The 288,358-nt window shown below is 43.8% G+C and overlaps 1 protein-coding gene across 5 annotated transcripts; it reads right to left on the bottom strand.

Moving 5' to 3' along the window:
- Positions 1-57,168: 57,168 nt before the first annotated feature.
- LOC101868407 (arginine-glutamic acid dipeptide repeats protein) lies at positions 57,169-281,086 on the bottom strand. 5 transcript variants are annotated; one of them, XM_034068167.1, is made up of 22 exons: positions 280,885-281,086; positions 210,600-211,070; positions 191,276-191,346; positions 164,187-164,292; positions 162,638-162,734; positions 158,997-159,101; positions 144,421-144,469; positions 140,797-140,921; positions 140,142-140,241; positions 129,528-129,626; positions 103,998-104,078; positions 74,106-74,268; positions 71,892-71,984; positions 70,762-70,961; positions 69,602-69,763; positions 68,117-68,230; positions 66,104-67,488; positions 65,509-65,731; positions 63,695-64,418; positions 61,664-61,810; positions 61,265-61,445; positions 57,169-60,223 (listed from the first exon to the last, which is right to left on the bottom strand). In XM_034068167.1, the coding sequence occupies exons 2-22, from the start codon at positions 210,922-210,924 to the stop codon at positions 60,190-60,192; spliced, it is 4,584 nt and encodes a 1,527-aa protein (XP_033924058.1). In that variant the 5' UTR covers positions 210,925-211,070; positions 280,885-281,086; the 3' UTR covers positions 57,169-60,189. The 5 variants fall into 5 exon arrangements, with proteins under 5 accessions (XP_033924058.1, XP_033924060.1, XP_033924061.1 ...); XM_034068169.1 differs by having other exon boundaries at positions 63,695-64,415; XM_034068170.1 differs by having other exon boundaries at positions 68,117-68,227.
- Between the last annotated feature and the right edge of the window lie 7,272 nt (positions 281,087-288,358).

The raw sequence follows: 288,358 nt of genomic DNA, 5'->3' as shown, positions 1-288,358 counted from the left end.
GAAATCACTGTGCAGAAGTTAATGGTTTCAAGTCTGCATTGAGCTGAGTTGGGATCCTAGATGCAACAAACTGGTAAGAAGGGAAAAAATGGTGTCTGATATGTACCACCATGGGGAGAGCTTTGCTGCTGGCCCAGAATGATATAAAAGTGGGGGACTGTGTGCATTAAAACCCAACACCCAGCAAGTATAGAAAACCAGACAACTACATAGGCAGCTCTGAGCAGGCAGCAGTCAGTCACTCCTCCTGTCTCCAGTCCCTGCCTGGATCTCTGTTTCTGTTCAGCCTGAGGAAGCTGGCAAAACTTCATGCCTGACCTGCAATCCCACTGACAACATGTGATTTGTGTTGCCTCTGTTGGATAAGACTGCAATATTTGCTGTAGCAAACTTACTGTCTGTCAGCCCACATGTCCTTCAGCGGTGCCACTGACCACAGCTCTCCAGTTCTTTTGGCAGGAATGATGAAGGGGAGGGAAAACCTACAGCAAATACATTTGTATTAGAGACACTGCTTTCACATCTCTTTAAAAACCAACAGAATGCTCTAGAAGGGGACCAGCACTAAATATTTCCTTCTAATCTTGCAATTGTTTTGCATTGTTGCATGGCTGTGTGTGAGCTGTGCATTTGCCATCACTGTACAGCATATTCAGAACCTTTCGGATGCTGCAAACTTCAGGTGTAAGGTTATCCATGGGTACTGAGAACACAACGCTCCTGCTCATAGGAACAAAGCCCCTACACCACATCTGTGCTTCTAGGAGTACCTACAAAGATAGGCCCAACAGACACAGTACCCAGGGCTCTGGGTCACACAGAAAGAAAAGGCAGACAAGAAGCACACTGTGGGGAGGATGTTTGGCAACTGTGTGGCACAACCACCCACAAAACTGAGGCACAGTGCTGCAAGAAGCAAGAATTTGATCCTGCTTTTTGCCATGGACTTCCCCGTGTATCCCTTTGGCAAGTTCCACTCTGCCTGACAGAAATAAAGTTGTTCGCCCCATGCTGCAGTTCTCCATTGGCAAAATCCACCTTTCTAAGAGTTCTAAAGATCCTGGATGAAAGCTGCCATTATGCCTTACAGTTAGTTAGGTGATCACTACTATTTATTATGGTGAGAGCTTCTGGAGGAGCTGGATGAAAGCAGAATAGCAAACCTGACCTTCTGTACTCACATCTCAGTCTAATCCAATATTCTTTATCAGACATACCTTTGCTGCAAGGTTCCTCAGGACAGGGGCTGGATTGTTCTGAAGGAAGTCTGCAACACTTCAAAATGCTATGAAAACAATTCATAACATTATCATTATCAATCCATGATAAATACCAGCAAAGCCTCTGGATAACAACATATATCTCTTTGGATAACAAGATACATGTATGATTGCCACAGGGATTCTCACTGGCAAGTAGAGAAGTCTCTCTGAAATATTTACCTATGGCTTATTTTAATGCCCACCTCCTTCTGCATTTATGGAAGACACTTTTATGGAACAGAATTCCAACATTTATAAAGCTAAATAATCAAATGAACCTTAAGGGCAAAGACAAAGCAGTGGCTGGTTGAGGTCTGTCTGTTTAACACAAGTCTACATGCTCCCTTTGGAAAGTAAGAAGTGTCCAGTATAGAGCCCCATGATACTCCTGCTTACACCAGCTTTGTGTCAGTGGAAATCCTCTGACGCCAGTTGAATTGCTCTTCCACAGCAACATGACAGCAGAAACAGGACCAGGTTCTCTGCAGGGGAAAAGAGAAACAATCTGAAGAGTTTCATTGCTCTCTGTGCCTCACATTCTGCCCCATTTAAAGCAAGGCAGCATACAACCATTTCTCCCCCCTGCTAGCTAAGAGCAGTAAGAACATTTCACAGCTACCTCCTTCATCTGAGCATCTTGGAGCACAGACATTCCTCAGTCAAGCATCACACTATTCGTTCTTGTAAGGCATACAGGGATATGTCTCTGTCCCCCCTCTACAGGTGCATAGAGATCCAAGGGGAGTTGGTAGAGAAACTAGGAATACAGTCAATAAACCCTAAATTTGTAGGGTCTTGATAGAACTTGCAGATGATACTTGGTTTTATGCCAGATAACCCAGTATTTGCTAAGAAGAGAGATGCTTTGCTGCCAAGTGTGAGAATCAGTGTGCAGCCAGAGGATCAAGGCATAAAATCATTGTCTGTTTGGTCATTTTGGTTTATGAATTTACAGAGAGAATCCCATAATCTTTACTTTAGCAACACCCAAGCACAAAAGGAACAGCCTCCTGCAGACTGGAGACAACAGGAAAACTTGCACAGTGGGCCTGATCCAGAACCACTTCACTCACCCCTAGACAGGCTTCACCCCCCAGAGAACACCAGCAAGAAGCTAAGTGGACCCTACCAGAAATGGACATGTGGGAGCAAGCAAAAGGTCGTGCCTTCTTATCCAGGTCCACTTTTACATAGCTATTTATACTGTTAAGCAAACGTGTATGCTTTTAATACAGGCTGAAGAAGGGCTACTCCTAATCAAAAGCAGCCAGTTTGTTTCTATTCCCACCACCCCTGCCATCATCTATTTTGGTGCTTATGAAGAAACAAATTGGGAGCTGTGTGGCTGTGGCCTCCCCTGGCTTGCTTGCAAAGCCTCCACATCATCCTGGAAGACATACCAAATGCATGGTTCATACAGCATTCCCAGTGGGAGTAAACAGCCTTTGGTGGTAAGGCCAGGCCAAGGTCTTTGCGCTTGTGGTGCATACAGGAGGTTCCCCAGGTTGGCTCTGCATCCCAGCAGAACAGGGATGGTTCTGATGGAAGAGCCCACACATGATACTCAAGCTGGCAGACCTGATGATCAAGACACATGCAGTGAGAGTTGCTCACCATCACTCCAGCCCAGAGCTGGAACACTGCATTGCACCTTGGATTCTCCCTGGGAAAGCTCCAGCCAAAACTGTACAGGTCCCTTTCTCTGGATCATTCCACCCTGTAGCAAAAGGATTGTGAGGCAAAGCCTGCCTGCGAGCATCCTGTCCCGCTCTGACACATCCGTGGGACAGCAGCAGTATCTATGTAACACATGCTAACACAGCATCTACATAACACATGCTAACACAGCATGACAACTGCAGTCACTGGGCTTTCTCTGAGGGTGCAGCAGGCACACACTCTGCTGTACCCCTCTTCCCACTGCCAGTTCCCTGCTACCTGTGAAGCCTTGAAAATACCCTGGTGTGTTATACTGAGAGCTAGCCTGATTTTCACTGTTCCCCTTGGTAAACCTGAGCCCAGTGTTAAGCGGAGTGGCCATTTAGCAATTCCAGTTACCAGGTTCAGAGAGGTTTCACAGGCTGAGGTTTGTCTCCTTTTGTCTCTTCCCTTTAATAATACAAAATTTACACCCTCCCCCCTCAAACCCTTTCAAGCCACAGCAAGAGTAACAGACTCCCCCAGCAAAACACTGGATAAGAAGCACAGCACCTCATCAAGTGTACAGACATCAAACTGATAACTCCTGTTAGGAGAGAAAAATATAACCTAGAAGAGGAAAATTAACTCATTTCTTTAAACATACCAGTAATAAAAGCCACAGACTAAGCAGGAGAGGAAAGAACAAACTCAACACAAGCTAGGAAGAAGGCGAAAGGAAACAGAAGTGTTACTTTTGCAAGGGATCATGTAACACCAATTACTGATCTGGCATCAGGAAAGGGGTGTAACAGCCATGGAGCAGCCCACAGTGAGCTGTGAAGGATGTCAGGAATGCATTTTCCACTCACTATTAGCAGTGGGAGCATCCACCCTCCATGTGTTTTCCCCCCCTTAAGCAGTGTTTGTTGTTCCTTTACTTTGGAGAAAGCTGCTCTGAGCCCTGCTTCCTCCTGCCCCACTCCATGCCCTGTTCCCCTTTATAGATTTCCCTGTCCTGTGGCGCTGTTCCTGTCCCCACAGCAGCTCCAGCTGGAGGACTGCAGAGCACATTGTCCCCTCAGCTCCACAGGGAAGAAGAGATAACACACACCTTTACAAGAAGCAGCCCATCTTAAACCTAGGCCTCTGTTTGAGAGGCAGCAGCTCTCAACAGGTCCCCTCTTCCTTGTAGCCACACGCTTACTCCAGTGCCATAGCTCCCTGTCCTCACTACCCTGTGCATTAGCTGGGGGTAGTAGTCTAATTCAATCACACTTCCAAAGAGCAGAGATAGAAACCTTTAATGGACACTACAATAAGAGGGGACAAAGCACCACTCCACTGCTGTATTAGGAGTACTCAGCTGGGTAAACAGCCCCAGGAGAGATCTCTGCAGGCTTCCACATATACATTCTCCTGTGCTAAGGGACTGCAGAGCCAGACAGGTTAGAGGGGAGAGCTATTAAAACCAGCTCACCTTGAGCAATACTGTGCAATCTGTACTCTGTTTTCCCCCCTTAGTTTCTTTATAAGTGCTTACAGTCTCAACGTTAATATTCTTCCTTTGGCGCAGGACTGACTGCATGCCTACTGCCTGAAAAAAGTGGGAATACTCAAGGATTAGGAATACCTAAATTTATGGCAGGATTAACTGGAGTTTTATCTCGCTTGACACAGAGAACTAACATGAACAGTCAAGGACATTCCAGCCCCATTATCTCCTACTCCTGCTGTAAAGAATGCAGAAAGAAAGGCTTGCACATTAAGAAAAGCTCCTGACAGTCATCTGAGCTACCCCAATCTGTTCCAAGAAACCAGCACGTTTGTTGAATAATGCCACAAAAAACATTTAATAGAAGAATTAAAGTCTATAGAAGTCTAGTTCTCCTCTTGCTTACATCAGCTTGAGATAAAACATGAAGTAAGAGAGAACCAAACCAAAAAGAAAATATTTGTTTAGATCTCATTCCACTGCCAATGGAATTTACCACTGAGCTTAATGGAATAGGACCAACAGCAGGAATATCCACATCTTCCATGGAGCCATGGCATGCAAGGCTCTGCTGGGATGCTGGGTGATGAAATCAGCATTTTTGTGACCAGAATGAATGATCCAGGTGCTACCCTGAGCATCTTTCAGTTCCCCTTCTCTGGAGCAGGGCCAGACACCAACACCTCAGATGGCTCATGAGGAAGCGCATTCACAAGTTTGCTGTGGACTCTATGGACAGAGCTAGTGATGGATCCAGGCAAGAACAATGGACAGATCCTGTAGATGGGAGAAATGAAACCTGGAAGCACCATGAGCTTACTTTGCTAGGGGAAGGGCAGGTTCTCAGCACCACAGCCAGTCACGTCCACACCCTCTGTCTCTAAAAGGATTCTCTTTTAGACTGATAATTAGATTTTTGAGTCTCTGCTCCTGCACTGGGCTTGCCATTTGAATCACACAGTTCAGGTGCTCCGGAGCAGCGCGCTCGGGGTTACAACAGTATTTGTCAGTAGGAAACACTGCCTCATTTAAATCTCGTGTAATTACATCACAGAAATGCAGCAGAACAAGCCCTACTCTGCCCCTCCCCGCCCCCTCTCCCCCCCCCCCCCCCCAGGCCCATTCCCCTGCCTTCACCTCGGGGCGGGGCTCCCCATCCAGGACCCAAGCCCTATCCCTCGGGCAGCGGCCGAGGAAGGGGGACCCCCCCCCGAGCGGGGCCATCCGCAGGGCCCCCGTTGGCGGCGGGCGCGCTGCCAGCAGCCGAACCGCCCCGAAGGCCCCAGACGGGGCGGGCGGGGGCCGGCGGCTTCCTGGCAGCGGCGGGTGTGGGGCGGCCGCCGCCGGCCCGGCGCGCTGCGGGCAGCGCCGGGGGGGGAGCGCGGAGGCGGGGGCGCGTCCCGGCAGCGTGGGGCCCCGCGGGGCTGCCCCTGCCCGGCGGGGAACGGCGCCGCTCTGCCCACGGAGCGCTGCGGTGGTGCGGGGGACCCGGCTGGATGCACCCGCTCCTGCATTGACACGGGCACGGGTGGCAGCAACAGGCAAGGGCATCCGCACAGGGTCGTACCTGTAGCGTGGCCATGCTGAGTGTGCAGAGCCACTTCTGTTTGTGCTTCCTCTGCCACGGAGCAGAGAAGCTTTTTGCCAAGTCCATCGCAGGTTTGGCTTTGCAGCGTTGCCAGCAGTCCACAGTTCATGTCACTGGAGTGAGGAAGAAATACACGGATTTGGGTTTTGGGATGCACTTTGGGGTCACTGTGGCATACAGAAAAGACCAGAGCATTCTGCTACTCTGTAGTTTAACAGCAACAGAACTCAACTGATGTACCTGCAGCAGAACTTCTCCAAAGGGTACCTGCACTGATTGAAACACAGCAAATAACTTGAGAGGGAAATACATGTAAGGAGCTAAAGCTTCCCCAACAGCATCCTCCTCCCTCCCTCTTTTCAACAAGCCAGCACAGTCCCTCCTCCATGATAATAGGTATCGTGGAAGGCACTAAGGGAAATCCGTTCTTTCCCAGCGTTTAAGGAGATAAAGTTGATTTGTTGGTCTCTTTTAATCGTTCCTTTAAAACTGTTTAAGATGTTTAACAATCTGGTTTTGAAATAATGCAGAGCACAGGGGTTTTGTACAGAGTGTTAGTAATAGTTGAAGAATTGGGCCTCAATGAACTGTATCTGCTTCAACAGGTTAAATGTAAAGTGACAACTGCTCCTTATTCTCAATACTGAAAACTGAGCTGATGGTTTAATGTCCCATGGGGAGATGGTGCATACAAATAGAATCAGTATCTGACTCCTGTACCAAAAGATTTTACTATGAGGGGTCAAGAATATTCTGTACCCTGAAACCTTTATGTCCATCTTGCCCTGCCCTTTTCAGCTCTGCAGGTCTTTTGGGACAGGCTGTTCTCACCAAAGTCATTCCCAACCTCATTTCTCCTCAGCCAAACACCAGTGAAGAGAACTGAGTTATGCTGGAGGCATATTTATTGTAGGAAATCTCTTGCCACCAACACCTGAGCAATTATTAATAATAACTTACACATACTAGCTCCATATGCAGAACTGAGCATTGATGTGTTCTCATCCCAACCTGTGTTATGCCTCTCATGTAGTGTCTCTAATGTTTTATGCTCACTTTCCCTTTCTTTGCTACTCGTTTGTGCCACCAATAGGGACAGGGATCCACGAGTCTAAAGCTTCAGCTTTTGAACATGCCATTGATGAAAAGCATTCTTGGTTGTGCATTAATAGAAACTCTCTGCTGCCTCCTTTCCAAATGCTGGGAATAACATGATGACACTCAAACCTCAGTGATTACTTGAAAATTACAGGTTTGGATGGTAACTCCGCTCCACTGAAGGATGTTATATACTGCAGTGATCTAAGGAGAGGTGGCTTTTGTGAACACATCAGAGCTCTTAATTTTCCCACTTACTCTACACCTGCCTCTTTAAAAGACTGGGGTTTACAGGGTAAATGACATGCACAGATGTAACTGCATCCTCTGCCCAACACCAAGGATTCGGCTCTGGGAAGGCACAGGCTTCTGCAGCTTTAATATAAAAGGATTTACTGAGGCTGAGAAATAAGGAGCAGTACCTGCTGGGCAGACAGGACACTGGTAGGGAGCTCAAGTCAGGGTTGGGTGCAGCCTGTCAGTGACAGGAATAACTCCCTCATCACTATGACACAGGGTCTAAAAGAAATTAAGGGGTTACAGTCCCCTTTCCCTCCCTACTGTATCTGCTCTTAAATGCATGGAGGTATATGGAGATTATTCCTTTACCTTCATATCACACAGCATCTTTTTGTCTTAAAGAGCATATGCGCACCACCCAGTGGCTTCAGTAGAGACTCCTGGAGCAGGATGGTTGGGTTCCTGGAGGACCCAGCATCACCCTGGCTGCAGCTCTGTGCTCACCATCCCACCTGTGCCCCATGGGTCTGTCTAGAGGAGTAAATGTGCCCCACAGCACAGCCTACAAAGGTTCATAGGGGTGCTCCTGCATTCCCTGGTGTGGTCACAGCAATCACATAAAGGCTGCGTCTCTCCCTGTAACAGCCTGATTCAGTACTGCACATCCTAGTCAAAGGAGAAACCTAAAATGGAGAAGTCCAAAGGTATTTCTTTAAATGCTTTTTCTTGAAATTCTGCCCCAAAATCAACACGTTTCTGTGAACTCCTTCCATTTTTGATAAACTCACACTTTCAGTTGATCAGTTTGCAATCAGTGCTGCTCAGATAATCCAAGATTCAAACCCAGCTTTGTGTCACCAACATGCTGCTATTCATTTTGCATTTCAGCTGACCTCAGGAGCAGTCTCCTTATCATTTATACATGTAGAAGAGTTAACAAATACATAGGATTGCCACCACATCATGTGGAATGTCTTACCTTTATGCTTGCTTTTATTTTTCAGCACCTCTTCATCATCTCTGGTCATTGCTGGCACATTGTAAAGGACTGCTGGTTCTTCCCACATTCACTGTCCAATACTCTGGAGCTGTACAGCTGTGATGGAAAGCAATCTTAACTGGAAACAGAACAAAGGGAAGGGCATATCAGATCTAATTCAGAAAGCATATATGTATATTTAAAGCGTGGGGGGAAAGAGGAGAGAGAAAGGAAGAAAGGAAAGGAAGAAAGGAAGAAAAGGAAAGGGGCAAATAAACCCTAACCATTCACTTTGGTCCCATCAAGTCAACAGCTTTCAGAGCACTTGGCTTCCAGCTGTGCCAGAAATATGCTGCACCTTCTGCCTCACTGGTAGCATACTTAATTCTAGAGAAATTAGCACACCAAACCCAAAGTAAATCCTGCTCTTGCTTTCTCAGCTCAGCTTCAAGGGATGGGATCCAGACAAACTGCTGGAGGGAAGGAAGGCTTTGGGATTCTGCTTTTTATTTTATTAGGTGCAAGTGAGTTACTCTGATTATGTTGGCAAGAAGGGGGAAAAAAAGCCTCATAGCATCACCTCTCTCCCCTCTACCCACCTCCCCATACACATGTGCACTCCCAGCATCCACTGCCACATCATTTGGCCAGGGAAGTCTCATGGAGACAAGGCTACACTGGAGCCTCTGCATGTTGTGATGTTTGACTTCTCTGGGGGACAGAAAAGCCTTGTTTTCCCCATTTTTTTGTAAACTGAGTAATGGTAGGGAAAGGAAGGGGAGAAGCAAAAAGCTCTGCAATCCCCTATGGTTTTTTTCTCCCTTTTCTTGGGCTTTGCTCTCCATGGTTTCCACTCTTTTCAAGCTGCTTTGGAGCTCCACGTGTATGGTGATAACATGACTACACTGTGCTGTAGTGAAAAGGATGAGCAGTATCCATCAGTCAGAGGGCCCCAGGGAAATCAGAGCTCCTTACTGACATCTCATCCCTGCCACAGGCAGGTAATGGGGAGTTGGGAATCCTGGGCTTTATGCTTCCAGCTGCCACTATATTTATGTGTGAATCTTTTTATGTGATGACTCTTTACCTAGCAGAGAAAACAGAGAAGCCAGAGATGTGCCATCCTCATGCTGCCAGGAAGGACCCCATGCATGAAGCAGAGCTCAAGTCAGTTGAAGTCTCATTTTTGCCTCAGTGCCTGCATGGAAGGGTGGTCTTGTATGTGAATGCTTTTGTGCTTGCCTGTATCTGTATCAAAGGATAATCAGAATGGGACGTTATTAAAAAGAATGTAAAAGCCAAGATCAGAGGCAAATGTCCTCACCAAGCTGAATGCCAAAAACACTAAAGGAAGGAAGTTAAATGTGGTGCTTTATCTCCCAAGTCCAAAGGGCATCCAGAAAAGGGGAGCTGGGAACTGTGGTGCTGCTCATATGGGAATTATTTTTAGCTTCAGTTTTCTGTGTTTTTCTTCTAATATGGTTTTGGAAGCATTTACTACTTAATTCCCTTCTTCCCTGTGCTTTGTGACTATGGCATCACCTGCTATGCAGATTTCAGGCCTACAGCAGCTCTCTCCTTTGAGTGATGGTAGCTGAGGAAGCAGAGGAGGACAAGACTGTATTTCTCCACAGTGAAGCCAATACAAATGGAATTTCAGATAGAAATTTATCAGTATATACCTCTGCTCTTGGCACTACAGAGGCAACGTAGATGGCTTTGAAACCTTGCAGAGTACCAGAAATGGTGCAGCACCACTCTCCCTACCTGACAGAGATACTGTCCTCAATACAGACCTCTGGGGGAGGAGCACAAAACTTGAGCCTAGGAAGGGGTATGAAAAAACACAACTTGGACAGAGGAATTCTCCCCATGGAAGCCTCCATAGACTCCTAGACTCACATCTATCAAAAACCTAAGCCCTGCTCCTATTGAAATTAATAGCAGAACTTTGCTGAAGGCAATGTAGTGTTGAGCAGGAGGTCTGGAACTCCCCACAGAGCACAGAAAGGAAGGTCAGGCTTCTTCCTTGGACACCTGCAGGGGAGGCAGAGAAGGGAGCACCAAGTGTATGTGAACCACATGGATTCTGCCCGTGGGATCTGTATGTTCCCCGTGGGACAAGACGAGGGAGTCAGCTGAATACAGGGCTCATGAGTGGTGCAAGGTTGATGCCAAAGGAAAACACACAGATTAGTGTGGGAACAAAGAGCCTCTGAATGGTTATTTGGAGATTGCAATACAAAATACATATTTCTGCAGTGTGCCTGAGCCCCCATCTGCTCCTGGGAGGAGAGAGCAGAAAACAAAGGCTATACTTCTGTTGTTCTGTATGTCTCCTGTGAAGCCTTCTCCCAGGAAAGGCAGAGGGAGTGAGAAGGTTAACTGCTGCAACCAGGCAGTTTCCTAGGCAGGGCCCTATGGACTGAGCCTGCATATTCAGCTTAAAGGCTGTGTTTAAGGCACCACCCAAGGGGAGAAAAAAGAGGGAATAACAGAGTTCTGAAAACTAGGGTGGGGGAATCTCCTGAAAGGAACTCTCCCATGCTGGAAGAGCTGGAAGCAATAAGGGGAAAAGTGGAGCCTTCCTGAGGCACAGGGGAGAGAGCAAGTGGCCTGAGAGTGAAGCGTGGATGTGAAATATGGCCCTGCAGCAGCTGTTTACCACATCAGCCTCTTGGTGTGCAGGCTTCCATCCAAGAGCTTTCCATCAGAATCCCAGTACAGCAAGAGCAGAGACACAAATGCAGCAGGATGGGAGCCAGCCCGTGCAAGTTGTAAACTGATTCAGAGATGCTGCTTTCTTTACTTGGGAACAGCCTGGATGCAGTAGTGATGGGGAAGGGGAAGGGAACAGGTTCTCAGCTCCCCTTGCTGGATGCTAGAAAGGGCTGCAAGGGGAAGAAGAGTAATAGTTGGAATACTTCCTGCTTCATCCAAGCCTGCCTGCCCACAAAAGGAGGTTTTATACATCAAGATAGTCTTGGCAGTGCTTTTTCCTTTCCACTCAAGTGAGGAGTTTTCCATGGGATGATGGGAAAGGATGATACAGAGGACACCTGCACTGACTGTCTCTTTTATAACAACAGGGGCATCCATAACAGAGCAGAGGGCACCAGTTTCAGTAAAGACAGCCAACCTTTAAAGGCCACTCCTGCAATACAAATACCCACTCAGCCCTGCAAGCCTGCATGCTGTTGTGTGCATACTGCAGGAGCAACCAGCTAGAACTATTTCTTGCTATGCAAAGGCCCTGGGAAGGCTCTGGGAAAGCTCTGCTTGAGCTGAGACATTCTATTAATAAAGGCTGCAAATTCTAGGAAGAGTCAAAGCCAGGAGGTCATCAGGGTGCATGGCCCATGGAAGCAAACACCTTGCAGCTCAAATGCAATGATGGAGTGATGCAGGGTCTGATATGAATTAATGGAGTGACAGGACAGTTCACACCTTTTAGAGAGTAAGCCTTTCTGCTTTCAGACCCAAGATCAGGTCAAATTTGAAGCAAATAGCTAAATCTTTCCCAGAGTCTCTGGCAAACAGAGCTCTGTAATCCAGGAAACACTCTGCCTCCAAAGCCTGGAGCTCAGATCTCAACACTGGCAGGAGAAGTGCCTCAAACTGTTCTCATCTGTCGGGACAAGGATCAAAGTGCTCACTTGCTGCAAGACCTATGGGACAAGTCACTTCACCTCCAGATACAAGTCAGCCAGCTGAGCATGAAAGCACTTGGAAAAAACCTAACACTGCAGGGCCATTTGGAAAACCAGATGTTGAGCTGGGAAGGAGTTTTCCAAGGGACAGGAATTACCGGCAATGGTACAGTGCAGTTCCCTTACTGAAGAGCACAATAATGACATCAGCTCTCAGGGTGCCCACGTGTCCCCCTCCCCATTCCACACTGGAAAAATACCTTTGTTCCAACAGGCTCAATATGAGTTCAGACATACGTGATTTAAACCATATTCAGCAGCCTTAGAGCAGGCAAGGGTCAAAACTAGCACTATGAAAACCTGAACCAGCATTGAACATAGCATTCCTGCCTGCTGTCAGTGATGGGTAATTTCTCTGCTGCAGACCAAGCCCCAGGGATTTCTTTTCTTGAGGCTTCTCTGCATTATGGAAATGAGCTGCCTACACACTAGGTATTTTACTGGAACCACTTTAACCACCAGGCATTTCTTTTCAAGAGCAAGCACTTCTGTGAATGAGACGTAGGAGATCACCAAGGGCTGCCTGCCCAGTGAGCATGTGTGTGGGAAGGGGAGTACCCCTTCAGTGTGTTTTATCTTTCACATCTCCTCAGGGCACGTTATATGTCAAAAAGCAGACTCAACTGGGGAGAGGGAGTTTGAAAGGGCAGGGGAGGAGGTAGCAATGTGAAGCTGTTCTCACCACCATGGCAGGAAATGGAAAGAGTGCTCTTGTGGCAGGAAGAGTGAGAGTGATGGAGCTCTGGCTGCACCCACCCTGCAGCAGCAGAGTCAAGTGTGAAAACCTCACACCACCTCCTTGAGAGTACTTGTGTTGCTATAGCAAGGGCTGGTTTTTTGGCTCTGACATCTGGCCTGACTCTGAGTGACTCCACTAATTCTCCTAATGCTGCCACTGCAATTCTACATCTCTACAATGGGGTAGTAGATTGGTCCCCTACTCGCTGCTGTCAATTCCCTGTAGTTGTGCATGACAGGCTGTGGGCAGAGCATGTAAGGGTGCCCTGTACCCACTTAATCTCTTGTAAAGCCACCAGCATTCACACACAGACCAGGAAAAGGTCTACAAACTCACCTAAATCCTTTCTGAATGGCAAGTCAAATATCACCTCAGGTTCACTGGATTCCATCTCAGTGTTTGTGCTGTGGGTCCAGTGGGTCTTGCTTTTCTGAAGAGCCATCCCATTCTTAGTGTCTCAGGAGAAAGAGAAGTTGCACCAGTATGCAAGGCTGGGCAGCAGCACAAGCCTTGACAACTTGTGGCCACAGCAAGAATATCCATTTGCAGAGGAAGTGAGGGACCAAGCCTAGAGCAAGAGAGAAACAACAGCCAGTGTCTAGCTGGTCTGAACTGAGCTTGAGGCATCACCACAGGTGAGAGAAAAGCAGGATTATCAGTACAAAGATCAGAACTAAGGCCTTAACTATGTTCTGTTTGCACCATCTCTTATTAAAGGATCAGTGAGAAAGTCTTTGCTTCATGCTACAGAGCCCACCTCTTTTCCTCCAAGACTCTTGATAAGGAGATGGGTTAAGGTGAAGATATTTATGAGCAGCCCTTTGTTTCTATTGGGATGTTTAACTTATGGGTGAGACTCACCTACAGCTGGACTTGGAAATGTGAAACAAGAACTAAATAATAGATGCACAGCACCAATCATTTAATTCAAAGCAAGAGCCTCTCAAATAAAGCCTTTCAATGTCCATGCATTCTATCCTTTTGCTCACATGCATTCCCATCCTTTTCCAAGATCTGCAGCTGTAGCTGGAGAAAACCACAAGCATTCCAGTAAAGGGCCAGGTCTACTCCCAGTTTCATCTCTGTTGGCCCAATTACACCAAATACAGCCAGAACCTCCAGCCTGCAGCTCACCTGAAACTCAGTAACTCTGCTTCATCCCTGTGTCCCCAGAGTCAGCAAGTTAAATAATAAATGCCCTTCCACATCCCTCCTTCATTCCAAAACAGCAGGCACGAGTACACAAGTGTCCTCCAGCCCCTTCCTGCAAACAGGTACATACTCTTTATCATAATCCATTTGCTGTGCATGTTTGCTGACATGACTCCATTGGACCTGGCACCTCTCTGAAACTATCCCTGGTTACATGGGCTTTGGAGCTTTGGCCAGATCAGGGCTTTCTTTCCTCCTCACTTCCAGCACTGCTTCAGCTCTGCTTGTCACACAAACTTCTGGCCAGCACAAGGGCAAAATAAGACTTCCAGTTTTACTTAAATCCTGACTTATGAATGAACGGACTGTCCAAACCTCTAACAAAGCCTGGATTCCCACTGATATCACTGATGCCAAGGAAGCTGAGACAGGACTGTACAGCCTGAACTAGACAGAAGGACTGTATACATGTTTGTTGGTGGGTTTTTATGTCCTTTCCTTCATCTTACTGCTCACAGCCACGCTTGGATACATTTTCATTAGCTTATTACTTTTTATCTCAAAAGACATGACTGAAAGAATAAAAATGTCTCAGAACATACACAAGCTTTTCAGAATCTCCAGTGATTAAACTCTCTGCTGCTCCAGCATCAAGAATTTTATCATGGTTATATTTCCTTTAGATTCATAGTTGCTTGCTGATCTGATTAATTCTCTCACTCTCTTTCTGAATATACAGTGACTTGTTTGCTGTCCAAGTACTCTCAATTCTTACAGACACAGACTGATTTAGCTTGATACCTGCCATTGATTACTTCAGAAGAAAAAGCAAAGCAGTGTGCAGGCTGTCAGCTGTCTGTGTTGGCTCCTCTGGCAAAATTAGGACTAGAAGGAAACAAAAAAAGCAAGCAATGAAAAACTAAAAGGTGCAAAAAGATTGAGACCTGGCGATAAATTCTTGATGTCCAACTAATTCATCCTGAAGTAGACAGTACCAGCAGCCTCTCAATACCGGTTCCTCTGTTGTGCATTGTCTTGAAGTATATACACATGCTCTTCTGGAATGGCTTTAACTTGCCAAAGGGGAGACTGAGCTGAGCTCTTAGGCAGAAGCTGTTCCCTGTGAGGGTGCTGAGGCGCTGGCACAGGGTGCCCAGAGGAGCTGTGGCTGCCCCATCCCTGGCAGTGCTCAAGGCCAGGTTGGACACAGGGGCTTGGAGCAGCTGCTCCAGTGGAAGGGGTCCCTGCCTGTGGCAGGGGTTGGAGCTGGAGGAGCTTTAAAGTCTCTTTCAACACAAACCATTCCATGAGTCTATGAGTCTCAAAACAAGCTCAGTGGCTGCTTTTTCAGCTTGTGGCTCTTTACAATGTTAGAATAATTGAATCATAGGATAGTCAGGGTTGGAAAGGACCTTAAAATCATCCAGTTCCAACCCCCCTGCCATGGGCAGGGACACCTCACACTGAACCATGGCACCCAAGGCTCTGTCCAACCTGGCCTTGAACACTGCCAGGAATGGAGCATTCACAGCCTCCCTGGACAACCCATTCCAGTGCCTCAGCACGCTCACAGTAAAGAATTTCCTCCTTACATCCAATCTAAACTTCCCCTGTTTAAGTTCCAACCCATTACCCCTTGTCCTGTCACTACAGTCCCTAATGAACAGTCCATCCCCAGCATCCCTATAGGCCCCCTTCAGATACTGGAAGCTGCTATGCGGTCTGCACGCAGCCTTCTCTGCTCCAGGCTGAACAGCACCAACTTTCTCAGCTGTCTTCATACAGGAGGTGCTCCAGTCCCTGATCATCCTCGTGGCCTCCTCTGGACTTGTTCCAACAGTTCCATGTTTTTCTTTTTATGTTGAGGACAACAGAACTGCACACAATGCTCCAGGTGAGGTCTCACAAGAGCAGAGTAGAGGGGCAGGATCACCTCCCTCACCCTGCTGGTCATGCTCCTCAAAGAAGCCCACAACTTACAACTGTTTGGGACAGATGGACAAAAGTTCCCTTTCCTGCAGTGTGCACCACATCAGACCTCACACACGTGCTTTCCTCCTGGGATGCTGGGAAACCTACCACTCCAGTGGAGAACAGCCACTGCTTCCAGCTAAGAAGTTCAGGTAATATGCTGCCTAGAAATTACCATGTTCAGTTGAGATTTCTGCCCATTGTCTGCACCTGTGGCCTGAGAGGACAGCCTGACCTGTGACACATGTAGTCAAGCTTTCACTTTACCACAATAGATGGCTCAGAAAAGAGCTAAGCTTACAGACTTAAAGTATTGGCAACATTACAGCAAGGGAGCTTGTGCCGAGGACACAGGAGAGCTGGAGCAGTGCCTGTGCCAAAATAAGGTGGATGTCGGAAGACCATAAACACAGAGGCTCTGCTGCCCACAGAAAGGAAGGAGAAGCCTGGAGAGAGCACAAGGGATTGTTTCCCAGGTAGAGTGTGCAGAGACCACAATGTGAGTGTTGTCTCTGTGCAAGTCAGATGCTGGACTGTGATCCATAGGGCTTGGCTGGGGTTCCACAGTACCCAATCTTCAATACTTCCACTGAGACTCGTATTTAATGCTGGAGGGAGGTAAAAAAAAATAGGTGGTAGGGGAGGGAGAGGCTGAGAAATACTGAGATATATCTAGAAAATACCCCTAGATGTGATCTCAAACCAGGATCTCTCTGTATTAGCAAAGCCATCCAAGTAGGACTGGTTGTCTTCCCATCACTTTCTTTAGGCCCCCAAGAAGGCTTAAAGACAGAAAACAAAACACCCACAAACAAACTAGAAAGAAACAAAACCAGAAAGGCATCAGCAAGTACAAAACAAGGAAGAGGAGGGTGGGGGACTCTGCTCGGCGTTGACAGCAGACATTCAGTGCTGTTTGAACTGCACTGGTGGTATGGTCTCACATTTCTAAGGCTCTTGACACAGGCATTGGCTCCAGGGGCGAGACCATCTGCATCTCTGTTTTGCTGGGATTGCTTCCATGCAGAGGGCCAGGAAAGGGAGATGGATTTCATCAGAACTGCCTTCTAAAATTCCCATTCTCCTGCCCTGCCCCTTGCCAAGAGGGAGGGATGGGAAAGCTCATGGGATTTCTAATTCTAGGCTCATTTTGGTGCATTCTAGTACCAGCCCACAGATGTATCCCAGCAGCATTCAGACATAAACACCCTTCTCAAAGGATGAGACACAGCACTGAATTCAGCAGCCAACTCCTACCCTAACCTTTTAGGGCCAGTGTAAAGGTGGGAAAGGTTAGGATAAGTAATATTTAGCCTGGGTATCAAGAAATACTTCCTACCAATACCAAAGACTCAGATGGAGGAAAATCCAACTTACCATTAAAGGACATAGAAAAGTTCACTGAAGTAATGACTATGGAACAAGTTGTAGTGAACACCACCTCATGTCAATGCTTTTCATTAATACTGGCCAACAATTAGCCTAAGCTGTACAGTCTGGATTTGAAGATTACTAGCCCCTAAGGATATGTATTTCTGAGATATTAGAAGCTAGGGGCCACATTCTTCCTCAGAATCAACTCCACAAGTAGCTCAGAGATTAAGTAACACATGCACAGTTAAGAGAAGCAAAAGTTTGCAGCTGAAATGGAGCCCAGAGTCCTGGCAACTTGGGGCTCTCATTTCACAGCAATTGCCACTGGAGAGACTGGCTTCTTGCCTGCAAGAGCAGCATCTGCAGAGATCAGGAGCCTACTGCATCATGTGTTGCACTAATCCTAACGTGAGCACTGCAGGACCCTGCTTGCTATGAAAGAGCAGTGTCTACATAACACAGACCCATCAGTGGGGTCTATGACTGGACCTGCTTCCAACACTTAGGAATAATGCAGCCACCTGTGAAGCAGCACATTGCCAGCACTAAAGCAGGCTGCTAACTGTTCATAGGTAGTCATAGTTCAGTTTGGTCTCACCTTGATACCCCAATCTGCAGAGTTGCTTTGGAAGCTCAGTTTTGGGCTGTGTTATGACTTCAACTTCATGAGCCTGTGTCATTCCTGTTTCTCTTTGCCTCTGTTTCCCTGGAAGACTGGATTCCCTTCACCTTTGAGGAGTTAACTCAAAGGGCTCGTTTAAGACCCCTGTCTTCACCCTGAAGGATAAAACATTACATGCCATGTATCTCTATCACAGTGTCACCTGGCAAAGACATATTCCTGTTCTACTTCCACGGATGGGCTCCTGAATTTCTGGCAGAACACTTGCCACTGCCCATACCCTTATTCAGAGCCACAACATAGGATTATCTCCAATACCTGCTGCAGAGTCACATCTCACCCCAAGAAGTCTGTGGACCCACCTGGCACTCCTTGCTGGTGATGGGAGAGTATTGCATCTGGGTGGATGGTGAGGGAAACACTGCTATAGTGACCCGTGTGTGTCCATGGCTGACTCCACCTTGTCCTCAGGGGAAGGGGAAAGAGGACTAAAGCAGAGAGAGAACTCACTCCCCATCTCTGCTCCAGTAACACTGTTTTAGATCCTGAGCTGCTGCTGGTGTTTATTTCCTGCTGTTTCCCCTCTCCCTGCAGAGCTTTTGCCACCATCACCCTCCTTCCAGCTACTCCATAGTGTGTAACAAGCACACAGCAGGAAGAGCTGAATATCCAGGGATTGAAGCTCATGTGTACTGCTGGGGTGGAAGGTGGGAAGGGAAGCAGAAGCTAACACACAAGTACTTACTGAAAGGGGGGGGAATAATCTGCATTTTATTGTGTTGAAAAACACTCTTGCAAGCCTAGTGCCAGCAGCTCTGCTCCACAGACATGCTAATAAGCTGGGAATCAGTGTGTGTGTGGCTGCTAACCCCCACCTCTGCTCTGGGGGAACAAACAGCTTTTTATCTGTGTGTTGGTTTCTTTCCCTTGTCATTCTGGCTCAGGAAGCAGATCAGCTCAAACCTCCCTCTCGCCACAGGAGCTGCAGGAGCCCCTTCCTGAAACACTCCGTGGGTGGAAAATGCAGCACTTCACTCTGCCCACGGGGCAAACACCCACACGCACAACATGCAGTGTGGAGCCCCATCGCTCATGCCGACAGGGCAGCGCTCTGGGCTGTGTTGCTAATGCACTGCGCAAGCCAAACCCTCCAAGCACTAACCCATCCAAACCCAGTACTAATCCCTTCCCCTTCAGTAGAATCTTCCTCCCACTTTGCACACGCTCACTCCAGCCTTAAGTTTATGACTCTTTCCACTTCTTTCCAAACAAAGCTCCACGCACCCTTATCCTGTTCCTGGCATATCCCACTCTGCAGCCTCACCATCACACCTCTCCTTTCTCCATCCTGGGTTTCCACACACCACATCCCATACACCTCTTCTTTACACCTTTTTAACACCTTTACACCTCTTCTTTACAGCTGTATTTGTCACACAGTGCTTTTCACCCCACACATCACTCAGACACCAGGCTCCTCTTCAGGTTCCTATCAAGCCTGTACCTTATTTACAAGCCTTCCTGCCTGTGTTCATGCACTTGTCCTGATTATCTACTCTCCCACATTCTTCCCAACTTTTCCCTCATGAGCTGGTTACCTTCCCATGCATAAGGTACCACTTACCTCCCATAGACCATTCAGGTTCTCCTGCATATAGCTCAGGCTTGGAGGATGTAGCTGGGGCCAACGCCAGTGATTTAAACAGTTGGGCACTACACCAGTTATAAAATCTCTTGGCCCTTCAGACACCAAGAGGATGCATCTATGAAATGAGCCAGGTTTGAGACACCCAAATGAGGGATACCCCCTCTCTTAATGCAGTTTTTATTGCCAGAAGGCCTGCAAGTGGGAAGAGCTGAGGCAGGAGCACCTGTCCCTCCCAGGTGATTTTCCCTAAAGCATTAAAACCTGAGCAGCACAGGAATGCAGGCAGACAGAAAACATTTCCCTTTGTCCTCCTTATCTGCAAGGGTATTTTCACCCTCTCCCAAACTACTAAAGAAGGCAACCTCACCATATTTTCCTTGTCAGCCCTTTTACCCAGACACAAATCAATAGAGAAGCAAAAGCAATGCTCACTTCACAGCATAAATGCCCTGCTTGTTTCACTGCTACAAACCACCCTACACAACCACATTCTTTCTCCACCTCACCCAATGCAATGGAGAGGGGCTGTTAAAGAGAGAGAAATAGAGCATAGAAATCCAGCTCATCTCCTTGTGTCAGAGAATGAAGACTCATCCTAAGATCCATGTCCATGCTCATGTGTCAGCTGTGAGAAGGCCTCATTGGAGGCCTTGTGGGAGGAATGGGTTTGCTCCATCTCAGCAGGATGCTGGCTGAAGTGTGAGCAGAGAGGGAAGGAGACCTGCCTCTGCAGGGTCCAGCCAGGCCGGCTCCCAGCCATGGGCATGTCACTGGGAGCAGCACATGGATGGGCATGGGGAGAGATGCAGGGAAAAGAGAAGGGCCAGCAATATACTTCTGGGAATGGCAAAAAGAGAAGCAGCAAGTGAGAGAGAAGAGGAAGAAGCACCTGACAGAGCATGAGGCAGTGAAACAGAAAGGAGCTGAGTGAGCTGTTTTGTGGCTGCTGTTGATTCGGGGAGTGCTGCCCTCTTTCATTTTCCACTCACAGCCCCCAGAATCTCTCAGTATCAGTCACAGACTTTCCCCAACACACCCCAAGGGAGGACTCTCAGCCGGGGCTGGGGGCAACCCCAACTGTCACAACAACAAGAGGTCTGTCTGATAACTGCCTTTCTGTGTAGTTTTCCTCTTTGACATGCATATTCCATTCGGAGAACCCCCCTGGCCCTGCCACACTCAGCCCCTGCCATCTGGTTATGCTTTGTGCCATGACGCCCTTCCTCTGTGGTTTATTTGCTTTTTTTAGCCAAACCCAAGAGAGGGAGAGAAAAACCCTATTTGCTTTGGGGGTGACCTACCCACCCCACACACATTGACTTGATTTGTGCTCCAGGGTTTGTGTGGCAGGTTAGGGGAAGGTTAGGGCTGGTTTTGTTCTTGGGGTTTTTCCCCTCCTGAAGGTAATATAAACGGGCTCCTTGCAGCATCTGCTGTGGGTGATGAAAAGCTTTATGAGGCTGTTGATGTTGAAACATGTTGTCAGGTGATAAGGCAATGCAGTCTAGTGGTTTGAGTGGGAGCACCACAGTCACTGTGCCTCAGTGTCCCCAGCACAGAAACAAGACTAATTCATTCCTGTTGCTGGTGCACTGAGGAGGGCCTGGCTTCAAGTGAAGTGCTTTGTAAACAAGTAATTCTAGGGATGCTAAGTATCTGTAGTGCTTACAGCTCAGAGTTAATCAACAGACACAGAATATCAGACTACCAATTTCCTGCTGATGCAGGCCAGGAACAGGCTAAAGGGCATCCTGATCACTGTCTGCTTTCTCTGTCCAGCTTAGCATGAGAGATGAAGCTACATTGAACCCACCACTCAGGCTACTGCAGTGACCACAGCAGGCCATAAGGTTCCTTTGGGGCTTCCCAGCTCCATATTTAACCCTCCAAAGTACACTACATTTTAGAGCAGGCACACAAAGACTCATAGAGTCAACTAGATTGGAAAAGACCTTCAAGATCAAGTCCAGCCTTAAAGGGATGCTTCAAGAATTGCTTTGTCCTGGGTTTCACAGCCGACTCCTGCAACTGCTAAACATTCCCACACAGTTCATATTCCAAATCTCTGTTCTTACACAGCCCACTGTTTCTGCAGGAACACCACAGATGCTGTTGGTCTTCACCAAATCTGTTTATGGCTTATACAGTCATTTCCTAAAAGCCTTCATCTTCCATGGTTTACCCCATCAGCACAGGAGAGAGCCTCCTTCCCTTACACAGCACAGATGTCTCCCCAAGTGTCATCTCCCCAGTCTCTAGGTGGAAGCTGGTCCCCCAGCCCTATGTATTTCTGCAAAGGGATGCAGGAGTCTTGCAGCCCTCCCTCACCTGCCTTCTGACTGGCTTCATCATTTCCAGCAAGCATTTCCAACTTTGTCTGGGTCACAGCCACTTTGCCGAACGTGTGCCTGTGTGTGCAGAGCCCATTAATCCTCTTTGCTCCAGACTTGATTTAATTTAACATTAGGTTTGGATGAGTAATTTTATCCTGCAACACAATTCAAGGTGATAGATGAGACCACAAGCAGGTGATAGCCCAGGCTGACTCCCTCCCTTGCTCTCCCTCCTGAGCAAGTGTGGTTGGCCAGGCTGCACGAAGAGATTTACTGCAGCTCTGAAGTGGGGATTCTACTGGGGTGAGACAAGAAACAGAGATTTCAAGCCCCATGGAAGGCTGGAAAGGAGGAAGGGGCAGGGGATGGACTGGAAGAGTGGCTGAGCCAAAGGCCAAGCAGGATGACTCGGATCCAGGGAATAGCAAAATCAGAGTACCCTGTTTTTCCCCTAAGGTCTCCCCTCTTGCACAGATTAACTCTCTGGAGGCCAGTCTTGCCAAGGAGACTTAACTTCACATTTCCAATGTGTGTGTCCATGTGTACATCAATCTGCTTGAAATAAGGAAAAAGGGAAGCTGAGGCTATAATGACATGGTATCAGGCTTGTACTGAAAACACCTCTGTATCCACTCTGCTGGTAGAAAATGCACTGTAATCAGATGGATGGGCCTCTGAGTATGCTTCAGGTAACCTGTCTGCTATCAGATCAATGAGGCACAATATCAATTCCAACAAGTGTTGGCAAAAGTGTCCCCATTCCACCCCCAGGCTGACCTGGGGACCCTGTTAATGCCAGTGATCAGGCAGGGTCTGCACCAGGATGCTGCAAGGTGGAAAGGGTCATGTGTCAGTCCTGTCCAAACTGAAATGCTGTCTCTCCTTTTCACAGATGCTGGCACCATCTCGAGACACAACTGAATAAACACTGTCATTCCAGCAGCACCCTCACTAGCTGACAGGTTACAGCAGTACATGAGGACCAGCTTACCCTGACAGAAAACAAAGGTGCCCTCTCCTGCAGTTAACACTGGGAAGACTGGATGCAGCAGCCCCACCAGCCTGCAGCAAGGTGGGAGTGACTTGCCAGCCCAAATGTCTTTAGAGCTTATTGTTAGCATGCTTTAGTCATGTTGTGTGGTTTAGTTCCACTCAGGCTTAAAATGCAGAAACCCAATCTGTACAACAGAAGAGAGAGGTAAGAAGGGCACATCCACCAACTGCTGGGTGGAAACTCAGAGACCCACTTGTTAGATAAAACAATGTGTAAATTGTTAGTAAACCTGAAAGTAATCATGGAACTGGCAGAGCACAGAAGAGAGCAGAATCAATGCCTTGTACAGCTTTCCAGCATTGGCTCTCTGCACCCTACAGATGATGCTGGAGTCCTTGGATTGCAAGCTAGAAATCCCAGAAGTTAAAATGAAATCAGGTTCTTGGAAAATAAACTGGCAGAGAGAACAAAAACCAGAGTGAAGGGAGGCAGAGCTGCAGCTTAAAGTCTAAGTGTCATCTCCTGACTTTGAAATGGATTCACTGAAGGAGAAGGATGAGCTGCGATGGCCTCTTGGGACCTGCCTGCAAGGGGTACATGCAAGCCTCTGTGAGCTGAAGGAACAAAACAAGACACATGGGCTGTGGCCTCACATGAGAGCATCACCCTAGAGTTGGAAGTAACAATAGTGAGCTTACTTTGCCAGCTGGCAAACAGCAACAAGAATCTTCAGATTTTCAAGTGGAATTACATACTGGCATGTTTTGCTACCCAGAGCCCTTCAGAACTGCTTTTGTACCTTCAGGTGAGGGTTTCTTAACAGAACAAGTGTCAGGCTTAGATGGAATTGGGCTGCTTTAAACAGGGGCTTTTAACCACAATGTTTTCAGGAGGAACAATTTCCCCTACACACCAACTTGGCCAACATAATCCTTAAGGAGCATGTACCATAGATAAATGTTTCCTAAATATTAGCACTTGCCCCTGTAATCAGGGAATATGAGCTACTAGTTATCTGCAAGATGATAAACAGCCCAGACTTCATGTTCCTACAGCTAGGAATTCATATTCCCATCTATCCATTGCTCTACATGTTGTTACTCACTCTATAGTCTACACATGCAGATACGACATAGCAGGTGCTTATGCTAGTGTGTAGCCTCTAGAGAATACTTACTCAGACCAAATTAGCCAACCTTACTGCCCTCTTCAACCTGAATGATATTCCAAGGACAAAACACTGCATATGTCGCCAGACCCTAGGTATTCTGGAATCACAACGTGGATAATGATGCATTCAGTGTTTCTGGGGTTCTAAATTCTTTTATAGACATGCCTTTCAGTCATGGTTTCCAAAGGAAGCTGTCATTTTGCCACGCATTTAGAAGGTGGTGTTTGACAGAATTATTGGTACATTATCATCCTACAGTTACTTGCCTCTCCATAGTCTGTTAGGGAGACAAGGAAGACAATAGTGAACAAATGACAGAGACACTCCTCAGCTGCAAACCTCTTTTCAATTTCCCTCTGCAAATAAAGCAACAAAAAACCTGCCTTAATAACCGAGCTCATTCTGTGCCTCATATCAGGGCACATGACAGACATTCATCTCATTCACCCACAGGCAGGTGAGTACTGCCCCTTTCTACAGGTGAGGAAGCTGCTGAAAAGAGCTGTTACAGGTCTCTCCTGAGGTCATGCACACAGTGATTTGGTAGCAGAGATAGCAATGTACCACAGTGCTAAGCTTTCAACTCCCCTCTCGTTATCCCTCAGTAGTGTCACCTCCTCTACCTGCAACATCCCACCAGTTACAAGGTTTTGTGTCTTGTAAGTGGTGTAGTAGGTGTCTCAGCAGTGCCCACAAAACAGAATCACAGAATCCCAAGGGTTGGAAGGGACCTCGAAAGATCATCTCCTCCAACCCCCCCTGCAAGAGCAGAGAAACCTAGAGTACATCACACAGGAACTTGTCCAGGCGGGCCTTGAATATCTCCAATGTAGGAGACTCCACAACCCCCCTGGGCAACCTGTTCCAGTGCTCTGTCACTCTCAGACACAGCTGGGAGCACCATCACCAGCCCCTCAGAGTTACTGGGGATTAAGAGGAAACCAAACTCTTAACCTGGGATGAGTGTGGTTGTCCCCATTCCTTACCCTGCAGTGCCCCTTATGGCTACCGTGGGGAAGAGTAGTCACAACTCCCAAGTTGCACAAACAATCCTGGGGGCGCTTTTGTGTTTGAAACACCTTCCAAAATGCTGTTCTTGTCACCACAGATAAGTGCAACAAGATCCATTTGAGAGAGAAGAATATTCTTTCATTTACATTTAAACAGAACCCCAAAATCAGATGGTTTCCTGCCTGCCTTTTTCCCAGGTGATAGGATACCTTCTGCTTCACTGAACATAGAACTGGCCTACACCATTACTTGGGAGGATTCCAGACCTTACTCATTAATAATTTGCATTAAGTCTGAACCTAGGGATTCCTGTATGGACAGCAGCAAATTCCACCTGTTGCCCATGCAGACATGTAAAACATGAGACCCTTTTGGGTTAAAGGACAGAGATTAGAGGTTTCACAGATGAGGAACCTAGGGGAAAAAGAATGAGAAATGGCTCCAGAAAGGTAGTGGGGAGTTGAGCCTGTGGAAAGTCCTTAGGCTCTGGACCTAAATGAACACTTTCAGCAGCGAGTTGGGAGTATAAGGAGAAAGCTTTATAACATGAGATGTTACTGATAATACAATGCACACAAAAGTGAGATATGTCATTTGTGTAGTCTAGATACCAACTGCAACCTTTCTATAAATAACTGGCTACCAGATTAAATGGCACATGGAGAAGTATAAAAAATGGGCAAATTCATGTTCACTTTGTATCTTTTTCAGAAGAGTTGTTAGGGGATAACACTAGGGGTAATTTAACCTTGGTTCCTCTATGACTTACTCTCCTTTTCTGCTGAAGAACTGTAACACCACGTGCCTTAGAGGGATGGCATGTAAATGAGTTAATATTTGCAAAGTGCTTTGACGATAAAATGGGAGATTTACCCCAAACCTCCTGAGAGGCAGAGAACAGCATTGCCAAAAGTCTGACAAGAGAACACAGCATGGCAGGCAGCCACTGCTAAGGAGCAGCCATGGGAAGAGGAGCTGGTGAGGCACTACATAGTGAAACCTCAATAGGCAACTTTCAGAGTTTTATCTTTGCACACACTGCAGAAGGCAGGTAGGAAGATAAAACTCAGCTTGTCAAAACACACAGCAATATCTATTGGGCTGCCAGCTCCTGGCTCCATTCGTACAGCCATGTTCAAAGCACGGCATGGTAGATAAAAGGAGTATTTTAAGTGGCACAGAGTTAGATGTTGTGAGGGAGAAAGGAGAGCCACAAAATAGCTAAAATGTGAAGAACATAAAATAGGGAAGACAACAGGAGAGCCTGGAGAGAAGAGCAGGAATTTCGCATAGTGGGGATTCCTGTTCAGAGAGGCAGAATGATTCCCTGAGCAGCCACGCTGTCTGCAGGGCAGAGCTGTGTGCAGGCTGCAGGATCCACACAGGAGAAGGGGTTAATGAGAAAGGACGAGAGAACAGCACAAATGAAATCAGAAATGACATTCTGGCCAATGGAGCATCTCCAGGCTGGGGAAAAACCCAGAGAACTCACTCAGTTCTATTTTCTGTCCTGCCTGAGGATGAGCTCTGGGCTGAAACTTCACCTTTAATCTCATTCCTGCATTTGAACAGAGCTGCAGTACCATAGCATGGCTTTATCTGAAAGCCTCTGAATGAACCCACAGTTCTTGAGAGTTAATCACCCCCACAACCACAACTTGCAGCCAGTCATCTTTGGGATGCAGCTTCCAATCCAATGCACCTGTCTATGACTCCTCAAAAGAGGGAAAAAGAGAAGTGCTGCAATTTAAATCACTGACAGGAAATGTTGGCTTCAGCCTCCAGCTCTCCTCGAGAATTCCTGGGTGACCTTGAGGAGTCCCTAATTGCTCTGTGCCTCAGTTCTCCACCCAGAACAAAGAGATCATTAAATAGCCATGAAATCACAGTGAAAGTTAATTAATTCAGCATTCATGAGGTCCTGCTAGATTAAGGTGATGGCAGAGCACATCTGAATAGAAATATCACAGCCAGCCCCATAGGAGCTTGTCCATCCATACATCACAAAGCAGAGAGCAGCTCTGTGCACAGGAGCAGCTCAAGGCAGGGCTGTGGCCAGGTTAACCCTACTTCTCAGGTAACTAAGTACCAACTCTTCCAGGCCAGGACTAGCTCACCCAGAGGTAGGCAGCAGACCTCTGCCAGGTAATACATACCATAGACATACCTGAAGCCATTACATCTAGCCCTAGCTCCTTTTAGGTGCTCCTGCTGGGGTTGGCATGGGAGCACTTAGCCACACATGAGCATCAATGTGCTTGCTTGTTCTTCACAAAGAGAAATCTGTGGGGTTTTTGGTTCTTAATTGTTATTCTGTTTAGTGAAGGCACTGGGGATTCCAGTTAATATAAATAAAAACTGTTGGAGAAAATACACCAATATTCTATTGCAGAATTAATGAAAATAGAACAACTTAAAAGATGCAGTAACCACAGGATTAATTTTTTAGGTCTTTTTAGATCCTTAGTAAACTATATAAAAGAAAATAGAATGAAGGAACAGGATGAGAGAGGAATCCAAAACCATCCCAGTAACTGGTGAGCCACTTTGGACACCGCAACTGAAGCTTCTGTGTGTGTGTGATTCAGGAGAGGCAGAAGAAAATCAGGACAGCTCAGAGATTAAGTATAAAATCTTCTTACCATCCTTGAGAGACAACTGCCCTCTTAAAATGTGGTCATTCAGAATATAAGCTATGTCAGAAAAGTTTCAAAGAAGAAATTAGTAAGAAAACATGAGAAGAAACACGTTTAACAATAAAGACCCCTGAGCCAGAAGGATGCATGAATAAGAAGGAGGAAGGACGTATGTATGATTATAAACCCTAAGTCCCTTTACAAGAAAGTAGTAGGAAAGTTAATTGTCTATCTTGTCTCTTCCTTTGAGGTCGATGGAGAAATTCCTATTCTGAAAGCCCTTTTCATGGGAAATCAGAACGTGGCCTTAGCAGACACCAGAATCTCCAAGGAGGAAGTTATGAACCGAGGAGAGGTACTCATAGACAGTAAATCACCAGGGCCAGATGGTGTTCAACTGCAAGTTCAGAAGGGATTATAGTCTCCAGTGATGGACCAGCCAACACAGCTTCACAGTAATTGCTGCTGAGGAGTATAAAGATAGTAAAATGATGCTGGTCTTTGCAATCCCACTGCACAACCCCCATATACCAGCCATTAAAGTCTCATAACATTGACTTTGGTCAGCTTATTGAAAGTCTGCTTAAAGGCAAACCAGCACCATAGCTGGATCATCCAGTGCTGCCAATTCAGCAGTACTGCTTTAAGGTACTGTTAAAAAATGAGCTATTTCAAATTATATATGAACCATATAAGCTCAAGAAATTCACCTTGGTTCTTTACAAACAGGCAATTCAACTCCTGCACACAGAACAAAATAAAGGCAATGCTACTAAGAGTTGTACTTGCAGTTACTACTAGTTACTAGCCTGGAGGTTATAGGAACTAAGTGAAAAGTACTGCTGAGAGATCCAGCAGATGCTGGCAATGAGCAGCCCCACAAATGATGTTACTAGTGCAGGCCACATCCTGGTGGCAGTCAGGAGGTATTCCTTACATCCTTTCTTGCCATGGACAGAATGGTTCAGATAGAAAGGAAAACAATGGTGTGAGTTTCACCTTCCCCAACAGCATTGCCCTCTGCTGCTGTCAACACTCCTGATTTAATCACTAAAGTCTTCTGATCCTGGGTGTTTTTCACAAAGCCTTCACTCCTGAGGTCAACTGCTTATGTTCAAGACCTGAATCTTGCTCACTGTGTGAGTTTCTAGATGAATCTGAAACCATGACTGTTGGAATGTCCAAGTAAAGAAGTAAAGCAACACAACAAAATAAGCACACTAAAAGCAAAGTCCTCCAAATGCCTGTGGTTCATTTTCCTGACCTTCCTGCCAATCTCCAGGTTTTTGGTGCCTGACTCCTGAAAACTGGAGCGCTTCCAGTTGACAGAACAACAGCCTGGCTCAGACAGCAGCATAACCTAGTACAGCAGATGCCAAAAATGACAGTGAATATTCACATTCCCTCTCTTTTCTGAAGAGGAGAAGAAAAAGACAACAAAAAATGGACTCCAGGGATGCAGAAAATGCACAGGTTGAACTGAGGACGTTTTCTCCAGGTGGAGGCTTCCAGTCTGCATTGCTCCATAATGGAACTCCAAAAGGCATGTTGTAAAGCAGCACTTCAGAGGCTGGGTAGGGTTTTATTTCCCTAGAAGGGAATATTGACATGGCCTGTCAGCAGCATCCCAGAGGGAGGCAGTGTCACAGCACATCAGCCGATTGCAGATGACAAAACAGATGCAAAGTCTGAGGCCTGGCAGCAGCAAAGCTCCAACAGCAGCGCAAGGTCTGTGCATGCTAAGTCACTTTAACACTCATTTACTCTCTGCTTTTCATACCTAGGTTGCTCTTCTGAGTTGTTTTTTCCCCTCCTTTTAGCTCTTTGTAAGAATAATTTAGAAATAAAACCCCATATAGATATTTTTTGGGCAGATTCACGATGTTATTTAGATGATAAAGGACTGAGAAATACTCTGTTCAGGATTTAGAAGACCATCTAAATGAAGAAAGTTCCCAAGTGCTTAAGGCTTTATGGGATGGTTGGGCATGCAGAAGTATTTGTCACATATCCTTTCTCCATGCCTCTGCAGGTTATTTCCTTAGACCTGCTCTTCAGTTTTGCTCTGAGAACTGACTAAATCCCATTTTATTCCATTTCAGTGCAGGCCCTCAAGAGGTCTGCATTCCATTTCAGTGCAGGCCATCAGAGGGCACTGATCAATTCACAGGAGCAGTACTGGAGGTGCTACATGGGAAGCAGAACTTAATTTTTAAGGGAAAAATGGCAGATTTGAAGGAGCAATTCAACTTGTCAGAAAGCAAAGTAAGTTCACAGTCATCTTAAAACACAAGCTCCAACAGTCTCATTCACTGATATTGCACCTTTAAAGTGATAAGAGCACAAACAATTATTACGTGAAGTCATCCAGTGGAAGGGTGTTTGGTTTTAAACACAGGAGGAGGAAGAGTGTACAAACCTCTCAGAGAGCCTTTACCCAGCTGCAACCCAGCAGTGACCTGCCCTTCCAAACCCTAGCAACTGTAACTTCAACAGCCAGGCCACAAATACCAGCCCTTCCCCCATGACAGGGTAATACAATACAATATGATATACACTGGTAATAAACATCCCAGAGGAAGTCTTCCAAGCAGAGTTCTCTCCTTTCTGCAAACAGCTTTCCCTACAAGTACATGTGCTTCCACTCCTGTCCCCAGAGTCGGATCCCTCCAATCCATCCTTTCAGTAATGGACACCAGTATTCCGACCCTCAAGATGTGCCTGTAGAAGACCTATCTCACCATGCCCCAGCACTGACAAGGAAAGAGGGCAGGGAAACATTTTTCCAGGATTTGCTTTCTCCCACTCTATGCCTCCCACCCACTCCTGTCTGTCCTTCAGTGATGGATGGCTATTGGTTCTGGCTTCATCCAACAGAGGAATCTGTCACCTCATGCCAGGGAGAGGTGACAGCAAATCCATCAGCATGGAGACAGCAGTCACTTGCAGACTGCTTTCAAGGCCACTGGGGGCTGGATTCTTCTTTGCCTCCCACCTCTACAGTTTTCTCCTCCCCTCTTTTACACAAGTCATATTAAATCATCATTTGAACAAACACATTTGGCCCCTATTGAATATCCAAATTCTAATAGCTTTGGATTTGGGCACTATTGTTTTGTTTTAAGAAAAGAGTTTTCCCACAAAAAGTAACTCACGATTAGATGTTCATATTAGGCCCTTTTGTTACTTCCAGAGCCTGGATTCAAATTGTATTTGTGTCCCCATGGGTTTAGCAAGTCTGAAAGCATTGTTTGACCTAGAGGGGAACATTGGTCCAAATGGCAGCTTCTAATCAGGGCAGTCTCAAGAATGGAAATACAGATGATGCAGTAAGGCAGGATACTGGCAAATGAAGCTACAACTGACATAAATAGAGCAAAATGTTTCTCCATTCCATACTTACTACACAGCAACCACCTTGTTCAGCCCTCTGAAATATTAGACTCCTTCCAGGTGAAAGACAGCAGCCCTCTACCAGCTGCCATCTGGACTGTAGCCCCAGCTCTGTCAGTGCCTACCTCTCTGCTCACTTGACCCTCTTTATGCCTCAGGCTTCCCCTAGGACAATAAAATCTATCTTCCTGGAAGTGCAAACCAAGGCTTTATCAATTGACATGTACAAAGCTGTTTGAGATCTTCAGACAAAAGACCCTAACAAAGCATCATGATTACAGACAAATTCATTTCCTCCTGTTCCAAACAGTGCAAGATATGATTATTGCCTGTATGACAGTGCTACTTAGAGAACGTGGGAGGCAGCTGGATCTTACAGGGCTTACCTGGCTCTCCAAAGCACCTCGTACTTGGGGAGACTGCAGTTGTTCAGTATTCTCCATCCCTGAGGGCAGCCAGGAGCATAAGCATAATGAACAGCAGTTTCTACTCCTGCTCTGCCTGCTTGCAAAGGCACAAGGGGACATCCTGGTGATTTTGAATTGCTTCTGACATGTACGTTACACACAGAACGTGGAAAAGGTGGCAGATTGTTGCCAGCAATGCCCCATTTCCCCTGAATATCAACAATACACCACCACATCTGACTGTCAGAGGAGATGGGTGCCTGTGTCATTGCACAACTACTACACAAGGTGTGTGCAGCCACACCAAGGTCACTTGTGACAAACACCTGAACACCAAGACATGTGATGTATGTAGTACAGTGCAGGCTGCTCCCTAGACATCAGGCTAACATCATCCACAGTAGTTAAAAAAAAATGGTCCTAAAAAGGCTTTAATTCCTCAGAGACATTTTTACTTTCAAATATATTTTGCTGCCATCAGAACCATGATATGAGCCACAAAAACAGCTAAAGATACCAAAGCACAACAGCCTACAAATCCAATGAGTGAGACATCTGCATGTGCAGGTGAGAGGAGCTGACAATCTGATTTTCAAGGCCTCTGAACACCAACACAGATAAAGAGTCTGGACAAGAGGCTGCCGTATCAGAACAGAGCACCCCACAGTGAACCAGAGGAAAACAACTTTGGAAGGAGACAGGCACTCAGATGGAAGAGACAACATGGCTTGGGAGGTGGGGGACAAACTCATTCTGTCCCCATTCATCATAATATGAGTGGACAGAATCAGGGAGTGCCTGTGCAGTCTGCAGAGCCCATTCACTGCTGCGGAGCAGGGAGTGAAGGCTTCCAAGCTGACCACAAATTTCCTGGCCATGGTTCCCAGTGCCTCAGGGGATGTGGCTGGGGGGAAACACCTGAGCTGCAGCCAAAAGGAGCGCCTGACCTGGCCCCTTTGCCTGCAGGAACGCCCTGCAGGTTCCAGGCCAGGGCCAGGACACATGGAGACCCTGCTGGACTCTAGGCTGCTGAGCGCAGGATGATTTATGGGTCTTTGCAGATGGCATGTTCCAGCCAGAGGGCTTCAGACCAGCAAAGCAAGAGCTGCCTGCTCCCTTAAAGGGACAGCTCTGCTTCAGCACTGCAAACTTAAAGTTCACTGCGTTGGCATTTTAATATTTTAAGTGCTGACCCTTCATTGATTCTGTTCAGCCTTTTAAATCTTTAATTTATTTACTTATTTGGGTTTTAAAGCTTGCCTGCAATTGCAGCTAATTAAAAAGCTCATTAGTTGGCATCCTGAGCTGGTTCCCTGTGCTTTATGTACTGTACAGTATGCCTCCTGTGAGCTTGAACCATGCCTGAGATTGCTTGACTTGTTTCCTACCTCCCCAGCTTTATGAGGTGTTCCATATTTTGGAACTATTCCCCCTTTCCCTGACTTTGTTTTTTAAACTACCACTTGCTGCAGTGCTCAGGAAGCTCAGCAGCCACTCTGGCTTATGTACGGTAGCTGTGTCACACATTTATTTCTACCTGATCTCGCCCATGTTCAGAGCTAAGACCTCCCCATCGCAATCCCCTTTTAAAAAGGGAATTACATGTAGATAACAGAAATGCCAAACAGATTAATTTCCAGAGTCACATACAGGGCTTGACTTGCCCAAGTGTGTTGTTAACATGCTCAGTAGGAAATTCCATCCTCCTGGAAGACAAACACCAAGGGCTAAGGCCAGAGCTGGGAAAAACAGGCCCTGATCTCCCACACCACAAGTCCCAGCATCCAAGCCCCTCTGTTTGAAACCCTGTCACCCTCTCTCACCTTCTCCCCATATTTTCCCTGAAGAGACACATGGAAGAACAGGACATTTACTTGTCTATATTGTCCCAGACTTTAACTTTTGCAGCCAAATGTTTTGATTTCCAGACAGGCCAAGAGCATTCCTGATTCCACTTACACCGTGGTATTCTGTCCACCTAACAATTAGGCTATAAACTCACATTATGTACTAATCTGTAGCAGAAGGAAGATGTAGCATAGACCATACAATACAACTGCTAGAGCACACCAAAATACATTTCTGGAATAGAAATACAGTCACATTCATATCTCCCCTCCATAAAACTTTGCTCCTTGAATTTGGTGTAGGGATGGGTGGATTCAAAGCCAGTAAACATCTCCCTGTTGTAGTACTGATAAAGCCACAGTCTGTGCTAGTTCTGATGAAACTCTTGCCATAAGACATCATATGATTTGGGAGTAGTCACATTCATGCCTTAAATTCTGATCTGTGCACGCAACAAAGAACTGCCAACAGAAAACCTCTCCCCCTCAAATCCACACACCCTTTCTGCAACACCAGGATGAGTAACACTTCTCTCTGTATGTTGTTTTCTTACAATTCAGTTCTTCTCCTGTGGTCATCATTGCCAGGTCACTTCACAGAGCCTGATCAGAAGTACCTGTGAAATGATTTGATAGCCAGACCACAAACAGCAAATGTACAGTTTTAAACTTATAAAAGCAAAAAGCAAGATGACAAAAAGCAAGATTCATGAGGGAATAAAGTTCCCCTTGACACCATCTTGCTTAGCCATGGGCTAACCATGCCCAGGATGCAGGTTTGGAGCAGACACTGCATGATGAAAAACATGGACAGTAGTAATAGATTTCCCTGCCTCTCTGAGGGCTCCAGCTCTTTGCAGGGGGACACAGGTATTATGCTCACCACTCATCAAAAAACCCAAAGGGCTTCAAAGCCACTCCTGTCCTGCAAAGCAGTTCTGTGGCTGGAGTCAGCCTCCAACCCAGAGCTATCATTAGTCCCAATTCTAATGTGGCAGATGCAAGTACATATATAGATTTTTATTCCAGTACATGCTATCATGGCCATATCTATCTGCTTTCCCTCATCTTCCCCTGTTCCCTACCCACTTCTTTCTGCAGCTCTAGGCCTTCGCAGCTTGCCACTGACAGCTTCTATCAGGGCATTCTCATGTTAGCAGAGCCCCAAATGGAAACTGGAATATGGAACCACTCCCTCACAAACTCCCCGTCTCCTCCCTCCCCTCCTGTCACCATCTGGCTGCTCTGCCTTCCAACAAATCCAGCATCTCTATTCCCTGCCTGGGGAAGCTCCTGCTTTTAACTCCACTGGAGAGGCCAAAACGTAAGTTTTGTAGTTAAAAGAAATCCAGAAATCCACATACTCTAGGTTACCCTGCTCTTGCAGGGGGTTGGATTAGATGATCTTTCGAGGTCCCTTCCAACCCTTGGGATTCTGTGGTTCCAGAGACTATTCCAGCGTAGGTTTGCACAGTAAAGTTACAAAGGAAGCTGTGATTACAGAGCAGAGGTTTAAGTGCATCTGAGACAGCTCCCCCTCTACTCGTGGCTGGCTGCTGCAGGCAAACCTTAAAGCCCATCTGGGAAGAAACAGACCTCCCACTTCCTGCTGCCACTGCCTGCCAGCATAGCTGGGAGGGATGGTAGGACCGTGGACCAGGGCTAGACTGGAGCACAGGCGGCTGGGGAATGGATTTGGCAACGGCTCAGTCGTCATGTTTTCATTTTACAAGGTCAAAACCAAAACCATCTTTGGTTTGGGTTTTGCATTCATGCCTACAGAAACATGAGAGGATTTTAGACTTAGTAAACCCCCACTTCCCCACACATACCCCCACATCCCCTGCATTCCCAGCTTGCTGGCTTGTGCCCAGCAACATCTAAAATACCCATCTCCTCCTTCCCCAATTCCTGTCAATGCTTCTAGGACTGTAAAGAGAATAAAGTGAAAACAGATAAACAAGGCTATTCCCAGTGCAGCCCAGCAACTGCTGGGTACAGCCCATAGGCCTAGCATAGTCCAGCCAGGGAAAACTGCAATAAGAAAGGCAAATGCAGCTCCATCCTGTTCCCTCAGACTAGAGCAACAAGGAGGGAATGCTCAGCTGAAACAACAGCCAGAGAACACAAAACTGCACTCCGAAGTACACCAGAATGAAAGTGGTCAGGCAGCAAGCAACAGTACCTGGATCACAATAAAAGCACCAGGAAATTTCTGAGTGGGGTTTCGTTCTAGAAAGGATCATTATCTATGCAAGAAATCCTAAATCCTAGAACATTCCTCACTTACCCTGCACGTCCTTCTTCCTAACCCTACAATCCAGCATCCTGCATCTTGGAGTGCTCTACACTCCTCTGGCAGCCCTCCCCCCAGCTTTAAATATATCCATCTTTGGTAGTTACTGGTAACTTTCATCAGCCTGTTACCTCTCCTCTGAGAGTCAAAAGTAGGATAGGGGCCGTTTCAAACACAGCTCTGAGGCTGACTGCCTTTTGCTGTTCTTTGAGCTGCTGCTGCTGTGCTAGACAGAACCACAAGAAAGGAGGGACTGCAGGAATCCAGGGTGACAGAGAGGAAAAATCCCTGGAAACTTTAGTTCCTCTTATACACACACACACACAAACCCTTCTGTGTTGGGCAGCAGATTTTCAGCAGCTGTTTTTGAGGGGACAAGACCCTGTACGCATGCCTCTCATCCTCATGTGCTTTATTACCATGTCAGCTGTGGGTTGTGCTTTGCTGCAGGCATCACTAAGCCTGCTTAAGGCCAAAAGGGCCTGGGGTCTCCTCTCCTTCTTCCCCACTCTTTGCTTTTCTGTCTTTCTTTGCTGGAATAGAGCACACAAGCTATTATTACTGTCGGTCTGGCCTAGTACAGCTCCTTTTGGCAGTCACAAGCCTTGGACCTCAGCCAAGGTCTATCCCAGGGGATGTTGGGGACGCTCTGAAAATGAAATCTCTCAAGAACTCAGGAGGCTGCAAATGCCATGATGTTGGTTGACCTTGGGTTAAACTGAGCGGAAGAGGAGCAGGAGCAGAGGCAGCAGGAACCACTGCCACACTGCTGCCCTCAGATAACTCCCAGGAAGAAGAGCCCTGCAGGGAGCTGGAGCGAGAGAAGGTTGAGGGAAGGAGGTGACACACACGCAGAAGCCAAGCAGGGGAACTGCCATTTTGCATTAGCCCCCAGAGAACTGATCTGTCTCTGCCACACATTCATGTTTTGCTCCAGACCCTTTGAAGCCTTGTGAGAGTTGCATGTGTTATTCTTGCAGGTTTTAAATGAATTGTGCCTCTTAATAGCAAGAAAATCTGGGTAAGTATTGAAGTAGCCTTCCCACTATTGTACCCAGCACAGACAGCAATTAAACATAAGCTTGTGGAAGGAATGTCCACTTCAACACGGTACAGACCAGGACACAAAACTACACCCTCATCTCTTTGACCCTTGCTCAACAAGTCTCAGCCCTCAGTGTATCTCTCCCCATTCTATTCTCAGCTGTGGCTCCTCCTGTCCACATTTAACTCCTGCTCTGGTGAAGCAGTAGGAGGCCTGATTCTCTGTCACTTCAGAATCCTCCTGAACAGGTCTTTTCTCTCAGGGGTGGATAGTTCTAAAACAAGCCTTATTATTTAACAGTAATGCACTTCTGAGGCACTTTCCTTCACACACCGTTTTTAAGCAGTCCAGACAGCAACATCCAGGAGGGAAAGCAAAGAGCACATGTTCTGAGAGCTCACCATTCCTTGAGGAGTCAGCTGGCTGGAGAGAGGTGGCAAGGGATGTCTCACTACAGGTACCTTTGTACATAGTCAATGCTTTGTTTTGGAGATTCTGCAGGTCTCAAAGCCTTCAGCGGGGATGCTACAGCTAATGAAACCTCTTTAGCTTCCCCCCTCACTATAGGGAGTCCAGGGGGAGCTTGAGGGATTGATGGATGGACCCCTGGAGATGTGTTGGGATCAAGTCCATCTGTCCTTTCCAGTTCAGTGTGCTCAGGGTTGTGCTAGGCTGGGTGATGTATGCATATCTCATTATGTTCTGCTGCAGAGCCTCTGCTTCATCAACCCTCCCTGTGGCCCTGTGCCCCCTGGAGCCAGCTGATTATTTCTGTCTCAGGCTGGAGGCCTGGGATGCTTCCGAGTACCACGACATTTGTGTAGCATTTCTCCTACACTCCCTCCCCTTCCAGTCCTCCCCCACTGTAGTCCCAGAGAGACAATCCAGATGGAACTGCCCAGCCACCTTCTGATCAAGCAAGGGAGGTTTGTAATTAGGACTTGATGGCTATTATCCCATGACAGCTGAGTGCGGTATCCAGGCAGCCTGGAGGCCACAAAAGGAATGTGAGGATTTCAAGGAAAAGAGGGAAATTGTAAGTGCTTTTCAGCCATGCCATATTGCACTAGCCCGGATGACAACATCCCACCTGCCAGGTCCAAGTACAGAGGCAGTGTCAGTGCAAAAGGGCAAGAGCGATGGAGGAAGAGGACAAGGGGCAGCGACTATAAGTGTGTGGGGTGGGGGAATAGGGAAGAGCCCTCCATGACCAGCCCAGCAGTTCTTCCCCAGGCACATCCAGCTCTGTCTGCTGAGGCAGCCAGGCCAGTCTGCTGGAACAAGTGGGTGCAGGGTCCAATTTCAGAGCCTGTCCCCACGATGGGGCCGATGGGACTGCAGTGGCGCCATCCAGGCTTCACATCCCGCAGTTCAGATTCCTCTGGGTGACACATGGCTCTGGAGCGCAGCCACGGGAGACTGAGCAGCCCCAGGGAGGAGCAGGTGTCATCACCCTGCCAGCCCTCTCCGTTTTCTGCATACTCAGCCAGGCTTCCCAAAATAGAGCCCTCCTGCTCCAGAAAGAGACAGTGCCTGGATATGGGGGGTTTTTCCAAATACCCCTTTTATTGCCCAACCTTCAGGGAGGTCAAAGAGGAACACGACCTCTCACTCCCAGGCTTCTTTCTCGCTTGCTCTGCCTGCTTTTGCTGTGGCATCTCCCCCTCTCTCTTCTGCTCCAGTAATTCCCAGCCTGCTGGCACACAGAGAGAATGGCAGGAGCAGCAGACGGCTGGCTGGGTCACAGACCAGCAAGCAGGTCTGCAAGTACAGGGTACAGGCAGACTGCACCAAACACAAACCAAATCCTGGGAATTTGGGATCTAGTGTGTTAAGATGGGAAAAATCAGGTTGCCTTTCACAGAAAGACAGAACTCGCAGTGCCCTGAGATGCTCCAGCCTTGGCATTCTAGACTTTGCTGCTTCAAAGCACATGAGACTTCTGAAGGAAGCACTAAATCTGTTAGACAAGCAGTAAGAAAAAGTAAAACCCAATCCAGGCCATCTCACAGAAAGCCTTTACCAGTCAAGGACTGTGTATTGGTCCTGGAAGGCAACAGGAAATTAACAGGGGCCAGCAAGGGATGTGAGCAAACAGCAAGTAAACCCCAGAAACCAGGATGTTTCATCAGTAGCCATCTCCCACTACATCTCCCCTGCTTTAGCTGCATACACTCAGTGACTTCCTGGTCAGTACATATACTCCACTTTTTTCAGTGCAGTCTGCACTGTTGCTGGCTTGAATGTATTAGGACATGCTAGATAACTCTAGCTGGAGACCTTTGTGCAGCTTCCCCTCCTGGCCCCGCAGATGAAACATGGATGGACTCTTGCCCTCAGAGCAGAACAAGCCAGATTCAGAAAGGGTAAGGGAAAGAATTGATCTAGGAGGTTTAATGCCCCAGAGCATCTAAGTTGGCCCTAATGCACAGACCCTCTGCCAAGGCTGGAGGAAGTGAGTCACTGCTGAGGCTGTAAGGGGGCTCCGGAGTTCAGAGTCACCCCCTGGAAAGGCTTGGAGCAGCGGACAGGCTCTGCCCAGGGATCAGCCAGCATTTGATTCCTGTTTGTGTCCCAAATGAATCATTCCCAACAGCTGCCGCTGTGCCTGACTGTGCTCCTCATGTGCTTTCTATTAACAGAGAAAACAAGCCAGGCTGCTCCTGAGCATGGGGAGTTTGCCTTGTGGCAGTGGGGGGAGCAGAGAGAGATCTGAATCTGTTTTAACCCTGTACACAAGGTGCTGGTTTCTGTGACAGGTGTAGACATCACTCATAGGCTCAGTGGGGCATCCTTGACCTCACTTCCGCCCAACTTTCTTCTCCACTCAGCTTCCTAAATGCAACTTCTGTGGATGTTCTGCAGTCAAACTGACTCTCACATACATGCCACTATTCCTCAAAAGCTAAAACCCTATGCCAGGCAGAGACAGCTTTTCAAGAGTATGAGTCTATGATTTCAAGAGACCACAGAAGGTACAACCCAGAGAAACCTTCCCATTCAGAAACTGTAGGAAAAGGCATTACCAACAGTACCATGCAGCCAGGAGGGAACCGCTGCACAAGAGTCAGAGCAGGGAATAAGGACCTTAAAAAGCATGAAAAGAGCCTGACGAAAAAAGCCTAAGGAAAATGGATAGAAAGTCACAGCCTCCCTGTGTGACTTACGGTCCTGCTAAGCAGAGGTGAGGGTGACCAAGTGGGCTCTGAGGAACTAACAGCTCCTCAAGCTCACTGGTGTACGAAGAGGAAAGAGCTATAGACATGCAAAAATGTTGCTATTAACTGCAAGAGCACAAAAGGAACAACAGCCAAGGCTTCACTCCCCTCCTGCTTGGGTCACTCCCCTATGGGAAAAATGCTAGGGTTGTGCTTTCCACCTCGGCCAAAAATAATCAGCAAGCTGCAGGGGGTAGAGAGCCTGGGGAAGGAGAGAAAATGTCTCTTCTCAGGCTGCCACAGCAGAGGCTGCAGCACACAATGAGAAATGCATTTCTTCCCTCCTCATTCCTTCCTCCTGCAGCCACCTCTTCACAGAAAAAGCATATGAGCCTGCTCCAAAAGACACACGACTGTGAACCCCAAGCCAGTGGTTCTCTGCTTCCCTTTGAAACAAAGAGTCTGCAAGCTAAAATAGGATGTTTGTGCATTAATCCCGTTGCTGCTCTGAGATGGCCTCCAGCCCCAACAGGTATAGCTTGGGGGAAATGGAAAATACAAAGTTATGCTGAGTGGACAAAAGATGTGTAATGCTATAGAAAAAGGCTGGGCACCCATCCCCTTCTGATGCCTGAACAGCAATACTGGCTCCCCAGCTACTGTAGAAGCCAGCCCAATTACTGCACTCCTAGCACACAAAACCACTCCACAGGCTGTCAGTACACTCACCTAATAGACCCGAAGTGATAATTCAACAGAAGCATTTGTGGGACTGAAATCCCATTTCTCAGAGAAACATGACTGAACAGTGCTGACTTCTGATGATTTTAAAGCAAAATCTTTCAAAAGTCTAATTTAGCCACCTGAAAAATCACTCCCTGTCTCACCTCTGCTCATTCATCCACACTCCAGGTTGCACACTGTACTACCATGCATACTGGGGCATTCTGCCCTGCAGCTCTGAAACACCTTCCCAAAATCTCTTATCCCTTTTTCCACCTTTCTATCAGTTACCTCCTCCTGCCAGTGTCACTATGGAGCTGGCTAGTGAACTACATGAATAGTGTTTTTTTGAGAGATGCTCTATATATAAGACTCAGACAATATTCAGCTTCTTTTGATTAAAACCCTCCACATTTCCTGCCACTGAGAAAATGAACCTATTCAGTTATATCTTGTAGTAAAGTCCTGGTTCTTTATGATATTATATGTCTTTACAATGACTTCGTCTCTACGCTCTATCATGCGCTGCATACAAGATCCTTCCCTGACTCAGATTCTTCACCTACTCATAGGGGATAATATTTTCTACTCTCAGTAGAAAAAAAGAAGAGCAATTCTTTGACACTTAAAATCACTGAGTTTGGGTACTGCCAAACACCATCACCCTGTAAGCCCCTTTGCCACTTACTGCCCCATACAAATTCAAAATAGACAACTATTTGCATTTACTTTATTTCACCCATATCCACTGAAACCAAAACAGGGTCTTAAATCAGTATTCTGGAGCCCAGGCTACTCATTCCATTAACAACCAGGTTAGACAAGGGTGCCAAACTGGCCTAGTAAGGCATGTAATCATCTCTCTTGTCTACTATCAACTTACTATTCACAACAAGGTAAAAAGTAGCTCACCACTGAGCCAATGCAAAACCCCATCACCTAAACCAGGGACCACACTAAATCATTCCCCTATACCATTTCAGTGTTTAAAGAACAAACCCAAAACAATAAAAAAAACCTAACAGATACACACCCCTGGACTAAATCATCAAAACAACACTATAGAGAACTGTGGGAAAAAGAATAAAGAGAAAGGTAGTGAACTCATCACTAAACCCAACCCAGACCTCCACCACAGGATGTCAGGGCATGTACAGAGAACTGCTCTTGCATGACTGGCTACTGCATGTGCAATGGACTGTCATCTATGTTGTAGATACCCTTTGGACACACATAAAAGTTCATCCTCAACGTAATCCCTGTACTTTCACTGCTAAATAAAAGAAGTCTGTGTCAAGACAGCTGTTGTGTCTGGTGTTAAGCACATCACCGCTTCCAGCTTTCATTTTCCCGAAGATGTTGCTGGGGCTGATGCTATATCCTATAGATATACCCTATATCCTGCAGGTCTATATCCTGCAGAGAGGGGCTTGACCAGAGTACCGCAATTTGTTCTTTCCAGCATCCTATTGCTGACCCTTGTCTGTGATTGTGTTTCAAATCACCCTGTTTCCTCCTCTTAGTCAGAAACTTGGCTGCTCTCCAGAGGATGTTCAGGAGGAAAACAGAAGTCAGAATACCCCTCCACCTTCAGCTCCCCAGCATCTGTGCCTCAGCCACTCCTTTTCCACGTCATTAGTGCCAGGGCTGTAGGATGCCAGGAAGAGGAAGCCTTCAGTGGGAGTTCAGGGGTAATTGACATGCCTTTCAGGCAGCATCGGTGCCAGGAATCCAACTACTGTCCCCAGGGAGTGGCGGCAGAGGCAGCAAAAACCCTCCTCAGTGGCAGACGAGTTTTTCCATTTCCTTAGTTTCAAATCTTTCTTCTGTTCTCCTCAGTCTCTGCTGTGGCTCCAGCCGAGAATTCTAGGGGAGCCCAGCTGCCTCAGCAGGTATGGGCTCGTTAATGAGCAATTAGCTCCTAGTCTAATTGGGCAGCAGAATGGCTAATGAGCCCAGCCATGCTTCTCTGTGCCCTCATTATCCTGTGCTCAGCCAGTGGTAATACTCAGCTTCTGTCCCATTTCCGTCATGCCAGGATCAGAGACTGGCTGAAGGCTTAGATGTGCCAGTGCTCGCAGGCTCTAAGTGCTCTGAAGTTGACGGTTTGTCTTATCTGTTTCCCCTAGCAGGCCTGGAAGAGCTGCTCTCACCTCTGCACCACACAACCACATATGCCCCCCCCCCCTTGTTTGAGCCCTACTCTTTCACTCTGCAGGTTTTTGATCACTCTTCTACATATTCATATATGTGAACATAGACTTGTGAAAATGAACAGGGTTAGTGCTTACCAAGAAACATCATTGGTTCAAATGTTTCCAGTGTAACACAGAACACTAATAGGTCTTATTGCTAGGTCTAACCAACCCAGGCATTCAGAACCCAGGAAGAAATCCTTGCACCAAGCTCCTTTAGGTAATCCAAGTCACATTACTAATATGTGAACTATTTTGTGGCTCTACCTGCTGCAGCAGTAAACTGTGTTCCTTCTAGGACTGATTATTCCAACTTCCTGCTGTTCCTGATAAGGCTTTTCCAGTGGCTGCTGATGGTTTTAAATGTCTTCTTCCGCCTCCAGGTCATTTTCTTATATTAGATTATCTCAACATATCACACCTGCTTTTTAGTCGCTTCACTGCCTTCCTGTTAAAAATCAAAATGATTGTTTAACTGCTCTTTTGCCCTAGGAGGACTTGTCTGACCTTGTTTTACCCCACCTAGTGGTTCTTCTACTAGATGCTCCATGAAATCAGGCAGCACAAGAGCTCCTGTCACCTCCAAATGTCTGTACACCATGAGACAACTCCATGTCTCCACTTTTCACTGAGTATTTTTGCTTTCATTGAACTGTACATTTCTGGAACCCACAGACTGAGAATTGAGACAAAGCTCTGCTCCTTCTCACACTTCATACAAACATCTTACCATTGCTTTTTCCTTAAAGTCAACTTCACACCACTCATAAAAAGGTAAAGCACTGAGCAAAACGGAGCCAGGAATGGCAGATAAACCTCACAGAAAACATGCTGTGAACTGAACCACCACCAACCTATACCAGTATCTTTAAAAAGGCTAATTTAATGAATGGAACAAAGCTAAAACACAAGGCAACTAGAGAAGCTTCTCATGTGTTTTCCCTAGCATGTGCTGAAATCCTTCCTTGCTATTGAAAAAAAAAAGAAACATGGTCATGTGCATGGGATTGATTTCCCACAAGTCCAAGCCTGCATAATATCAGGCATTCCACAGGGGCAGGCAGCAAACGGAATATTGTGTGCATTTCTGACAGTCTTTCTTTTACTGTGGGCTCCCCACAGCGTTTCCTCATAAAAAGCTTTTGCACAGCCCTCTTTCTATCTCCTGACCCACCTCCTCCTGCTAATATTTTATTTATTGCCTCCTGACCCTCACAAGTGAGCTTCTTCCCCAGTCACTGCTCATTAGATTTGGTCTCTCAACAGAGCTTCTATGCACACACATCTAGACAGAAAACAATGTGCTTTGCCAACTCACAGCACGTATGCAGTGTCCATATAGACTGTCCAAAGAGAACACCTGAATAGGTGTATTTTACCCAAAAGTCCAGGTATCAGCAAGAAGAATTAATATTGCATTTCACTGAAAGAAGAAGGTAACAATAGATTGGCCAAACTTGTATATTGATGTGGCAAAAGCAATACAAAGGAAGCCACCCAAGAGGAATTACTTCTCCTCCTCTCTCTCTGGTCTGTTTCAAAAGGCTGGTTACTGGCTCAGGGTTGCACCGTGTTGATCTCAAACTCATCTCTTGGCCTTTGATACCGTCAAGAAGTTCTCACAGATAAAAATGCAGGCTCTGAATTTCCTTTTCAGGGTGAATCCACAGTTGGTACTTTTTTTTGCATCTTCAGAACAAAAGTGGATAAGATGAGGTGAAGCTGTGAACGTAGAATGGGGGGGGGGAAACAACGACGACTTGCCAGGAGCTAGACAGTGGCTGGGGGCTTGGAATAAAGGCTAAATGAAAGGGCATTTCTGTAAGCTAGAGAGATGGTACTGCAGTCCACAGAAATGTCTCAAGAAAATAAGCAGTAAATCTTGTTCCCTGTAGATAAGAAATCAATACTGCTATTGCCCCAGGGACATTAGAAATAGCAGAAGGGACTTTCATACCGAAAAAGTATTTACAATACAGCAGATCTTAGACAAGTGAAGAGAGGGCTGTATTTCACCTAATTAATTCAGTCATTAAACAGAATTAACAGCAGCCATTTCTCATCCATTGCAGAAGAAGATAAGAATAGTTTGGTCAAGTGTATGTATCAGTACAGAAAAGGCAACTCAAAGGAGGCCCTTCTAAGGATGGCTTTATATATGGGCATGTGAAGAAGTTATTTAAGTAGGCTCATTTCCAGGGAAATAGTTAAAATGCAACCAGCAGAAGCTATGTGTAGGAGCTGGTAGCAAGTCAGGAGTTGCTCAAAGAAGGATTTAAACTTCTGACCTTCCAGCTCTTGAAAGGCTGAGGTGGGGGGGGAACAGTAGAGGTGGATGGGGAGTAAGGGAGGTCATAAATCTTTTCATTCCACCACAAGCATTCAGAGTGCCATGAACGAGTTGTTCCCCACCAGCAATGCTGCAGAAGATGGAGCAGGTGGACTGCAGGATGGACTGGAGGGACCCCACAGTGCAGTTCTTTACAGGAAACCACAAATGAGTGATTTGTTCAGTGTGGCTCCAGCCAAATCACCTTTTGCCAGCAAGAGAGTCACAGCCAGTTAAGAGGAAAAAACCTTCAAGCTCTAGCATCCCTGCATGGGGAAGAGGGAGATGTGGTGCTTGGTGCATGGCAGAATTGGTTGCTCTCATTTATCTCCTCACCAAAGACTGTATTATAAATAAAAGCTGAAAATCCATGGGCTGGATGCCACACAGGTTGGGCACAGGCCAAGGGTCTTGCTCTTTCTCACTTTACATAGGCCTCTAGCATGGAAGATGCTAAATATCAAAGGGCATAGCTTAAACTGTCCCACATACTTGGCAGGGTTGGTGGGGAGAGGGTTAACACCTGGCTGTGAGGACAGCAAGAAAGCCAAAGAAAGCTCTTTCTTAGCAACATGCTGGTTTATTCCAAGTTAATTTGTGGAGTGATGGGGTGGTTTACTTTTGGCTACTCCTGATTGACTTCCATCTGGCTGGGATTCAGCCAGCCATGACAGACTACACCAACATATACACCACCAGCTCTTGACATTAGACTACCCACTCCTTGCCCCAGGTCTGGGGACATCTTTGCAGGAAGACTCTGCATATGGACATGACAAGGCTATAAAATAAGAACCTAGGCTTCAAACCAGCTGGGCTTGGCTTCTTTGACTGCAGCTTTGACGGACAACATTCAGTCTCGGCCTCAAACTTGTAACATGTTTTTCCCTGCCTGTGCCCTGGTCTTCAGTAAAGGTATCAAGAAGGCTGCAGTAGCATTTCCACACTCGGAAGACAAAGCCTGCTTTCCTTGGAAAACCCAAGACAACTTGATAAATACAGTCCTCTACCCTAATAAGCTGAGAGACAGCACAAAGGAACATGAGACAAAGACTAAAAGCATTTTAATGTTTGGGATAAATCTTTAGACCAGCCCCTGTTGACATTTCACTGGCAGATTTGCATGCAGAAGGACTGCTGTACACACATGCAGAAATTCAGCATGTGTGTGTATATACATATATACATGCTACACATTTATAGAATCATAGAATAGTTAGGGTTGAAAAGGACCTTAAGATCACCCAGTTCCAACCCCCCTGCCATGGGCAGGGACACCTCACACTAAACCATATCACCCAAGGTTTCATCCAACCTGGCCTTGAACACCGCCAGGGATGGAGCATTCACAACCTCCCTGGACAACCCATTCCAGTGCCTCACCACCCTCACAGTAAAGAATTTCTTCCTTATAGCCAATCTAAACCTTTGCTGTTTAAGTTTCAACCCATTACCCCTTGTCCTATCACTACAGTCCCTAATGAACAGTCCCTCCCCAGCATCCCTGTAGCCCCCTTCAGATACTGGAAGCTGCTCTGAGGTCTCCACGCAGCCTTCTCTTCTCCAGGCTGAACAGCCCCAACTTTCTCAGCCTGTCTTCATATGGGAGGTACTCCAGTCCCTGATCATCCTCATGGCCTCCTCTGGACTTGTTCCAACAGTTCCATGTCCTTTTGATGTTGAGGACACCAGAACTGCACACAATACTCCAAGAGGGGTCTCACAAGAGCAGAGTAGAGGGGCAGGATCACCTCCTTCGACCTGCTGGTCATGCTCCTTTTGATGCAGCCCAGAATACGGTTGCTTTCTGGGCTGTGAGCACACACTGCCAGCTCATGTTCATTAGGCCACTGAACGAGGCAAGAGCCAGGCATCTGCTGCCAGTTCCTTCTGCTTCTCTCAGGGACTTCCAGCAATGCACTTAGTTGCTCTGTGCTCCTGTTCCCTCACAATTTGTTTTCTGCAGCACTGACAATGTGCTGCTGGGATTCCTAATACAGGAAAGAGACTATCCTGCCCCCAAAGGGCTTGCCTAATACCAGTAATTAGATATTGTGTAACACAGCTAAGTACTACCTTAACTAATTTATTTGAAATAATTCTTAAGTTATTGTCTGCTAGCCACAATCTCTTAATAACCTTTACATTAAAAAGTTACACAAAGTATTATTGCATACTTCATGTATAGACAAACAGGTATCATCTGCAGCCAGGAAACAGCTACAACTGGCAGGCTGAGACAACACCAAAACCTGGCCTGACTGTTGAGCACGGAGAGGAGGCAGCAGAGATCCCAATTTGTGATTTGAAATGAAACCTTCAGAAAGTCAAACTCCCTGTAAGACGTCTTGAGCTACAACTCCTCTCGATATGTAGGTGCCATGTGCAAAGAAGAGAGGACTAATCAATAAGGTCAGAAGCATTTTATGTAGGGCATCCTCTACCAATACAACAGAGACCAGTCTTTACTAGACCAATACTGTTTGACAATAGCCATTGATCACCACAGTACATGTATTTGATAAATGACATCTATGTACAGCAGTAACTGACAGGCACTCTGGCATGCCCTCCAGACAAATGCTAGCTCTCAAGAGGCTCCAACAATCAAACCAAGAAAGCCAAGAAGTCTAGAAGAAAACCCCTTGTGCCATCACCCAGCTGCTGAATGGTGTGGAAGAACAGGCTATTGTTAGCTGAGATTGTAATATTAAACATTATTGCATGACTTGTGTATTTTTCAAGTTCAAGAATGAGCCCACAGTTGGGGCCATCTAAAAGAAACAAATATTCTCAGGACAGCTGCTTTGTGTTTATATCCCTGTCTCCATACAAGGCCATCAAAAGCATGACTTATAGGGAGGGACACCAAGGCACCAGGAGGCCATGCAAGTCATACAGGGGCCACACAGCCAGTCAAGAGTCCAGACAAGAATTCCTAGACTGCATTCCCCCAGGATATAAATGTACACACACTGAGACATACAGAGCAACTCACTTAAAAGGTCTGTGTCTCCCAGTCCCTAACACAGAACAAGCAAAGCAAAAAAACACTGTGACCACTCTGCAGTGCCAGATAAAGCCAAAAGGTGCACAGCGCATAGCCATGAGGGTAAAAGAGGAAGCAGCTGGTAAGTTTTAGTAACAGAAAGGTGGTTTTGCAAAACAAATGAAATCTAAGGAAAGCCACAGACTTGCAGTGCTGTGAGGTCACAGGAGGTCCTGGATCTCACAGGCCTCTTCTCCCCTGCTTTGAGAAAGCTCATGCTTCCATGCTTGTGGAAGTCTTGCTTTTTGGCCATGACTTCGGTACAGGAGTTACTGTGAGTTCCTGAAGTTTTCCAAGAAAGAGATGCTCAAGGACGAGAGTTGAATTCCTTTTTTTCCCGAGCATCTGCTGCCATCAAGTGGCAAACGTTGCAATAGCACCCAGAGCCTCCCAGGGCACCCTTGGCAGAGGGACAGCCTGGGCCCTGGTGGCACCCGCACCCTGGCAGAGCCAAAGGGAGCCCCATGTCCAGAGTAGGCAGCTCCTCTGGAAGGAGGGAGTGGGTTGTCTCACGGTCATCTGGATAGGGAAAAACCCGGGTGAATCACAGACAGAAATCAACTGCTGCAGGAGACTATCAAATCACATCAAGGGCTGAAGTAGGAACAACAGTTTAATTCAAGCCTATTTGCCTCACATACTTCCTTTGGATGCTGTCTCCTCTAATGCCACTGACCCTTCTTACTCCACCCCACACTGGAAGGTGGAAGAGGGAACTTCCGTGCCCCAGGCCAGCATTTCAGTAGCCAGAAGGCACTGTAAAGGCAGCTTTGCCAAGTCCCTGCAGTCCAGCTGGGCACAGGAATGCACACCAGGGACATCAGCCAACTGCTCGTGTTTTCTTATTTGCAATCTTGTAAATAAAAATCAGTCAGACAAGAGCCCTGAGGGCCCAGCCAGAGACAACCCAGTCCCCCATCATCTGACAGTGTCTGCTCTACATGACTCACAGCTTAGTCTGGCACATGCAAAAATACACAGGGCACTGCAGTCTGCAGAACACTGCACGGCAGTATGGTAGATGGATAAAAAAAGAAGCAGCCACATACCTAGACCCTCTGAGGACAGAGCTGAGATGCCTGAAAATATCCCTCAGCCAATAAATGCCAGCCACCTGCTTCAGAAAGAGACCTTGTTCATTGCAAAGGTTAGACATAACAATTAATGAAATCTTCATTTTCCAAATGTCGCAGCAAAGGCTCAGCTCATCATCAGTAGTGTCCCAGCACCCCAGAGCAAACACATGACTATGCAACATGGCCCACACTGTGCAAACAAGCTCTTTTTCTTACAGGGATTATACATTTAGGTAGTGTATTGTAAGCAACGCTCTCAAATTACTCAAAATAAATCCAGCCGAACCCAACAACATTTCTTCTACTTCATGGTGATATAACCAGCTGCTCATGATGGAGCACTTCAGAATAGATGCATATGCTCCAATCTGTAACAAGCTAGGAGCACTGGAGAAGAGCAATGGAGACTGAATCCTACTTACTGTCCCCTCCAAAACACCAGCTTCAGAGCATTAGGGGGCAGATCCACACTGCATAGCTACAGGACCTAACTGGCAGAATAGAATGCGTAAGTAAACCCAAGAACCTAGGTTCAAATCACATCAGAAATCATGTGACTGTGATTATTAATTCTATAACCATTAGGATTGAAGCGTCTCAAAACCCTTTACTAAGTTCTTCCATCTATACTGCACAAATACAAGTAGTAGAAATCACTCTGTTCAAAGCTTTTTTGAAAGAACAAAACCAGAATTTAGAGCAAGTCTGTATCTTTACCTCTGTTTTATACACAGGGAAACCAAGGCACACCACACCAGCACTGGGATCTGTGCGAGAACCACACAGCACACACATCATGGCAAAACTATCAAGCCCAGGCCCTGTTGGGACAGATGGATCTTTCAATGGGCCATTAAGTAATTTGTCATGAATGCCAAAATGCTGTCTGAGAGACATGAAAGCCTAGAGTTGCAGGGAGGATTACAGTAACTGTGATCCACTGGCAAAGTAACCTGAATTGCCAACAACACCTGCCTATGCCTATTAGCCTCTTGCTGTCAGGAACACTACTGAGGTTACCACAAACTGAAGTCCAAGTCAAAAGAAAATAAAATACCATGCATGTAAGGCACCACTCAGAGGTAGTGCAGGCAGAATTCACACTTTTATGTGGAATACAGAATATATGAAGTTAGGTTTTGCACTCTGGCACCTCTTCACCTGCTTTCCCTTTTAGCCAGACAGAGGTATGTAAGAGAATTTCAAGCTGACTTTAGTAATATGAAAGCAGATGTTACTTTGGTGAAGTGACTCAGAAAATCTTTCCCTCTATCTTCATCAGGGTCTCTGTATTGAACCTTCACAGCACACATTGTCTTGTGTCCCACCATTAAAGCACCTTAACTCTTTCCATTCTTTGCACTCAAGAGCTCCCCCATTGCACAATTTCTTTCCTTCTCCATTATGTCCCCTATTTCTCATTCCATCTGAGACACCTGCTTAAAAAACAAATGTGCCCCTCTCACTCCAGAACAATACATTTCAAGTAAGCATATAAAAGACCTTTTATTGACACGAATAAATTGATTTGGACCATTACTCTGTAGCTGCTTCCCACAGAAAAAGCCTCTTAAAAGCAGCCTGAGGCAGGGAAGCAACATTTACATTTAGATGAAGGCATTTCTGTCACAGCACATCCCAACAGTTTCTGGCCCCAGGTACTGTCTCCAGAAGAAATCAGTGGAGTCAAGGAGCTTTGCTTTAAGTAACACAGAGGAAAAGGGAAAAATATTTCTGAAGTCACCCTGAGAGCATGTTGTAGTCTGGAATTACACAATCTGTAGCAAACCAATGTCAACAGGTGAAAGGACAGCAGTACCACCACAGCAGGGAGAAACAGCAAAGGAAACCCAATTCTGTTTATGTCTGGAAGGCTGTTTTTCCAGTACAAACCCTGTTAAAATGCCCTGCTTTGTGTGTACCAGTTACAGAGATTTCTATCACCAGGCTATAAACAGTTCCCTTATACACTGACAACAGACTAGATTCAATGCTTCTGTGAAACACTGTAATACCACCACAAATTTACACCATGGAGGCTTTACCTCCAGCCTTTCCTCAGTTCATTATAGTCTTAAGTCTTCAAGATATCTGACAAATAAAGCGCGTGGTACATTGCTTCAGTACTGACAAAATGGAAGTGCTTTGCAAAGGTACCTATCTTAACGTGGTGTTTTTTCCCTAGTGAGCACAGCCCTGACAAGGATTTTCACTTGGCATCTGTGTTCCCAACCCCTACAGAAATGTCAGTGAACAGCTGACCTGAAGGTTTTGCTGCTGTCATTGAAAGGCTTGTCTGTGCTAGAAATTCATCCTGTTGCAGCACTACGCAACAGTTACAAGAGTAAAACCAACAGATGCAAGTATAACCAATAAAATCATGTTTTACAGTCTTACCTGTTGTAAAAGTGTATCTTGCAATCAGTCAGCTGGGAAAGAGAAGTATTCTCACCTCCCTAGTCAGTACCACCTATGGTAAAACTCAGCACAGACAAGGCTTTAAAACAGCAATGTGATGGATGAAGGCGGACAGACAGGTAACAACCTTCTAGACCCAGCACATTCTCTTGTTGAACCAAAAATGCACACCAAAAAGAGCAAGAAACAAACAAAAAAAACCTCATTAAGTTTCAAAGATGTGCCACAGACTAAGACAGGATCTAGCAAGGGGAATTATTCAAGTATTGCCATCTGAATGAATTAGTATTTACAGCTCAGTGCCACCCTAGGGACTGGTCTCTGCTCAGATTCCAAGTCTAAGGTCAACTCAGAACAAGCTCCAAGCTCCACAAATGCAGGCAGAGCTTCCCCATATGCTGAGGCAGCTGCAGAGAACTTCCTGGCTGCTCTCCCGGCGGCCTGCCTTCACCTGGAGGTCCCTGTACATCAGCACAAAACGTGCACATGATGGAATGTTTAATTAACTGTTGGTTTATTACAAGCAGTGAGACACTTCACAGTGGCCCTGTGTCAACCCTCGAGTTTTACAAACCATTTCAGTTCTATATCACAAGACACTTGGACATTTATCAAATCATGGCAGCAGTTGCAAACATACATCTGCTCACTCCTCAGTATCAGAGTCATTGTACTCTTCTTGAGAAGTAAGAGGTTGGCACCAGGAGCCAAGTAAGAAAATGCACTGGCATAAGGGCACAATGGGATTTGTGTATGTATTGGAAGAGAAACCTTCAAAATTCCCAAAGGTATAGCTCCAGAAACTGTTGAAACACTTAACACCCTCCACCCTTCCTTCCAGCATGTTTCTTGCCCTTCCCAACACATCAGCTAGAATGGGAGTTTCTCCTTATCTCCCAGTATGTATCTTTAATGGCCATGTATCTACGCTGTGCTAATAAAGTCCTAACTACGACCCTCATTTACCTTCATGCTTCCCCCCACTCAAACAATCGTTAGAGGAACATCTGCAACACAACGAAGACCTTGCTGGCAGATACACTGGACATCCTGCAGTTCTGTCCACTGGAAGATGCAGTGCTGGGTGGATCCTTTCACAGAAGAACACCGATAAGAGCACCCAGAGAATTCATGTATTTCAAAATGGACATTTTGACTATTAAATAATTCCCTTTGTTAATCCTGTCCCCTACTTCCAGTGAGTTGCCAGAGACACTCTCTTGGTGATAAACAAACCCCTCAATATTATGAAGTTCTTGGGGAAGCTGGGCAGTGTGTTCCTCTACTCCTTTGCTTTTGCTCTACTTGTGCTTCTTGAAGTACCGCTACTGATACAGTTTTGCTACTGTATAAAAAGCATTAAGCTGTGGAGGAACAGCCTAGAGAAGCCAAAAGAATAAAGAACTGGTGACATTTAGATGACAATAAAGCAATCCAAATTAAAAGGCAGGAAAATCCCCCCACAAAGCTGTGGCTGAGGATTTTGAAGCATACATTCAACCATGTTCCCAAACCAAGAATACTGGATTCCTTGTAATTGCCTACGTTGTCATTAGGGTCCATTCAAACAAGCTGCAGTGCCAGAGGAATTTCCATCTCACAGATTGGACTAATAGTCTGTTCCAGCAAAACCAAGACCCCAGGCAAACTGAAATACAACTCCACTGACATCATGCACAACTATTTTCCAAGGCCAGTGCATCAATTTAATCTGTAATTTCTCTCCCATACACATGTTCCCTGATGCAGGCAACTCAGCCTCGCAGCTATAGAGCGACACAGGAGTGCTCATAAGCTAAGCAATGACTCTGCAGAGCAGGCTTCTTTGTGGTGACATTGCCACAGGTAAGGACGTTGGACAAATATTTAAAGAGCTAACAATGAAATGGAACTACAACAGCATTCAGAAACTGGAAAGACACAAAAGTCATTCAGAGTAAAATAAAGGGTAACAAGACTGATTGCTTGAATCTGGGCCATTCACTTTGACAGCTGTACTTAGAGTTACCCCAAGTATGCCTTGGTTTAAGGGAAAGCACATTACTTCATTAGTATTAATGATCACTAAAGTTGTACCTGCTTACACTGAAGCTGGATTTGATTTAGTGCCCTAAAACATACATACGCTTTCAAAACCTGAGAGATGAGAAAGCAATGGAATTATCAGATCCTGTCCTGGATCTGCCTTCTACTGGCTCAGTGTCCTCCATTCACCAAGTACAGGTTTTCACAGCGCCTTTCCCCTTTTCTGCAGGGCAATGCAAGAACCCAACCCACCCAGCCAGCAAGTCGACTTGAACAATGCTTATTGAGAACTTATTTCTCTCACTTGTGAGACCCAAGGAAGACACACTAACGTTACGTCAGAGACCTGCACTCATCAGCATTTAACGTTACATGTGTCAGGTGCCATTCCAGAATACAGCTCTGCAAAATGCCTGACTTTATGCAGGTCAGTGTGTGGGTTGTTTGTTTCTTTTTTTCCCCAGATTCCTCCAATTGTTTTTCCTTTAGTGAGAAGCTGGGGATTAGGAAAAGGGCAGAGAATTGCATATTATATATAGAAACAGCTGAATTTGCAGAGCCACGTTACCCCTTCTTGATGAGCATCTGTAAAGTACAAGTTCAGCCTGGCTCAATCATCCACTTGGGATCTGTGGTTTGCATTATGTTGGTTTTATCTTTTGTTCCTGTTGGTTTTGCAAAGTCAACACCATGAAAAAAAAATCAGGCTTAATTACCTCGCATTAAAGAAGGAAACAAGCACAACAGCAGTTTGCAAAGGATGACTTGTCCATGCATGGCACCCAGCATCAGACACTGAGCCTGATGCGCTCAGGGTGAGACTACCCTGGAATAAGACCAACTACAAACAGCAGCAAGGCTTCCTCAGGCTTACCTGTCACGTACAGCAGCAAGGGAGGAAAAACACCAGGGCCGGTCAACAGTGACTGGGACACATGGAAGAGCACCTGTCAGAGCAACACGGACAAACTGAGCAAACAGAACCTGTCTTTTGGGTGCCTCAGGGGCCAAAGGATACGTGACAGAACACAGAGGGACACAGCTCCTCTGAGGACCAAGGGACACCCCAAGGAGCTGAGGGCAAGATGGCGCCCTTTGGCACCAAGGAACTCGGGCAGGAGCAGCCATAACCTACAGTCTGCAGTGCCCTCCAGAAGCAAACAGGCTGTGATGAGAGGAAAAGCTGTGCTCCAGAACTCCCTCCCACCACCCTTCAGCCCCACTGTTCCCTGTCCCAGCAGGGAAAGCCCTCACCTGCACACCGCCATGCCTGAGGTACCGCCTCTGGTACCTTCTGGAACCTTCCGGGCCGCCCCTCACAGGAGGCGCGGCCCCGCCCTCCAGCCCTTTGGCCCCACCCACGGTGGCCACTGACGGGAGAGCTGCTCCAGGCCTTAGGTACATATTATATTATATATATGTGTGTGTGTATAAACAGCTTAAAAATAGCAATTACTTTAAAATAAAAAACAAAACCAAAGAAAAACTGCACAAAACATGTACGTTATCAATTTCCTAGCTAAAACTCATCACTACAGTGCTATCTACAGCCAGTAATAAGAACATTAACAAGTTACTAATAAAGAACTGTCTATAATCGGAATGAAAAATCAGTAGATTTTTCCTTCTTCCTCCAAGACTTTATGTGAAGATGCTGAAACAGTGCTAAGCTTTTGTCATAGGGCTAGCTGTATGCAAGGAAAGGGTTAGGTTAAGAACTAAAGTGCATCAGTACAGGACATTCTGGGATGTGCTGTTCTTGCTTTCTAACTGTCATAAGCAACCAGAAGCCAGAGTTTTACACATTTTTAGGCACTACAATGCATAGGAATGTCTCCAAGGAACAGAACTTAGACAACAAACAGTGTGAAGAGCTACTTCTCATGTTCCAAGAACAAAAGGTTACATTCCGGGGCAAAACACCCAGATTCATCTTTTCTCCTTGCACCTACATGAATGTAGGCTGTAAAAAGCCAACCACGGCCTGGAAAGGGCTGCAACCCCACAGCCTAAGTTCCTTTTTACAGCTGATGTGACATTAAAGTCTGGTAATGTGCATGTAACAAAGCCATGCAATAGATGGACTCCTGCCTTTACTCTTGCAATGGCGAGGCAGCATTAACACACCACTGCTACCACAACAGAGCTATTGCAGTGATAAAAACCTTCTTTGTCCTTGTAGAATTCACCATTTTAAGTCTTATTCTCCTCAAAAAGGGAGGGCAGCCCGAGCCCATCCAAGTTCTACATTAAGTACAGGCCATTAAAATTACCCCAAACAAATGTCAAATACCATAGCACATGGTCAAGCCAGCCTCAGAAAGGGCAATTTCAGCAGCTATTTCCAGTAGACAAGATCCGACCTTCCCCTTATAAAATGCCACAGGGTATAAATAGAGCAGCCTCTTCAAACAGGCAGCTCCAAACTCTGGTGCAATTTGTCATGAATACTTGTCCCTCTGCTTCAAGCACACTCAAACAACAGGGCACTCTCTTCTCACTGCACTCAGAGCACTAATTAGCCTGAACTGGAGTCAAAATACCTCTCTACTACTGACAAATCATAGATTAAAGCAGAGCCAGATCAAGAATGCAGCCTTCCCCTCTCCTTTTGGTCCAAAGGTTTAGATACCACCTCTACCCATGGCCCCATTGCCCTACATGTTGGCAATGCAGATTATCACAAACTGCCAATACAGAACACTCAGCTACACAAATACATTATAATCTCTGCCAGATGGAAGACAGGGAGCCACTACAAATGTACACAAACACGTAACTCGATGCAATTTGAAAGCAAATTTCAGCTTTTCGGCAGGCAGTGATTAGACAATGAATTATTGTGCATCTTCCTCTCTGCAATTATCCCTTTGGAAAATGCATCTCTTGCCAGCTCGGTATTGGCTGTTAGTGGCAAAAAATAACATCTCTTAGAAAACAACATCCTTGACAAACTAGGCTCTGCGTATGTGTATATAGTGTACTGTATCTCATTTCAAGTCCTCGGGCCTCGTTCCCCTTTGCATGTCTTCTCAGCACCTCTGATTCACAAGTAAATGTAAAAGATGTTGAACTAGGGGAACTGTCCTCTCTGGTTTACAAGTTTACTCATCTTTGGCTGATGCAATGATAAAAGCTTATGCACACACTTCATCTTAGCTACTTGTTTGTGCTCAGGCAGATCACTGGCTACGATATATGGCCACTGCACACAGAAAGCCCCTGAAGGCATGGCAACCAGAACATCCTTACACATTCAGTCTTATCAATGTGACTGCTTTACTTGGGGGAGAAATATGACAAAGTTATACAGTACAGCTCTAGAGCACAGATGTGCCCCAGGGAGGCAGAATATAACACTGGACACGATGTTGGTGCTTGGTGTACTGTCTATTAAAAATAAAGTGACCTCAACGTAGGTAAAAATAAAGCCAAGAAAGACAAGCCAGCGTTGTAACAGACAAGATGGCCATGCTGGCATCCCATATAATCCCAGAGGAAAGTAAGTCTTTGCCCACTTGACAACAATCACGAGACACATGTGGCTTGCAGGCAAACCCTGGCTGCTGTAGTGTAGCTTGGTTTTATTTATGTCCACAAATATTTCAAAAAAATTACAAAATACTCAAATGGAGAGAACACAGAAGTCACGATTTCTGGGTTTCTACTCTGTTTACACTGTGTTATCCCATCGCAAACTACTCATATATACATTAAGCTTCAAGATATATATAAATGTAGCAGTCAGAATGTACACTCTGCTTTAACGGTGCAGTGAAACAAGCTCAACCATGACGACATAGAACAAGAGAGACATTTCAAAAACACTAAAGCAAAATGAAGAAAATCAACTTTCCAAACAGAGGGAAAACAAGAAAAAGAGAGATTTCTTAAAGAAAAGCAGAAGGTCTGGGTTGTTTTAACAGGGCATCGAACACCGAGATGGCTTCAAACACCACTGCATGTAAAGTTGTAGTTAATCATCAGTCTGAAGTGGAAGTATTTCAGTGCTTATTTGCTGACTGAATGTGAACAAAAAATCCTCCTGTAAATTATCAGGATGCTTTTCTGGGGAAAACACAAGTTAAAAATCAATGAATAGCTTTTGAACAGACTGCAAACTTCAGCTGAAAAAAACAATACAGAGAGAGGACCATGGAAGGCTATTAGCCTGGGTTTTTTCCTTAAGAACTACAGCTAAAAGTAACAGCAAAATAGAAGGATCAGAAGAAATGGCTGAACTCCCCCAGGTTCCCAAATCACCCATGTTAAAACCAAGGAGGGAGGTTTACCTGAAATGTGCCTAATTAGACCTTTAAAGTAAGCTGAGGCACTCTCTCTGCTGAGCAGACTGTTCTTACCAACTACTCCACTGTGTGCAGAAGAAAACCGTTTCACCTGATCGCTGCAGACAGTAACTGAAGGCATTGACTGAAGACGTTACCATCCTTGATTCTAGATTGACCTCATGGTTTCCAATTCTCAGATACACTAGCTGTTCCTCCTAATGCCTTCACACACAGCTCAAACATAGCAGATGGAACTGATTTAACGCTACTGCAGTTCTTTAGCACTGAGAAATCTGGAATGAGGACAGAAAAAAAGGAAGATCAACATCAGCTGAAATAGTCCTCCCTCTTTCCTATACACTCTTTCCTAGAGTGGACCAGGAATACCCTGACAAATGTTTTTAACTGGTAAATTGATGTTAGTAACTGTCCAGCAGTAATCTTTGGGCACTGACTCTGGTTTGAGATGCATGAGGTGGACAAAGCACTGTGCATGCCATGCCTTCCATCAGGAAGTATGATTAACTACAAGCTTATCAAGCATGGCTCAGTATAGTCTTATGATACAACCATCACACTGAACAGTCTACAACAGCAGAGAGAGAGCACTCATGACTTAAAAGAGAGAACGGGGGGAAGTTATGCACCAGGAGATAAAAAATGGCCAGCAGATTCAGATGTCCATTGGTTGCATCACCCTCTGCTCTGGCAAAGAAAACCCATGGCAAAACAGGGAGATAAAAAATGAATCTGTCTAGACAGTAAAGCAGAGCTGTCTCCAGAATAATGCTCGCTGGCCTTCTGTGCATTCCTCTCCTCCCCTCCACATGGGAACTAGCCAACAGGAGTTACTCTGCACAGACCTGTTGCGCTGGGAGTCAGTAAATGTTACTGTCCATGGTTAATCCCAAAGCAGGAAGTTCCTGAGATACAGAACACTGGTGACAGTTAAAAAGTTTTTTGCTTACAAACCCAAAACTAAAACAGTCCAAGAGAATTAGAGACTGCTGTTTGCAGTACAACTTTAAGATCACGAGTGGAGTTGCCTCTTCCACTCTTCTTAAGAACATATAAAACAGAAGAGGCCAGAAAGAGCACACTCCCCAAAAGGATGCACATGCATACAAAATTCTGGCTGTACTCGTTTGAGCCATGGAACATGTTTAAAAAGAGATTTTAGAACACATTATTTCTTTTAATTTTTCCCTACATTCTAAAACCAATGTAGTTAGATTAAGTTTCAAAAGGTAACAGGAAAGAAATGTGTTATGGCCACACTGAAAATGAACCCTTGAAGGAGGCATCAAAAAGGGTAAGCAAGCTCCAAGGGACATCTGTACTGCTCAGAAACCCAACTCAACAGAAATCAGCTGCAGAACAGAGAGATGTAACACGAACAAAAAACCCCAAACAACCAAACCAACCAAGAAACCAAGAACAGAAACAGTCATTTGCAACATTATCCCTGCAACTCTCTTTAATGCTTATTGTTGACAGCAAACCAAATTTCAAGCTTTGACCCATGTGAAATTATTAATTTCCCTTTAATTAAAGGGATAATTATATATATATTTTTTATTAAAAAATCAACTCTGTATTCTGTCAATACCAGGTAGGAATTCACAATTTGTGATGTTACTGAAAATCAAGATAAATGCTTCTGGAGTTTGCGTTTTGTTTCGTTTCTCCCCTCTACCCAAAAAAAGGTTATTTACAGACTTAAAAAGCCATGCTGCAGAACTGAGCTCTCTTGAAAATTATGAAGATTTCCTACAATGTATTAAAATAAAAGTAATTCTTTTATTATTATTATAGCACTTGGATTCAGAGCTTGTTATGTCACCTACTTGCAATCCTTGTTTTTATTAAAATAGCTATAGATGCATTGAGTGTCTCTTCACGCACAGTGACTTGTGTTGTGAACCTGATTCTAGCACCTACTCAAAACAAACTAGTAAGAAACAAAGTAAAACCCCCCAAAAAACCAAGATTGCAGGAAGTTCTCTGAATATTCCACACAGTCCTGTATTTTCAATAGGCTTCTGAATACGTTGTCATGCAGGGAGACCCACACCAGTCTTGAGAAATCTTCTCTACAAATGAAACACTATGTTGATTAGTCTCTATTTGTTGGGTGGTTGTTTCTGGTTTAAATATATAAAGAAATCTTTATAAGATATTCTTTGTTTCCTTTTGTAGCTCTTATTGTATGTAAAAATGTTCCACTCCTTCCCAAGGACTGGGGTTTCCACAGCCAGCATTACAAATAAATAATTTATTACAACTGTTTGTCGCCTTCTTTCTTCAGTCGACTGAAAAGAGAAAGAAAACTCGTTTTAACACAACGAAGGAGGTGTCAGACACTTCAGAGACAGCTTTGACTTCCTGCTCACCTCACCCGCAGCCCTGAAGGGAACAGAGGTTGCAACAGGACTTGTGAGCTTTCAGCACGAAACAAGAGCCATTGTAACAGCAGCGATAAGGCTGGCTGCGGCGGGAGGAAGCGCTGACCTTTTGCTACTGCAGCACTCCTTACATGTGAGCAAGATCACTACTGCCAGCTCATCAGGCTTTAGCTTTATCTGCAGCCACAGCTTCAGGCTGACTGCTTGCCCCCGCGGCACAAGGCCAGCAGGCAATTTCAGAAAGCAGAAGCAAGGGATGAAACATCAGAGTAAAGCAGCACAAGGCAGGTGTTTAATATGCTGCTTCCTATGTATCCTTGCTACCCACAGACATGTGGAATGACCCTCACTAGGTGCTAGTGGTTTTTTCTTAGCTAACACATTCTCAGTGGCCACTGCCAAACAGGAACTAGGATGGTGTCACATAAGGCAGGAGACAAGAAGAAAGCACCGCTATCAACACCATACAGCATTCCGAGAACAACTCATGATTCATCTAGGCATTCTCAGCTGGTAATGCAGCATCCGTATTACGCACACATTTCAACTTCCTACTCCCCTTAGTAATGTCTTAAAGTTGGACTGAATTCCTCCCCTCTTCTCATTCATAAAGCTTTACCCACCCTCCTCCACTGTTCTCAAGGAAGAGAGATGTGGAAGCAGCAACAGTAGTAAGTATCACACTAAAAACCCCAATCAGACATAGTTCTGCAACGTAAGACTCAACTAATCCACACCCTGTGACAGTCATTTGGACCTAACTTCCCATCTGCTCCATCACCTACATCCAAATTAGGTCTTAGTACAGCTTCACCACCTTCCATGACTGCACCAGGACAGGAACTCAACACACAGTAAGAAAGGCACTAATTCAGGGAGCAAAAACATGCAATGTGGAGATAGACAGAGGAAGCTGTAGCACCCAAAAGCTTTCATTAGACCTCTCACCTGTAATAATCTTCCTGACTTGGTAGATGACCACCATGCATGTGAGGATGCCCATGCAACCACTGCTGCTCCATTGCCAGTCTTTGCAGCTCTGCTGACTGGGCGTGCATGGCCTGCAGTTGATGGGCTGCAGACATAGGAGGTGGAATGGCACCAGGCAGATCTCGTGGATAAGGAGTACCTAAGAGACAGTTGCCCACGTTTAGACACTTGTTTGCTATGAGGTTTGAAGAGAGTTGTCCTGTGAAGCTTTTGTGTTAGACAAACCAACCAACCTTTGGCTATAACCTATGTTACAGCTCAACTCCACCAACTCCCCTCCCAAGCAACGTGAAGACCCAGAAGATGACAGTTTAGATCAAGAGCCAACTTTTGTACAGAACCATACAATGCTCTCACCAAAGACTGGATGTCGGAGCATTTCATGCTCATGAGGTGGCTGCCCTAGCAATGGGTTGGGGATGGTCCCAGGTGGGTAGGGAAAACGTGCCAAATGGGGTCCAGCAGCTAAAGGATCCACCAGCGGGTGAACAGGTCCTGCTGAACCTTTAAAAGAAGGAAAGAAGGCAATCAAATCAACTGCTTTGGGAGATCAAAAGCCTGTTAGGCTTTGCCTAACTGGCATATAATTACAAAAAGTTTAGCTCCACCCAATTTGAAACCCACTTTTCTATCTTCAGGTGACATTTGCATACTGAACAGTCCCAACTCTTAAGGCAACAACACAGGGCTTTCCATTTCTACAAGAAATCCACCAAGCAGTAACTGAGATGGTCAACATTTAGAAAATCTTACACTAAAACTCTGTTTCTCCTTTACACACTCAAAATTGAGGGATCACTAGTAACATTTAGTACAGAAACACTTCAGCATCCTTCTGACTTTACCAGTACTACCTGATAGGCCATAAAGCTGGCCAAAACCTGTCTGCAAAAGGTGACATTGACACCACCCAGCTCATGTGAAAGCTCTGCATGTGAAGCTGTTGGTGGGTTGCAGAGGCAGCACAAATGACAGGTAACACAATTCTTCCTCAGCTGCTGTCTGGTCCAGAGCAGAGACGTGTGACCATTTCACACCCTGCTCATCCCCACTCCAAGGAGACATACCAGTTATGCACCTTAAGGCCTTACCCACCTGCAGTTACTCTGGAGCAAGAACTACTTGGGAGACACTCAGGAGACCGTAACTCAGTTTTAACCTGGCATCCAAGATTAAAACCCGATTACTTTCCAAATACACATAAGAGGGACTTAATAATGAATTGGCTTGGCTTTGCAAGCACCAGTCTCCTACTACACTGGGAGCGAGAATGTACTAGCCATGTTTTTCTCTAGACCAAGTACCTAACTTACCTGCACAGAGGTGATGACTTACCTGACACCAGTATCCTTGTACAGACACCATCTATGACAAATTTCTCCTGCTATCAATGCGATACACAAACCTGCCTCAAACTGAACCAGTTTGCAATCAGCCTCAGCCAATGTCCACAGCTGACAGCTTTGAGAATGCTGATACTCAGCACCCTCATCTACCCATAACCCACAGCCCTGCACCAATCTCACAAGACAACTGCTGATTTCCTCGCTATACAATTTGGCATCTGCAACAGCATTTGAATTCCTTCCAAATTCCAAGCAGCAGATATTCCAGCCACATTTAATGCATAGTGCTCCAAGGCAAAGTGTGCTGTATTTGCTTGCATGAACACTACTACATTTGTAACCAGCTGCACCAGAAGCTGTGCTTTAAGTACTTGGGCCTCTTTTTTCCCCTTCCTTGGCAGCTACTGCAGCTAGTGCCTCGCTTGCTGTGTCCTCTGCAGTCTGTCACCAGAAAAATCCTGCTTAGTGTCTCATCTTCCAGACTTCCAGAGGCAGAACCACATAACCTGCTTTAGAAATGAGCAAGGCATCAACTCCTTTTTGAGACTATTAAAAATTGGGGAAAAAGAATTCCACACATAAGAATACATGGCAGCTAACCCATAAATTTAGATGGCTCTTATGAGAACTGTGACAGCAAATTTCAGCTCAACTAAAGCCAGATGGTTGGCATGTCAAACGGCTCAAGAGATGAAGAAGTCCCTCTCTCCTAGCTATTTTTTCAGCTCCTCTATGGAAACAACAGCTTCAGCTCCTTTCCAGTTAGAACTTCTAACAGGCATTAGCAGTGTTACTAATTCCAGCACAGTGATGATCACTGTAGTGTTATCATCATTTACTTTATCACTGTCACTGGTTCACCCTCCAAAAATAACCTGTGTTTCAGCTATCAAAACCTTATACAGTACAGAAGGCACATTGTATACATTAAAACAGGGATTTGCTGCTTGAAATTGAGTCAGTCTGCCTGTTTCAGACCACTGCTTACAGCTCATGAGCGAGGCTTCCCAGTTACCTGCCCAGCCCAGTTCCCTGGGCTCACCTTGATGTAAGGGATCCTGCTGATGTAGATGTAAATGCGAGTGTATGTGTGAGTGTTGGTGATGGTGAGGTGTGACGTTGAACATCTGGAGCCGGGCCAGGGGGTCGTTCGTTAGCGATGCCATCCGCTCTGCATGTATCCTCTCTGCTGCCAGTCTGTCAGGGTAGCTCATTTCAGGCCGTAACTGTGGGCCTGCCAGTGCAAGTCTCTCTCTTTCAAGGGGGTTCAAACCCGGATGGAAGGAAGCAAATGGGTGAGGTCCTGCTGTTGGTGGGATAGTCAGTGCACCGTGCCTGGCAAAATGCTCCATGGGGTTAGTAGCTGGGTGCAGTGCATCCAGCTCGGGGGGCTTCACCTCAAAGCCAGGTTTCATCCTCTCTCTTAACTCCCTTTCCCGGATCTCTCGTTCCCGGATTTCCCGTTCTCGCAGCTCTCGCTCCCGAATGGTGGGATCCACATTGTAGAGGCCAGGCATATGGTAGGCCAGGAGTGGATCAGTGGGGTTCAGGGGGACAAAGAAGGGATGGTTGCGGTTTGTTGGTGACATGACGTGAGGACGGGCATATTCACTTAGTGTTCGTAAAGCAGGTGTATCCGGACCAATGTAAGGTGGTACAGCAGCTATGGTCGTCGGTGGAGGTTCAAATGAAGGTCTCATGTGTGCTGGCCCACTGAGCTGAGACTCTCCAAGTCGGCCTTCATGGGAGGAGCTGGATACCTTCTGCTGCACAGAAAGGGGGACAAGAATTTTAGCTCAACACACTTGGCTTAGAACCAGAGCAGACACAAACTGCCCTTCTGCTTCAGACTCTGAAGAGGAGGCTCCGTGACTCCTGCAGTTGTGTGATCCACTGCCATGTGGGGAACTGGATGGTGCCTAGCCTGTAGGCCAGGAGATAACTACTTTGTTAGCAGTGTGTTCTGCCTCTCCACACTCATTTGTAACCCAGAACAGACTAAACCCAAAGAAACTCATCTCCACGATACGCAAGATAACAAAGTCCACTCCTTTCACATCAGGACTTTGCATCCTGCTCTCCCCTCCCTGTACAAGAGCAGCAGAGCACTTCAGGGGAGAGCAATAAGCACAGCTTATCCACAATTGCCAAAAGACCCCTATCCCCAGAATAAAGTCCCTATACATGACACATTCCTTAATGGACAGATGCTATCTCCTGACTTTTATAATACAGAAATACACAGCTATGATTCAGATTTCTGAAATGCACGATGGAATAGACTTTTAACACGTTTTCCAGCATCAAGAATGTCTTACCAACCTACCAGTTGTGTGGGCCCAGAAGTAATCATTACTTTCCAAGAGGCCACAGAATGATGGATTAGTTTTATTGGCTCTTTATGCCAAGACCAGAGTTTGGGTCTCTCCATAAAAAAAGCTAATGAAGTTTGCTTCCAATTTAAAACCTCTTCAGATCTGCTTTTCCCAGCAGACAGCACCTGGGAGCCTGCACAGCAGTACAAGGCACACAAAGGCATCCACTGTGCCTGCACAGGGTGCTGTTCTACTGCAAGCAAACATGAGTACTTGGGCTAGTTATCCCCAGCAGCACTGGCTTCCTGCACATCACAAACAGACCGCGAGCAGAAGCTCTCCAATTCCTTTACAGAGCAGGAAGTCACAGGCAGGGCAGGAGGTGCTCATCGCAGGTTGCCTTTCACCTAAGACACGAGGCTCCTGCATTCACAAACACCTGCTTGCAGGTGCATTAAAGTGCTTCTGGGGATGTGCATTCTGCAGTCACCATCCAGGTCAGATCCCACCAGCTCCCTTACAGAGCTACAAATGAACCTACCGCAGCTCTTTCCGCTTCTCTCTCCCGCTCCCGCTCCCTCTCTCTTTCCTTCTCTTTCTCCTTTTCTCTTTCCCTCTCTTCTCTGGCTTTCTGCTCCGCTTCCCTTTTGGCCTTTTCAATGGCCTCTTCTCTCTTCTTGGCCAGTTTCGATCCTGCCAGTGGCATGAAGTATAAGTCTGCTCTTGAACATGAATTGTAGCCACGGTCCAGGTGCTTATAGAACCTGAAAGAAAGAAAAGAGAAAGAGCTTAGCCTTGGGAAAGATGCGAGAGTTTCATCATGTCAATGAAACCAAAACCAGAACCAGAGTGAGTATCTTATACAAGTGATACAAGACAAGACACTTCTACCCCCTGAAAGCCATGAGAAAATTCATTGTACCATAATACTCCACAGACAACACAGTGTAAAACCCTTCTCACATGCACAAACTGTAATGCCCTGTCTGAAACTGCACCTCTCCAGAAAAACAGAGCAAGATAACACTAGGAAGAGAGGCTGACAAGATGTGCATGTAAAATACACCCAGGTCCTACATCCTGCTTCCAAAACAAACCAGAGCACATTAAGGAAGCACTGAAGACAACCTCCATACCTGGCTGACTGACTAGCATGACTTGGTGTATCCACCACAGTAGGTTCTGGTGATGGACTCCTGGGTGGAGGGGGAGGGCTTTCTGGTTCCTCAGCTTCATCTGGGACTTCTTCTTTGATTTGAATAGGTGGCAGTGTGCAGGCTGTCACCACGGGCACGTTCCCACTGGACGCGGCCGATGTGGAGATGGAAGTCTGAAGTGGGATGCCAGGCACGGTGGGTGGCGTGGAAGTGGAGGGGCAAGAAGGAGGGGTGATGGAAGGTGGGCCTCCAGGGACAAATGGATGCTGAGAAAAGGGGGGCTGGGAGGATACCTGATGGAGTCCAGATGGGGGGTGGTTAGCGGGGGGAGGAAGGCTCTGACTCTGCGTCAGCACAGGAGGCTGGGCTTGTGAAGACTGCAGTGGCTGGCTCTGAGGCATCAGCTGCAAAGGAGGAGGGTGCGCGGATGGAGGATGATGAGTTGAGAGGGAGCTCAGAGGTTTCAAAGCAGGTGGGGGAGGCAAGTTGGAGTTCATTGAGAATGGAGAAGGGCCAGAGAGATGAGGAGGGTGCTTGTGGGATGGAGCAGTGGGGAGCTGAGGGATGGGGGTAGTAGGGGGAGGTTTGATATGAGGCATGGCCATGGGTGCAGGTGGCAAGGGCTGCTCCCGCGGAGGCTGAGCCTGCTGCAGCGAGGTTGCAGTTGGCAGGACAGGCTGCGTTACCTGGAGAGTGGAGTGAGAATGAGACGGTGCTTGTGTCTGAAGGGGAACCTGAGACTGAGATGACTGCGTGGGGAGGGAGAAGGGCTGGGAAGGGACGGGATGAGGCAGGAGGGGCTGGGCCTGCAGGCTGTGCGGGGCAGGCTGGGCCTGGCTGTGGAGCGGAGGCTGCGAGTGGGGCTGTGAGGAGGAGGCAGGGGCTGGCTGGCTCTGTGGCACGCTCAGAGGCTGCAGTGGAGGGTGAGGCGATGGCAGCCTCGGTGGGTGCAAGGCAGGCGCCTGCTGTATGTGAGAGTGAGGTGGTGGTGGTGGAGCAGGGGCCTGGGGCTGGCTGGGGGGCTGGGATGCTGATGGTGAGACCTGTGGTGGAGCCGAAGTAGCGCTTGATGCTGCTGGCAGCGATGCTGGTAACTGGGCTGAGATAGGCGGTGTGGGAGGAGGAGCCTGGCCAGAACCGCTCTGTGCCTGAAGCACTTGGGGCTGTGCCTGCAGCACTTGCTGTTGAGCAGATGAATCCGAGTCGCTCTCATTGTCTTGAGGGCTTGGGATGCTGGGTGACGTGCTCCGGTTATCCTGGTCGATGTCCTTGGGATCGCTGCTCCCTTCGTCATTGACGCTGCGGCTGTCGGAGCTCTCGCCTTCGCCCTCTCCCTCTGAAGGAGAGTTGGGCCTGCTGATCTCCTGCAGGGAGAGGGGGAAGAACCCCCACATGTGAGAGAACTGCACACAGAACATGACCAGCATGGCACAGGATGAACCCCATCACCCCAGCTGTGCAAGTGCCACCCTCCAAACCCCACAGGACTTGAAGCAACACAGGCAGCCTCGATGTCCAGAGGGAGGGTGCAGTGACAATGGAGCCAGGCTCTTTCAGGAGCGTGGCAATGGGCACAGACTGAAATACAGGAGCTTCTGCCTGAACATCAAGAAACACTTCTCCTCTATGAGGGTGACCAAGTTATGGAAGAGGCTGTGGACTCAGTACCAGTGGCACTGGTCTAACTTGCCACAAAAGGGTAAAAAATACGGATCTATATTAAAAACACTGGGGGGAGAAGATGGAAAAGAATCCAAGTGAACTCCTACATGGTTGATGTTGGTATGAAAACAAACAGTAAAAACACCTCTAGATTTACCCTGTATCATCCCACTGGTTTCAACAGAAGGAACATACTACAGTATTGGTTGCTTTCCAATCACAGATTAAGTTACAGTTTGCTGTGGCTTAAACCAATTTCATGTTGCTGGTTTGCACCCCCTCACCCTCAAACCATTCTCCTGAGAGAAAATATTCCTGTGTGAGACTCACTTGAGTTTTGGATTTTTTGGCATTGGACCTGTCAGGTTCCTCCGTGTCAGAAGCTGCCTTTTCCCGTTGCCTCTTGGAGTTCTTGAGAGGAGAAGATACCTCTTCTTTTATCTTCTGTCACAAATGAAGCAGAACACAACAGTTACCAGTGATGTACATGCAGAAGCACGTTGAGCATATGCCATCGCTAACACAAATAAAAGGAGAATTCCCATGGAGCAGGAGAACTCATCAGAAGACACCATTTAACAACAACCCCATACGCCTTTGTCCTCTGTCCAGTTACAGGCAGCAGGAGAATCTGTTCTGGAGCTGCTGCTGCATTCTGCCACCTGCCAGGAGCAGCTCCCACAAGAGCTGCATCTACATAACCCCCCCAGCCTCTCCCTCTGGAGGTCAAGAGTAGGACAGAACCCACACCAGAGCTCAGGTTTGCTTCTGCAGACAGAACCCCAAAGGGCACTTGGCACCCAAATCCTTCACACATCTCTGACACGTGGTAGTAGGAACAAGGAACACTGAGTAAAGCATTCCTCATTGTGCAGATGTGGCCTCCAGCTTTGAAAGTGAAGGAATATTTAGGAACATCTTAAACAGAGCAGTTGTCTCCAGCTATGATCAATCAAGTCCGTCAGGAACCAGAGCAGCTGGCCCAGGATACTCTTCTAAGAGCCCAGCACAGAGGATGGAGCAAGACTTTCTGCAGTAGACAGGCATAGGATAAGCCTCCTTCTACTACTCCTCAAATTTTGAAAGGGGTATTTTTACATCCCCTTAAATATAGGGCTAACAGTGAGTAGCTATTACAAGATTACTACCTTCTTTCATGGTGTAGGACAGCTTTATACATCACATAATTACCCAACTCCCAACTTTGCTACGTTCTCAGTTTTACCATGTGAAAACATGCTCCATCATCCAGTTTTAACCTGGGGGTTATTTCTAAAGACTTATTTTTAACTTGCTGCTTTTCAATTTGAACTGCTTAATGGCAAACCTTCCCACGGCATCTGCCTTTGGTTTCTTCAGGACTCTCCTGGAAAGCACTTATTTAAACACACTAAACTGTAAGCCAATACACATACAGAGAACCAGCAACAGAAGCAGCCTGAATTACTACATATTTATATGCCTTTCTACACAAAGACTGAGCACTGCTTAAAACCAATCCCTAAACTGCCTACTTGTCTCAAATAGAGCATTTCTGAGCTGTATTCTTTCCAAGCCTAATGCTTGCATTTGCATCCAAAACTGCAGGATTAATTCCTCATGACAGCAGTAAGGTTACACAGTGTTTATCACTGCACATCCTCACGTACAGGAAAAGCCTCAATCACGTTCCCCATTCAGTTTCCTGCCCACCCACATGAATTTCTAGGTCACTGCGAGATTCCCTGGCTTCCTACACCCCGAATCTCATCTCTCAGACTGCAGAGGCCTCAGGTGGCCACGTCCTAACTCAAAAGGAGAACGGGCAGCTCTTACCTTGGCAGATTTCTTCACTGAATCCGCTTTGCTGTCATTGCTGGAGGTGCTGGCGGCGCTGGGGGAGTTGCGGCCGCTGGAGCGGATGTCTTCATTGATGGGGGAGGCTCTACCATCAGGGCTGGCTGGCTGCTTCTTACGACCACTGCGTAGTGTAGACATCTGTGTTTGACAGAAACAGAAGTGCATCAAGTCACTTGTCCAACCCCTTTATATTTTACTGTCTTACATGGATGAAGCATTCCTGCTAAGAGCCCGAAAAATGAGTTAAACAGAGGCAAATCCTTAACTTCTCTACTCAAAACCATGAAGTGATTATCTTAAGCGCTGTCTGCTAGAAATGACATCATCAGAAAGACATTCCAAAGCTGCTGCTGTCTGCATGCTCAGTTGTCCTCATGACACACATGCAAGTACATTTGCAAGTGTTCATACACACAAGGGGAAAGAGGTAGGAGAGGACCATCACGTGCCACTAAAAAAGGCATTCAAGCAGTTAAAACCAGTTTCTAACCCCACAGTTTCAATGGGCTCCTGCTATAAAATAAGGAATCACGGCAGAGTGTACTTCCATAGTTAATGCTGTTATCACAAGGATAGAGAGGGGAGGGCAAGGAAAAGAAGTATCTGTTGCTTTCTATCAGCCAAAACCCACAGAAAGCATCAGATTAACCAGAGCTGCTGTCAAAGTTCTCACAGGTCACTTGTACACACGAGGCTCCCAGCATTTCACCCCAGTGAACACTGGGACAGAGCACAAACCACAGCAGCAAACAACAGTTGAGGAGACCCCATGATGAGCATTTCAGCCTTTAAAATAAGCCCAAGGGCTTACCTCTGACAGGATCCAGCTGGAAGGAGCACATGTACCAGTACAAAACCCAGAATGACTGGTCAAGTTTATCATGACAGTTTACTGCCAGTTGTTGAAAATATGAAGGCAAGATTGACTGGACTTGTGTAAGAGACATTTCAGCTCCTTTTCCCAAAGCAAGCCTCCAGCTCAGCAAACCCCACACTCCCATACACAAACACAGCAGCAGGCACACACCATGGCCAACAATTAAGACGGAGAAAGCATCATATTTGGAGTCTGATCCCCTTTTCCAGGCAACCCCTTCCCTTTACAGAAGGAGCTGCAATGCAAAGTGTTAACCTACCGAGCCTCGACTCCTCCTTGTCCTCATGCTATGCTTTCCACTAAGTCCATCATCTTCCTCTTTGACAGGCTTAAACATAAAGGGTGGAGGGTCCACGGGCTTCTCAATGGGTGGCAGCTCTCCGTACTTCTTGAAGTGAATGCGACAATCAGTGCACAGTAAGATGTTCTCTCGGCCACCGTGGTGCCAGTCCTTGGAGGCTTGGGGCAGGAAAAGCAACAGCTTAGAGACACGATGGAGCAGACACTCAGCACAAACACACTGCAGCATTCAAAAAGCAGCTGCAAAGCTGCAGAAATCTCTGGAACACTCTGCCCTGTCCCAGTGCACATCTTCAATAATATTCAGTTTACAAACTGTTTATTAAGCAACTACAACTTTGAACACAAAGAATGAATGAAGCCTTATCTGCTCTACCTGGGTGCTGACAGGCAGCTCCTGTTCTCCAAAGCTGTGGTTTCTTCACGTGAAGTGAGCTATGAACTCCTCATTTCCTTCCCTATTTTGGGGTTTCACACTTCCATAGAATCCCAGACTGGTTTGTGCTGGAAGGGACCTTAAAGCTCATCCAGCTCCAACTCCCTGCCACAGGCAGGGACACCTTCCACTACAGCAGGTTGCTCCAAGCCCCGTCTAACCTGGCCCCAAGACTTCCAGGGATGGAGCACTCACAGTTTCCTTGGGTAGCCTGTTCCAGTGTCTCACCCCTCTAACAGTAAAGAACTTCTTCCTTATAGCCAACCTACTATGCCATGCATACACTCAAATACCAGACAACCTTCTGGAATACCCACAGGAATGCAGAAGAGATTCAATGCAGGATAAAGAAGTGTTGTGTGTGACAGTCACAGTCCACTGTTGATTTGCTATATCACAATTTAATTATATATGTTATGGATTACGTAGATTTCTTCCTGTACAAGCATCTACCTCTGAGAAGTCTCTTTTGTCACTGCAGTATTAATCTGCAATGGCAAAGCATTTTGCTGGGAATGCTGCACATTTCAGCTGATTCAACCCCACAGTTCTGCACAGCTGTACATGCAAACGAACTACTCTTGCTTGACTGAACCTGCATTAAATAGGCAGCAGCAGAAGGGCAGAAATACAGCAATGAATCAGGTGCATACTGGTGGTGAAGCAGTGCCGACAGGCGTAGCCCTTCAGTTCCTGCTCGCTGTCCTCGCTGTCAAAGTCATCTTCACTGGCCGAGCTCAAGTCCACTGCAGAGGCAAAGAACAAGGGAAGAAGAGGAAAATGGAACATAAAAACTCAGCAGGATTTTCTCTTTCCTCCTACTTGGCTACAATAACCATTATCTGGTGATTTCCTGCAACCGCCTTGCCTTGGATGGCTGTTTGCAAACCACATCAGACTAAGGGAGGATTCCAGGAATGCACCAAGTGATACAATTCACACAACTTCTGATTCAGTACATGGTGGTTTCCCAGCTGTCATTCAAATACTGTTCAGGCTTAGAGAGGCTGTGCTCCAAAAGCACAATTTGCAAGAGAAAGGAGGTTTCTCTCTAGTATCTGGTCAAATTTCAAAGCAAGTATTCTGTATCTAAATCCTACTTTGCTAGAGTCCATGGACAGAACCTGTGGTGGCTTTTCTAGTTTCTGTTCTGTTTCTAGACTCCTAAATCAGATGGTCACTGCTGTTCCATTCTGTTAGTGGCTATATGTGATTTGTGGGTGGAAGAAACAACACCTAGATGTAATCTATCAAGCATCACCTAGATGTAATGTACCTGTTTGAAAACCAAGCTGTGATTCTTGTGGAGGAGAGACACTGCAAGGATACTACCAGCTTCCAATCCTTACTGCAAGGCTCCTTAAGAGTTAACATGTCCAAACTTACATTTCAAGTATGTCATGTTTCAAAGACATGGAGAATATGGACAGGGTCACTTCCCTTTGTGGCCAACTGCAAGGCTGTGAGCTAAAAAGCCCCATCCAAACCACAGAAAATCTGCAGACACGACAGAAACTGGATCTCCTCTCATCTTCTAAACAAGCTCAGGAGTAAATCTTGCTCCCTGAGCACTGCATTTTGAGCACAGCCACTATAAATTAACAGGGTAACAGGTCTGTAATTTGTCACCAGCAGAAAGCCCTGTGGCTCCTTCTGTTCACATCTTTAATTAGAGAAGTCCTCGATGCAAGAATACTGTTGTTCTAAAGGTTGCAAGGGGGGGTTTTGTAATACATGCAGGTTAGAGGGAGGGATTTACAGTACTTGCCATTAGCCTTAGTCATCAACTCATTACCCTTCAAATTAACAGAGGGTCCCATTCACCAACAGTAGCTGCAAGCATCACCATGGTTTCTACATTAAGTCTTGCAGGTGTTTAAGCCCTGACTGCAGAATTAACACCAGGCTAGAACTTGCTTTCTTTTACTAAACTGATTTGTATTCCCATCCTGCAGTCGGATCCATATGGATGGGTCCTTCCAGCCACATGTGCTCTGAAGTGCTGAGTATCTTGGATTGAGCTGCGGAGTCAGGATCCTCACTCCTTGTGCACACAGAAATCAGTGATGAATCCCACCAATTCCAGCAAGGCAAAGCTAACAGCCCTTGCTTACCACCTCCCCACTACCCTCTCCAGAATTCCCTGTACTGCCTGCTCACCATATCCTCCACCTCCCCCAGATTAGTCAGAGTCTGACAATTCCTGCCTTTACACAGTCATTTTTCTTTAGGAGGCACATGAAATGTGCTGGGTTTAGTCCATAGAAAGTCTTAAATCTCACAGGGAACACAAGCCTTTTCCATAAGGATAAAGGTTTACACATCCATATGGGCACTGCTAATCACAACCCTTTGTGAAGCAGGGCATTAACTGGTTTGGATAACTATTCTTTGTTTAGACACTTCTGCTTCAGTCAAGGGTGCACCTTCCAAGATGCGTTAAGATACAACAGGCCTGGCTGCAGCACACAGTTTGAGATCAAGGAGGAGGCATGGATCACCAAGGAAGGATGAAAGGGACATCCTTCCAAAGGGATGAAGCACTTCCTTCTTTTTGCATTTTCTAACTCCAATTGCTGTAATAAGCCTGGAGAAAACACACCACAAACCCAAGAAATGAATAGGGAAATTCAGTAGCGGGGCAACATTTCCACCCTTGCAGGATGCTTTTATGTTTCAAGGACTGCACAAAGCATTTGGTGATCAAAGATGCCTACCACATTCCAGCAATGGTAGAGGAACAGGAGAGGGCAAGTGCCTTAACTCCCATTTCCTTGCTTCAGTCACTCCAAGGTACAGCACCATTACATTACTGTTGGTCCCTGCATCTAGCAAAGATAAATGCATTGCTTGTTGCTTCCACTTACAGAATTCACTGGAGGGGGGCCTGGAGGGAGTGTTGACTGGAGTGGAAGCAGTTCGAGTTTTAATTCTCCGAAACACAGCCTGCCTCCGATGCCTACGGTGGGCTCGAGAACTCGCTGCTTCAGGGGTTTTCTTCCAATAGTAATAGAAGGTGATTAGTTCTCCCTGCGAATACAGAAGGAGTATGTTAGAGGGGCATGCAAATCTGACTCGTCAGCCTTTTTTGCCTCCCTTTTGCTGTCTGTAGGAAGCTCCAATGATGTGTTTCAGCCAGACAAAGGAATTCTTTAGATAAGACAGGAAAAACAGAAAACCCTCATTATTTTTCTCTTTGCTTTTGCAGGGGGGAGCAGGAAGTACACAGATGCTCCCTCAGTCCTCCCCTCGGCCCCTAGGAAGGAAAAGAGGTTGGGTAGTGTGAATCCAGCTGGATGCTGGGGTGATTCGGGGAGAGGACCCTTGCCTTGCTGCCAGTGTCCCATTGACACCACTGTACAGCTCAGGAGCTGTGTCCAGAGGCATCACCTTCCAGTGACAACAAATAACTGGTGTAAGCCCTCTGGTGTTTACAGGCAGGATGAGGATCAGTTCAAACAGACACTGCCATTTTGTCAGCCTCCACTGCAACATCCCCATTGAAGACCGCATTCAACAAGGAGTCTCTAACCATAACCCATCCCTGCTACCGTAAATCGTGTTTTAATTTAAATATAGAGGCCCACATCTAAATTAATTAAGCAGTTAAAAGAGCACACCTAGAGAAATGAGTGATAATTTCACAGCATAATGAAGCTGGCTGACGTTCAAACACTGGAGCAGCTGCCATTCAAGCTAGCGGATGCACTGCCGAACCAAAGAACAGCATGTGGTTTTAATCTCTTTTCTCTTCCTTTGAAACCCCATCATTTCCTGGCGACTTGTCTGCCTCTAAGGTAAAAGGTGTTGTTTTCTTTTAAGTTGCAAGAGAAAAAAATGAAGAAGTTCTAAACTAGGCCCTTGGAAAAAGAAAATCAACATCAGAACAAACATACCTGAATTGCCCACAAAAAGGGCTGCTTTGAACTGTGTTTTATGTGATCAAACAAGGTAACCTCAGCCTGCTCCCTCTGTGGGGAAATCCTGCAGCCCAGGCTCAGGGCAGATCACTCAGTTAACTCTAATAAAGACACTCCCTTCATCTAAACTCTCCCAAGGGCCTCAAACAAGCAATTACAGCCACAACTAATACCCGCACCACTGAAACACTCCAAAGACAAAAGGAGGATGTTGTTCTAGGCATTAACTGCCAACGTTTAAGACACTTAAAGAGTTTTACCAGTGCTTAATTTAAAAACAGAATCACCACAAAAAGAATTTAACCACAGCTTTGATTTCTGGCAATAGACAGAATAGATGCATTTTGAACCTGCACTGCTACAGACTGGGAGCGATGTCACTGATCTGCTACTGCAGATGTGAACATTATCCACACCAAACCCTCTTCAGAAGTACTGGGTGAGGAGGAATAAGGAGTGAGCAGAATCACTGCATCACCATAGGCTGGTTTGGGTTGAAGGGACCTTAAACCTCATCCAGTTCCAACTCCTGCCACGGGCAGGGACCCCTTCCACTGGAGCAGCTGCTCCAAGCCCCTGTGTCCAACCTGGCCTTGAGCACTGCCAGGGATGGGGCAGCCACAGCTTCTCTGGGCACCCTGTGCCAGCGCCTCAGCACCCTCACAGGGAACAGCTTCTGCCTCAGAGCTCAGCTCAGTCTCCCCTCGGGCAGGTTCAAGCCATTCCCCTTGTCCTGTCCCTACATCCCTTGTCCCAAGCCCCTCTCCAGCTTTCCTGCAGCCCCTTTAGGCACTGGAGCTGCTCTCAGGTCTCCCCTTCAGGAGCCTTCTCTTGTCCAGGCTGCCCCAGCCCAGCTCTCTCAGCCTGGCTGCATAGGAGAGATCATCACCTACAATTGTTGCTTCTAAAGAACAAAAGCCCTAAACCCCAACCCAACCAACCCCGCAAAATCAAAGCCCAAACTCTTTCCTGAATAGAATCTCAAAGCAAGGCCGGGTGCAGGCTGGAGATGAGCATTCCAGCTATGCTAGCCCTGGGAAGAACAGCGTGTTCTGACACCCAGTGGCCTGCTCTGCTGCTGCGTGTTTGCTTTAGAAATGCCATTTTGCTTGGAGTCCATTAAGTGGGCTCAAAGTCCATGGGGCACAACTGTTTGTCAAGCAGTGTTATGACCTGCGCCAGAAGCTCATGCAAATGCTTTTCAGAGGTAAAAAGTCTCCTGCAAACAAAACCAGCTGCATTTTACCTATAAATTCATTTCTATCAAAGCTGAAGTGTCAGCACCAGGAACAAGTAAATCCCATGTCTTTGTGTCAGGGAATTAATGTGTCCCGTGACACATGGCAATGGCAGAGAGCAAACCAATCTGCTTTCCTCCCATCGTAAAATGGGCACCTATTTGAGCTCTATTTACACACTGCAAACCCATCAGGTCCAGAGGCAAGGTGAACAGCTTACACATGCACTGTGTAATAAACCACACTTAAAGAAGAAATGGTGTCTATCATAAGAAATACTAAGTTAATGATCATAATGCTTCTGAGAGCCTCCTAAACCTGCTGTCATGACTGCATCAAATTGAAATAGAAGTTTATTTAACAACTAATTTCCCCCAATCTATGAGATCTGTCTATATTAAGGGACTAAAGGAGATTCTGCACTTCAAATTCATCACCAGGCTGCACAGCTCCATGACTCAGTAAATGACTCAACTGACAAAGATAGACAAGAACAAGTCAGAGACAACACATACACAGAGAACACTGATGCTGCATGCACACAGATGTATCCTACACTGAAAAAATTCCATGCCGGATCTTCCAGCTGCCTGGCTATCTAATATTATATTGTCTACCAAAGGGATTAAATGCTGAAGTGGAGTGAGTCGGGAAGGATTAGAAACAGCATACTGGTGACCGCATGGGGGGCAGAAGCCAGAGCACAAAGGAGTAAGTCAGGAGAGCTTTGGTTCTGCAGACAGGGAGTAAAAGCAGCCTCCAGCTCCACCGCAAGTGAAGTCAAGCAAACTTTAATCAAACATGCAGAGCGTGTGCTGCCGAAACCCATCGCACATAAATCCAGGGAACAAAAGCTGCTGCAGAAATCAATAGCCCACTGAAACATTAACACTGGCAAGCATTGATCAAAGGGCCCTTTTACAAAAGGCAGCCTTGCATATTAGCTGCTCGTTTTGCTTGCAAGCAAGCAGAAAAGCATAAACGCTGCTGACATGAATGGCCTATAATGATCATTTTGTTGCCACAAGGTCTTGCAGTCAACACATCCCTGCTGCCGAGAGCACAGGCACTCACTGGGAGCAGCTGCTCCGAATGGGGTTGTCTGGGTAGCAGGTCTGCACCCAGGGGAACAGCCCTCACTAACAACTTGCAGGTGTATTGGATGTCTCCTTTGAAGGTTTTTGTGCCAGAAACCGGGTATTGCTGGCAACATCTGCACTAAAATCACAGCAGATGAAGCAGAGCCACTCAGCATCTGATGATATCCCCTTCACTTCCGAACTTCAGAGATAAAGGAAGGAAGGGGTGAGAACTACAGCTACTGCCTGTGGTGAGGTCTCTGCCTGATTTTATAGGGCTGCATGTACATGGATGACCCCAATGCAAACACAAATGAGAAACATGAGTGTTCAATGAAGCAGTCCCTCGGAGCACACACAAACCCATTCCTCAGCAAAGCTCCCGGTCTAATGAATCAGAGCAGTCACCACATTCCAGATGTTTGGAGGTAACACAGCCAGTACTGAGGCAACCTTCCAGCAGGAAGCGTTTCCATGTCCAAATCACTGCTCCTTTCATCAAAGGCATGAATGCCTCCTGTCCCTGAAACCCACCTTACCTCTCACGCCCCGATACTGCTGTTGCTGACACAACTGTCCACTGATGTCACTCACCAATAGAAGGCAAGACCCATACATATAGTCCAAAACCACCCTGCAAATGAGCAACTCTCATTCCTGTACTGTGCCACATCCAAGAAAAGATGCTTTTAGTGCCCTTCTGGACCAACTCCATCAGGAAACAGCTTTTACATCAGCGTGGGTAGAAGATTCATTTCTCTCCCAGTCTGCTTAGCTGCTCATAGTAACAGCCTCACCTCCACTTGATGCACCACCACCTCTCTTCTGCAAACACAACTCCATTTTGCTATGTTAACATCTGATTAAACTTGTATTTAGCAGCAGGATCTGGTGGAGCCTGGTTAGTGCTAGGCTGCATTTTAACCCAGAAAGCAGCGCAGTTCTGAGTAGATGCATTATCTGAGCAACCTACTCCAGTGGAAGGTGTCCCTGCCCATGGCAGGGGCTGGAACTGGATGATCTTTATAGGTCCCTTCCAGGCTAAACCAGGCTGTGACTCTCTTACCCCTCCCACCAGGTGCACCCACTGCTCTCACCCATATTGTTTTGCATCCCTATCAAGCTCTCCAAGCCGTATCTCAGAACACCAGGACAAGGCCTTACTAACAACTCTTCCATAGCCTCAACAAACCAACAAGAGCTCCAGCCAGGGCTGCATGTCCTGTTTTCTCACTTCTTATCAGTAGTTTTCAAATGGAAAGTACACAACACAAGCTGTGCCCCAGGTTTGTGTTTAGTCTTGCCTTAGGTACACAGAGGATTAACACTGTGTGCACTGCTGGGTTTGAGAGGTTCTGCCAGCCCTGCTTTCAGCAGGCGCTGCTCCTATGGAAGCCAATCACACAAACACATCAACTTACCTTCAAGTATCTGTTATGCTATAACAGAGTGAGCAAACATAATAATTGCTGTTTAATTTCCCCAGAGCCTTGCTCTGCCAGGGAGAAAAAACCTATCTCACAGGGGAGGGGAATAGCTTTACAGTAATTAAACATGAAAGGTAAATGACAACTCTCTTCAGTGGCTATAAACCAGTCATGGCAGAGCACAGGGGAACAGCTTGTCCAGCTGTGGCCTTAATGAATTCACCACCTTCCTGGAATGCATCAAGATTTTATTAAGCCAACTCAATTTCGTTAATGCTCCCTATTAGTGAAGTCCTGTCATAAACCCACTGTCCCCAGGCCTCCCTCCTTCACTGAACCCCCTGGCTTCAGCAGTCTTGGTCCCAACAAAGGGACAGCAAGGAGACAGACTACATGTGCAAAGCTGTGCAGAGTGGGAGCTTTACAGCACACCCCTTCTGTACAGCCCAGGGTACCCGCCTGTCACCCCCAGGTTTCTTCCTGGGACTGCACAGAATGAACCAGAATATTGCCACAGACTGTTTGACTTGGAGCTACAACTGAAGGTATCAGCCCCTTGATCACACATCTCCCTGCCCGAAAGCTGCTTATGTAAGAGGCACAGATGTATGCAAACAGGGTAGTGCAAGCACACCTTCAGATTCACCAAATCCTTCAATCTCTGCTTATGGGGTAGAGGCAAGATGCCCCCATCCCTGGCAGTGTTCAAGGCCAGGCTGGATGGGGTTTGGAGCAACTTGCTCTAGTGTGAAGTGCCCCTGCCCATGGCAGGGGTTGGAACTGGAGGAGCTTTCAGGTCCCTTCCAAGACAAACCATTCCGTGATCCTATGAAACAAATCCTCTGACCTGAGCAACACATCCTACCATATCCAGACAGGAATGGGACAGTGTCTATTCTTGTGATGAACAAATATCCAGAGGGAGAACTGGGACCTCTTTTCCTGATGTGAACAAGTACTGAAAGCAGGCAGCAGGGAAGAGGAAGAGCAGACTGAGCAGCCCAGGAAAGTTGAAGCAAGGTGGTTTTACCATGTTAAGTGTGGTCTCCGTGCCTCTGCCAGCTCTGACAAATAGGTTTGCACATGCTCTAAGTAGGCAGTAAGTTCAGTCGCACTGATTCATGCCCACCTTGGGTGCACAGGAATGCTGCAGGATCTGAAACATCACTGACATTGGAAGAGAGGCTTTTAAAACTCAAGCAGTATTTTACTAATGCTACAAAAACAACACCCCACATTAAATACTGTGGGATGCTCCCTAAGGAACATCCTGCAGGTCTCAATTCTCCAGTGTGTTTTACAAGCATAGGTGTTTTATCTAGCTGTTCCTCTAGCCATTTGTTATCTTCTGGATGGCAAGTCTTCTCTCTGTGGTCTCTGCTAAGAGCTTTAGGAGACTGGCTGTCCTAATGTTCTGTTTCCTTGTTCTAACTGCTTTCAGTTCTTATTTGAACCTCCCTGCAGAACAGGTTGGCCAAGTGGGAATCAAACCAGGAGATAGGTGTGTAAGAAACCCAGGTGAACTCCCTGGCTTTATGCTGTCAATTTACTCCCAGTACAGGAAGAATCACAGAATATCCTGGGATCCAGCTGAGGCTCCATCTGTATCCTCTGGATTTCATTTTCTTATGGAAAAAGCCTGCATTGGGATACAGCTCTATGCTTTGTAATAGTTGGTGATATATGAGTGCTGCCACCCTGCCCAGTCCTTTACAGACCTGAAGAAGAGCAAGCTTCTATCTCCCCCAGATCGTGCTTTCATTTCATAGGCACAGGCCTATGGTACAACAGGTCCTTAGAGACCTGTGTCACTGCTGATAGTGCTGAACAAGTCTGGGACCTGAAGATTTCACTCCAAAGCTCCTCAAGCAGTGAAACCAATGTTGCCATTACGTTACCTGAACACACAGATCACTCCTGTAAGCGTCTCCAGAGACTGCATTTGTCCTCCTTACAAACCATAGTAGTAAATACATCGATATGAATAGGTGAGCACAAACTAAATCCAGCTCTTACAACAAAGTTACCCATGGGAACTGGAAGTGGTGGAAGACAAAGAGAAATGGCATCACTGCTAGAAAAGAGCCAATGAGCAGGGACCCCAAAGCAGGGATTAAAAGGAAAGATCTACCATAGGACATGAGGAATGTCCCATTTGAAACAAGCATTTCTCTGCAGTAACACAGCAACACTCAGCCACTGCAGAGCATCTTCCACTTGATGACAAAGCCAATGAAGTATTCACACATTCAGTCTCAACACATCCTTTTAAACAAAGAGATTTATAAACTGGCCAGGATCAGTGCAATTGTACTGCTTAACCTCAAATATGGGAGCAGCTCCACCAGTGACAGTTTGGGTTTAGAATTACTTCATAGTTCAAAACCAGGCTGCCTGGATCAGCCTCTCCACCCCCTTAAAGCACAGCACCGGCTGACTGCTCCTCAGCTTTCCTTTGCCCTCAGTATAAGCTGCTTTCCCTTTCAACTGAATATTCCTGTTTCACTTGATTGTATGGGTTTAGCAAACCACAGGGAAATCCAAATGCTATTGTCCCTAGCCTGGAAAACACACCAGTCAACATGCCTCTGTGCCACATCTAACCCCCCAGTTGTCATTTCCATGTCTTTCATTCCCTCATCTTTCCCAGTGTTTGTAATGATGGTTTTATGTCCTGTTAGGAAAGAAGATGATGACTGTACCACCAAGCTTACCCTCACTGTCTGTTCTATGGGTACAATTCCATTTCCTCTATTTTTAGGGATTAAGCACTAGCTTTAACAGTTCTGCAAAGCAAACACACAGACCCTAGCACATTGTTTTGAGCCCCAACCATAGCTAAAAGGTGCTGACCCTCTCTCCAGCTGTACATCAAGCCAGAAGGAAAATAAAGCTTTTGTAATTAAGGCTTCTTCCTCTAGAGACTCCTCTTTGTTAATCAACAGAGCCCCTAACTCCCACAGGAACTCACACCCTGTTGGCTGCATCCATTATTAATTATTAGAGCCTATCTTTGGTAGTGGCAGTTACAGTCCTGCAGGAGCACGTAACCACTGCCAGTGTCACCAGTACATCCCACAGGGATCTCTGGCTCTTGATCAATGAAGATGCTCTCAAAACAGTGGAAGAGTCAAGAACCTGTGTGCCTTGTACACATTTCTCTTCCACACAGCTCCAACCTGCAATGTCCACCCTCAGAGATGTTGATAATGTAAGCCCTGACTTGCTTGATCACTTCTAACTCCATTCATACCACTTCTTACCCCTCTCTACCTTGTGCCTTCTCATATACCTCTACCAGCCTCTGCTCAGGCACCCATCCCAGCACAGAGGGGTCTCCCACTCCAGCAGAGCCCAGTTCTTCAGATGGGATGTCTTCATCTGGCCCAAAACGCTTTGTGCAGACAGAGCCTGGAGAACGCAATTTAGCCCCTGCGGAGCCAGGGCACCTTCTCTATTGAGCTCAGGCTGGCTCACACTGCAGGTTCCTCCCAAGCCTCTGTTCAACATCCATTTGTTCTCTTTAGAAAACGCAAATACTCAGCTTTTTCCCTTCTCACTTACATCCTGGTGCCCGAAGGCCTGCCCTTAACAAAGCGCACACGGACCAGGTGAATTAAGCTCTGTGGAACAGAGATGAAATGCTTTTCCAAGGAGCACGGGAGCAGCTCCTGTTTTCTTGAGCCAGCAGTCCTTACAGTTCCATTTACAACCCACATCAAAGTCCTGTGGCTCACTGCTGTTGCAGGCAACATCTTTCACTGCCAGTCCTGCTAACGAGAAGCTCTCAGTACTGGAGCTCGCACACTGGGACAGGGAGCAGGATAAATACCCAGGTGGATTAAACACAAGGGATTCAGGAAAGCTCTCAGAGCAGAGCTCACCTCAGCCTGCCCTGGCTCACATCTTTCCTCCTTCATACCCCCTTTTCCATCAATGCTGCTGCCATTGAGTTGAGCAGCACACAAGGAGCAGGATTTTCTCAATGAAGATGCCAAGCACTGATACATTACCCCTTTAACTGCTCTTTCTTTCTGTACCAGCTCAATAATTTCCTCGGTTGCATATTGCTGGAGTTCAGGTGTGGGACAAAAACCCCTTTCCCTGCTCCTGGCTACAGCACAAGGGTATCTTAGTGCCTGTAGTACATCGATTACAGCACAGGTATCGGCAGCACTTCATGTGAGAGGGCAGCAAGGCACAAAGCAGTTAAACCCACCACACTCCATCCCGTAAACACTTCCCTATTTATCTGCCCTTCATTACAGGCACAATCTTATTATGTGCACATCCTCAGAGCGACAGCCGTCAGGGTCACCCTATAAAATATACACTGGCAATGTTACATTTAATGACTGGAGAGAGGAGAGAAATGAAGGATGGGAGGAGTGGAATACCGCAGGATGTTTTAAAGGGATCATCAGTTATATCTATGCATTTCCTGAGGTGATAATTGAATGACAGCGGCTGGGGGGAAAATCCATTTTTGAGCTTGGGAAAGGACTGTTAAGAAAAGGATGGTTTTGTACTGGCAGCATGTAATGGCTGCCAGAAAATGAAACAGGCTCCTTCAAGCACAGCAGATCCTCTGCTTTATGGGTTTTATAGAGGGGCTGAGAACAACAGCAAGTACCATCAGCTATTCAAACCAATCAAACCCCATGGACAGCCTTTGCTAATGTCATCCCCAACCAGACTCTTTTCTGTCGTGGTTTGTGTGTCAGCTTTAATTACATGACAGACCAACGTGTGCATGTGTAAGTGCAAGTGCACACAGAAGTGACATTCCAAACATGGCAGCGTTTTCATTTAAACCAAGTATTACACGTCTCATTCTACTGCTCAGCAGGGAACTCCATCCTCCTGCATCAGGTATATCCATGGCAATTTGTGTCCTGATCCTGCACACCTGAAATCAGCCTTGCCATTATTAAAGAAGTTTTACTGCTTTAAAAGCACTTTTATTACTGTATTACACCGATTTTACCAATAGAACCAAGCTGTACTCACCAAAACATGTCCTGTGCTTTAACTGGTGGTTTCATTTGTTCTCTTTGCTGACTTCTTCACAGCAATAATGTGAGTTGGTATTTAAAACAAACCACTTCCACGTAATTGGCACTTGGAATCAATACTCTGCATTAGTGTGACACTCCACTGGCTGCCCCAGGCTCACTGCAGTGACCCTGCCACTACAGTGATGGGGTGATGGAAAACACTGACTGGGAGTTTGCTGGAACTGGAAAGGAGGTTCTCTCTCACTGGATTGAGGGGCAATACAATAACTCACCCACATTTATACTCCTCATTAAACAGACATTACACTGCTCAGCAAAGTCCCCTTGGGTTCAGGTGGGAATTCTCACAGGGATGAGTGACTCCTTACGGAGCTAAAAGGATCATTTCAAATGGTAAAGTGCTTACTTCTTGCAATGCAAGTTCCTGTCTCGATGTAGACACTGGGGTCTAACATTTAACAAAGCAATTTCTAGCTGTGCTCAAGCTCCAGCTTAAAAACCATCACTTAGTCCATGTGTGAACCAGTGGTTCAGGTCCAACAGGCATGATTTTAACTCTTCTGGGCAGCTTGGATGGTCTGGAAGAAAGTTCCTACCCCCAAGTTACTGCAGCTTTGCTGCAACGGTTCCCTGTGTAAATCCCACATTTTACAGGCCACCAAGGACTGCCTTCCTGCTCATTACTGCTGTTTGTTTCCTTGGATGAAACTGTCTTATGCCTTCCCCAGGTTAAGTTAGAATATATTATCATACCAGGTTTCAAAACCAATCTGGTTCTTGCCATATTCCATCACTGGAATCTGATGTCATTCTTGGTAGGAGTTCATTCCCATTATGTCAGATAGGATATTCCCTCACGTTACCCCTTTGGAAAGTGGGGGTTTGCCTCTAGATTAAGAACACAGATACCTTGTGCTGTGCTCTGCAGTCCCCAGTTCCTTCCTGGGCAGGCAGTGGTCACCGAGAAGATAAGAGACCACAAAAACAGGGCAACAAAAGCACTCCAACAAGCAAATGGAAACTCAGATTTTTCCTCTTTTAATAGGGCAAGAAGAGCTGCAAGGTAAGTAAGGAACCAGCCACTTGTTTAATGCCATGTTCTACACTGCTTTTATTTAAACACAGAACAAGATCTGAATACCACTCAGTTGTGAGACAAGGACCAGTGATGCCACTTGGCTACTTGAAGCACCGTTTCAAGCCTGCCCCTGTGTCTGCGCCCCGACCTGTGCTCCCCAGCTCGATGGAACAGATGTTTCAGGTTTTCCAAGCACATCTGTGATGCATCACACAAAACCTAGCCTGTCAGATGTGTGTTATCCTCCCTGACACACAGCTTCCTCCCTCAGCAGCTCGTGACCCATAGGGAAGCTGGTGAGTTCTAGTAGTTGATTATAAAGCCATGTTGAAAACAACAGCAGTCAGAAGATGCTGAAGATCACATAGGAGGCAACAAACTTCATGCAATAATCCTCACCGCTAATGAGAGAAGATGTGATCACCTGGAAACTGAGCAGTTTTCCATCCCTTTTTAATTGCAGCTATCCTCACAACTGGATATTCATGCTGAAAACCATCAACCCCTCTGATCCTATGCTGAAGACAGCCAGAATCTGACCTCAATAAAACCCCCTGCCACAGGATGTCCAACACCTGAAGAAGCCAGATGGAGGAAGAAAGCAAAGCCATCCCTTCTACACCTGGGAAGAATCAAATAAACTCATACAAGCTTATCACTGAAAACTTCATCCACACTCTGCACTAACACAGGTTTAAGGAGGTTCCTGCTCTATGATTCAGACTTATGGACAAAGCAATAACTCACACATAAGCTCTCATCCCTGTCATGACGCTTTGATTTTAAACAGGTTCAGCTTCTCCCACATCTGATCCCTCAGCAGCTGTTTTCCTTTCACTCCTCTCCAAGCACATTTCTCTAACCCAGTAGCTCTTCCAGATTAAGTGTGGAGGGTTCAGGGGTACCTCAGTGTTTTCCTGTTTATCAGAGCCATGTATGCACAGAGGAACATTGAAGCAGAACATCAAGCAACACCCCTCCAAACCGCAAGAGAACTGCCACGTAAGCTGCTTATCCCGCAGTTATTGTTGCTTCCCTCCAGTCTCAAATTCTTTCTGTCGGGGAAAAAGCCCTGAGCAAGCAAAATGTAACGAGAAGACAATGGTAAGAATTGTAAAGCAGTATTAGAAAGCCCAATTCATTGTAGCTTACTTTAATACCTACGCAGTGAGCTCGAAAGTGAAAGAAATTGCTAATTCTTTACAGTTCTGTTCCACCCTCGTGTCTCCAAGCAAGCATTAATCTCAGCTATTTCCTTGCAAAGTGAATTGGATCCCCAGTTCAACATTAGGGATAAGACAAAACAGGCACCAGTAACTGAGGCCATGATTTGGGGCTCTGACTTGTGCGGTCCTGCAAATGATCCTACAGTAGTTCAGAGATGGAATCGGGCTGCTGCTGTTCATCCTGTCCTCTCTGCCCATGGCCACAGCAGGGGTGTCTGGATGTGGGATGTCTGCTACAGGGATGCTAACAATGTAAACAGGAGACAAAATGTGATGGAACAAGGGCATTAAGGTAATGGTATTTTTCATCAATCCAAAAATCAGCTGGCACTCAGAACCAGAGGTCACATGAGTGGAAGGTGTCCCTGCCCATGGCAGGGGGTTGGAACTGGATGATCTTAAGGTCCTTTCCAGCCCAAACCTTTCTTTGATCCCTCAGAGAGTAAAACCCAAGAGCTCTCATTCACAGCAGCAGTAAGGTAACCTCTTTAACAGCTATTTCAAGATGTTGGGCACATTCCAGATTCCGACCCACTGGATGACATAAAGCAGCTGCAGTGTTAGAAAAGGCATCTTCATTTCCCTGCCTCTGCACAGTCGCTATTACACAGAACTGTAGCTCCACATGCAGTTATCCACCAGGGAGACAGGAGAGCCATTACAGCAAAAGGGCAGCACTGGCAAAAGAACAAATGGCTTTAAACCTTAGGAGCTTTGATATGAAGTTTGATCTGTTCATGAGAGTGATTTGAGGGATGGTTGCCTGTGACAACAGATCTTTAGGCTCAGCAATCCCTCCCCCGGCCTGTTCTGGCCCTGCGTTCTTATAGCAGAGGAAAAAGAAGTGCAGACCCCAGGAAAGCTGTCAAGCACGGGACCTGATACACAGCCAGGCTACCACTTCCCACACACGGTCCTTCCCACAGCCCAAGCTTCATAAGGGAGGTTCTCTTCCTCAGGGACTGCAGTGATAGCACAAGGGGTAATGCATTCAAACTGAAACAGGGGAGGCTGAGCTGAGCTCTGAGGCACAAGCTCTTCCCTATGAGGGTGCTGAGGCACTGGCACAGGGTGCCCAGAGAAGCTGTGGCTGCCCCATCCCTGGCAGTGTTCAAGGCCAGGTTGGACACAGGGGCTTGGAGCAGCTGCTCCAGTGGAAGGGGTCCCTGCCCGTGGCAGGGGTTGGAGCTGGAGGAGCTTTAAGGTCCCTTCAACCCAAACCACTCTGGGATTCTATATAACCAATTCCTCTGAATGATGCTTGAGAGCCCCACACCACACTTAACCTACACTTGTTTTCCCACCCACCCCTCCATTCCATAGACCTGTTTCTCATTACCAGTGTATGAATACTCACGAGTCTCATTCCAGTTACACCAGTAAGGACGCAGCAGTTCCTCACTCATACAGTTGGACTATGTCACTGTGCCTCATACACAGACTGACTGATCAGCTACTCCAAACACATGGAGTATTGCACCATTCAGTCCCTACTCCCATGTCTAACAGTCACAGCATGCTGACGCCTACCACTAGGCACTGAGTGATCATTTTAATTAGTGGCTTGTTTCAACACAGCAACCAAGGTGTCAGAAACTAAAAGAGAACCACTTAGGGCTCAGAACTTCAAAACACGACAACAGAACAGATGAGCTATCAATACTTGCTGGCCTCCTTTGAGAGGAAGGGGAGCCTGCTGGTATACATTTATACTGACGGGCCTCTTGAAAGGATACTCCATTACTAACTGATGAGCTGTAGGCACAGAGTGTCTGAGATGCTTGAAATATGAATCTTCATGCCTACACACTGCACTGTTTGCCAACAGAACAACTCACAGAAGCATCCTGCACTTTCAACAAGCTCCTTCTATCTCTATTAAACATGTAAAATCCCCCACTGCATGTTTTCCTTTAACTTTCTGGAATCCTCTTCAATTGCTTCCTGATGGGGACTGCAGGTTTGGAAAGCAATGCTGCTAGAAAATCAGTCCTCAATATATGTATCTATCCATATATATATATGTACCTGTATATCTTTTAGCTGCACTGGTTCCACACAAAGGCCCTACCTGAAGATATGAGTTACCATTTCCATCATGAAAAGGTGTTACAGACAGAACCAAGCACCACCAGAAGTCATGAAGCTGGTAGCAGAGCAAGCAGAGCTGCAGCTCCAATCTTAACCTGCTTTTCCCTTTAAGCACATACTCTATAGTGAAGTTACACTGTCTGCTAGGACTTCCAGCCTGACCCATGGTCCAATACTTGCATTTCTAGTGATCATCTATAGAATCAGTAGTATTACATGAGCATTAATCAGAGTGGAGTAAAAACCAGTGATTGACTGCATGGGAAACTCCATTAACTACAAGTGGGTACACGCTGAGCTCAGGCATTTGCTCCCCTGAGAGGATCCAAGAACAGATTTCTCCCCCTGCAAACCAACCAGTCTGTGGCTCTAGACACAGCACCACCAGCTTTGAGCTGCCATTAAACTGCACTGCATTCTGGATATGGGTTATTGTAGCAAATCTTAGGCTATAAATCAAGTGTTCAGAGCCCCACTGATGCAGTGGGAGGGAGGAAAGCATTAACAGTGTTGTTTCAGGATCACGTTGATCAGTAACTAGGCTGTCAGTCATTGTGTCTGCCACACACGCACTCCTTAGAACAGGTTTAAATGAAAGTTTAACAAGCCCAGATAAGATGAAGAGTTAAAATCCCTGTGTTAGGTTCCAAGCCTATGACAACTGTTCCCTCAGGAAGAGTTCAAAAGACAGGCAACCAGAAACAAATAATTAACCATGAGGTAACAGGTCAGCAGAGGCCATTGTATCACTTGCCTGGCATGGAAAACATACATAGATCACAGGATGGTTTAGGTTGGAAGGCACCTTAAGATCATCCAGCTCCAACCCCCTAACAATCAAACTTACTTCTTTCCTACTAGATCATCCTGCAGTTCTTCCCCAAGAAGCTGACAAGGCTGTGGAAGGGATAACAGGCCAGGTTGCTTCCTGAATGACAATATTCCCTAGGTGCTGCAGTACTGGATGTGTGCATGGTTTAATTCACTGCTCAGGAAAACACTTGTTTAACACAAAGGATTACATCCAACAATGCAGGCAAACAATCTCCTTTTGGCCTTAAGAGAGGTACTAACTTCAGAAAGAAGTTTCATTTCAGGTTACATTCGACTTTCCAAATAGGTTCTCTATGTGGGACAAGGTGAAGCATTACAAGATACAGCCATTTACCTGCATCCTCATAGCCACAGAGTGGTCTGGGTCGAAGAGATCACTTATTTTCTATACTTAAAACCATGCAGGGCTCTGAACTTGCATTGCTCTAACTCGGAAGGAAGCCTTGGCTAACCCAAACAGCCCACACTTGTTGGGAAAAGACTCGAGAGACAAAGCAGCAGGACAGGTTTTGTATGGCTCATGCTCCCCTCATCCATCAAACACAGGCTGCTGCAAAGCGGTCTCATAACTGAAACCATTCTAATTGTCCAGCACACCAGAAAGCTTTTGCTGTGGTTCACTCGGCATTTTTACTGTGGTTTGGTTACTCACCAGGCTCAGACAGATTTGTCCTGACATAATCCATAAACCCAGGGGGGCCCAGAGCAGGTGGAGAGCCTGCAGCCTCCGAGCACCAAGGCAGGCAAAGCTCACTGTGTTCTGAAGGCAACATTCCATAGGATTCCTCCAAAATCCCAGCCTGGTTTGGCTTGGAAAGGACCTTAAAGCTCCTCCAGCTCCAACCCCTGCTACAGGCAGGGACCCCTTCCACTGGAGCAGCTGCTCCAAGCCCCTGTGTCCAACCTGGCCTTGAGCACTGCCAGGGATGGGGCAGCCACAGCTTCTCTGGGCACCCTGTGCCAGTGCCTCAGCACCCTCACAGGGAAGAGCTTCTTCCTTGTATCTGACCTAAATCTCCCTGTTTAACTTTGAACTGCTTCAAAGCTCACAGAGGAATCCTCCTCCAAAAGGGCTTCTGACCTGTTAAATGATTTAATCACTGAACTGACACTGGTCCTGTTCAGAAGAGATGCAGGTACCTGCAACTTCATCTTTCAGCATCTCCATACCATGGCTAAAACATCCCTGGAGAATACAAAAGAGGAGCTGCCAGGAACCCCACGGCCTTCAAGCAAGCACCATCAACGTTAATTATTACAGACACAAGGCAAGATAATAGAGAGGCAACAAAGCTTTGGCAGCATCTAACTCACTTTCCTGCTGCCCTTCAGAAAGACTCTTAATGAAAGAAGATGGAAATCCCCACTGTATCCTGCAGCTGAAGGTGACCTTGGGAAGTGGAGGAGAAGAAGAAGAAAAGGAGAAGGATAACACACCACTGCTTGGTACCCAACAGACCAGCTCCCCCCAGCCCTGGCCTTCCATCAGGTAGCAAGCATTGAGAAACAGGCAGGTCTAATTGAGTGCCAGGGCAACCATAGCTATCAATACCTACCCACTAGCTTATTTTCCCCTTGCACTGCTCAATCTGGAAAGACTTCAGCTACAGACATTAACCCAATTAAAGAAACTACTTATTAGCCTTCCTTCTGCCAACAGATTATTACAGCTGCAATGAAGTTGCAAAAGCTGGAGGCTGATTAACAGTGAATTTGGGAAGTAAGTTACTCAATGGTCTCTGTTCAGTGTTGAAGGAGAGATAATACATCCCAGAGAGAGACTGAAGTGAGAATATCCAAGCAATAAGTAGCCCAAAGAACAGCTTCTTCCTAAGATAAGAAGTCCCTGTTAGTTTGGGGTTTCTGTTGGTTTGGTATGGGTTTTCTTCCTCATTTTGACTTGACCTTTATGGAACGACAAGCCAAGACTGAACAGTGCAGCAGAAACGCTCCTTATCTACAGCCTGCAGGATTCCATCCGGATCTTCAGCTCCGAAATGACAACTAAAAGCAATGAAATGGAATGTGAAACTCAGCTTTAAAAACTTCCCAAATCTCCTCTACGTAAATTCACTTGAAAAGGTCAAAGCGAAACTTCAGTAATTCAATAAACCCCAAACGTTAACACTGGTTTTAGCACAGATATAAATATACAAAACCAGGGAGTCAGTGGTGATTCACACACATTTGTTATGCGCTACTTAATTGCTGAGGCAAAGAAAACTTCTACAGTCATAATTTCCAAATGCCAGCATGGTTTTTTAGAGTCATGACTCGAGGTTGTGGAAACACAGGATAAGGACTACAAGAGTGATGGGATGAGTTGGGAAAATCCCAGCCTGGTTTGTGTTGGAAGGGCCCTTAAAGCTCATCCAGCTCCAACCCCTGCCACAGGCAGGGACCCCTTCCACTGGAGCAGCTGCTCCAAGCCCCTGTGTCCAACCTGGCCTTGAGCACTGCCAGGGATGGGGCAGCCACAGCTTCTCTGGGCACCCTGTGCCAGCACCTCAGCACCCTCACAGGGAAGAGCTTCTGCCTCAGAGCTCATCTCAGTCTCCCCTCTGCAGGTTCAAGCCATTCCCCTTGGCCTGTCCCTGCAGACCCTTGCAAAAAGCAGCTACACACCTATCAAATAAAGCTTTCTACAAGTATATGCATAATTTCCAAATGCACCTTGCACAGGTTAAAGCTCTCTGCTTGTTCCAATCTATCAACGCTTCAGCTTCCTCTTTTTCATCTTGAGCTGAAAATCATTCACATCAGTTTTGAGGGGTTTACAAGTTTTGAAGCCTCAGCTTTCTCTGAAACAAAAGCATTACTCACCTGAAAAGAACATAAATAATGGGAGGACAGGGAGGCAGCTTCATGCCCACTGCGAGCAGGCAAATTCTTTTTGAGAAGCTCTTATGCTCACAACAAAAGAATGTTCCTCTAAAGCCAGGCAACAACAACAACTAAAATCTATCACGTCAAATGCCACAGAATAGAAGCACGACTGGAATTGTTAAATCAATACAACTTTAACTTTGTCCATGTCACTTCTTCATAACAAGGTGAAAGTCCAGTTATACAACCTGCAGAGTTAATTCTACATGCTGGATGTGATTTAACAGTGGGAATTTCTAGAAAAGCCTTTTGTCCAAGTGCTCTATGAGCATCCAGTCTGTTTACGGCACATACTTTTCATCACATCTGGAGCTGCAAATCCTGCAGCAAAAACCAGAGTCCAAACCAAACCCCACCTACTTCTGTGGATTCCATTCTTCCAGTATCTAAGCCATTACAGACTGCAACTACAATTCTAATACAGGGAAAGAAAACCTACACAGTGTGGTCTGTGCAGCACCAGCGTTGCAGAGAATCAACCAAGGTTTAGTGAAGCACATCCACCAAAGGTGAAGAACACTTCCCAGGCAGAAACCCACCTTACTACACAACCAGCATCCCTGATGGGGTCAGGAGGCTTATGTGACACACACCTTCCTATGCAGACAGCTAACAAATGTGCTTCTTGGGCTCTTAGAAATAAGCAAGCATTTAGAATGGCAAAATTCCTCTTATCTTGTGCTGCTAGAGAGGATAAATCTAAGCAATGCAGTCAGCATCAAACATTTGTCTGAATTCTCTCTCAGCCCTAAAGGCCTAAAAGGAAACTCAGAGAAAGGAAAGCAATTGATGGAAAGTAACAGAGGTAGAGCTGCAGGAACAAGGGAAGGAGGTTGGTTTTACAGTAAAATGGAGGAGGGGGAGAACGTTAGTTGGGTGGTTCTTGGTTTGATGTGTTTGTTGGGGACATGGTGTGATTTACTTCTCCAGCTCCCTCTCATTGTAATTCAGGTAATGAAAGACTTGAGCTTTGGCAAAGATCCCCTCCGTAGCCAAAAAAGAGAGAAGAAAAGCACTGTGATTAAGCTTACAGGAAACAAAGCTAATCAAACCTACCAGTAACAAAGGGCAACAGAAACACGCTCACTGTATCACATCTTCCTTGCTGGCCCAGAGCCCAGATTTCTCGTTCCGTTTTCCCTCTCCCCCTCCTCATTTCCCAATAGCATTAAGAACCCTGGCCCAGGCTGCCTAGCTTTACACACTGTTTGTAGGAGGTCAGCTTTTATGAAACCAAACACCCAGCATGTGGAAAGCGTTAACAACTTTCATGTAGTAGAGGAGGTTCTTAAAACTACTACTGTTGGACTCCAAAATGCTGGAACTTCACAGTTCATTGGAAGTTCCTGAAGCACAGAAAAGGGCAGAGTTAGCAAAATAAATCAGGAGTTCTTGGGGGATGTCCTAGAGCCTTACAGAACAAGGGGCAGCAGGCACAGAGCAGGCTCAGAGTTAAACAGATGAGGTCTCAAATAGCAGGAGGAAGGAGCTGGTTTATAACCTTGAATGTGCTCTCCCTTTCTTCAAAGGTTTGGGTCTAGAGGCGTTGTACAGAACAGGTCAGTTTGTGGCAGGCATCACTCAACTGTTCACCCAACAAGCACAGTCTATCTCTCTATGGCAATCAAAGCGCTTATCAGCACCTTTCTGATGCCAGATTTCTTCCTGCTGTACTATGGTAGCATGAACAGAAACAATCTCCCCTGCTGATTTTCTAGATACCGGATGACCAGAGCCAATAAGGATTTCCCAACTATCAGTACCATCAACATTCCTGATTCTGTCATTCAGCTCCTAACACACTATTTCTTAAGACCCCAAGTCCTTAAACACAGCAGTTCCTCAGGAAGCCATCCCTTTCACATGCAGCTCCCCAGAAGAGAAACTTTTAAGTTCACATTTACAAAGAAAAGGGGAATTGAAAAGGATTTAATCTTGAAAGTTCTAAACAGAAGCAAAACTTATCAATGTCCTAAGAGTCTTACAAACTAAGGGATGTAAACAGCAAGAGGCTTCTGGGGGAACATACCCAGTGTTTGATGCAACACTACCTGTGCCTTCCTAAGTAGGCTAAAAGCAAGGAGTGAAGCAGTGTGTTGAACTGCTTTACTGCCGTATAGGATGCTCTGAATGTAGCTCTACTTGGGACTATGTGAGAGACACAGACAGCAGAGGGAACCCTTCTACGCCAAGCAAAACACACCAACAGCACAAATGACGCACCCAATTCTTGCAGGAGACGACTCCATGTATCTGAGGACATTAAGGTGCCTCAAAATGCCTTCTACCTCTCAGCAGGAAAAGGAAACCCTCACTATAAACCCACCATCATACACATGGATATGGCTACGGTCCAGATTTGCAGCCTTCCTCCTACCTGCTGACCACCTTGCAGAACAGGTCCTCCCCTTACCTGCTGCTGTGATAAAAGCAGATGTTTACCCAAAAACCCCAATACCATCACCTGTACACAACCATTAGCATTTTTATGCCCTTTGAGTTTGACTTCTACCATCTACCTAAAACATTTTCCTTCCAAATACAAAATAAAAGGGGAAATAAGCCAAAAGCAAACATAGCAGATTGCTGTTTGTGATGTTAAATGTGTCTTAAGGCACACAGCTTATAGAGATGTTACACTCACAAACTGCCTTAGTTTCCCCTATGGCACAGCCCCTTTAAACAAAAGCCCCTCTTCTTAACTCCCCATTCTCAGTTTATTCTGCAATCTGTGTAATTCCTGGGAGTTCTCCTTGGAAAGACCAACCACCACCAATAGCAACCAACAGCAATCAAGCACTGCTTCTTTTTTACAGCTGGCTTGAAACAAAAATGACAAAACGAGTGCATCTGTCTGCTGCAGTTGTTATTGTCTTGTTCTCACAGTACAGTTATAGCAGCACATTACAGGAGATTTAGGCCTGAATAATGTATTTGGGGGCTGATTCTATGCCAAAAGAACGCTGTAGACACTGTTCCTACGATGCCATCTGGGGCAGGAAGCAACAATTAAGGCCAATGATCTGTTGTATAAGAAGAAAGTTAATTTCATGCTCAGTGTGGCAGGCAAGACACATTAAAAGTACACTTCACTCTCTGCTAACAGATGATTTTCTTTCTGCTGGTACCAAATCTTTTGCCCCCAAACAGCTTCTATCAAAGCCCTCGATTTTATGTCATCTGTTAAGGAACTGACACCTGCTTTGCACTGCTAAAGCACTCCCCATCCAGCCCCCTGACTCCTCAACAGCTCAGAGCTGCTGCAACACCCTTTGAAATCCTAACCTCACACCCTGGATAAATACACACATGAAATGGCACCACCTGGGACAACACATCCCTTACAGCCCCAGTTCTGTTAGCCACAATCTAACTGTCCCTGCTTCCCTTCATTGGACGTTTGTAACTCATCTTCATTACACCTCCCTAGGATCAGAAAGCAGTGTGGGTGCTGAGGAGAAGATCAAGCAGCAAGGCAGAATATGCCTGTTCTCCAAATGTAAGCAAGCCACCAATCTGGCAAACCCTAACTGTGAGCAGCCTGTGCTGGCTTCCAGTGGGTAACTAAGGATAAAGTCTGGCTCAAATACACGCACAGCATAAAAAAGCCAATTATGTCTATGCCATAAACTTCAAGTTTAAACACAGACGCTGAATTAGCTGCAAAATCTGCTGGAGTTTCACTGCAGTTTGCTTTTCAGTATCTCAGACTTCAGCAACTGCAATAAAACCTTGCTGCTTGCCAAGGGAACCACTTGTCCCCACGTCTCCCTCCCTTCCTAAAAACCCTTTAATAACAATTCCTTTGTCTGCTCCATACAGGACTGTTTAAAGGTTAGCATTCCTCCTGCATAGATAAGACAGAGGGAGTAAGCAGCCCCATCTAGAACCCATCTGAAGCATTTATTCAGCACTGACTCATCCAAAGAGACCTGCACTGTATTGTCCCCTTCGAACCATCCTGCCCCTCCCACCAGACAATACCACCACAGAATGCCATGTTCATGCATAACACAAGCCTTAAACTCCCCACAAAACAAGGCCACTGATTCATGGATATCTCAGGTTAAATCAAATGCTTGTGGGATGTTTTCTGTGCAACACCACTTTCACATTAACACCACTATTATAAAGGACATCAAGGTTGATCTCCCTGCTTTGCCTCAGAGGTCTGCTTCTCACTCAGCTCTTGTAAATACTTCAGTTCCATGCCCAACAGTGCTGCTGTACATTAACTACATAATGTGGTTTATGGTGGTTTAAACCATGACACTAAAGATCATGAGATCTCTAGGTATTAGCTGTGGGTCTGAGTTAGTACCACAAGGAGGATTACATAACGAATATTCCTCTATTAAAGCCATTTCAAACATCAGACACCAGGCAGGATTATACAGAATAATCTAAGGAGTTACCCAAACATCACAACATTAGCACTGTTCTAGGACCCAATGTCCCACAAACACCAGATGAGTTCTTTATTCCTTGCCTTCCTGAGAGCCATCTTCAGGATTTACAGCCTATCTTCAGTCACTGATGTGATGGGAAACAACATGAAGGCATCTGTGGAAAAGAGTCTTGCCAGGGGAGGACACTCAACCATGACAATAAGCTGCACAGATTCTCAGACAGGTACTTATTTCAGGTACCTGAGAGTGTCAGGACCTTAGGATTGATGTCTGGGTATGTGATAGTATCTGATAACTGCTACAACAAGCTGGTGCCTTTTCTTTTAGGGAAAGGAAAATACAGAGTGAATATAGAGCTGTTGATAAACAAACCCCTTTTACTCAGAGACATATGTACTGTTTTAGCATAGATGCAAAAAAGGAGAATACACATTAAGAAAACGAAGTAAAATGCCCCATGATCATGAATGACAACCAGAAGGTAAGGAGAAAGCAAAGGAACAGAACTACCGAGTCACAGGAGCGCTGTGTTCTCTCAGTGGTGGAGGAGAACTCGGACAGTATTAGGATCCCAAATGATCTTGACTTAGCTCTCTAGCTACATACCTTTCACTACAGAACAGACACTGTCCTTTTTGGCCCTCTGACAGAACTCAATGCAATTGCCTAATGGCCCTCCTTCGCTTGCAACAATATTTTACCCATACGTCCCTGTAAACCATTGGAGAAAAATACACAAGGAGTTTCAATCTTGTAATGTGAAACAATAAAAAACCCCCACCAGAGTGCAGAGTTGATTTATTAGCCATGCCAAATGCAATTCTAGAGTCCAGCTGGCACAGGGAATACACCACCTGGTTTTATGCTCTTCACCTATGCAGGTTTCTTAGTCAGAAACGCCAACAGTCCCGTTTCTGAGCTGCTGACATTGAAAATTACCTTTACAAAAGTCAAATAATACAATTGAAAAGGAATTCTTTTATTCTCTTTCATTCTTTGATTTTACTTGCTTCAGCTGAAACCAAGTCACGTAAGTATGCAAAAGTTGGTCTTTGGAAGTGTAGCCAAAGGCATTAATCAGATGACCACACATTAGTGGCCCTGAAAGTGAGCAGCCAATGTAAGAAGGTAGCAAGGATTTAAGAACCAAGCAACATATACTTTCAGGATAGGTTAATTTGAAAGAAGAACCTCAGGAAACAGAAGCAAAAGGAACACACACAGTATAATATAACCATGAAGCTGGAACGGTGGCCCAAGCTTGTCCAATGAAGTATGTAGCTGGCAGCTCTACTCACCTGTAAGGTCTGCAAACAGTTTTAGGGTCTATGAAGATAACATGGTGTATACCACAGTTAAACCTTTACGTCTCTTTGAAGACATTTCCAAACCTTCTGCTTTATTACCCAATAAAATGATGACATTTGCAATAGGTTTAACAGTTAAAACTTTGGAAAACAAGCCAAATCACAGCGAACACATTCCCTGAACATCCCTTACAGATGAGCTGGTCTTTGTAAACAGCTTTCACTCCAGTGCCACTTAAAGGCAGGAATATCTCCATCTGAGCCCAGCTCCTATGAGCTCAGCATTTCATTAAGTCCTTTGGCTTCCTTATCCTGCTCCTGGGGAGAAGCGTGAGCTGCATTCCCGTATGCTGCCTCAGCACCCTGCTTCACCTTAAAGCCAAACATATTAATGTCGTGTTCTCCCTCAATCAGCCACACGTTAATAAAAAGAAAGGGGGAAAAAAAGGCCAAGGTGTTCCCTACAGAAGAGTTTGTTATGCAAATAACCCAATGGTTTCACTTACACAGGAAAAACAACTCGCTGCTGCCTCTGCCCAGCTCTCAAGTGGACTGAAGCCCAGAGGTATCTGCTCTGACTGAGGAAGAAAAGGCTTGAGCTATTATTTTTAAGTCCCTGTTTTAACAAGAACAAACCCCTCCAAGTGTAATACTCAGGCAATGGAAGCACCAGCAGCAGCGAGCAGAGATGAAATGAAAAGAAGCAGTGGCTGTTTATGTTGGCAGCCGCATCAAACTCTAATGGAAAATTTCAGCTCTGCCTGCATCTGGGCTAGAGCAAGTTATTAAGGAAAAAGGTTCAGCTTTCAAACAGAAAAAGCCTTACAGAGCTTGTCCTTTCAGAACGCTCCCACAGCAAAGACAAGCAGGAAATAATATGCCTTGACCACACAGTGTATTAATATCCTATCATTAGGGGAATATACCATCATGTAAGATGGATTTCCTTTGGGAAAGGAGAACAGTGATAATGCCCATGCCACAGACACGATCTCAGCTATTGGTACAAACAACTTATACCACTAAATGCAAATAACAGAAGCCAGAGCAGGGCTAACGAATCACTTGATACTAACGGACCGCAATACATTTGCCTAATTATGCCCCTCTTTGGATCAAAGGGAAACTGCTATTTGAACAATTATGTCGAGGGAGAATCTTTACCTTTCATAAGCCCAGGAGAGCCTTGCACAAATATTACTGAGGCTGTTTGTTGACGGGAACAGCATACAGCCTGTCCTCGGAGAGGACAAACACCTTGCCAGCCTGCCCATATGGTAACTGCAGTGACCTTTCAGCTACTACCCATTTGCACTATATTTAAGAGCTACTCGGGAAGCCAATATTGCATATTATGTAACACAAGATTAAGCATTAATGAGGCAAGAATAAAATTGTTTATCTAAACCCCAGTCTAAAATTAAACAGAAGTTTGTGCTGAAAGCTCACACTGCACTCGTTCTGTCTCCTAACATTAACAGAGCACGGCTTAGTTAGGCTCTGAGCTCAGCCCCAACAGCATTTAATTTGGAGAGAAAGATTGTACTATCAGGAGAGAGCCTATTTTGCCTAAAAAAGCAAATGTGATGCATATTTGGTTCTTATGCACACGAATACAGCATGTTGCAGGTAGTCTGATTTAAGGAGAGCAGTTGATATTCATGACTTCTGTTCACGCTGTGTTTGAAAGCTAAATACAGAAGCACCCACCCAGACGCAAGACCTTTTGATGGCATTCTGTCATCTCTTGCTAAGCAGCCAAACCAGAAATCACACACACCAAAGGTACCTATGTGCTCAGCAGGGAAATACAGAACAGAATTAACCCCAAGTCTGTATGCCTCCACAAAGGTGCACTGTCCTCTTTCTGGGCTTCTCGCTAAGCAAGCAACTCCACAAGGCTCACCAAGGAGCTTCAGCCTTACACAGAGACAAACAAGGAGACCATGGTCACCATCATCGTACCATAAACCTGCCCTGGAGAGCACAGGAGTCATTGAAGAACCTCACTGGGATAGGTGTCATCCCCTGTTTGGAGAATATGTGGAAGAGATCAGAAGTACCTGGGCCTATTCCTATGAAAGACAGTGTTTGGCTTGGACCAAGCTGCTCTGGCAAAGGTGTCCCTGCCCATGGCAGGGGGTTGGAACTTGATGAGCTTTAAGGCCCCTTTCTTCCAAACCTTCCTAGAATATGCTATGGCTATCTTATGATGTAACATGGTATTATTCTTAAGCCTATGTAAGGCTGCAAAGGGACCATCACTTACGTCCCTCACCACTGCTAACAAAATGGCATAGAACCTTTGAGTTCCACAGGTCAATCACCACACACAATGTGACACAGAGCAGGATGGAGGAGCTCCAGGCAGAGGAAACCAAACCTGCTTGTTCTGGGGCCATGGCTTAAACAGCTCAGGCCAAAAGCTGCAGCTCAGAGCAGCATTTCAGGGCGAGCAGCACATGGGCAGCCGAGGGGAACAGGACCCAGCTCGAAATCTGAGCAAGCCAACACCGTGACTTGGCATCCTCCTCCTCCTGCTCTGCTGCACGTTATTGCCCTGCACAAGCTCACATTTCTTCCATGTTTCTATTTACTTTTTGCACGTCACCAACACAGAGTTAAGCTATTTGCAAGAACACAGTCAGCCCGTCCCTGACCTTGTAGGCATTTGAGTACATTTATCTCAGGCCTATCACGCTTCTAGAACTCTCAAATTCAATGAGCTCAGTGTAATCACCTCAAGAATTCAGAGCAGGAGAATTTGAAATACTTTGAAAATCTCATGTTATCACCAAACTGTAGCAAATTGTGCTCAAACAGGGGGAAAATAATTAAGTATCATATTTAAAGCCAAATCAGATACTTCAGGAAACTTGCTGCCAGCTGTGTACTCTACATTGGCACAACATGGGAATTCAAACACAAGTTGTTAATGAAACCTGTCCATGTCACATGGGAGCCTCCAAGACTTCTTTCTTGGCTTCCTGCGCAGAAGAATCAGGCTAAGCATAAACCAAACAGGAGCAGGACACAGTTGTGCCATTTGATGGCAGCTATAACCAGGAGAAAGCTATTCCAGAGGAAAGGAAGAAAGCTCCATGGGAACAGAGCAGATATATGTAAGACAGAGTCCAAGGGAAACCAAAGGAAGTTGCAGCAGATTTATTGAAGTTCACCTACATGGAGGCAATTTCCCTCCAGAGTATCAGGAGGTTAACACTTACTGATCCAGCCTTACAACTGCTGGCTTTCCTCTTTCCATCCAGCATTCCCACTTCAGGGCAATGCTCAGGGAGAGCTGATTCCAGTCCTTCTGCCTCTGGCTTCTAAGAGCTTGAAGGGACTGCCACAGCTACTGACAGTCATGCCCACTGGGAACCCCTGTGGGACACAGGCTTTGAAATAGACTGGACGAGTGAAGACCTAAACACATACAGCTTTGAAATGCACTATTTTCTTTCATAAAGATGCTTTCTTCTTGCTGATTATTCATTTAGAATAACTAACTTACAAAGGAATGTTGAAAAGATACGTTAAACTAGTTGCCAGCTGGGGTTAAACCACAACAACTAAGTTAAACACACACTCACAAATAGGGGGTTTCCTTTAAAGATACTGTACATTAACTATGGACTGGGAATAAAAGCAGCAAAGGCACAACTCAAATAGGACATTCCTTAACATGCTTGCGAAACCTCAATACAGGATGGCCTAATTCTCATCTCTTACCAAGCTACTTTACACCTTCCAACATTATAAAGGTAATCCAATGTCATATTCACCTCTGTATTGTGACTTCCTGCATAGTAGCTTCAGCTTAATAGAACAGGCCTGGTGCCTACAAGGGTTTTGCATTCCTATTGTATCACTTATCTTCTGCTATTGCAATGTTCCAACCACATGGCTTAAGGTGATATTAGGAGTTGTACCCCTGTGGAAGCAGCATAAATATCAGTGTCTAGAAAACTATGTATTATACAAGAAGCATTAACAACAAGGAGATTAAACTTTTAAGTGGGCTTTGCAGGAAGGCAAACCCCTGATTCCTCTCCCACAGCCTCCAGTGACTAGAAAGGTAAATGTGCAGGATGTATTGACCTATAGCTGGGTTTCCATTTAGGACAAGTCACTTAAAGAAGGCTCCACTCAGTTCGCAGACCTTGAGAGTTACTGTAGTGCTTTTCCATCAGTATACTAACTTTTAGGGCTTCACCTCATGCTAACAGGAAAATAAGGCCTTTTCCTAGTCTTTCTGGTACTGCTAGAGTGTTACTTGACACTGCAACAGAAATGGCAAGCAAAGTATCTGAAATCATTTAAATCCACAGCCTTGTCATTAACATTATTCATTATCCCACTTTAAGGAAGAAAAGCAAAACTGGATACTCAAATATTCTTTACTGCAGCCTTTATTCTGCATGTCTTATTATAGTGAAATGGGGGGTTGGTCTGAAAAAGACTGGGAATTAAAAGAAAGCAGAAGCAAGACCTGTGGGCAAAAATAGGAAACAGAGATTCAACAATCCATTGCAGGTCAGAGGTTATTTGTAGCTCAGTTACCACAAAGGGCTAAAAATGCCTGCTCCAACCCATGGCCACACTGCTGCCCCATTGCTCAAAGCTTGTATTGAGTTTGCTCTATGCTATGGGTTTAGACCTCATGAAACAAAACTGGAACACCTGAAAAAGGAGAGTGTGGGTGAAGTTTCACATCACTTGCAAAGCTGCAAAACTTGGACCAAAAGCCTTAAGCCTGATGTCCAAGTTCAAATGTAGAAGTCACACAGTACCAACAGGGTCAGACACCTGCCCCAGCTCTTAGCTCTTTAGCTTTCCTTCTCCTTTCCCCTGAAAACTGGGTTTTCTCTATCACAGAGATATTTGGTATTTAAAAGCATTGTTCACAGCCGCTGTAAATCAAACTTTGGATGAGTCCTTTTGCCTCTCAGTAGCTTTACCATGAGCAGAATTCATTTCTAAAGTAAACACCAATTTGTTCTAAACAGACTCTTAGGAAATACTGTACAGAGAAGAGGAACAGACTGCTTCAAAGCGGCCTATGTGCTGGCTTGTCAGGTGTTGCTAAGAAGCAACTATTCCAGCATTCCTTCTACGCTGTCATCTTTCCAACACTGGGCCTTCACGCCTCAAAAATCCCACAGAACACTCAGTACAGTGTACACCTGATAGGTAATTGAGTTTTCCCATGTTTCCAATAGAATCAAGTGATCGAATACACCAACTGAGGCACTCCAGGAATCACTTCACCCTCCCCTTTGCATCTGCCATACATGGTGGTACTATTTACCATCAAAGACTCATTCTGTCTCACAACAACATCACAGAAGAGAATGGGAATGACCTGCAGCAAGTGACAGGGTTTAGAACACTCTTAGAGTAATTCTCTTCCCCACTGAACACCCGAGTTACCCACACACAAAGTTCAAACAAGCAGCTATGCTCTACAGGAATATTTTCCACATCACTCACACATGCCTAGAGAACAGTCCAGCTCCATTTTCATTCCCAATGCAGCACAATATGAAAACCGCTTTCTAAAAGCACCCTCCCAGCAGTGAAACGACACCTGCAGAACAGAAACCGAAGCTTCTAGAGAAGCTTGGCAATTAGGGCTAACAGAAAAGTAACCAGATTCCCAAGGCTTCCTAAACCCTTTTCCTTTGAAGGAGTCAACACTCCTCCCTGTCCATCTCCCTTCTAAGCACTTGCCAGGGTTTCCAGCAGAATGAGCTTTATGAAGTTCAGTGGAGCAGTAACCCACGGATCCATCGGGAACCTAAGTTACACACTGCAGGGCCACGAAGAGTTAAGCCCCAGCACCCAATTCTGCAGGTCACAGGAGCAGCACATACCTCCGCCTCCCAGCTTCAATTAGATCCTGTTTTGTTTGAGGCTTTCTTTAATTACCCAGTGCCACTCCAGCCCGACTGGGTGACATAAATGTATTATCCCATCATAATGTCAGAAGGTAAAATTAGATTCTGGTCTCCATAAATACACTTCACCCAACCTGGTGCCTCCGTCCAGCAGTGACGACTGCTTTATGTAACCTACAAACAACACTGAAAATTACAGCTCCCTTCTCCGGCTGGGGATTGCTCGTCCGTTTATCCGAAGGGAAATTCAGTCCGGGGGGGGGGGGGGGAGGAAACAGTTTCGTAAGATCGAGCTCCGAAGCAGAAAGAGGAAAGAGCAAATTGCATCAAGTCTGAATGTACTCACGGTCTCCTTATTGGGCAGCAACTCCTTTCGGATCCTGAAGAAGTTCTTGCCGTACTGCCTCAGCCCCTTAATAAAACGTTTCTGCGAGGAAAGATAACAAAAACAGCGTGTCAGCAGAAAGGAAGGGAAATAAAGGTCTCGGTAATCAGCGCAATGTTCCCAGCTTAGGGTCCGTCGGTACGAACGGATACCTACGGAGCAGGCGAAATCGGGCAGGGGAACGCAGCCTTGGGGAGACGGTGAGGAATTCAGAGCACATTCCCTTCCATGTCAAACTTCCAGCGTTCGGAGCTCAGGAAAAGTCAGTCCCACAGCCCGTGCTCGCCCTGCCGCACGTCTCCTCCCAACTCTTATTCCTCAACTAACAGCGGCGGGCGAAGGGAAATGCGCAACGTTGATTTTCGAGGGGAGGAGAGAGCCTCTCGGGGAGGTGCCGCTGGGGCTCAGCAGCTTCGGCAGCCGCAGCCCCTCCGGCTTCCCCTGCCCGGGGCTCGGCGGAAGCCCCGTGCCCGGCTCCCGAGGCCCCAAAGCGGAGCCCCCGAGCTCCCTGCGGCCGCTCCTGCCCTCGCCCTGCAGCCGCGGCGGCGCAGGTAGAGACCGCGGCGGGCAGCGAGCCGAGCCGAGCCGAGCCGAGCGGAGCCGAAGAGCCGAGCGGAGCCGAACGGAGCCGAGCGGAGCCGAGGGCCGGGCGGGAGGCGGCGGCCGCCCAGCGTGTGATGGCGGCGGGGCTGGGCGGCGCGGCACCCGCGGGGCGCGCCGCAAAAGGCGGCCTGGATCAGCGCCCCCCCCGGCCCGTACGGCCGAGCCCCGGGGAAGCCCCGAGACAGCAGCCGCCGATCGGTGCCCGAACCGGGGCTCTGCCCGAACCGGGGCTCTGCCCGAACCGGGGCTCTGCTCGCTGCCGGGGCTCGGCTGCCGCAGCCGCTGCCCCTCGCACTCGGGGTTCCCCGCAGCACCACCTGCTCTGCTCACGGGGGCAGCTCCTGCAGCGCCCCGCAGCCTGCGGGCATCCCCGTACCCCATTTCATCACATACACCCTCAACGTTTCACCAGCACCAGTCAGGACCTAAAGACTAAGACCAAACCCCGAGTGTCTCTTTCCAGAAGGGCCAGGCCCGATGATTCCTCCCCTTCCACTATAAACACAAGCAAAGCCAAGATCTGTCTGCAGAAGATGAGGGATGTTGGGTAATAGGCGCTGAGATCGGGAGGAAGGAGGTAAGAATAAGTAATTCCCTAACAAGAAACACACCTCGAGTTGGCTGAATGCATTTTGGACCACACCATCCTGGAAGCATCTCCTGGAAGGAGGTGGGCAGGTAGTTAAAGGCTTCCATATAGTGAAATGGATAAGGAAGCCCAGAAAGGATAGCTGGCTACTGAATAGGGTCCCACCACAACACTGATGAGGAGCGAGCAGTCTCTTTGGAGCCTCATGCATATTATTTTGCTCAGAAAGGGATCTATCCTTACCTAACCCTGACCCTCAAGCCAGAAAGACTGCTAGGGTTTGCCAAGGCCACGCCTGGGGGCACAGAGACAAGAAGGAAACACAGGTTGTGTATGCTTTGGGATTCCAGTCCCTTCCAGTGTATGACTTGCTCATTCCCACCCACTCCCTTCAAACCAGGGAACAGAGCACTCCAGGGGTAGGAGTTCAGGGTTGCTGGACAAGGAAAATCATACTAATAGCAAGGTACCAGCCCCCATACCTCATAACACTCCCAGCATCCCAAAGAGCAGCATCAGTCCTGTCTGCAGCTTATCATAAAGAAAGGAAATCTACCAAAGTGAGAAACACGTAGAACCAGGCAATCCAAAGGGAACACACATTCTGAACAAGGCAGCTCAGTTCCTGGCTTTGACATCAGTGCCTCATGGGCTGTATCACAGATAGGATGCTTTTGCAACATCAGTTAACAGAGCATGTATAGGAGAAGACAATGTAAAAAGCTATAGGGGAATAAGACAAAATCAGAGCTGGAGCACTCCAGCCACAGATGGAAACCCACAAGGAAATAAAAGAGAAATCTGGTCCACTGCATGAAGTGAAAAGCCCATTGCACCAAAGACTCACTATGGTCTGTCTGAGCTCTCAGGAGACCACTTGATTCCTTTTCTAAGGTTCCTTTTAACCAAACTATCTTACATTTATTTTGTGTTGTGAGTCAACACTATGAAAACATCGTGTGACAAACTGGTGTCCTGTGAACTCACGAGATGTCAGAAATGCCCACTGGGAACGCAAGCCTAGCATAGAGCCTGAGTAACAGAATCAGAGGGAGCTTGAAATGCTGTTCCAGATGCCCAAATATGAAGTGAATCCTTCTGGCATTCTGTAATGCTGGGCAGTTGTGCTGCCACCTTCATTGGTATCACACAGAATTGCCACCAGGCCATTGAGGCAGTGCAAGATGGCCAACTTGTGTACCCCTATGGCAAGGCAAGAGAGAGCGACTCCTTAATACACAGAGAACAACAGAACACAAGGACTAGTTTTAGAAGCTTTGACAGACATTCTAAAGCTTAACAAAATTATAACCTGTTTAAAACATCATCAGGTTTTCCTTTCTATTCCAGTCTTCCATTAATTCAGGCCTCACATCCAGTTCTCCCTTAGCCTGCTGCAGGAACAACGACTTCTTCAAGCCAAATACACCAGAGGCCCCTAAATGTTGTGGAATATAAAGAACCAAGTAGTTGCACATCAAACCAAAGTGACCTGTTGCTCTCCTCCATCTCCCAGAGCAAACTGCACCACAGAGCTGACGTTTGCTCTCCCTCTGCACAAATGAACATGCAGCCGCTTCTGTGTCTGCATTGTAATGGTGCGGGAGATGCTGCACGACTCACAAAAGGCATCCGAAAGTGACAGCTGCTGAATTAAAATAGTCTTAAATCTTGCAATACAGAATAGTGAGGCTTAAACCTATGGATGTGTGAGGGAAGACTGATAACAAGTGGAAGCTGCTCTTTAAAAGCATAGAATTTAGATTTTTAAGGATAAACATTTCTATTTTACCACGTGTGCAACTGTAAACCATTGCTTCTGGCAGAACTCTGTCAGCATTATTGTTTGCACTGTTCACTGAAGGCAAACTGTAACACAATTAAAACAATGCTATGGATAACAACAGTCACTGGCAATGCCATGGCATGCTGGGTCAGTCAGTACTGACAGACAACAGGGTTGTATTTTACCAAGTGGTTACCATGGCTATTAACCAGCCACGACACAAGATCTCCAAATACCATTCGATAATACGAGCTTCCCCAATGAAACCTATTAGATTCTGCCATAGCCTACTACAATGTGTAAACAGGGAGCTATAAATAACCAAGGAAGATCAAGGAACAAGCCTGTTAATGTTTGCATATGTGTTACTTGCAGGTCCCATATTTTATCCCAAGAAACAAATATCATGACAAGATACACAAAGCCATTATGTTCTGACTAACAGAGCTCAGATGGCATGTTTATCAATGCGATGATAATGCCATTGCAAAGCTGTAGTTAAGGTTATGCGTCAGGGTTTCTATTATCAAGAGATTACAGCTTGGCAGGAGAAATTTGCTGCTGCTGCTGCATGCTGAAATCCAGCACCCCAGGATTTAACAGCTACAGACTGAGGTGCCCTGCTCAGATCCCTGCTTTGCTGCAGCACGATGGAATAAAGCTGTTTCTGAAAGTGTGCAGGAATAACATCCAGCACAAAACCAACCTGTTTAATCAATTGAAGCGTTTCAAACTGCATCCTCCTGGGCTTCAGAAAAGCAGGATGGCTGATAAAACTGTACAGTCAGAACTGCTACTGTCTCTTCTGAGGTGATGCTTCAATCAGGTTTAGATCAAATGGATGTTCTCTACGAAAATCTATGTGCTGCTTCATTCCCTTTCCCTGACATCCACCTGGTTCATTAGCAAAGAGTATGTTGTAATGCAATCTATTTACCAACACTAACACAGCCTTTTCTGCTCTGGCTCAATCCAGGAAAGAAGGAGAGTTCTTTCCTTAAAAGAAATCTCTTTAGACTATGTCCAAGAGCAGCAAGTTCTTCACTCAACCTTTTCCTTTAATCACAAGCATAAAGACATGGAGGATTTTGCTCTGATGAAAGCAGTAGGCACAGTGCATGTTTTGAAAGGCCCCAGGTTTATTAGGCAGATGCCAACTGACACTGTCACCATCCTCCATATTTAAGATGCCTTTTTAAGTTCGAATATGGTGAGAAGGTTTATGGGGGTTTAACAGTTAACAGCAGATAAACACTAAATGCATCAAAGCATCTGTAAGTCCTTAAATTCCACAAGATGAAAAATCAAGGCAGTTGTTCTGGAAAGAAAAATGAGCTTTGGGTCATATCTGCAGAACTTCTGTTCAATGTGCAGCACATTTACACATTGCCCCAAACGATGTCTGCACATGCAGACATTATACATGCACAGCAGCTGAATTCCAGTGCCCAGAGCACATCTTATTAAAAGCTTGGTTGAGTTTTAACATTACATTTCACTCATGTACATACAGTGCAAATAAAGGCATTTGCTGGTAATGTTAAATGCTATAGCTTGTCCTTTAGAAACAGAAGTATCCTGATCGCTTCCTTAAGAAGACACAGTTTAACCTAAGGATGTTGGGTACCTCTTACAAAAATATAACATGTTATTCACTATTTTCCCCCCCAAACTATACCTGGCTGTACCAGAAAATGATGCTGGTATTTCTTGTATCTTCACCTCAAAGGAATTCTATCTGTTCAATAATAGACAGGACCAAGTACTGCTCAGTAAGTAATTCCATGAAGGGCAAAAAGAGCTACTTCAAGGAAACGCAGCAGTCACACGTCCCCAGGCTGTTCTCAGAACCCACCTAACACACAGCAGTCCTGTTTAACTCCTTCTGCAAGCTGCTTTGTTCCCTCAACACCCTTACCCAGTCCCCCTGCCCTAAGACACTGCACCAGTGACCACCCTGGCCAGGGAGGGGAAGATCTCAGAGGTGGGAGGCTGCAGGGTGGTTATTACAGAGTGGTTTGGGTTGAAGGGAGCTTAAAGCTCCTCCAGCTCACCCCCTTCCATGAGCAGGGACACCTTCCATTGGAGCAGCTGCTCCAAGCCCCTGTGTCCAACCTGGCCTTGAGCACTGCCAGGGATGGGGCAGCCACAGTTTCTCTGGGCACCCTGTGCCAGCGCCTCAGCACCCTCACAGGGAACAGCTTCTGCCTAAGAGCTCAGCTCAGTCTCCCCTCTGGCAGGTTAAAACCGTTCCCCTTGGCCTGTCCCTGCATGCCCTGGCCCATCTGCTTCCAGCCTTAGCTGGGAGGCTTTCCCTGTCCTGCCTTTGCAAACAGCCCAGACTGGCCATGGCAAAGCTGGGGAAAACACTTTCTGAAACTAAGCTCAGGAAGGCTGCATCATGGAGAAGCAGGTCCAGAGCTGGCTTGAATGTTCTGTTGGGTCAGAGAGAGAACAGGAGCATCAAAGACTCCTATAAAACAGTTGTAAGATGCACAAACCGCCAGCTAAAGAGAGAGCAAAAAAAAGAGGGGGAAAGACCTTTCTCCTGGGGTATAGGAGAGGGCAGAAGGGAGGCAGGTTCCATGGGAGCTTCTTGGCCTAAGAATACACATCCTCAGAGCAACTTGCCACAAGCAAGGCTTGGTCCCAAGGTAACAGAAGATTCTAAGGTACAACAGCAGCATCTAGAATGAGGAACAAGTGTGATGGCTTGAGGAAGCTCATCTGGAGCCTCTGTAATAAAGAAATAAAGAACCCAAAATCCCCAAATCTACCACAGTGCACTGGGAAAGAGGAACCACCAACAAAAATCTACATTCAGGCACTTCGATGTCCCTTTAACCTGTCCTGCTGCTGCGAGAACAGGGTATGCTTCAACCTCTTCTGAACTGCAGTGTATTGTTTCCTGTCACTACAGTAGCTCTGCTTAATGCTGTCTTTGATTTTAATTCTGAAGTGCTTTTCACCCTCACCATTAGATGCTCCTGCATCAGTTAACAGCAAGCTGGAAAACTCAACTACGTCACAAACCTGTATAATAGACACCATGAGCCTTCCCTGTCTCTGCATGTTGTTCTACAGACCTTGGCACTGCAGTAGATATGTGCAGGTCTAAAGCACACAAGCAGAAGTACTAGGAAATGTCTGCAGACATACCTACGTTCCCACTGCTCCCTCAGTGTTATCTGCATTTAGCCTACAGCATCTCAGGTGCTCTTATGTTTACTGCTCTGTCCCACCTCTAACCACAGCACTGCTTTGTCTGCTCCGTCAGGAAGTCAGGCTGTCACCAGCTTGCAATTTCAAGTCTGAAGAGGCTGCAGAGAAGCACAGGTCATGATTTGAAGGACCTTATTCTTTTCTCTAACACATTCAATGAGAAACTGTTCACACAAGTCTGGTAAGTGCTTGAAGATGCCTGCAACCACCTAATACACATCTTTGTCGCAAGGGACTTTGTTGTAGGGGAGTATCTGTGCTTTGACGACCACTGACATTATACACACAAGCTCTTTCACCATCTGTTTGGCTTGCAGAAAGCTGTGGAGTAACAACAAGTGAAGATCCTTCCCCATTCTTGGTGCAGTGTGAAATGCCCTAGTGATGCTATGGCAGGAAGGCATGAACAGGAACACGTGCCAGATCCTGCTGCTTAAGTACAAACTTTAGATATTATAAGTAAGCAATTTTGGGCCAAGTTTGGTTTATTGAGGTATTTTTCAACACATTCTTCCATTTTTCCAGTCCCAGAGAGAAGGCACAGATGGGGGTGATGGCTTTGCAGAGCAAGACTGGAAGCGAATCACCACATACACGTATGTCAGTGTGCATATAGAGACTCTGGTTGAAAGCACCCCTTACCTCTGAAATACATTTAAGTCAATTTGCTTCTTTATTCAGCAGATTGTGACCTCAGATCAAGCATGTACTGAAGCCAAACTTAGCTTTCTTTTAATAGATACTGGCCTGTTTATTTTTCTTGCTCTACTGCATCAAGACAAAATCATCCTCCAACCTCTGTGGTATTTTGAATACAGCTATTTTCACCAAGTCCTCTTACTCAAAGATATGGACAAAAAGACATTTTGATGGTATTCACTAGATTCCAATTGATATTAACAGTATTTTTAATTTCTCATTGCCTATTCAAAGGACCTCTTTAGGGGGTCATCTACATGTGATCAAAACCTTCTGCTCCTTAGGCCACATGCCTGTAAGGTCAAGTATACCCTATAAACAAGCTAACAATAAATGTATCAGCTGAAAGGCTTAAAGTAGCCTAAAAATCAGCTTCCCCTCCCAACTGGATCACTTTGCCTTCCTGGATCATTACAGTGAACTATTAAACCCTACCTCAAACTGTAAGGGACAACACCAAAGCATCACAGAGACACAGAGAGGCACAGGCCACGTACCAGCGCCTGCATTGCACACATCCACAGCCATATACCCAGACAGAAAGTCATTAAGCAGACTCCCTCAAGGGAATGCCAAAGATCCTAGGATGATAATGAGCCCCCTTCCATGGTGCTGCACTGTTAGCCTTTGTTTTGAACAATAGCTCTCCCATGATACCTCTCGCTTGCTGAAAATATTGGTATTAAGTGAGCATGAGCACAGCTGTGTGTAAATTACATATATAAACAGATTAGATTTGTGTATTTATACTGGATGCAAACACATTAATAGCACATTTGCATACCCAGTTGGCTAAATGAGATTGCATGCAGAGCAGGATTACTACTTCCAAACACACTTCTTTAGGATTTTCAATAAAGTATTTATACTGCCATTCAAGAGGTCAGGGTGGATTCATCAGCCTTTCTCTCCTCTTTGCCTCCTCAGAAGTACACAGAGATGCTCTTGTCAACATGCTCCCCGTGTATTGTCAATCCCTCATCCCAACCAGTCTGCAGAGAGGACTCACAAGTGAGCAGAAGAAACTCAGCTGGGGTGCTTGGTAAAGGTTATCCACATTTCAGTTCAGTTTATTGGAGGTGATGTTCTGAAGGGGAGTAAGAGCTCCTACATTTCACTACAGCATGAACAACTGTCTAAATGCCAGTTTATAAAACCCTTCTTTCCCTTCTCTGCTTAATGCCAGGGATCAATGCAGAAGTCCTGTATGAATGGCAACGTGATATTGAAGGTGACACAACAGCTCTCAGACATTCCCTAAGCTGGGGGAGAATTCAACTCCTCCTTCCCTGCAGGCTTTGAGCTGTCAGGGTGCTGCTAACCTTGTGTGCTAACCCCAGCTTTATTTTACCACCAGTATTTTAACAGAGCTATTTTTATAAAGAGAGAGATATTTGAGATTCACCTGAAGAGCAAGCTGCTCTAGTGGAAGGTGTCCCTGCCCATGGCAGAGGGTTAGAACTGCATGAACTTTAAGGTCCTTTCCAAGCCAAACCAGCCTGTGATTGATTCTATGATCACACGGAAGCCGAATGCAAAGCTCTGATTCACTTTGTGCCCTGTACTCTCTGAGAGCCTAGACGAGAAAGAGAAAGTAACAGCCAAAACATAATCGATTCTGTCTAAATCTGCCTTGATTCTTGCTCTGATTGTGCCCTGATCATTGGTGCTTTCATTGCACACCCCCAGCCAGCCAGGTTCTCTCTCGCCTTTGCATTTCACATCGGCTCCTGTTCAAAGGTCCAGTCCTGCCTCTCGGGTTCACCACACTCCAGCCCTGCCGATAGATAAATCATCCACCAACCTGCTGGTGGAAATGCACTGGCGTGGTGTGATGGCTCCAGCCGGTGTTGCCAAGCAACCCGAGCAAGAGGGATGTCTGAGAAGTGCTGACAAATAGCCAAGTGGCTGCAACAACAGGCTTCTCTCTCCAAAATGTGGCTGGGAGAAGTGCCTCCCCCGCCTCCGCTCCGGGTGGAACACGGCGGGATTGTAAAATCCGAATCAAAAGGCCATTGTAGTGAGCACACACTTCCTGCTCAATTACTAATTGTTCAGAAGCTGCGGGGAGGCTGCGATCACACAGCGTATGGCACCAGAAATGTGATCCGGTAAACGAGATAAAGTCAACAGCACCCCGAGAAACCTGATCTAAGAACAGCCTGCAGTGGCACATCAGAAGCTGATGCACACATCAAAAACAGGCTGGGTATTAAAGCAGCAGCGGGAGGAAGAAAGGAAAACCTGGCTTTGCTTTTACTGCGCTCTGAAAGGGGTGTTTGATAAACAACCTGGACTCCTTGCAAAAGGAATCCATGGATTATTACAAGCATTATTAGGCACCGTAATGCTATCACTGTTGCTGGGTCCCACATTTCCAGGGGATGGTGAACAGGGACAGATGAATGCGCCTGTTTGATGATGCCCAATTTGCAGTTTCCTCTAATGAAATCCAGGTGGGAAGAGGCAGCATCCATTTGTCCTCACCCCTGAGGAAAGGTCGCGCTGCAGGAAGATCTTCCAAGGAGAGCAACAAGTCCTGAACCCCCAAAAGGCTGGGAATGCAGAATGCCTTAGGATCCCGTGTACCTCTCCTCTAAACAGCGCTGCAGAAAGGCAGTTGTGTTTAACACAGGCAAGCACTTCCTTCCTTACCCTTCTAAATATAATCATTTCCAGCAGTAAGGAACTTGGCCAATGTACCCATGTTTCTATTTCCATGCCCGTGAGAGACCTGCTGACAGACATCAGGGTCCATGTGTGCAGGCACGAGAGGCAGAGCAGATCCACGCAATGCTCCAGCTGCTCACAAAACCTCCCCAAGACATTTGCTGCTCTGTGATCTTCAGGAAACAACCACATTGCACATGTCCAGGTTTCACACAGTTTCTGTGGACACAAACCATAGGAGCACCAAGCTGGAGACTGCCTTCACTGCATTAATAGAGCTTTCTATTTATCTAACATTATGGGGAGATCATTTCCTTCTGTAATCAACAGTTTCTCAGTGCTGCAAAGCTGAAAGGATTTGAGGGTGTTTTCCATAAATGATGCACTTGAAGAGTTAAAGAGAACAAAGGTCTGGCACATTTTGACCCAGAGAAGCAAAACAATCTGCTGCTGCCAAGAGACGACAGAAAGCTTTTGATTATACTGCAGCTTGTCTTTTGCTGTACACAGAGATTCATTTCTCATTGTTAAACTGCTGTTAAAATGCTAATACACAAAAAGCTTTCTTATACATCAAAACTAGAGAGCAAGTAAAAGGCAGCAGTTGGACACCATGTTCCATTTCAAGGACATACCTCCTTTCCCATAGGACATCACAAAGTGTCTCCCTTTAATGTAAGAAAGTAGAAAATCAGCGTTTAAGCTGCAAACTTGAAGCTGGAAAAAAGCTGTTTGATTTTCATTCCTAAATTAATTTTCCTAAGGAAATAGTGCATGGTTTTAATTGTTGCTGGCTCTTCTGAACAGGATGAAGGCAGGTGAAGCATTGGGCAAAAGCAGAGCTGAAAATACATCAGCAACATATGAAATATGAACCAACCTTCTGGACTATCAGCAGTGCCCCACCATACCAGCACTCCTCCAAAGGAATGGTTCTCATGCATCAGTTAGGGATGTAACCCTTTCTTTTCCTCCCATGCTCTGCCTCTCAAATACCTGTACCAAGGTTTCCTCACCTTTTCTGGGCAGAAACAAGCCATTATGGAATAATATCATGGAATAGTATCACATATATTGGAATTTCATTCTCTTCATCCTGTTTCCCTTAACAACAGAACTGTTGCTGGACTTAACAAGCCTGTGGGTAACCCCTGTGCCTGCTAACACAAAGCAGGTCTCCATTAAATCATCAATACTAAAATGCCCATTCGAGGCAATAACATGGGTGGGTGAGCACAGATCCACAGCATCCCCCAACCCGGACACTGCAGCAAGATTGGACCACAAGGCTAAGAACTGACATGAGGAATAACACAAAATAAGCTTCCAGTTGAGCTCCTTCTTTAAGCATCAGAACATTTCCATTTCTCTTGCCTTTTTCCCCCAGAAAACGTTCTTTTTGTTACACTGATCAGACAGAGGTCTGCAGACATGTCCATTTACTCAAGTCAAACAACTATTATGCAAGGCTGAAGTTGCTCTCTTTCACTGTGACGATTTTCTGTCCTTTCAGTCAATTTGTAACAGTAAGGATAAAAAAGCAGCACTCACTTGAACACACTGTCTGATCCCTTCAAGCCTCAAACACAGTATTTCTGGTGGAAGTTCCCTGTTGCAGAACTACTGTTCCACTGGGATTTCAGGCATTATTGTCAATTATTCTGGAGAGTATTTCTGCCTTCAGTCACTCACTTTATGCAAATGACAGAAGGAAACAAATACAATAAAACCACTTCAAGAGCTCCTAGACTTCGAAGCAATGAACAAATCCAAGCATAATGAGACAAAATGGCGTCAAGAATCCCCAAGGAAATTATCCATCCAGAGAGGCAAGTGTCTCTGTAGGTGACTCAGCCTAGTGAATAATAATTGCAGTTCCCAGTAGCAATGCTCAGGTTTGAGTACAAGCACTAAGATACAGATGTCCCATCCCTGGCAGTGCTCAAGGCCAGGTTGGATGGGGCTTGGAGCAGCTGCTCCAGTGGAAGGTGTCCCTGCCCATGGCAGGGGCTGAAACTGGATGAGCTTTAAGGTCCCTTCCAACACAAAACACAATTCCAGTTGTGACCTTACTAAAATGACATAAGAAAACCTCTGCAAGCCTCCTGACTTCCCCAGCACGAGTCTGCCACTGGCTGCAATGTAGTGAAGAGATACTTGAGAGCACAGATCTGGATACAAGAAATACTAGTGATGATAAAATCAAAGTCCAGGCTGAGAGACATATCCTCAGTGAGACCTTTCCGGTACCAAGCAGAAAGCAAACGTCCTCCTGTGACAGGAGCTCTTCATCCTGCCAAGTTGTCTGCAAGGAAAACAGGCTGTTCTGATAGGTTTCGGGAATCTAATACAGCAAACTGGAGATTCAGTCATTCCCATTTTCACCTAGGATGGTGCAGGATCAGCAAACCCTAAACACTCAAGAGCAAAATGAGCATACTCAGAACACTTAACATTCCATCCAGCTCTCTGGAAAGTTTAGTCTTCAAAGCCTTTTAACTTAAGATTGTTTTTAATCTGTGTTTCATAGAATCATGGAATTGTTTGGGTTGGAAGAGACCTTAAAGCTCACCCTGTTCCAACCCCCACCAAGGCCAGGGACACCCTAAAACCCCCTCTGTACATGTGGGCTGCGGCAGCAGCGGCAGTGTGTATCACATCTGTGACTGTTATGAGCTCTGAAGGCTAAGGCCAAGGATAAGTAAACCCAACTTGGGATACTTTGCACTTAGAAGATGGGGGCCAGGTTAAGGGGGAGAATCATTTCCTAAGAGTCACAGCCACACATCCTTTGGTACTTTTATAGAGAACATCCTAATTCGACATTCAAGTGACTGAATGAATCCTTTAGTTCGGCTATGTTCAGTCTGATCCAGGGTTCCTAGGAAGAGTGGCAGCATTCGGAAATCACAAAGTACATCCCTTTAAGTAAAGCAGTGAAAAGGCCTAACCTTTCCCAAGGCTTTTCACTGATTGCTACTTAAAGATTGCCATCATACCCTTATATTTAAAAGAATCAGAATGTAACAAACAGCACTAACGCTGTCCTAATTCTAATTCTTCAGGTTCTGCCAAGTTTGGGTACAAGCAGCACCCAAGCACCCAAATCAACAAGAAGACTGCTTATAACAAAGTAGATAACCAGTCAGCTAAGCTTGAGACTTAATAATTACATTAGTATTATTACTGTTAACTAATAAGCCCCACTGCACAAGGTTTCAGTTCCCTGCACCTGCATCATGAACACAACCCACAACCCTCACTACTCAATTATCCCTTTATTTGTGTCAGAAGCACGTATGTGATGCACTTCTGCAGTGTGGCCACCCAATTACCAAGGAAGATGTTGGCTCATGTGGTGATCTAGGCAGTAATGTATAAAAGTAGGTTTAGAAAGAATCAGACAATTCCTAACTTCCCTTTTCTTGTGTGTAAGCAAAATCATCTGGGGAAGAGGAGGGGAAGTGGTGCCAAATGTGAAGAAGTGACACAGAAACAGGAAAGAAAAGAGATTTGAAATGAAGGGCTAGAAATGCACCTATAACAAAGTGACCACTGGCAAAGGAAACTTGAAAGGTGGATATTTATGGGGAGGGAGGCAAGTGGGAAGCGGTGCTGAGCCTATGGAATTGTGTCCCCAGACACACAGAACTGGACAGTATCTTCTGTAACAGGTAAATGAAATATGCACCCTAATAAAACAGAGGTGCCCTCGTTTGCCTTCCCCTATTTGAAACTAATGGAATGTTTGATTTGAGTGTCTGAAGTTATTCTAGTGCAGTGGAGGGTAATATGCTGTGATGCTTATTTATTAGCTCCTCTAAATGCACAAGCCATTGTCCGCTCAGTCTCCCCACGTAGCCTAAAAGCTGTATAAATCTGAGCAGATACTAAGCGGGGAGGGGAAGAATGAAAGGAAAAGGAACAAAAGAATACGTAAAACCATGTTGGATTGCGCACAAGTGGATAAGGGAATGAATAAGGTATCAAGAGGCCAGTAAACGCTGAAGCAAAACCACAAACCCAGAAGCTACGTGTATTTGGAGTCTTTACCACAACATATTCAAAACCACAAGGCGCATGAAAGCAGCACTGGACAAGCAACACGAAGTAGCAGCTTTGAAATGCACCCTCGCAAGCACCGATCAAGGCAACAGATCTTTTACACAACACTTAAAACGAGGAGGAAGGAAAACCTAACCACATGCGAGCTGAAGAGAGCCTCTGCAGAAGCACACACACTGTTTACAAGCTGTCCAGGCGCTGCTGTGTTGGCGTTCATCTGTGTTGCCTACATAAACAGTAGTGAAAGCTACTCAGCTACTATGAGATGCAGTAAAGAGCTTCCTTCCAGGGTGGCATTTCCATGCTCAAACCTCAGTTCCCTTCTCAATCATATGAATCCCTCACATTTGCTCCCTAAACCAGACTCCAAAGTGAAGCCTTTCTCAGCAGGTCCTGAGCATCTCCCTGGATCAAGCCCCTATTTGCTGTCAAGTTCTCTTTCTGGCAGTGCAATCCTGAGCTTTCCCAGCACTATTACCCTTGTAACTAATCAGGAACCTTGAATGGATGCAGAAAGTGATTAATATTTAGTCACTGTGAGCCTACTACAGCAGCAGCCGATTATCAAACAAGTGACACCTCCACAAACTTCAATTACATAATGGCTCCCAGAGAGGATTTGGAGGCACTGACAGGATGGCAAGTGATTGCACTAACAAAGCTGAGCAACTGGTGATGGATCACAGTTTGTTCACTCGCTCTGTTACAGCCTGTAAGAGAACAAATGATCATTTTTCAGCCTAATTGAATCCGGCCGCCCAGCTCATACACAGGAGGAGGCAATGCTACATCATTTGCTTCATTAAAATGCATTCTTATGTCATTTCAAAGATAAAAAAACCCCAAAACTGGTGCTGTTGATAGGGAAGATTAGGAAAATAGAATTTATCATGCAAACAGAACTTGCAAATGAGGTGTGTTTTGGCATTCATCCTGCCGACACACGGGCAAGGAAGATAAGTCCTGAGCACTACAGCACACAGAGCATCCCTATCATGACAGGAATCCAAGTTTAAGCAAGAACTGTGTCATTCTCTGCTGCAGTGGCCACTGGGCCATGTGAACTGATTCTCAGGTGAGTTCTCAGGCAGAACTGCAGAGGAGCTGATGACACTTGAAAAGTTTGGAAAAGAAATGCCTGTTAAAAAAGAGCCTTTCCCAACATTTCCAATCAAAGCTTCAAGCAGAAGTGCTGCATTTCAGCTATAACCTTCATTATACTTCCCAAGATGTTCTGGTTCTCTCATCTTCCACAAGCCAAGGTGGCAAACCTCATCTTTCCTCTTCCCTCTCCTATCCACACTTTAGCTTTTTTTACTTGGAGATGCCAGGAAGAGAACTAGGAAACTAAATAGTTATTTAAAATTAGTTACCCTTTGACACTGGCAAGCACATTTGTTTTCTTCCATCCTTCTAGCTTGCCCAAGGAAGCAACATGTCTTCTCTGCCACGTCTCTGCAGAGCATCACTTACACAAGGAAGTGTTGCTCTGGCAACAAGCATTGGTTACCGATCGCTGCCAGGCACCGGAACAGAGAACTGTGTTTATCCTACCAAGAATGAAGCATGAACTGAGCTCCACGCTGTTTCCTGTCTAAAATACTCTTACCTGTACCCAGTTCTGCTCATCTTGAGCCTACCTGACCTACTACAGCCACAGCTTAGCCTTAGGATTCATTCCCCTTACTAAAGCTGAGCTGACAGCGTCCGTGCTCAAACAGGATGAAGTTCAAGGCTGTGGATTTAAGGTAACCTTGTTAGGGACCTTAAAGACCATTCCCCTCCAGGTTTCCTGTACCCCCTTTAGGCACTGGGGCTGCTCTAAGGTCTACCCTTAAGGAGCCTTCTTTTCTCCAGGCTGAACCACACCAGCTCTCTCAGCCTGGCTCCATAGGAGAAGTAGTGAAAATAGTGATTTGCCCTATCAAGTAATCCATTCCTGGGCTTTATGTATTTCATAGAGTGTAACTCCAATGAAAGTACTCCAAAATGAAACACTTCTACCCATACACCAATTTAAACTAAGCCAAAATTACTTGGAAAGATGCTGGAGATTTCTATCATACACCTCACATGGAAAAATGTCAAAGCACTTCACCATTATTTATTACTGTATTATAATTGCACTTTAAGGTATTAAGGAGGATTTATATTTCCTAACACCTGCAAAACAAACTCAATCAAGCTACTGAAATGCCAGGACTATTGAAATGATGTGAAATCAAACCAAGAGCTCTGATGTTGCTATGAATTCCAGCCAACACATCAGTCACCACTCCTTCACCATTAAAAAAGGAGAACCTAAATGTAAGTCTCTGCCCGTGGCAGGGGTTTGGAACTAGATGATCTTTAAGGTCCCTTCCAACCCAAACAATTCTGTGATTCTAAGCCATGCTTTTTATAGCACTTCTGAAAACAGGCAGCTAACCATCATTTATACGTAGCTCATAAAATGGCTTTCAAAAGCATAAATAAGCTCACACAATCCCAGATGTTGGAGTGCTGGGATAACCTACACCAAGGAGCATGAGCCAGAAAGCTATCTAAGGCCATTTATTACATTTGCTTTCAGAATGGGAAGCAAACTGAGAAACATATTAAGACTATCAGTCTTTTAAAAGTCAATCATTAGTAATAAATATGGATTATCTTAAAGAAATGGAATTCAGACTTTGGAAGTTATGTACAAAGAAACAGAGCATAAACAGGCTTGTGAGCAAAAATGCTCTGATACATACTGTCCTTTGAAAATCAAGGCACACAACATCCTACCCCAGCAGACAGATACAGGGCAAAGAAGTTTTACCCATGTGGAGAATGAACCCTTACAATCACCCAGTTCTGTTTGCTATGGCAAAGCACTAACCCTAGAAAATCCCAGAGTTCTGGTGATCCCTGCACTCTCCAGATGCTCCAACTGTTTTAATGTCATGACTCAGTTTCCTTTTGGAGGAGAACAGGACATAGGGTGATGTTATGTTTAAACCAGATTCCGGATCTCTTAGCAGATAAGATCTGAGTAAAGGTCAGAGTATTGAAGGCAGTAACTGTGTCACTGACCAGAGCATCATCTGATGGGGAGAAGGAGGAAAGCCAGTTGAGCATCCGCACACTTGGTTTGTTTTCTTGCCCTGCACAAGGCCAGGGTAAAGAGTCTTTGTTTCAGATGTGATACTGCTGAGCAGCACAGCTCATGCTTCTATACATAGAACTGGTAAGATATACACCAACACTAAAACTGACTCCAGCTCTGTTGCTAAGGAACTACAGCGGATAGCTTTTTTGGCCTTCTTCATTTATAAAATAACCACTTTGCCCTATGGGAGAAGGAATGCAATCTCTCAAGTCCCCCAGTGCCTTGTTCTCGTTTTTAAATGAACACAGGAAGATGATCGAGAACGCTGGGAAGTGTAAGCGATCTCCATTTTTAAGATGCCCTTGAAAATGAGATGAAAAACATGGTTTCAACAATCAACTGCTGTCATATTTATTAATCTTTCAAGCAGCAGATTCCTTCCCCTTGGCAACAGTGAAGGCTGTGCCTGTGCTTCTGTGCCTCTCTTGCAAATCTTGCTCTAGAAAACAAAACCAAACACCAGCTTCTGAAAGCACCTATCATTTATTCAGTTTATAGTGGAGTTAAACTTGGGAGTTTAGGGTTGAGCTTCCGGCCCCACACACAGAAATAGCCTTCTAAGCTATGGCAAGTGGCCAGTGTAAATATTTGTTGTATTATTTTGGGGGATCAGCAATATGGTAAGTGCTTAATAGGTAAAAATATGCCACATGAAGGCAGAAAAGGCGATGAATCAAGAACCATATGGCAGTTCAACAAAGCAAACAGAGAAATGATATTGTTAAGAGAGGACTAACTTCTCCGGCAGCTGGGGAAAGATCAAGATCAGTGAAAGCAGTGAAATCACCCAGTTTGAAGCCAAGGTCACTGACAGGATTTATGGCTTTCTCCTTTGCTGAACATGAAATGCCCCAATCATTTTCTTCTGGAAATCTACTTCCCCCACCCCATTTGGGCTCTCTCATTTGCTGGAGGCTTTTACAATTCATTCCTTCTCACAGCTGGTTAAACAAGGGAATCTTTTGGCAAACTAAAAGGGGAAAATTGATCGCCCTACACAAACTTTCCTGCACGTACAATTGATTTTTAATTCACTGCCTTATTTCCAAAAGGATTCGGCAATAAACTGAGTGCTGAATGTGTGATATTGATCCCTTTAAACAAGGGCTTGGATCAAAGACTGATGCACGTTAATCACAACCAAAGAGATTATCATCTTTTGTCTGGAAACCTGTGTTTAAACTAAATTCCCCTTTTGTAGCCATATCCCACCTTATATTTTCCAGCTGTACTGCACCTTATAATTTAGTAAACCTGTCAGCTACTAAGGAACTGTAATTTTATGCAACTTCTAAATAACAACTGTTCTCCCCCAAGCAGAATAATTTCACCCTTCATCAGTTATTGTGAGGACTGATGGTTCTTTTACACTCTAAGTCCTTAGATAAGCTACAGACAAGACTGTATGTTCCTAATGTACATTCCCAGTGTACGTTCCCACTCTCTCAAACTGAAACCACATTTATTAATTCTTAAAGATCCTGCTAAACCACAGCAATTTGGGTTTGGTTCCATTTTCAGCTGTACCGATTGCTGAAGTCCGTAAGATGTTCATTGAGTCGGAACCTTAATGTTGATATTTTATGGGTAAGAAATTAAAACTAAGCAGTAACTCAGACCTAAACCTCCTAAGCCCACTCAATTACTCACACGCAGCCCTGCAATGCCATCACCTTCTCAAGCATCCCTTGATGATCTTCCCCCCTTGACTATTCCAGCAGCTCTGTTTCAATTTTGCTATGAATTACATTTTCTATAGCTGCCACATAAACAGTAAATAAAATTCATGGTATTTTTGCCCCAGTAAGCAGCTCTGTCTTCCAGCATATTGGAAAAGCCTGGCTTCAAAGGGGAGAGCAGTGAAAACAATCATTTCAGGAGCAGATACTCCAAGAAGGGCAGATGAGAAGCATTTAAAGATGATTCTAGGCAAAGAAGCCAAGCAAATCAGTACATGTGTTTTGCATAAGGTATTGCTTGACCAGCTACACTGGATTACAAATACTTGCAGACACGTTAGGAAATGAGTTTGCCATATCTTGTCATTTTTGGCAGAAGGAGCTCCACTTGTATTGTATGGGAAATGAGCTTTAAGCCAAAGCCAGGTGTTTATGAACTTGTAAATCCATGTACATGGCAAATTAGGGCTTATTACCAGCCAGGATTAAGTATCCCTGCTCAATATTTAGGAGGTTGGTTGAATATAGGTTACCTCAGCTGCTCTACATCAAGAGCAATGTCAAATATTTAAAGGGCAGCATATTTCATGATAAAATGTATTATCAAGGACATCATGGTGTGTCATCAATGGTTCTGCATAAGTGAAACACCCTTCTTCCTAAGGAACACTTAATTTCTTATGGAGAATTCAGCATCTCTGAAAAGATGGGATCAAGCATAGAGGAAAAATGAGAAAGCATCCCAAGGAATAATGCAAAACTATTGTTTCACCCAGATTCTCCTTATCTTTAGAAGCTGCAGCCCTGAATTTCCATGGTTGTTCCATCAGCCTCTCCAGTGTTCTTCATTATCCACATCTGAATGGTAATTAGGAGCACAGTTCCATGCAGCAAAAGCATCCCTGTGCAATAAACTGCAACACAGCAGCAGCAAACTCTGCCTGTAGCTAGCATGCATAAGTAAACAGAATTAATAACTACCCAAGTGTGGACGGGTGACTTAATCTGTTTCGATTAGATGCAGCTCAGCCCGAGGCCTTTGTGTTATTTAAAATGTGTTCATCATGTTTAATTAAAAACCTAATAAACTAGAGGCTCTTTTAGGTCTGATTTATATTTCTCTTCTGGAAGCTGCATTGATTTTGTTAGTACTTTTGATAAAAAGAAAAACACCCATATTCTGACTAAGGAAATAAAACTGTAAGATCAAATCAGGACTGTTCTGTGAAGAACAGTCTGAATGAGTTTATTTCCTTCAATGTTTCTAATCCACAAGGTGTACCAGGATTGAAAGTCATTTCCAAGTTCACAAAACTTAAGATGAACATTGCATCCTGTGTAAATGATAGGGTTTTTATCTGAAATAGAAGTGTGCACAATAAGCTCATTTCTGGACCTAGACCAATTGAAGGTCAGAACTGTACCGAGCATCACTGAAAGGATAAAAAGTCATTTTGCAGAGAAGATTTTGTCTCAAAATGGGTGGAAATTCTATAAAGACAATTTTCCCTGTGAAATATTTCCACTGAAACCACACCAGGAAATACAGGTGTTCAATTTAACCTCAGCTGCAAGAAGGTAACGACCACAGTTCCAGATTTGGAATCCATGGAAAGCAAAGCAGCACATCACCAGTTTAAATACAGGCACTCCAGTTTGTTGTACCTGTTCCCCATAGACAAACTCCAAGCCTCCATGTTTCAGAATGCAATTTGAATGTCAGTTTTGAAACGTTTCCAACTAGAGAACAACTGACTAGCACCGTTCCAGTCTTAGTATGGCGTTCTGATGGTTTGCATCAAAAATGCCTGTACTCTGTCAAAGATGGAGACAAATTCAGAGGTGACCATGAGATGCAGAGTAGATCTCACTCACCTTTAACTCTGAAAATCCCTCGTTGAGTTTGAGTTAAGCATCTTTTCCTCAGTGAGTTGCAAGACAGACAGACAGTAACTGCATCTTGCTTGTGCTACAACCTACCCACGCACAGTGATGAATAACAGTCTTAGAGAGGCTGGGTGTCACTAGCTCTTAAGGAGACTAGAGAAGATGGCTGAAGGAAATGAAAGGAGGGAAGTGGCTACTCTGCAATCCCATTTTAGCAGAAGATACCCCATAGAACACATGCCCCATGGCTAAGTCAGCTCCCTCTCCGCAACTACACAAGCCTTGCTCAGCAGTGTCATGACCCATATTGGATGTGGTATTCAGTGGTAGGACACTTGTAAGAGGGCACTGCCATCAGCTGTATCAACACAGGGGATGTGCTTCACAGCTTCACAGGATCACAGACTGGTTTGTGTTGGAAGGAACCTGAAAACTCATCCAGTTCCAAACCCCTGCCATGGGCAGGGACAGCTTCAACTAGAGTAGGTAGTTCAAATAATTCATCTACTCAGAACTGCGCTGCTTTCTAGCCTAACACTAACCAGATTCCACCAGATAACTGCTGCTAGGTATCAGTTTATAGGGTGCATGCCTATAAAGTGCTTAAATACGGCATTATATACAACAATGGCTCAACAAATCTGTCCACAGAAATAAATTCATGAGCATTAGAAGTGAATCCAACCCCCCCTCACCAAATCATCACTGGAAACTGATGCTGTCAGGTGGAGCATGAGCCTTTATAAACAGGAAGCAGCTGCTGCTCAAGCTGCGTGTACATGCATCAGTAGAGAAGTTACTTCAGCCCCTTCTATTAGGCAGTCTGGAAGCCTGGTTGTCACAGTATGCTTCTGAATTTACATACTGGGATAAGAAAGGCTTAAAAATAGCCACAGGTTTCAGAACACAAGGGAGACAACAAGCTTCTGTCTTCATATTCACAGAGCCCTCCTTTTAATTCAATCATGGGCAGATTTTATCCTCTGTTTAAGTTGATCTAAACCTCTGTAACCACATCAGCAGGAGTCAAAACAACATCACTTCTATCCATTATTTTAATCAGTTTGATCATTGCAAAGCAGCTCTTTCTTGACAGTCTGGTCACAGGCGAAGCTGGTTTAGTTAACAAGAAAGGCTTTATCTATGGGCAACAATGAGTCCACAGAAAATGTTAAAAGCTTCAGAAATCAGTAGGGTTTCAGCGAATTTGAGTTATTCATAGTGTTATCTCAGAAATACTACAGAGACCTGTGCTGAGCACAGTGGTGTCGGCATGTGCACAACAAAATCAACCACATGAATCATCCAGCACAGTGGAAATGGACTCACTCAAAATGCCAACCAAGTTAGAGGTGTTTTGACTTGGGGAAGTGTCAAGTTTTAAGGATTACTTGGTACCAGGTTAGTGTTCCTTCCTTCCATTAACATAACTACACTTCTACTTGGGATGCTCTGCCACCTTGCCCAGTTACTTGTCATTGCCGCAGTGCTCCTTCCCCTCTGCTCTCTGCCCAGCTGCACATCTCCCATGCAAGAGACCTTTTCTGATGCTCATCTTAAGAATCTGGCAGAAAATTAACTTAACTTTTGGGGGTTCCAGAGGCATGGCAGCAGGCAGAACATGGTCAGAGAGTTAGAAAGGCAGGAATGGAACAGCTGAGACAACAAAAGCCATGATCTACATTATTTCAACAGGCCACACAGCACAGAGCCATTTCTCAGTTAAGGAGTTTGAATGACCAAGCCTTGTACATGGAGTGGTACCTGCTTCTTTATCCAAGCTGTAAAAATTAAGGAAGCAGGTGTTTTCTAGGCCAGCACAAACAGGGCCATAGTTTGAACCCAGGTCTTCCACTTCCCTTAGAAGCCAGTCTCTTGGACTACCAGCCACTACTGAGTGTATTCCTGCTCATCACTTGTCACTATGAGACAGAGAGGAGACAGGCACTTCAGGCTCTCACCAAAATCTAATCATTTGGGCCAGACTTCTGGTTTGACACATCAGGGCTTTCTGAAAAACACTTGCTTGTGGTGTTCCTCTACAGCTTTATGTATCACACAAAGAGTCCTCCTCAGTTTCAGAGCCAACAATAAGGAACTCTCCCTTACAAGCCTCAGAAGTGCAGTACAGCTGCTTTAATCTGGAGGGGTTTTCACCCAGTGCCAGAGCCAGCCCTGCTCTGAAGCTGTGCAGGTGGAGCTTAGCTGTCTATAAATAAGAGCACAGTCTGATCTCTGGCTCTGCTGAGGCTGGAGGGCTGCCAGATGTTTCTGGAAACTTGGATGGAACAGAACAAGAACAAATATGATAAAATGAGCTGAGACTGACAGTGATTTATAGAGTCAATGATCGTTATTCTGTACTCACTTTGCACTTCTGGAGCAGTGTTTTACTTCTCACTAAACCTGGCTTTTTGTTTGTGTGGCTCTATTCTTTATCATTTAACATGGGCAAATTCATGTCAAAAAGCCCTCACATGGCATTCACAGCATAGTGCAACTGATGGAAAAGAAAACAAGGAAAGGGGGAAAAATCTACATAGGAAAACTACATGTGGGACTGTACAATTTAACCCTGAAGGTGGGAAAGGATGTATGCAGAGAAAACAGAAGTTAACACAATACAAACTTACCTAGCAGGGCAGAGCACTCCAAGTGTTTGTTCCTACAGTCTGTGCCCAAAACAAAAGTCCCTTTTATGACAAGATAACTGTAAAATTTATCAGGAAACAGTGTTATAGGCTTTAGACTTATCTCTGCTTTGCTGCCAGTGCTAGCACATGATCCCCGCTCATTCTACTTCACCACAGAGGCTCTTTGTTGGATTTCGACATAAGCCAGCTTTAATACAGGTTTATGTGAGCTGGCCTAGCCCTAATCTAGCTTTTGCAAAAGGTGTGCAAAAGGGGAGAGCAGGCACACAGAACTCATTGGAAGAACTCCCTGAAAGACTCCTACAGCTTAAAACAAAGTCTCTGCAGCCACTGTCTGAATAATTAACAAGTGCTGAGGGCCCATGGAAGTGTTACCCATCATCGATCAGTTCTGGTTTACAGCACCAGTGCCAACCATAGTGGAGGATTATATGAGCAAAACCCACTGAGTATTTACTACTTGAAATGCAGCACCAAATGGCCACCTAAAAAATACATTCATTCAAAGGGGGAAAAGAAACAAACAGGAAACCGAAACTCGTCACTTTGAGATGAGCAATGCTGTCTTGCACCATAGCAGACTTCTTTCCATTTGTATACCTGGTAAGTATACCTGACAAGATGGATTTTTATCCCACTTATTCCAATACAGTATATAAGACAAGGAGCTTTTCCACAGTGAAATGTAAAAGCCATAAACAACTTGGAAGGTTTGTGATAAATATTTCATCATAACTAACTCCCAACCAGCTGATTCCCTGCTTTAGTACACGCTGCAGCCTAATTATTGAGCTAGGAAATAGAACATTATCCCATTCTCAAACCAAGCCTGGTCAGCTCCTGTCATCTCACATGTTACATTTCACAGGGATCCATTCTGTGGAGCGTAATTAACAGCAGCATTAAAACGGAACCTAGTTTTCAGCTGTAACCCAAATCAACCGGTTCAGTGCTTCTCCTGGGTACTGAAAATGCCCCAGGTTCACTTTAAACAGTCAAATGTGTGCTGGCTTGAGCTGCAAGGTCTGACAAACAAAGGGTTGTAACACAGCAGCCCTCGGATTCCAGCCGCTGCCAGAAAATGCCTCTCGTGATGAATGTGCTATTTAAGAGCGTGTTTGTTTACAAGGCCTCAGCAAATGAAGAATGTGTAATTTGCTCCCAACTTGCCATGATTTATTGCAGTTTACAGCCCCACAGAAAGCTGGTTAATAAGCACAGTTGTATTGTATCAGATGGATAAAAACGGAGCCAGCAGAAACTTCACAAACACAGCAATTAAGTTGCAGAATGAAGCACACGGAGCACCTTTGCTTGACGGGTTCTCACACAGATATCATCTTCCCCACATCTGGAAGCACACCCATAAATAAATACATGTGGTACATGAGTGTGAAGGGCTTCCCCTGCAGCACAACCTCTCTGTCAGCTACAGCTTAGATGAAAAGGTGTCTTTCTTGGGTCAAAACTGTTCTTTCCCACTAATCATACTGCAGAACAGTATCATTTAGTAGGCTAGTAACAGTAACGTTTCAATCCAAAGCCATGCACACCAAAAGCCTCAAGCTCTGTCTGAATGGAAGAACGGCATGTTTAGATATTCCTTCTCTGCCTGCACAACCCCAAACCTAGAAAGACAAACTACCAGCAGCCATGGGGAAGAAACAGCACTATGACTATGAGTATATTGATGAGACTTGCAGGGTACTGGGATGTTAAATGATGTGAGTCCAAATCCCTCAGCAATTCCAGGTCTGTAACTCTGAGGCCACAATAACCCACTGCACATTTACTGCATGCCCCAAATTCATTGTGTCCATACGTTACTCTGGGAGCTACACAAGATGGATGTACCCTTTCAGTATAGTTTTGGAGCCTGACAATCCCTACATACTTTAAAGGAAATGTGGATGGCTAAATCCCAGCTTTCAGATAATCTGGTTTTGGTCTGCTCTTCATCAAAGGTTCATCCATCAAGAACTATGCCAGTAAACACTTCCTAAGATTCCACAGGAGGGGAAGAAGGGACTTAAGCTCTGCTTAGGAGAAGCACCGATATCCAACCTCATGCCAGGCAGCTTGAGCTGACACTGAAATCCTCAATACCAGCAGGAAAACACCTGGGACAAGACTTTGCCTTTTCCATCTTGTCCTACTCCAGTTAATGAACATTAACAGCTTTTCTGGAGGTGAAAAATCAAAGTGAAGTTTAGGGTCCAGAAGTTTCACAGCTATTCATGTACCTCATAGCACCCACTCAAGAACAGTCACTTGATCTTCCCCTATTATTCTACTTTTGGAAAGGTAATCTCCTCTACCTAATAAAGTTCTGGAGATCAATCAAGACCCCACTAACTCAGAATCATGCATGAAAATCATCCTGTGCAACAAATCATTTGCCCATAAAGACAATGTCTTGAGAGAAAGGAAACTAAGGGAAATAAAACAGCAAGAGAAGCAACATGAACTATAAGGCTCAAGGGAATAATTCATTTCCCTACCACTTCATCTTCAGTCCAACACTTCTCAATCAGTTTTGGCACAGGTTTCTTCACCAAGCGCTGCAGGGCTTTTCCAGCATCATAGTTACTTTCATGTAGCTAAAAAATAAAGAAGACAAATAGATCATTCAATGGGATTAGCAGGGATCTGATATTGGAGAAAAGCCACTAAAAGGGGCCACAGGAGATGTTCTATGTCTAATGATTTTTGTTGTTGATATATGAAGTGAAATTTAAACCAACTGAAGGGTAATTGGGGTTTTACTAGTAGAAAAAAACAGCATTAAACCAAGTGTGCTTTTCCCCTTCCTTTCTCTCCCAGATAATGTGTGAGCCCATAAAGCACTGAAGATCTTTTGGTTAACTTTAATGGTTTTTTTACATCAGAAATTCCAAGGAAAAGTTAAAAAAGCTCCAACAAAAGAGTTTTCCAAAGGATTTGAATTTTAAGCACTGGTTTTTGTTCAGATTAGTAGAAACAACTGGAAAACCTCACATAAAAGACTGCAAATCATGGGATATTGTGTTTACCCATCCAGAAAACTCTCTTGCAGAGATCACCACGCTGTTGGGAAGGAAGTATAGAAGAGAAACAAAACCTTTACAGATAGCTACAGGAGTACATAAAAGCAAGTAAGGATGTCTATAAGTTGACCTCACTGTCACAGCCTATGGTTTCCTGTATCTCCCCCCATAAATTGGGTTCCTATATGATTAAAAGCTGTCTGAAACAGGCTGTAGACATTTAAATCAGGGTGAGGCAGAGAAACAACTACACTGAAAAATGCATTCCACAGTGAACCCAGGAGAATCTCTGGCTCTTAACTCTTGATAGCAAACATTTAGCACGCTGCAGATTTATAGCCTGTCCTATCTTCAAAGTACAGTGGGATTTGAAGGCCTGATGCACCAGTGAGGAACCTGCCCTATGTCTTCTGGAAATGATCTCCAAGAAAAAGAAATATGGCAGGGATGACAAAACCTGAATTATCTTCCTGTACCCAAAAGGGAGAACAATTTGCATTCAAGCTTCCCCACATGACAAGAGGCAGTTTTTCTCCACAACGTGCTAAGCAAACCAAAGCTTCAAAGCTACAGATTAACACCATAGAATTGAACAGACTCTCCAAAGTCTCTTTACAACAGGGACAACCAAAACATGATTCTATACATTGATTGATTATCTCCTGCTTTTCCTTCCCTGCCTGAGCTGTCTGCATCCCCATCTCTAGAAGTTTCCATGCTGATAGATCTGGGCTTCAGCAGTCACAGAGAACGTTGCAATGAGTGTTGCAGAAATGAGAAGTGCACAGCCCACAGTCACACCACACACCTCTACTGACAGGGCTGAGCATGTTATCAGCTGTATTAAAGAAGAAATTAGTACATTCTGTGTTACATTACAAACTGCCTCAAATCTGTCATCTGTAGGAACAGATCCAGAGCTGCTGAAGGTGCTCTTCCACCTCCCCCAAGTTGCTGGGGCATTCAGGATGTTTCTTATACTTGAAAGGCTTCTAAAGTAAGTGAAGTACATCTAAAAATAAAAGGTCACTACTGGGTAAAGCCCTCTGATCATTACCTGCAGTGTGCTTGGAGAACAAACAGTAATGTTCCCTTCACCGGTGGCCTGAACAGTTTTTGTTCCTTACCAGTAACTAAAGTAACAATAGCTTAAAGGGTGTTACTGCTCTAAAACAAGTGCTTGGCTAATACAATGGGAACAAGAAAGTAAACTCAGCCAGAGTGATTTTCTATTCATTTTCAGCTTTTTATATGGCACCTACAGGGAGGTTTAAGACAGTCTGGGCAGTAATTTAGAACTGTATGTACTAATGCAGGGTAACCATAGGAAACAATGCCTCACCTTCTCAAAACCAATCTCCTGCCCACCTACATTCTTCATCTATCTGATCTCTGCAAGCCACTGCCAAGAGATGCATGAGCACATCAGAGCCATCAATAGCACCTCACATGGCTCTCCATCAAGGAGATGCATCTCCTGAGATCACTTACAGATACCATGGCTTTCAGACCTGCCTCCAAAGAGTCCTATGTCCAACAGAACAATGGCTTGTCCATCTGCCTGGTGATTCCAACAGCTCTCATGACTGCACCTCCATGCAAAGGAAACAAGATCTCGGCCCATCTTACATCAGCCACGCTCAAGTGATAAGAATCAAAAGCCAGGCTCACAGCACCAGTGCTAACACACACCTCAACAGCCTCAAATGGTTTTTAACCTGTCTTTTCAAGACTCCTCTGGTACGCAGTACCTACTTAAAAAGGCAAGAAAATACCATGTTGCCTTTTCTACTGGGTACACATTAATTTTTCCTCCTTGTTTGCACGCCAGCACTGGGATCAGATCCATCTTAACGAAAAGAAACTGTTAAGTTTTGCCAGCTCACCTTACAAATGCCTCCTTTCTGTGCATGCCACTACCTAGAAGGTTTTTGCACTTAGGAAATTTGATAGTGTTGAAGAAAATAGTGCTTCTGTTCCCTCTTTCCTCCCTCTCAAAACATGCTGTAATGCCAAAGCCTCTTTGCAATTTGCAGGGCATCTTTCTTTTGCCTCAAGGACAACACGTGTTTTTTCCCCGGCAGCCCTATTGCCCAAGCAGTTCAATCTGCAAGAAAACATAAATCAGACATGCCCAGAAAGAAGAGACTGGTTATGGATAACCAGGAGGGTTTCCAGGGCATCAGAACTGCCCAGACCAGCAACACAAAGTAAAGCATCAACTTTGGACCAAATAATGACATTAATAACAACCACAACAGCCATAATGTAACAGAAGAGTCCTATAACAGAAGATGCAGATGTGAAAACAAGGGACCCGATAGAGGCAGTTTTAGGGTCTTCTGAGAAAATGTTACTTCTAGCAAGCAAAAGTAACTTGAATATAAAGAAGCTTTTTTTTAGTGCCAGGAGGAGGATAATGCAGCAAAAAGGCAAAATGTTTTCCTGTGACAGAGGTAAATTTACGTGTTTCAATCTGTCTCATTCTCTGCTTATTACTTTTGGTCATGTAATATATATAAAAGGACTTTACTGGCAAGCTACTCAACCATATAAATAATAGTTGATGATGACTGCCTATGGTTTCATTAACTTCTGGTCAGACTCCTCAAGGTATTGCTATAAACACTACATTACCATCCTGCCATCTAGAGAATCACCAATTTCAGCTTTAACTCTGCCATTCAAGTGAAGCACTGTGGCATTATGTATGTACTCTACTGCAGCAGAAAGGAGTGACACAAATGTGCTTTGAGAGAGAAAATCCAGCAACTTCTGCATCACTGGGCAGATTAAAGAAGAGATTCTGCATGTGCCCATGTCCAAACCCCTCCTTTCTATTACAACAGCCATTAAAGGATCACAGGCAAGCCTTATTGCCATAAGGTTGCACATCACCACAAAGTTTCCAGTTCCTACTACAGCTCCTCAGCAGAGCTGCCATTCTCTGTGTGATGCTGCAAATAAATCCTCCTCTTGGCATGGCTCAGCTGTCAGGCACCTCTGTTCTGTAATGAACCCACGAATTACATCTTGCAGCTCTGACATCTCTGCTCTTGCTCATCAAAATATTGTTCTTCAACTGTAATTTATAACTTAATTTAAATGTCCCTTTTACTGTGACCTTTTTTAGATGGGAATGGCATTGCATCTGGCAGCTTCTGCTTCAGCAAGGCATCCTTTTGCAATTACAGTCATTATGATCTCTGTTGAAAAGCCCATCTGAGTTAGGCTGCATTCATGCTACAATATTAAATAATTGCAGGCCATTAAGAATGCTGTTAGATTCCAGAGTCTCTTTCTCCAAGGAAAAACATTGCTACTATAGAGTGAAAAAGTAGTGCTGAGCTCCTCTGAAATGTAACCCAGAAAAGCCAATAAAAGCAGAAGGGATGATTGAGATGGAACACATTTTGTGGAGATGCAGGCATGTCCAGCACTGGAATTCAGCAGTTCCCCAGGCTCTTCCACTGAGCCATCACTGGTCAGAAATCACATCACTTGTCAGGGAACAGGGATATAAAACCTGACCTACCCAACACAGAATCCCAAACTGCTTTGGGTTGGAAGGGACCTTAAAGCTCATCCAGTTCCAACCCCCTGCCATGAGCAGGAACACCTTCCCCTAGAGCAGGTTGCTCCAAGCCCTGTCCAACACGCAGTAAATATTACCAATATCACAAGAGCATCTCAAGACACAAATAACACAGGAGCCAAAAGAAGATTTTCACTGCTGCCAAGTAAGGGATTTCAGTAGATTTGAAGAAGATGATGTTTGCTTGGTGCTGCACTGTCAACATTCAAGTAATATCTCTACTGAAGCACCAGTTATTTAAATCTCTGCAGGCTTAAGAACATGGTACTTATTTATGAGGGATTTACTTCTCTCACTGTCTTGACACTGGTCAACATACCCAGTAGCTCTCTGTAGAACTGCAGCATGCTTAAGAGTGTAGAAAACAAAGGAAGAGAGAAGGAAAAAGACAAGGAAAATGAAAAGCACAACAAGGATTACTGCCATGTGGCTTGAGTAGCGAGGCCTTTTGGTGTAATTACTGTAATCCAGGAACCTAATTTAGTACAAAATGGAACTCAGGACACATCTTTCAGTAGCAAAGTTGCTACATTTCAGTCTGATGCAGATGCTCTTTATAGCTGTGGACATCTTGCCTACTATCAAATGGGATATGCTTCATTGCAAAGAAAGGTGAATCAGTAAAATCTATTTACAAATGCAGCTTTCTTTAAAGTGTTCATCCTCCAAAATGGCAAGATTTGATTTTTACCAACCAGGTCTGATACCCAACAACTAGCCCCAAATACCTCTTAGTTCCAGGAATTTCCTTCCCAATTCCTATTTCAAGTACAACCTCCTCCCCATCTGCCTCAACACCAAAGTGTGGATCAGAGCTAAAAGATCACCTTTCTCAGACAGAACTACTTTGCTGAGCTCCCTCTGGTGCCCAAGGACACCCTGAACGGATCCAGAACCTGAACTGTCCAACAAAGAGACTGTGCCCACAAACCCTGTTTTGCTCTCACAGTTAACTGAGAAGTCATCATTTATAACCAGTTGACACAGCTTGGCCTACAACAGAATCTGAATCTAAAAGAAGGTGACAGAAGTCAGAAAGCTGCTTCAAGAGAAAGTAACTACTGGTTCTGGTGGTTTGTATCTGATCTGTGGTGCCTGGAAGCTTGAAAATGTACAAATCAGTGCCAGTGCTTTGCAAAAAACCTCTAAAATAAAGCAAAACACCCCAAACAACACCCATCCCCCTGGGCAACTCCAGAATACCCCAAAAAGCAAGTTCCATCTCTTTTCCCCAAATTCTAATCTGTTTTAAGCTTCTAAATAAGTCTAATTGCTACAAAGTGCTCTAAGATGCTAATGATGGCGATTAAGAAGCCAGATGCTTGTGTTACAGCCACTCTGCACACCCTGGTACTGCCAGGCTCTGCCAAACAGCTCAAATTCAGGTGCCAAGTACAGAGCAGTAGAAGGAGCCAGATGTGCCAGCTGTGCCATATGCTCTTGTGGGCCAGTGCAACAGGCATGGCCAGTGCTCTACAAGCATCCAGGACAAGAATTTCCCAAATACCTTCAGAACCTGTACCAGCATTTTAAAACAAAGCTTTCAGAAGGCTGAGAGAGCTGGGCTGGTTCAGCCTGGAGAAGGCTTCTTAAGGGGAGACCTGAGAGCAGCTCCAGTGCCTAAAGTTAGGGGCTACAGGAAACCTGGAGAGGGGCTTGGGATAAAGGCCTGTAGGGACAGGCCAAGGGGAATGGCTTGAACCTGCTCAAGGGGAGACTGAGATGAGCTCTTAGGCACAAGCTGTTCCCTGTGAGGGTGCTGAGGCGCTGGCACAGGGTGCCCAGAGAAGCTGTGGCTGCCCCATCCCTGGCAGTGCTCAAGGCCAGGTTGGACACAGGAGCTTGGAGCAGCTGCTCCAGTGGAAGGGGTCCCTGCCCGTGGCAGGGGTTGGAGCTGGATGAGCTTTAAGGTCCCTTCAACCCAAACCTGTTATAAGAGGTTTGTGAAAGTGTTCTATGAAAAAAAGAATATATATATATATTTTACATATTCCCAAACACATTCCAAGGAACCCTGGCTGTCATTCCTGACCGTTTTTATCTGCTTGTCCCAACAGCTTCTCCAGACAGATTTCCTTACTCATCTTGCAAATCAAGCACTGAAGTTTTTCCCCCAAAATCAAGGATAAGGATGAATGAAAATTCAAAACTGTCTTAGGCACTCAAGGTGGCTTCATCTTCCTGTATGCCCAGGCTGGGAGTGATGGCCCCTGAAGTGCTACGCTACCTCATTTGAACCACGAGAGTAACTGTTAATTAAGACTCATCCAAAAGGAAAACCAGTAATAATAAGAAATGCTAACATATATTTAAATCATTTTTGATGCTTTCAACCTTGTCTGTAGTTAATGAACAAGAAAATCTGGTCTAAAGGCAAGTTAAAACAGGGACTAATTTGTGTGGGTGACATCTTACTTGGAACAGAATTCCCTTAAACTGGATATATTATGCTTGTCGCTATAATGACATGCTCCCATGTAAGTGTGTTATGAGAAGTCAGAACAATGCTATTACTAAAGAGAGATTTATACAGTATTAGTGTATGATTGTTTTGTCTACTCCATGCAGTAGTATGCAGGTGAACTGATGGTATTTTCTTACCATATGAGGATAAACAGAGTTGCTGGCTCTCATTTCCCCATCAAAAACAACCACGAAGTCTGAGATCCACTCTCACACACACTGAGTTTGCACCCTGACATTCCCAGGGTCTGCTGTTTTATAGAACTGATGCTCACACTGCTGAATCAGAACACTGGGAAAGGCAGAACACTGAGAAGGAATTATTATCCTGAAGCTTCTATAAAACTGAGAACAAAGCAGTAATTTAACTCCTTCTTGACCTGGATACTCTGAGAAAAAGACCTGCAGAATCTCTGAACAGCAGGCATAGGTCAAGAGCAGCACAGGATAACAGAGATCATGAGGTTCTGACTTTGCATTAGTATGGAGCATAAAAAGGATTTTAAACCAGAGCTGATGCTAAATCAGAGCTCTGGAAGACAGAGGCAAGGAAACAGAAGGAAGGGAAGGACAGAAACTACACTAAGATTTACCCTGCTCTTACTCCACAGTACTTCCCAGCAGTGGCAGCTCAGTTTATGGCCAGTGTTCACCACATCACTGTTGTACTATTAAGCTTTCCTTTTGATGGCTCTAATCTGCAGGGCTCGGCAGCTCCCATCCTTGTAACAAGTCCTCATCACAGTGAGACACCTTCAAATCAATTCAGAAGAAACTTATCCCCAAATAAAACATTGGAACCACAACTGGCCATTTCTTACAAATACTTGCCCAATCTTTTCTTCCTTCTACAGAAGAAAACAAGCCACTGTGTCAGGTGCTTCTGCTATGCAAAATCAGGTAGTTAGTTAAACCAGCCTGACTTGGAAGAGGAATGAATCCTGAGGTTTTCCCACTGATTTCCAAACTTCACTTTAGCTTGGAATAGACAAAAACAACCTCACAAGTGGCTGATTACATCCTCACCCTTTTGTGTGTTTTTCTTACTGAGGATCAGCACGGGTATCTTGTAAATACAGTGTTTTGAGGGGCTTTTTGGTATTCTAAGTATTACGTAGTGATGCCTATGCACGCTCAAAGCCCAAAAGCACTAAAAGAGCAAAGCGCATTTCTACTGAGTATTAATTAGAAAACTCTCACATCGAGCATGCTGATGCTCAGAATGCCATTGGGTTGTCCACAGTGACCCAAAACAAGGTTTGGGAGTACCTCAAATTAGCATTTCCATTTCCTTTTTCACTTCTAAGGAGGAGTTCTGCCTCGAAGCAACGCAGTTCTGCAGATCACAAGATAGGAGGATCTGGGTAGCTATAAGAATATTGGAGAGTTCCCATCATCTACCATTTCACTAATAAAAATGGCTTCATGGATTATGGGTCAATAATAAAACTGGTAAAATAAACATGTATTCAGTATGCATGGTTTTGTCTTACATGACTAATATTTTAAGGACTTAACCTTTGTGAATATTTGAAGCACAAACCCATAGAAAGTCAATCCACTTCAGGTACCTGTTCTATGGTCCAGTAACAGAAAAGACTCTACCTTAAAGTAGCATGGTGAAAGACTTTCAGGAATATATACTCCTCCATACTCTCCTTGTGACAGCCAGCACTCATCAGGTGGGAGATGAACTCCTAAGGCTTAGAGTGACAAATGTGGCATCAAATCCCAACAGCCCAAAATCTACCTGGCCCATTAGCAAATAATCATTTCACTGAGCTGATATATAAGTTGTATTGTGCCCTCCAATGATCTCCATTTCTATCTGGTATAATTAACAATCAATCATCCTGAGGGCTACAGCATCTGTTACTACAGAAATAAAACACTGGCAAGGGAGCTTGTCAGGAGTCATTTAGATGAAGTCTTGCTCTGAAGTTTATTGGATTTCCATAATAAGAAATCATACCATAACACATTCTTTACATTGCTCATTTGGGTTGCGTATGATAGTTTCTAACCAAACCCACAACCAAGTGCAGGGTGAGTCTCACAATTCAGCAGATGAATCTCATGGTTTAGGTAGATGGTGAACTAAAAGATAAGAAGGGTCCCACTCTGTCAGGAGAACAGATTAAACTGGTTTAAGTTACCCAAAAAGTAGGCTCTTGGAAATAAAATTCCTTCAAATATCCCACCTGACAGAACTATTATTCATAAGAAAACACTTTTCTAGCAAATTCAGAGTGGACAAGGAAAGCATCACCACTGCCTTCTAAAACTGCTCTGAACAGTGTTAGTACTCAGAGGAGAGCTTTGCAGCATGAATAAATCAACCACCACAGAAGTCTGTGGAGCTTTCAAGAGTCATTAAGGTCAAACTCTGCAGACTGTAGTTTCTTGGAAGTAGACCAGCCCATATTCAGACTGAATCGTGAATGAGAACTAGGCTGTGTCAACACTGGCTTGAAATCCAGCCTGGAGAGGAACAGAGGACTTGCACTTCAATGCCTACAGAAGAGAAACTTGAGCAACGCTGAAGTTCATGAGATGATTACACCACAACCACAGGGTAAGTCTTCCTGCTATACATTACAATGTCATACTGAGGGGAAAGGGAAGTCAGGGTAACAGCAGTTACACATCCACAAACAAGATTTAAGAGGATAAGAGTTTGTAGAGTGCTTTTACTTCAGAAGTGTGAAACCCTCCCCCGTTCAGGAGATAAAATCAGCAGTGATTTGAAATAGATGTGCACTAGAAATACAAAGAGAAAAGAACCATAAGAACAGAAACAAAATCATTTGGGTCTAATCTAAGTCTCAGAAGAAAGAAGTCCGCAAGTGCAACTGCAGGCTCCTTGGAATCCCAAGTGATTAAAGGATGTATTAGATAGTGAAGCAGTGAAGTTAAATGGATTTTCTGCATTAGTCTTTTATTCTGAATGACAAAGAGAAAGAAATTCCAATTCCAAAAGCTCTTTAATGATTACTGGCCTTAACAGAGATTTGAGGATCTAAGAAGGATGTCAGAGGACAACTTAGAATGCTCTAGAGTGGTGAGGCAGCAGAATCACACAGCATCCATCCCCAGAGAAAGGAAGGAGTAAAGTGTCAAATAGCTAAGAAACAGGATGTGCAATACAGAGTTAACTGCAATTCTTGCCAAACACTAAGTCTTTAACACACTAGCTGTCTTTAGGGACGGAAGCAAAGGACTAAGATTTACACATTCACCTCAGGAAGCAATGAAGACACACTTCAGCTTAGCCACTACCACCACAATTCTCCCAAAGCTGCAGACAGGGTTTTGGGGAAGCAAACAACTGTAGATTTCCCTATGTCACCAAAAAACATGGAATGACAGACACATATTTTCAGCTTAACCTTAGAAAACCATTTCATGTATGATGATTACTGACGACAATGGCCCTCCCCCTCCCCCATACAATTAGTTGTTGTGGCTGCACTGAAATTGTGTAGGCATCTCAACATACACTTACAACTACATAACTACTCAGTGACACTTTATTTACACAGTGTGTTTATGTAAGAGAACATTTGGATACACACATCCAAATATAAACAACAAGTAAGACTGGATCATGACAAGGACAAACTGCAGACAGTCATTGCCACATACATGGCACTACACAGCTGATGGCATCATGAATCTTCCTTCTGGGAAATAACTATTGTTTTCCTACAGCTAGAAGCTAGCTGGACTGAATGGAAGGACAATGAGTAAGTACTCCAGCTGGTGTACTCGACCTGAGCAGCTTCCCATACAGAACATTCACTACCTGTCATCGTAAAGGTACCACCCTAAAGTTTATTCCTGAAGTTCTATAGGTGACTTACAAAAACAATTTGTCATTTGAAAGGAAGTTATAATATCCTAATACACATCATACACACATTGTGATCCCAAAATCTATTTCATTTGCTGAACATTTTATGTGCTACACACTTCAAGCAGTCCAGAAATAAATGGAAAGCCTGTTCTATGCAGTCATTCTATATACTTACTGTGTTGAGTGCGTTAAGTGTAGTGTCATCACGGGAGGCTGCAACACAACCATCTTCTGTGGATCCTCCATCACACATGCCTGCAAAAGCTGCCATGCTCCTTTATGGTTTGAGGGAGAAAAAGTTTAAAGTCTTTAGCCACTGTCTGATGCACACATCATGCAATACACAAATAGTAGATTTACACCTCAAATCACCTATTTCAGGGCCTTGTGATAATGTGGAAACAAGTAAAAGAAGGCACCACAAACAGTTCTTGTGCAAGGGTGAGTCAGCCCAGCACCAGGAAAAACTAATCCAAAAGTAGAATCCAATCTGAGTGTATTTCATGCAATAAAAACCAGCACTGCAGCAGTACCAAAACCTGATCAGGATTATGGAAGACAGAACCTCCACACATGAGGACAGTCTCACCAGAGACAGACACCTTTTTGTTGTAATATTAGTTTCATGATGTTAGGAAACTGCAGATTCCCCCCACCCCTGTATTTGTGCAAACTACAAGCACTTTACTCATACTCTGAGGCCCATCACTGCCATTAATCTACCAAGTAAACAGAACAGAAAGGAGTGACTGTAGCCACTGCACATACACAGTGGTCAATGTTTCCATTACAGCATTCTAAGGACACGGTAGTATCTTGGCTGGAATTACCTTGCTGCCCTAAGGTACATAAGTAAGTCGCAGTCATTGACTCCTGGCATCCACACAAGTTCTTCATGCTGTGTCACTGTGTCACCATCTGGGGAAGGAAATGGCTGCAGATCAGGAAGCTTAGCCTGGAAGAAGAATAGTGAGGGTTCATACAGACATCAGTTGTGAAAAATGGTAGTAGGATGCAGGGTATTATCAATAGCAAAGTATGGTCTCTGGAATACTGGGATCTTACAGAAGGAAGATATTCAGATAACAGGAAGCAGAGCCATTTGATCCAAGTTTCAGAAGTTTGATGGGTCATCACTTTATCCAGCATTCCCTCATTTCCTGACTGTCATGCAGGGTTAACAACACCTCGCAGCCCACCACCACCAGTGAAACCCTCCTGCATACAGACCAAGTGCCAGCGTGCCTGCAGAAATGCTACGGTTTGAAAGTAAACCATTTTGTACTGCATAGGTAGTCCTCTGCTGTATAGAAATCCAACAATTCACCTTCACAGAGACAGTTTTCATTTATCAGAAAGATGCTGCTACAACTCCTGCTTCCCAAGTTAAAACATACTCCTGTAACATCCTAATATGAAACTAGGCAAGAATGTAACTTCCATCTGTGTACCCTTTTAAATCAGTTTAAAACCCTACACATTTGACACCAAGTTTAAAATTAACTCCTCAGCAAATCATTAAAACCCTAAAGAGAAACAAAGATACCTCCTGCAAATGAGATAGCTCAGTGAAATGAACTCTGCCACTAAGCATTCCACTGTATCCAGAGACCCAATTAGCATCTTTAGTCATCTCCTGCTAGGGGATGAGATAGCTGAGAGCCTCTTCAGAAACAGCTTTTAAGCCCTGTAATTACCTCCTATACTTACAACGCTAAACATATTTGAGAGGCAACATTTACACATAACCAGTAATTACAAGTCACAGGTTCAGATGTCTTTCATGTTCTGCTCTTTAATCTGTACTTTATATTACTCCTTGCCTGGGAAAATGGGGATGCCATTGAACTTCTCTTCTGGAAAAGGATAAGCAAGCATTATAGCAGGATGAGACGTCTATGAACTATGCATCCTAGTGACTGGGCTGCTTTCCGGATGAATGTTCACCCTTGTGTACCAAAGGAACATGTTGAATTACTACAGTTACTCCCAAGGACAACTTCCTCTCAACACCTCTGGTCATTAATTTGTTAGCCAAGTCTTCATAGAAGAACATTTAGTAGAGACCCAATCTCCTCCTCCAGTGCATGTGAATTTTAACAACTGCAATTCTATACCTTTACCTTCTCTTGTGTCCCTATTTGCTGTTATACAAGCAGTAGTTTGTCTGTGTACTGAGCATTAAGGCAACCCCAACAGACCTCTAGCATTTGTAACACACACAATTTAAGGAAAATGAAGGCAACAGGTACTCATCAGAAACCACTACTGGGATCTCAGGCTTGTTTCTGGTACAGATACCTTATTACCACCAAGGTGGGTGGAGGAAAACGGATCTAGTCCCTGAATCAGACTACACAATGTAAAGCAGCAATATCATCTTCAATCCGACTTCCTATTGCAGCCTACAATCACCATGCATAGATCTTAAGATTATACCCTACACTAATGAATATATCCTTTTAGCAATAGTGTTTGTCTGAAACAGAGATGCTCAGCAAATGAATGGAAGAACAATGGAAGCTAAAAATATTAAGGAAGCACAAGTTAACAGTATTCTACATCTGTGGACCTTCTTCCTACTTTTTCTTTCCACCCATAAATGCACCTGGTAATTAGAAGCTTACAGCACAGATGACTAATCCCTGCCAAAATATTAGATGACAATTTGAGATGAAAGTTGTTCTGAAGGTATCATTTACAGTACTCTTATTATGACCAGTGAAAAGCATACTACCGGCTTAATCGCCAAGGACTTTCTTTTCCTCTAAATGCAAAACATCCGTAAGAATGTTAGGTAGGTTTCATAAATGTCTGCTTACAGGAGTTATTAAACAAGATTTTAGGAGTCTGAATGAACACTGAATTAACTGGGATGCAAAAGTCAGCACTTGGTCAGGACAGAGACCATTCCACAGGTGAAAGAGAGCACTCAGCTCCTCGTGGTGGATGTGGCCTTATAAACCAGAGTTGCATGTTATGGTCTTTAAGAACTGATTACTTTCAGTGCCATGAAGGATTCCCCTCAAATTAGAACTAACAGACCAGGAACAACCCAAATTCTAGAGTCTTAACCTTATCCTGCTTCCCTGTACTTGAACACACTCACAGGCTTTCTCAACTTCTATTTTAACAATCCAAACAACTTAAGGTGCTGGTCTTTATGAAGTTACTGCTCTTACTGTTTCTCTCAGTCAAATGAACAATACAACCAAGGTCTCCCTATCTTTAAAAATCAAACCTCACCCTCTCTACAGCACTGAAAAGAAGGCCTGTATGAAAAGCTTCCTGGGAAATATAAATAAGATACTATAACTATAACATGACTTCTGTAGACTATAGACAAAAGAATTACTTCAATAACTACCCAGGATTACCATGCCACCTAATTAAAGAGAATTTAAATTGCTTTGTATGAAAGTTATGCAGGTAAGAAGGTGAGGACCAACTAACCTGTCTCAAACAGCAGGGAGAGAGCAAGTTGGTGATGGTGGCAAATAGCCACACAGGAGAGGCTCTTTAGGAAGAGCTCCATCTCTAACAGCTGGCCCAAACTGCTCCAATTTCAATACTAATTTCCCTTCTCAGACAACTGTTGAATCCCTACATACACAATGGTCCCCCTGATGTTTCTGCTGCAGTACCACAGTTGGCCAAATCGTTTACTATAACACTAAGAGAACATGTGCAGACTGCAAGTGTAAACACAAGTCAGTGAGGAAATGCAAAGCTACAGACATGACACCAGGCAGAGCACATTCAGAGCCAAAAGGGAGAGCAAGGTTACACTGAATCCTGCATTAATAACAGCTATATCAACAGACATGCTTAAAAGCACTGTGCCCTGTGTTAGAAGATGGCTACAGATATAAATACATACTTATCACTCAAGAGGAAACAAACCTTTCTCAGTTTAAAGTTCCTCCATCCTTCTAATTTTGTTATGTTGGAAAAATCCTGACTTTAACATAACTTCTAATAGAAGTTAAATTTCTTTAAACACACAGATTGATGAAAAGGACTGCAACATACCATAAACATGACAGTTTGACTATACAAATGCAATTCTACTTTCAGCATAACTGGGAAACACCACTGAATTAATTCCACAGGTTATTAAAAGCATTGCTTTGTTAAAGCCACCTGAGAGGTTATTTTGGTTTTAACTCCAGAATGTGCCAGATGATAGCTGAGATTTTTGCATCCTTTCCACCAGGTATTTGTATTCCTTCAGTCTTACTCCAGAATTAACAACACTGCTGCTAGTAAAAATCATTAACATATCAACATTTGGCATAGGAAAATCTCATTAAGTGAGCTAAGGCATTCTAAGAACTCAGGCTGAATTGAAACAACTCGTTGTATTTGAATGCATACAGTTTAAGTGTCATCTGAACTGATCAAGTGGCAAAAACATGCTCTCTGTGTATCTGAACACAAACAAAATCCCTTACCTGATGGCTGGGTCCGACTCTGATTTCACCTTGGGTACTGTTTAGCCTCCTATTACATAAAGAAGAAAAACAGTAATGAGAATGAATCCTACTATAGGTTAATGCATGGGAAATACCACGGTCCTTGTGAGCATCTTTTGGGTCAGTTTGATTTTGAAAGGGAAAATACCTTAAACAAAAATATTTGGGGTATTAATCTTTAAGGAACAGAGCTCTGCATTACTAGGATTGGCAAAACTAATTAGAATCATAGAATGGTTTGGGTTGGAAAGGACCTTAAGATCATCCCATTCCAACCCCCCTACCATAAGCAGGGACACCTTCCAGTAGACCAGGTTGCTCCGAGCCACATCCAACTTGGCCTTGAGCACTGCCAGGGATGGGGCATCCAGCACCTCAGCACCCTCACAGTAAAGAACTTTGTTTTATCTAACCTGAGCTTCCCCTGTTTAAGTTTAAAGCCATTTCCCCTTGTCCTATCGCTACAGTCCTTGATGAAGAGATGAAAACTGACCTTCCAAGACTCCTGCAAAATAGCATTAAAGACCATAACCAAATCCAAAGACATTCAATACAATTAAGATGAATATTCTTCCTTTCCTATAAATTGTTCCTATTTAAACAGACATCTTTTATTGGTATTCTGCATATTACATTAAAAGAATGACAAAATTCAGAGCTGTTAAAAGACAAACTTTTGAGTTCAGCACTTGCAAGACATTTAAAGTGAGCCTCAACACTAACCGAACAGATCACCATCTTTAACCTGGAAACAGGCTGGAATTCATTTGGCAATTTGCTGTTACAGGAATAATGCTGACATTTTACAAGTAAGCTGCAGCCCTACAGGGTTTCTGCTTCATCCTGCTGTGCTCACAGCAACGGCTGAGAAAGAGCTCCTTTAAACTTTCAAAATTGAGATTACAGCTATAAACTGCTTGCCCTGAGCAAAACCAATGATGGAGAGCCCAAACCATTAAACACCAGTTAAAGTCATGTATGTTACTGGAAAGGTTTTGGGATATTTGCATATCTTTATGAGCATTTGACAGGGAAGGTACATATGTGCATTGAGTCAAACTCCACCTTACTGACCACTCTGTTATTCGTTGGTGCACAGTGGTTAAACCACAGCAGTGAATCCAAATGGGCCCTGTCCAAGACAAGCTGACAGGAGAACCTGTCAGACAGGAATCCCCACAGGTTTTGTAATGCTCAGTCTCACGCTGCCTGTGCAATGCTGCCTTCCCTCTAAACCACGTGCCAAAAGCCTCCTGAACATGTCAGGATGTTTTTCTCCAGTGCATAGCTCTGCAAGACTGGATCTGACACCATCCTCTTGTTCTCAGGTTATGCAAAGAAATGACTGAAGTGGAAAATCAATGTTATATTTACATTATATACATTAAATACTAGGGTGCATTTTCTCAGCTACAAGGTGGCAGGAATTTCCCTGTGAGGAATGAAGGGGAAGTGGATAAGAGAACATGCTGATGCTCTTCCTTTATTCCCACAATTCATTTTAAAGCCATGCACATCTCTACCAGTCAGTGCAAGCCAAACATCAAACATGTCTATGCAGTATCTGCCAGCTCCAACACTTCAACAGCTAAAGGCTGCCCGAGTAGGTTTTGTTATGGAACAGAAAACTAAGCTGTTTTCCAACAGGAAACAACACAGCACTCCCAACATCCCCCCAATTCCCAGTTTCTCCAGTTGCATCACACTGAATATGATAAAGGATTTAAGAATCAAGGGTGATTACGGGATGGTAGAACATCAGTAAGCAAAAAGAAAAGCAAAGTTCTGGATGGGACTTTTGTTCCTAACAATTCATGTGGAGTTAGGTGGGAAGAATGAGATGAGAATGAACTGTTGAGAGATATTTCTAAGTGCTTTTCATTGCTTTTCACCATTTCCTGAGCATAGTCATACCCTACAGGTGCTCCCCCTGCAGAAGGTGAGGCTGGGCTGAATGAGGCTGCTCAGCAGCTTGCTCGGGCTGCACTACACCCCACTTTTGGCTTTCAGAAGGGCACCGAGCTGATGGCTCTGCAAGGGCACCCAACCTGTTAAATCACTTCCACTGTTTCCCCATCCCCAGGAATGGGTTTGCAAATGGAAAAAGGATTCTTGCTATGGGAACTAAACTGTGCTGCAGGTTTTTAAGCTAAATTATATTGGTGCAGAGCAATTACAGTAATAATGGCACGACACTCTGTGTTTATTCTATGGAAAAGAAATAAGAAAGAGGCCCCAACACCGTATATGAAATCCGACACAAAAGGAACGGATGTAACAAAGCAGTATCCATAGCAACAACAACTTAATATTTCAGTCCTCTTCAGCTGCTGTGGATTAAATATAATGACAAGATGTTCCCTTTGAAAAGTAACCTGTTGCCATGGCAACGTTGTATTCTGCAAAGTAAACAGGGGCTGGTCAGAAAGGAGATGGAAGCTGGCGATGGAATATCAAAAAGGCAAGAAGCTGCTGTAGCAGTGCGGGGCAGGACAAGCACACACTAATCCGAGAGGGGCTGGCTCCAAACAGCTCCCAGAGAAGAGAGAGGATGTTCAGTTCAATCGAGCTTTGTCTTTTCCATTCAGAAGCAACAGGGGAGGTTGGAGGTTCAAGGCCAAAAAGTAGCAGCACTGAGAGGGAGCAGTTCAGAGGTGAGGATGAGAAAGGAACAGGAGAGAGCACAAGGTGGTGCAGAGCTTTAATTTATCAGCCTGAGAAAGAAGGGAAGAGAGGAAAGGCAGGCTGGGAGCAGCTCTGCATGGTTTCTAATACAGAAGCAAGATCAACCCTCCCTGTTTATAAAACAGAATGGTTTGGGTTGGAAGGGACCTTAAAGCTCATCCAGTTCCAAACCCTTGCCATAGGCAGGGGCACCTTCCACTGGACCAGGTTGCTCCAAGCCCTGTCCAGCCTGGCCTTGAAAACTGCCAGGGGATAATTCTCTTCAGAGCTCTCCAAAACCAATATGATAAAACCCACTGCAACACCTGCATATCACCAACCCAAACCCGAGAGTGCAAAGGAATCCACAACAATCAAACCAGAAGCACTAGCAGTGTGAGAAGCATTCAGTATCCTGGAATACAGCCTGTAGGAAGGGATGGGGCTGCCTGAAGTTGAGACCAGAAGGGTACCAGCATCGTGATCATTGTGCATTCAGCCATCACACGGTGAGCACAGATTGTGTGCAAAGCCAATTAGAATAGGTCAGTTTTCTTATATGATGAGAGATTAAAATAGGAAAGACACAGCTTAAAGCTAGGATATGCAGAGGGGGGTGGTTTGTGGTTTTTAATAAGCAACCTTATGAAATCTGGGGTTATTTACAAACCTGGTAAGAAAATCAATGGCTAACTAAAACCAAACCCAGATTAGCTATATGCATTATAGAGATCATAAATCGCAAGTGTACACTGATGTAACCAGTCACTTCTATTGGCAAAATAATCAGTTGCATAAATTGAAAGCACAGGACTTGTAAGGCAATTCTTACAGATCTGAGATGTCTGTAAAGTTCATATGAACCTGAAGGGGTTGGGGAGACAAAGTCCCAAGAAAAGGGTTTTTAAACACAATTCCTTTTATGCAACTGGTCCAGTACCCAAGATGAAATAAAAAAGCTCTTCAGAAGCAGTCCTGCAAACATCTGGTAAAGATCATTTTGTTTCATCTCCAGAGGGACAAAAGGGGAGAGAACAGAATCAGTGCACTCTGACTTCAGCTGGTGAAGAAGTAGTTTATCAGGGCTTGACAGGGACTGGCATTCCATGCCAGAGATCCATGTGGCAGGACATTCTGTTTCATTTTATCCCGTGCCTCCATGAAACAGAATTCAGACCTTCCCTCACCACTCTCCTCCCTCTCTATGCACACTGTCTGCAAAGACTTAACTGTACAAAAAGAGCTTTACATACATTTGCTCCTCTGCAGCACTAAAGAGGTTCTGAGATTTCACCACAGTGATGCAAATTAGACTGCCCACAAACACAATAAGCCTCTGCCATACATCACAGATCTAACTTACGGGCACTGCTGGGAGACAGGATGCTGAGCCAAATGGATCCTCAGTTTGACCCAACACCCCCATTCTTATGCATGTTATGTTCTTACACCACACAGTTAAAAAGACAATAGGGACAATCAGGTTTAGGCAATTCAATCTTTAACCAAAAACCCCACAACTAACACAAATCTGTGAGTTAGGTGCCTAAGAATAACTGAATTGGCTTCCAGCCCCCAAAGACAACTACATTACATTGGTTTCTTTTCATTATATGGGCACCAACACCAATTTATGGATTAAAAAATGGCTTTTTAGCTTTCCCCAACAATTATTTTCTACATCTAAAAGATTTTGCTTTAAGTTACCCAGTTTCCTGTGTCCAGCTTGCACTCAGGGCCTTAAACCTCTTTCTTTAACCAAGGTTTTAAAATCCCATTTCTAGAAGTAGTATCCTAATGCTCAGAAAATATTCTTGCTAATGGTGAGCCTCTAGTAAATCAAAGTTTTGTTTAAAATGTGTTGTAATAAAGACATTCACATGCAATTTTGTATTCCAAGTGAAGAATCAAACCTGAATTTCAGGCAAATGGACTTCTATGGGAATGTTTGGAGTGATTGCTCAATCTGCACTAGGAATGGATAAACATGTACCAACATCTGTACCTTCGGGACAAGCTCAAACCTGCTGAGTGACTGCAGAGTCGGAACTTGAAGAGGAGGACTCTGTTCTACACCCTTGCTGCTGTTTGGGGCAGAAAGTGATTGCAAAGTCTGAGTGAAACAGGAAAAGCTTTCACAGGATAATGTTATTTTTCATCAAGTTTATATATGAGGAAAAAAGGACTAAGCAGCCCTTAGAAGCACTGTCCCCTCCTGAAAAGGCAGGATGGGTGCGATTGTAGCAAAGCCATTCTGGGGCACAAGTTATTGCACAGGAAATAAGCATTCCCTCCATAGATGGAATATTTAGCTTCTAGATTTCACTGATCACCTCTCTAATACCTGGTTTCTGCACTATTTGTTTCTTCAGATAAGGAAGACACCAGTATGTTGATCACAAGCTCGAAATAAATGAAGTAGTGGGAACCTTTACATGATGCAAAGGTTTTTATCTGGTCTACATGTGATTTTAATAGAACCAGTATCTTACTCATTTACAAGCAACATTTACACTGTTAAGTAAATATGTAAAGGAATTCAGCACAGAATTCTGTTGCTTTATGTGTTTATCCTGTGTAGTTTCCAAAATGGCCAGGAAATACCTTCATACTAAGCAAATATTCACTATTAAAACACACTATATACTACACCAACACCATTTCTCCAGCACATATATGCATGACAGTAAAACCAGGCAGCAACCTAGCAGTTAATTTCTCCATAACACTTCATCAAGGTAGAAGCAATGATCTACCACTCCGCTTGCCTGACAACACAAGCCTCCAGCTGCTTTGACTAGCAGATACATGGAGAAGCAACAGCATGTGGTAAAGGTTATAAGCTTGAAGAATGGGAAGCATAAAATAAGCTTGAAGATATACCTGGTTCTGCCATACATTTGGAAATACAAAGCTCTAATTAAAACAAATTGTAGCCTAACAAATTGGAAGGAAGAGGGGAGAGGTAATCTTACTGCTCTAAGTCTTGAGAAAAGCTGAAGTGAGGCCAGAATAAAGAGAAGTGTCACTATCAAGTATTTGGCCACTATTCCTTCATCCAAAGAACAAAATACAAGCACTTCCATAGTGTATTTCTAACCTCAGTTCTTTGGGGTGGAACTAACTCACCAGACCACCTATCAACTGCCTCTGAGCTTGAGAGCATCCCCTGAGCACGCATCCAGCTGCAAACTTCACCACTATGAATACCTATGGGAGCACACTCCCAGTCTGATCAAGAAGGGGTCTTCTCAGCACACCAAGCATCTCTCTAGCACTACAGATAACTTACAGCAGTCAGCCTTAATTCTACTTCTGCCGAGGGGTTTTCCTGCTTTGGTTTCTTATGGTGGTGGGGGAGTGGTTCTGGGGGAGATTTTGTTGGTTGGGGGGAGTCCAGGAGGTTGGTTTCCTATTTGTTGTTGCTTTATTTAAGCCAAAGCATACTTACACCTATGCACAAACCTGAGACACTGCTCTCCTTACAAACCAGCTGACCAATCCCTCAACTGGCAACAGAGGTGAAAGACAGCTGTGTTGAAGCATACGGCAAGGCAAACCTGAGACCTCAGAAGGTGCTGGTGCTCTGCTTGAGAGGAGTGCTGCCCCAGGGGATGAAAACAGCTCTGTGTATCCGATCCTACAGGACACCACAGGCATCCTTCAGGGGGGTTCTGGGAGCCAACACAACCAACAGCACAGCCACAAGTTCTCATGTGCAAGTGATGAAATGAAGCATCCCTTCTCTGGCTCATTATTCCAGAAGCATTTGTTTTGCCAAACACAGTACTTTTGTCTGAAGATCAGATTTTGGTCTGGAACAACCCAGATGTGGGTTTTTATCACCTACATTAACCTCAGAGCTTTGAAAAATAAGCATGATCAACTTTTCGTTTTAAGTTTAGAAGTGGCATTTTTTTCAAACCTTTATCACAGAATAAGCAGCATGAAGCAGGCTGCTTTATACCCTCCCCATCCCTAAATGCATTCTCTCCTTGAGCACTAGTCGACGTTTAAAGCAAGTGTTAAGGAAAAGATGTCCTACCCCTGTATTCCTGCAGAGCTATGTCATATTCCTGTACATATGCAAGTAGCTCCTTTATTGGGAGTGTTTCTAAAGTCCACAGGAATACCCCTTTCCATTGACTTTCCAGACTGAAGTTCAAGGGGGTTATGTTCTATACCATCAGCACAACTCTGCTTCAGCCCAAGGCACAAATGAACAGGGATCCACACTAAATAGGTGGCCATGATTCTTATGCTCTCCAGGTATAAACAGAAGCTGAAAAAGGAATGACAGCTCAGACAGCAAACAGATATGGACATGGCACTAATATGGGCAAAACTACACAGTCCTATTCATCATTCATACCTCAGCTTCTGACCAGAGCCAGCAATGCACACTGCACAGGGGAACTGCAATGTGGGCCAGGCTCAAAGTCAGCCTTCTGCTGGGAAGTCCCAGAGATGTCACTGAGCAGCAGGAGCCATCCTGTCCCCTTCACACTCAACACACTCCAGGGACCCACTAACAAGTTGCTCTGATTAAAGTATTTGCCCTCATCAACAGCCCCATGGTGCTGGGGTTGGTTCTGCAGGCCAGAGGGCTACAGCACCCACGTATGCACAGGTTCAGATGCTACTGAGCATGAGAACACACTGAGGAATGAAGGTTGCTCCCATTCAACATACCCAAGTCCTTACAAACCCATTTGTACTTAGCAGTGACAAGTCACCAACAGCTGCCTCACAAGGGCCTCAAACCCAGCTGCAACCAGACCATCATCACATAGCACAGCAGAGCCTGAGCTGCATAACATCAAGTGTTTGGGTAGCCCGATCAAACCAGTCTCCCTTACACAGCCATCATGCCACAGGCTCCTCAATACATAAGTCTGCAGCTGCATCTCAGATGCAGGTGATTGACAAGCAAGCACAGCCATGCTGACTACTTATTTTTCCCCTAACACTTGAGGAAGTGCCAGCAGGATCCCGGCCCCTCGGTCACCAGCAGAACCATCCTCAGAGCAGCCAATGGGTCTGTGACCCTCCCTGGAACACCATCTGAACACCCTGGTGCAGGCCCAGGCATTCCCTAACAGCCACCTCGGTCCCTGCATCATGGGCAGGGATGCAGGGGGAGGCTCTGCAGCTCCCTCCGGACCTGCCACAGGGTTGGCACACACACAGCACCACTGAAATGGGAACTGCACCACGAGGGACGATCAGATAGATATAAGAGATATATAAGCCCACACAGCTTCAACGTTCTGGTACATGCACCCCTCAGGCAGCAGATCCCCTGCTCAGTGCCCTCATGCACTGCACGAGCAGCCGCACGGCAAAGCTGATGAGATTACAAGGTTCTCAGGAACATGCAACAGCAATGAAATGATTTCATAAACATTGCAGAAGTCACACATAACAGCAAAAATCAGCATTCTTTAGGGGAGGCCAGAGTGATGCAGCCTACCTGCAGGGGCTGAATGGATCATCCATGACTATGACAGGCTCTGGTGGGTTTAGATGTATTCCTGCACCCTCTAACTTAACAGCTAAAACTCTGCCTTTTCCACTCTACCAACTCAAAATGGAGGCACATGCAGTCTGAGAGACCTCAGAGAGCTTCCACTGAGCTTGTGCTATGACCTAAGCCTGCACGCAGAACGCAGAAACTTCGCCCTCAGCCTGCCAGGACTGAGCATGTGCTGTGACCCTCCCTCAACCACACCGAGCCTCCCAACGCAGGCAGCCGGAGCTGCTGCTTCCGTAAATACAGCAGGGAACAGGCGGCAGCTCCGCACCCCGAGCCGGCTGCAGGGAAGTGGGGCCTTCGGAGGGGATCTGATACAGACAACGCTGCCGAGCGCCCAGGCTGGAGAGCTCCGTGCCAGCACTTGTCATATACATATATATACACACATATACATATATATATTCTCCAAGCAAAATACAGTGATCTAGGAAACGTTTCTAAAAGCTTCTTTTACTTTGTGATGAGCTTTAGACAAAATGACATTAAAAGGCTTTGCACAGATGCAAATGACAAAGCTTCACGTTTTCATATAGGATTGATTTGTTAGGAAAGGAAAGCATTTTGAATCACAAAATGCTTTCATTCAAGCTGTCAGTGCTGCAGTGTGTGAGGACATTGAAAGGATGCACTAAAAACATTTAAAGGATGTATTCAGAGCAACACTGCCATTGCCATTTGCAAGCAGGTATGAAGGCAAGGTGAACCCAAGGGAGCCAGACTTGACTCACTGCTTGAACCTCCTTCAGTTTTGGTGTTCCTGTTTATTAATGCAGCTTTCAAAACGATTCTTAGCTACTCATTTAGATGCAGGTAATATCCCTCACACCTAGAGCACAAAAGGCTTTCATTAGTGTACCTGGCCTCCATTTTAGAGCCTGGAGAGGCCTGAACCCAAGGTGAGGACAGAGAGGGCTAAATGTCTGCAATGTTGCATTTTACAAGACAGAAACACTGAGCAAAACACATCAGGCCCCATGAAAATCCCAAACTTTCACTCTTCCAACAATCCAGCAAGAAGGTTTTATTATAACACAGGTGGATGCACCTCTGCTGCCAATGTTATGTTATATCCCATCCCCTCCTTGGGAACCTTCACCAACAGAGTCTGGCTCCTCCAATGAACCTGCCATAATGATTCTTACATTCAGGAACTTGAATATTTCAGCCTTTATGGCTCTGCTGAAACACTCTGATGCCATCAAAGCTCATTCATAATGGGAAGGAGCCATTCCAAAGATACAAGGTAGAGGGGCTTGGCTTACACTTGTAAAAACACATTTAAAACCAAGCAAAACCAACCATGATAGAAGTTTAACTACTGAGCTATACCAGGCTATGTGTTTAAACCTTCCAGAAGCATAATGAAGCTCCATAAACTACTTTTGAAAGAGAGATAAACCCACCATAGCATTCTATGAGCTCATTTCTGTTACGTTACAGGAGGCCACACACCCAGAACAGGACTGAGCATGTTTTACAGATTAGGAAAAGATGATTACCCCAAATATGCTGAGCATCCTTTACCAGCAGATGGATTTAGGCAACACTTACAAGGTCAAATGTATCTGGTCCTGATTTCAGCTGTAGCTGAAATGTATTCTGGGGGGGTTTGTTGCTGATCTGAAATGTGTTTATTCTCCTGAAGTTCACATCATGAATGTGAGTAGAAGTTGTCAGCTTTTGTGCCACCCTCTAAGTTCAGTGATAAACTGAGATATGGCCATATAAAAATAATGTATTCCAAATGATATTAATCATATGAGGCAGAAAGAACAACCCAAGGAAGTTATACATTCATTTACCTAATGAAAGTGGGTTTTATCTGTTTAAAAGGAATCAGCTGCACTTCAGTGCATGACAATACCTATTGACATAAAGTGAGTGTGCTCAGCACCTGCCATATTTCTTTCCCAGGGATATGGGACAAGGAGTGATACAAAAGAACTTCGCTTGTAACTTAGTAAGACATCCAGAAGCCACCTGTGTCACATCACATGGGAGCACCATACAAACAACCCCCAATATCCCCCATCAGAAGGATTCCTGGTTGTATTTAAAGTTGCTAAACCTATTTAAATAAGGCTTGTGATACACTGTAGGAATTGTCTTTTATAAACAAAGTGTACCACAAACTGTCACAGTGTTGTACTGAGTCCGACTGGAGACACAAGGATGGATACATCATTTAAGATTTGATCATCATTTCACCCTCTGTCACTGCCCCAGGCACTATTATATGCATAGAGACAAAATACTGTGACTGCCAAAAACTAACCAGAGAAAAGGATCCCAACAGAGCTCTGCAGATCACGTTGTGGTTGTAGATACCCATTTATCATTCAACTACATTTTTTCCCAAAGGGCAACATTAAGAGGAAGCTTTGAAAGACCTACTTACACACAGCTCCACGCTGGCTTCTTGACTTGGTAAGAATACACGCTACTCATTCTGGTTGCAGACCTTAAATCGTACTCTACTCACTATGCTTTCTATTGGAAAAGATGGGGGAAAGGGGAAAAGAAGAAAGAGGCTCTTGATTCAGGAATCCCCTTCCAGACAACCTAACACTGAAAGTCATGAAGGTTTAGAAAGAGCAAGTCACCTTCACTCCTCTCAGAGATACACCTATACTCACATAACAGGTAACAGCAGCCAACAACACTTTTATATAAAGGAAAAAAAAAGGAAAAAACAAAGGAAAAATAAAATAAAGGAAAAAATAAAAACAAATAAAGGAAAAAATAAAGGAAAAGCAGATACTGTGGAATAAAAGCACAGACAAGAGCCTGGTCTTCCCAAAAAAACTATTCCATAAAGTCAGCTGTGCCTTGTATGTGCATTAATTTTGTTCCACAAGGCAAAACACATTATGGAAGAGGAATTCAATTGTGATTCATGGCCATGAAAACTGTTCGTCAAATAATATCTGGTTATTTCTAGTTCCAAGTGAAAGAAATAGTAGTATTTAAATCTCTGTATATTTACAAGTGTCAGTGTCAGACAAAACCTCAGTGTATTTACTTACTCCTGAGAGCAAAGAACTAATTGCCTGGTACATGCCAATACACTACAAAACAGGCCAATACCAGCAGTAGCATTTAGCATGCCTACACCCTTGAGTAAGGGCTCAAAGTTGTCTGTAAGTCCATGCAGGAACTCGGAGTACAAGAGGAAAGCCTGGAATAAGTTCTTGCCTGAATCAGCTCCATAAGGCACTATACTACAGACAGGGTAAGAGTTAGACTTGCAGTAAATGAGTGGTAAGATGTGAGCTGCCAAAAAGCAGCTGTCTGTGGTCAAGCAGCATGTGAACAGCATTCCCAAGCTTTCCTGCATATTTCTCTTTAACAGGCAGAGCTGATTGCTGACTCAAATACCAAATTCAACAGCTTAACTCAAGCTGGTGCAGCTACTGATTCTCTAAGTGGTTCATCAGGTCTGTTTGTCCATTAATGCCTGCTGACTGCTGCTCTATACACTTCAGAATGTTTCTACACTCATTTCAGGGCACATACAATTCACCTAACATTTCTTCTCTGATAAAGCACTGATCTCATCTGGCCACTTGGGGAAGCCACAAGTTTGAGTGGGATTCCATATGAGTGGAATTAGTCAGTGTCAGAGCAGTCACTGCTCTGAAGAGACACGGAATTAATTATCTGGAAGTACTTAGCATAAAATGAGTTTTCTTTCTCAGCTGCCTGTACAAGCTTAGTGGTTGTATTCCACACTCTTGAGAGGCAGCAACATGACATCAGGACTACTTAGTAGCTTGATTAACACTCTAGTCGAGGTGCTAACAACAGCCTCTAGCTTTGAGATTAGTTTAGGTTTTTACTCCATAATCAGGTGTTTCTCACTAATGTGAGAATTACTCAAACATAATGTGTAACCTTTTACCAAACTCTGCAGAGAAAAACACCCCAAAGCAGCTTCAGATTCACTGTAAATTATCCCAAAACACAGAGGTTTGCACCTCCAGACCACAGAATGCCCAACAACAGGATCCTGGCTGCTATTTCCCAAGCAAGCTTTCAAATAAAGAAGAAAGGACAAAGCAGACTCTCCTTTACACACAGGAAGGTCTCTGATTACACATCCACCACACCAGTGCTTTGGATGCATTTGGGGTCTGGGATTTCTGTGGGTTGTTTTGTAAATAGAACACTTGAAAACATAGAAAATAGATTCCCAAGCTGCTGAGCTGCATTTCAGAGTTCTGGAAAAGTATCTGAGCATCTCAGGCTGAACACAAAGTAAAGTCACTCAAAGAGAAAGATGTTTGTAGATACAAGCCATAGCTCAAGCTTGTTTGGTCTAAGAGTGTATCCTATCACACATTACTACAAGTCAATTGGGGGGGTCACACCACTGTATCCTGAACTTTATCTACAACATATTATTACTTCAAGGTACCATGAAACATCTTCCATCCTTCCCATGTGAAACAAAACATTACATTATCAAAGCACATAAAGTTGGAGACAAAGTATAGTTTATACAGACAAACCACCAACAGGTCATCCTGGAATGTGTGTTACAACACTTTTACATCCAAAAGCAAAAATCTATCTCAAATGAGGTACTCAAAGAAGCATGCATTGTAAAGCAGTAGCAAACACTCAAAAATCATCTAGCAAACTAGACTCAAATCCTTTCTCTACATCTCCCCTCATTCCAAGGCAAAATTACAGACTTGAACTAGAATGAAAAGCAAACCACAACTACAAAAGGAAGTGGCTGTAACCAAATGAAGAAAAACCTGCATTCTGAGAGCTCCTAATGTGAGTAATTACCTGATCACTAAGTGCTATGCTCTGTCATTTCATTGATCTCTTCAGGGTCACTCATTTCCTAATAGCTGGAAGAATTAACAGCTACTTCTACACAGAAAGTGGGTTTAAAACCACATGGCATTTCATAAAAGAAATCATCCATTAAACACAGAACTTGGACACTAATACAAATAATTCATTTAGCATTCATACCCTCAAAACTAAAATGCACCACAGTGACAGTTAAATACAGGCATCAAGCATGATGCTGAATATCAGATACAACACACTACAGACTTCATAAATACCTCACCTTGTGGGACTGCTCCAAAATAACACACAAATGGTGTTACAAAAACATGTTAATATATTGCATTATAAAACATTACAGGATTTCAGGCTCTTTTCCCAGAGCTCTGCACTGTGCACTAGCAAGATTGCCTCCTAGGGACTGACACTGATACCTGCTATGAATGCAAACTGAATCTATTCAGGGAGCTTACCTAATCCAATACCCCCATCTCAGACATAAGGGTAGTTTAAGACACTTCAGAGCAAGGTAAAGGCAGCCTCATAAATAGGCAATTACATAATAATGTGCCCACACAGGGAGTTTCTTCCTAACTGCAAGCAGTTAGTGGTTGGTTATGCCCTGAAGCATAAAGATTCCTATCTGCATTAAAAACACTAAATCTACCATGTAACAATTCAAATATTTATTCTTTATAGGCCTATCTAATCCCTACTTAGAAGAGTACTTTTCTCAACAGTATCTCTAGAAATCAAGGTCCACAGATAATTGTTTTCTACACTGAAAGAAACAATAGAGCTTTCAGTCAGTACAGACCTTGCTGAGCCCCATCAGGTACTATTCATCTTTTACTCAAGTGCTTGTGGAAATACACCCCTAAACAACAAACTTCTTACAGCCGGTATTTGTAAAGCATCCTCTGGCTTTACAGAACTACACAAATGAAAAGATAAGAGACACAGTTTGGACCTGAAGAAGAATGAAGATAGAGCCCAGTGTCAGCTCTGCTTTGCAATCACAGCTGATGGAGGTTGGTTGGATGACTCCCTGCTGAACACATCTTCTTTAGACATTTATTAATTCCCAAACCATCTTTCTGTACCTCTAATTTGCTCCAGGCCAGCAAAGCATAAACTAAGAATTGTTGATATGGGACCCTATGTGAGTACTTATGCATGAAAACATGAACATCCACACTTCAAACTTAGGTGTGCAAGTTTCAACACTGCTTAATAGAAGCAAATTTAGGAAGTATTTCCAGGGGGTTGCATTTAGCCAGTGACACAGCTAAGAATCCCTGCTAATGACTGCAAGCATTAAATCCACTGCTGAACACCCTGCTTTGAAGCAGGATGTTACTGACCCAAAGATGCAACCAGATGTCATAACCCACTGCACATACACTTCACAGGAAGATGCAGCTTCTCCTTCACGTTCCCTTCCACCCCACCTATCAGCATCATACTTGATTTCAACCATGAGTAGTTTTCCTGTTCCTACAGCCTCAGCTCAGTGGTAAAGTTTGCCTTTAAAAGTCACTTTGCTTACCTTGTCTCTGGATTATAGCCCAGTATGTAGAAAAATGAATCCACTCGGGCTTTAAACTCTCTAGCAGCAAATATGTCTGAGAAATGGGAGATATTGCACTTCCCTCTGAAAGAAAGAGGCAAAACAGCATTAGAATTCAGGCCTGAAAAACAACGACTTTAATTAAGTGCCACTGCAATCTGTGCATAAGCCCACAGACATCTTTGTGTTCTCGTAAATGTCTAGAAGATCATAAATATAAGCCTGATGTAACAAATAACCATACAGATCCTTCCCATGGTGGAAAGGGAAGAAAATGCAGTTACAGTGTCTTGAATGGTGTTCTACAACCATTCATTCATTCATTCTCATTCAGGCAACACCAGCTCTGAGGAGCCCAAATTTCAGATTAATGAACAGTACCTACCTTAGAAATCCAGCCCTAAATATGTTCTTTTCCAAGTTTTTACAGTCCTATTACATTTATGCTTTAAGGAAGCTTTGAAAATTGTACTCTTTGTATTATTTAGGAAGTCAGCTTTTGATTTAGAAAGCTAAATAAAACTGCAGTTTAATAGCACTTCCAAATCAAAAGCAAAGCTACACTGCTTTTAGCAACCCTAACAATGCAAATTCCAAGCACACAGAAGTTTCTTCCTTCTACTTTCATACATAAAACAGAGACATTAAAAGAAAAGAGGGGAGCGAGAAGGGAAAAGAGGATTTATTGGCTTGTTCTAAACCAGATTGTTAATAATTTTTAACGTGGTTTGTTGATGAAGTCATTATCCTTAAGGATGAGCATTAAGAAGAGCTGTAAGAAGTCGCATCCCATTTCTTCAAGGGTTTCTTGGTCTGTTAATGTTCAACAGCTGCTGGGGTTTTGTCATTCAGCACACTGCAGTTTGCTGCTGCCAAGTAAATCAGATCAGAAGCGGGCACAGACAAACAGGCCAGACAGGCAAAGAATTAGTGCTTTTTATCTCAACTTGATGCAAAGCAATCAACAAAGCACAAGACTCTGCTCTTTTACAGGATGTCAAGTGTTCTGCTATTAACACAGATCACATCTCTTTCCACTTTTACTGAACAGTCTTTGCTCTTCTAAATAAGCTATGGGGCACATTTAACATTGTAAAAAGGTTTGCCAGTCTTGGTTAGAACTGAATGAAAAGTGCTTTTGCCACCAATCCCCCAAGATGAACAACTATTTTGCCTGTACTAATAGTGGATCTGTTTGCCCAGCCTTCTCAACAGAGCTTAGGAGCACTGAGTACTTGAAGAACAGCACTGGGAAGTTGAAATGCTAAAGCCTGCTTTTCCTTCCTCATCTTCTCATGGTAAAGCACTTAATCAAGAGAACCTTACCTTGCAACACCCGCTCTCTGATATACATCAACTACTACAGGTGAGGAAAAAGCACCCCAGAAGGATGACGGATGAATGAAGTTGCTGACTGGTTTAAGACAAAATCAATGTGGCTGTGCTGTGAGCTGAGGCAGCACAACTGTCCCTGTGATTGCATCATTGTCAATCCATCACTTTCTGGCAAAGGACAAAGTGTTGCACAGGTCATGCCAGGCTGGAATGGAACATTAGCAAGGTCTGTAACCCAGATGTCATACAAATACTGATGAATTTCTCTTATCCCTGTGGCTTGAGCTAGTTTCCTGGTTGAGTCATTTAGAAAGAAAGAACATGAGAAGGGGTATTTGGGTATCTCACACTAAATTCCCATTTTAAAGGTATTTTGGGGGAAAAGATTTCATTTCCTTTCAATAATTCATCTTACAGTGAATAAGGGTTTTCCTAATAAGCTTGTATTATCTATACTCATGAAAGCAGTATATCTTGTTCATAGCATTTCAGACCAGTGCTACTACATATTACCCCAAAGCTTTACCCCACAGGTAAGAGGGATGTTACTTTCATTGCACACTTCCCCAGGGATCTACAAGTATCCTGTAGTTAATTTTTTCCACTGGTTAGAGCAGAAAATTGGTAGTTACAATGACTGGTTTTATTTCCCAGTTTGTCATCAATTCATTGTGTGACCAGAGCCATTTGTTAGCAGAGGACAGGGAAATAATCTCATATTAGAATAAATTAGAACTTCACGTTAAGCCTCCTTTCATGCATCACAACATATTCTGCCTACTTTGCGTTCTCAAGCTGGAAGAACACCACGTGCAATTACCCTGATGTTCATCTTGTACCCTGAAAATCACTGACACAGATTAATGGCAATTTGCTAGGAAAGAATCAGCAAAATATATAGTCTTTATCCTCTCAATCCTCAGCATCTTTAGATACCATTTCCAAGCTGGTAAGAAATATTCCAAGTATGAAGAATCCAGAACACAACAAAGCAACAGTGAAACCATCTGCCAAAGAGGAACAACAGTTATTTTCAAGCTGTCTGAGCTGTGCACTTCCAAACTACAAGATGACAGATAAAACATAGGACAGGTTGAGGGATTGATCAGTTTGATCTTCCAGGAGCTTCCACTCTTTATGGAAGGGGAGAAGAGAAGGTTATTTTTTAACTTTGCTTGCTATACACATATATTGCATTTCTATCTTTCCATTCTTATCTTTCCTATAAAGATTACAACCCAGGAAGGATGCAGAAGAGAGGTTAAAACACTGCCAGGGAAGAGTGTCTCTGTTCAAGTGGACAGTAGACTTCCAAGCCTGGCTCCACCATTAGCCTACCTCCTGCTGGCTTGTTTCTGAGCATGCAGGTTTCACATTGGAAGATGATCTTCTGTAGCTCGGAGAGAGCACTGTGGAATTTCGGGAGACTGCAGCACATCACTGGAATTCTCCGAGCTCATAAAAGAAGTCTAAGATGTAAATGAAAGACTGCCTCCCACCCACAGAACAGAAGTTGCAGCCAGTTTGTCTTGCAGTAAGTGGCTTTGGCAAAAGGGACTCAGAACAAAACATGTCTCCAGATGGTTGTGGTGAAACACCATCTGAGCGTTATTATCAGGGAGATTATTCAATTTGCATCCTGACAATATCCATGCATGTTTGGCGCGTGGAAAATGTGCTGAAAAATAATGTCTCCCTGGTTCCATCCGAAAACATTTGGAAGCAAAGGTGTGTGCCCCTCAGCCTAGGCAAAGGTTAGACACTTCAGTTCAAAACCTGGGGAGGAAAGAGAGCAGCAACCTCCCGGGAAGGGCACATAGTGCAGGGAACAATACTGAGGTCCATTACCTCCTGTCTGTACAGCCAGTTTTTAATGGAGCTCTTAGCTGAGCTGCAACAATGACAAGTGCCTTAGAGAAAAAGCCTTTAATGCAATTTAATCAGGGCAGCATCCTAACAGTCACTTTACTAGGAGGTGCTATTGTTAAGAGAGAAATCAAACAGGGAGGAGGACCGGGTAGTATTTCTGCAGGAACCAGCAATAACCTAAATTGGCATTGATGGGGAACAATATCTTGTGAGCAACATTGATTAACTGAGATGAAAATGAGATTGGAGAATTACGGCTGCTTTTTGAATGGGAACAGATAACACAAGTTAATTACTGAGGAGAGAGGAGAAAGCTGAGCAGGATGTTAATGAGCCCCACACAAACAGAAAGCACCTCTCCCTCCATCTGTTTTCTCACCCACCTCAAACACTGCACCACATCCTCTGCAGCTTACCTGAGGGCAGCAGCGTGGTAGGTGTCAACATAATCTGAAATGAAGAGCTCTCGGTTCTTGATAACCGGGTCTGTTATAACAAGCTCTCGACCAGAGTCTGCCAGAAAGCAAAGACACAAACAGAAACCCACCAAGGCATTAGCTGGAGTCTGAAAGCATCTGCCACTGACATTTGACAGGTAGTTTATTTACAGGGCAAAGCTTAAGGGTGTTTCTTAGATGCACACTGGATACACAGTGGTAAGGTGACACACTCAGACTCTTTCCATCATCTCTAAGGTATGGAAATGACATGATACCCAGTTTTACACATGGATTCTCCCCTGCCATAGCTAAAGAACTGCTGAAGAGCTTTCAGGACACTAGGTAACACGTACTGACCACTGTAAGTGGTCACATCTGAGTGAGAGGAGCTGAGCAAGTCAATTTATCACTGACTTCTGTCTTCTGGGTTAAGCTTTTGGTGGGTTTGCATACTTGACCTCAAATCTTCAGCCAAATCATGGCAGTATTAACTGCCTAGTGCTCTGGCTTTGACATCAGTATTGACATCCACATTGAAACACAAAAACTCCTCAATGTTAATGCGGATTTTTCCATGACTTCTTGATAACGCCTTTGAAGCAAACATGGAAATACTTATCCACACAGAGAGGAGTGTGACATAGAAAAGTCAAAGCTGCTCACTTTTGGCTGCTGTGCCTATAATCCCAGGGTTAGAAGTTTCAAATATAGTAAGAGGAATGTTAGATTTGTGCAGCCTTTGCTTAAAGCCCACACAAAATGTCCTTAATGCCTGCAAAAAAGAGACTGGAAGCTCAACTTTGTGCTGTCAGGCACCAAAAAGTTGCCGTGTTCCACATTTTAATCATCAACTTTTATCATCACAATTCACCTTGGAGTGTCTGCAGCATTTTAACAGTTGCCTCAAGGAAATTTCCTGGTAAGAATAGAAGCAAATGTTATGTCTCCCCCAGAGGCAAGAGATAAATGACATTGGAATACATACTGAAGTCTCTTCTGTTTCTATGAAACCCAAGATCACACTTGTTTTTGCAGAGAAAAAGAGAAAACTCAGCTATGAGTGCTGCAGTTATGTCACTTACTGCAATATTAATCACAGTGAGTGCTCATAGGTGCAGTGTAAAGGACTGGACTCTCATGACACTATGGAAGGCTCACAAAAGATAGAAGAGATTCACAATTTCTTCATACTTGGTCTTCAGCCAGTTCTGTACCAGTGCACTGTCCAGAAGGCCCATAAAGGATCCAGTGATATTTTTCTTCTCTATTCCCTTAAGGGATTAGTGCAATGCAGTACATAATTTAAACCATACCTGATGTGCATCTGATTATAGCCATGGTTACAGGACATACACGAGTTAGAACAAACAAAGCAGGTAAGAAACACCCTCGTCCAATCTAACACATTGTATTCATCAACAGTCCTTGCAGAAAGCAAGTAAAAGTGTTCTTGCTTTCTGGACTGTTAAAACCTCAGATTCAGAGTACAAGTAAAGGAGCCCTTAATCTGCAGAGTTTAACTTACCATTCTCATTGTGTCTGTCCTGAACCAAATGCTGATAGACTGAATCTGGGACTTCAGACTGGCGATAGTACCATTTGACATTCATAAGGAGGTGGTCCCGTTTACTCTGAAAAAGAAGGTCTAAAGGCATTACTAAAAAGAAAAATCAGACCCCATCTGACACAGTCTTCTAAAGTATAAAATGTAAGACCAAAAAAGAAGGAAACCATATTTCCATTACAATAAAACAAGGGATATGTGCTATGGCAAATTGACTTTCAAACTAGACATAGGCAACAAGAACCTACTGCGTCAGCAGGCAGTTGTATCACTGTGTATATCAAACCAGCAAATATCCATCTATTCACTCACAAAACACCAACCCAAGAGGAAGAAGGGATCAGAAAGGATTGGCAATTTTGGCCTCATGCAGCATGATCTTAGCCTGCTCATCTCTACAAACAACAAGTAATTATGGCCAAACACAGCAAACAGAATAACAACAGCCACATAATTCAGTGCAACCATTCCTAACTGTTGTAACAACAAGTATTAATGGCCAAACACAGCAAACAGAATAACAACAGCCACATAATTCAGTGCAACCATTCCTAACTGTTGTAACCGAGAAATGCCAGGTATTTTTTAGCCCAACATAACAATATCTGTTCTTTATTTACACAACAGAACAGGATGCTGCACTTCAATCCCAATATAGGCTCTGACTGCTCATGTACCTCACAAACCCAACACCAAGATGTACACAGTCTTCCTCAGGTGCTCCTTTTCCATGTAAGGATCCAGCCACCAGTTTGCTCCTTCTAAGAAGGAAACTTAAGCATAAACACCACTTCAAAATAGAATTTACAGGTCAAATTAATACAGACTTGGTGCTTGAGTTTATCTTTGAAACCCTTGGCAGTCAATTCTTTCCACTGCTCCACAACGCTTGAGGAAACAGAGGAAGGGCCTAAAGGGAAATGAACATTCTTTTAGCATGAGGTAACTGTTTTTGCTGGACTAAAGTTCTCTTAAGACCCTTTGAAGGCTGCTCCTAAAACATCTCCATTTAGAGCTTCGATCGCAGGTCACTGGACCAGATCCTTCCTGCTGTTCACATCAGCCTGGTTGGTGCAGCAATTTCCACTCTTTCTGCTTAATAAACAACATCCAAATCTTTCCATTCCCCGCACTTGAAGACTAAGTAAAACCACCTGTAATACCATAAACCAACTGCTAGCGGCAGCATTGTGCCAGAAAAGGCTTTGTTCACTGCTCACCGCATGTGCTCTGTGCGCTGCGAGCCTCAACCAGCAGCCAGGAACATCCTTGAGCCTGTTTGTTCTGTACAGGAGACACTCGAACCTCCTCTTTTTGTGTCTCTTCAAATAACACATTCACAGTCAAAGACAACGAGCTCGTCTAATGCATGGAACAAAATCAAAAGGACACAGTCTGAGAGGCAGCGCTGGTTCCTGCTACCTGCTGTTGGAACCCCATGGTTGAGCCTTGCCTGCTCTCCTCAAATAGAGCTCTGTGCAGCACAGCTTCCATGAACAGCCTGAGTTCTGAAGGCTAAAACAATGCAAATCTTGTTACCCTCTTGCTATTTGGTCATAAGGATGCATGCAACAACGATGGGAAACATTAACCTAGTGTTTCTCTAGCAACTCTGCATTTCTTAGCTGAGGGAAAACCCATGTCCCATGTGTAACCCATGTTACACAAAACCTTTACAGTACGCTCAGAAGGCATCACACTTGTGGCATGAAAACTACTCACTTATAAGTATAACCAAACTTACAAGCAGCATCAAAAGCTAATGCTTGGATTTTCTCGGTTTGTACAACTAAAGCTGAGCGTCTTCCAAACAGTCTGGCACTCCAAGGAGCACTACTGAGGCTTAAGTACATCTGTATAAAGGCATAAGTACATATATATATGTAACCGTGAAGGACCACCACAAAATACAGTACTGCATTGTGGTGGTGGTTTTGTATAGCAAATGGCATCAGGGTGGAGAAGGACTAGAAACCTACATTGTGCTCTGCAAGGAATGGGGCTACAGATGCTTAGCCACAAACCAGATCAACAACAACCAGTAGCCAGTGAGAGACCTGAGAAAGGGAAACACCTTCCTGTGTACCTTGCCACACAGAAGTCATGGAGAGGACAAAGGGAGCAGATGGTAAATGAATGGATACACCTGCCATGGAACCTTACAGCCGTTCTCTATGAGGGTTCAGCTGTGCAGAAAGCTCTGTCAGTGTTACATTTTGAAGGGGCATCCTCTACACCTGCATACACTGAGATTAGGGTAAAACAAAAAGGGAGGGATCAAAACTGCTTTCATTGCCTTGGCATCATAGGGAGCTCTGCATTGGGAGGTCACAGCTAGAGTATGAATTAAGCTGAAACCATAAAGGAGATATTGACACTATTGCTTCCCTGCCTCAGTCTCTTACTGCATCCCACGGGAGCACAGGGCTTTTAGCAGCACAGGGATGAGGGGAAGGTCTATGTTTACAAAGCGCTGACACACTTGGATAGAAGAAATCAGGGGTCGGAAGTGAGGTGTTACCACTTCTGCCATAAGAGAGCACCTCAATCCCTGCCTTCTTCCCAGGAGACCCTCCCAGTTTGTCCCTCAGTCAATGCAAAGAGGTTTCTGCTTATGGCCAAGGCTCCTGGAAGTGTCACAGAGTGTTAAACAAAAAAGGAATTACAGAGGATTAAACAAAAGCTTTTCAGGAACATTCACACACAGTGAAGGGAGTCAAAGGATTTGCTACATTTTGCAGCATTTTATCACCTCATCTCTCAAAAATCATAGAATCCCAGACTGGTTTGAGTTGGGAGCTTAAAGCTCATCCAGCTCCAACCCCTGCCACGGCTAGGGACACCTGCCACTGGAGCAGCTTGCTCCAAACCTGGCCTTTGAAATCATATACCTTAGGAAAGCTTAACATCTACCATCTAAAGCTACTCCAGAGCTTTTTGCTACTTGAAGCATTTGAATTTGAAGGAAAGCACTCATTTCCCATGCAGAAGCTCTGTTCAGGCTCAGGGAATGCTGTATTTGTTCCTGCACTGTTCTATTCCAGAGGCTGGCAGTTACCCTGTGCTGTGAAAGAGAACGTTTCCTCCCCTCAAATCAGATTCACAATCAGGAGGAACACGAGGAATGAGATTGAGTTTCAGGAGGCTGCTGAACCTGGGAAGTTTTCAGGGCAATGATGAATTACCCCATGCTGCAGCCTGCCAACAGGAATGCTATTGACTCCATTAGGCTGATCATGCGGTTGTGAGGCATTGGCAGAGGGGGAGATTACAGGGTTTTCATAACACAGAACATGAGCTTTTCTATCACTTCCCTTCAGGAAACAAAATAATTCAACAACCAAGAAGAAAAAAGATGAAGTTAGAATTAGAACTAAATCAGATGATAAAAACAACAGACAATCAATCCAAAGCCCAGATCTGAAGCCCTGTTGTGCACCAATTTTGGATGCTTTTTACTTATAAAACCTAGATTTTATGAAATAGTCATTTTAAATGACTAAATGACAGGAAATGATGAACGTGGCCAAGGTTCCTATCGTTACAAAAATCACCAAACTTGGATATCTTTCCAAATGGAAAGCAGCACATGCTCCACAGTGCTGACTGCTCATTATCATCTGAATCAGAGAACACACATGGCTCAACTCAAAGCCTCCACTCAGAAGGAGCACAGAAACAAAAACAGCATTTATAACTGAGTAACTGTTTAAAGCAAAGCCTCTGGACAATGATGCAAGTAAAACACACTGGTGTGGTACCAAGATGCTGTTTGTGCACCGCTGACAGGGGCTGGGTTTGGGTTGTTTGCTTTTATTTTGGGAGCAGGGTGTGTGATCTAAGCTCCTTCCTAAATATTCCTTTTTCCCTGTGATTGCTGCTTTTGTTCCAGTTAAAGCGCTTCACCTTCAAGTCTTTTCTGTATTCTGACAGGCATGGGTTTGTGGGTTTTAAACCTGAGCTTTCAGTCTCCCTAAAAATACAACACGTCTGTCAGCCTTTTCACATCATTCACTGCACAGAAATTCCTAGACATGCTATTTTGTCAGCCAGCTTTCTAAATATGGATGTCATTTACAGAGCAGACTACACTCGGAGGTGTCAAGGCGCCAGCTTCTGTGGCAGACTATTTATTTTAGAACCATGTGCACACAAAAGAAGCTTCCCCAAGTTCATAAAGTGTTACTTTCTCTGCTTTTTACACCTTTACATATGAAAAGCCGCAGACAGTCACATGCCAAACCTCCACTTGCAGAAATCACAGCAACAGCAAATGCTTTAAGTGTCTTTGTCAGCTCTAAAAGATTCCTTGTGCTGCAAAACCTTTAATGGAAATACTGTCTATTGCTGCAGTACTCAAGTACTCATCTGGAGGGGTGGCTGCTGCTGCTGGTTTGGGTTTTGCTCCTTTTAAAAGCCATGAAGCAATTTTGGATGCTCAACAAGAATGAGATAAAATCTGTAATTGCATTAAAGCATCCCAGTTCAGGAGCATCTGGTCAGCTTCTATTTATAAGTGAGCCTCTCCCTTAAGAGGGTGAAAAATAACCTTCTAGGTGCTCTTTAAAAGTATGAATGTACCAATTTCCACAGCATTTGTTAACTCCAAGGTGCCAGTTTTCTTCATAAACACACTTGAGAACAGAGTTGCTGCACATTACGATTCATATCTTCAGGGATCCCACATTCTCTTTCCAGGGTTATGACTAACCCAATTGTGCAAATGATCACAGATGTCCTGCAGATTCCCTCAGAGGGATTTAAGCAGTATACTTCATTACTTGCCCTATTTAGATACCGTGTTAAATCACAACTAGCTTTGGAAGCAATATCCCAAATGCTGGAGATGACAGATGGGCACACTGGAGTCCGTGAATAGGGGCTATTTCAAAGACACAAACAGCAGAACAGAAACAAGGAAAAGAACATCTCTCCTTTCCAACATATTCCCAACAATGACATTTCTTTATCAGGAAAAACCAATTCTAAGCTACCAAATTCTTTGTGTTAATTTAATATGACAGTGTTTTAAAGTCACTCCACTGTTCACAGCCAACACTTTGTGCATTGCAGCACAGAAGCTCTGGCCCCTCTAAGCCAGTCTTCATGTGGGTTTTATTTTTTAAACACTACAAATTAACCCCATCCTTTGGGGCACATTTGTTTGTCCCCCTAAATGATGCTTGCATGTCACACAAACAGTTCTAATTATGCTCCATGACATGACATGGCATTAGCCCCACTTCAACACAAGTGGTAGGTTTTACTTGCTCTGCTTGCTTTCCCCATCCCACCCCTTAGCCCTTCTGTGCCATGTTGAATTGCTGCCTGTGTTTCTACTCCTACTAGAAAAGCATTTTTACACTGCCTCATTTTTAACATTACTAATATTGAGAAGAGGGGAAGAGAAGAATAAGGACCACTTATACCAGACCCACTGGGGGAAGAGAGCACAGAGCAGGGACATCAATGGAACTATCTGGAAATCAGGAGCTGAAGAGATGCAGGAAACATTTCTCTTCCCACCCTGCAACAACACATGTGATTTCACATTCTCAGGGTATCTTTTTGGAGGCTGTTCCCTAATTAAATCAGAAACCTGATCAGCTGTTTGTAAGCCAAGAAAACCCAGCCTGCAAATTCAGAGGGTATTACTACAACTGAATGTTATTTTTGCAGCTTGATTATTTAATTCAGATGCATGCATATTAACACATAATTACTTCTTGCAAGCACAGAAGCATTATCCAAAGTGAGAGCTATCAGTATTAAGCAAGGAAAATGTTAAAGAGGAGCATGGCAACATGCAGTTTAATCCTCCCTGCCCCTCAAATACAACAACCCAATGCAGCCATTCTCTTGGTTCCTGTCCTCTTAACCTGAACCAACACAAAGACTGCAACCTTTAAACCTGTTAGTGTTATCTAATGACTATTCCATCTACAAGAGCTTTTCTAATAGAAACATGCCTTGATGGCTTATCTCAGCACACAAGGCAGGCCACAAAGAACCGCCGGCGTGATTGAGCGCAGTAATGGAAGGCAGGAAATGAGAAGGCTTGGTTAAGCTGCGGATAATCGATCAGTGTATTCAGTGAAGTGTGAGCTGAGCTGGGAATAAGCTGCCTGGGGTATCAAATATTGCTGTTTCCAGGGTAAAGGCCCATTTCTGTGATCTATGGAGGAGAAAGCATAATTTATTGACAAAACAATATAGGAGTTTTCCCCAATATCTCGCTCTTGCCACTTTGTGATGGTTTACAATGAAATCACCTTGGTGTGCTGGATATTAATTCAGCCCTATTGTGCAAAGCATTCTGAGATGCAAAACAATCATTAGACTCACCTTCCCCTCAACTTCAAACTTGCACGCTCAGATGTAAGTGCACATGGGTCACAGTCCTTTTGCTCAGAGCCAGTCTTCTTTGTTGAGAACGTTATTTCTACATGTTATATTCTGTATATATTCTATACCTACAACAGTTTCTACCAGTTTGATGCAAAACTGTTTGCAAACACCACCACCAATTATACAGTTGGTGTACAGACAGGTTATGTGTAGACAGAGTTGCCTCCTACATAAGGAGAAGGGATAGCATACGAGTCCTAAACATACCTGGAAATCTCAGCCTACTCACAGTCTGACATACACATATGCAAGTATAAAACAACAATCTGTTTGCCTACACCTTTAAACAATTGCAAAGCACGGCCAAAATTAGTCTTAACTCATGATTAGCTGCAAACTTGTGTTCCCTGCATTGAGGGGATGACCAGATAGCTGGATTCTGAGGGTTTGGCTATCAAGGCTCAAGCCTTTTTCAAAGCACTAGGTGATATGCTACTTCTGTGCATGTTAATTCATAGTAGCTGCCATATGCTGTCTCCTCGTGTGGGTGGTTTGGCATTACAGTTGCTAGACTGTCTTAAAAAAACACAGTCTTCAGCTCACCAGAAGAGCTGTACTATCAAAACTTGCCACGCTGCCACTTCATGAACGCGAGATGTTCTGCTGGGATTGCTATTACAGTCACAAGAAATTCTTAGAGCAGATGACAGCAGAAATAATTATGGTAACTGAGAACTAGGGAAGATTCATCAAAAACTGCAACAAATAGCACTAAAAGACTGTAGGAGCAGGAGTGAATTCAACACCAAGGTCTGCCTCGTATGGATACAGATGAGCGCTGAAGAGCCATGCTTTAAACAGATGCACTTCAAAGACACAGCTCAAGTTGAGCTATCTGAATGCATTTTCCTTTCCCCTGTCTGCTCCTCCTTGCTGACTTCCCCTCCATACTTGTACAAAAGTTAACCAATATGGAATAAATGTTACCTACCAGCTCTTCATTTTAGTGTCACTCAGACCTTTCCTTCCAAGATATCCAATCTCTGAATTAGGCATCATATGAAAGAAAACCCAAGGAAGAAATGTAAATACCATGAGGGAAATAGTCATTTCTTTCCAAGTCCTAAACCCACATGGAAAAATAGCTTTAAGACGACACCTGCCATGATCCAAAGTACAATTAAACCTGACTTTCTTGGGTAAAAGTCAAAAAAGCAACTGTGAAAAAAGGCAACTGAAAGGGAGAGGTTTGGCTTTACCAATGTTGTTAAAGAGCAGGAAACTATTTAGATCTTATTCTTTGACAGTGTTTTCTAAAAGCATAGGGCCATTAAAACTTACCATGAAGCTTCCTGTTTTCTACTGAGAAGAGCAAAGTAACCCGTATCTGCTGTATAAATCACTGGCCCAAGTGAGTTACAGAATGACACGTTTGCATGTGCAAAAGAGGATGTGCTGTTATATAAAAACAAATGTAAGCTAGAATTGATCAAAACGGGACTACGTGGTTGCTTGGAAATGAAGCTATGAGGGCATCAGCCATCTGTCAAGGCAGAACAGTTTGCAACACATTCAACTTCCCCCCCTTCCTTCTGTGGCCAGGCTCTGGGGACTCTTCTCTTTCAATATGCAAAAAGTCCATCTTTTTCCATTGGAATTCCCTTCTTATTCACACCCCAGAAAACACGATCAACCAGCAACCACCATCATCATCGCTGGTTTTAGGATCACAAAAGAGACCAAACACAAAACTGCTCTACACAGTCTTTGCCCAAGTTACTGTTTGCTACCAAATTCCCAAGACAAACTACTCCTCAACTGCAACACTCAATATTAATCCCATCATCCCTACTTTTGGCTGGCAATGATCAAGAAACAGAGGATGCAAACCACCACCCTTACGCTGCACAATACATCAACTATCAGATATTAAATACATATCTATTCATTCATCTGGTTTTAACTTTTCAACAGTCCAAGCAACAGAACTGAACAGAGCTTCATACAAGTGTTCAAGGAGAAAAAGAACACTAACCAGTGCAGGTAACACCCATAGGAGATTTCTGTATTGAAAACAAACTACAGTGTTTACCCCATAAACTCTTTAGCTTTACTAGCAACAAAGCTGCTTTGTGAGCTGAGGTCTAGCAAGTTTCCTGCTTTCCTATCAGTGAAATCCACCTAAAATAAGGGACAACATCCTTCAAATTTTAGTGCAGTTCTAAATGAGGAAAGATAATTTCATCTTGTGAAAAAAAGCAGTTATGCTTAAAACCTGACTGGCTTAGAATAAAACTATGCTAAGATCTTTCAGGAAGGTTATGGGTCATTGCTTACTACCTCATTTAATCCCTTTGTGGTATCTTTCTGCTCCGTTTCCCTTTTATGTTCTTTGAATCCCATCTGTGGCTCACAGTGTCAGTTATGCTGAGCAAAAGCATAAAGTAACCATACTATTACACTGCACAACTACCCTTGAACAAGCCTGCTTAATTGTAGCTGTCAGGACTAGAAGACAGCGTGTTCACTTGTCCCTGTGAAAGCTTCTGGGGCACAGAGTTTTCCCCAATCCACTGCTGCCTTCTTAGGGAATATAAGCAGGTGCCCCCCCCCGAAGATCCAACTCAGTGCATATGCATCTGATGAGATCTCTGCGCACAGATACATCAGACACACTCTGTGCTGCCTCCACAAAGCAGGGGATCCTGCCCCTCTGCTGTGCTCTGGGGAGCCCCCCCTGCAGTCCTGATGCAGCTCTGGGGCAGCAGCACAAGAGGGATGTGGAGCTCTTGCAGTCCACAAGGGATGGAGCTGCTCTGCTCTGGAGACAGGCTGATCCCTTCCAACCCAAACCCTTCTGTGATTCCAAGATGTCTGTATGTGCACATATATGGTACACTCAGCTCTGGGGCACAAAACCCACCGGTGAAGCTGTGGAGATGCCTTATCTCAGCTAGTATTTTTACTATATCACAAAAGCCCTACACAAAAGACACAAACATGGGTGAAAATTCATTAATGGGCTGTAATTAAAATCACTACTGGGAGAAGCAATAAGCACCATTTTTGATCACAGCATCTCTGTTCATCTTTGCTGCTTCTACAAACTCCACTTTTGATGACAACATTAAGCCTTCCCACAGAAGGAAACCTGGCAGCGAGCTGCTGACACAGGATTGATAGTGAACCTCCTTAACACTCGGGCTGATTAGCATTTCTGTTGCTGCACTGCATACATCCACATTGTACATCAAATACACTCTGTGTCAAGCATAATAAGCAAACAGTTACCTAACAACTAATGGTATTACAAATGCATTTAACTCATCATTGAATATGTGCTCTGGTAATTAAATTCCATTAAGGATTTTCAAGAATTATCCCAAAGAAATGCACCACTGAAATGAAGGTACCGCTCAGACTCTGCCCGACATTTGCCATTAAATGTCATTGACAGCACATAGCTCAGATCTAATTGCTGAGCACCACCAGCCCCTGTATTTATCACTTCTATTAAACAAGCAGCACACAGCAGAGGGAATATTTGAAGCCATCATATACAGTTCAAATAGATTTCTCACCTTTCAAATAGCAAGAGGCCACATTTTCTTGAACATCTTGCTAAGGGGTTTACCTTTTAACAAAGAGATACCGAGAGCTAAAGGATAAAACAATCAGGAGAGTTTGCTCTGCAAACCCAGCACGGAGTTTGAACAGTCATCCTGACTGTTAAAACATCTCCCAGTAGTCAGGGGAATGCTATGATAGGAAATATTAAAGCACCTCTGCAAACTGGTCCTCTCTGCCAGCAAACTGGGGTTAAAATCATGGAAGGAAAAGGAAAGACATAAAGGGTGATAAGCCAGACCCTGGGAGTTAGGTGTTGCACCACAGAAGCAAATGCTGCTCCTCTAAGGAAACAAAGTGTATTTGGAAAATAAGTGCCTGGAAAGTCAATGCTTCCTCATACAGCTTCTCAGAGGATACAAGGATTTGCTGATGGTCAGTTGCTTAAATGCACACATCCTCTATGATGCTGTGTTACAGAATCAGCTAACATTTTAAACCAGGAAAAGGACAAATCTGGTTCTATACATGTGCCTCCCATAGGCAAGTGCTCAGGCACCGGCTGAGACATGACAGAGCTTTAATAAGAATACTACTGTCATTCATTAATGTGAAACAAAGCAGAGCAGCTAATAGAGAAAACAAAACAGCACCCTTAAAACAAATGTCAAATTGTAAGTAAACAGACAGGACTGGATCTTACTATGCAGGGAATTTCTAATACAGATTGCTGCTGTCTGCTGCAATATCAATAGCCAGAATTAGCAATACCAGATTTGATATTTTTCCTTGTATTTATATGTAAATCAGCACTAAATAAATAGCCTCAAAGCCAGGTCCACAGGCTGCAATCTAATCTAAAGCTGGAGATTGGAAAGATGGCCTCCATTCATCTGGAAATAGCTAGATATTGAAAATGCTAACATCAGAAATAACTACACTGGAGAGCAAAATGGATACCATTTACCTGCTATAAAGGAAAAATTCTCCAAGGAAAAGTTGGGAGAGAGGAACACAAGAAAAAAGCAACTGCCATGTGCTGAAAGTCACACTTGAGCATGCAGAGAACCAAGGTGAACAATGAGAAAAGGGGGTCTGAAACAAAAACAGACACTTTTAAACATGTAGTACACACAGGGACACCATCTGCACTCTCATTTGGATTAAGGTCAATACAGCCAGCCAAGCTAACACACAGTTCTGAGGCTAATCATTTGTCTTGGGCAATATAATCATCGCTGTGTTACAACTTGAACAAATGAAGCTACTAATAGCTTCCATTTGAAAAAGCCAAGGTGTTAATTCAGTCAGAGATCCAGAAGCAGAACGCTTTGAGACCAACCAGGAGTTCCATAAACCATTCAGTCCTCCTGTGTAATTCAACTTCATTTACTTTATTATTACAGGCACTGGATGGAACCCATCTTTCCCAGATGGAAACGCTCTTGACATGGAAGGTTTATACCCTTCCCATTGTTCTGGGCACAAGGATTTATATAATGTGTATCAACACAGCACATTTTTGCCCCAGATTTACTGAAAACAGCAGGTACCCAATTAAGACTTCTGTGTTCAACCATTACCTGTCATTGCAGAAACAGGCAGAGTACCTTACAAAGAAGAGGTTTTCATAAGGCCAATGAGAAGACCCTAACCCAGTGTTCCTAAAACTTCTAATGGAAATGTGTGTAAGACCTTTCCTGCTTGTTTTAGAGACAGCTCTTTATTTACGTTAGTTTCCTTTTACCAAATGCAATCTTGACATAAAAGAATGGTTTTAAGATTACTGTGGACTTAGTTCTTCATACTGCTTACCAAGAGTCTCACCTGGGGGGAGGAATAAAGTGTAAGAGATCATGTATGAAAGTGGGTGTTCTCCCTCTCTTTGATGCATACACTGGAGGAAGGAGCCTACTGGAACCTATATTAAAGCACATACATTTGTGAAGCTCATGTAATTCTCTTCAGCTCTGGCCACAGCATCTCTTTGACTTATGGTCATAAGGTCATGTATTTGACTGCACAGACCAGCACAGGGCACAGACCATGTGCCACTGGGAGCCTGACCCTAAAGGTGTGGAGCTACCCGAGTATTCGTTACTTTAGGAAAGTGAACTAAAATGTACTGGCACAAACAACACCAACAAATACGTTTTCCAACACCTAAACTGATGTAAACTGTAGTGTTTGCCCTACAAGTGCTTTCCAATGAGTACAGCATTCAATGAAACTCTATCAGCCAATGGACAGCAGTCAACACATGGGGCACAGAGCATGCTGAAAGGACATGCCCTTCCTGACTGGAAGCGAAGCTCATGCGGTACACAGACTTACACCAAGTAGCACGTTATACTGAAGACTGCAGAGAGCATCATGACAGCTGCACTTCCCAGATGAAGGATTTATGATGGTATTTTACTACACTTCATGGAATTTTGCCCTTTAGAGTGTGAAGTTTTTAAGCTTAAAGGCCCAAGCTACTTGAGAACCCAAACAGCTTGTAGTGGAAGAATGGTCTGAGATAAGCACATAGAGACAGTATATGAAATCAGTATACAATCTGCAGGTATTTCCTTACAAATACACCTCAGCTAACACAGTAAAGCTCTCAATCACAGTCCACACTGGCAATCCAACCATCTTTAATCAGGAGCACAGCACAGGGAGCAAGAATTCCAAGGTTTAGGAACAATTCTATAATACAACCATGTGAAACACCCCAACACATCAGAACCTGGAAACTCACATCAAACAGCACCTTCCTTTCCTGAAAACCTATTTCCCAATCTTTTCAGCAACAAGCATTCTGAAAAGCACCCAAGGGAATTCCTTTCTGCAATACATTGTGTGTATTATATATAAGGCACCTTCTGCCCCATTGGGCTCTGAGGTTCAGGCATATCAAAGCACCCAATTGCCTTTCCCCCCCCCCCCTTCCCTTTATTTTAAGCATGAAGAATATGAAAGCACATTCTGAAGCTGGTCCTTGTTAGCAGGCCCATTTTCATCTCTTTAAACTCAAAGAGAGCAATTCCCTTGAAAACTGTCACAGCATTTTTGCAATCCATAAAGAGAAAGTTCAACAGCCTGAGGTCACTAATCATAATGACAGCAGATAGAGAGCATAAATTACATCTTTCTATTTCACAGCAGTGAATCACATATATTCTTTTATCTTATTTACTTGATTCTTTCTATAAATCAAATATTCCAGACATGTTTGCAGCCAGTAGGGTGTAAACAGTGGCAACTGCTTTCTCTAAAGCAATATCCCCAGCATTAATGTTCCATCTCCTTTCCTTTCTGCAAGGTTATGTGTAAAACTCAGGTTTTAACAGTCTTCCAATACCTAAAGGGGACTGCAAGAAACCTGCAGAGGGACTTTTTATAAGGCCATGTATGGACAGGCCAAAGAGAATGGCTTGAACCTGCCTGAGGGGAGACTGAGATGAGCTCTTAGGCACAAGCTGTTCCCTGTGAGGGTGCTGAGGCGCTGGCACAGGGTGCCCAGAGAAGCTGTGGCTGCCCCATCCCTGGCAGTGCTCAAGGCCAGGTTGGACACAGGGGCTTGGAGCAGCTGCTCCAGTGGAAGGGGTCCCTGCCCGCGGCAGGGGTTGGGGATGGAGGAGCTTTAAGCTCCCTTCAACCCAAACCACTCTGGGATTCTATAACCTGTGCTTGGTAGGATGCCATGACTTAGCTTCTAGTGTAACCATTCCCTCTCTTTTTCCTTGTTCTATATACAAACACATACAGATGCCATGTTTACTGCTGTTTCTATTGCAGTCACTTGTAACCAGATTGGTGAAGCTGTCAAGTGGCTTTAAGTCTAATCAAGCATCTTTTCCATATATCAAAGCACTGTTGTGCAGATGAAGTTGTATATACTTTACACTGCAGCTATCTTAGCATTTCTTAGACATTTCAAACATTTCAGGAAGATGCACATTACAGAGTCATAAATGTGGGATGCAGACTTCCAAGGATGTTCATTCACAGCACAGCAATAGTGAGCTTCCCCACGAACATCAGAAAATGGAGCACAGAAGAGCAAGTGCAAGCACCTCAGTGGTGCTGGGCTATCTGAAAAGAGCCTCTGTGAATCAGACATCCACTGGAATTCTCCAACTGCAAATCACAGCAGAAGAGATCCATCTTTTCCCTCCCCAGTCATCAGTTCGCAAGTGTACACGGTAAGTCCTTTTCCTCATCCCGATTCATCATGAGTTACTGCTCACAACCTCACTCTCCCAACTTCTGCAGTGCCAGACCTTCATTTTTGAGAAGGATCCTCACATTTAGATGGATTTTTGCTTTATATTTTATGCTGTAATTACAACTTATTTTCGGCTTGAAAGAGTATGTTTTACAAATCAAAGGGTAGCACAGTTTGTTGTTTTACAGAGCATTCCTTACACAAGGAGCACTAACTACATACAAGTGGCTGGAACAAGAACTGCTTCACACAACAATAGTTTGTGTATCTTCCAAAATGAATAAGTTTAAATAATAAGATTCCCCTAGCACAAACTGGCTTGAACAATTTTGCATTGCTTTTAACCCCGGAATGTGCCAAGAAACAAGACACTGAAAGGAGTGAGAGTAAAAAAGAAGTTCTGCTCAGAAAGCAGAGCAGGATACTGTGCATTACTAATTTAATTAAAGAGTTATTTTCCTTTTAAATACCCTCTAATGGCCCAAAACGAACTCAGGCTGATTTAAAATCAATCACTTTAATCAAAATTACAAGTTCAAATTCTCCGTGGATTAGTGCTCAGTGACTATAGAGTCAAAAACGCACATCCATCACAGCCCTACTCTTAGGTCCCAAGTAGGGAAAAGCCCAGGTTCTCACTGACACAAACCACATGAATTCAGGCCCTCCAGCCAGGCAACAAACCAGTCCCTAACCCCATTCCTGCTCTCTGAACAGGCCCTCAGGAGGACCCAGCCCTCACGCCTGCCTTCTGGAGTAAAGAATATGAGAGATAGATCTGAAACTCTATTAGTCACAAGGTGGAGCTGACTTGAAGCATTCTCTTAAGTGGCTCCATCAGTCTCTGCTATATAAAAAGGGAACATGCATTGCCCTTCCTGCCACTCCAACACGGACTGCATCATCCCAGGTATTCAGAGAGCATCTTAGGCACTTTTCCCTTCCACACAGCAGCATTTTGTACCTGTCACCAGCAGCCTGTGAGAACAACCATCTTCCCTAGTATTTCCATACAAAACCAACACTTTCTGACACAGTGAGGTGTACTAACATCAGATTTACTAAAGACAGACCAAATAATCATTTGCCTTCAAGAGCATACTTGCTTTACACAACAATCACAGGCTGGGGTAGTACATGGGAATGACACATCAGCAGTGATAGTCCAGTAAGCTGACATTTCAGAACTCACACCAGTTGCCCCCAGTATCTATGACTTACAATTGAATCCCAGACTGGGCTGGGTTGGAAGGAATCTTAAAGGTGAGGAGATTTCTCTACACAGGACTATCAACATTGTGGACACTTGCCACCTCCCACCATTGACCATGCACTGCTGTTCTAGAGCCCTTCAGAACCTTCCCTTAGGCAGCCTCAGTGATGCTTCCCATAACTGAATTTGCATCACAGCTCAACTGCACTTCAACATAGCTGGAAAAATCAAAGGTGTCTATTTTACATATTTTGCATCATTCTTTTCTGCCCATGTTTTATTTTAAGCATCCAGATAGGACTTAGAAGCTCAGCAAGATGCTTGTGCATCTCAGCTGTCCTTAACCACACCTACACCATAACTAACACCAGTGTCACAACTATGGGAACACTACAGTGAACCACAGCTCCCCACTGAAGGCTTGGGCTCACACAGATTCCATTCTGCATAGCTGGCAGTGGGATGTTTATTACATCCTACACCTCCACATGCTCCCCTGAGCATTTATTTCCACAAGAGCATTATCACTACCTTGAAGAGGAACATGAAGCACATAAGGAGGTTGCCCTTTCCCAGCGAAGGCAAGCAAGCGAATGGTGAGGGATGGGACACGTGCTGAAGTTCAGTGACCACAGTGACATTTCACATTCCTTAAGGAAAACCATTCTGAAAGCTGGAAAACAAATTTCTTTAATGAATTATCTTCACCCTCTCACGCAGCATAGCAATGTATCTTTGGAGACTCCGCACCAGCACAAGGAATCTGACAGTGCTCAAGTACCCCCCAATGACCAGAGAGAAAATTTCAACTTCAATAATCCTAAAGGTCAGAAACATTATTAAACATGACAGATGCCCTCACCATTCAACACTAGAGGACATGGCTAAATTTATTCTAACTCCATTTGCTCTTGCTACATGTAAAACAGCTGATGTATCATTTAATACTGCTTTCTTATTCCCTAAAAGATAGAAATAACAATCTTTGCCTGGGTATTTTGAAGCTGACACTGATTTATTTTGCAGTCAGCTATCTCAGCACCAGGTGAAGGAAGCAGCTTGGTTTAGTTGGGGTAAGGAGAAGGAAACAAGGGAGTAGAAAGGAAAAAGCAATAAATAAAGGGGGCAAAAGGTGCTGAAGATTCCACTACTGTGACAAAAAGCCCTCACAGAGTCAAAAACACGGGCAAGTCATAGAATCACAGACTGGTTTGGGTTGGAAGGGACCTTAGAGATCAATTCATTCCAACCCCTGCAGGGATATATACACAGAGGATGTTAATATGCAGAGGGATGTTAATAAATTCTATGGTTCCTGTATCTACAATCAAGCCACTGCTATTAAACATGTTCTCATTATTAGCCACCCACATCCCTCTTGATAACACAGTATAGGAAAGCAACCCAGATTATACACAACTCTAAGTGGTGTATTCGTGTTTGTCTCTGTTTCCTCACTATCAGGCTTTGTCCTTTTCTCAGTCAGATGGGAAGTGGTGGGGGTGTCATTAATGGAACTGGTATCAATTGTGCTTCCTGCTTCCCTTTTATAACGTTAGGAAAAAGAAGACAATAGCAATTGCACAAAACGAGCACAGGATTTCACATTCACTCCCATTTCCAGCCCCCTGCAATCCTTTTAATTCCCTTTCTCTGTCTGCTACAGAAGTTGGCTCTCAAAATAAACAGCTTCACAATGAATGGGAGCAATTTGCTGATTTCAAACAGGCTGACAAGCATCATCAGCTCACATTAAGGCCCTGCCCGCCATGTTATCTCTTCTGGAGTGTGTATCTAACACAGACAAGCATCTCGCCACCGGCAGCAGTGCAGGATGTTCAAACAGATCTGCTGCTACAGGAAAGGCTTTGCTGGAGCCAGTGAAAGAGAGCACAGAGCCTTTGTCAGGGTGAATCCTCTATAGCCTCCAGACAGGCTTTCTTTTTCCATGTGGCAAGGAGCCAGCAACGACAATTCCAATTGCTGGCCTTCTGAATGCCAAGTGGTGTGAAAACAAACAGAGTAATTGCATTAAAAGGGAAGGGGGGAGAGAGAAAAACAGAACAAAACCCCCAGAATAATTCACACTTTTTGCCTGGTTATGGGGTTTTTTAGGGTTTCTTTTCCCCAGCTGTAGCCCTTAAGTTGTAAGGTCGGGATTTCCATTCTAAGGATCTAGGCCACATGGAGGGGAATGGACGAAGAGCTGGAGTTGAGCCCTAAAAATACTCCCATGTAGTCTTAAGAATCAGGATTAAACAGCTGGAAGTTAACAAGGCTGCCATCTGTTTTAAACCCCCAAATATGAACGTTCTCTCCCTTTCCAAAAGGCAACACTGCAGTTGTGATATAGCACTGTAGCTCTGAATAAATTTAGCTGCACTGGTGCATTACACCATCAAAGCTACCCAAAACCCCCACTGAACTGCTATATGTTCTCTACTTGAGAAAGCATCAACCAGGTTTGAACACAGCATCTTCTGCACAGCCCTGTGCACTTCAGCAGTGCAAGATACGCTGGTTTAGCTGCTCCGGGATGGATGGTTTCTGCTCCTGCCTGCAGAAGATATACAGCAAAATAAAAGGAATGCTGCTCTATTTTTCAGCCAAGCTCAGTGAGACTCCAATACCCATAAATCAGAGCAGCAGCATTTCTCCTTCTCCAGGTCTGAACCCTCATCTGAAAGGCGTTTCAAATACCTCGCTAATTTAACCCACCAAAAGCATACAAATCAACCCAGCAGTTGCAGAACACGCTGTTAATACAAAGAGGTGGAGTTTTTAACAGGGAGGTGACAAGAGCCAACCCTTCTGTGTAGCACAGCTTAATGTCTGTGTGAGAATTCAAAGGGTCATCCGGGCAAAAGTGAAAACTCCATAAAACCCTGTGGAGAAGCATTGTAAAAGTAAGGGAATTATCAAAATGGATTCATATGCATCTGGAACGATTTTAATACAAAATGCCCAGCAAATCTCCCTGCACTGCTGACAAATCACCAGCTGAGGTAAATCCCAGATAATGAAACATTGTAAGGAAGGCTCTATTTAATAATTTAGCCCCTGTCAAGCAGTTTGTATTGATTCTTGTTTTCAGCACAGGGAGAGAATGTTATCTCCAGCCTTACGGCTCAATGACAGCATCAGTGAATTTAATCACTGTGCAGCTCCTGCCATGCAATCCTTAAACTGTCACCTCTGATTCTTCATCATTCCTTGCTCCTTCATTCAAAGGGCCCTACACCCACATTTTCATACTAATCTCCTGCCCCACACATGCCCCACTGTAATCACAGCAGCGTTTCCATCTGCTCCACATTAGATGTAAAAGCCAATCTCATTTGCAGACTAAATTTTTTAGCTTAAATAATTCAGTGCTCCTTCAGATGTCTCATTTGTCTTTCTCCTATTAGCAAGTCTGCTCCATACCTTAACAGCAAATTCAGCTATGCCAAAGCAGGATTGGAGCAATCATGGGACAGTAGCAAAGGCTTGGAGTAGAAAGAGAATCTTTCAGCCTTTCCTTGGCTGCAGAAGGGGAGATGAATCTGGAGAAGCAAGGACCTGTATTAATCAGCACTTTTTCCACCCCAAAAAGCAAAGGTCATGCTAACGGGCCAGGAAAAATTAGCCACAAATTAATTCAGCAGTAGTTCAGGAACAGAGCATCCATTCATCTACAAACAGAATGAGGCTTTTAAATACATAAATGCTTGTGGCTACACAAACCTCACCCAGGTATTTGCATTCAAAAACACCGGTGAGCAGGGGATAACAGATGTCATTTTAAAAGGTTTGCTGAAATGCAAGGCCATAGGCAGGGAGAATACAAAGGGGAGGAAAAGCATCCCCTGCATAACTGAGAAAAAACAGATTTCTTCCCATTTTTCCTCTTTATTCCAGGTGAGCTGCAATATTTTCCATTTTATCATGCTTTGGATCCCCAGGAAGGGATCCCAAAGGCCCACACAGACAAGGTCATCATACACGGATTTTCTATTACAGGGCACTCGCGGCATTTCACAACTGTCTTTTTATGCACTTCTGCCTTTCCATCCAGCCTATAAATTGTTACAAGGCCCTGGGGCAATCCAGCTGTATACTCCATTCAAATCAGGCTTCAAGGAGAAAGCACCACAGTCAAGATGCTTCAATCAAGTAAACACACAGGCACAAAGGGCAACGGCAGCACCATTAATAATGTTTGCTTTTGCATGGCAAATCCACCCTTTTTCTCGTTTAAAGTTTCTCTCTGATGCTCAGAATCAAAGTGTAGCTCATTAGCATTTTAAATGTGACATCAAATTAAATCAAAACATGATAACTCAGCTGCTGAAACCCATTTGCTGCTTGGGTTCTGTCTCTCTGGAAAACAACACAAACCTTAAAAGGGAAGCGTGGACTGGTTCTCAGCCACTAGAAATTCATACCAGGGAAGGTTTAAATGACAGGATCAGGGGGGCAGGTTTGCAAGATGCATTGTATTTGTATAAATTACCCTGTATCATGGTCAGAGATACCCTGTTATTAACAGCAGCTATGTGGTCTATTTCAGCTGTCAGTCATCACCCTTTGGCTTTTGTTCTCATTTCCTTAACTTCTCATTCACCTCTGTTATCACCGAGAAAAATACAAACCATATAAACTTCTTGGAACATAATCTCATTTTCTGATTCATTTTGGGTCTTTTTCCCCCCATTTCAATTTCAAAGTTCGACTGGAATTGCCTCAGTTTCAGTAAATTAATCAGGACTTTTTACTCAATACACTCCTAAGTGTCATGAGCTGTGACTTGCTGTGTGTTCAAATCAGTATGCTCCTACTTGGGGGCTGGGGGGGACTTAAAACTTAGGCAAATCCTGCATGATGCTTTGTTTCTTTCTCCCAAAACACTAATATTCTGTAATCTTATTTTACTCCTGATCCCTGCTTACAGATAAGCATATTTCCAATACCTGTGGCTCTTCATTATTTTTGATATTTAAATTGAGACAAGTAATCAAAGCAGAATACGCACGGGTTTAGATGCATTGCGTAATTAACATTCACATTTGCAATGCAATTACTACTGTTGCATCATATATTGAAGCCAACAGCTGCTTATTTAAGGTGAGGAGGAAGGTTTTATTGGGTTAAAATAACCTTGCAACCAACACTGCAGGCTTTTTTCTGCTCACAACCCACTAAAGCTGCTGCCTTCTCCTCGAGGAAGCCGTTCGCATCACTAACCAGATCAAGAGATTGGTACGTGTCCAGGACCATGCCCCTCTGAACAGAGAGAAGTGCTTGCTTCAATTCTAGTGACTTAAAAGAATATTCCTATTGGATTTGTCACTCATCATGTCACAGGGCTCTCCCTAAAGCCGGTTTAGTTTATGTAAGCGGGGGGGGTGTGTATCTGTGTCATAAAATGGTTACCTAATACCGTGTCATGGGTAAGTTCATATTGTCATTAACATATCTTCACTGATGACAGTGCTTGGCCAGGAATAAATAGGGCCTGCCCATAACACCAAGTGTTCCACAGAAAGCCACTTGGGCAGAGCAGGCAGCAGGGTGAGCCTTGGCTTTAGAACAGCAGAGGTTTACAGACCAGATTACATCTTGTGAAACACCTTGCCATGCCTTTCTGGTAGGTCCATTGAACACAGATGGTTAATTATTCAAGCTAGTTAGCCTTACCTATATATCCCTATGTAACAGCCCTGCAGCTGGCCTGAACATTTCACACTCATTATATGCTATTAGCTACCACTAAAGAGCACACCTCCTCGCTTTCCAGTCTGCAGTGCTGACACAACCTTCCTTCCAGTTCAGTGGGGTCCTACACAGAGGAGCACCCAAAGCCATCTCAGTGACCACTGTGCAGTGCATTAACTGAATTGTCACATATCAATGGGATTTTATCATACAAGTCAGTCAGCTAAGGTTTAATCCTGTATCTTCATCATCTGGATGCAATCACAATCAACACTCTGATTAATAGAAAGGACTGAATTTTAGGATTTCTTAACCATTACCAGAGATAAACTTCAATGGTTATAATGCACTGAGTCTGTCACAGTTTAAAGTACAATAGACAACCTTGAAATGCTACTGTTGAATAAACAATGAAGATCTATCCTCCACCTGATGAGAATCCCAATCTGTTTCTTCAAACGGTCTGATCCAAAAAGGAATTCAGTGAGAATTTCCATATTCAAAGCATGTTATTCATCAATTAATAAAGAGAAAAGGACTTGTTTTCTTTGAGGGGATAAGGGGCTGGGTGGAATGAAGCAGCAAAAAGCACTGGTGTGTGAAAGAGAAACAGATCTGACTGAGCAGATCCTTAGCTATTTCCTCAAGAAACTGCTGAACAAGGAGATCAACATGACTTTGGCCAGGTTTGATTTGCTCTTTAGCAGAGCTTAGACTTCAATACAGAGACTGCACTAACAGGGTAAATAACTGAGGTGGGGCTTAGTTCTGAAGGACTACATGAAATGAGTGAAGAGCTGCAATTCTGGGGAGGGTGTGAAGCAATATTTGATTCCCAGCTCCTTATTTCAGATCTATTATTGTTCAAAACTTGAGGTCTGCAGACAATTGACCCCTCCCCACATCACCAGCTAAAATGACCCAGTCATCATTATTCTGCTGTGATCAATGTATTTGCAGCACCAAAGTATACTCAAAAAATACTTTGTCTGTAGAGTTTTATGATGTCTCTTGCCAAATTAAAGTGAACAGAAGAATGCTTCCATAGTTTTCTGAGGACCACATTTGTTTCTAGGAGAGCAATCTGCTGCAGTTGATACAACTGCACTGCTAGAAAACAGTGGTACCACTGCAGAACTAGGTGAAAAGCAGCAGACACATGCAGGAGACATCCCTTGATGGAAACAACCCTAATATTCAAAGAAAAACTTACCACAAACACTTATGTAGGACAGGTATTTTAAACACCCACACCTAAGTACAAGCTGCTTCCATTTTATTGGCTTGCCAATGTGACTTAAACCCCAAACTGCGAGACTGTAGTAAGGGAAAAAAACTGTAGTCTACAAAACACCATCTTCCTCCTTATAGTTGTTCAACAGATAAGTTATGTCAATGAAGTATTAAAGTCACACTACTATATCCTTTTACAAGCTTTATCCACATATTCAAGCTTCCCAATTATATTTTGCTGATTCTTATTTAAAGAACAGGATTTTCAAAGGAACTGACAGTGTAAGATGGATAACACAGGCTTAAAATAAACGGGTAAAGCAGTGCTTTTCAAGGAACAAAACAAGGTTAGAGAAGTTGCTCTAAAGCCAATCATAATCCAGATTTACAGCAGACCACTTAAACCCAACCTCTTGTTCAGCTGCCCTGATGTGCTCCTGCTTGGAAGGGAAGAGAGCACATCCTACATGGTAATTCAGAGCTAATATTGGATACCATCAATGGAAAAGGAAGACCTAATAACCAATAAAAACATGAGGCAATAAACCAAGCACAGATTTAGGCATTGCTTCACCACAGTTCATTTGTAATCCAAGTCCTTAGGGATAATCTGGTCTTGAATCCTGAAAGAGGATAGTATAAATCCAGTGCAAAATGAATTCGCACTAAAAAGAGGTTAAAAGAAATACACGTACCCTCTTGCCATGGGCAGGGACAACAAAAACGTGCGGCAGAGTTCTTGCTCGTGCAAACACAAAAATAACTCAGAACCAAACACTGAAACCATGACCTGTTAAAGACAGAACATTGCAAAGTGGTTTAAGGAGGCATCTGATGCAATGGATAAATCCATTATCACTTCTCATTCATTGAAAAGAGAGGAAAAATACTCTTGTGTTGTCCCTGTTATCCCTTCCCTCATCCATCCTGATTCTTACCAACTTTTGAACCTAAAAGGCTCCTGCAGCAGGCAGGTGGCTTTTGAACCCCTCACATCTCTGCATGCAGCCGGCAGCTGAAACATGTGAGTGAATTTTCCTTCCCCCAGCTCCTGCATCCCATCCATCTGCCTTTTTTAAGCAAAGTTCAGACAGATGAGAACAACAGAAGAGATCCAAGACACTGTGCCTTAAAATTATTCACTGTTGCCTGACTCGTGATTGCCAACCTTTAGCTTGGGTCCTGAAAAAGCACTGCATTTCCTTGGGTTCTAAAGTATCCCATTACACCAGAAAGAAACTGTATCTTTGGAAGGCATTTTTCACACCAATTGTCACTCTGTGGCAAGGCAAAGTAAAAGCAAATGTACTTGTACTTGTTGTGGCATCTTCCACTATAAAAGACACAAATGAAAACTTCCTTAAAGACAACCGTTTCTCCCTGTGGTACTTTCCACATCACACATCATTCTGAACAACAGGGACAGAAAGTGAGTTTGGTTTCCTAAAAACCCATTAAAATCAGTCTCAGCTCTGCAGTAATTCTAAAGTCATAACATAACCCTGCACAATAACACCAAGGAACTTGAGAGGCCACAAGTGACTGAAGTATCTTCCATTCATATTTACATTCATATTTACATCCTATTTGTACAAGTCAAGTTTAAAGACACAAGATTATCAGGCCAGGCCCTACACTTGGAAACTCCTGGCTTTGTTCCCCTGGCTGCTGAGGGCCCCTTCATCAATTGAATTCAATGGAAGGTACAAAGGCTCAGTATGCCTGCAAGCAACCCTTCAGGAATCACTCAATGAAAGAGACTTCCCAAACCCAGTCTAAGCCTTCAAAAGCATACAATAAACCTGAACTCAGAGCAGAACTGAGCAGTAAACTGTTAGGACCCAAGTTCTAACAGCATGAGTTTAAACAACTAGAAGGCAGACCTTATAAAAGCCATTAAAAGTTCATATACCTACAAGCTGCAAGCAATCCTGCTGCAGCCTTCATGCCTCTAGGCCATAAGTAAGCTTTTAAAGAAGGACAGATTATTCCTCATTGCTTTCTCACTAAGAATATTCTACACATGATTAAGTGAGACAAAGGAAGACTTGTTAGTTCCCCAACAAACGGAAGTCACCAATTTTATTCACAATTATGGGAGAAAGGAAAGTTGATAAACATCCATACATGTGACTAACAGATAGCTTGTTTCATCATCTCCAAACCCTAGTGGATGTCCTCGGGTACCAAAACCCACAAAACCCACCAAAAATAAGGGCAAGCCACAACACATCATAGTTAATCATATTTTATTTCTCAATTCCACAAAGTTATTTGTATGAATCCCAGAAAGCTTGAAGGAATCCAGCACCACAGAAGTGGAAAAGACAAGGGAGAATAAATGTTACCCATGACAGTTCCTAACACAGTTAAGCTGGGCTGATCAAATTGCTTCACTTCTTCCCGCACGACAAGCCTTAATGCACCATTGCATCTTCTGACTCGAGAGCCAGCTGGTCTAGACAAGAGAATACAAAGCTGCTCTGAAATCATTTGTAACATCTGCTTCTGGAGTAGCATGACTTCATTGGGTTATAAGTAATCTCACCCCATTTTCCACACTGTATTTGTGAAAGCGAAGCAGACAAAACAGTTCTAACCACAAAGATGCTGTTTCTGATACAACTTGAGTGAAAGGAGTAAGCGCATCTATAGGGGTTACACCACTCTGCTTCAGTATTTGCTTCTATCTTCTTTGCCTCCTGTCATTCATCTGCCAAATGAAGGAAGTTTGAATACCAACCTAGAAGAATCTGTCAGACTTGATAAAAACCTTTTCTAGTTCTGCAATAAACAATCGTATCTAATTATGATTTAAGACCTTCTTGGATAAAGCAAATTAAATCTCAGTTTATTTCAAGAATGAACCATCTGCTTTGTCATTTTTAACTCCCTTCTCTATTTCTCCTTGGGTTTTTTTTTAGTCTTTTTCTTAAATGCCAGCTTACATTCTTTGCTTTTATCAGTAAAACACCCCCATCAACCGTTATGGTGTTTTACTGATAAACAGCATGCCTGAACTGCACCTACAGCAGGAACTACAGGGTAAGAGTCACACCCTCAGCCAAAACCTTCTACTTTATGACAACCAGTGTGATAATGTACTTAATTAGTAGGCGACATTTCAAAGCTGTTGACTTAAACTTTCCTGCTTCACTTGACATATTTAGCTGAAGGCAAAACAAGACTGTTTTCCTGTTGGTATCTTGCACCAGATGAGGAATCCGTGTCCCTTCCACTGTACATCTTCCCTTTTCCCCCAGCAGTGACAAACACACTGAAGATTCATTTTGCTATCACTGGCATCAAGGGGGGTTTTGGCTTTGTCATTTCTACAAGTTCTTTTTATGCATGATGTCAGTAAGAAAACAAACCCACAGAAATTAAAGAACTCAGAGGAGGCAGAAGTAAACATGAAGCCTTGGTATTAATTCCATGTGAAAAAACATGCAGAACTGCCAGCAACCCTTATGTCATATCCTTTGCATGTTGAAAACAGAAGAGAAACCACTCAACTAAAGGTACCAAACCACACTGCAATGCACTTCCCACATAGTTTTGCAAACAGACTTAATGTCCTATACACTGACAACAGAAGCTTCAGCTTTTGTTGTTAATATCCTGAGCAATTCATGCAGCTCAGCAGGGAGGTATTGCCCAGAGTGACTGGAACCACACTGTAATTCCAGTCAGACACAAAAGCACCTGCTAATGTGCAAAAGCACAACTGTGGCTTAACCCAGTGCTAGAGGCTGGCAACTACAAATTCAACACCTTAAAAACAAAACAGAAAGGGGGATGCACATGCTCACAAGTGCCAAGCACCACCACAGACATCAGTATTGAAAGAAAGCCTACACCTCCTTCCCTGTGGTCTCACAAAAACGTGTAAGGAGTAAAAAAGCTTGGAAAAGGAAGATGCATTGTGACAGCAACCCATAGTGTGTGATCTATCTACAGACTACGCATTGGTATGGACAACTGATTACACATCCAGTACTTCCACAAAGCAGCAACAGCCAGATCACCAGCAGGAACAGTTACCCTGCCCAAATACCCTGCTCACACTACCTGAAGCACCACAAAGTCCCAAACAAGCAAAGGAAGGTGCCTTCCTGCTCTGCACTGAACCAGCAGCAAGTGATTTTCTGTGCAGCTCCAGCACACTGGGAAGGAACATGTTTAGCTATTTAGTGTACAAATTCAAATAAAAAGGGGCAAACCACAACTCCAGCTGATTTGTTCTTGCAGGTAAGGCAAAAGCCAAGACGCTGGTGTCTCATTTTTAAAGGGTAAAGTGCTAAAGCATTCTCAAATGCTGTATTTTTCCACATCAAACCTGTCATACTGGTCTAGGCTCTCTTTGCATCCCCAAATGTCAGCCCACCATCAGTTGAGATCAACCAGCCACCACAGCTCAGCCCATACCCTTCTATTTACACAGCTGTGCTATATAAAGCCAGAGGTAAAGGCAGAACCAAATTTAACTTCCCAGGAAACACTTAACTTCCTGAGTCACCATTTCCCAAAAACACTCAAAGTTCATATTCCTGTGGGTTATCAAACCTTAAAATGACAGAGAGCACAATCTGAACTCTACAGCCCAGTTAACTAAGTCTATACCAAAGACAGATTGCTGTCTTAATAGCAAAACAGCTACTATTTCACAAGCTAAAGATTCATTCAGGAGCTACAGGAAGAGATGGAGACTAAGAAGTATTGCCAGCTCACAGGAGAATGGGACAGGGGAAAAGGAGATGTGAAAGTTTTCCTTACCAGTTTGAAGTCTTGAATGCTGCAGATGAAATACGGGGTATTCGGCCGGCGGCTTTCAATATATACGCAATCTTTAAAGGAAACAAGATTGTAAAATAATGGCAATTAACTTCTGTACCTCCAAGAAAGAACATCAAACCAGGCTAACTTAAACAACAACTTCAGCTTAGCAAGAAGCACCAGTCATTTGCATCCCATGTAATTTATTCTGAGTGTGATCTAAAAATAGGAACTATTTATGATGATAAATAAGGGAATTAACTGCATCAAAATTGACTTGCATTAGAATAGACATTTGGCTGGAAAAACAAAAGGAAGCCCATATAAAGACCGTTCTGCATCTAGTTAACAGCAATGACCAGGTCACAACCTATGAACCAGATCAACATCAGACAGGAAACTAATCACAGCCTTTGTGGTTAGCTTGCTATTAAGAACTGAGTGCTAACACATTTTCTCCTCTAACTGTGAGGAAAACCAAGACAACCAAGCAGAGACGAAATGCAGGGAACTGAATCACAATTACATCAGGGAGAGACTGGGCTTTCTCAAGTTACATTTGACATGACAGAAACTGAGTAATTATTCCTTTGCTTTTGACAACCGGACCCTACCAGGCTGCTGTTAAATGAGGTCTGTTGTATGAAAAACAGGCTTGGCAATAACCCCAACAAAAGCAGTGCCTCAGAATAAGATTACAACAAGGGTGGAAAGAAGAGTCTGATTAATGATAATGACTTTAGAAATCAGAAATTCATACACAGATTGCTAGAAGGCAGAGATGCTCCTTGCAAAGCCAAACAAATAAAGGACAGTCATTGTGTCCTTTTATATTCTGACAGGTAACTGCTATTCAGCAGACAGCAGGTACAAAGCACACCAGCTATTGTATGAATCATTCTCCTTTGATTTCTGCAGAAAAACCCTGAAGACTGAGTTTCATAATACCCATTTCAAAACACAGCTAATGCCTTGCTTCATGTCTTGGAAAATCTACAGGCTGTTCAAGGCATTTTCTAGTTCTTATGTTCCACAAAGAGCTTTCCTAAGGAAGCACTGGCATTGTTTATAGCAATAAAACATCTTCCTCCTGAAAGAGAAAAGAAATCCTTCATTAAGCATTTCAAACCTAGCCTGCACTCAGGAATCCTCTCACCACTGAGAAGAACTCAAAGATTGACTGAAAAGAAAGAAACTTAGCTGCTGTTCAGTAGCACTACATTAGGACTATCACAAGAGCAGGAGGAGTCTTGGTATCTCCATCAACCAAGCTGGAAAAGGGCCAGGCATTTCAAATGTCCAGCACTTGAACAATATATGCCAGAATTACATGGTTGTGTCTGATTTTACATGTGGCACAGGTGTTCCTCAGTTACACTGACTCATGATTTCAACTAGGCTGGTTGTTAGGTGGTTCGGGTCAGAGCACAGAAGTATCAGAGTCAAGCAGGTCACTGTGGACTTCTGCTGAACAAAGACTGCTTTGAAGCAGGAAAGAAACTCTTCACATGACAAGCACTGTGGCTGAAAACCCCAGAGAATACAAAGGCCAGCAAATAGCTAAAAGCAATCATTTCAACTGTCACCAGAACCTTGCTGTGAGAACTCAAGTACCAGGGGCTTTTAAAACAGACCATCTTCACCGCAATAAAAATGTGTTTAGTACAAATCCTACTGGTTGTGAACAGATTAGACAATTGCTTGAACTAAAAGGCTAAATCAATGAAGCATAAGCTCACAGGACAGATGACCTGCTCATGAGCACCTCCCATCCAATACCTGAAGTACAACCTGAGGGCTGAGTGATGAAGAGCAGCTGGAATGAGACTTCAGTGAGAGCATCTGCATCCATTCAAATGCTTTGCCTGGTACCCAACACCGGGTTTATGTTGGTGGGTCATCACAGAGCCATAGTAACCATCTGAAGCAAAGCCTTTAAATCCAACTGTCACATTTCTACCTGCAACACTACATGTAAAGCAAGCTTCTTCACGACACTGTTCCCTATCTATCACAAATTGCACTGTTAATCACTTTGAGACAGCACCTGATAAAAGCAAACCAGCTTGATGAAACAGCTTTCTTTTTAAGCTGAAACCTACTGCTTATTTCATAGGGCAGGTAGGACACAGGATAAGAATGTGGATTAATACAAAATCGTAACTTTAATTCTCATCAGTAAAGTTCCTCTCTGAGCATACAAAAGGAACATAACAGCAAGGCCTTTCCAACCCAAACCATTCTAGGATTTTATGCTGCACATTTGCACTATCAATAGCGAGATGAACCAAATGGCTTGCACCAGGATTCTCAAGAGCAATAGAAGCTTCATGGATATAAAATGCACTAAAATCTTGTTTTCTTAGTGACAAAATAACAATAAGCAGTTTTATATAGCATCCTCTAGTGTCTCTGCAGAATCAAGAAGAATGCCCATTTAGTTCAAACACGACTTTCCTTTTCCGAAGTATCAATACCAAATTGTGTATTTCTTAGCCTGGATACAGCAGCTGTTGCAACACTCACATATGCACATTTTAAAAGCTTGAAATGCCATACTTGTAAATCAGCCATCAACACCAGAACAATATCTATTTGCCTTATAACTCACGCTTATATAGCACTTTTCATCCATAACCCTGAAAATCCCACAGTCAGTCTCCCTTGGGATGCAAGCATCTGAACTACCTTACACCAAAGGCATCCTCTTCACCTATTTGCACTGCTGCAGTCCGATTCAATCCAGTTTATTCAGAAGCTATTGCAATTTAACCATATCAAAGTACTCCTGTACTTGTTATCCCACATTTCCCTGGCTGATCTATCCATCTAGACTCACTCTAACTGCTCAGCATCCCAGGTGAATCATCCATTTTCACAATGCTCCACCATTTTTTGCATGATTTTTTTTACAGGATTCACTGGGAAATTGCATAAAAAGCTACAAAATTTCAGATACAGCAAAGAACACAACTTCCAAGCTTTTATTCTTAATATCTCTGTTCTGCAAGCCTCATTTTCAGAGTGTTATCAGACAGCACACACCATAAAGAGCTAAGCATCCCTCTGAAATGGCTGCCACAAAGGCAAGAAAATCTGGCATCCACTATAGATAAAGCAAACATGTTGACTCACCAGTATATTGCATTTAAGTGAGGCGCTGCTGGCTGCCTGCCGAGATTTAAAACAAAGATGACACCCAGGGAAGATGTCTCCAAAGCAATAGAGGTCATATAGATAAGAAAACAAGTTAATCCAGGTGCAAAGCTATGTCACGAAGGCTGAAAGTGGAGAAATGCCAGCAGGAGAACATTTCTGAATGCACTCACATTAGCCATTCAAAAGACTCCATAAAAAGCAAGCAGTCATCCACCAGAAAATCAAAATACATTATCTGCAAGAACAGCTTCAATGGGGACCCAAGCAAACAAAAACTGTTTCATTTTCCTAATGTATTCATAGAATCATAGAATAGTTAGGGTTGGAAAGGACCTTAAGATCACCCAGTTCCAACCCCCCTGCCATGGGCAGGGACACCTCACACTAAACCATATCACCCAAGGCTCTGTCCAACCTGGCCTTGAACACTGCCAGGGATGGAGCATTCACAACCTCCCTGGGCAACACATTCCAGTGCCTCACCACCCTCACTGTAAAGAATTTCTTCCTTATAGCCAATAATAAACTTGCACAGTAATAAACTTGCATAGATAAGACATGAAAAATACAGTATCATAGAACAGTTAGGGTTGGAAGCAGCCCCTCCTTATCCTTACCACACTGGAATATGATATTACACCTTTTTTCCCCCCACCCATCACATACTTCTGGAATGCTTTTAGCTCTATATGGCTGCAGAGAACTTCTGCGTAGACTTGACAACTACAGTCAGTTCTCAGCCCTATTGCTCAGGCTGCTTGTGTCCAAGCATCTGTTACTTGGGACAACTAAAAAATGCTGCATTTGTCATGAAGAAACAACTAAAATATTTAACAATCACTAAATAAAGACGCTCTTCACACAAACAAGGTCATAGAACACAGAATGGGTTGGATTGGAAGGGACCATAAAGCTCAGCCAGTTCCAACCCCTGCCATGAGCAGGAACACCTCCACTGGAGCAGCTTGCTCAAGGATCCATCAAATCAAGCCTGGAAAGTTCCCTCGCTTCGGACTTTTTCTGCTGCCCAGCAGGTTTATAGCAACTGAGCAATGTGTTTTCTCCTCACACTAAAGAGAAACCTGAAGCCTGAGACTGTTTGTCAGCCTAAAACACAATGAGCACAAACTCATTCTCCCTTCAGACACCTGGAAGAAGTTCCAGTCAGTTAAACAGCTATTAGTCTAGAAAGGCATTCACAATACAGGTGTGTTTTAGACACTGATTTGTCCCTGCAATACTGACAGTCGTTTTTACTAAGGTTAACATTCAGTACTTTCTACTCAAAAAGCCCAACAAAAATCAGCCTGTTTATAGATCTCCTAATTTACACATCAGCAACTGAATGGCTCAGTGACAAGTGCCTGCCAAGGCCACCACTAAACCATGGCACTAAGGGCAAACTGATCTCTCCTCATGATCTCCACTTGGAGTCACCCCTCATGTACACCCCATAGTGGCCTACCCCGTATAGCTGCCACCCCTCAATATCACCCCTCATGGTCACCCATCACAGCCGCCACTGCTCTCCCCTCATGATTTCACCTCAACATTCATGGCCCCCCGTTCTCCCCTCACAACTGCACCTCTCAGCTCCCCTCACACCTCATGGCTGCCCCTCCTCTCCCCCCATAACTGTCCCTATCCATTACTCCAAACATCACTTATCTCACTACACAGAATGAAGGACTCAGTGCCCACAGTTAAGCCATTCCACCTGATGCCTACTCATCCAAGTAGAGCAAGTGATTCATTTGTCCTCCCTGAAGTGTGTGTGTCAATGGACTTGGTTGCAGCTTCAGACCTTTGGCAACATGAGGGCAAGCCGTGCCTACACTGAAACCCAGACAAGATACAAAGCAGAACAATCCAGAAGGCCAACAGATCCTCACCAACTACTACCACCTCAGTGCCTGCTCTTCTCTGCTCTAGGACAACCTCTCTCCAAACCCCATCTGACTCAAATCCAGCCTCACAAGAGGCCTTGCCTTAAACAAGCACCAGTTAATCACACTACACACTCTGCATCACCATTATTCCTCCCCTCCCCTTCTCCTTCTTCCCTTTAACTTGCAAGGTAGTGATAACCTTTAAGTACTTTCCTTAGCCAGTATCCTGCCTGCCTCCAAACCCTTCAGTTTCCTTCCCCTCCCATTTTTTCCTCTTCTAGTCCTTATTACACCAACAACTACATTCTGTGTTGGCTTCTCCATCATCTGCATAGAGGAAAATACAACTTAGAGGATGTGTTTTGCTAAGCAAAGCTCCTGACCCCCTTAACAGACAGAACCATATCACTAACAGAAAATGAGATGCCTGATTATCGACAATGACCTACAAATATGTAAGTATAAATAACGGATCTTCCCATAACCTTTGCCTCTACAATGGGCAAACAGAGCCCAGAAACCAAGCTCCCTGCACAGTGGGATTCACCGCCTGTCTCCAACTGCAAGTGCATTTGCTTACTTTCCCATTTCGTGTAAAATGTCCCACTGGAGATGAAGTATTTCTGCGACACATGGTACAGAGTCATTATGCCTTTGGGCTTGTGATATTCACCAGATGTGCCCTACTTCTGAAGGGTTACATTAATATTCCCACACTAAAAGCTGCTTTTAAAATTAGAGCTTCAATAAATGGCCTTAAAGATCTTCTGGAGGAAGAAAATAATGCAACCACCTCAATTTTCTGAACACATGAACCTTTATCAGCTTAAATGCTGCAGTTTATGGAGTAACCATCTTCACAATTACAATCCTTTTATGTTCACGCATCATCTAAGAAACAAAGCCTCAGGCTCTCTGCATAGTGCTGTACTTCCACAGGGAAGATATTCCTTGAAAGCCATTGTCAAGGAATTGTGTACGACCCCCCACCACTGTCACACGCTCAGTTCTCAGTGTCGCTGTAAGCAACCGGAATTCCAATATACATGCACTTCCCAGCTTTGACAGCCCAGTATCTTACTGGATTACACATTCTTCCCCTTATTTGGCTTTCCTTCATACAGTCTATGTTATAGGCTGTGAAAGCAATACGTCAGATGCATTAAAGCCCCCATCCTTGACAATGTAGGTACATACATCAACTCTTACTTTGTCACAACCAACCAGATGAATCACCAGGCTCATGTAATCAGTAATTACATGTGCTGTATATTGAACCACCCCATCAGTGTGCTACAAAACATACTTCAGGTGTAAATACCCCTGCAGTAAACACGTGGACTCCTGCTTCACACCCACCCCTTCTAACTCCATATAGACAGAACCTATCCCAGCACTCTCACTGAATCTATAGGGTCAGGCAGACCATAGTAGAGATTCGTATGACAGGGCTGGGAAGCTGTAAAAGGAAGCACCCAGGCAAGCCCTGCAAATCAGGTTTGTTTCATCACAACCATCCCAGATGTAAAATAAAGGAGGAAAATGAACTCCAACTGTTTATCAAGATTGACTCCAATTCCTTGAGAGACAGAGAATTATATTTATAGAGCTTACAGAGTTATATATATAAGGACTTGAGAGGGAGACAGATACTCTACATGTTTACATGTATATCCTGAATACAAGTTGTGGGATAGGCAAATAATGACAGGATATTTACATCCCAGAATTTAAGGGTATTTATATTCCTCCATTCCAGTGGCTAAAATTAAAAGGTTTCCTTGTTCTTGTGCCCTCTGCCAACCAGTGAAGCACAAGGAGGCAATTCTGTTCTCTCCAAACACCTCTGCCAAAACTAGTGGGAACCCCAAGAAGCAGAGCTCTTCATTTCTATGGCTCAGGTAGCTGGATGCCACCAGCCTTCACCACTACCTCCCATAGCAGTTAAATATGACTAGGAGCACTATTATAAGCAGCTACAGATGATTAGTAACCAGCAATACCTTCCAAATGAAAGGTATATTTGTATATGTATTTGCAACTATCAGTGAATTCTAAATGTTGCAATATGAATTTGCCTGGTTTCCAACTGCAGGAAAGCTACACAAACCGTTGGAAACAAAGGTCAATAATGGAAACAAACCTTTAACTGTATCTAACAGCAATACACTTGGCATGATGGCTTAGTAACCACAGTAGAAACACAGGGAGGAAGGCACTGGGAATGACAAACACATGGTTTTAACTGGAAGAATATCTCCACTGGCAGGTAGGGAGCTGTACACTTGCCTCTCTTCCCCCCATATGGCTGACAACAAACAAATTGCTGGTCTGATCTTTTAGTGTCACTGCCTGCTGAGCAGATTTCAAGCAACACTGCTGGCTCCTTGTCAGAAAACAATGTGCTAGAGCCCTGTTCTGCAATAAATGGTTCAACCAATTTACTGTGTTCATTTGAAACTCACAGGAGTATTCCCAGTGCCTGGACTAGAGTTCTTCTTTGGCAAATGATTTTATTATAAACTGGTATCATCTCGAATCCATTTTCTTTAAGGGGTTTTGCTGCTGTTTAATGGACTGTCAGTATAATTTAGATTTCATCTATTTAAACTCATTCAAGCCTGGCTCCTGATTGTACAATAAATGGAACATATTTCTCTTCAACAAAATTAATGACAGCTAATTGTAGTCTGCAGCTCCCAGTTTCATAAAGGCAACCATTCTGCAGCTCAGACACCCAGCTACATCATCTCCCACACCTATTACTTCCCTGCACTTCTGCATGCCCACAACACTGAACAGTTCTTCTTCCAAGGTGCACTCAGACATAACCTGTCAACAATTCTGACACAAAGCAAAGGTTTCCTTACAGAAAGGAACCTTTACAGAAAGGCCACTGAAAAGCAAGGGCACTGGAGATGCTCAGGCACTAACTTATCCCGGGCTATCCTCCTGGCTTAGATGGGGTTTTCCTTGTCAGTGAAACACGGGAAAAGGGAGGAGGGGTAGGAATAAGAATGCAGGCCATTAAAAATAAGTAATTAAATAATCAGTCTAAGAGTTCCTTCAGCAACAGATAAGCTTTACTGCATGTATGCCATTTAAAATGGTCTTTTCTGATGTTTTAAGGATGCGGTAAATCGTTCCCAGCGGTTTTCCTGGTGTTTTACAAATCCCAGAATCCCAAGGGTTGGAAGGGACCTCGAAAGATCATCCCATCCAACCCCCCTGCAAGAGCAGGGTAACCTAGAGTACATCACACAGGAACTTGTCCATGCAGGCCTTGAATATCTCCAACGTAGGAGACTCCACAACCCCCCTGGGCAACCTGTTCCAGTGCTCTGTCACTCTTACAGTAAAGGAGTTCTTCCCGATGTTAACATGGAACCTCCTATGCTCCAGTTTACACCCATTGCCCCTTGTCCTATCATTGATGAAAATATTAAACAGCACTGGTCCCAGCACCGACCCCTGAGGGACTCCACTGGTCACAGACCTCCAGCTAGATTCTGTGCCATTGACCACAACTCTCTGCCTTCTTCCTTTCAACCAGTCCTTGGATCCACCTCACTACCTGATCGTCAAGCCCACACTTCCTTAGCTTATCTATGAGGATGCTGTGGGAGACAGTATCAAATGCCTGTCTCAAACCAGAGATGGATGCATTTCCCTACAGACACTCATTTCTAACGCACTGTGGAAGACACAAAAGCTGAGCAGCACCACAAAGGTACCACATTGCTACATGACCTCACTTTATTTAGATAGCCTTAGCTTCCCCCCCCATAATAAAAGTCCTTTATTACAACACACTGGAACGACTATGGATGCTTTCTGAGACCTTCAACACAAGCATTAATAATATGCCTTAAGAAACCAACAGAAGAAGATTAAATCAACTGAAGAACACCCACAATGTCTTCAAATAGGGCATGCAATTGGCCAATATACAGGCAAATCTGAAGAGATTAAAGGATCAAGATTCTGTATCACTTGAGATACAGAATCAATCTTCTCCTGCACTCTCCATTCACTTGTTTCCCAAGCTTTAGCAGTGAGTCAATGGTGGCATTAGAAGGAATCAAGAGTTGGCCTATGAAGCTGTACTGCATGTGAAAACTGGCATCTTTACATGGCACAGAGCTTAAGAAGTTCTATTGGACCATGTAATTCTAACTCCATGCTCTAGCAGGCAAAGCAAGCACACCAAGAGGACTTGGAAGAGAGATCTATTCCCAAGCCCACCGCAAACACCAAATGGTTGCTTAACTTCCCTCCCTTAGCTACCCTTGTGATAATTCAAATGCAGCACACTGGAATCCCCCATCAAAATATGGATGGGCTTTATTTGTGTAGCCCTCAACTAGAAATTAGAGCCATTGCTATTTCCCTGCTCACTGGCCCATCGCTTCCTCCTCTTCCCAATGAGACAAATGGATAGAGGATAATCCATTTTGTAAGTTGTTGGTGCAGCCCTGAATAGAAACACATGTTCAAAAGGGGAAAGCTAAATGTGTCACTTGAGGATGATTTTCACAGGATACTGTATTTCAAGCACTGCAGTCTGTTGCCTCAAAGCCTGCTGTGATGCAAATACACTCCCAGCAAGACCCCTATTGTCTGTTAACCTGATATCCACCTACCTGCAAATACCTAGCAGCACTTAAAAAATAGCTGTATTTAAAGAGATCAGTATTTCCTGCAACAAAAACTATTTTCCTATTAAACTTGCAAATAGCTCTGAGATGCCTTTTATACAGAGCAAATGAGTGCAGCAGCTGAAAGCTGATCTGACAGCAGAAGTGTTTTTACTTTGTTTTCAACACATTTAGATATCATTCTTTGCTAAACAAACAATACAAGAGAAAAAAGCCTTAAATCTCTATTAGCTTTTATGTACATCTAGCCACTCCTTTTACAGCAGGGTTTCTGATCCTTTCTTGCCTTAAATATCTCTCCTGCTTGCGGTAAAAGCATCCATAAGACATTTTGGACTTTGAAGAATACCAGATAGACCTGTTCTTCCTGCCTATGCTGAAACAATGCAAACACCTTTCCATTTGTAGCTTACTTTACTTGAGATGCTTCTTTAAAGCAACACGTGCTCTTCTGTCAGCTGCTCCTTATACAAAACCATCTCTTTAGGACAAAAGGAAACCCAAATAGGTTGCCCAAAATTTATGATTGACAGGGGAAAAAGGTACTGCAATGGGGCAGTTAGAAGACACCCAATCACAGACATAAATACAGGACCAGTGTGGTCCATCAAGCAGTAACATGAACATGGAGATAACTTTTAAAGGAGAATTTATTTTCATCATTCACAAGTTTTATTTAATTTAACCTCTTTTGTTTTCTATTCCACTCGGAAAACTGATGATATAAAGTACAGTCTCACTTGAACACACACTCTCCACTTGGCCTGCTTACACACAGCACTGTCAAACCTGGAGAGAAACACCTCCCTCACCTATGAACATTCATCCTCCATTCCCTCATGAATACAAGATATGCTCACAAAACCTGTATTCCACAATGAAGGAGCAAAGGTTAGTCCCAGAAGCAACACTGACAGATTACATTTCACTGCTTTCCTCTCCCAGTTCATCAGAAATACCTTCAGATAACAGCTAAAGCAATCACCTGGCATCAAGCAAACTGCTGCACTGCACAGCAAAGTGTACCATTGGCCCTGGTATAGAAGCTAAAATGAGAAGGGGTTTACTGCATACACAGGTGTTGTCATTGTAATTGACTAAACACTCCTTTATCTGATTGTCAATGAAGGATGTGACCACTTCCACTGAGTGAGAAAAGAGGGCTGGTAAATTCCAACACTACAGGTTCACACTATTTCAACTGAAATACATTGAAATTTGGCAGGCTTAAAATCACTGCAGCAACAAACTCCACTTTCACTCCCTGAAAACCACTATTTCAAGGAATTCCTTCCTTTAGTCCAATTTCTCCATAGTTATTATTTCAAAATTCCCATTCACCTCATTCCCAACACGGTCTAGAGTGAGGTGTCCCTGCCCATGCAGGGAGTTGGAACAGGATGATCTTAAGGCCCTTTCTAACCCAAACCATTCTGTGATTCTATATAGATCCTGGTTTCATCATGGCATCCGGCACCCCACAAAGAATTACTTTTGTTTAGGTTACAATCTTTCTACATTCATCCTCTGCAAAAATAATGCCCTAATGCAGCCTGCAGTGCTGCTCACATCTGTGTTCCAGTTAGCTGTGGTAGTGAAACCACAGATTTTCAACTACAGCTATTGTAGTAACACACACACATAAATATCGTGTCAATAAGGTGCCTGTAACAGCTCCAAACCCCTCCAGCTTGGCAAGGTGGTTTTCTTTTGCATTACAAGCTTCTCAGGGAACATGTTGTGGAGCTCATTTACTCCATGGGATACATACCATCCATGTTGCTTTTAGGAATACCTCAGTACAACAATCACTGGTAAAACCTTTTGTTACCGAGCCACGTTTTGTTGTGATGGAACAGAGGATGACTTGCAGATAAAGTATTAACAACATCCTTATAGAGGAAGCCTTATCTAAAACTCTCCACTTGCACAACTCATCTGTTATGAAAACACTAACACAACTCTACACAATAACAAAGGCAATAGAAAACCCTCCCTGTTAGACCAACACTGGGTAAGCAACATCCCCAATCCCAGACACAAAGCCCTCACCCCTCAGTACACTCCCCTCTTTAGCATCACTCTTCATGATTTATAGCCAGAGCCAAACAAAGCCAGAGGAATCCATTTGCTAGATCAACCTTGATCTGCACTTAAGACTCCATCTGTCAAGCAGCAACAGCTGCCCATATACAGAGCAGCGCCTGCCACATCTACAGTAAATGTGATCTTAGTAAATGCATTCTCTTCCTCTCCAGCTCACCTTCTGTTTACTGCTACCACTAACAGCACATATATGGAAAATGGGTTATTAGTGAAGTTGTCAGTGTGTGCTGTCTTGTAGCCTTAATTGTTTTCTACTCTTCCTATTATTCACCTGATCTTTCAAAACCAGGCTCTTCACCACCTCTCTAATCCTAAGAATAAAATCTAATTACAACTGCTGTTACATCCAATAATACAGAACAATACTAACAGAGATTTCAGCTGCATGTCAAAACAGTTCTCTACAGATGTCAATCAACCTCCTTCTGTGATGCTTTTATGCCTTTTAAGTGGTTTTATACATGTTGCTATCCCTTCTGACATGTTTTAAAACTCACCTACTAATCCAGGCCTTTTCTCTATTCCCCTCCTCTTCTAGAGGAGGGATGGATCAAGAACATATTTGATTCCATTGAAACAGAAGTCTTAAAGATAATCTCTTCTAAGCAGTTACAAGTTTCCCTCACCACTATTCACATAGGCAGAAAGGTTGAAAACACAGTGGTTTAAGTGTGAAAAATAGGAGAACTCTTACAAACACATGAAGCAGCTCCTGAGGTTATTCCTGTTTACAGCAGCTGAGAGTCTGTCACTGAATAGCTGATTATTCCATGATCTAGTGTCACGATGGCAACAGATATTCAAATGAAGAGGGAAATAGAGAGTAGTGCATCACGTTAAAACACGTGCTCATTTCAGCTATGAAGCTTCTGAGGGAAGACCACACATACGTGAAAATACCCATTGGTCAATCCATCCACCACGGGCAGAAAACAAGAGTCTGGCCCCAAAGAAACTCTTCAAATTCAAATGTACAACTGGAAAAACCCTTTCATTGCATTTCCTCCTTCTGCCCAAGCAGAAAACTCGTGTTTTAAAACATCTCAGAAGAGATTTAAGTTCCAACCCCCCCCCATCCACTTCCTAGCAGCCTGAAAATCACCTGCCACAACTTCCATGTTTATAGGAAAAATTAGTGTCCATATTATACATATCTTTGTATTTAATTGTGCCACGGTCACCCTTCTCAGCTGGTAAAGCTGTCAGAATAAACAGAAGGGCAGCATCTGGAAGAATGACAAACACATGGGTCAATGGCAAATAGAAGCAAATCACTGTCAGAGCAGGAGTCAAATCCCTGCATTTCAGTTTGCCCAACACTCCACCCCAATACCAATGCACCACTTACTAACAGAGTTAATAGAGGAAGCACTTGGGTTTTGCTTTTATTTTTATACTTTTACAAAGTTGATGGAGGTTTCTAGGTTAAAACAACCATTTCAGCAGCTTCCTCAGTTCCAACAGTGCAAAACAACTCAGTACAGTTATAATAAAGGAGTCTTTCAACAATTAATTACACCAGCAGAAACTGAAGCTTAGAAATTAGAAGTAATAATACTTATCAATAATTCAAAGCTACATACTAGCTAACCAAATTAAAAGTGGATTTTAGGATAGCTAGAGGAAATCTCAGTCCAACTAGATCTCAGGCTTCCAGTGTGACTGGAACTCTATGCGACATGCTCCAGAGGATACCTGGATGCCAGGGCTGCAGATTCACACAGATGATGACCCATTGTGATGGTGCAATAACCCAGCACCTGCAGGCTTCAAATCTGAGCCAACGAAGACCACAAACTATTCCACAGTTTAGGAAGCACACCCTTAGAAAAACCACCATGTGCTCTATAAACACAGAACATATGGAAGTGAAAAGAAAGATCTCAGGTCGAAACCTTTGGTGAGGACTGGGCAACAGTATTTCACCACAGTACATCTGACCTGCAAATTCAGTCTTTTCCCCCTCTGATGCATGCCCAGGTAACAGCTTATGGGGCAACAATAGCTCCAAAACAGCACTCAGGGCCACAAACCTAATATCACTTTGAAGTGACATCAACCTATAAATCCAGGGAAGTTAGTACTCGTCTCAAGTTATATTTTCAGCAGCAGTAGCTCACTGGCATCCCAGTGACAATCATTTCCTATGCCTTAAAAAAGGCAATTAAATCTAAGAGTCCAATAGCTGTCCCCAGCAGTGTTTGCCCAAAACATCTCAAAGTGGCAGGGACACATTCCTATTTTCTTCTATCATAGAACAGAATGTAATGATTTGGATGGGAGGGGACCTTAAAGCTTACACAGGCAGGGACTCCTTTCACTGGAGCAGCTGCTCCAAGCCCGTGTCCAACCTGGCCTTGAGCACTGCCAGGGATGGGGCAGCCACAGCTTCTCTGGGCACCCTGTGCCAGCGCCTCAGCACCCTCACAGGGAAGAGCTTGTGCCTAAGAGCTCATCTCAATCTCTGCTTTGCCAAATGTTCCAGGATTCACATAAAGCTAATTCTACCTCTTTCCCTGCACCACATCAAACCACACTTTCTGTATCTAACACTCCGCACCTCTTCCAGCTTCACACCCATCTTCAGACACCTACAACAGAGGCTCCCATGTAAGCTGTTCCAAGGCAATTTGCTAGGAAACGATGAGTCCTGTAATGCACTCCACTCCCTGCAGGAGCGTTTCACCTTGTGTTACCTCATGTGGATTCATCTTGCTGATGTGCTGTTTATATAGCTACTGATGTCACTGTAGAAACAGATCCTCATAAATCCTTCTAATTCCTGCAGATCCTTTTAAATGTTTCTACGTAGGTGAAGCAAACAATATTGTCCTCATCTCCAGGTGACACCTCAGCTGCTTTCCTCAGGCTCCAAATCAACTTAAGACTTTCATCCAACACCGTTTTCCCAGTCCAGCACTCAAGGTGCCATCATGAAGGCATTACAGCAGTCTGCCCAGCAGCAACAATATCCTCAGTATTAGGTTCTGTGGGTTTAATGTAGTAATACCCCATCCTGATGTGTTGAACACAGGGTGAAAAAGGGACAGGGAACATGCAGCTTCCTCCAGCAAGAGAGGTATGCAAGAGGTCAGAGGACAAAAAGGAACAGAGCAGTAAAAGTTTCCACACAAACACCTATCATTTTGATGCAGGTATTTGAGCTATGTACTTCTTCTGGAATCTCAATCCATTTACTTCATAAAAACAATTTATTGGGATATTGAAAAGAAAGTCTCCATATTCATGGACAAGATGAAGATACACAAGAAATAGCTCCATGTCACGTCCTTGTGAGACTGAAGCAAGTTGTTGCTCTCAAGGACAGAGAGGGGGGGAAAGCTTCTCTGGAGCAGTATCACCACTGCCTCTTTCATCTTTCATTACACTGGCCAGGAATCTAAAGTTACAGCCAGCACTATTTGCTTTCCATCACACAGCTCCCTCTTCCAGCTAGGCAAGTCACTCTCTTAACCAAGAGCCAAAAGCAGGGCCTATGCAAAAGCTGCTGCATTACTCAGCAGGGTTTGAAGTGGCACAGACCTTGGAAAAAGCCTGGGGAGAGCTGTTCCCAAAGCATCTCAGCCCCTCAAGTCCAGAACAATCCACTGCCAGCTGTTTGACTGACAGCTCTTCAGTTCTATAGAGAAAACCCTACACAGAGACCAATTGTCTAACCCAAACAACAGATGCAGTTACAAAGTCTGGTTTGCACAGCAGAATATCAAAGTATTCAAATTCCTTTACAGTCTGACAATCAAAGAAGAAGAACTGCAAAGAACACACTACAACACAAGGCCACCAGTTTTCGAGCACACCCAATGAGAAGCCATGTGCTAAGCATATTGCACGGGCACGCAAACCGTATGTGGAACTTTCAGGCTGTGCTGGATTTTGGCAAATGGCAGCAGCATAAAAGGGAATCAATCTGCACTGGAAATGGAAGGCAACTCAGCATTAAATAATGTGACTGCATCTTAAGAGGAGGAAAGTATCTCAGTCTTAACGCAGCTATCTCACGCTATCATTCCCTTATGCCCAGGAAGCCTATTAGCAAATCTGAATACATGTGGTAAATTGATTTTTATTGTACAGTAATTTTGACTAAAGCAAGACAAGAACTGCAAGGAAAAAGAAAAACAACCCCCCCAGACTGGATTTGGAAGGAAATGGGAGGGATGTTGTGGGAACTGAGAAGACAGATGGGGAATTGGGCTAACAAGCTTTCAGGATAGGCCTGTGTGATTCCAACAAAGTAGAGAAGATTAATTGCACAGTGTTGTCTAAGCTCTACTCCATAAATTTTAATACATCATTCAAAGCCATGCATACATTCATGGTATCTATGCAAATTCATAAGAACAACATTTATATCCTAACTATATGGTGTAACCTTTCAATTTGAAACAATTCCAGTAATCTTGATTATCTATTTACAGTTTATTTGCTATTACTCAATATAGCTGCTGAGCTCTGCATGGAAAAAATGTTCTATTCAGTGTTGGATTAAGTACTCTGCAGCAATGGGGTGAGCACAGAATAAGATTCTAACCAAGGACTTTGTAGTAAGAAAACAGACCCTGAACAATCATTCAGACAAGATCAGAGTATTGCAGAGAAAGAACTGAATTGAAAGGATTTCCTTTCCTTAAAGCCTAAGAGAAGTGTGCTGAAGATAGCCACCTGGTCTGCACACACCTTTAAGGGTCATCTCCCTAATCCTCACTGTGCAAGTCTCATTAAATTCCCCTAATCCCTCTTAAATTTTATGCCATGTACTCTTAGCGACAAATACATCTCCGTATAAGTAACCTAGGCATAAGACACAGGCTGAGATTCTCTTCTGTAATAGATGCTAAAATTGCTGTAGAGTATATAAAATGTGTTTTCAAGATCTCACTCTTTAGAAACTGTATTTAAGCTAGGCTCGTGTCCCTCCAACAAGCAGCTGCCTTATAATGTGTGTTCTTGTTGCTCTCTGCAGCTGAAGACGAGAAACAGATGCAAGTTTGAAAAGAACTGCACAGTGAACAGCAAAGTTTCAATGCCAGGGTACATCTCTTATGCTACTTACTGCTAAGAACATGGGAAATTTAATAAGCAGATTTTTACAGTACAAAGCAGGTATAAAATACCCCAGTTATCACAAGATCTATGGCTTTTCTTCTTGCACTAAACAACCTCCTCCCGATCAGATGCAATGCCTTCTCCTCAAACAGTGCAGAAAGATAGGCAAAGAGAAAAGGAAACAAGTGGCCAGAACCTAGCACTAGTCTTTCAAATCCTTTACAGACCAGCTGTCAAATCCCTCTGCAGACCATGCAACCTCATGCAAACAATCCTCATACAAGGAGGAATCACTCCCTAGCTCGCTTATCACTGCTTCTGCAACCATCATCACCAAAACGCAATCAGTTTGTTATGTGTTAGAGAAGATTCTTCTCCCACACTGCCAATCATATGAGCTCCTTAAAGTCCCGTAAGAACCAAGTGGTGCTTGGCCAGCACTTAGAGCATTTGCTGCATGCAGGATCTCTGACATCCCCATGCCTGTGCTGTGACTGAAGTTTGACTTCTATTTCAGTCCATAAGCAGAACCTCCGGCAGTGTGCAACTGCTGGCAGGTCAGAAGGTACAATCCATAACTGAAGCTCCTGCCAGTCTGTATGTACAGGTTGCTCTTCTGAATGGATAATACTCTCATGAAAACTACAGCAGGAGCAACCTAAGCTCCCCCCACATCACCAGCATTTACACAGGCTCTCCTCTCCTTCGTTACTGATCTGGCAAAGGTACAAACTGTGTCACTACAGTTCTGATGCCTGCTGTCGTGCAAATACCCCCCTATCAAAGTACTGCCACATCAGAAATAAGCCAAGCACTGCACCTACTGCATAAGGAGTGTAAATACTTCTCCATCCTACTATGGGATAAAACTGAAGTCACAGACTGAATTTCCACCTTAATTTTAAGCAAAGTCCTTTAGGAATAAAGCCCATGTGTCACATTGTACTACTGGGCCCACACAACAGCTGCTCTTAACAGATTCCAACTTATTTTTCATCCTCTAACATGGAAAATAATGATCACTACCAAAGCTGACGTGTTTGCAGGCTCCCTATTGCTACTGCTCAAGGAACAAGTATTACTCAGCTCCATCCCCTGACCAAGAGAAAAACATGTCTTGGAATGGTTTGGAATAATATTATAAGCATTCAAATAAGTAAGCTGTTCTGACAAACTCTGGTAGAGCTGAGCCATCTAACACTCCCCCAACTTGCCCACAGGACAACAGGTACAGAATTCAGCACCTAAACCCAGCAGAATTTCAGCCCGTCTCTATCTGTAGCTGATGATGTCCACACAGAAAACTGCATTTTAGAGCATTTACAGCACCTACAACTGCAGAGAGCCTTTAGCACATTTACATCTGTACTCACACAATGACATTTTAGTACTTCAGATATACAGCACCTCATAGAAGCCACAGAAGATTTCACCTTATTCATTCCCATGGTTCTGAGGTTGAATCCATCTTTATTTTACTCCAGCAGTGTTCCTATTAATACTTTAACAGAAAAGCAATACAAAGCTACCAGAGCCTTTAAGCCAGTGCTTTCAATAGGAAGACCAAACATAACTATGGCTTTGTGGTTGGAACAAGCAACTGCAGTCAACATTTTAATAGATGAACACAGAAGCTTTCACTCAAAAATGAGGAATGCAGGTAGCTGAGGAGTAGTTTTCAAGTACAGTTTCACTCTGAGGAAGAAGTCAGCTGGCAACAGCCACAGGTTACATCTTGAGACCTTAATGAGACCCTAAAAACCTTGGCAGTAATTAAACAGCGTGTTCAAGCCATCCAGAGCGCGTTGCCAGCTTCTGCTTCTGTCCCAGCATCCCAGATACTCACTGATGCTGACACTGTTTTCACCAATAGCTAAGCTGCTGTGCATGGCCATTAGCTAGCTACTAATGAGGGAAGGAAACTAATGGCATAATAGGCACAAGATCTTAAGTCATCCAATTTAGATTTCACAAACCAAAGAGGAGCTGTACAAAGTAATCACAGATCCACAGAAAAGCTTGTCAGAAAGGTTGGAAGGTCTCTATACCACCTAGTCTAATCTCTGTCTCAGCCCATTTCAGTCTCAGGTCAGGACTCGTTTCAAAGCTGAAGCAAAGCACTCCATGCTTTATGCAATTTAGTTTTGAGTTCCCAGGGACAGAGATGCCACATGCTACATGGATAATTAATGTAGTAGATAGAGAAAAAAGGTGCCTCTTTTTCAAAGAAGAGCCAAGTTAATTCCAGTGAATCAGATATAACAAGATACAGTCAAAAGCTTTTGCATGTGTATCTATGTTAGTGCCTCCAATGGAGAAGTGGCAACGTGCCCCTAGGACAATCATCATGTAAATTCACAGACAGCCCATTCTGCTGTGTGCTGCAGCCAACTAATTGACAGCTCTGGTGCACAATGACTCGAAGGAAACATAAGAACCTCTTACCTCCAGGCCTGTACACAACATCATCCTCTGTGATGAAGGACGTTATCTCACCGTTGTCCGTTCGCTCATAGCGGGATTTCTTCTTGGGTGGTTTCTTTTTGCTTTTCTTTGTGGACTCCTCCGTGGTTGCACTGTTGTTGTCATTGTCTTCATCTTCACTGTGGTCACTTTCCGCATAGTTCTTGGCACCTCCTTCCAATGTACAGCTCCGGCGAGGACGTGAGTTCTCGCTCTCCCTTACCTTGTCTCTCTTGTCTCGCTCCTTATCCCGGTCTCTATCCCTATCCTTCTCTTTGTCTTTGTCTTTTTCTTTGTCTGCTGTCATGATTCGCCACGTGCCTTCTTCTGTCCTCTCACGGCTGGGCCTCCGTGAAAGGTAGACAGTGAGCCTGGGCTTCAGTCTTCTGAATTTCTCACTCAAATCCAGGAAAAATTCAACCACTCCAACAACCCCAGCGTTTTAAAAAGGTTCTTGAAGGATGGGAGGGAAGAAAGAGGGGAAAAGCTCATGTTAATATTCAAAATTCTTTCAAGTTCTGAAAGCAAGAATTAAAACCAAAACAAAACCCCACATCCTAAAGCAATTCAGTATGGAAAACACCAGGCACTAACACACAAGGTGGTCTCTTGAAGCATGGAAGAGAACACTAACTTAGGAAGTGTCTGTGTAATGGTTGAAGCTGTCTCCATCCTCACGTAGATCTCACAAGCCCTGAATTATTTTGTTCACTACAGAAATATGACAACTCCTTGCATGGGAAGTGCTCATTGAGAACACTGATTCTAGACCAGAAGCTAAATAGGAAGCATCCAAGTGAACCAAAAACCCACACACACATTTAGGAAGGGATAAGGGCAAGAAAGGAAGTCTACAACTTCTACTGCCGCAAAGCAAACAAAGGGTAGGAAATGGCAGCCCTGTTCTGCATCTCCACACCACCAGCAACGGCTGCCCTATAAAGCTGGTACAGAGGAAAGGATGCCATCTGCCACCTCCAGGGCAATCTGTTCCAAAGGCTTGCCCCTACCCTGCTATTCCAGAAATAGAGCTAACCTGTAACCCAAAGATTACAAGAATTAATGAACTGAAACCAAGCCACAGCAGTTACAAGTGCACCAACAAAATCTGCTTTTCCAGATCAAAATCAGTAAAGCAAGCATGAAAGGTTGTAACAGAACACATGGAGATAGGATATTATAACCCATAACCTTCACACATCCAGTTTCCTGCTGGGGAAGAATACAGTAAATAATCCCATGGTTTTACTTCCCTAATCATTGGGCCAGGGTCCTCAAACCACACCAAGTACACAAAACAACTCCCTGTTACCAACTCAGAGCCACTCACCAACATCCCCTGGTACCCTCAGCCTGGGTTAAATCCCAGTGAGACTCCACTCCTGTACCTCAGCCAAGTAAAAGGCAAGAACACAAGCCCTCTGCAGTTACATCCTTTATTCTTTTAACTCAAAACCAAGAGTTTCCTTAAAATATCCTTTCTATTGGTCAAATCAGAATCATCTGGACTAACAGATTGTGTGACAGACCATTAAAGTGACAACCAGCAGCACATACATTAGATTTCCATCACCTTCTCTGGAAAGGCTCTAGTGAATTTGCACTGATTGCAGTATTCACAAGTGCCCTTTAATACTGCTCAGCAGCAGCAGTCTGAACCCTTAGAGCTACTACTGAACATGAATCATACCATATTTTCTCTTAAGTGCTCATGAAAGAAGGGTATTTCAAGAAGGGAGCATCCAATATACAGAACTAAGTTACCTTTTTTCCCCTAGTTCTCCAATAAAGCTGAATTTACCCACATGCAATCCATAAATTTTCAGGAAGCTCCTATTTGGTGCAACCTGAAATTAGTCCACTGTGTAGGATGCTATATCATGGAAGTCAGGGAGGTAGGAAAATTGAATGTTCAGGCATTAAACATCTGAAACCACATTAGAGCAGCAAATGGACTACTTTGATTTTCAGAAGTCAGCTGAGCAGTCCGTGATCCTGTGTATCTGAAGCTCCTTCACTCTAACATGAATCTTAGACTACAATATTCTTCTCCCTGTTGACTACTACTACCAGCAATGGAAATAGCCAGAGAGACAGATTGCTTTTGCTGATGCAATTCAGGCTGTGGCTTGAATCTCTCAGGTGTTTCCTGAATGAACCCATCATCCAGGTAGGAAATGATTCTATTTTCTTCCCTCTTTGTAGCAGCTGCCATCATTCTGATAACACACAAGGGGAATTCAAGGAAACTCCAGTAGAGGAGACTACAATGAACCTGTCATATGGCAGAGAAGTTGCACATAATAGCGATAGTCTACAGGGACTCAATAAGAAATGCCTTAAATTTCCAGAGGATAGGAAATTCCCCAGCAGCAAGCTTGAGGGATTTTTCTCCTGTTGTCGATACAAAACTCACTTTAGAGAGTAAATAATCTATTCATTTTGAATGAAAACTAATTACTTTCCAATCTCAAATTTACAAGTAGTGGCATCTCAGCCTAAGTACAGGAGATCTTTATGTGTTCTTTAGAGATCAGAAACTAAAGGATACAGAATACACCTAAAAATGTATTCAACTGTTTGCAAGGATGGATAAAATCCAGCCAGTTTACCAGTTAGGTTTACCACCAGCACAGGTACTACTGGTTCTGAAGGTCTGAGCTGCATAAAATCATGATGGAAAAATACCTTCTGTTCTCTTCTTTTTCCAGTTGTGCTAACAATGCTTTGCATATACACAGGTAGTGACTAATTGCAAAGCAGCTATAACCAAATGACTTCTCATGTTCCACCATCACTCCTTTGATAATAGCCACTTTATTCCTTATACAGGCAAACAGACACTGTATTCAGGAAACATTTCTTACAACAGTCCCATCCACATACAACCTTTCCTCAGCTCTCTCTCCTGAGCATAAAGCACTAATCTTTATGATAGAATTACCACAACTTCTATCAAGAGGCTCAAGTCAAGTGTCCCTCAAGAAGCTGCATCAGCTTTTCTCTCCTCTCTCAAGGCTGGGAGTATATATTCCAAGTGGAAGATCTCAGTATCACCACTGTTTCAACATCATGAAAGATCACCCCCCTCTTCTGGCATAGCAAAGTGCACATAAGCACCCTCCCTTGCCTGCAAACCACCCCACATCTCTAAACACAAGGGGAAAAGGAATTTAGGGTTCCTGTCTGAAATTCATCCATATTCATGTTATCTGCACCCTGAAACACGCTAAGCTCCACCTCACATTCACTAACTCTCAAGGAACCAGAGCTGTGCAAACAATGAGCAGCCACATGTTCAGTGCAAGCTGCTCCTTGCCAGGCTTCGCTTTGGAAGTTACTTTAAGTGAACCATTTTAATTCCAATTATTATGAGGTTTTTCCCCCTCCCTCCTCCTAGCTCCTGTTTCAGAACCCATACAGAAGTCATTTTCAAGCCAATGTATTTATGAGCGTACAGGAGGCCTCTTCATACAATCAGTGTCTACCCAGTTCAAGCAGCATTAAACGGCAAGTGATGAAATCTCATCACAAACACTGCTCAACTTCCTTACACCAAAGTATCACATTTCCAAGATTATTTTACTATTAAAAAAATACTCAATTTCAGAAATACTTCAGAATTAAACCAACATCAGACAATGACTACTTCTGTCTAAGAATAAAGCAGTCATAGAGCCTTAAGAGCAGCTGCACCATGAGTAGGAAAGACAAAACTACAGAGGAAAGTTACTGTTGCACAAACTCAACTGTGTAGCAGTAATACAAGACCTGTTTTACCAGCAGCCACATAATTAAGCCATTATTACCATACAGAAGTATTTGATAAGTAATCTTCATGATTTAAGCAATTACCCAAACATGCTTGAAAGATTCCAAGATGCATTTCACCTCTACAGTGAAGTACATTACCCCTTGCTACATTCCCACCTTCTGTGTACTAACACCAGAAACCAAAAGCAAACAGCTATTTACAACACAAGCATACTCCCAATGTTTGGATGGATCTCTTCAACCATAAGAGCAGAAAGGAGCTTACAACTGAAATACTGCATCATCTAAACTCCATCTCCCATATTCTTCCCAACCACACTGAAAGAGGAGAATATGACTGACTCCACGTTCAAAAGCTGTAAATGCTGCCTAATAGCTCTTGACCAAAATGTAAAGCCCATGCTGGCCCAACACAATCAGTTACAGATGTGGTGGTGGGTTAAACACTTTCATCATTCTACATGTAGTTATGCTTGAACATGGAACACACAACAGTAAAACCATCACCAAAATTACATCAGTACTGGGAGGCTTCTTTTACTTCTTGAACACAAACTGGGATAACACATCATGGATATTGCCAAACACAGTGATCACACACATGTTCACATCTGCATTAGGACAGCAGAAGCAAATACACTGAACATCTCAAGTGGGTTTTGGCAGACTCCATAGTTTGGGTTTCCAGCGATTTCCCTCATCCTCACTGTCTCAAACAACCACCAGAGAAGCTGTTCTGTCATCATACTACAGACAAAATCAGATTACAGCACCACAGGTTGAAGACCATCAACTGCCTTTGATACAAGTTTACTGCTTCTTCCATAGGGAATTAATCTTGGAAAAGTCATTTAAGCTAAAAGGGGAACATTCACTTTACAAAGGCTAAGACAGGAGTGGAAGAATAGCTCTTGTATGTTATTTGTTCAATGCCAGGAAAAAAACAACCTAAGGAAAAATATCAGCTTCACTTCAATCACACTTTATTATTGCTTGTTTTTTAACTAGAGCCTCAGGATGTACCCATTTATTCAAGTAAGTTTATTAAATCCAATATGGGATAACTTGACCTCTAGCCAGTATGCCATCACACATGAAAGGTCCTTGTTATCTGCCACTGGTTTGAAGTCAAACACAAGCCAAAAATATGCTTGCAAAACTACTCACTCAAGTCTCCTGTTCTCTGCTTTCTGTTCTCTGCAAATACCTGACTGCAAATGAGATCCAAGTGCTCTTACCTCTGTTAAGATGAAGCTGCACCAACTTCAGACAGGTCTCGAGGGTGAGTTCTCTGCCCTCAGAAGTTTAAGGGGAACACTTCAGTGCACACCAAGTGCAAAGAGAAGCACCGCAGTTACATTCCCTTCATTCCTGAAATGATCTTGTACATCTTTCACCTATTTGGCCATCAACTTGAGAGCTGAGTCACTGCAGAAAGCAGCACACAACAGTCCCAATCACTGTGCAGGACACAGGATGTACATACATCATCTTACTAGTCCTTCTCTAGTCAAACCCCATAGTAGCCGGGGTTAGATCTGACCCTCTCACCCTTTCAGTTCTGTTGCCAAAGTCAGAGAGAACAAAAGATGTCACAATGAATATGACTGCATTTACCTATGCATCTTCAAATGCAATATAAAAGGTTATTGAAGTATCTTCTGAGAAATCAAGCAGAAAAGATCTAACCTTCAAACTTAGTTTAATAAATTCCATGCAGAAGTTCATAACCATTATTTCAACTGCTCATTACCCCACATTCACCTGGTTGAGGTTGTTTCCCAGCATTTTATATCTAATTTAAAGTGTTATCATTTGTTCGGACACAAAAACCCTTCACATCCTCCCATCCAAGTCAGGAGAGCAGGATACTTCTTTGCCCACAAGAAATGGGCTACAGTCAGATCCAGGCACGGCGAGTTACGGTGGCCAAACCGCAGTTACAACCCAGCTCCACAATTATTTCATCTATACACCTAGAAAACATTATCAAAGCCAAAGGCATACATACCTCCTCTTCACGTTAAGTACTTAAACCTCTTAACTAGTATCAAAGAGTCAGGTTTGAAAGATAAAGTGAAATCAAGTCCGACAGAAACGCTGCGAGACAAACAGGAAGGCATTGAAGTGCACAGGGTAACTAAAAATACAGAGAAGAGCTCTTTTTTCTTATTTAAGCCAGACAGATAAATCTTTTAACAAGATTTGTTTGGTCATGTGTTACCAGCCTTAATAAACACAACAGGACCATTCTTCTGTAAGCTGTTAGTCTCGCATCGCAAGATAAAAAGGCACTGTTCTCAGCAAATGCCAGATTAGAGACAGTACGTGCTGCAGCTGCCGGAGCTCCTTCATGCACTTGTGCTAATGTTGATGTCAAGGAAAAGAAGGAAAGAAAAAACCAAACCACGGCCCATTAAGATTCCTCCATATCCTCAAAGGGTTTGAAGAAGAAAACTTCCAAGATCGTTTGTGGAAAATAACCCTGGTAAGATAACATTAGGAAAATGAAGACAGAATTAAGTACTAAACTGCGACTATCGGCTTACAGCACTAGCATTACAGCTTGAATACACACACCCTGCTTCAAGTACACAAAAGAGTACCTTCTATACAGTTCACACCTCACAAGATCCCACCTTCTATAAAAAGCCCATTAAGTGCATGGGCTTGACCTCCCAAAGTTCAACCTGTAAGTTTCATCCACTAAGTTTTCCACAAGCTTTAGAGGATAATTGGCTTCTAAAGCTCTCACACATATATACATACTCACAGAACCTTGCTTCCTACAGCATTAATGCACTGGTTAGTAAAGAAGTTAATTTTCCTCCTCTCTTCCCATGCACTTTATGACTCTCCTCTTGGGACTGAGCCAATGTAGCTGGTGCCTTCCCAGCTTCACGGCCAAGTAGGTGTTGAAGGGTCCACTGCCTGTTCTTGACTACTCATGGGACTAGTTTGTGACCCTCCTGGAAGCAGGTTTACTCAAAGTCTTTTGAAAAGCTCTTAATAGTCTCTCCAATGAATTATAATACCTCTTCCCAGTTCTCTTCGTTCTCTCCTTCACTGGTATGTTGATATAACACAAATCTAGCACTGGAACACTTCAGCCAGCAATAGTCATTCTGATATATGTATTTACAGTCCATAGCTCTTGTAAGCCCTCAAAGTGCTTGCAATTAAAAACCATGTTGGTTCCCTCTGATCAGCTCTCTACTAATCATCCCCAAATGGCTCAAGAAGCTGGTGTGCAGGGAGAAGCTAACAGGCACTGACTTCATCCGCATCTCACAGCTGAGAAGTGATCCTCACTTGAATAAACACAGACAATTTGAGGTGTTTCTCATGACAGGGACATTTTCTAGCCCTGCTATTTACCCAACCTGACCTGAGAAAGAAAACCAAGAGATCTCCTATTTCTCAGCCATACCTTACCCCAGCTATGCTCCTAGCTGCCAGCTTTTAAATCACAGTCTGTGTAATGCTGCATATCAGCACTCTATCACTCCACATTCCACCTCTTCACACTGATATGCTCCAACTGGGGATATTATGGCATCATTCTGAAATCCAGGGCGAGGGTCTGTTTGACAGAGGAGCTATGCAGGATGACAGCTTAGATAAGATCACAGGTCCCTCTCTTCAATACTGCAATGATGCTATGAAACTGGAAGGAACAGAAGAAAAGCAGCAAAGCAAGATTTCACAAGAAGAAATCACTGCAAAATGACAGGCTGTTTTGCACGTCTTTAGAGCCACATTTTCAGAGGAGGAACTCGTTTCATTTCATTTTAGTCCAAAACCTCTCAAGTATCTTTAAATATTTACTCAGAAAGCAACCAAAACCAGGACAAGGTCATAAATCCACTCAGTACTAAGAGCAACGGTTTACAAGACAGCTTTGACACTGGAGTAGACTGAAAGACCAGGGATAATACTTGGGGTGAGAGTATCAGCTTCTTCCTCCTCTGAAAATGGTTGGGCAATTTATGTACCAGGTTCTTAACAGTGATCTGAGAAAAGCTTTCAGAGAACATCTGCTTTTAGACAGCTTTACACACAGGCTTCCATAAAAGTAATGGAATTCCAACCAAGTCACAAATTTTCCCCACATTAACTCCAGAGCAGCAACGTAAAATCAATAGTCTGAGGAAGCTGCTGTATTCCCAGGGAGATTTCCCATTTTAAAAGCTAAATTAGCTGGACTTTCTGTTCGCTCTGCCACTGTTCGATGAGGAATCTCAAACACCACAAGAACACAGGAGCTGTCTGCATGCTCATTTTGATGTGAGGCTGTTAAGTTTGGTCACCACCTGAAGAGTTCTCCCCTCATTTACCATGTGTGAGACATAAAACACTGAAGAAGGCACCTCCCAAACCCTACACCCTTTTCACACCCCAAGAAGCTCAAGGGCTAAGCAGGTTTGTGGCCATCCCAAAAGCAGAGAGCAAGCAAGATGCAGAATGATGGCTATAGTACACAAATACAAATCCCAGCCCACTGTACTGACCCATTCCATTAAACCATGATGCTCAGAACTCCTCTAGTCATTTAAAAAGCTGGTTTAATGGCCTCTATATTCATAACATATGGGAACAATGATCTACAGACAGTAAACACAAAGCCATGGATTTACTTCTTTTTCTCTAAAGTCATTCAAGCTAATGGAAATGGTTACTACAATGCAGGTCTGAGTAAAGCAGTCATCCCATAACACCATTCTAAAAGGAGGATTTTGTTTAAAATGTCCATATAATGCAGCATAGTTCCCTCACTTTAAAAGGCTCTTAGGGGAGAAAAGGCCCAAGGGACCTGTAGAGAGTGGCTATTATAACAAGAACTATTATCTAGGGAATTTCATGCCATTTGGAGCCAAGAAGACATCTGCATTATAAGGTTGCTTAACATTTACAACAGAACAAAAACTTACAACAAGAACTTGCTCTGAGACACAGCAGATTATTTGGAACAGCTTCTTCTTATATCAGGCATTATTGCTTTGCTTTCCCTCCTGCAATCACACCAAACCAGCGCTGCATCTGCAGGACAAGCGTTCAGTCAACAAAACACAGGTAAGAGAAAGAGAGATGAGGGTGAAGAACCCAAAACAAAGGCAGTGGCAACCATTCCACCATCACCACCACAGACCTGCAATGGGACCAACAAATAAATGGCACTTTCTCTTGGTAAATCACAATGTTCCAGAAACAACAGACTTTGAGAAGCAAAAAGGATCAACCTTGAAATCATGCATATGGATTTCCTGACAGACAAGTCTGTGCTTAAAAAAACCCTGTTGTATGATTAGTAAATTAGCTAAAATATAAACATAAAATCACAGAATGGTTTGGCATGGAAAGGACCTTAAGATCATCCAGTTCCAACCCCCCTGCCATGGGCAGGGACACCTCACACTAAACCGCATCACCCAAGACTCCATCCAGACTGGCCTTGAACACTGTCAGGGATGGAGCATTTACTTCTTTGGGCATTCTATTTCCACACCTCATCACTCTCACAGTCAAAAACTTCTTCCTTGTATTTAACCTTAACTTCCCCTGCTTAAGCTGGGACCTGTTACCTCTTGTCCTATCGCTATGGTCCCTAATGAAGAATCCCTGCCCAGCATCCTTGTAGGCCCCCTTCAGATACTGGACATACTGTAAATTCAGACCAGGGAAACACCAACAAAGAACTCAAAGCATAAAGAAGAATTCCTGGTACACAATAGCAACCAAGCTAACAGTAACACTAAAGAATGCTTCCGAGAAATGGAATCATGTCCATTGTAGAGCAGCTCTAGGTTTAAAGAATGTCTGACTGTCAAAGTCACCAGGATATCACATATCTATGCCTAGGAAGTCACTTATTTTAAGATAAAAGATGAGTTCTGCATAGTACTGAAAGAACTCATTTGTGTGTGTTTGTCAGAATGAGACCATCATTGCCTTGCTGGTGACTGCACACATCACTACATCCAGAACTCTACCCACTTAGAACTCATTCCAATTTCCATTCTACATTTCATATTCGTCTCTACAACATATCTACAAATAACCTACTAAACTGTCATTCCCTGTAGGTCACTCCCTGTATTCCCTATGCTTTTCTCCACTGGATGTTTCATTTTTAGAAGGCTAACAGCCAGCTGCCCTCTCAATCCTTTCACCTTCTAGAAAGCCTCCCAGATATCTTAGTTTACATCACCCAAATGAAAAGTAGATGAGGTTATTTTTGGACAAGCCCTTGGAGCAGTGAAGGCAGAAACTCTGCTCTGCAGCCACATTAAGTGTTTTCTTTAACTCCATACAGCTGCCTGTGTATTATTTGAACTACTTAAAATGGAAGGATAACTGCAGGGTGGGCTCTTGCAAGGAGCTGACTGACCAAACATTGCCACTGGAATGCAGCTATAATTAAAGCTATTTCTCTCTAAAGAAAGCAGCATCCCAGGAGTTGCAGGGACCATCTACAAGACTAAAGCTGTGCCACTGAAGCACTGCATGGAATTCCCCAACAGCAAAAACAAAGAGATTTTGCTCTGTGACAAATGGGAAACTGGGCCAACATTATCAGAACGAGTGATCAATATTAACAGGGCACTTTTTGTTGACCACTATTTTAATACACTTTTGACATAAGCATCAAGACAGATGATATTTCTGCCTGGAGAAACTGTCTTTGATTTCAGACACTGGTCTCATTTTCTCTAAGGAGCAGCTTATTTTGGTTAATGACAGAGCAGACGTCACCATTTGCATTCCTACAAAGCCTCTCTTCCCAGTACAGCCACACTGTTGTAATCATGAGATTAAGTGTGCTTATTCATGTGTGAAATGCAGCCTTGATCTCTGCCTCACATTATAGACAGTCTACAGCATATTCTGCCTCATTTCATACCAGTTAACAACTGAAGTGTATTAAATACATCTCACTTTCTTGCATTTATGGAAAACAGGAAGAAATACTTCGTATTTAAAATCATAAATCATTCCTAGTCTAAATATGACCTTTGATCCTTATACTCTTCAGCTACACAAACAGGTTCTGCTACAAAAGCAGCAGGAGTATTTGAAAAGCAAACATACATAATACTGTGTGAAGGAAGAATGAGCACAAGCACAGAAACAGAGGTCTACTGCTTAAATACAAGTTTGCCTGCAGTGAGCCTACACACCAGCTTATTATCCTTCTATATTCCTGCTGAAGACTTCAATACACATGGTAAAAGGTATTTGCAAAGAGGAGCTATGTTTCAAGAGATCATATGATCTCTTGTATGACCTTAAGTGATAGAAAACCAAAGCTTTCCATATTGGCATTTGACTTGCAATGTGTTTTCATCCCCAAAACAGGTGTCTTTGAGGTATCCATGAATACATCCGACTTGCTCAAGGCCCTTGGAGACCTGCAGTAACCCATCTCAAGACTATCCTCATAGGACTCAGCAAGAAATAATAACAAACTTCATCCCCAGCAGCAACCAACTGAATTCTTCATCGGATCTAAAGCAGTACTTTGGAAAAAGGACCAACTCACACGTCTCCCACATCAGGAGTTGCAACACTAAATGTGATGTTTCAACCAGCAGTCTCTGTGCTACAAGAACAATCCCATCAGTACTCAGCTGGCTAATGAACCCATTTCAAAGGGACTTCATAACTGGTCATGTCTTTCAGGAGAGGATGAAAACATGAAGAAATGCTCCAAGTGATTAGTCTGCTTCTGATCTAAACCAAGAGGAAGTATTTTAACACTGCATGAAGTAACTTCTGACTCTGGTCACGCTTCAGACATCAATAGAACTTGTACTCTCAGTAGATACTCCAAACTATCACATGACTAAAGCAATGGGATCTCATGTAACAGGACATGGCAATACAGTTGCGTTAATGTACTTAGCTCTAATCTTGTAAACTGCTGAGAACAACGTGGCAAAATTAGACCATAAGCTATTAAGCACAGAATAAGCAAAGGAAATGATTCAGCCCCACAAAATCTGGTGGCCCCATTCTTATTGCAGTATCACCACATCTCATCTGCCACCAACAGTAACCAGGAGGTGGCGAAGGTACTGTGACAAAACTGTGATTTTGTGTCTGTGTGCCTTGCTCTCTTTAATGAAATCCAGAACTACTCATCCTTTGTGATGATTCTTCTTTAAAGAGAAGAATAAGCACACAAAATAAATCTCCTTAGCTTTGATGATTACATGCTAATACGCCATGACATGCAAATGAAGACCACATAAGTTAGATATACTGAAAATACCTTCAAAATGGAAGTTAATTTCCCTGAATGAAGCACTATGAAATACTTAACTCTATTTTCAAGGTATTTTAAGGTTAGACCAGCAAGAGCTCTGAAACAACATTCAAAGACCACTAAAGATACTTGCAGTCTGCAGTGGACAAGACAGTAACCTAAGCAGAACACCATTAATTGCTCATAGCAATGTTGAATCAACTTGTGACCAAGGAAGATCTTCTAAGACCTTTTTTATCCCCACAATAACAAACTAGGATTACCATATTCCACTCATCCTTGCAAGTAGAAACCTGAAGTGACCCTCTGGCAACTGAAGACAGCAAGACTAATTACATTATTATAAGGATGATGCAATAAAGTTGTCCTTGTAAGAGCGTACCTTTGAAGAGTCCGGTCTATGAAGATTCCATCCTTCACTGCATGTGAGCATTCAACAACTGAACAAGCAGGATTTCAGAAGGATATCATGCAACAGAGTTCTGTCTTAGAACACTGACCAACCTCATCAGGAGCTGACTTAACAGCTACTTTCAAATACTACAGATTTACAGTCACCAAGTGCCAGTTACCCAAGCAACTGGGACCCAATTAAACCTACTCAACACCGCAGGGATTAGCATGTTTTCTCCTACAGTCCTGTAGCCTTTCCCATGAGAAAACATACACAGCCATGGTGAGATTTATTACTTGCAGACTGATTCTTCACATATGATGTGAATCACAATGAACTTGGGTTTCACAAAATTACTTAAGTATTTTTTTATTCAGAACATGAAATAGTTCTTATGTATATAGCATTTCAGTATCAAATAGCATGGATAAGGCAAAGAAAACACCAAGATAACCTCCTATAGGATATTTATCAAGCTCTCAGCCCCAAGTGAAATACTTTTGATGATTTTTCACTAGTTCTGTGTCTATTTTCTTTGTCCAACACTTCTGAGCCAGACACAGCTTCACTCACTGCTCAGTTTAAAAAAGCTTCCACAAAGGAACAGCCTCTTTAGAGAGGGAAATAAAACCACACCAAACCAAACCCCCAAAACAGCCAAACCCCACCCCAAACAAAGCAAAACCCACAACAAGAGTTCCAAGACAAAAATCCTCATTTCATTGGAGACAAAACAAACACAAAACCCAGCACACAACCACCCTTCTCCTCAGTTACTATGCCTCAAAACTAAATTGAACTCACACGCACAATTTCGGCTGTAAGAGGCAGGAAAAGTTTCAGACACATCCTAAAGATAACCACAGGGAAAGTTTCTATTCTTCATCATCCATCAATATACTTATCTATAGGAGGCAATGAGTGGTTTGTCTTCTTAGGAATAGTTAATCTGCTTTAGAACGTCCATGGAAGCAAACTCAAACCTAACAAGCAACAAGTACACATTATATGTTCACACCACATTAAAGAGTCAGCTTTGAAGAAACCACCACCAGTGTTCACAAAGCATGTCTGGACTGCTTGGAGGTCCCTAGGACACTGAGATAGCCAAAACAGCAACGCAGAATCTCATGCTTAGTTCAGTATTTTCAATGGGTATTCCAGCTGTCTTTAAGAACCTTAATAAAGCTGGAGGAACATAGCAAAGGGAGCCTTCTGTGTGGTTTGCTCTTCAGCTTACAGCAGAGGAACTGATGTATTCTTCTGAAGCAGCCTGGTGAAGACTTGATAAAGGCTGTGATAGAAACCTGACACACCAGTTTGGCTGAAAGTCATGGCTTTGTACTAGTGTACAAAGACTGGAGAGTCTGTTCACCCCATTTTAATGAAGCTCATACAGATGTGCATGGGCAGAGATGCTGCTGTACTTGCATTACACTGAGCTCCCACTTGTATCACTCCCATGGGTTTTGCACTGAAATCCAGGATTCTCATGGTACCAGCCAGCACCAAAATGAACATGATAAGCAATAACCCCAGCAGAGCCCAGGGAACCACAGAGCTGAGGTGGGCAGCTCTCCAAGACCCACATCAACTTTACACTACACATCATAGCATGGGTTTCATAGAGTAGAGAATGACCTCAGAATTGCATTACCCTGACACAGAATGCTTACAATTGATCTCTACCAGCAGCTCTCCATATTCATCATGACCTGAGGATGTTCTGAGCAAAGATCTTGCTATCAGAAGTTCTGTAATGCTCCTGAAATCCTAAACCACTGTTGAACTCCCACATGAATGGAACGGAACAAGATAGTTCAATTTACCCTTTGGCATCTCAGCTATCACAGGATGTCCTTGGAAGAAAAGCACTCAGCCAAAAGCATGGATTCAATAAAAATTATGCCAAGAATATAATTTTATACAGCAGGTTAGGTTACAATAAAAGTCAGACTCTAAAGTTCAGCATGTACATCTTCAGCTTCATCCCAACTTCTACTATTGACTCCATGCTTCAAAACTCCTGAAGGATGGCTTTTACCAACTACAGGGAGTTCCACGTCTTTCTAAGGCAAACTTTAGACAATTAAAGGAATCCCTCAAATACAGACTCTGACCCCCAAGGACCAGCAGACAGAAGTGACATGATGCAGGAGTTTACTGCTTGCTCTTCTCCACCCTCATTATCACCCTGCCAGAATAAGACCCAACATAGTACCCGTAACCAGGGCATGCTGCTGAATTCCAGTAAATCACCAACTGCCTGAAGGCAGCTAACACATCCTGCCCACAGGGATGGGACTGCTGAAGGAAGCCCACAGAGAACACACAATCCCAACATGAACTGTTCCAGTCCTGATTTAGAAACCATAGGCAGAAGCTCTTCCCTGTGAGGGTGCTGAGGCGCTGGCACAGGGTGCCCAGAGAAGCTGTGGCTGCCCCATCCCTGGCAGTGTTCAAGGCCAGGTTGGACACAGGGGCTTGGAGCAGCTGCTCCAGTGGAAGGGGTCCCTGCCCGTGGCAGGGGTTGGACCTGGATGGGCTTTAAGCTCCCGTCCAACACAAACCAGGCTGGGTTTCTATAATTCTTTTTCACATTAACAATATTTTAGTCGCAAATTGCATCACTCAAAGCCGCAGACCTCATGTGTGCACAAAGTCAGATTACCTTTTATTTTGATCTTTAACATTCACATTGATATTCCCCAGGTACTCGAGTATTTGATCATGTGCTACTTGAGATAAAAATAGAGCATCACGACTGCTTCTTCCCAAACACCACCTTTTCTTATATCAGGGCTGCACAGAAACACCCTATCAACAGATGAAGCTGCAACTACTACATCCATTCATAAAAGAACCCTTACAATTTAAACCACAATGTATTTCAGATTCACTCAGCAACACTGGTGTGTCCTATTCTAAAGGGAGCAGACCCAAGGTGAAATATTATCAGCAACTGAAAAATCCCACAGAAAACCTATACAAACAGATGGCATAATTTGAGGTTTTAAATGCTACTTACCATTTACAGCTGCAAGTGGCAAATATCTAACATGCTCTGAATATGCAAATCGTAAGATCAACACCAAAGAGGACAATGCAATTCCTTTTAAAGACAGGCAGTCATAATGTTGAAACAGACTGCTACCAATTTTCATACACTATTCATAATTACTTTATTACACTGTGAAAGGGTAATCAGTTTCCAAATGATCTAATAACCTTGGGCTGCTCTTACCTCTTTTATACCAGACTTTGCACAAGCACAGGCTGTCTCCAGCTTTAAGCCAATTACAACAGTTAGTATCAAACACACAGGTTAGGTATGCTCTTCCTCATACTCTCACACAAACCAACACATACGATTACTGAAGAGCATTCAACTAATAAGCAGGAATGTGTGTTTGTGTATACATATAAATATAAAAGAAATCCATTCCAGCTCTAATCTCAAAGGAATAGCTTTATTATCAGGAAGGGGAAATCTGATTTTCAGCTCACTTGTTAGACTTCAACAGGAAATGGAGCAAATACACTATGTTTTGACTGCCTGGCAGAGGAAATTCTACAGGGATCTCTTACTATGTCAAACATCCTTAAAACAAGAAAGTCCCCAACCTTATGTGCTTGAATTATACTGAGTCTTATATTACGGCTCAGTCATTGTCACGGTGTCTTGTAATTTAACTATCTGCTGAGGCCACTTTTAGTCATCAGCCACTGACTAAATCCAAGGAATTTCACCTGAAAAAACACAAACTACTAAGTCTCAAGGCCCCACCTGTGCTCAGGTTCAAATACCTACTGCTGTCTCCTGGGCTTCTGCAGTTTCCCAAGCAGCATACAGGAGGGAGCACTGGCAAGAACAGAAAGCCTGTGAGCTTCTCATAGCCAGAACTAACATATTGATGGCTTGGCTTCGTGAGCAAGGATTTTGGGAAGGGCTTTAACCATGCTTACTACAAGCACAGTGACCAAGGGGGAGTGGGGTATGCAAATCTGGTGTGAAAAGGGTGCTTAGGCAATCAGGGAGTGTCCAACCATGACTGACATATCCTGAGTAATCTTGAGCTACCCATGCACTGGTCCGCCGCATGCAAGGTTGGATCTGCAGCTTCCCATGCACACTAACATATTAGTCCTGGTTTAAGTAACTATGTTGATTTTGTAGACTGATCAGATTAACAGGCTGAAGCCTCCCCAGTAAAGCAGGAACATAAAGCTATGTAATTTGTAAGTTGCCATCAGTCTATTAGCTAGGTGAAGAAGAACAGAGATGACAGAACTATGGATTGAAACAGCCAATGCAGGGCAAAACTTCCTCCAGTTCCCAATAACAATGATCAAAACAGGAGCCCTGACCTTCCAACCCAGGATTAACACCCAAAACGTGACAATAATATTCCAACTAAGTGCTTTTAATGTTAAGCATCCAAACAGAATAGGAACTTAGACTCCAGATGCTGCTGAAATGCCTATTGCCTATTAACAGAAATTAGCTTTATTTCAAAAAACAACTCATTTTGATCTCTACAAATAAGCAAACTCACAAAGAAAACACTGTCAGAGCCAAAGCAATTGTTCTATTGCTAGAATCAAGAAAAATCAAACTGCCACTAAAGAACAACGTTACTACACGTACAAAACTGGCATTGGCATTAGAGAGGCAGCAACATATCACACAGCTTTTGACAGTCAGTTCACTAAATAAAAGAGGGAAAGACTGAACTAGCTGCAAAGATCCAACTTTCAGGAACTGACACTAATGGGTTCCAGACTTGTTATTTCACACTGTATTGGCATCCTATATGAAAATGGAAGTGATATCCCATTGCCAGAAAAAGCCTAATCAAACCAAGTTTGCTTTCAGAATTTGCCATGACTTCCCAAGAGAAGTATTCAGCTACATTGTTAATGCTAAATTTACAACCACCATTTCTCCCCTGCTATTGCTAACATTAGAAAAAGCCTGAATTCCAACCCCACCATTATATATAAAAAACCCCCATGTGGTTTGAAGAAAATCTCCCCATCACAATCAAATACTGTTTATTCCAGTAGCAAAATGTTTATCCAATCGCCCGGACCTTTTCCTGGCAAAACCTGACAAAACAGCTTCCTAAAGAAGGCCAGCTTGTTTTAATCATTGACATTTTTCAACACTATTTGTTCTCACTTTGTATCCAAAGGTCAGAACTCAAACCACCACCCCAGGCTAACTTGGGAATAAATATTATTTTCCTCCAGTCTTCTGGAAAGAATTTCACTTCTGTTAAGAAAGTTGAAGTAGAAAAACCAGATTTCCCTCTGATCCAGTTAAAGATGCTGCATATTTTCACTGACTGAAAACTACCTTATAGGAAGTTCTTCATGGGTCCTGTCCATTTGTTACTTTATTGAGAGTATTATAGCATTATAGAGGCTTTTGATTTCTTTAGTAATGGAGGTATCTGTTATGGGAAAAATACACACACCAACATGAGAAACAGGAAAACAAGGAGCAAGGCTAAGCAGGGACAGCTGACATGACAGTACGCACTATGCCAGCTGTGATTCAGCTTCTGTGTCACTGCCCTGCTTCCCTAAAACACCCCTTCTGTAACCATCTTACATTAGAAAACACTTGCACATTAATCTACATGTTACTGGGTAGTAAATTACTCCAAGAAAAATGCCTTCCCATCTTACTTGGGGAATTACACTGAACACTTCTATCCATAGTACATGCAGCTCAATGATGTACAAAGACCAGCAAACTGAAGAACCTCCCCTAGTACACCACAGCCACTTCTGCTGCCCCTTGCAGAGCTGTGTGTAAAGTGATGTCGACTGTTCTGCACACAGAAATTAAGAGCTTTGTTTAAAGATTCATGCAGTCGACTATCAATATTAAAGATTCACATCAGAGTATCAGGTAGCTTCCTATTCTGGCCATCTCTGGTGATTTCTCTTATTTACTCTTAAAATGCAAACTGGAGCCACTCTGTTCTTGTCAGTTAGTTACTGATCTGACACAGGAGGTTAACAGAAAATTCAAGCAAGAAGATGACATCTTAGCCAAGATGTTACAGCCCACAGCAATTAACAGAACTAATATGCAGGGCTGTGGACTGACCCCATCACATCTGTAAGCCACCACTTTAGCAAAGCAGCCAATGCTACTCTGTAGCCTTTACAGAGATCAAAGTGCAGAGTGCTTGCATCAAACACCACAGCTATATGGAATTCATGCTTCCTAACACCTAGAATAGGCCGATAGTTCTCTCCAGTGTTACAGGTCTCTTACCTATGGAGTCACAGAAACCAACAACCGCCACCAGCACCAATCACACCCCTAAGGAAGAGCTCTCAGAGCACTTGCAACTTGGCTCCTGAATTCCTTTTATCTTCTGCCCAGTGCATTCAGCTAAAGCAGAATCAGTTTAACTCAGCACATGTGGCTGAGAGCAGTGGCACTTCAAATCCAAGTTCCACGCATGATTTAGGTACCACTACTTTGGGCCTTGGGGTGATGATGGCCACTGTAGGACAAGACCAAGCACCAGGGACTAACAACTCCAGCAACACCACCTAATCCCTCCATCTGCCAGAGCCCAGGCTAATGCTGCAAAGGAAAATCCTTAACTTGAAAACCACTTGGCCACAACAGCATTTCATGATAATCTCAACACAATCCTATTTCTACAGTCTGCCTTCACAATTGTTTTTCTGCTGTTAACTGGATTTCAGGTGAAACAGCATGTCCATACATAGCAACAAATTATTGAGATACTGGTTTTCAGTGACTTACAAACTGGTTTAAATCCTAATTCAGCATACACAGCATAATCACCATCTCTCTGTATCGCCTGAACAAATCCCAGAACAAGGTTAGATTACCATATGCATACTGACCTAACACTCAGAGCCACATCAAATACCACCAAGCAGTTAATTTAGGCCCTCAGTATCTTTGTACAGCTGAATATCAGGCTGTACTTTGAGTTGATGCTGAGGTTACTCCATTGAGTTTGTGAAGATCTGAGTATTTTCCTCACCTGATGAAATTCAGTCCATTAAATCAAAGTTTCACAGTATGAACATTATCTCAGGTGCCAAAAAGAAATGGCCTCGTTTCTACACTTTAAAAGCAGGTTTGTTGTGGGTTTTTTCTTCCAGCTAGACAGCACAATCACCCTTTAAGTGCTTCACTTACACACAGGTCAATCAATACAGCAGGAACTCATTTAACAGGGAAGAGGAAAGAAAAAACATCATTCACCCTGTAAAATTAGCAAGGTGAGGATCCCTTGTGGCTACTCTTAAGCAAAACAAGAGGTAGCATAACCCTCTCAACCCAAAAACTAAGGAGGTTTAGGATTAGCTCAATTATAAATAGCTTATTCTCTTCCCACACCCCAAAATGCAAACAAAGCTCTCCCACAGATGAGCTATTAACCACTCACATCAGGAAACAAAAGCCCCATCTTGTCACCTTTATGTAAATAGAAGTAAGCAAAGGCAGGGGGGTGAGAAACACACTAACAGATTATCTATAACCTGTAGTAAAACTGCTAGAGCCGATGCATTCTGACAGAACAGCTGTATACATAATTTTGGTAATTAAAATTAAAGTCTCATCTACTTAACATACAAGCGATTCATTGAACCTTAGTGACAAAAGGAAGGAACCATTTCCTCAAAGAGCCATGATCACACACAACTTCTTCAAGCTCCATGAAGGAGCCACAGCACAGAGGAGAAATAAAAGGATTTAAGAAGAGAGCCCTGGCTATTTTAAGTGAAACAAAGCACTATCAACTATAAAACACACACAAAGGAAGTGGTAGGATAGATTACGTCAGCCCTCGCCTCAATTCATAAATCCTAACCACAAAACAAGACACATTCTTAACTGCCTTTCTCTGGAAAGACGTTTAAAGTGAAAACATGCAGTTTATGTCTTAAAATACACTATTGAACACTGGCTGATGCATCAGCCAGTGAGGGGGACTGGGTAATCCTCATCAGCTCCAGCGAGCAGCCAGATCAAATGGCATTTGAGAGCTGCCTGCCAGGGTACAATACACACTCAAGTGCCCTGGACTCAAAACCACCTCTCACCGGTCCCAGAGATCTTTATGAAATAGTTTAAACACTACTAAATTACAGGGCTGGAAAAACAAATAAAGGCTTTCAAAGGCTGCTCCTAACACCGTTCCCAACTTGCTGTTAAGCATCTAAACCGTCTCTGGTGATAGGCAGGAGGCACAAGGACTCCAAAATGCAACTGCCTGCAAGAACAAAACCAGACAAACGCAGAGTTGTCTCACGTCTGGAACTAATTGCCTGCAGATTAACGGCTTTACACTGGAACAGCATTCGTCTGCAGGGTTTTAAATCCCGTTTACTTTCAACCGAGTTCCCAGAAGAAACATATTGGTGAGCATTGGAAACTACACTCCATAGATCCTATTCTCCACTTCATGCCTAACGTGAAGTTTGAAAGCAATAATAAATGAAGTCAACTGCCATCTCCATGCACACCCGGTTAGAAGCGGCCCATATGGCAGCGAGGCCAGCAGCCACACAATGCCCCATGCCAAGCAAAGCCGCATGGACTCAAGAGGAGCTTAAAACCAATGGCAAAACAAAGAAGAGCCGGTTTCTTCCTCAGGAAACACAGTGGGCAAGCAGGTCTGCTATCATGATCTTAAACCACGATTAAACATGGCTAAAAAAGGGGAACAGTTACACCACATACTGTACCGATTAGTACTTCAAAGACATTCCACCTTATCAAATGCTGGGGAAAAGTACTTTCAGCATAAGGAAAATGCAATCCTCATCTCTTTATCTCATTTACTTACACAAAACACAGAATTAAGCACAGCACAGCCTTGCACTACTTCTATTTAGGATACGGAGGGTCTCAACAAGCACAGCAGGATGCACAAGCATTTGGTTTGGAGAGAACCCTTCCGTCCCTACAGCGCCCTGAACTTCCCAAGGCCAATAAAAACTATCACCTCACCTACGGAGCCGATCCAACTCTTTCTGAACGGAAAAAATAACTGGAATAACCTAAAGGGGAAGAGAGAATTAAGGCCTTTTCCACCATCCAGGCGCTTTCTGTGTTATCATTGGCTCGGTAACAATTAGTCAACTTTAAGAGCAACCCTAACAAATTCCCTCTCGGAAATTCAACTCCTCCGTGTCAGGCACCGGTTACCCGAGCTAAGGACCCGCTCCCCCGCCCCAAACCCGTCGTTCCAACCAGTCCCACCGCTCCCAGCACCGAGGGGGCACTCACCCACGGCCAGCCCCGACGGCACCGGCCGCTCACCGCTCGCCTGCAGCCCCAGCCTGACCCCGCCGGACCCGTCCTCCTCCCCCCGCAGCGTGCGGGGAGGCGATGGGAAGTGGAAGCGGAGGAAGCCGGTGCCGAGCGGCGGACCCGGCGGAGGGGAGGGCAGAGGCCGGCAGGAAGCGGGGCCGGGGGGCGCCGAGGCGGCGCAGCCGGCGAACAAAAGGAGGCCCCTCCGCCGCGCCGCCAGCAGCTGGGCCGGGGCGCGGAGCAAGCGGCGGAGCGCGGGCTCGAACCCGCGGCCTCCGGGAGGCGAAGGCAAGGGGGAAAACCCGGCGCGGAGCCCGCCCCGCAGCCTGAGCCCCGCACGCACCGGCCCGGAGCCGATACCCCCCCCCCCCCCCCGCCGGTGCAGGCACGCGCACGGAGCCCCGCCCCCTCCCCGGGAGCCTGTGATTGATGGACGGCAGGGAGCGGGACACGCGGCCTCGACCCGTCCCGTCCGTCCCAGCCCCATCGCGGAGCATTGCGATGGGGAAGTGCAGGGGATGCATCCCCAGGGCGGCAGAGGAGCTGCCCGGCAGTGACACCGCTTTACCTTGAGGCACTTCCACCCGAGGGCTGCGCCGCGGTGTGCTCAATTAGTAAGCCATTTTGTTTAAAGCCCTCTCTCCGATGTCTTCCGTACCCCCATCAGAGGCAGAAATTCATCCGCTCAGCAAAACCCGGCCCTTTTAATTGCATTTAATTGGCCATTCTTTAAATCTTCCTCTCTTACTGCCCGTCTTCCTGCAAACCTGAGTCTCACAACGTCTCCTCACCACCACAGCCTGTGACCTTTCAGCTGCCAGTACCCACTTCGTTTCAGAGCAAAGCTGTGCTATTTCCCTTGCAGAACAGCATGCAAAACAAGTCATCTATGCAATCCATTACCTGAGGGCAACGGACTCTTTCTTCCCCTGCCAAGCAAATCCACTTCCTAGCCGTGCAGTAGCATTTTACCTATGAAATAAGGGCGTACACCTTCTCAGAGCTGGTTTTACAAAGCCAAGCTTAAGAAGAAAATAATCAAGATTCATAGACCCAGTTAATTACAGCAACACCCTCAAGTACTGTTTGCCAACTTAGTCTCTCCAGATGCTGCTTATTTTTTGTAGATTTATATTTTCCCTCTATTTACCCATAGATATTTCTACCATGCTTTGTACTCCAGCACAAGAGTCCTTCAGGAGACAAAGATCCAACTTCTAAATCTATTCTGCTGCCTAGAAATAGGTCCCTAAACCCAGTAAGGCAGCTGAAGCAGCCGATTAGTAATTCTAATGCCCCTGCCTCATTGCAAGGCTGCTCCGATCAATACAAACTGATCACAGCGCACTCATGATACTCATCCTACAACAGCCTCTGAACCAGAGCCCAGCTTGCAAAGACCCAGTTCAAAATCAGCTTTGTAACCAAGTAGCTGTGTGTGAGAGCTCCAAACCTACCAGAGCTGAGATTCAATCCCCAATCCAGTACAATGCAACCACACTGCATTTATCCTCACTTCCATTCTCTAATTGAATGGGGGCTGACACCTGGCAAATCATAGATGGGAACTTCAGCTCCAGTGTGTATTTAAATCAGTGTTTTCTTCTAACAACTTCCAAAAGAGTTTTCCAGCAGAAAGTTAATTCGGGCCAAGCTCTATTTATCTGAAAAATGCCCTACTTGATGCTATTGGTTCAGAAACCCTTTAGGACAGAAGACCCAGCACTTGGATCACAAATCCTGACAGTCAGTATACAGCAGAAAAACACTCTCAAATGACACTACAAAGTATCTATACAGAATGTTTTGTATCCCATAGGATGAGATTTGTTCAAGCAGTGCAGAACAGAGCACCCAGTACTTGGAACACAGCAAGGGAACTGCAGAGTATTCTTGAATCTCAGACACTGTCTTGCAAATCCAACACAATCCAACTTGGGAACTCAGCAGCACGGTGGATGGCAGTGAGATCATCTCAAGTCCCATCTGTTTTAATACAGCATACTGGAGATTCTTGAATGAACACAACAGCTACAGCATTCAAACACCAACAGCAGAAACAACTGAACTTTCACTAATTGGCTTTCCTAGGAGATACAGAGATCTGCCCCCATTTCATAGACTGAAATAACAACCATGCACACAGTACAGCCTCGAGCTCCATTTTGCAACAGGGTCTTTTCATCTTGTCTTTCAGAAATGGATTGCAAGAGATCAAAATCATTTCCTGGTCACAAAACACACTGGTCACCACATTATAAACTTGCAACAGCATTGCTTTTAATATTGGTACTAAATGCATGCATGTCTGAGAAAGGGGGAGGAAGTGAGTTATACATGCACAGACCCATCAAGACTACTCAAGCAAAAGCTCCTCCATAAGCATTAGGCAAATAGACCCTGGGGAATGAGACCTTAGAGTGGGTTTGAGCAGCGACTCGGTGCTCAGTTTGGAGCAAGTGCTACCAGAGCTCTCACAATGTGTTGTGGTGTTCGCTCTGGTGTTACACAATGAAAATCGAGCTCAATTCCACCGCCTGCAAAATCCAGCCCAGTTTTCCTGGCAGCCTCCATTTATCAAAACAAGCCTGTCATGTTGAGTACCATTAACAGATAATGAACCGAGACAAGGGATATGGTCACAAGCACAGCGCTCTCCGCATGCTACAGGCCTAAGCACACAGCCAAGGGAGCTGGTATTTGTTATAAACATTATAATTAAATAGAAGACCTAGCTGAAGAAACATTAAGGTCATGACAATAAACAGCAGAAGCTGGAAATTTGGGCAATAATAAGGCTTCGACTTGCTATCAGTACTTGCTGACATTGCTTAAAGGCACATACACATACATGCAGGTACACCCTCCCACAGCTAAGGACTGCAGAGCACCCATTAACTCCAGGTTTTGGTTTTCAGGGCTTTCTCGGAATACTATAACACTGTGTGTACTGTACCTACACACTGCAGTTGGTGAAAGATTGAGCACTGAGGTGACAGGCAGTGTATCTTCAAAGGGCTGTGAAATGTGCTGCTTTCTAGACATACTACTGGTAACAAACATGAGTAACTCATTGCTTTGCATAAGAGTCCTCCCGTATTCATAGAGTATGAAACACAGGCATCCAAATCTGAGGAATATTAAACACTTCTACTCCCTTCAAGCCACAAGATCTATCGATCAGCAGCATCCTCCATTTCTTCTGACAGAATTAGCCATCAGGAAGGCATAAACATTTCACCCGCTAGAAAAACTGCTCCAAAGGAGCAATTTCAGGTCTACCTGATATGTATACACTTGCAACACAGACTAACCGTAAACAGGCTTAATGAGATTATACACATTAAATGGATAAATTAACTTCTTTTAAGAGACATCCAAGACGAGGAGATCCCAGAGACACTTCAAAGCAGCTCTGAAGTCAGGCAGTTAGCTCATCCAGTTCACTTTAAAAAGGCAGCTTCAAATACACCACCTGGCTTGCACAAACTGTACCAGAAGAAGCCTTAAACCTACCTTAAAGAACACATGGAGAGGTGATCATGACAAGTGTTTTCTAAAAGCTAATACAACACGACTTCCCAGCTAAGGCAAGCAACAAGTGTAACGCATTAAACCCCTGCTAAGCTGAACCTATTTTTAAAAGGGGACTTAACACTGTCTTCAGAGCTCCACATAAATCAAGCTCTCGCTTTGCATTTGGCATTGGGTAGGGGGGAGAGGAAGGGAGTAGGTTCACAGAGAGCAAGCTAATGGCTTAATATCACCACAGCGCTATTTTTCATGCGTGTCACCGAATTCCAGCCCTCATCACCAGGTTCCCTTTCACCCTCAGCATATAAATTGCCAGCCAGAACAACAGAGAGGGCTCCAGTAAAACAAAGAACCCCAGCAGAAGCAGTTCAAGCTGAAAATTAAGCTAGAAGATTCCCGAGGCCAACGGTCAAGTGAAGATTCCTCAGCACAGGAGAGGAAGTGTAGGCTGGGAAAAGCAGTGGGAAAGGTCACCTCCTAATTGCTCCCAACAGGAGCATGGAGTATTTGTTACCCTTTTCTGTTTGTTTTCAATTCAACATCAAAGCTTCCAGGCTCTACCTATTCCAAACACAAGACCTTGGGTCAGGTTGGAGGTGATGTTTGATTCCTTTGCAAAGAATGCACTGGTTTATGAGTATAAACACAGCTGGAAGTAACTGATACCCAGCTCTTGGCAAGACAGTTACCACTGTCTACACACAAGCTCCTTCAAAGCAGAGAAAGTCTTGTCTGCACTTGTATGTCTGTGAGCACATATGAGTACTCAACAGGAAACATGCACTGAGTTATGAAGAGCCTCTTGCTACAGCACTAATTCAGCCACAACTTGCTCCATGGTTATACCAGGGTGATTTCCAAACTACTACAATGTAATCTCGAAGAGGAAATTCAGTGCAATGTTATTATTCCATCAACATAATCAAAAGGCCATTTCATTCTGTAATCCAAGCCTAAGGAGAATACAAGACTCCACACACAGAGTCCTGGCCACTTCCTCTCCACCATGTTTACATATATGGCTGGCAGCACTTCTCATAAAACCAGTACATGTATAACTGCTGAAGTGTGGATCAACCATTTCCTTCCTCTCTCAATTCCCAAATGGAATCTGTACCCTTTATACAGACCAAGAACCTCCAGAGGCTTGGAGTTTGTTGTTGGGTTGGATCTTTTGGGTTGGTTTATCTTTGTTTTGATTGTTTTCTGTTTGGGGTAGGTGTTTTTCCCTCCAAGCAGTACCTAACCTATAACCTGCTCAACTGAATTACATCACCATCATGCTTTTCGTGGTTCAAGAACTATGACTCCATCTTCATACTTATGTGTTATTATTGCTTCAACATAATCCAGTCAAGCGTTAAGTCCTTACCGGTCACTATTAAAATCTGGCACAACATGAATGCTCTGGGAAAGGAGGATCCCATCAAGCATAGGGAATACTGAGGAACCTCAACCTCGTTTTTGTCACAAAAACCCTCCAAAGCAAACCAGTAAATCCCAAGACCTGTGCCCTGTTGTGCTTACTACTTGTTATGGGTAAAACCACAGATGGCCTCAGAGTTCCTTCTCAGCCTATCCAGATGATGCAGCCAAACTATTACTGTAGGTCAGAGCATCATTCAGCTTCAGAATGGGGGCAGAGACTTCAAGGGCAGAAAGCACTATGTAACTCCAGTCTGTGTGTCTTTGGAAGCAATCTGGTCACTTACTTTTACACAGCATCTAGGATGCACACAGCGTTTCTGTCACAGCAGGAAAGTAAAAACACCACAGATAGCTGTGAAGGACAAGGCCATTCACATGCTAATGTGTCAAATCCGGGGATTTTATGGGAAGGTCTAGCTTAATAAGTGTTGGGAAGGAAAAACACACCCAAACCCAAACAGATAAGGCCCAGCCACATAGGAGTTTGGTCTCAAATCCCCATGCAATTAAGTGATGCTCCCTATAGTGTCACCCACACCCTTCTTCTTATTCTTCCCCTCCAAATGCTGAAGACTCGGTTCTTCCAACTATGTAAACCCTTGAAACCAGACTTCATGATGCCTAATGAAGTGCCCAAGAAAAAACAAGCATGAGGTATGGAAGGGGAGACAGCATTTTCTATTTACAGTTATAACTTAAGTCAAGGACAATGCTCTGCAATAGCTGCACCCCAGGAAAGACAGAATTCAGACAGAAATACAGTTTGCTATTGGGAGGGGGGGAAGGAAAGCAAGCAAACAAACCCCAAGATTAACAAGCTGAGAAGTGGAGCAACGTGGCAAGATGTTAAATTAAAGCTTTTATGTGAATAAGTATGTATGAAGTGTAATAAACTCGGTTGGGATATTGTGAACAACCTTAACCAAGTAGTGAGACAAGTAACTCGAAACCCAGCTACAGCTTTCATATCCGGAAATAAAACAAACCAGGCAGGGCAAATTGAAGTTAAAAAGTTCATGTCTGCTGTTCACAGAAATCACTTTTTTCCCTATATTTCTCCTCTGCTGTTTCCTCCTCTCTATAGGGACAAATATTTGAATTGAAGAATGTTTTAGTAAGAAATCCCTGCCCTGGGAAACTCCACATTACAGAAGGGTACATTGTAAGCCAAGGATATTACAGCAAAATCCAGTTGTGTCTGCCAGATGTTGTGGTATTTAATGCAAGACATCAACCTGTTCAGCAGCCTCTTGAACTGGACGACAAAGCAACACACACTATTTATTTCAGAAGGTATTTCCTTAAACATAAGACAAAAAAATCCAAGTATTTGTCAAGAAAAACGTCACCTTGAAAAGGAAAATTTATGTATTTGAAAGTTTTATAAATGAATTTCAAAAACCCCAAAGAAACCATTTGTTCTCAGCTGTACAAAAAAGAAGCCAGGATAGGACTCCCAATAGTTAAATGGGGGGGGATAAACCTGAAGGAGGGAAGGAAGAAGTAAGCAAACTGCATATTTTAGACTCTATCAAAGCAATCATAAAACAATGGGAAAGTGCCTGCTCTTTCCTCCAGTTTCAACTGAAAGTAACTTTGGGAATGGAAAACTTGATACCTCTATCAACAGCTTGTGGTACATTTAAGCTATTATAATATAAAGCATGCTCACGCTCACAGGCGAAAGGAAATGACTGCCAAATGCTTCCCTTACAATCCTCTTTCCAGAATAAGGCAGATTCTTTACCAAGAGATTTTCTCAACCCACCAAGTACAGCAGGAACAGATATGTGAAGTTTGCAATGGATTTACAGCCTTTGACTGAAATCACAGTGGAAATGGGAAAGGTGAGAGAGAACAGCTCACAGGGGTTTAGGGTAGTTATCACTTTCACATTCTAAGGCTTCAGAAACACAAGAGACTAAGTGACAATGACCACAGGAGGTGCCCATACCTATAATAATCTTTCCCTCCAGACAGGGAGATAAGCATTAAAACAGGAAGTTTCTGCTATAATCTTGAAACAGTGTTAACAGTCTGAAACCACAGGTCTCCAGTTCAGTTACATGGGGAAGAAACTCCTGATTGCCCCAAAGTATCAAGTAAGATACCTCATGTATAAAACTCAGGCATTGTCCCACCATACCCCTCAAGAATCCCCCAGAACATGAGATAATGGGAAGGTTCTTCATTTATTCCTCTTCTTTTTGCTCCACAAATTCCTGAAGAGTAAGCAAACACAACTTCCATATCACAGGAAGAAAGTGGTTTATGCCAAAAACCGATACTTTCCCACATACATGTTTCTTAAGAATGTTAAAAATATATATAGATACATTGAGATAAGAATTGCAACCAAGTGTTAGGTGTGTATCTACCTTGCCCACGCTAGAGTGTACTACACTTCAGAAACTACACCAGTTATCCTTCTGAGAAAGGTCTCTTCACACTTTGGAACACCTGATAGAGACACCCTCTAAGCTATCATAGAATGGTTTGGGTTGGAAAGGACCCTAAGATAATCCAGTTCCAACGCCCCTGTCATGGGCAAGGACACATCACCCTAGATCCTGTTGCCCAAGGCTCTGTCCAACCTGGCCTTGAACAGTGGCAGGGATGGAGCATTCACCACTTCTTTGGGTGACCTGTGCCATGGCCTCACCAACCTCACGGTAAAGAACTCCTTCCTTGTACCTAACCTGAACTTGCCCTGTTTTAGTTTAAACCCATTCCCTCCATCCTATCAATACAGCCCTTGATGAAATCGTGGAATCACCCAAATTCCATGAGGAGTTTGCTGGACTCCAGTTTCAATTTGGTTTTCCAACAGCTTGGGATTTACTGAAGCAGGAACATATTTTACGCAGCAGCTCCCAGCCGCCTACACGGAGCTTCTAGAGGACTAAGAGGAAGTGGCAGATTCTGTGATAGCTCTTATCAACCAATTAACAGCCCAAAAGGCCTTTCAAAACAAGCCTCACAATATTTCTCATGATGGAGATGAAGAGGTGGCACTAGTTAAGCGTGGCTTAGACTCGCTTATCAAACACGCACAAAAACGGATCCTGCTGTATATTTTAACATACATCAGCTCTGTGCCACTTGTCAAAACAACGGACACTTTCTTATCAGCATTTAACATAAAAATCACACTCAGGGCTTAAAAATCCCATTCGTGTGCCTGTGTTCTGATTCTGAACATCCTTCGAATCTCTCAGGTTTCAGATGGAATGCAGCTACCACAGAAACACGCAAATTAACTCAGTATTTTAGGAAGGCTATACTGGCTATGCTCAAGTTTGCCCCGGACACTTCCTTTAGTAGCCTATTGGGCACAGAATTTAACATAAAAGGCATCCCAGGTCTTCTATTTACTTGTTTCTTCCTGTGATATGGAGAGAAAACACAGTAATCCACACCAGCTAAGAGAGAACACCTTAAAATATATAATCCCCATCAGAACAAGGCAACCAAATAATTTCACTGCACCACAGTAATGAGGATTTGTGAGAGTTACCTATGCAATTCCTTGAAAGCACTTGCAGAAAGCTGTAATACATCAGAGTACCATTCCCTCCCCTGTAAATCGTGCTCCAAACACTACACCTTTGATGAAATCAACTGCCTGCAGATGGCAAATCAAGAGCTAACTCAACCGCATGCACACACAAAGGGACAATTTCCATAAAACAAACATGCATTTAAGGCAGTATTTACATGTTCTACATTACATACACAGGGAAAGGAAACCTTCCTGGACCAAAGGCATGTATGGGTTTCAGACAATGCCAGGCCAGTTTCCAAAGTAACAATAAACAGCTTTAAAGCTGCTGCACAGAAACAGAAGAAACCTCCCTCAGCAAAAGGGCTCAAGAGGGACTAATGCCCATCTTGCTCAGGTGCCCAGCCAGGCTGCAGAATACCATCCAGTGTCAGACTCCTATAGACACTGCATGAACCCACCGAAGCACTGCAACTTCAAGTAAGCCACAAAGGCCATGTAGAGAGTTGACTCTGCAAACTTCTACCTTCTCACTTTCTTTGGCCTGTGCACCATTGCCTCATGCTCTTCTGAGCACAGCGCCAAGGCTTGGATGAGGAGACTATCAGGAAGAGCTGAATTCCCATGCTAATGTTTTACCAGAGAAAAGGTATATCTATTTATATATATTTCATCAATAACCCATTAATCAGACTTGTACAAAAGCTTGGCAGGCAGTTTCCTCACAAAATACATTTTGCTTCATTGCTTTTCAGGATCTGAACATGCCAATGGTAGCATAGGGGGGAAAAATAATTTAAAGGTCACACTTAGTTTCAATTCCCTTAACACAGTCATCATTAAGCAGCCACAGAACACACATTGGGTTATCCCCTGTGTTCCTGGCTCTAACCTCCAGTTACCAAGTGTCAGAATGAAAGTTTCCAATTAGAATCCCAGCCTGGTTTGTGTTGGAAGGGACCTTAAAGCTCATCCAGCTCCAACCCCTGCCACGGGCAGGGACCCCTTCCACTGGAGCAGCTGCTCCAAGCCCCTGTGTCCAACCTGGCCTTGAGCACTGCCAGGGATGGGGCAGCCACAGCTTCTCTGGGCACCCTGTGCCAGCGCCTCAGCACCCTCACAGGGAAGAGCTTCTGCCTAAGAGCTCAGCTCAGTCTCCCCTCGGGCAGGTTCAAGCCATTCTCCTTGGCCTGTCCCTGCAGGCCCTTGTCCCAAGCCCCTCTCCAGATTCCTTGCAGTCATACAAATAACACATCAACAATAGCACATACACGTGTAACTTCACATGCATGTAACCACACACAGACAAGCAACAAGAACAACTAGTGCCATCCTCCTGAACAACAGCCAAGAAGCTCACACTGCACATGCTGAATTTCTCTGACGATGCCAGTGGGTAGTGCAAGTCATGGCTGTAAAATATTTTAAGCACGGAACTCTCAGGAGTGAACAAACATGGATAAAAATACCAGCTCCGAGCTTAGAGGCAGGTAACTAGAATCAAAGCCTGTATTTCCAGGCTCCTTTGCAAAGCACAGTTGTTAACAGTGGTTAAATATTAATAGTACATGCAATTTCAAGACAGCAGCACGAATTACACTCTGTACCCTCCCTTTACAGCCTGTAAGCAATGACTGCTTGGCCCATTAACTGGTTTACAGGATTACAAAACATCAATCCCAATCCCACCCCCGCCTGTTTTTCCAAAGGAGTGGGTGACACAATATGCTGTTTTCATTTCCTTTCTCAAGGAAATCCACACTTTGAGATACCAATAACCAGCTATGCAATAGATATTTTATATAAGGGGACCTCATAGGACAAATGAGGTCAAGAATAAGCCTGGCAATCCTGTTAGATTCAGTTCTTGAAATGAATGGACAGAGCCTTTCATGGCTTCCACTAGAAAGAAATCCATCATTAGACCTCATTTTTTTGTCAGTTGATCCAAAGGCGCTTGAAAGGAGAGACTGAAATCAAATAGCTCCCCAAAATACCATTATATCCATTTCAGATTAAACCTTCCCCCCCTGTCAGCCCAAGTTAAGGTTGGAAGCACTGTGTCTGGCTCACTAGTTTCAGAGCTGGGCTGAGGGCGTTCGGTTTGTGGGTTTGGGGTTCTTTAAATAACATTTAAGATGTCTCTCTGTTGATTAAACCATTTTCACCCTTCAATGAGTTTGATTCCTATTAGTTGACACTGCAGAGAGGACATTGATTTTTACTATAGGCAGAATCAAGAGAAGTAACAGCTTTTCCAATTAAACAACTGCTCACCACGTTAAGCAGAAAAGTACATCCAGAGCAATAATGTGCAAGCGTCCACAGCACTCCTCAATGTCAACAAAAGCTAACAGACATGCCTGCAATATATTCAACCTTTAACTTGAGAAAGGAGGAAGCCTCCATGTATTACAGACAGTTCAGCTCCTGTTAACTCTGCTGATAAGAAGCTGTAACACTGAGAAAGGCTCAAAATTACAGTCAACTCATCTTCCAGCTCTGAATTACCATCATTATGCTGCACAAATCACCACACTGGGCTTCAGACTACTAAAATAGAAATCACAACCAGGAACGGTCTAGTGGACTGCTTCTCCTCTTAAACGAGGCTTTTATACCAAACAAATCTACCCAGTTCTGGTGTTATAGCCTTTCACAGAGTTCCACTGTAAATCAAATATCTTATTCCAGAGCCTGCAGCTATTCCCACATTTAATAACTGACATAGGAGACAAGTTTTAATCTCCATCAGGCTGAAACAATTACTATCCTCATAACCACTCAAGTCAGAGGTAAAAATTATGAGCTTTTGTATTACCTGGTTGTATATTCAGGGGGAAAGTGTTTCAGTTCTCCAGGGGAAAAAGGCAAAGAACTCTACAGACAAATAGGAAAAGCCTCACGCTCACAGGCCCTTGTTCTCATGAGGGACTTCAACCACCCTGACATCTGCTGGGGTGATGGTACGGCCTGACACAAGCAATCCAGGAGATTCCTTGATTGTGTGGAAGACAACTTCCTTCTGCAAGCAACAGAGGAGCTGAGGAGGAGAGGTGCCCTGCTTGACCTCGTGCTCACCAACAGGGAAGGGCTCGTTGGAAATGTGACTCTCCAGGGAAGTCTTGGATGCAGCGATCACGAGATGGTCAAATTCGAGGTCCTCAAGACAGTGCAGTAAGCTCACTGCCCTGGACTTCAAGAGAGCAGATTTTGGCCTCTTCAGGAACCTGCTTAGCAAGGTTCCATGGGATATAGCCCTAGAGGGCAGGGGGGCCCAAGACTCTTGGTTAATATTCAAGGATCACCTGCTACAAGCTCAGGAGTGTTGCATCCCGACCAGAAGGAAGTGCAGCAGGAGGGCCAGGAGACCTCCTTGGATGGATAAGGAGCTGCTGGGAAAAATTCACAGGAAAAAAGAGGCTTATAAAAGGTGGAAGCAAGGACAGGTGGCCTGGGATGAATACAGGGACATTGTCAGGGAAGTTAGAGACCAAGTTAGGAAAGCTAAGGCCCAGTTAGATCTAAACTTGGCAAGGGATGTTCAAGATAACAGGAAGGGATTTTATAGGTATGTAGCAGCTAGAAAACAGACTAAGGACAATGTAGGCCCCGTCTGGAAGCTTTCAGGAGAACTGGCTACACAGGACTTGGAGAAGGCTGAGGTTCTGAATGGCTTCTTTGCCTTGGTCTTCACTGGCACAGGCTCTGACCACAGCACCCAAGTCTTGGAAGGCGGACGCAGGGACTGTGAAAGCCTAGACCTTGGGCCCACTGTACAGGAGGATCTGGTTCAAGACCATCTTAAGAACCTGAATGTACACAAGTCCATGGGCCCTGATGAAATCCATCCGCGGGTCCTGAAGGAGCTGGCGAATGAAGTTGCAAAGCCACTGGCCATCATATTTGAAAACTCCTAGCAGTCAGGTGAAGTTCCTGAGGACTGGAAAAAGGGAAATATAACCCCCGTTTTCAAGAAGGGGAAAATGGATGACCCAGGGAATTACAGACCAGTCAGTCTCACCTCTGTGCCTGGCAAAATCTGGGAGCAGATTCTTCTGGAAGGCATGCTAGGGCACATGAAAACGACAAGGTGCTTGGTGACAGCCAGCAGGGCTTCACTAAGGAGAAATCCTGCCCCACCACTTTGGTGGCCTTCTATAATGGGGCTACAAAAGTGATGGACAGGGGTGGAGCAGTTGATGTCATCTACCTGGACTTGTGCAAAGCGTTCGACACTGTCCCACACGACATCCTTGTCTCTAAATTGGAGTGCCATCAATTTGATAGGTGGAGCACTCGGTGGATAAAAAACTGTCTGTATGGTCACACTCAAAGAGTTGTGGTCAACGGTTCAATGTCCGGCTGGAGATCAGTAACGAGTGGTGTCCCTCAGGGATCGGTGTTGGGACTGGTCTTGTTTAATATCTTTGTCACTGACATGGACAATGGAATTGAGTGTGCCCTCAGCGAGTTTGCCAATGACACCAAGCTGTGTGGTTCAGTTGATACAAGGAGGGAAGGAATGCCATCCAGAGCGACCTTGACACACTTGTGAGGTGGGCTGATGCCAACCTCATGAAGTTTAACCATGCCAAGTGCAAGATCCTATGCCTGGGTGGGAGCAATCCCAGGCACAGCTAAAGGTTGGGCAGAGAAGAGATTCAGAGCAGCCCAAGGAGAAGGACTTGGGGGTGTTGTTTGATGAGAAAATGAACATGAGCCGGCTGCAGTGTGTGCTTACAGCCCAGAAAGCAACCGTATCCTGGGCTGCATCAAAAGGAGCGTGACCAGCAGGTTGAAGGAGGTGATCCTGCCCCTCTACTCTGCTCCTGTGAGACCTCACCTGGAGTATTGTGTGCAGTTCTGGGGTCCTCAACATAAAAAGGACATGGAACTGTTGGAACAAGTCCAGAGGAGGCCACGAGAATGATCAGGGACTGGAGCACCTCCCATATGAAGACAGGCTGAGAAAGTTGGGGCTGTTCAGCCTGGAGAAGAGAAGGCTGCATGGAGACCTCAGAGCAGCCTTCCAGTATCTGAAGGGGGCCTACAGGGATGCTGGTGAGGGACTCTTCATTAGGGACTGTAGTGACAGGACAAAGGGTAATGGGTTAAAACTTCAACAGCAGAGGTTTAGATTGAATATAAGGAAGAAATTCTTTACTGTGAGGGTGCTGAGGCACTGGAATGGGTTGCCCAGGGAGGTTGTGAATGCTCCATCCCTGGCAGTGTTCAAGACCAGGCTGGATGAAGCCTTGGGTGATATGGTTTAGTGTGAGGTGTCCCTGCCCATGGCAGGGGGTTGGAACTAGATGATCTTGAGGTCCTTTCCAACCCTAACTGTTCTACAATTCTATGATTCTATGTTCAGTGCAACATAAAGGGCACCCTGAATAATCACACTGCCTGATTTTGCAGGTACCAGAAAGCCCATGCACTCCAAGCTGCCAAGACAAGGCTTCCTTTGAAGCTGTAAAAAAAATGAATCATCTTGCCACGGAGCAGCAGAACAAGAAGGAAAATGTGAACAGACACTACATTTGCAAATGTAAATCCTCTCTGACCAAGAGCTTCAGCTACAGCTTTAGGTAAGACCTTAAACAACTGAGGGACTTTAGTCATTAGGTAAACAGTTCTTATGCTCAGAGGAAAATCTATTAAAGAGTGACCTGAATTAAGTGACCTGGAAGTCTGCTCTGTACCTATGCAGCTATTGCCAATGCTGTGCTTTCAGGTTTGACAATGCTTGTTGAAAACAGTTCATCTTTGCCTTTAGGAAGTTAGTCTAACAGCAATAGCCAGACTGCCCTAAAATGCTACTAGCACTTCTAATACCCTGCCTTGGTCACATAGAGCTGGTCCCTGGATATAGAACCTACAGCAGCTGGCAAAACTGAAAGGAATCTGATATGGAATCTATTATCCTACACTCAGTCCAACATTAAGAAGCCATTAACCATTAGCACTTTGAAGCTTTACAATGTCTGACCAGGAAATGCCCTCCCAAGGACAGCTATTCAGTTCTTTGGGAAAGGACCGCAAGCCTACGTAAATATAGGAAAAAAGAAGGAAGTGCTATAGCAACAGTTATAAACAACAGGGGGGAAAGATCCCTCCATGAAATCTCAGTGTGGAATTTGTACATTATTACATGTTTTACTACCAGTTATTACTAGCTGCTAGACAGGAATATTAAAAATCGCAGCAGGTTGAAAAACTGCTTCTTTCTCTTTGAATATATTGAGGCAAAAACGCAGTATTTTCCTTCTTGTCCACGGCAGTAAGAAAACCCCATCAAGTTAGAACCACTCATCTTCTTATTTATGCTCTATAAAGGCCTGCAAAGCTACTTCAAACACCCAAATTATTTAAGTCAGCATGAAACCAGCAGATAGGATGCTTGAGCTCAGAGTGCTTTGCAAAGCTTGTGAAAGAATCCCCCCACAGCTAAATAATTAAGACGTATCTTCCAGATGAATTCCCCAGGCCACACCAATGTTCATTTCTCCAATACACTAAGAGGCCATGTGGCTGGTGAGGAGACAGAAGGAATGCACAGCAATGGCTATTGCTTTTCTTCAGCAAAAGCATCGTTTTTGCATGTTAAAGAACGGGAAGAGGACGCTCTCTTGATTAAGAACGCCCTCTAGAGACAGCTCCCTATTAATAACATGGAACATTAATAACATGAACACCCTCAAGCACGTAGAGAATTCATACCAGTGGCAGATGCAGGTTTCTAAAGAACTGGTAGTATTTTACACCAAAGCTGAGAACAGGCCCATTATGTACCAGTAAACACACTGCATTTTTCAGACAACCGGGGATCACCAAATCCCAGCCTGGTTTGTGTTGGAGGGAGCTTAAAGCTCATCCAGCTCCAACCCCTGCCACAGCAGGGACCCCTTCCACTGGAGCAGCTGCTCCAAGCCCCTGTGTCCAACCTGGCCTTGAACACTGCCAGGGATGGGGCAGCCACAGCTCCTCTGAGCACCCTGTGCCAGTGCCTCAGCACCCTCACAGGGAAGAGCTTCTGCCTAAGAGCTCAGCTCAGCCTCCCCTCGGGCAGGTTCAAGCAATTCCCCTTGGCCTGTCCCTAAAGGCCCTTGTAAAATGTCCTCATTTTCTACAACCACATATAGTGTGTGTATGTATACATATATCTATATACATATACATATCAGTTACACGTCCACCACAGTCCCAGCTCAGAAAAGAGGTGGAACAGCAAACCTGGTGTCTCACTGGGTGAGGCCATTTTTGCAGTGTTGAACAACCAACACCATGTTCCAGCCGGTTAGCCATAACTCCATAAGTCCACAGCTAAATTTGCTCCAAGATTCATTTATGACAGGGTGCTGCTTTTACTACACACAGTGCAGCTTTTCTAGGAGTACAGCATCCACAGGTTACATTTTACATGTGTACAAATTTAGTTTTCCTATAGTAAGTGTTATAAAGAACACATGGTCTTTTAAACATTGCTGAACACCAACAGACACCGTTCTGTAAAGCTTCTTAATCACTCTGCATGTGCACTTGCACCTTTTCTTCTCTAAAAAGGCAAAAGGAAAAAACCCCAAAGCATTAAAACCAGACTGCAGAAATTAATCATGTCTTTTTGGTTTAATCCTCCAAATGAAGCAGACTCAACTGATGACTGAGAACCGTGATCAAGTTATACGCTGCAAGCAATTTCTAGTGAGCTGGGAAGGCAGTTTAAGTTCCTAAGCCAGGAGGAAGGTGTTGACTTCACACCTACCACCCCATCTCCATTCTGCAGGCTGAGGGCCACGTATTCTACTACAGAAAAGCAAGTAAATGTCCCAGGTCATGCTCAAGCTTTACTCACATCTCTCACACTGGAGACCTATCTTCTGCTTTGGAAAATCTATGATTATCCTTCTAAGCTTTCTTGAAGAGGACATTCAACCTTCATCTAAGGGGATTCAGAAGGATCACGAGGACCCTGCAGCAACTGTAAGAACTCTGAGAATTCAGGGCTATCTTCAACCAACCATTTCCTTTAATGTAAATCACAGGAGCAATGAGGAGTGAAACCAACAGTGGGTTTTATTTTTACACAGCTCAAAGCCAAAGAGGCAGAAGAAAATAGTTTGTCTCTCCAACACACTAAATCACTGCCAGCAAAATGAAAAGATTTGGGAAAAGAAGTCAGAAAGGGGGTTTGCAATACGAGCAGACAGGAACCCAAGCCTACAATAAGCTTCCATCACAAATTATCTTCCATAGAGGTATTTGTTGCGAGAGAAATGTTCAAAATAACAGCTGCTCTTGCAATTGCCTTAACAGATATGAGTCCAAAACTCGACTCCACAGCCTCGAGAGCTATTTCACAGCTAGTACAACCAGCTAGCACAACCGGGCTAGGCTACCTAGACTGCAGGAACATCGTTGAAACCCCCACATGTTCAGTGTAATTTAAAGATTTAAAGCTACATCTTCCTTGTAAACCCTACATGTGATTCTTATTCTTGGTTTTAGTCCATGTATCAGAATCATAGCCTTTTTATAAATAGAAACATACATCCATGTGAGTCTCCATCATATACACTACAAGCAGTGCTCTGCATTGGTTAACACCAGGTTTGCAAGCCTTAAATATAATCATTCTGCCTCTAATCTTTAGCAATATCTTGATGGAAATAAATACCAAACTATGTAAAACATTGCTAGATTAATAATGTAATTTGCAACATAGTGGGTTTTGAGACACAAAAGGTGTTATATCACAGCTTTTAAGGTCATACACAGCTAACACATCTACTAGACTTCCTGTTCACAGCTTTATACTTCTCCACATACAAAGTTTGCAGTTTTAGAGTGGTTGCCTGTCTACGAAGCAATTTGGAGTTATGATCTCATGACTTCATCCATGTTTATGCACCTTTGAACATGAAAATGAACAAATAATTGAGAACAGCAGCTAAAAATAGCATCTACCATAAGAGCTTTTGATAGCTGCAAATCTTCATTACATCTCTCCATACAGATTCCTGTTTCCAGAAGGATCAATAGCCTGGACACTGTTTTAGCACAACCCATTCTTTCTGTAGAACCACTATTGCTCACTTTCAGAATCAGAGCAAACTGCTGTGCACCTAAAAGATTACTACCTGTAATTCAACTGACAGCTGAGTAATCTTGGTGGCTTTCCTGTCTTCCACTAAAGAGCATTTTCTCAGACCTCATTTCCCTTTCACTTGACCAAAATAGAAAGATTAAGGTAAGCCATTTACAGCAAGGGAAACTAAACCCTGTTACGTGTTCATTTTAACCAGCTACATTGAATTTAAGAACACTGAAACTATGCCATGGCTTTCAGCAACAGCATTTATGCTTCCCACAGCTGAAGTCTGTGCATTTCCTCCCTCCCTTCTATTAGTGTGTTTATCCATCCATAATTCCATTAGTATTATGTAACAGACAATCTTCTTAGGCATTTTATCATTACCTCACACCAAAAGTAACCCACTGCACATATATACTTTGACTGTGAAACTGTCCCTCTTTCTAGACTTTGCTGATACAGAAGTAACTGATGTAGAACTAAACTGATACCTCCAGCTAAGGAGCAGATCTGCCTGTATCCTTAGCCAAGCCTTGACAAAACAGCATCCCTGGCCAATGCCATCTTTCCCTCATACACACTCACACAATAGTTACATTAATGTATTCTAACAATTGTGGTTCTTCCTTTAAGAAAATAGCATCTCACAAATACATTTAGTGCTCACCAAGCAGCTACCTCTCCTGATTGCCCAACACAGTAAATACTATTTCCAGTTATGTCTGTAATTTGACATTAATTCCTTAATCTTCTTAAGTCAGGGCAAGCTTGTAGATCATTACAGGGTTATTTAGAAGAGCACATTTCAAGCATTACATGAAATGCACATTTTTATTAAGGAAATAAGTTACGTTTTGAATTTTGTCATTCATACACCTGAAAATAAATCAATCTCCTTTCTGGAGCAATGAAGAGATACACTATGAACTATTATTGCTATGTAATCCTCTTTTGTGCAGTACAGTGTCTGCTAACAAGATTGTGTAGCTTTCACATTGGATCAGCGAGACTGTGACCTTTCCTGACAGTGACTCTAACTAATATTAATGCAAGAGAGATGACCGGTGCAATCTTCCACATTAATGCTCTCCCATATAGATACCACACAGATTAGCTGCCACTGCCTGTCGCCACTTGTTTCTTGCTTGCATCAGAAGTACATTGATCACTCCCAGCAATTCATACTGCCTGTGCAACACACAAACAGCAGGTTTCACCAGGAAAAACACCCTTTATTGTGCCATCTCATATAGAGGACAGAGCAAACAGGGTCTTTACTAGGCTTTTTTGAACTACTGATAGGGACTTTGGCCATTCTTTGCACGACCACTGCTGATTATATCAGTGCTCTTTATATACATGCAGTTAGTGAAGGAAACTCCCTCCATCAAAAACATTTCAACCCTGGGTAGCTGCTATCAGCATCAGAAGGAATGCATTAATCACTTCAACTCAAAGCTAAAAATCCCTGAACATATACATGCAAGAATAAAACAGTTACATACAAAGTGCAAAGTAAACTGGACACACAAATCTGAAGGAACTTAAGCATTAAGAAACGTGGCTTGGTCATGTCAGCCTTTACATGTCAAAAGATACAGGAGATAAGCAGTTACATTCAATAACTATAAAGAGCTTTTCAAAGTTAAAAACCCACCTAAAGGCACTGAGACCAGCAGAATGTGGCATACAGAGGAAGGGATGGAGCTGATACAGATTAAACACTCAGCTTATCTATGGGGACAAACTGTTTGGAGTAACAGTGAAATAGCATACAAATTGTTTTTTAAAGGCATCTAAGAATATCAATTACCTTAATCTATTCCCAAATGGATTAGTTTAACATGACATGAAGCACCCTTGGTAAGGAATACACATCTAACAGGATTAATACTGCAGTCTCAATCCACACTTCAGTTGGGTTTACCCAAGTTTTTTTCCCAGGTAATAATACTTAAAGGGATAAAGAAAGAGGAGGGAATGAAAGTCACCCTACTCTTATGATCACTCAGCACACCTAAGGACAAAAGCCGCATCCCTTGACCACTGCCAGCTTTTGGCCATGGAACACTGATTCTGACTGCATCCCTGACTTTAACCAAAATCTGAAAGCCAAAGCAGCCCAACCCTCCCTCCAACAGGTGTCTTTAGGCAGCTGTTGTGATCCAAAGTGTATGCACTTGTGCAGTCCACCACCCACTCCCCACATAACAGGACAGAAGCAGCACAGCCTAGTAACCAGCCTTCTACATCCACCACATGCACATCTCTTCTTACATAGCAAGGTCTTCAGCCATGCCAAAACACACTTCCTGCTTGGGTTTAAGTTCAAGTCAGGGGTTGTAGTTAAGTCAATAAAAATGAGCTTAGAAATAGCTTTACGAAGGTCACCTAGGCAGGGTCAGCTGCTGAACTAACTGGCACTGAAACTCATACCGCTACCCTGGTGAGAGAAAGAGACCTAAACCCACAAATGGAAGGAGGAAGAGTGAGAAGACACACACCGATCAAACAAGCTTCCTCCTAAATAAGATTCAACATTCCCCACTGACATCCAAGCAAGAGAGAACTCACTCGCTGGTACATGCCAGGATGTTTAAAGCCTGATTTGCATACAAGAGTCTAAAGCAATACATATTACTTGCCCTAAGTTTAGCAAGCAATTCTGCAATGTTTCCAGACCAGGCTTCATTCTGATGCAAATTAGAGTATTTCACTTGTTCATATACTAGCTGCTGAAACTAGCTGATGGAGAAAACAGGATGTGAAATAGCAGCTACATATATCAGCAAAATATTTTTTGCTAGGTTTACAATCACACTGCATTTTGTAATTCAATTGCTAATGTTGCAGAACCCAGTTTTAGTCGAATATACATGTAATTACATTCATCAATTAGCCTCTAATTGCATTTTGCTATTCTTGAGTCCTAAGACTCTGCTAGGCATATTGAAAAGCTGCTATTCCCTGGGTTTGGTTCTTGGGGTGGGGAGGATATTGGTGCTACAGTACAAAAGAGGCTGAATTTGGTTTAAACATCATTCTGTTCCCAAATTAAGGCCTACCTGGAATAAAGGACTTGATCCTCAGTGTACAGTGTTCTATCTGTCATGATGGGGCAGAACTGCCTATGACTGGTCACAGTATGAACAACTTGGAAGAGAAAAATGATGAAAATACTACACTATAACACTGTAGTTTACAAATACTTTGCAAGCTGAAGTGAGATTCTTAAACCGTTCTTATTGCCTCAAAGATTTCTTCCCAAATGACTGCAGTCATTTCCAGGGGAGATAATGTACCAAAACCAAAGGAAATCCTATTTTTAAGTTCTATCTCCACTTTGTGCTCCTCTAGAGGCTAGTGTAACATTTCTGTACCTCTTCCTTCAAAACACCAATAGTAAGACTGCACAATGAGGACTGTCTTGCTTCGGGATTTTGCCTAAAGACTCGAGACACATAAAGAGTTATGAAAACAAACTCCTCGAGTCTGAGCTAAGTAGGAAATGGGGTTTTGTTGCCACAGAAAACCGGAACCCAAAAGCAAACAGCCGGCCAGGTACCAATTGTAAACTTCCTCTCTGTAGTGCGTACGTAAACAGACAACTTGTATGTTCAGTATCAAGACAGAGCTGGGTCCATGAGACAAGGAACTTGATTTTGCCAGACCTCCCCATATCTACAGCTAAACCAGAGGGTTTGTTTCTCTGGGAAGGGCTTTGTGTCTAAAACTAAAGATCAGATATCTCATAGTGGGATATTCTGCACATTACCTCCAGAGAGTCAGCCACACACTGGTATTGCATGACTATAAACCCATAACCCATGTTAGAAGTAGCACAGTTCAGTAAAAGAATTATTCTAGCGAGTTACAGCCTGACTGACACATAACCAAAAGAAACCCCTGCCCTTTCTCTGAATCAGTGTCCTCCTTAAAGCTGCATTACTTATCCAGACCCTGCTACTGGTACAAGATGGTTTGATGCATGCCAAGAGCATTTTATCTTAAGCAAGCAGTAGCATCCATTTCAAGAGCAGGTACTTCTCAACCACTGTAGCTTTGGTCTACTGTGTCCTGAACTACTATTGGAGTCCTGTAGAACTGATTCCCTAAACAGCCTTAAAGCTGGCAGAGAACAAAGTTACGCAGGAATATTTATACAAACTTCCTTCCCCAAAACCATCACAACTACTGTTGATACAGTAAATTACTGTGGCCAGGGCCTCATCCACAGAAATCCTGCTTTAAATGATGAGCAAGCAGTAATTGTAGCTGAGAAAAAGAAATTTCAACTCTATGTGCCAATTTTGGTTTAGAACCCAATAACTTGGTGTTTCAGTTGATTAGGATCCAACTCAAGTGAATTTGCTGTGATTTACATTTCTCTAACTGCGTACATAAAACAAAGGGTGATCAATACCACCAACTATGAGATTTATTTTTGTTCTAGCAGACACAAGAAATCTGAGTTATTACTTAAGGCAGCAAATAAGCCAGGATGCTTTCAGCTGCGGTTATAACTGAAACCTTAGTCCTCACTTAGCATGCACACCTCTGCCTTTATTTCCCTGTTTGTCTCACAGCTTATTAAGTTTTGCTAACAAAAGCAGCCGTGCTCTTGCCAACAGATTATTCCATTTTAATATCCCACTTCATTTTTAAACATCAGTGTAACCTCCATAAATAAAAGACGTGAGCTGCAAGTGTCTTCTACCAATTGCAGGGCAAATTCCCTTTGTATCAGCTGCAGACACACAGCATTCTGCACAGAATTGCAGGGTCGTGTTTTCATCTACCATGACAGCTGAGGTTGTGTAGATACCAAATACACAGTAAATGTAGCAAGCATTTCTTTTAATAAACTGCCACCGAAAAAAGCATGAGAAAGGGGGGGAAAAAAGTGAATCCAGCTGAGGACATATTGATGGGTACAAAATCCTTGAGGCATTATGCAGCTCACACAGGCTCATGGATCAGTATTATTGCAGCAACCAGTAGCCGTCAAAGCCAATTACCCCGGGGACTTTGCTACGTGAGGACCAGGCTCTGTAGATGCCTGCTGCAAGCAGCAGCGGTGGGGAGAGGAGCGAGTGCTGAAAACCTGTCACAGCCAATTACTGCCAATGTTTTATTTATGTCAGGATACACCTGATCAGTGAACAATAAAGCCATTTTAGAGGAGATTATTACAAAACCAGAATGCAAAATGGCAACAACAGCGAGGAAAGATCCCGGTTATAAACACGGCACGTACGCTTGCCACATAGGAACATGGAGAATAAATCCTCGCCGCCGAAGCGGTGACACACGGGGGTTTTAAAGCTTTTGACTCCAAGTGTAGACTGCTTTTTTTGCTCCCAATGCCCTGACAAAAGGCTGCTTTGTGTGTAACCTGGTTTAGAGAAAGGAAGATGCAAGTCAGGCTGCTACAATGGATTGGAGGAGTTGTGTTTTATATGGGAGGAAACCAGAAAGGGGGAAAAAGGGGAGTGGAAAGCACTGACACGATAAAGAGATAATGTCCACAGAACATCTATTTTATGCAATACCAGCCTTTATTGCGATTGCCCAAACTCAGCTGACAAATAAAAAGGTCATCGACTGGAAAAACACAGAAATCAGAACATCCTCCAAGGCTCGAAAACCTGCTTTGTACTTACCCGTCTTCAGCTTCTGCATGTTAAAATCTAACAGATTTGAGTTTAAATCTGCCCTTTGGCCACAGGACCCGACATCAAACCCCAAATAAACACTGGGGCTTTTCCACAGATGTACAAACTATGCCTACTTTTATTCATGGCAATTTGCACCTCCCTGCTTTCAAGAAGAGCACATTGTACAACACTGTTCTGAATGAAGAGATCAGATGGAGCCCTGTCAGGCAAATATGCTGTGGAGGAAACCCTTCAAGCAGAATTGACCTCCCAGTAGAAGTTCTATCAGCCACTGGGATGTAAGTTGGCACTTCTAAATGATTCTCTTCCATTATTTTACCACCTTCAGTTCCAATTGCCAACATTTCCTATCCTCTCTCTTAAAGGACATACCACGACTCCCTCCCCAAAGAGCCCAGAGATGCAGAGATTTAGTGACTACAGCAACCACTGCTCTGAGAATGCAATTTCCCTAAGTCCTCTTTGAAAAACAAGCCATTGTTTGTAGAGACAAACACTGTCTATACTATTTCTTTCTTAAGTACACCCTTTCTTAACTTCACCCTTTCCAAGGACTAGATCTAAACACCAATACTAATTATGCTGTAAAATAGTTTCAAACCTATAGAGCAACAGTAATACACATAACGTAAGTCAAAAGACATGATAAACAACAGTGGAGGGAAACTTCTATGTTCCTTAAGCCTCAATGTTGAAAATCACTTAGCATAATCTAATAATCTAATCTACTACACTGAAGAGCTACCACAATAGTGGCTGCTGCTTCTGTTTACTCTTCAGAGTACAGCAGTTCAACCCAGGGCCTTAAAATAACTTTGGCCCACATATGTACAGAATTAAGGGAAATTCAAGGGACTGTTTATCATACAAAAGGCTCCTATCTCAACAAACACTGCAAATACATTAAACCTGCTCATCATCAGGATCCAAAGGCATTTACTGTCTAGAAAGACAGAACCTGAACTTCTCTTACACTACGCCAATATTATGCAAGTATCATCTTCAAGTTAATGCACAAGGAAGAGTTCACTAAAGCTGACTAACAGGTATGCCCCTATGAATTAAAAGGCACAGAACACAGAAAGGGTATGAAAACCCTACATGCCATAGACTGCACTGGCTTCCCAGTTAACCTACAGTTCCAAGTAGGGAACAGAACTTAAGGATAAGCTCATAACATCTTTCTCACTCCACTTACTTGCTTGATCCCTTCTGCCACAGGGGATTTTGGCTACCCAAAAGGCTCAGCAACATCCCAACTGCAGTGAGGATGAAGAGACAGCTTGAAGAGACAGTTACACATCACAGCATTCAGAAGTTGAATACAATTCAAGGATCACATTGGCTATCTCTACCTGTTGCAACAGTCATTGTGAAGACATAGGAAGCCCAAAGATACAGCAACAAAAAGCAGCAAGACTACATAGACCTCCTTAAATGGTATCAACACAGCAATACACAGGAGTATTTGGGTATGGCCTTGCCTGCAAGGAGAATGCAAAGAGTGGAAATAATAGGCATTTCAGACCTGAAAGGAAAGCGTGAAATGAATGGCTGTTAAGCACCAAGCTGAGCATTAGACTTGGATTCTCCCCTCCCTTCCACATATGGTATATGCAGTATTCTGCAAATGGTCGTTTTGCTCACAGGCTGGACACTGTGCAAGTACAGCTGCAGAATAAAAAGGCATTTGAACACAAAAATACACCCTCTGTGTCTGTTCTGGATATATCCTTTAAAATGATCTTTCATGGCTATTAGGAAGAGAGACAGAGCTATCTGACAATACTTTTCATCTTTATTCTCTTCTCTCCAAATACACGCCTTGGAATTTAATATAACTGTATCACCATCACCCAGTGTATTTATGTTTGTGATGCTGGAAATGTATTTTATCAAGGCAATATTACCCACTGTAGTGTGTGAGCTCCTGAAATTCCCTAGAGATTGGTTTAGGCTTTAATACCTGATAGGGACACCCCTCCCCTAAAAAATATACATAAAATCAGAAATATATTAGATCTAACCGCATATTTTACAATGGAGTTGCACAGTATATGCATTCTATCACTCTATTTCCCAGAAGATTCATTACAGATACATTAGAAAGTCAAATCAGGCAATTCTGCAGTCTGGTGAAAGCAAGCATATGAAAGCAGGTTAATACAAAAGAATTTCATTTTAAGTAGAGGACATTTAGGACTTTTAAAAGCAACATGATGATAAAAATTTCAGGCTGTTTGTTCTGGCTTCAGAGCATGTTTTTCAAGCCTTGTTTCAACGATGAAGCTGATTTTCTAAGGGAAGAGGGAGAGGATGCGAGATCTCCAAGGTTTGCCATCTTAATTACCCTACTGCTTCCACACGCTGCTACGAATCACACTGCAGACACACTTCTCCTCTCAACAGCCAGGGTATAGTCTGTATCAACCCTTTGCAGCAAAACCCCTAAATGCATTAGTTAGCATTTGCAGAGGCTGTGCTACACACTAACAAATCACTGGGGATGGCATTTTAGACAAAGGTATTATTAAGTACAAGACACAACCCATTTGGAGTTTTCTGCTTACAACAGAAGTATTATATATAATTACTATCATTTATAACCTTGCCTCCATTTCAGCAAGTTAAATGCAGATGGGGAATGTAATTACTTACTGAACTAATAATGCAAGCACTGATTGACAGGCTGATAGAAAAAACTTGTTCAAAGCAGTATTAACTTCAAAGTAGAAGCTTATCTGAATGAAGCCAGCTAATTTTAGAGCAATTCTCTACTATAAGCAATACACCTACAAACACACAAGTCATATATACACACAGTCACAAGCACCACCAAAAACCACCCCAAAAACCAAAAACCACAGAACACATAGTGATTGTCAACAGCACTGGCATTGGCAGCATTAAAGATAAACTTCATGCACCTCAGCATGTTTAATACATAACTAAATGCAGTCAAAACATCTGGCATGTTATTGATGGTTAGCATGATAAAGGGAATTTGACATTTCACAGGAACTCGGTTACCCTGCTTACACCCTATATTTACAAAGTAGAAGACCTGCATTTGTTTCTGATTTCCCATGTTTTGGAAAGCTTGCATTGTGTGGATAACTGAGACATCATGAAAAGGCAGCTGCGTGCATTAGGAACTCTTATTCCTAAACAGTATTTAGAGCACATAAAATCTTTGCATCTTTTACACGGAGGGGGACGGGAAGGGAGCTCTTAATTTTCTCTCACCCACTCCACCAACAGGCTTTTCAGGAGAAAAACAATATTTATTATTACTGCATAAATATTCACTGTGCTATTTGAATGCTTTTGATGAGGTCTGTTACATTCACCATCTCTTAAATTATTCTGAGACAAACCAGAGTCCCACAAGCACTCAGAGCCCAGCATGTTTACCTGTTATTGTCTTAATCTGAAACAGGGAGGGGGAGGGCTAATCAAGTCATGTTCTCATATCATACCTAGTATGAGGCATCCCTGCCTGCAGCACGGAAGGTGGAACTAGATGATCTTAAGGTCCATTCTAACCCAAACCATTCTATGATTCAATGATCTATCTCCACTTGATCCTAATAGAAGCAAAATACCATCAACTACTGCACTGGACTGGCAGAAGAAATTGAGCTGATATTTCTGGCCCTCATCTTGCAAAGGAATCAACTTGCACAGTTGACTACTAACACTCAGCTGCTCCTACAACCTGCAGAATTAAATGGAAAGCCTTTAATGTCAGCCACTTGACAGGGTGAAGCAGATATACCAAAACTGGCAAATGACTATGACCACAAAGAGTATGGAAAAAACAGGGTTATTCTCTTCCCCAATCTCCAATGGAAAGAGCAAGAATTCAAGCAGCACAAACCATGTTATTTCTTTTATTCACTACTCAACCCAATGCTACTGAAATTCAAGATCATTTCCATAGCATTTTGCCCCATTTGAACAGCAGAGATCACAAGGAGGGGCAATACAGATACATGGTGTCATGGTTTAAGCCCACTGTTACAGCTGAACCAAGGACACAGGGTTATGAGACTCCTAAGCAGAGACTGGAAAATTACTCCCACCTCTGTCACAGAACTACTATAAGCAAGCCACACAATGAGGCTTTACGCAGGCTCTTTCAATGTCTGTGCAAGATAATGCTGTATATCAGGAATAAATACAACACTGCAGTCAAACTAGAGAACCGTGTTTCCCTTTAATTTCTCACATCTTGAATCAAGAGCTGCACAGAAAGTTATTAAAATTAATGGAAACTATCATAACTCTGTCTTTTTTATGACTGGTAATATTCCTTCTAAAATATTAGTCCCCTTGGCTGAACCAGCACGTCTGTTTGAAAGTTGCCTTTGAAGATCAGAAACTCTTTAGCATAAAAAGTGAAACATGCAATCATGTTAATGTGACAAGGTAAAGGGAGGTAAAAAAAGAATCACTTCAGCTCAGCATTTCTGAAACTAAAGCTATTCTTTCATATCAAAAAGGCATGTTCCTTCCCTGCTTCCCCCTGCTAGAACTGAAGTGAGGCTGTAACAAAGGCTTTTGGTCCTCTGAGCATTTCAAAAACAAAGCAAAGTATCACACTTGGCATGTTCCCTAAGTAAACACTTCCCATCCTAAACAGAATTAGTAGGTCAGAATCAATTGCTGAAGCACAAACCCCAGCGAGCCAGCCAGGACTCCTTTTTCCTTGTTTGCATAACACATACCACAATATATATGTATATATATACACATATGAAGGAGGCAAGAGCACACATGTATTTCATAAACAAGAAATTCAAGCTGGAATCTCTCACTCTTCCTTCTGAGGTTTAAGTGAGCTTTGTGCCAAGCCAAAACACTGTATTATCCAGCACTGTTTCATCAAAAGCAAAACCAGCATCCACACATCTCCAGTTCTTGTACCAAAAAGAATAAACTCAGAACTCCATGAGAAGACAGAACTATCAGCTTTCCAATATTCAAGTACAGTTTAGGATAACACCTCCTGCATGTGATTGTGGATCATTTGTTAGGCTTTCATCTGCTCTGCACCAGGAAAAACAGGTACTGCACTTGAAAGACTCAGAATAGCCTGTTTCTCACTGCTCCCTACTCACCACTGTGTTATTACTAAGTAATCCATGATACCATTACTGCTGCTAACTATGAATACCTTCGCAGTCACTAACAGGCTCTAGATTGCAGAGCTGTAGTATAGCATATGTGCAGGGTTGAACAGCACTTGGAGTATTCCATACTTTCCAGAGTCATCCTGTGGGACAGACTAAATGGCAAAATTCAATGAATGAAAAGACACTGATATATAATCATATAATCCTGTTTCTCTGAAGTTATCGTTTACAGAGGTATTCCCTTTGAAATTACAAGTTCTACTTCAGTACCTGCACATTAAGCTTTCTCCAGGACACACACGTTTTCTAGACACACAAATCAACACACACCAAATCTGAAGTCACAAAAGAAATACATAAGCAGCAATCTGTGCCTGCTCTGACTGCTGACTCCCCAGTGCTTGCTCAACTGCTGAACACTCAACTCTGACAAAAGGCACCATTTACCGAAGTAGCAACTAACCTCCTTTCCATAATTGCTCACTCAATTTTTAAAAGCACCTTCCTCTCCCTTACAGTTACAGAATGATTTCAAAAGCATGAACCCATTAAACATTTCCCTCGGTCTGCCCTCAACAATAGCCTCAAGAGATAAAAATCCTCATTTGTTTCAACAGAGGCCCTATTGATCCCGCTGGCACAGAATAGGACTATTTTCTCCTCGTGCTGCTTCAGAGCAGAGCATTCTGTCATGGAGCTACACGTTTATTTCCTTCCCTGTCTCTTTACAGAAGCTGCATAGCAGTCGTTTCTCACACCACACCACCCCTCTCTATCCCAGCAGAGAGCTTTCAGCAGTCAAGATGCAGATAAGTCTACTGCACATAAATACAGAGGAGAGTTAATGCAAAAAAGCTATGGGTGGGCTTTAATCTGCTGCCATTCACATCCAAATTGGAGGGGAGCAATACCAAAATCTCTTCACTATCACAAATTCTATTTCACACTATCCAGTCAGAACATTCAAGTCTTCAGGAGCCAGTTGGAGACGAACTACCTGTCTTACAGAAGCCACCCACTGCATCACACAAACACTTACGGTTCTTTAGAGAAGGTCAGAAGACATATTACTGGCAATTCTGCAGATGTGAACGTCTCCAGGCGTGATGCTTGGCTGTCACTGCAAAGCTGACAGGTTTTATTAGAATTGGGGAACATTGACTGCATTCTGTCCCTTGAATGTCAATGATCTGATCCTTTAAGTCAATTCGAACGCAATTTCCACCTCCAGTGATGCAGTCAGCAGATGAATTCATGGCAGGTCTACAGAAGCTGAAGGAGGGCTGTTGAGGAAAGTCAGTACTACTTAACACAACCAGTTGTAACTAAAGGCATCCTTTACTCAACCTCTTGTACACATCAAAGACTGGGAGTGCCTAGTCCCTACAAATCATTCAGGCCTGTTGTTTTCCAGGAAGCAAGACTCAACATTCAGGTTCTGTAAGCAACAAAACCAACATCTTCTGATAGACCTCTGACTCTTCAAGGCAAAGGGATGTTTTTAGGCAAGATCATAGCCAAGTCTTTTCTTTTACCTCCACAGATACCTGTGAGGTGCCCTGCACTTTCATCCAGAAACCTCTAAAAACAACATAAACAAGCTGTGCTCAACAGAAAACCACAGGTGAGATCTTGACTTTCTACACACTATTCACAAATCACACTCTCTTCTTCACACCTCCCAAATATAACTAGTTGGCTCAGTTAAAGGCATACGGGGACAAGCTAAGCATGCAAATACACCTACTGCTGCAGGAAACCAGACCACTGACAGGATTCAAAGTGCACTCCGATTGTACTTCTCTCTTCACCTAGAATTAACAAAGAGTAAATTGATTCCTCCAAGCACAAGAGGATTTACGGTTTAGGTTCCAAATACTTCCAACACCATCACTGCTTTAATTTTCACCGCTCCATCATTTCTTGATGAACTCAAGTTCACCACAGATGCTGAGTTTCCTGGTTAAGTGCTACCTTTCCCCTCTCATTGTCACCAATATTTGAAGGACTTTGCATTCTTACTTATCAAGAAGAGATATTTTCCTCCATTTAATTTATTGTTAGTGTGAAACATTACATCAGACACCCAGTTTCTACTCCTGATAGTTTACCAACCAGAAGTATTTACTCATCACTCTCCACAACAAGCTAACAGAAAACTAAGAAAGGGATATTGCGGGGAGACAGAGGGGGAAGCCTGCGTTGAATTAAAACCATAAGGAAGATATGTGATAGGTACTTCTCGAACAACCTGCTTGCAGAAGAGCAAACGAACTAAGCAGAAAGATCAACAGCCGCCACTCGGAAGAGATCTTCCTGCTGAGAGATGCTGAGTGGCCTTTACAGACCTTGACATTGAAGAGCAAGAGCTTTTACTAGTTTCTAAAGAAAACAAGCAAGTTCTGAGACTATGGGTGTATAGGGAAAGCACAAGGTATCACTACAGGTGTTTAAAGCTGCATCCCACCTCAGGGTACAGTCTAGCCAGGCAGATAAACCACTGTAAACCCAAAACCAATGCTGATCTTAATTTGGCCTCTAAAAGACTTAGCTATCCAATGAAATGTAAAGGCTACTTGAGCAAACCCTAACTTTGGTGAAGTTTCATGTTCTTTCTGATATATACGTTCTCTATTGCAAGGTAAGAGGTGAGCAGAACAACACAAGAAGCAGAAGGGTAGAAACTTACACAACAGAAGCAATTTCTCACAGCATCCAATTCAACCCTGTCATCACATTACAATAAGCTAAAACACAGAGTGAGTGACCTGTGCATCTTAGAAACCTTGAACCTTTGAGTATCTACCTGGAGACAAAGCTGCAAACACACACATACATACAAGACAGCCAAACAATGTATCAGCAGAGAAAGAGCTGCACTTTCAGTCATCTCAGCATGTCTTTGTTCATGCCTGGGGCTGACAGCCTGAGTACTCAGTTTGCTACAGCATGTTCTAGAAATCAGAATAATAATTAAAATCAGTTTGTTAATACTTTGGTCATTATGGAGCAGTCCTGAAACATTTCCCACTGATTTCATTTCCAGTGCAATAAGGACTACAAACAGACAGCAGAATTTAGCAGACTAAGTATTTTACAGAGCTTACAGTTGGATCTAAAAACATCTTCAGTGATCCTCCCACTCCACTTCAGTTATCACGCTGCTCACTAAAAAGAGATTCTGTTAAGTACTGTGACATTTCAGCTCCTTTGATAGTAAAGAAAGAGCATTTAGTGAATCCACGTCATAAATACAAGCTATAGATGTGAGATATTTGGGTATGGGCTAAGCTAATTCCAAGAGCTACATAAAGCTGCTTAGTCTCGGAAGCCCACAATGACAAAATAAGAACTCTTCATGGTGTTGCTACTATCTTACTACTTCTTGAGACAGACTACCTGTACACCCTGCCAATGGAGCCACATCACCTTCTATAGCAGGCAGCCTACTGTCCTACTGAATTCATCTGATTCCAGTCCTGGTAGAATATCCTGACAGGCTCATAAATCTCCTCTTAACCTCTCTACTTCTCTAATCCTCACAAGTATAAGAACTGTTTTTTCCAGGATCCTGAACAGTTTCAGTGGTACATAACTCACACTTGAGAGCTGACATATGGTTCAAACAAGCATCAGATTGTTGCATGGTTTTCATACCAGCCCTCATAATCCCCGGGTTCCTAACATCTGTCTTTCATTTGTGACATAATTACACATTTATTTTCCATTTTACTAGTTTTAATTTCATATACTGTTTACTTCATTGTGGGTATGATCTTGCTGCAGCCAAGGGACATCACATTACAAACACATTTCACTTGAGCTTTAAAGCTCTTCACTTTTCTTGTTCACAGATGCACCTATGTACAGAAAGATTGTTAATAGTTTCTTCCACTAAACTACAAACTTAAAGCTTCATGAAAGCTTAGTAGAGGAGTTACAGAAGCTTGACCAGTTCTTCTAGAAAATAACCTACAAACAACTGCAAAGGCTTTATGAAGTATACTAGAAGGTGAAGCAGAAGAAGAGATATCAATATTTAATCTCCTGCTAAAACTGCAGCATCAAAGCTGCATCAGGGTGGCATAATGCAGTGGCTGGCTCCATTTTAGTGTTCTTATATGAAGAAACCAGATTTTTTCCTTTGCATTATGTATTAAATAGTACATATTTTTGAATCTCAGAAAACCATCTCTAAGCCTCAACCATTGTAAAAAATACCAGGCAGCATTTTACAGGCTAGACATGCATGAAACATCAAATTTAAAGATAGATATTGTTAATTTCTTGATAATGCCTTCCAATATATACTCCTCAAGCTCACTACATCTGGAAAATAGAGTGATCAATGTAACTAATATGCCTAACTTAAAGCATGCTCACATTCTTCATATCTGAGCAAAGGAAGTTCAGGCTTTCTATTCACACAGATTCCCTTACTGAGCAAATTGCCACCATGTGGTGACTAGCTAGCATGTATATATTGCCTAGATGTAAGAACATTAAGAAAAATCAATAAGTTATGTTTCAAAACACAGTGATGCATTCATCAGAAGTTCTGCAATGAAAATCTGGCTTTGCAGATTGCTACAGACAGGAATTGTTTGCACAGTTCAAAGCAGAACACTAGGAATGGTCACTGCTTTCTACGTTTTCAAATTAACCTCACACACATCTCACTCAATACATGACCTCTAGCTAGAATCACATCACACAAAGTCTTGCTGTAAACTCGGCTAGCTAGGCACATGTTTACACTGATAACATAATGCAGCCATCATTATGGGGCAGAAGGGAAGCTGGACGACAACGAATTGGACATATTGCTAACAGGATACACTTTTGGCAACCACCAAGCAATTAAGATGAGAATTCTTAATCATCTCAAACATCTCCAAATTTGAGATGAGTGTATGAGCATGCAGAAGAGTCAGTGGCAATGTCAAGCTTCAGTCATCATCAGTTTGAAATAGCAAGCTTCCCATCAGCATTGCACAACCTTGACACAAGCCTGCTGTGATGCACTGATGCAGATCTACGCACATAGAGTCAGACAGATCTTCCTTTTCCCCCAGCCCATGCCAATTCGAGGAACTTTAAGGGAAGTTAAAACGGGAAAGTACTTTTTCAGCAGAATAGTGTAACACATTTGTAGCAGAGAGCACTGAAACTGGGTTTACTGTATCCAAAACATGTTACCCTACACAGAAAAGTCACCCCATGGATTGCCTTTTAAAATCACAGGTCATGTTTCCATGGTATATCTGTGCATAATCAGACAATGTAGGAGTCTGCCATACCATCTCCTATACTTGTTTTTCCTTGTAGATAAAATACATGCAACTGCATGCTTAAAGTTCTACAACCTGCCTGGTATCCATTATTAAAAGCTAAGCAGATGTCTACTCAAACTGTAACATCATTGTTTGTGAAGCATATAGGAACTGTTTGTATCAGCACAGAATGGATGCCATTTACTGCTACTGCTCTAGGATGAACCAGAACGCCAAACAATGAAAGACATTCAAGCAGAGCAAAACTTCCTAATGAATTTTGACAGCAGCAGAGAGGCACCCACTGTATTCTTCATTAGTGCTGCAACGTATTTCACAGTTCATTCTAAACAGATCTGGATGCATGCGATCAGAGGAGCATTGTATTTCAACACATTATTTATCTAAGCACAGGATTCAAAACCTTTCCTATATTGATTAACTGACCAATACAGTAAGGATTTATAAATCCACTATAACAGAAGCTATCCTCTCCAGAACCTGCTCCTTATGTTCATTTGTGCCCTCAATGCTTTAAGAGGTCCTCTGTTCCTTAATAAGACTTGCCTGGTCACAAAGTAACAGCACAGAAACACTGAAAAAGGCTGTTCTCCCTCTGAATATTTCTCAACAACTAAACATCACTTTAATAACAAAGACAATTACTCCAGCATACAGCTTGGTTTTGTCAGCTAGTGGAGATTTTATAATTCAAATGCTTGCGTTTCACTTGTCTGCCATTACTGGCAAATTAAAGCTATGAACAACTGCTGTGTAGGCAACAAATAATTCTCCTAACATGCCAACAATCGCTTTAATCTCTTCCACTTAACAACTCATGAACCTTTTATGAACATAATCTTCTAGAAGGTAACTGGTGATACAAGATAATCCCAGGCCACATTTAATTAAAACTACAAACTACACATAGCTCCATGCTTACCAAGGCTTCCATGCTGAAAAAGCAAGAGTGGCCATTATTAATAGCTCTGTTCATCTAACAAACTAAGTGCACAGAAACAAGCTAAAGCAGCAATCCACAGACTATTTCACACTGAAAAAAGAGATGTCACAAATTATAACTTGCCATAGCAGAAGCATTATAAAAAATCCCTGTTTTAAACAGCTGAACTGAATCACACTTGCAGTTAAGGATCCTACCCTTAAAGCAAATCCAGTCGGTTATTACTTGTTACAGGTTACAGTGAAGTAATCTAAAATGAAAAGGCCATTTTCCTTCAAGGATCATAGAATTTGAGTCACTTGGCTGACAGGTGCAAGTCAACATAGATTTCATTAGAGTTTTGAATGCCAAAAGCCTTGTTTGACTGGACATAAAATACATTTGCTATTTTTAAACATACCTCATGTAATCATTTAACCAGAGCCCTGTAATTCAAACTGGGGAGTTCTTGTCACATTAAAGAGCTGATCAGAAGATGGGTCTGTACAGTTCTGTTTAAGGGTCGGCATGTTTCCATGAACACATTTGGCACTCCCCATCTCCACAGCTCTTTCCCCTTCTTCTAAACCCACTTAAAAACACTTCAAACTGCCTGAAAGCCTCCAGAAAGCTTTACGTGCATGCCTTTATCACACCCACTGCCTCATACCTGTGCCAAGCAATAACCAGCCCACTCAGGTCAACAATGACCACACAAGGGAACTCAACACGCTATGCATGTATCCATCTCTTCCCTACACTGAACAAGAATAACCAAGCTCAAAGCATTACTCTACCATCTGCTGTGGTGCCAAACATCATACTTGTCACCAGCACAAAGTGGCATCTAACTGCATCCCAAACCTGAATCAATTTCTCATCTGCAGTATTTGAGCTGTGCAATTCTGTGCTTTATAGTTACTCAAAATCTCAAAAGGAATTATCTTTAGAAATAAATATATGTATTATAGCAGCCTTCCAACTAAAGGGGCCTGCAAGAAAGCTGCAGAGGGACTTTGGACAAGGGCCTGGAGGGACAGGATAAGGGGAATGGTTTTAACCTTCCTGAGGGGAGACTGAGCTGAGCTCTTAGGCAGAAGCTGTTCCCTGTGAGGGTGCTGAGGCGCTGGCACAGGGTGCCCAGAGAAGCTGTGGCTGCCCCATCCCTGGCAGTGCTCAAGGCCAGGCTGGACACAGGGGCTTGGAGCAGCTGCTCCAGTGGAAGGGGTCCCTGCCTGTGGCAGGGGTTGGAGCTGGATGAGCTTTAAGCTTCCCTTCCAACACAAACCACTCTGTGGTTCTGACCCATCCTGATGCATGCAGCATGAAGTGTAGGTGAGCTGTGACACACTTCATATTGAGAGGCACATTCCCCAGACCAGTAAGGTTTTCACATAATCTCCTTTTGGATGAGACTAAGCTGTGATAAAATGCACCGCTTGGGCACTTCCCACACTGAGAAAATAGCAAGAAATCTCATGTTGGAGAAGAAATATAAATACATGCACAAGCAAGCAAAATTAAACCTTGTAATCTAATGCAGATTCCTTTAAACATGTTTTGGCTGTGACACTTCACTGACAACTAAATGCATAGCAAATATTTTTGCCTCCTACAAGACAGCATCAACATCTTAGAGGCAGCCGAATGAATTACCACTACAGAGGAATGTGGGTTTCCTCAAGCTCAGGATCAGCAAAACAGCAACACTATCCAAAGCCTTGGTCTTTTCAGGAATATGCTCAAGTAATCATAACAGACACATGTAATTCAGACAGATATCCAGTCCCCACAGTAGCAGAGGTTTGGTTTGATACCAGAGTTTAAAGAAATACATAAAGCTGCACTGTGCTATATAGAGACAACACAACCCACCCTGACAGCCAATTTATCTACCCTCCAAATTCATAGCTAAGCAAGTCACTAGGGCAAGCACATCAGCTACGTACCATGCTCTGCAAGTTCTTCCTGACAAACATTTAACATCTGCAGCCTTCTGAAACAGAAGACATTTTTTCCACAGCTACAGAAGTCAGCCTGGGCTATGGATGACTGGCCCCTAAAGTCCTATTTCTGCAAGCAGGAACTGATGAGCTGAGAACTGTTAACATCAAGGAACTAAGCAGGCAACAGTCTCAAAGGGATGCTGAAGTGATGCTACCCAAATAGGTTCTTCCCATGTAGAAATCCACTGCTTTCAAAACATAAAATACTTCTTTTCACTGAAGCATTTGCCTTAACTTAAAACCCTGAAGACAGGGCTCTGCTGCTGCAGTGAAGCAGTACTTATAAAGTACCTTTTAAGTCTTTCTGTACTGTCATAGTGGGGAAAATAAACACACTGGGATTGCCTTTTCTCTGAAAAAGGCCTAAAAAAACTAGCAGAGGAAAAATAAAATGCCATTCAACAACCCATACACACTCATACACATGCCTAAGTACTTTCAGAAAGGAAAGAAACCCTCTTCCCCCTGACATACTTCACAATAGCTGTTTGTGGGATGTCAAGTTCTATTTTACAGCTTAAAGAATACTTTAGTTTTACTCCTGACACCAGCTCACTACAGCCACCACCTCCTTTAGACTAAACAGAAAACCCAGGGGGGCTGTGGAGTCTCCTACGTTGGAGATATTCAAGGCCCACCTGGACAAGTTCCTGTGTGATGTACTCTAGGTTACCCTGTTCTTGCAGGGGGGTTGGACTAGATCATCTTTAGAGGTCCCTTCCAACCCTTGGGATTCTGTGATACATAACAGGCTCAAAAACATACCCAGATATGCAGAGAACAGACCTGGCTGGACTGCAAACAAACTTCAGATCACAGAAGGAGCAGTGTTTTCTGCACTACAAGTATTAATCTCTTCTGCCTTATTTTCTTCTCTGGAGCCTGCCCTTCCTCTCACCTGGAGGCAGGAGGGAAGCAAGCTAGAGAGGAATACAAATTGTGCTCTTCACACACCTACTGACTCACAGGCTGCTTTGAAAGAACCTTATTTAAATGAGGTTCAAATCCTGTTCCTACTGAACAGATTCTAAAGCACATTTTTATTAAAAGCAAATATTTACATAGGAAATAACCTTCTGGCTTTCCTGAGCTTACTAATGGGTGACACCACCTCCTTCCACCTTCAAAGCCTCATTCAACATTTATAGCTTCACCCTTGTGCACCTGAAAGCAAAATCCCAATTTCATTCACTTTAAGGAGTAGAAAATGTTACTTGGAATGTATTCCCAGTATTGATTCAGAGCTGCTCTCTGAATGAGCAATGACTCAATTAGCAACAGGAGGGAGACCAAGTCTAGGAGCTCTCCATTAGTAATACCTAGAGACATCCTGTTATTACACAGCACAAAGGCATATATTTTCTGCTAAGAGCACAACTAGTAAATGAGGGAGGAAGAAGTTACAGGAATTCCTGCAAAGCTTAAAGGCAATCTTGATTGAAGACGAGAACTGCAGCATAAACCAGTCCTGAGAACCATGGAAAATACAAGATAGACATTTATTTTCAGACTTTCAGAAGCAAACGTGATATGACTCAAATTTGGCAGCTAACAGGCATTTAACAAACAATAATTTCCTTTCAGTACTGGAGAACCAAGTATTTTCTCCAGCTGCTGTTACCAGAAGATGCTGATGTACTTTGATAGAAACAAATATCAAATAGCTATTGATGATACATCAAGAACAAAATAACAAATGCAAAGATACAGCTGAGAGTTGGCATCAGTAACGCTTTGAAGTAAAGAGCAACTATGTCTTAAATGAAAAGATACAGCGAGGTGATGATCTATAGTCACATAGAACAGAGCTCACTGGTGCCTTGATGCTAGTATACAATCTAAAGTTTATCTACCTCCAGACATCAATATAGGGAAGAACAAAATATCACCAGGACAATATCCGTGCTTTCAAAGCACACCTTGCCTCCCTGTTACATTCCAAAAGGGGAAAAACATACTAACATAGTAAAATAGCAAAAGATCTTCATTCTTCATGGGGGGGGAAAGGTCCAAATAACCACAAGAAACTGAAAAGAGAGATTCTTAAATCAGGTATTTTTAATGTAGTAATTTGATAACCAGGAGAAGAGATTCATGAGCTCACCACTGTTCCTGTAACCCACTGCTGAGCACAACCTGACACTGGAAAGTGTTTAAAATCCCCCATATTCAGCATCATTTTATAGCTCACTGGTCCTCTATAGCAAACAATTAGAACGAAAGCTAAAGCACAGGTTTCCATGGTTTTGAGCTATCAGGTTCTCTCTGTATTGGGGGGTGGCCAAGATCCTAGATTTGAGAACATTTTATGTTGTTTTTAAAGCATTAACCAGCTATTTCATGGTCATTGCAAAGAGGAACATGTAATGCGTAACTAAGTTAACACCCACTTTCAGATTAGCAAAGTAAACAGATATAAACAAGTAGCATTTTCATACTGCTGAACATCTATTTAACTTCCTGATAACAATGATAAAGTATCATCAGAGCTTCCATTAGCAGAAAAAACACAACTGCAAGGAGTTGTTCAGCTCAAGGTCACACAACAGGTTGTACTTTCTGAAGTGCTTACAGCACCACCCAAATTTTGTGATCTCACCATCTAAATCCTCATGATGAATTAACAACATGCGATCTTCCCACTCTCTCCTGTTGACTCCTTGCAGCACAAGCCTTTATCATCTTCAGGAATTGAATATATGACCCACATAATTAAATCTTTGGGATTTAATATAGAAAACATGTTTAATTTGAAACAATGTCATAAACAAGAGGCCTCATCCATTAACAATCCTTCCCAGCCTTTGTTTCTCTTCAACAATATCTAACATATGCATTAGGGCCTCAGAAAAGTCCCAGCAAGGAAAAGTGTGAATATCACTTATCAGGACTCAGAAGACTTCAGCAAACACACACTAAAGTAATTACTCTCCACATCTCACTAAACTTGTACTTTGGGACAGAAGCAATGGAAGCAGTTATTTGATGAATAATTAGTGTAGAGAACATTAATTGAAGCAAGCCTGCATGGAGAACACAAGTGGAGGCAGTTTCGTTTCTCATGTGTTACAGACACGGAAAGAGAGGCATGCAGCTAGACAATAAAATTCAACAATAAAAGACTAAGTCTATTCAATATGAAGAGAAGCAGGAAATAAGAATCGAATTACTTTTTCCAAGCAGAAGAATGAGCAGATATGCTGTTTACAGAGCCCTGTTTAAAGCCAGCCCTGGAAGGTAAGCCGTGATAGGGACTGAGACTAATGGAAAAAGAATCATCTCCTCAAACACATTCATTACTAAAGGGAGAATAACAGCACGCAGAATCCTGAACTCTACACTAGGGAAACAGGCATCACTGAGAAAAATACAAGTGCAGAGAAACACAGTAAATGCATTACAAGCCACATGCATTTCTACTGACCTGCTAAAGGACACGCAAGATATAGCAAGATGTCAATGATAATTCTAGCACCTCCCTATGAGTAGTACAATAGGGATGTGCTTCACTACCTTTTCACTTCCTGCACCCCTACAGCATCTCACAACTCTGACGAAGACATTTAAACTTCACTCAGGACTGTCCCAGCAGGTCAGAAGAGAACTTAGGCAGAAGCCAAGAAGCTTCTGCCTAAGTTCTCTTCAAGAGCATATGGTAACAGTCAACTTGGGCCTTCTCTAATCCAAATATTATGCAGACTTTCATCCAGAAGCACACATTGTAACCTCTTCTCTGAAACCAAGAGACTGCCTACCACAGCAAAGCCCTAAATCCATATTCCCTTCATTCGGACATAAGGCTGGTTTATTTGCATCTGCATTAGGAACAATACTTGCATAACCATGCTCCATCCATGTTTCTTCACAAACATTCAGCTTTGAGTTATCCATGTTTGCCTTTTCACTCAACTCCCTTGATTTAAAGCCTATCCTCTGAAACAATACCCACCCCCAGCTCTGGCCTGCCAACACAAAAGTGGCCTTAAACAGTTTTTCTACTGTTATCATCTGAAAGCCTCCCCTGGCTTCTGCTCTAAGTTCAGTTGAACTGAGCATCAGGGTATGTAACATCTAGCATGGAAACTGAGTCACAGAAAGCACTAACAACATACCCATTTCAATTCTGTTCCTAGTAACAGCAAATGAACTTGTGTGTGATAATAAACCTGTAGTTGAAGTCTTACAACTAAAATACATCAGAGATTGAATGCACAGCCCAAACCAGTCTTAAGGTAAGCCAGTTTATTTCCTGATGATTTACCAGCTGGGCACCTGACTCACAGAAATCTAAGTGTACAGACACCTTTAAGTTCAATTTGTCACTGGGTGAAGTTACTCATCTTAAAGGTTCATATTAGAAAGCAAATAGCATAATTCAGTGGTTTAAGGAGCAGTCAGAGGAAGGTCTATTAAGTTTTGTGAAAATGAGTGACCTTGGAGACATAAATTACATTGCCTACATCTCACTCCCAATTTGTAAAACTGAGGATTAAGTGGTTTAAGTCTCCTGTACCAACCTCATTAGAAGATCTCCAATGGAGACATTGCATTCCTTTCTCTACTCAATGTACCACCTTGGCACAGAGATATCTGGTACACAGAGGACATTCCTTTGGTATTTCTGAGTTCATACTGCAGTTCTAGATCACACTGAAGCATGATGACATGAAGCTGATGCACCTGAACAAGAGGTGCAGTACAAAGCTGTTGCAGACAGGGATGGGGAAACAATAAGCATTATAAAAGGACACAGACAGAATTCCAAGAGACGGGTTAAGCTGGTTTTGACAGTGGAAGACACACTTAAGAGAAAAGCAGCTGCCTTCAAGTCAAAGCTTTCCAAGCTCAGAGCCACTCCTCAATTACAAGGATAGAAAAAAGCACTTGATGTGTGTCCTCAACCTGTCACCATGAAGCATTTGCTCTGAAGAACCATCCCACACACCAAGTCTCTTTCCTAATTCAAAGCAAATCTGAAAGCCCCAACTGCCTAGGCACCGTGATTTTTAGCAGGTATAATGCCTTGGCCTTATGACGTCTTTCATGTTACCATGCATGAGTGAAAGAAGATATAGAATCAAGGAAAAGATAAAGTGGCATTTTGGCATCAACACCATGTGTTCCAGTCCTTTGTGGATGTTGGTATCAGCAGATTAGTGTCACACACTTGTTTAAAGATTCATAATCCTTAAGCATGTATTAATAACTTTGCTATTTAGGGGACCAGCAACTTTGTGCTAACATTCCATAACACATAGTTTATTACTAACAGAACTTGCCATTTTTCTTTAAACCAGGAAATAAACTGGTTGCCAGAATGGTAGCCTTCGACTGAAACTACCATATTCTGTTTTAATTCTCTATTCTACCACACCAACACACTCAAGTCTAGACCACATTGCTTTATATAGCAATGCAACCACATCATCCTCAATGCTCAGGTTTAAAATAGTCTTAGGGGCTGCCTCTTGACCACAGTGATTTCAGTAGCCATACAGGAAAGACCTATCTCCAGCATCGTAAGTCTGACTCAATGCCTTTAGCTGCAACTCCAGCGCTCAAAGCCTACAATTCACTACCCATTCCAGCTCTCCCAGTATCTACATATGCTTTGAACTATTTCTCACTTCAAGGAAACTTAAAACCTCTCTTCACTAGAGCAGCTACTACCAACATTACAAGTATCTTCTGCTTAAATTTAAGATACTAGCTAAAAAAAACCCCAACAATGTGTCAATTTATGGTTGGTTATGAAATTAGTAATACTACACAGACTGCTGACTCAAGGTATAAATGCACAGATGAGGTCCCGTGAGTCACAGCCACTCTGTGTTAAGTGCTCAGAGTCACTTAGTCAAGGATAGAAGTGAAGAGGCTTGCTTGAAGTTATCTATCCTTCATGGGAAGAAAACCAGCATCTCTCACATATGCTGTCACCAAGAGTGAACACTTGCTGTGTATCTAATATTAAGTTACACAACAGCTTATCCAACACTAACTCATTAATGTGCCCCTACCTCACATTAGGCATAAATTTCTTATATATATAGGTTATGTGTATGATGTACACGATGAACAATCCTCCCCACCCCCAGGAAGACTCCCCCATCCATTCCCCTACACACATTCCATCTATCATGATTCCACATACAGAAATCTGACCGTAGGATCAAGAGTTTAATATACAACATCTGCCTAAGAAGTTAATATATACCATTCACAAGACATCTGAGATCAAATAAGGTCTGTTAGTTTTTAGTTCCCTAAAATGAATCATGCTTACTCCAGATTCACTGGTACGAACACACACCAAGAGCCACATCAAACCGAACAAAACCTTCATTCTCTACATTTTTATCAGTGATTTCTCACTGGTAAGAAATTCTGCTCCATAATGGCTTTGTTCATTTTAAGCATCATACATTAACAACAATGTCCACCCTATGTATTTTAGCTAACAGCCGTAAGAAATGCCTGCACCAAGACCAGCCAATTACTAAGAATGATACCAAACAGCTCCAAAAAAAGGAAGGAAAATCTGTAAGATGATGGGCCAAGTGCCTCAGAACTTGTCTGTTTCCACCCCAAAACAGCTGGCCATATGAGAAAGATGAACATAAAGGAGAAACTGCTCAAACAGACAAGTATTTATTAGTGCTAGGTGACAGAACTTCCGTTCTCTCTCTTTAACCTCATTTCTTAAAGGGACAAATTCCCCCAGTTCACCTCACTTCCCTTCTCCCCTCTCCCTGTTGCCTTATCCTCTCATTTCATGCAAGTTCTGGTGCATAATGGATTTCCAACAAGCCTGACATGACCATCATCGGCTATAACCAACATTCCTGAGAGTTTTGTGCAAACCAGCAGATGGATAGGAAAAAGCTCTCTAATTAATTACATCCCCACTAAGGCATGGCCAGACAGAAACCAGCATTTTAAGCTTTGCTTGGCAGCCAGTTAGTCCATAGGCACATCCATGGTACTTGCCCATTCAACTGTTATAAAGGACAGGGGGAAAAGAGGAATTAACTGGCAATGGGGATGGAAGGAGCAAACTTCAGGGCTGACCAGCTCTTGTCTCCTCAAAAGAGCTACTAGAATATAAGCTTAGTCATAAAAATACACACACACTACAACCTTCCCTTCATGCATGAGAAAAGACAACGTAACATTATAAAGCAGAAATCCTGTTATATATTTGAAACAGGCCAAAACTGAGTATCAGGGATTGATAACACCATGGTAACAATATGCTTTTAACAATATGCTTTTAAAATATAGACAAGGAGATTAAACACATAAATTACCTGAGACCTCAGAATTAATGAGCACTCATTTTCTTCCACTTATCTTGCATCTTAAGAGAACTAGACTCTCATTTGTGTTCTGCAGGAAGAACAAAAGACAACCTATGTGTTCAAAGAATTACCCCTTTCCCACCAAGTCAGTCATAAACATTTACTTACTAATCTATAAATTTATGCAATACCCAAACTGATGTATGTTTTCAGGGTTGCACTTTGGACAGTATTAAGATGCCAAATACAAATGCAATCCTTTATGCCTAGAACTGAAACAGCCCCTGTTCTGATACAGTGCATTTCACACACACATGACTAAGAATTTCAGAAGAAAAGGCCATCATGATCCTCATGGGACACAGAGGGAACACTGATGCTTGTATCCAAGCTAGTTTTACTTTTCTCTAGGTCAGTGTACTATTCTGGATGCTCAAGGAACTAAACACATATTTATATTAAACAAAGTGATAAAAAACACACCCTGACACCTACTGAAACAGAAATAGCTAGGATTTCATTCAGTCTGGGGGTTTACAGTCATTTAGAGTCATTCCTTGGCCCAGCAGACTTCTAAATCAACAGGAGTCAGCACAGCATTCATATCTTGTTTGCTCCTTTGTTCATACATCAGCCCCTCTGAAAAGAGCAGTTGGGCACAGCTACCAACATTATAAAAGCTTGTATAAAATGCTGCTGGCAAACCAACACAGAGAGGACAATACTGTGTTGTAGATCCTGCTCCCTAACACCTCCTGTCGCTCTTAAGAAGTGGAGAGGTTTTCCTCCTAGCAACTTGCTGGAAACACCATTTCCAAAGTGCACCTAATCACACTCACCTCCTTTTGATACCTTCCACATCACCGTCACAAACTTCACATACCATTTCCCTACTGCAGCAAAGCAACTTCACAGCAGCAGAACACAAGCTTCATTTCAAACAGCTTTAAAGGAACACATTAAACAAACAGGTTCCACATCAATGGGGGAGGTGGGGGGGGTTGCTCTGTTTTGGTTACAAGACAGGTCTTTCTTAAAATATGCCTATTTTAAGCCTATTGATTGGAATTTACACTCTGAGCTCAACTCAGGTCCTGTGCAGCCTCTTTAAGTCAAGCAGAATGATTTGTTGAGGCTTCATGCAATTGAAACAGCTGTCATATATTTCAATAGGGAAACATAGCTGAACCTCAAATACAGTCTAACCAGGACACCATTTCCATATTAGAATGTTACAGAGTTGTGGATTGGGGTTCTTTTTAATAGTTAACTCCAACCCTGACCACCCCTTTTAAATTTACATAGCTGCTCATTCATTTCAGTCTCACATAGTAACTAATGGTTTTCCTATTGTCATTATTTTTTAAGGTGGAAATTAACTACAATCCAAGTACTGTGTTCACATGCCAACACCACCGAGTGTAACCTATTACCGAAGCTTACAGCACCCTTAAATATGGCACATAATGAAATCAAAGCTACCCTCAGGCAATCTTAATGTACCAACAGCTCTGCTGAGAGGATAACACAGGTTCTGCTGTGCCATTACACTGCCAGTAACACAGACTTGAAAAATCCTATATGCTCACAGCACACTTTCCCCTCCCGCTCCCAAAAGTGAAATCACTTCTTTATGGGCAAAACAACTGCTTGGTACAGTTAGAAAAGAGAGATGCATTTTGCAGCTATGACAGTAACTTTACAAACAGTGTGTTATTAAAGAAGTCATTTATTAGACTGCAACATCAGAATGCCATCTTTCTCACCTCAGCTGCAATCAGCATTAAGAATTACACACACCATATCTCTGCACATTCCTGAATGCTGTGGATTATTAGCCTTGTGCTGCCGCAGCACTGGATCTATATCCACAACTCCAGGACGGATCTGTGCACACACAAAACTCCCATGAAGGTAAAACAAATCCCTGGATGCAAAGAAATCACTACTGGTTAATCCAGCTATGCAATTACTGTTCCAGGCAGGTTTGTCTCTCCCAGCTCCACTTCCCTTTCATGCCCAATAAACGCTTCCCATTTTGTATAGGGATATCAAGAGCTTTGTCCAGATGGAGTTATCCCTTTCTCTGGCACTCTATAGTACAATTCACAGGAATCATGAAGCCACAGAGAGGCAGCATAAACATTTCACTGTACCTCTCTGCAAACTCACATCTTTGCATTCATGCAGACAATAGCCTACAATAATGATAAAATTACCAGTGGCCACAACAAAGCTACACCAGTGGTACAAAGATAAATCAAGTCCTCAGTCCAGAGGCAATCATCACATTTTGTTCAGATAAGGAAACTGAAGTCATTTATGCCAATTATATACTAAAATATGCTGAAGAGTCAAAAACAAAGCTTAGAGGCCTCACAATTAAACTCTTCATAGTCACTGCTGCCTATTTTCCAAAGGATCTAGCACAATGGCAACTTCTCCACAACACTCACATGTTATCTTTCACCCCTTCTGTAAACCTCAATCTCCCCAGCTGGCTGAAGTTATCAGTGAGCTGAGATTTTACTGTCCCTCAAGAACCCAAGAGCTCAAGCCCTTGTGCAGCTTCCAGAGCTTCAAAACACAGTATAGTAGTCATCCTGCAAGTAGCAGGGAGTTGGACTCAATGATCCTTTTGGGTCCCTTCCATCTCAAGATATACTGTGATTCTACAACTGGTTTGGGATATTTTTGTTTTAGATGCTGCTGTATAAACAGAAACATTAAACAATCATCAAGAAAGGAAACCATATATACACCAAAATAGACCTCTTCACACATTCTTTTGTATTTGCCACCCCAATGCATTTATCTGAACAAAGTGCTCTTTGACAGCAGCTCTCCTGCACACATGCCTCCAGACCAAAGATCCCAAAGCCAATACACATACATGAAGCACAGTAATTCTCATTTCAAGCCAGCTGGGGGTTTATGGGGGGGGGAGGAAGGTAGAACATGAAAGAAAGTTGAGAGGGGTTCAAGAGAGTGTACTTCCAATGCTCACCTCGTGTGCTCCCTCTCTATTTATACATTCACTCCCAGACAGAGGAAGCAGCAGAGCCAGCACTGGGAGGGGAGGAGAAAGAACATACACAATGTTTTGGCGCCCTTTAGCTTCTCATTTACTATTTCACTATGGGTTTTTTTGCAAGGTTACCAAAAGGCCATTCTGGGGAAGAGGAAAGAGGCAGAAAACGCTTCCCATTCCCCATCTTTCACTTCTCAAATGATAGCGTATTTGAGAGCACAGTCCCAAACACAGCGGAGCGTACGGCAAAGAACAATGAGCTCCCAAGCCTGGGCATTGTGTGCATCTACCTCCTCCTCTTCCCCCCAGACCTCCGCACCAACACGTAAACCTCCAAAATCCCTGTTCATCCAAACCAGGCCATGAAATCAACCCCAGTTTGTAGTTTCTGGTACAAACTCAAGGACTAAAACCAAGATGAGGGGTATTTACCAGAAGTGCTTTTATTACAGAAATGCTTCCACCCCTTTTAACCACCATGGATTTCTCAATTCTAAGGGAACAGCATACAAAAAAACCCAAAATGTTCGCCTGGTAGCAGCAGAACTACAAAGAAATACTACACATTGTACATTAAAAGGTAATTTGACACAGCCTTTGACAACCAACAGCTACTTCTTTTGACACCATGTTCATTTTTATCTGGTTAAATTCCATATTTAACAACAGACGCACTATTTGAATCCTGACGCTTCAGACTCGCGCTGAGAAAGGATTTCCACTAAATCATGACAGCAAGAACCAGTGACTAAAGCTCCTCATTTCATCCACACTGGTGCACAAACATAATAACACCTTTGATTTCAATAGCTGGCCAACGTAACTCAAGGAGTAAACAGGTATGAGGCAGTAGCCTGCTGACTGCATACAAACGATGGAGCTGCCAGTCTCCACAGACATTAATGCTTCGAGGAAAAACTCGGGATAAGAAGTCAGTAAATCAAAATAACTGTAAGCAGTATGCACAAATAAATCCGAGGGACTCAGTTCAACAATGAATCACATTGTTTTCTCCCCAGCAATTCCCTGAACAGCCAGTTTGAGCAATGAAGCCTCTAACGTTGTCTACCTCCTACTACTTTTCTGATTCTGGTCATCTTCTTTTCACGCTTCAGAAACAGAACAGGGAATAGAACACAATGAAAATAAAGAAGAAAAAAAGAAGAAACCCCACCCGTCTGTGCCACCGAAAATTAATTTGCATAAAATCTCAATTTCACCATTCCGTACCTACCACACCGAAGAGTAAGTGCCTCTTTCAAACACCGAACCCCATTTGCTCCCTGTGTCCATTTAAGATCAGCATTCCCCAACCCCACGCCTATTCAGGTTAACAAGTTAACCCTTTCTCCATTGAGCATCACACAGCAGCCAGCACTCCATGGCAGACAACAGGACACCCAAACACACGCAGACACCAGCGCCCCGCACGCCCCCTCCTCCCCAGCACAGGGCACGGACACGAGGGGCTCCACGCCCGTCCCCCGCCCGACCCCGAGCCCCTAGCTCGGCTCCCCGCGGGGCAGGGCCTCGCCCCCCACAGACACCACAACGCGGTGAGGCCGCCCCGCTCCGCGCCCTCCTACCTCAGCGCTGCTCTACACCATCCACGGCGGCTCCGTGTCGCTGCCGGGACAAAGCGGCTGCGGGGCGGCGGCGGCGGCGGCGAGGAGCGGCTCCCCTGGAACCCGGCGAGCGGAGGGGTCCCCGCGGTGCCTCAGCGGCGGCAGCCCAGGGGCATCTTAAAGGGGAAACAAGGAGCGGGGCGGCGGACGCGGGGGGAGGAGGAGGAGGAAGAGGAGGAGGAGGAAGCAGGAGGAGGGGCGGCGGCGGGCCGGGGTCCGGGCTGCTCAGCGCTGCATCCGCCTGCCTGCTCTCACGCACGCACGCACGCACGCAGGCACGCACCGAACGGGCACCCAGCAACGCAGCCAGGCCGGAGCCGCATGCTAGTATCCAGCGTCGCTATTGGAGGAGGAGGAATACCCCGTGACCCGGCAGGAGGTTGGAGCCAATGAGCAGAGTGGATGGAAGTGATTTAAAAGAATAGGGGGAAGGCGGAGGGGTGAGGGCCGCGCCGGGGCCGCCGCTGGCGCCCTCGCCTTGGGAGGGGCGCCAGGCCCGGCGGCACAAAGGAGGCCGCATCGGGTCCTGCCTGAGCACTGCGCCCCCCTGCGGTGGGGGGGGATGGCACAGACACGGCGGGGCCGGAGGCTGCCATGCTGAGGAGCGGTTAACACCGGGATCACAGCACCGAGAGCACTTGGGGTACATGGAGCTTGAGGCTCGTCCAGCTCCAACCCTGCCACTGACGGGACCCCTTCCACTGGAGCAGGGTGCGCCAAGCGCCTGTGTCCAACCTGGACTTGAGCACTGCCAATGTTGAGCGCACTGGAGAGGTTGGTTTTAGGTCACTGTCACCTCCCTCATGGCCTGTCCCAGCCCAGCAGGTGAGTGGGCCTCGGCCGTGCAGCCCAAGCTGGTGCAGGAGATCACAAAGGTATAGAATGAGTTGGGTTGGAAAAGACCTTCAAACTCATCCATTCCCAGCACTGCCCCATGGCACTGAGGCCTCCCCTCCACAGGGTGTAAACACCTGCAGGGCCGGTGCCTGCAGCCCTGCCCTGGGCAGCCTGTTCCAATGCCTGAGCACCCTGTGGGGCAGCAATGGTTCCTCAGCTCCATCTAAACCTGCCCTGGTGCAGCTTGGGGCCAGTTCCTCTTGTCCCATCCCTTGGGAGCAGAGCCCAGCCCCTCCTGGCTCCATCCTCCTGCCAGGCAGTTGTAGAGATGCATTGGGCCTGGTGCCGAGGCAGCGCAGCCCTGATATTGCACTACTCAGTCCATAAATCCCATAGCACCATTCCGCATTGGCCCTATGGTTGTACGTGTTAAACGTGCATGTTCCATACAAGTGCTTCTCAAAGCTGTCTCATTCTCATGAATAAGTAACCAGCTATCAGCCTTATGCCTAAATGTGTTTGAAGTGTCTTCAAATGGGAGGTGAGGTGCAAGATTTGATGGCTCTCTCAGAAGCTTTTGGCTGTGCTGTGGCTCCTGTCCAACAGACCTTTCAGGTCCACGCTCCAGAGTACTCACATTAAGGCGCTGTTCCTGGTCTTGCACAGAAAGTTAGGATCATGTGTAAGTGCATTGCTAGATAAAGAACTGATGCTGCTCATACTCTGTGATGAGGAAGTTGTCACAACAGCAGCATTCCAAATTACTGAATAGCAGTTCATAAAGCCCTTGGTGGCTCAGGAGATGTTTAAGCTGCTTCACCTTGCAGCTATCGCATGGCTAGAAAAGATAGTGAGGAAGTGCCAAAAATAGAGCAAATTTGTTACTTAACATTAACCTCACCTTTCATCTGCAGAGCACTGGCCAGCAAAATAAATCCCATGGCTGTAAATAAAGGCACGCGTTCTTCTGGGGATGTGAGGAATCTCATGTGCAGTTATATTCTCTTCCTCAAAAAGCACTAGGCTATGTCAAGGCAGATTGTGCCCTCAATTACACTTCTCTAACCCCAACTGTTTGCCATCTCTGTAAACTGTCTTCATGGCTGATTCTAGTCTATTGCAGGAGATAAGTTTGAGGCTGTTAACGTTATTGCCTTTAGCAGAGGGGAGTGGGAGCTGCTTTCACTGAAGAGAAAGGCACACACAAGGAGAGACGAGGTCTGTACATCAGAGGAATTCAGTTCTTTGCCCTGAGTGTACAGGACAAATTTATCCCCAGCATAACTTCAGGGACGTTACCACCAGAGGTTGAGACACGGAGCTGATTGTGTTCTAATAACTAATTTAGATAAGCGTCTAAAAATGCACATCAGTTAAATGTCTGACACAGCCATTTTGGAGGCTCCACTTAAGCTGTCCTTGATGGAGTCTGATTCCATCTCTCCTATTTGCTCTGCTAATTACAATTTCATGTTCCTTGGTCTCTGGGTGTATGCATTAAAAACCGTACTAATCACCACAGCTTTCTCCAGTCCCTATCTCCATGATGGCAAAAATCACAGCAGCCTCTTTCTCTCCCTCTTCCATTAACTCCTGGTGATCATCACATCACCACACAAGGATTAGAAGTATTCAGTCAACATTTGGATGTCCTATTTTGATGTTAGACAAAAATAAGCATGTTTGGGGGGCATTTCCTCCTATATTGTATGATATGTGTACCCCCTAAAACTCATACAAGTTCAACTGCAGTAGGTGCTTATTCACACCCAGTTCTAGAAGACATACCCACATCCTCATACCACAGCCAAATGATCCAACTGTAAGTTTGCTTCTTAAAGCAGAGCATTGTTGCAGGAAAAGCACCTGAAAATGCTGGGGTTTTTGGTTGGGTTGGGCTTTTCTTTGTGCCAAAGATGCAGCCCTCCCTATAGACAACAATAAACAAAACCACAAGGCTTGTCCTGTAACCTTCTACCTGCTATAGCTACAAGGTGTACTTAACACAAGGAAGATCAAGGCAGACCCAAATGCTGCAGAGAGATCATTGCTGCTGTCTGGTGACTGCAGATTTTCATGGTTCGCATCCCAGCGGAGAGGGATTGATGGTGAAATGACAGGGCACATTCTACACATGAAATATTTTATGTACATGTAGACTGCCCACAGGAGCTCCTGGCGCATATCTAACAAGGCAGTTTCTGACATCTTTGCAATACTTCGTGTGTCTCCCCTGCAGTGCTCCTGGGAGGTGTAAAATTGCTGATGCTCAGAAAGGCTAATTGGCCAAATCCACAAAGAGACTGAAATTCCAACGTGGCACATAAGGTATCTACACACAAAACATTAATCCTCTGAATCCCATTCCTTACCCCTGGATATTGCTACAGATCTGATGCAGCAGCATTTGTGCTGAGTGTTCTGTACCTGAAACAGTTTCTGCCTAAATCCCCAACAGGGTCACACTAGAGGGACACATGGCATTGCTCCCACCTCGTCTGCTGCTTTCCCATCTTCCAGGCTCTTACCTCCTATCGCAGGCTGTTCTGCCAAGTCCCTTTTGGGCCTTTCAGCTCCAGAGTTCTGTTCTGCTGCTCATGCATCCACATCCACTGAAGCAAAAGAACTCAGAAACAGCAAGTGGATAGAAGTATTATTCTTATGTTATGGAAAAATCATATTGTGTGCTGTCTGTTACTGTTCTATCTTCATTACAGGGAAAGAACCCCAAAACTCAGTGAATGGGCAGAAATCAGGAATATCTCTTTCAGACAAAACAGCTCATCAGTGAGCGAAGAGTTAACATGTTTCATGACAATTTTGCTGCCAAATCCAAATAGCATTCAGGTGTAGGAAAAAGCATCTGCAGTGCATCCAGCAAACCCTAGAAACACTCTCGAAGGGGATAAATGCATTTGTATAATAATGACATGAAGCATTTCTGGATTTATGGTTGTGATACAAGGATTCTCACCCTGGGTACTGGAGAACTCTGTAGACAACTTGTGGCTCCTTTCAGATGCTGATGTATTTCCTGCATGTGCATAAACCTCCCCTGACAGTTCCCTCCTGTGCAAAGTTTACTGTCAGTGTTTTATAGAGACCAGGAATTTAGCTGTTCAGTGCCATGGAGGTTTGTTACATGACTAAGTGACTCAGTTCTGGCCTAAATTGGTTTTAATTTGTAATCTTAGATAGTGTTTCTCCTTTTCTCCCTTTGTCAGCCCTTGCATCTGTTCTAGCTGACATCTATATCTCAGTGTATGCGGCATATTTAACTTATGTAAATTCTCTCTTCACAAATATGCGTGAACATGGCTCTTTTTTTAACAACTGTCACTTTGCCAAGTGGGTGAAACAAAAACCTAGGAGAAAAGCAGTAACTGGGAAGAAGGAAGTCAAAGCCCACCTATATTGGGAATTCTGTGGCCACCATTTCAACCCAACTACTTCAAATAAGGGAGAGAGATCTAATTCTGCAGTCATGAAATTCCAAACCAGCCCCTGACCATGACAGATGAGTCAGGTTCTAACCTCAGCAATGCAGTAAAAACTCAGCTCTAATGAAACAGGCAAATGTCAATACAGCGATTAGCTCAGAAGATAATATTCTGAAAGGCTTTTACAGATGACCTGACTCCACTCACAGAGAAGGATTAGATTCTGTCTTTCCCTTTGCAATATCTGGATACCAGCCCTTTAGCTACAACCTCTTTGCTTTGGAGCTTTTCCTGGTTTGTTTACTGTAGGAATCTCAGGAACTTCAAATCCCATTTTCACACATATTACTAGAGGACTTGTTAGAAGTCTCATACCACTTGAAGGACAATGGATGGTTGTAAACTCCTCCTGGACATAGTTTGCTCTATGTAAAACTGGCTGTATGAGCTGCAATGAGAGCAAAATTCATGTAAATAAGATTTAAATCATTTTGAGCACATTCACACATTCAAGTTCTCACAAAATTACAGTGGCTCAACAGAATCTGATAAAAATTCATGTTATTTGTTTATCTGAAAGACTTTTGACAGGGGCAGGTAGTGATAGGATAAGGGGTGATGGCTTTGAGCTGAAAAAGGGGAGATTTAGATTAGACATTAGGAAGAAATTCTTCACTATGGGGATAGTGAACCCTGGCACAGGTTGCTAATAGCACATCCATCCCTGCCACAAGCAGCCAGTTTCTCCAGGAGAATGCTGTAGGAAACAGTGTCAAAGGCTTTACTAAAGCCCACAAAGTCAGCATCCACTAAGTGTCATAGCAGAAGATCAGGTTAGTCAAGCAGGACCTACCTTTCATAAGCCCATGCTGACTGGGTCTGACTGCCTTGTTGTCCTCTATGGGCCACACAGATGGCACTCAACCTTCTCTTGCCTTCCTTGCAAACAGTTTCTTGCCATCTATTGCAGCACTCCAGCTGCACCAATCATCCCACTATGTCTCCACAATGGCAGCTATGCCATAGTTCCCCGGTGCAGTGGCTTCCAGCTCCTCCTATTTGTTGCCTGTGCTGCATTCATCAGTGTAGATGCAGTTCAGTTGGGTATTGGTCCCACCTTTTTGCAGGGAGAAGTCCTAATTCCTATGTGACTCTTTCCAGGCACTTCCAACCCTGAAATTTCTGGGTTTAATATTCTAAAACATCCCAGAAATGTGCAGTGTTGTAGATTAGTTTCCTCATGTCCTGGCTTTGCCTGAGATAGGTTCCTTTTCCTCCCAGTAGCTGGTGCAGTGCTGGGTTTTGGCTTTAGTCTGAGAATAACGTTGATAACACACTATGTGTTAGTTGCTGCTCCATAGGGCTCCCCCTAAATGATTAAATTCTCAGTTTTCCATGCTGTGCCAGTGAGGAGGGCTCAAGAAGCTGGAGAGAGCAGAGTCAGGACAAGTGACCTGAACTAACCAGAGGGATAGTCCATACTATAGCACATCATGCTCAGGATGTAGAGTTGGCCAGAAGGGGCTGGGTACCAGTCAGCAGGTGGTGAGCTGTTGTATCGAGCATCACGTGCTTTGCTTGAGTTTTATTCCTCTTTGTCATCCCTAATTTCATTACAATTATTATTGTTCTTATTATGATTATTATACTTCAATGATTAAACTGTTCTTATACCAACCCAGGGGTTTTCTCACATTCCAATCCTCCTCCCCATGCCACGGGAGCAGGGGCAGTGAGTGACTGTGTGGTTCGTAGTTGCCAGCCGGGGTTAAACCATGAGACCTCATTAAAAACAAAGAATTAAACCAAGAAAAACTCTTTTTTCACTTGTAAAGGTTTTCCATTTCCCTGACTCAGACCGATTCCTGGTGGGTTCTGCATAATGAGTATTAGCAGAGGTTGGCTTACCACAGTGTCTAGTGAGAGTCATCTATCAAAGGCTAGGATGTGCACTGCGCAAGGGGAAAAAAGAAACCCCGTTGAAAAGGAACACAAAGATTTTAGTCCTAACATTCATTCCTCTCATTCTTGTATACTTGGGCATGTTCCAGGGCATGCAGCAAGAAGACAAAATGGCCATCTGCAGAACATGAGATGTATCTAATGAGAGATTTGTACACCTTGAAAGTCACCAGTGCTGAAGCTGCAAATGACTAATGAGGCTTTCCTCATGAGTGGGATTAATTGCATCGCCCTTTGATGCTTATTTCTGTATCCTGCTTATACCTAAGGGTAGTTGCAAGGGAATTAATTCTGTGATTTACATAGCAGATAAAATCTGGTAAATAAGGAAAATACAACAAATTTACTCTGAACCCCAACTAGCTTTGAGATTGTAACATCACAAACTGACCCTAGTCCTTTTAAGAACACTGTAAAAAGGATCCTAAGCACGAGAGGCTTATGGGTGTTTCTGTTGTGTGGTTTGGTACCTCTTCAGTTCCAGGTATCAGAGCCTTGTGTCTGAGAAGCAGCAGTGACTGGAAATCAGATTGTAACTGAGTGTATGTACATCTACACGCACAAATGCAGGGGCATGGTTAGAGCTTTTGTAGCCACACATGAAAAAGCCAGATGAATATTGATCCTCTTCTTCCCAGTAAGGTGCAGTTCTGTACAGGGTTGTATCCTGCAGATGCACACATATGGACAAGGTGCCTTGTGAAAGCCACAGTGGGTGTATTTCCAATTCCATCTAAACTCTTGGTCTTCTGTAAAGGCACCTCCCTCTCAATGACAAGCTTGTTCCACACATGGAGTTGTTCATTTCCATGTTTCTTATGGTTAACAGCAATTGATTGCGTGTAACAGAGGCACATGTAAAACCCAGCTGACAGGCTGGGAATATGCCTGCCACCGATACACCCAAATCAGGATGGTTTTGGTACAGACTCACTGGCCTGGCAGGAAAGGGAGCTCTGGAATGATTGGATCGGTTCAAGAAGGCACAGGGTCTTGCTAAACCAAGCAGGAAGTGGTTTCCTTCTGCAATCAAGACAAGGGGTGTTGGGGGGAACTCAGATCTTTACAATGAGCTGTGTTCAGGTTTGTCTGCTGCCTGCGGAGGCCAAATTCACCATGCTGGGAGGGACCCCAGTTTTTGGGATGCAGCTGTTCATGGCCACAATGGCTGGGAAGCCACGTTAAGGCTTGTGCTG

This window comes from Melopsittacus undulatus, chromosome 12 (assembly GCF_012275295.1).
Source record: "Melopsittacus undulatus isolate bMelUnd1 chromosome 12, bMelUnd1.mat.Z, whole genome shotgun sequence".
Taxonomy (NCBI): Eukaryota; Metazoa; Chordata; class Aves; order Psittaciformes; family Psittaculidae; genus Melopsittacus; species Melopsittacus undulatus.
Note: the sequence above shows the minus strand (reverse complement) of the source record. Positions and strands in the feature narration are given on the sequence as shown.

Excerpts from the sequence above, each read along its gene's own strand:
- LOC101868407 (XM_034068167.1), bottom strand. The coding sequence starts at position 210,924 with ATGACAGCAGACAAAGAAAAAGACAAAGACAAAGAGAAGGATAGGGAT. Across the intron at positions 104,079-129,527 it reads GTTGGACTGAAGATGAAGTG|AAACGTTTTATTAAGGGGCT; the intron begins GTAGGGAAATGA and ends CTTTCCTCGCAG. Across the intron at positions 74,269-103,997 it reads TGCTGCCCAATAAGGAGACC|GGAGAACTAATCACCTTCTA; the intron begins GTGAGTACATTC and ends CTGTATTCGCAG.